The sequence below is a fragment of the Scyliorhinus torazame genome, chromosome 1, assembly GCF_047496885.1.
Source record: "Scyliorhinus torazame isolate Kashiwa2021f chromosome 1, sScyTor2.1, whole genome shotgun sequence".
NCBI classification, from domain to species: Eukaryota; Metazoa; Chordata; class Chondrichthyes; order Carcharhiniformes; family Scyliorhinidae; genus Scyliorhinus; species Scyliorhinus torazame.
This window is the reverse complement of record NC_092707.1, coordinates 366861059-367149416: the sequence shown is the minus strand read 5'-3', so window position 1 is coordinate 367149416 and position 288358 is coordinate 366861059. Positions and strand designations below refer to the sequence as shown.

At 49.1% G+C, this 288358-nt stretch overlaps 1 protein-coding gene and 1 pseudogene across 1 annotated transcript; both read left to right on the top strand.

The window, feature by feature from the left end:
• The first annotated feature begins 54148 nt into the window (after positions 1-54148).
• On the top strand, positions 54149-281216 carry lhcgr (luteinizing hormone/choriogonadotropin receptor). The gene is made up of 12 exons (XM_072511287.1): positions 54149-54203; positions 54609-55192; positions 108416-108487; positions 162647-162721; positions 183860-183934; positions 190521-190595; positions 225102-225179; positions 247883-247951; positions 258498-258572; positions 266597-266785; positions 268999-269112; positions 279463-281216. Exons 2-12 carry the CDS (start codon positions 55020-55022, stop codon positions 280736-280738), a joined length of 2271 nt encoding a protein of 756 aa, XP_072367388.1. The 5' UTR covers positions 54149-54203; positions 54609-55019; the 3' UTR covers positions 280739-281216.
• Positions 129175-129980, top strand: LOC140408715 (arpin pseudogene; annotated as a pseudogene).
• Positions 281217-288358: the final 7142 nt, after the last annotated feature.

The following is a 288358-nucleotide window of genomic DNA, read 5'->3' as shown; positions in this document are numbered from 1 at the left end:
TATATTAATAATAATAATCTTTATTGTCACAAGTAGGCTGACATCAACACTGCAATGAAGTTACTGCGAAAAGTCCCTAGTCGCCACATCCCGGCGCCTATTCGGGTACACAAAGGGAGAATTGACAATGTCCAAATTATCTAACAGCGCGTCTTTCGGGGCTTGTGGGAGGAACCCGGAGTTTCTTTCTTGGAAAATAGGCGACAGTTTTAGATAGAGGATCTGGATCGGCGCAGGCTTGGAGGGCAGAAGGGCCTGTTCCTGTGCTGTAATTTTTCTTTGTTCTTTAAAACACACACAGACATGGGAGGAGATGCAGACTCCACACAGACAGTGACCCAAGCCAGGAATGTTGAGCTAACTGGCCTGATGTTGAGCTAACTGAGCTAATTATCCATCACCTTGAAAGTTGTAGCTTAATAACTTTAACCTCATCAGCCCAATGGGAAACTGATGATCAGGTTACCCGCCTAACTTATCAGCCACCCAATTTTATCTTTCTATTGAAGTCAAATGATTGCTGTTATGGATTTCTACATTGCATTTGTAGTGGCATCTAAAACGTCAAAACAAAATTTTTCAGGCCAGCTGTGGTAGTTCCTTGCTCAGTGGAATGCATTCCAGTTTAGTTAGATCTACTCCTGTCTTTAGTTGAGGAACTTGTGTGAAATACGCCCTGCCCTTTGATCGGTTATTTTGTTTGTGTGTGAAAGGTCTAGCTCAGCATTAAACCGTGGAGACAGGTAGGTTTCTGAAGGCAAGTTTGCTGTTGGCTCGAAGCTGGATGGAGTAATCAACGGAGTACCTGCATCCTAGGTGTGTTGCTGAAGGGGGCAAAATCCATTCACGTGTTTATCTGAAGCTCCCCGGGAGCTGGTCAAGTGAATAATGGTTTTTTGTACCTATACTTATTTTTCCAGGGACCAAGATTTTTAACATAGAACAAATGGACATCTGTCGAATTAGTTTGTTTATTGTTATCGAAACCTATAATATTGAGTGAACATTCGTATGATGCATGATTCCAAGGATGTTACCCGTCAGATGTTTTCTAATGAGCTTAATCTATATCTTTATGTATCATAGATGTTTTCCCTGAAAATCAGGTCAATTTTTAAGATTGCCTCTTAAAAATTAGTCGCTAGGTTATTGTGGTAAATAAGATAGGACTGAGAACTCTGATTCTGAGAAGAGTTGATCTGCCAAAGACAAATTACAACATATCACACTGAATAATTTACGCAATTGCTGGTGAAGTATGTTCAGATGGATATATCAATCTATCTGAGCCCAATATCCTCTGAAGATATGCCAATTCCTTGCAGCATGCTGTGTTCTCTCTTGCAATTCATCTTGTAATATTCCTAACCCTTCAAAGACTTGAACACTGCTGACCTATGTCACCTCAGACACTGATCAAGGATCTGCTGGAGCCAGGACAACACAAATCCATTTAACAGAGCAATACTTCACCTGAGCAGACATCACGATCTGTGATTATGTCACATTATGCAAATATAGCAAAAGGCTGGAAATCCCTGTTTTCACATTAATGGGGGTAAACAATACATCGTGAGTTGCTTCAAATTACTGTTTACTTATAACCATTGGGATGTGCTTATCTTATGTCTGGTGTTTGAGCAACTGCACATGCATTTCTAATGGCGCATTTGTATTGTGGAGGAAAGTTACACCATATAAAATCAGTCCCACTGGGACTTCCAGTGGCGCATACGAGCGGACCGGTCGCGTTGGAGAGGGGCTCCCGCCGTCCGCGGCATTTCGGCGTTTTCCGGGGGCTTCCCCGTGGTTTCGCCGGTCGGGATTTCTTCGGCCATTGGGGCCTGAGGGGACCCCCGGGGCCGGAGGAGCATCGAGCCCGAAGCAAGTGGCGGGGGAAGAGCGTGGCCTGAAGCGAGGCCTGAATCCAGCGCAGATGTAAAGGGGGAGCAGCGCACACTGGGTGGCCCCCCGCTGAAAATAAAAGTTTGGGATGTTTGAAGTCCGGTCCCAGGAGAAGAGATGTTTTGAACTTTGATTTTGAAAACATTATTTTTTATTTTTTTTATTTTAAATTATTAAAATTTATTTTTCTTTAAATGTAATTTTTTAATTTTAATCTATTTGACTATTCTATTATTTATCTCGAGATTGAAGAAAGATGGAGAAAAATACTAAGTAGTTAAGTGATGCCAAAAACAGCTGTAAAGAAGGGAGGAAACGCGGGCTCGCTGCCAAAGGAGAGGACTAGTAAAAGCGCTGACAAGATGGCGGATGCCGGACCGTGTGGCGGGGTGCACTACTTACAGTGGACTGAGGTGATGGCTGTGGAGCTGGAGAAGCAGTTTGCGAGGCACATGGAGGCGTTGAGGAAGGAGATGGCGGTCGCACTGAGATCATTGGTGGAGGAGGCAATCGCCTCAGTTAGGGTAGCTGTGGCAAAGACCTCGGCCGAGGTGAGAGAATAGGGTGAAAAGATGAAGGAAGTGGAGGAAGCCATGCCGCAGAACAGTGACCAGCTCACCTCAATGGGAGACAAACTACTGAGGGTGGGGGAGGTCAACAGAGGACTCTGAGCAAAGCAGAGTGCAAGCCACACTGCTTATCGGCCGGACAAGGCTCACCTGGTGAAGGCCTCCCGCCCTTTTGAACGCCTCAGCATGGACTTCAAAGGGCCACTCCCCTCCACTGACCGTAATGTGTACTTTCTCAACAGGGGTCTCACTCCCGGCCTGGTTAACAAAACCTGGGCCGGCCCTCCTACGGAAACACACAAGGAGCCATAAGACCGATCCTCTGGTCGAGCGGGTTCAGCTTCTTCACGCGAACCCTCAATACGCTTATGTGGCACACCGCGATGGACGACAGGGCACAGTCTCCCTCCGGGACCTGGCTCCCGCGGGTACCCCCGCGCCCACTATCACCGTGCCCCTCCCAGGCACCTCCCCACCCACTTCCCCACCTACACCTTCACCAACATCTCCCACAGGGTCCTTTAGGCCTGCCTCTGCGTCGTCACCCTATCCGGGACCCTGTTGTGCGGACGATGTGTTCTCGGAGCCAAAGGTTTCGACGCCAGTGTCCACGCCACAGCCGGAGCTGAGGTGTTCGCAGCGAACAATTCTTCCTCCTGTGAGACTGAACTTGTGAGTCCCTTTCACTCCCACCGGACTTTTTTTTAACGGGGGGTGGATGTGGTGAGCCACGTGTGGCTGCGTAAGGCTGTTATATATATGTTCACTATTGTTCTACTGTTCTATTAGCATCGGTTCACTGCTTCTCAGCGTCTCGTCTGAATTGATGTCTATCAACACCTTTGCGGCATTTGGAGTGGAGCATCAGTGTTTCTTGCTCAGACTAATCAATCTTCGGGCTCCAATCTCCAAGTGATTCTCAGGTGCAGGGAACTTGCAATAAGGTTTCACGGACTTCATTGATTTTCCTTTGCAAATTAAAGGACAAGCTGCTTGAGTGCCCAGTAGCAGCACATAGCTGGAGTAAAAGCATTGACCAGGCTACCATCCATTCTGTCCAGTATTCCTGTGCAGCTGACAGTAACCGTATCAAAGAATGAGCAAGACTCAGCCAACAATTTCTGAATCGGCGGCACAACCATCTCACGAGGCGATGGAAGAAAAACATTTGCACACAGTGAGTGGCTCAAGTGTGGAATGCACTACCTGGAATTGTGCTGGAAGCAGGTTCAATCGAGGCTTTCAAGAGGGCATTCGATTGTTAATTGAATAGAAACAATGTGCAGGGGTACGGGGAAAAGGCCGGGGAATGGCACCAAGTCATAATGCTCATTTGGAGAGCCAGTACAGACACAATGGGCCGAAAGGCCTCCTTCTGTTCAATAACAACCCTGTGATTTTGTGAACACAAGATAGCATAGGACAGCCGAAATCCCTACCGGACTTCACTAAACCCCCAAACCTAAGAATTTGGGCAACATACGTACTCCATCTGTGTAAGGGATACTTAGAAGGGATGACAAGTTAGAGATTAAAAATCAGATACTAAACACCAGCAGTAAGGAGCAGCACTGTGAGAAAAGACACAAATATGGCCTGACACAAGGCAGCCTGATAAACGTGTGGAATTCTACTTGAGCCTTGACTGGAGAATGTCTTTCCATTGTGCAGAATACCCTAGCCATACAGCAAACATGGACAGTTGATGTTGGTTAAGAAATTATAGAGTGCAATATTATATAAAGTGTGTTGAGGTATTTTCTCTGAACCATGTAGACAAAGAGTTAATTAAAGGAGCAGTTCAGATTCTAATCTGGGCGTCTCTTGGATGAGTATAGGAAACAACATGCTCTGCTGATGGTCCTGCAGCTGCAACTTCTTGGTTTAGGGATTGTGACTTTGTTTGTGGTTTGGCTTCTTCCTCCACCTTAGGACACCAAGTGCTTGTATCACAACTTCACGGTACAGAGATCTAGCACAGTGTCGGAAAATGTAAGTTAAAAAACAATCTAGCCTACTACAGTTAGACATGAATCCATTTTGCTTGTTTAGAAACCTCGGGCTAGGAATTGATTTGCCCAATTTTTGGCCGCTGGAGTCCATGCCACCTGGGCTGAGGTGGGTAACTTTGATCTTGATCTGAATGATTGTGATACATGCTGGTGTGCCTCTAGCGCTGATTGCAGCCTCGTAATGCTGCTAGTGAGCTCCGGATGCAGCAGAAGGATGCAGCAGCATTGTTTGTTGATCAGTACAGGCAGTCTTTCTTCTTTTTAATTTAAAGTTTCCAATTAAGGGACAATTTTAGCGTGGCCAATCCACCTAACCTTGCACATCTTTTGGGTTGTGGGGGTGAGACCCACGCAGATGTGGGGAGAATGCGCAAACTTCACATGGACAGTATCCCGGGGCCGAGATTGAACCCGGGTCCTCGGCGCCATGAGGCAGCAGTATTAACCACTGCGCCACCTTGCCGCCCTCAGTCTGTTCTTCTTAAAAGATAAGTTGCATCTTAACAGAAAGCTACATAAGAAGATTGCTCCAATGGAAAATCTTGGAAACTGAGCACTGGGGCACACAGGGGGATCTTTGGTGATGCTGGAGATGTAATGGCCTATGGCAGCAACAGGAAACCTTTAAGACCTACCCTTAGAATTGGAACGGTGCAGGTAGCTATAAAGGACAATCCTGGCCAGGACTGCAAATACGACAGCCAAACCCTCTTTTTCGATGTGGGCCTAATTTCGCTCCGAATTGCTTCGGCAAGGCATGTAGTGGGGCGAAAATGGTCGCTAGGCCAGGAATAGATTTCCTGTAGTGGTTTACGAGACCTAAGAATGATCGTAACTCTGTTGTGCTTTCTGGAGTGGGGTCTTGCTTTATCGCCGACACTTTCTCCTCAGCTGTTCATCCCGATTCATGCGATATCCCCCAGTAACTTCCTTGGCATAGAAAGCACGCTTTCCCCTCTTGAGGCAGACGCCCATCTTGGAAAACCGACAGAGGACTTCTTCCAGGTTGCTCAGGTGCTTCCTTTTCATGGCTCTAGTGACCAGGACGTCCTCCAGGTAGACCACCACTGAAGGTAACCCTCTCAGGATTTTCTCTAAAATGCGCTGAAAAATTGCTCAAGCCGATGACACTTCAAACAGCAACCTTGTGTACTCATGGAGGCCCCTGTGGGTATTAATGGTTACATAACGCCCAGAATCGGCATCCAGCTCCAGCTGATAGGTGTGGCTCATGCTGAGCTTGGAAAAGGATTGACCCCCAGCTAACTTAGCATATAGGTCTTTTATCCGTGACATTGGGTACCTGTCCGGATGGAAGATCTTGTTTACAGTCAACTTATAGGACGGGATTCTCCTGCAATTGGTGGGGCGGCCCGTACCGGCGGCAAGAGCGGCATGAACCACTCCGGCGTCGGGCCGCCCGGAAGGTGCGGAATCCTCCGCACGTCTGGGGGCTAGGCTGGCGCTGGAGGGGTTGGCGTCACGCCAACCGACGGTGAAATGCCGGCGCTGGCCGGTGCGAATTGGTGCATGCGCAGGACTGCTGGCGTGTTCTGGTGCATGAACAGAACCGCCGGCATGTTTCCTGCGCAGGCGCAGGGGGTTTCTTCTCCGCGCCGGCCAATGCAGAGCCTTACAGAGGCCGGCGCGGAGGGAAAGAGTGCCCCCACAGCATAGGCCCACCCGCAGATCGGTGGGCCTGATCACGGGCCAGGCCACCGTGGGGGCACCCCCCCGGGCCGGATCCCCCCGCGCCCCCCTGAGGACGGCGCGAGACGGCCGACAAGCCAGGTCCCGCCGTTATGGACCATGTCCATTTCATGCTGGTGGGACTGGCCGAGAACAGGCACCCGGAGAATTGCCAGGGAGCCGCTGCCAACAGCCCCCGACCGGCGCGGCGCGATCCCCGCCACTGCCCGAAAATCGGCGCCGGAGAATTCGGCAGCTGACGTCGGAGCGGCAGGGCGGGATTCACGCCCCCCCCCCCCCCCCCCCCCCCCCGGCGATTCTCTGATCCGGTGGGGGGTTGGAGAATCTCGCCCATAATCTCTGCACAGGCATACGGTTTTGTCAGGTTTTAGTAGCTGGACTTCCGGCACTGCCCAGTCGGCAAACCGCACCGGTCGGATGTTACCAAGGCCTTCTAATCAGTTGGATTCGTCTTTGACTTTCGCCAGCAACGCATAGGGATAGGGCGGGCCAGGAGGTTCTTTGGCTGGCCCGAAGAGTCCACATATTGGTGGGGCGGCCCGTACCGGCACCAAGAGCGGCATGAACCACTCCGGTGTCGGGCCGCCCAGAAGATGCGGAATCCTTTGCACTTCCGGGGCCTAGGCTGGCGCTGGAGGGGTTGGCGTCGCGCCAACCGACGGCGAAATGCCGCCGCCAGCCGGCCATGACCCTCCTAATCCTGCCCAGGCCCTCCTGGAAGACGTCAGGGTACTGTCCCAAGGAGGTGTTGTAGCCAGTCTCGGCCCAGCAGACTCGGTCCCGGGCCCTGCATTATTATTTATGGCAGCCTAATGGACTGCTCACAATTGACAAAACCATACTTCAAGAAATCATCTTTATACTTCTTTGTCCCGGGTTAAGTTTATTTTTCCACCCTGAAGCTCTTAACACTACCACTGGCCTGCCCTGGACTCTCCTGAGCATCTCTCTCCTACAGATTTTGTTGTGAGATCCTGTCCAATAAGTAAACTGCCCATTTGAGTCTCTGGCCATCTCTTACTTAAAAAAGATCTTCACAGTTCATTTCCCTTGCTTGCCAGCAGCTGCAAAATCGAAGCAACTCTGCTCCTTGCTTTTGCGCAAAAAGCATGTCTCTGGATGGCATTTCACGTCAATTCTACATGCAGGACACATGACCTACTCTCTGTGGCCACTTCTGGCTGGAAGACGCTATGCAGCCTAATCTATATCTCCATTTAAAGGCGGCAGCGGCCCACAATCTTCCATGGACAAGCCGGTCCGAGTGGCCATTTGGCACTTCTCCCGCCAATGGGACCACCGCAGCAACAGCGGGACCGATTGCTCCACGATCCTTCTGACACTGGCCCACGACCCATTAACGCTGTTAATTAACGGAAATTAGCGCTGACTTTGAAAAACCCTGTATTAAATGTCCTGAATTGCTCCGGAAATAGCGCCCCAACTGGAGCGCAAACTTCATGCACTTCAGTCCTGGTGTCAACACTTATTCTCCCAAATGAACAACTTTTCCCAATCTGCAGAGGACTCAGATGAGGACCTCGATGTGGGGGCATACAGGATAGTGCAGAATCAGCATGAACACTGAGATGCTGAGTGCATTGGCTGGAGTGACTAACATCATCATCAAAGAACAGAGAGAGAGTCCGGCCCTTGCCTCCTGCAAACCCATGGCACAGCTCCCACTGCTTCCATATCTTTTGTAGCCTTTTGGGTTCACTGATCGCCTACTCCTTTGCCTGTGAAAATATGGCAACGCCCACTGACCAATCCAGGAATTCGAAAACCCTTCTAAAATCATTTCAGAGTGCTTTCAGATACTTTGCAATTAAATAAGTCCCCAAAATTTAACTTGCTGCAATCAAGGTGTCTGACTGACTAACGTTACCGAAGGACCCCATTTGATGATTCGTGCTTCCTTTTTACCATTAAACAATACAGGCATTGCCTGGATGTGCATTGCCCAAGTCAGGGTTCAGCTGGCTGGGCTCGGTGATGTCAGGGTAGCGCCAACTCAGTCTCTTTCGGTGACTGCAGGGACCCGTATCCTCAGAGAACACCACAGAAGCAGTGCAGATAGCGGCTTGTGATGGCAGCCTGACCCTGGAAACCCCAGATGGGCCTTTTTAAAGCGGCACTACGCAGATTAATTTCATGCCTCTAGTTTCAACTATGGCCATGTCGCTAGGTTTCCAAAATAAAATACCCAATATGAAATTGCTTTACTTCCAATTAACAGTAAACATACCAACATTAACAGTCTAACGTAACATATTGATACACAACGCATATCATTTTTAATTATTTCAAAACTTGCGGCTAACCTGCAAATCCGAATGTATCTCGGTTTGAAAATATGCATTTGTCTTTTTTTCTATTCACCAGCTGTGCTTACAATGTTGAAAAGAAGTCAACGCCGTCAGAGAGAACTCCAGTAAGTAATTGCCATAATTAATTGCAGGACACAAAACACAATATAGAAAGGCAGAAGAATGATTACACGCAGCCAATGCTAAACTCTAGTTAATTATCACCAGTTTGATAGTCCCCTGTTAAAGCCAAATAGATTAAAAGGTGATTTTTAAAAAATAGCTGGGCCAATTATTTGTTCAGCAGTCTGAGCTGGATTTGAGTATGGAGAAGCCCGGAAATCGTGCACCAACCTGACCTGATCCGTGTTCAAACATCTGAAGATTATGCCGATTATGGGTTTCTACATTTTGTGGAAGAGCTTCATTTCCCATGCACTCACTTTGCAAATGAGAGGATTTTGGTGACTCGATCTTCACGCTCTGTGTTAAAGGTAAGATAATGCCGAATTCTTCTTTAACAGATTGATAGTATGTGTGTTGTTGGCTCCAAATACTTCTAAATATTCAACAGGTACCCTCCTATGATTTACATGGAGGCAGATAGAAAATAAATGTAAGCTTGCCAAAACTTAAAAAGTGATTTCCAGATGATATTGCCATTTGCCAGGCAGGGGCCAAGTAAACAACTGATGTACTGGAGGCTCCACTGGTTGCAGGAAGTTTTGAATTAGCTGGTAAGCCCTGCATTTTTTGTGCTCTTATGGTCACCTAGGCACACATTATATTCATAGCATATTCATAGAATCCCTACAGTGCAGAAGGAGGCCATTCGGCCCATCAAATCTGCACCGACTCTCTGAAAGAGCACCCTACCTAGGCCCACTACCCCACGCTATCCCCGTAACCCCACCTAACCGTTGGACGTTAAGGGGCAATTTAGTAGGGCCAATCCAGCTAACCTGCACATCTTTGGACTAGCTCTGTACAAAGGTAAGTAGGCGGAGAGGTCACCCCAGTGATCCGACCTAACTGACTGTTGCCAGGTCTAGGAATAGGAGGTCCTTGTCTTCACTCTGTGTACCAGGTAACCAAAGATGAGTAATGTAGAGGGAAAGGCATATTAACATATTGAGCAGTTCCCTCAAACAATGAAAAAGGAGCTCTGGTCTTGGGTGGAGTATGAATTTGTGGAATATTCATATTATGGATTCTTTAACATTTTCCTAAACTTGCTCTTGTTCAGCTGTCATAACATTCCGGAGGTGGGACAGAAACTCTGGGCGCGATTCAGTGACCGCATTGTGCCCGGCGCGGATCCGTGTCCGCTGGGTGAATAGCGGAATGGGCAAAATCGGAATTCGCGCTGGGCATGAGCTATTTTGCGATTCACTCGACCCTCTCCTGATGGCGAGTTCTGGACCTGGCGTAAAAATGGCGAGAATATTATTAACCCTCATTTGCATACATTTCAATCTCATTAGCAAGATTGACAGCGAATGCAGTGGCCTCCCGGGAATTACCCGACTCCCCAGCCTAAAGTCACGCGGGCGACATTTAGTACCCCTTTTCACAAACGTGAAGCTGGTGCAATGGCTTCTGAGTGGAAGTGAGGAGGGGAGTAGTCATTTCCATTTTCCGGTACGCAGCTCAAGGGTGCCGGAGCTATTGCCCCACTGCTCAGCCAAGGCGGGGGGGGGGGGGGCGGGCAATTGGGGTTGGTCTGGGCGCTGATGCTGATGCGCTCTAGGTCGGGGGGGTCACCCCTGGGCCGAGGTGGTGAGAGGTTTTGCGTCTCTGAGGCCTTCAATCCATCTTTAAATATTGTGCAGACATATAACAGGGACAACCACAGCGGCAGCCTGTCTGTCTTAGCAAACACTTCTAGGACAGAGTACTGTTGCTGCTTCTATCATGAAATTCAATTTCACTCTCTTTGACTGTGAGCAGCCTCTAGCTGCACAGCTAAAGGTTATTGCAAATTACGAATTGGCCTTGCTAGTTATGAGAGCACTTCACAGCTGCAGGTTTGCTGCTGCTCCTGCTGGTGGCTGCGAATGCCTGGAGGCTGCTGTTGCTATTTCTCTCCTTTTCTGTAGCCAGAAAGAAGGACATTTTTATCTCAGATACTTGGGTCCTGGGGCACCGGGCTCGGGGGACGTACGGGTCCAAAAGGCAATCCGGTTTGAAGCAAGAAGATGCTGCGGGACCTGGTGCGCGACATTGTTCCAAATGGGCCGCCTGCTAATGTCGTTGAAGAAATTCTTTTGCAGAATTGCTGATGCTTTTGTTGCTGGTGTGGTGAGTGCTGCATGTAACCGGCACGTCACCGCGGGTTGAACAAGCTGGAGGGTAAGATGTTCAACTGCACGTTGAGCGCCAGTGGAATGTGTGGATGTGTGGTTCCGGTGAGTTTGGGCCGTGTGGGAAGGCCTGCACAGCTGCAGCTCCTGGATGGCACTGATACGTGGAAGAATTAAAAAACAGGTCCTCAAGGGTCATAATCTTTGGATTACTGCCCGAGCCACGTGCAAATTGGCATAGGGAGGCAAGAATAAGGGAAGTTAACACGTGGCTGAAAGAGTGGTGTGGGAAAGAGGGGCTCCTTTTCATGGGACACTGGCATCCGTTTTGGAACAGGGGAACCTATACCGTTGGAATGGTCTCCACCTGAACCGAGCTGGGACCAGTGTTCTGGCGAAAAGAGTAAATAGGGTGGTCAATAGGACTTTAAACTAGAGATTGGGGGGGGAAGGGAAAGCCAAGGAACCAAGAGGTGAAGTAATCAGTGGGAAGCGTAGCTGCTTAGGAATACAAAAAAGCACGAAAAGACAGAACTCAGGAGAGGTTACGATAGTCCCCATCCCACAAAATATGACACAGTGTATGGAAAGGATCAGTAAACCAAGGTCCACCACACTAAGAAAACAAAAAGGGACGGTCAATAGAGAATTAAAGGTGCTATATTTAAATGCGCGCAGTGTACAGAACAAGGTAGATGAGCTTGTGGCCCAGATTGTGACTGGCAGGTATGATGTGGTAGGCATCACAGAGACGTGGTTGCAGAGGGTTCAGGACTGGCATTTAAACATCCAGGGATTCACAACCTATCGAAAAGACAGAGAGGTGGGCAGAGGGGGTGGGGTTGCCTTGTTAATTAGGAATGAAATTAAATCAATAGCACTAAACGACATAGGGTCAGATGATGTGGAGTCTGTGTGGGTAGAGTTGAGGAACCACAAAGACAAAAAAACCATAATGGGAGTTATGTACAGGCCTCCTAACAGTGGTCAGGACCAGGGGCACAAAATGCACCACGAAATAGAAAGTGCATGTCAGAAAGGCAAGGTCACTGTGATCATGGGGGACTTCAATATGCAGGTGGACTGGGTAAATAATGCTGCCAGTGGACCCAAGGAAAGGGAATTCATTGAATGTTTACAGGAGGGCTTTTTGGAACAGCTTGTGATGGAGCCCACGAGGGAACGGGCCATTCTGGACTTAGTGTTATGTAATGAGCCAGACTTGATTAAAGATCTTAAAGTAAGGGAACACTTAGGAGGCAGTGATCATAATATGGTAGAATTCAATCTCCAATTTGAAAGAAAGAAGGTAGAATCAGATGTAAAGGTGTTACAGTTAAATAAAGGTAACTACAGGGGCATGATGCGGAACTGACGAAAATCGACTGGGAGCAGAGCCTAGTGGGAAAGACAGTAGAACAGCAATGGCAGGAGTTTCTGGGAGTAATTGAGGACACAGTACAGAGGTTCATCCCAAAGAAAATAAAGGTTATCAGAGGGGGGATTAGGCAGCCATGGCTGACAAAGGAAGTTAGGGAATGCATCAAAGCAAAAGAGAAAGCCTATAATGTGGCAAAGAGTAGTGGGAAGTCAGAAGATTGGGAAGTCTACAAAAACAAACAGAGGATAACAAAGAGAGAAATAAGGAAAGAGAGGATCAATTATGAAGGTATGCTAGCCAGTAACATTAGGAATGATAGTAAAAGTTTCTTTAAATACATTAAAAACAAACGGGAGGCAAAAGTAGACATTGGGCCGCTCCAAAATGACGCTGGTAATCTAGTGATGGGAGACAAGGAAATAGCTGAGGAACTAAATAAGTACTTTGCGTCAGTCTTCACAGTAGAAGACATGAGTAATATCCCAACAATTCAGGAGAGTCAGGGGGCAGAGTTGAATATGGTAGCCATCACAAAGGAGAAAGTACTAGAGAAACTAAGAGGTCTAAAAATTGATAAATCTCTAGGCCCAGATGGGCTACATCCTAGAGTTCTAAAGGAGATAGCTGAAGAAATAGTGGAGGCGTTAGTTATGATCTTTCAAAAGTCACTGGAGTCAGGGAAAGTCCCAGAGGATTGGAAAATCGCTGTTGTAACCCCCCTGTTCAAGAAGGGAACAAGGAAAAAGATGGAAAATTATAGGCCAATTAGCCTAACTTCGGTTGTTGGCAAGATTCTAGAATCCATTGTTAAGGATGAGATTTCTAAATTCTTGGAAGTGCAGGGTCGGATTAGGACAAGTCAGCATGGATTTAGTAAGGGGAGGTCGTACCTGACAAACCTGTTAGAGTTCTTTGAAGAGATAACAAATAGGTTAGACCAAGGAGAGCCAATGGATGTTATCTATCTTGACTTCCAAAAGGCCTTTGATAAGGTGCCTCACGGGAGACTGCTGAGTAAAATAAGGGCCCATGGTATCCGAGGCAAGGTACTAACATGGATTGACGATTGGCTGCCAGGCAGAAGGCAGAGAGTTGGGGTAAAAGGTTCTTTTTCGGAATGGCAACCGGTGATGAGTGGTGTCCCGCAGGGTTCAGTGTTGGGGCCACAGCTGTTCTCTTTATATATTAACGATCTAGATGACGGGACTGGGGGCATTCTGGCTAAGTTTGCCGATGATACAAAGATAGGTGGAGGGGCAGGTAGTATGGAGGAGGTGGGGAGGCTGCAGAAAGATTTAGACAGTTTAGGAGAATGGTCCAAGAAATGGCTGATGAAATTCAACGTGGGCAAGTGCGAGGTCTTGCACTTTGGAAAAAAGAATAGAGGCATGGACTATTTTCTAAACGGTGACAAAATTCATAATGCTGAACTGCAAAGGGACTTGGGAGTCCTAGTCCAGGATTCTCTAAAGGTAAACTTGCAGGTTGAGTCCGTAATTAAGAAAGCAAATGCAATGTTGTCATTTATCTCAAGAGGCTTGGAATATAAAAGCAGGGATGTACTTCTGAAGCTTTATAAAGCATTAGTTAGACCCCATTTAGAATACTGTGAGCAATTTTGGGCCCCACACCTCAGGAAGGACACACTGGCACTGGAGCGGGTCCAGCGGAGATTCACACGGATGATCCCAGGAATGGTAGGCCTAACATACGATGAACGTCTGAGGATCCTGGGATTATATTCATTGGAGTTTAGGAGGTTGAGGGGCGATCTAATAGAAACTTACAAGATAATGAATGGCTTAGATAGGGTGGACGTAGGGAAGTTGTTTCCATTAGCAGGGGAGACTAGGACCCGGGGGCACAGCCTTAGAATAAAAGAGAGTCACTTTAGAACAGAGATGAGGAGAAATTTCTTCAGCCAGAGAGTGGTGGGTCTGTGGAATTCATTGCCACAGAGGCGGTGGAGGCCGGGACGTTGAGTGTTCTTTAAGACAGAAGTTGATAAATTCCTGATTTCTCGAGGAATTAAGGGCTATGGAGAGAGAGCGGGTAAATGGAGTTGAAATCAGCCATGATTGAATGGTGGAGTGGACCCGATGGGCTGAATGGCCTTACTTCCGCTCCTATGTCTTATGGTCTTATGGTCTTAAGTCACACATTGATGGACAGATCATTCTGTGACAAAGTTCTGGACATGATAACACATTCTCAGGCTTATCCTCCATTTCTGGTGAGGCAAGTGTGAGGGGTGATACTGTGGGCTGGATTCTCTATTCCTGAGACGAAGTGCTGATGCCGGAACAGGGTTCGTGGACTTCCACAACAGCAAAACTGGCTCCGCACCTGGATCGGTTCACCGACTTGAACGGGCTAGCACCGGCGCCAGGCGGAACGCAGTTGATTCCAATGAGAAACGGTGCCGGATTCGCCGGTTTTGCGATTGACAAGCTGCAGCCGCAAAGATGCACTTCACTCCCCACACACACCATCCCCGCCAACAAGATGGCAGCAAGATACGCGGGGCCAAGGTTCACAGACGTCGAGCTCGAGACCCTCCTGAAAGCAGTGGAGGAGAGGCAGGCCACCCTGTACCCTGGCCCGGCCAGCCCCCACCATTCACGTGCCTGGCAGATGCGGTCAGTGCCTCGATCAACACCATCGGGAAGGGACAGCAGTGCAGAAGAAATTGCACAACCTCTTTAGGGCGGCGAGGGTGAGTAGGCAGCACTGTGATCCTTGCACCAACCCTCATCCCACACACCCGTAGCCAGGGCAGCGACTGAACCCCCACCTTGCACCACATGCCGGCACCCATACCGGCTGCAATGCCCAGGTGCCCTGGCCACTGAGGCCACCAGCTACCCAACCCCTAGGCTGCATGCGCCGGACTGTCTAACACTGTAGTTATTTGTGTCCCCCCCAGGAAAAGGCCGCCCATAACCACCAAGAGCGGGAGAAAACTAGAGGGGGACCGTCACACCTGCAGACCCTTCACCGTGGCTGAGCAGAGGGCCCTGGATGTGGTCAGCTGCCCAGAAGGAAGGGAAGTCGCAGGGTGGAGGTCAGCCGCGGGTGAGGAAATGAGACCCCGCTGAGTTGCAGTTCCCTGTGACACACCATCCTCACCCCCACAGCACTCTCACCCCCACATCACCCTCACCCCCACATCACCCTCACACCCCACACCACCCTCACCCCCACCAACCCCACTCCCCCCTGGCCCGCGGTCTAATCATGCGTCCTATCTTGTGTCTTGCAGGACCTGGTGGTGATGGGGCTGGTCCATCTGGTGTCCCCTGCCCCCCCCAGTGCCACAGCCGGAGCCCTCCCGTGTGCCGAACATCGACGAGGACAGCAGGACAGACGGCAGCCCTCGACCTGAAATCCAGAACACCCCGGCGTTCGAGTCTGGGGATGACACAGATTTCCCCTCACAGCGGTGTCCAACCCCCTCCACCATCCCAGAGACACTCACCTTGGTTGGGCACTTTAGTGACTCCTGGGGCACTATCTGGTGCGCACCACACATGTGGACCACAGCAGGTGGACGCGGAACCCCCAAGGGGGCGGACGGTCGGAGGGCGGGTCGATCCCAGGGACTAGCTGTCGGCCAGATGGGTTTTGGATATCTGGAAAGGACGGTCCCATCAATCGTGGAGATACAGTCGCAGAGCCAGGGACTACATGAGGGGTTGTCGGCGAGAATGCAGCACCTGCAGGTGCAGTTGGAGGTGCTGTGACAATGCGTGCCACCCAGGGCAACACCGCACGGATGGAGTATGAGGTGAAGGCATTGGGGCGATGGTTTCGGCTACGGATCAGCGTGTCCAATGTCTGGGGCATTCTGTGCAGGCGCTGGCCGAGGCTCAAGACAGGGCTGCACTCTCACAGACAGCCACCTGGGAATTGCAGCGGCGCTCCTGAGCGTGGCCCAGTCACAGCGGGTCATGGCTGGGAACGTCAGCGGCCTTGCCCAGGCGCTGGCCGATGTGGTGCAGTCACAGAGGGAGGTGGCGCAGTCACTGGCTGATGTGTCACAGACCCAGAAGGCGGTGGCACAGTCGCAGCGTGATGTGGTTCAGTCCCAGACGGAGATGGTCCACTCCCTGTGCTCCATGGCTGTGAGTGTGCGGACCCTGTTGAGACCAGAGTCGGCTTCCAGACTGGGAGCGACAGGTGGCGGGGGAGCCTCAGAGGATAGCTCCGCTCACATGCCCGCTCCATGGAGTAGCCCGGGGGCCACTGGACACCCTGAGGGAGGAGAAGCAGGTGATGAGACCGTGCCGTAAATCCCACAGAGGAGGTGCTGGAACACCACAGCACCTCGGACTCCCTCCTCCTGTCCCTGGCATATCTGGTGGGCAGCGGGCAGAACAGGGCGGCACCTCGCCACCTGGGACACCTGAGCAGCAGCCGGGCCATTCCAGGCCCAGTCGCACCAGAAGACGGCTACCAACGGGGACCCAGGTCACAGGAGGTGAACACAGGCCACCTCCACTCCTGATGTACCATCTGGGGATCCACCTAAATATAGTGTTAGAGCTCGTAAGGCCAGAATGTTAACCTGCCTTATTGCTCTGTCAGATGAGTGTGAAGGGTGGGCTGGTCTGGGCCAGAGAGGGTGGGGGGGGTGGGGGGGGATGGGCAGATTTTGTGGGTGGGCTTGGCGCCCCCCCCCCCCCCCCCCCCCCCCCCCCCCGACCATCCCCACCACCAGCACCCCAGGGATTCAATGGCACCGTGAGATGGAACGGCCAGTTTGCATGCAGGGATCGCCCAGGTGGACGGTGGAAAGTGCTACTGTGGGCAGGAGTCAGACGTTGTCAAACGATGTGGAGCACCAGAGCTCATCGCAGAGCGGGTTGTCATCATTCTCCATCCCATGGACCAGACCTGCTGTTACTGCCGACCCAGAGCCCACACTCCCGTAGTGCAGCAGGCATGTATCACGGAGGGAGTTGCAGGCGGGGGTGGTGGTCGGGGTAGTGGGTGGGAGGTAGGGGTGGGTAGGCGTGCAGCAGCGGAGCATGCCCAAGAGGAACAGGAGACTGCCACTCAGAATTGGTGGTCCGGTCCAGCAGGTCCTCGAATGACGGGCACTGTTGGTGCATGTGAGACCTTATACAGCGCCTCCTTTTCACTTCCTCCTCCTCAGCCTGTTGGGCGGCTGGCTCTCCATCTTGGGCGGCTGTCTCCTCCTCTTAGGTATGCTCCACTGCTGCAGCTTACTCCTCTTTGAGCAGCTCCAGCTCGTACAGCCACAGGGCAGCCCCAGGGATCGGCGATTAGCAGGAAGGAAACCATTGCTGGTTGAATTCCAATTTCCATTGTCTGCAGGGGGTGAAAGGCCGATACATTAGCATGGTGTGTACCCCTGAGCCCAACCAGGTCCAATGGGCTACATGGTGCCCCCGGTTGGCACTGCGGACCCTGCTCCCGCATATCCCCTGTAGGGCTCCGCCATGTTGCCCGGAGGCTGCCGCGGAGAAGGCAACCCACACGCATGCGCGGACCAGCAGCGTGAAGCGCTCCAGTGCCGCGCTGGCCCGCCCATGGTTTCTCCATGAACTGTGTGACTATTGTAAATTCTCTAATTGGCATCTGCGCCCAGGAACCACAGCTCCCACCTGCTGCCCCATTTGTTGCTTCTCCCTCGCTCCCTTTCATCGCTTTCCCTGGGAATTGGAAGGGAACGGTGAAGGGAACAGGGTCAAAAGGGAGGGACTTTTTGCCATCTTTATACAGGCAGTTGCTTGCGACATTGTTGTCAGTTCCCTCTGGTGTTGTGGTACAAATAAACATTTTTTCATTCATTAAATGTGGGCATCGCAGGCTGGGCCAACATTTATTGGCCTTCCCTAATTGCCCTTGAACTCTGTGCCTTGCTGGGCCATTTCAGAGGGCATTGAAGTGTCAACCACATGGCTGTGGATCTGGAGTCACTTGTAGGCCAGGCCAGGCAGATTTCCCGCCCTAAAGAATCAGACAGGTTTTTAACGACAGTCGACAATAGTTTCATGGTCACCGTTGGGATTTTTAATTCCAGATTTCTTTTATGGAATTGCCATGGTGGATTCAAACCCGGGTTCCCAGAGGATTACCCTGGGTCTCTGGATTACTAGTCCAGTGACAATACCACTAGGCTACTTCCTCCCCCATAACCTTTAAGAATTCGACTTCCGGTTGCGGCGATGCGGAGCTAAGCCGCACGAGTCGGCAGCTCCCGCTATTACGGACTTTCGGGCTCTCTAGAGGAGCCCCAATGGGAATTTTTTGAAGTCGCTCCGTGAGGGAAGGGAAGAGTGAGGTCCCCCTTCATCGTTTATGGACCGGACCAGAAGCGAAACGGCCAAAAAAACGGCATTGGAGCAGCGAGGGAAGAAAGACAAAATGGCGGCGGCCGGGGATAAAGTGGAATGCGGGCCGGAGCTGCAAGAGTTCATCAAGCGCTGCTTCGAGGAGCTGCGGAAGGATATGCTGGCGCCTATGCTGTCGGCAATTGAAGGACTAGGGATGGCCCAGAAGGCCCACGAGGTAAAGATCCAGGAGGTGCAGAAAAAAGTCAATGAGAACGAGGACGAGATCTTGGGCCTGGCGGTGAGAGTGGAGGAGCACGAGGCGCAGCACAAAAAGTGGGCGGGAAGATTCGAGGACCTGGAGAACAGGTCGAGGAGAAAGAATCTTCGGATCCTGGGTCTCCCTGAAGGACTGGAAGGGGCCGATGCCGGGGCATATGCGAGCATGTTGCTCGAGTCGATGATGGGCGCGGAGGCCCCTTCGAGGCCTTTGGAGCTGGATGGGGCACACCGGGTGCTGGCGAGGAGGCCCAAGGCTAACGAGCCGCCCAGGGTGATTGTGGTGAGGTTTCACCATTTCACGGACAGAGAGAGGGTCTTGAAATGGGCGAAGAAAGAGCGGAGCAGCAGCTGGGAGAATGCGGAGATCCGAATATACCCGGATTGGAGCACGGAGGTTGCAAAGAGGGCGGGTTTAACCAGGCCAAGGCGGTGCTTCACCGGAAAGGAGTGAGATTCGGAATGCTGCAGCCAGCGCGATTGTGAGTCACATACAAGGATCAGCACCACCATTATTTCGAAATGCCTGAAGAGGCTTGGACCTTTATTCAAACCGAAAGGTTGGACTCAAACTGAGGGTTTGTGAGGGTGGGGGGGGGATGTTTGATGTACATAGGGTGTTAATCACGCGCAGGAAATGTTCCACGGGCTGGGGGAGAGAGGGGGATGGGGATGGGGGAAAAGAGACAAGGCCGCGACAGGAGCTGCGCCAGAGGGGGTGGGGTAGGCTTAGGAAAGCACGGTTTTTTTTCCCGCGCGAGGGAAGAAAGGCGGGAGGGGGAATGGAGGAATGCACACTGATTGGGAGATTCCCACACGGGGGGGTCAATGGGACGGCGGGGGAAGCTGGGGTCAGCAGGTGTCAGCTGACTTACGGGAGTGTTTTGGGGGGAGCAAAAAAGCTAGACACGGGTCTAGTGGGGGGGGGGAAAGGGTTACTGCTGCACTGGCCGAAGGGGAATGGGACACAGAAGAGATGGTCGGGGCGGGGTCTCCCTTCTGGGGGACTGGAGGGCGAGGGCGGCGCGTGCACGGGACTGGCCTAGAAAAGGAGATGGCTAGTCGGCGGGGGGGCGTGGAAGCCCCCCCAATCCGGCTGATAACGTGGAATGTGAGGGGCCTGAATGGGCTGGTGAAGAGGGCCCGAGTGTTCGCGCACTTAAATGGACTGAAGGCAGACGTGGTCATGCTCCAGGAGACACACTTGAAGGTGGCGGATCAGGTCAGGTTAAGAAAGGGGTGGGTAGGACAGGTATTCCATTTGGGGCTGGACGCGAAGAACAGAGGGGTGGCAATATTGATGGGGAAGCGGGTGTCGTTTGAGGCCAAGAATATCGTAGTGAACAACGGAGGGCGATATGTGATGGTGAGTGGTAAGTTGCAGGGGGTGTGGGTGGTATTGGTAAATGTATACACCCAGAACTGGGATGATGCCGGATTCATGAAGCGCATGTTGGGGCGCATTACGGACCTGGAGGTAGGAAGCTTGATAATGGGTGGGGATTTTAATACGGTGTTGGACCCAGCACTGGATCGCTCCAGGTCTAGGACCGGAAAGAGGCCGGCGGCGGCCAAGGTGCTTAGGGGGTTTATGGATCAGATGGGGGGAGTGGACCCGTGGAGGTTTGCCAGGCCGCAGGCCAGAGAATTTTCTTTTTTCTCCCATGTGCACAAAGCCTACCCCCGGATAGATTTTTTTGTTCTGGGCAGGGCGCTGATCCCGAAAGTGGAGGGGACGGAGTATTCGGCCATAGCCATTTCAGATCACCCCCCCGCACTGGGTGGAACTGGAGTTGGGAGAGGAGAGGGACCAACGCCCGCTGTGGCGGTTGGATGTGGGACTGCTGGCAGATGAGGTGGTGTGTGGGAGGGTGAGGGGGTGCATCGAAAGGTACTTGGAGGTCAACGACAACGGGGAGGTGCGGGTGGGGGTGGTATGGGAGGCGGTGATCAGGGGAGAGCTAATCTCCATCAGGGCTCACAGGGAGAAGATAGAGGGCATGGAAAGGGAGAGGTTAGTGGGGGAGATTTTAAGAGTAGACAGGAGGTATGCAGAGGCCCCTGAGGAGGGATTACTTAGGGAAAGGCGACATCTCCAGATGGAGTTTGACCTGTTGACCACAGGGAAGGCAGAGGCACAGTGGAGGAAAGCGCAGGGGGCGACCTACGAGTATGGGGAGAAGGCGAGTCGGATGCTGGCACACCAGCTCCGTAAGAGGATGGCAGCGAGGGAAATAGGTGGAATTAAGGATGGAAGGGGAGCTACGGTGCGGAGTGCGACGAAAATAAATGAGACATTCAAGGCCTTCTATGAGGAGCTGTACAGATCCCAGCCCCCAGCGGGGGACGAGGGGATGAGACGATTCCTAGACCAACTGAGATTCCCGAGGGTGGAGGAGCCAGAGGTGGCTGGTTTGGGGGCACCAATTGGGTTGGAGGAGCTGAGCAAAGGTTTGGGGACCTTTAATGAGGCAAGGGAGGGAGGGACCCTGCCCCCGACAATGTCGGAGGCGACGATTTCTTTGATCCTAAAGCGGGACAAGGACCCACTGCATTGTGAATCGTACAGGCCGATCTCGCTCCTCAACGTGGACGCTAAGTTGCTGGCAAAAGTGCTGGCTACGAGGATCGAGGACTGTGTCCCGGGGGTGATTCACGAGGACCAGACGGGATTTGTAAAGGGCAGGCAACTAAACACAAATGTGCGGCGGCTCTTAAACGTGATGATGATGCCATCGGTGGAGGGAGAGGCGGAGATAGTGGCAGCTATGGACGCGGAAAAGGCCTTTGACCAAGTAGAGTGGGAGTACCTCTGGGAGGTGCTGAGTAGGTTTGGGTTCGGGGGAGGGTTTATCAGCTGGGTTAAGCTCCTTTACAGAGCCCCGTTGGCGAGTGTGGCTACGAATCGGCGGAGGTCGGAGTATTTTCGTCTGTACCGTGGGATGAGGCAGGGCTGCCCCCTGTCCCCCCTGTTTGCATTAGCAATTGAACCCTTGGCCATTTCATTAAGGGAGTCTAGGAAATGGAGGGGGGTGGTCCGAGGGGGAGAGGAGCATCGAGTGTCGCTTTATGCAGATGACCTGTTGCTGTACGTGGCGGAACCAGTGGAAGGGATGGTGGAGGTCATGCAGACTCTAAGGGAGTTTGGGGATTTTTCGCGCTATAAGCTCAATGTAGGGAAGAGTGAGTTTTTTGTAGTACAGGCAGGGGACCAAGAAAGGGGAATAGGCGATCTACTGCTGAGGAGGGTGGAGGGGAGCTTTCGGTACCTGGGGATCCAGATAGCCAGGAGTTGGGGGGCTCTACATAAACTGAATCTGACGAGACTGGTGGAGCAGATGGAGGAGGACTTCAAAAGATGGGACATGTTACCGCTCTCGCTAGCGGGTAGAGTGCAGTTGGTCAAAATGGTGGTCCTTCCGAGGTTTCTCTTTGTGTTTCAGTGCCTTCCCATCGTGATCACTAAGGCCTTTTTTAAGAGGGTAGGCAGGAGCATTATGGGGTTTGTGTGGACGAATAAGACCCCGAGGGTAAGGAGAGGGTTTTTGGAGCGCAGTAGGGACCGAGGAGGGTTGGCGCTACCGAATTTGGGGAGCTACTACTGGGCAGCAAATGTGGCGATGATCTGTAAGTGGGTGATGGAGGGAGAGGGGGCGGCATGAAAGAGGCTGGAGATGGCAACCTGCAAAGGAACGAGTCTGGGGGCGCTGGTGACGGCACCGCTGCCGCTCTCGCCGTCAAGGTACACCACGAGTCCGGTGGTGGCGGCAACGCTAAAGATCTGGGGCCAGTGGAGACGGCACAGGGGTGTAATGGGAGCCTTGGTGTGGTCCCCAATCAGGGGTAACCACCGGTTTGTCCCGGGGAGGATGGACGGGGGGTTTCAGAGCTGGCATCGGGCGGGGATTAGAAGAATGGGGGACCTGTTCATTGATGGGACTTTTGCGAGCCTAGGGTCAATAGAGGAGAAGTTTGGGCTACCCCCGGGAAATGCTTTCAGATACATGCAGGTGAGGGCGTTTGTGAGGCGGCAGGTGAGGGAATTCCCGTTGCTCCCGGCACAGGAAATTCAAGACTGGGTGATCTCGGGCGTATGGGTGGGAGAGGGCAAGGTGTCGGCAATATACCAGGAGATGAAAGAAGAGGGGGAGGCGTTGGTAGAGGAGCTGAAGAGTAAATGGGAGGAGGAGCTGGGGGAGGAGATTGAGGAGGGGCTATGGGCTGATGTCCTAGGGAGGGTTAATTCCTCCTCCTCGTGTGCCAGGCTTAGCCTGATACAATTTAAGGTGGTCCACAGAGCGCACATGACGGGGGCGAGGCTGAGTAGGTTCTTTGGGGTAGAGGACAGATGTGGGAGGTGCTCAGGAAGTCCGGCGAACCATGTCCATATGTTTTGGTCATGCCCGGCACTGGAGGGGTTCTGGAGAGGAGTGGCGGGAACAATATCTCAATTGGGGGGGGGGGGAGAGAGAGGGAGAGGGAGGGAGGGAGGGAGGGAGGGAGGGAGGGAGGGGGGGGATGGAGGGAGGGGGGAAGAGGGTCTGCCTGGGGGGTATTTGAGCAAGAGAACACATGAAGGATCTGGAAAACTGGCATGGACGGGAGGAATTCAGTGTACAAAGTTCTGTAACATCATTTTACCATGTTTATACCTTGTTATGTACGTTTACTTTCTATTTTGTTACGAGAGGGGGGTGGGGTTTTTGTTTGTAAGGGTGAAAAATTGTGTTAAAAAACTTCAATAAATATATATTTTTAAAAAAACCTTTAAGAATTCAGTGCCAAGAGTTTCAGGTAAAGATGCAACTGCAAGGAGTGTCCTGCTTAGGTATGGGTATGCATGGCAAGTAGTCCAAAGGAGATAAGGTAGTCTTAGGAGGCGATTCTCTGGCCTCGTTGCGCTCAAGCGAGGGCACAGTGCAACTGGAGAATCCCGGGAGAGGCCTCCAGCGGCCCTCCAGACAGCCTCCGCGCCTCGCGGGATTCACTCAAGCCCCACCAGATGTCGGAGTCGGAACTCTGGCCAAAATGGGCGGGTCCAAATGACGCTTGCGAAAGTAGGTCGTAAACCTATTTACGACCTACCTGCCCGGGACTCACCGGCATCCCCCAATTCTCTGCCTCCCCAGGGAGGCTGCAGCCGGGCACCGATCAGTGCTGGTCCACACAACCATGGACCAGGTGGAACGGCACCCATGGGGGTTTCGGGACATTAGAGACTTGTGGGTCATCAGGGACAGTGCAGCGTGGCTCCCTGGCCCTCCCCTCGGAACGTGGGCACCTTGGCACTGCCACACTGGTACTGCTATGGTGCCCGGGTAGCACTGCCAAGCCGGCAGGAGCACTGCCTGGGTGCCAGGGCGGCAGTGCAAGGGTGCCCGAGTGCCAGAGTGGTACTTCCAAGGGTCAGGGGCTGAGGGGGGCCATGCCCATGAAAGGAAGATGGAGGCGGAGTTTTAAGGGTGGGGGGGGGGGGTTGCAGGGCAGGTAAGTAGGGGCCTTTAGGAGGTTGGAGGGGTGGAGGTCCTGGAAGAGAGGGGGTGCTGTAAAGTGGCTTGGGGGGGCTTGAAGAGGGGGATCCCCCAGGGACCCCATAGCAGGGTGTCCTCACTTGGGGGGGGGTGGGGTAGTGTCCATGTGTGTGAGGGGTGACATTGCCCTTGGCTGGAGGGTGTGGGGGACCCACAAGCTCACTGAGAGAGTGGGGCAACCTTTCAAAAAGGTGGCCGATCTCTGAGTTCAGTTCCCCAGTGCTAAAAAAAATTCTAAGGGTGCGATTCTCTAGAGAACTTTCTGAGTGTTGTAGCGAATGGGAATTGCTGTGGGCTTCCTGGCGCTCTGCCCAGTGAGACCGACAATGCAATTCACTTAATGGCGGCTCGCCAGCTGGTTCACCGCGCCGTGCTCACCAGCCACCCGCTAACAAGGCCGAGCAGCACTCAAGCTGCACTTGCTCCTCCAACGCCAGCCAGCCCGCAATAATAGCGCTGAGGAGACCAGCCCCAAGATTTGGGGACGCAGATCTGGGGAGGCTGCTAGACGCCGTGGAGGCCAGGATGGATGTCTGTTCCCCCGAGAGTCGAGGAGAGTCAGCCACAGGGCAGCCTGTGCTGCCTGGGATGAGGTGGCGGCAGCTATGAGCTTGGGAAGTGTGATCAGGAGGTCTGGCCTCCATTACCGTAAGAAGACACCAGCGCTCCCCACCCCTCCCAAGGAAGCATCCATCCCCAAACTCCCCATGCAACCCTCAACCCTCCCTCCACCACCTCCTCCTTCAACCCCTCCAACCCTCTCTTCACCCCCCCCCCCCCCAACTGTGAACCATGCGTGTGGCTAACGATGCACCCTCTGTGTTTCCTCAGGAAAAGCTCTCCCATATTCGTCAGGAGAGGGCCCAGACTGACGGAGGGGGCGCTGAACTTAAGAATCCTCACCTCCTTTGTGACACGTACCCTGGAGATGACTGGTGTGGCCGAGGACAGAGCGGTCGCCCACGTGGAGGCTGGCGGACACCGCAGAGGTGAGGAACCTCCGGGTTCCAACAGGAGGGCCTGTCAAACGTGAGTTGTTATTGCTTTTACTGACTGACCCATCCCTCCCACTGACCACATGTCCATTCTCCCACAGGTCCTCCAGCCGACGGCACCGGCCCATCCCGGTCGGCACCCTTTCCTGACTCGCAGGAGACCACCTCGGAGGAGAGTTCAGAAGGTGCAACAGTTATAGTTGTGGCACGGTGTCATCCCCACCCTCCACCAGCGCAGGTACACACACCTCGGTGGGACATGTTAGTGGTCAGGCTTCTGGGGCACATTCTGGTGAGCACAACACAGCTGATGGTGCACATCAGGTGGAGACAGGAATCCCCAGGCGAGACAGCAGTTGGAGGGCTGCTGGATCCCAGGACCCAGCTGGGTTCCAGCCTGGTGTTAAGCCTGTGGTACAGAGGCACCCGGAGCTGATGGAGACGATAGGGAGCAGTCAGCACATTTAAAGGGAGATGTTAGCATCACTTCAGCAGATCCATAGCCACTTGGAGGAGTTCCAGAGGCTAGGGGTGCAGGAGCTGTCGCCAGCAATGCGTGGCACCGAGGCCAACACTGCTAGGGTGGAGACCACTGTGGAAAGCATGGTGCACGACATTGGCAGCATATGTGAAGGTGTCCAAGGTGTCGCGCAGTCGGTGACAGCCATGGCTAAGGGTCTCGGCAGAATGTCCGACTCGCTGGAAGATGTCACCCAGTACCAGGCCGACTTTGATGAGGTTCTGCGGGACCTGTCCCGCTCCCAGATGGGAATGGCCGAGGTGCTGTGGAGCTTGTCCTAGTCACTGAGGAGCATCGCCGAGGGCGTTGAGACGATGGTGCAGATATTGGGGAACCACCAAGGCTGGCAGAGCCAGATGATGCATGGACAGCTGGGGCTCGAGCCAGCTGCCCCTCCATCCCACGGTGAACCCCAGGGCCCTATGCGTACCGACTGGGAGGAAAGGGCGCTGGGTGGCAACCCGGACTCGTCCCATCGAGTGGCGAGGGTGGCCACCAGCTCCCCCGAGTTCCACCCCTCTGAAGACGGTCTCGAAGTCAGCACACGGGACAGAGCGGCACGGCTGTGTACATGCCGCCAACAAGTGAGCCGGGGCCCTCCGGCCTCAGAGCCCCCAGAGGATGCCCGCCAGGGGCATCGAAGATCACGGGACGAGGTAGGCAGCTGACTGCCTCCACCTCAGATGTGCATCCTGGGGAGACACCTAGATGTAGTGGTAGAGCTAGGAGGGCCAAGCATGTTGAGGTTCACTGAGGGCACGGGGGGAGGGGGAGGGGGTTAGGTAGGGGATGGGGGGAGGCACCATCAGGAGAGTGGGGGATTGTAAAGTACCTAAACATCTTTGTGCACAACCATTATGATGCCTCTGTCACTTTCTTTCGCAATGTGGGCTGACCTCCGAACCCTTAGCCCATCTCTCCAGGCATCTCCCCCATTTGATGCAGTTGCACCTTCATTTCCATATCAGGAAGTGTTAGAACTCTGACTCATTGCTGCTCCATTCTCACTCTGTGTAGTGACTTCACATTGTGAAACTTTTCTGGATCAGAAACATGTTCTCCTTTCATAGTTTGCGCAGGCTGTTTAATGTTTGCAGCAACACTAACCCTTCCTTGAAGCAAGCCCCAAAAAAGCCCTATAGTAAATAATAAGAACATCTTATAATTGTTATATTACTACGATTGGTAATATGTTGTATTCTTTGTTTTTTCTTCCAGAATGACCCGATGCAGTGTTGACAAAGAATATACCAATCAAAAGATTGAAACAAACCTAATTTATTATTACACTACTAATTAAATGAAGTTTGAACCCCACTCCAGGTACCATGTTATATTACCACGATTGGCAATATGTTGTATTCTTTGTCTTTTCTTCCAGAATGACCCGGCGTAGTGTTGACAAAGAATATACCAATCAAAAGATTGAAACAAAACTAATTTATTATTACAGTACTAATTAAATGAAGCTCGAACACTCTACTGAGTTACAGATGATAATTAAATGATATTGAATCTGTCTTACAGTATTCAACATTCTATCCAGTCACTAACTATACTATGGTCTAACCTCATGCTATCTCTAATTAACATTCACTCTGCTCTAAGCTTCTCCATGTGCTTTTCACCAAAATTCTCCCAGAATTCCCTGAGGGGCTGTCTTAAGAGAGATAGTAACGCCCTCTAGTATTTGATTTACACAGAGATGTAATTATTAACCCTTCACTAACTTGACTATATATACATCATTACATGTGGTAGCTATCAATTTTTAAAACAGGGGGACAACCATAAATTGCTTACAATGCACAGCACAGAAATAGGCCATTCGGCCCAACTGGCCTCTTGTCGGTATTTACGCTCCAGCCTGTTTCATCTAACCCCATCACAGATGCTTCTAATTTTTAAAAACGTTTTTTATGTACTTACGTAGATTGTCTTGAGTGGAGAAAGTCAAGAGGTGGAGCACAGGAATCCAGCGCAGCAGCTCTCTTGAGGTCTTTGGGCTTCAATTCTGGCTTCATGCACGTGTCTGATTTTTGCCACTCCATCTTGGTGGCTTTTTCAGCTCTCAAATCACTAAATTCTGCAATTTTTTTCCCTCAACCTCACCACTTCGCTACCCCTGTCTTCCATTTAAGGTGCTCTTTGAAATCTACTCCTTTGATCAAACTCCTGTGTCCCAACATTTCATGTGTGGTCCAGTGTCTAATTTTATTTGGTAAGGCTCCTGCAAAGCCTTTGGAATGTTTCACTACAAGAAAGGCACAATGTGAGGCAGGAAGAGGTTACCGAGATAAGGAGCGGCGAAGGCCACGGAGTTTGAAAATGAAGGTGAGAATTAGAAATTCGGGGGTTACCGGACTTGACCTAATACAGCTCAGTGGCAACTGGGGTGATGGGTGAACAGGAAGTGGTGTGCATGAGATGTAGGTCCTCTAGGATATAATAATAAGCAAGTCCTTTATTAACTTTAAGCACCTTCACTAGAAACTGAAATAAAATGAACATGCAGCTTTTTGAAAATGAGAAATGCGAATCCTGCTGTTCTTGAAAGAAATGCCAAGATACACAATCAGAAACTGTAATAACTTATTTACTTTCTCGCTATGTGGTAATTGGTTAAACTGCAGCAACAAATTATGTTGTATGCAATTACAAGGTTGTGTTTTTTCTTCTAGTTTAATGCAAGACGGACAGACCATCAATTATTGCAGTTTTATGCAGAATTCAAGAAAGTTGATTTACAGGAAGATCTTCTGACTGGCATCACATACATAAATAACGCAATATAGAGCACAACATAATATGACATTATAATCATTCATACAACATTAAAGACATTCCTAAGTAGACAATAAAGTTGATAAAATTAGCCCCAAGCTTGCACTCACAATGGGAAGCAGCAATAACATTTGTCTTTTTTTGTTGGTTTTGCTGCGTATGATAATACATTTTGAACAAATACAGATTTATAAGAATTTTTTTCTTGTAACACACAACAATGAAAAAAAAAGTCTATATATATATTTGGGTCCTGCTATTATAACTGACAAGATATCGCTTCTCGGCTTTTTGATGAGTGTGAGGTCAGGTGTAATGCCTGGATCTGTCTCTCTTGTGGGGACCATGAATTGGATTCAATTTGAATTGTTTTTTGGAGAGTCAAGGAACTGGATTAGGGGTTTGCCCCTGTCCACGCACTGAGCGCTGGCTTTGTAACTCTGATAAAGGAATAAAAAATAAATAAATAAAATTAAATAACTGACAAGATAGCCTGCATCTTGAAGCAGAAAGTATCCAAAAATGTGTTCAGCAACTGTCGAGGAATAAGTCTTTTCTCAATCGCAGGGAACGATCCCAACAAGGATCCTATTAAACTGTCTACAGACAGCCTTGCAGATCATGTCCTCCTGGACACACTAGGTCTTCGGGCTTACTGGGAAAGCTGATCTGGTGTTTGCAGCCCCTGTGCCTAAAGTTCACCAGCACCATGCAGAGAAAGCAAATCGTGATGTGAGTCAGTGCACAATGCTGATTTTACACCAGTCTTGCCATTTTCAAATTTCACACCTCAGCAATGCTGTCTTAACCTCACACAGACGAACATGACCGTAATTGGGATTAAGGAATTCTCACCAGTGTCATTTAAAGGTTTAATGAACTAATTCTAGGTGACTTAATTCTGCTGGTTGCTGCTGGAATTGTACGTCTTTTTGGAGTTACCCTTTACTTGGACAAAGTTCGAGTAATCTACAGGGAATGGGTCTGATTGGCGCTGTAGAACTTTTTAATGCTTTTAAAAGCTTGTGCTCCCTGACTTAAATTTGGAATCTCCCATCCCTTCAATAGATGGGGGGTTCAGCTTACAGTCTAAGTTGATATCGTCTCGTGTGTGATAATAAATCTCGATTTGCATAACCAGATCCGGGTTCGATTCCCGGCTTGGGTCACTGTCTGTGCGGAGTCTGCATGTTCTCCCTGTGTCTGCGTGGGTTTCCTCTGGGTGCTCCGGTTTCCTCCCACAAGTCCCGAAAGACGTGCTTGTTAGGTGAATTGGACATTCTGAATCCTCCCTCTGTGTACCCGAACAGGCGCTGTAGTGTGGCGACTAGGGGAATTACACCGTAACTTCATTGCAGTGTTAATGTAAGCCTACTTGTGACAATAATAAAGATTACTATTGTTAAATACTCCAAATGAAGTCAGTTTGGAGGAGTGAATGGAGGCATTGGCTTTACCCCTCGCTTGCTGACCTGAAGACACTTGACTCCTCAAATATGGGAATTGTTTGATGACAGTGATTTCTCCAATTGGATCTGTCTTAGATTGTTTTTCCCACGTACTGAGAACCAGTTTGCAAGCTCTGAGGTTGGTTTTCAGATTGCTTTTATAGCTAAGCTTGGGATGTCTTGTGGTGTGGGTTCTGGTGCTCAGCTGGCTGTGAATTACTGCCTTTGGTATGCAGGAATCCTCCGTGCCAACCATATGACCGACTCTGCAAAGCTGAGTGCCTGATGAGCATGCATTCGATGCCAGGTATGGAGCACTTTACAAGAACTGCAGTGTTGGGGATTTTGTCTTGCCACCTGATGTTGCAAATAGATCTCAGACAGTGAAGATGGAATGCTTCTAGTTACTTTCTGTAATGCCGGTAGAGTGATCAAGTTTCATGCTCATAAAAAAGTGATGTATGCCTGGTATACTTTTATCTGTGTTCCAACAGAAACACAATGCTCTTTCCAAACTCTGTGACTGAGCCTGCTTTTGCTAAGTGATGGTTGATTTGATCATCCAGCATGGTTTTATTGGAGAAGATACTCCTTCAATAGCGATAGTTGATAGTTACTGTGGGACCAGTGGTGAGTGGACACAAGTTCTTGATCTTCTTCAGACATATTATCAGACCGAAGTATGCTGAGGCTAGGGTAAAGCGATCAACAAACAGCTGAATGTCTTCCGGAGTATATGCTTTGAGTTGCCCGCCAACAAGAGCTCATTTGGTAGCTGTTCAGTAACCTTTGTTCAAGCCTTGAGTCTTTGCAAATGGAAGAGGTTGCCATGTGTCCCGAACTGAATGTATATTCCTGTGTCAGGATCTTTGAGTGCCTACCGGAGCATGGTCGAGAAGTATATGGTAAACAGAGCTGGGGTCAATACACATCCTTGCTTGGAGCCGTTGGTGTTGGAAAAGCACCTGGTGACGTACCACTTCGCATTACTGACCATGGTTCCATTAGGAAACAAGTGAGGGACACTGATCATCTTTTCAGGGTAACCATATTAGTATAGAGCCTTCCACAGGCCTTCCCAGTTTACTGTGTCAAAAGTCTCGGTCAGGCCCACGAGCACCCTTACAGAGGTCCTTATTCTGTTCACGGGACTTTTCTTGAATTTGACGTGCTGCAAAGATCATTGTTCCCTGTCCTGCACGGAAGTCAGACTGAGATTGAAATTCAGAAAGAAGCGACTTGTCATAATGTTCATAAAAAGTTTCCTTTTCGATAAACCCTGAAAATTCCCTCCAGCTATGCTTAATCCTTAAACTCAGCTTCACTACTGCGATATCGTCAACATCAATTGTAGAAATTGGCACAGCTTGCGGGTTTTGAAATCTTGAATAAATGTTCCACCATTCTATCATGACTGACCTGTCCTCAAATCCCTTAGCTCTATATCTCTTAATACATTTACAAATCTACCAGTTTCAGCTGTGAAAATCTGACTTGACCCTGCATCTGGAGGCTTGGCAGGACATTCCGGATTTCACCACAGTGTATGAAACTCCTCAATGTTTTAACTCTAAGATAATGCCGCCCAGCTTGATGCCCCCATCAAATGAATTGGTTTCCCTATATCTAACCCATCCATGGAATATAAAACAAGTTTAGGCAATCTGTTTTGGTCTCTCCAATCTCTAAAACCTCTGCTTTCCTGAAAGAAAAATTGCTTTGCTGAAAAAGAAAGCCTTTCGGCCCATCGTGTCTGCATAGGCACTCCGAATGAGTAACATTCCCCTGTCCTCTCCCCGTAAGCCTGTACAGTCTTCCTTTTCAGGTAACAGCCTAATTTCCTTTTGAAAACTTCAATTGAACCGGTCTCCACCACACTCTCAGATACTGCATTCCAGATCCTAACCAGTCGCTGTGTGAAAAAGTTTCCCCTCACATCACTTGTGCTTCTTTTGCCAATTACTTTAAATCTGTACCCCATCATTCTCGATCCTTTCATGAGTGGAAACAGTTTCTCCCTAACTTCTCTGTCCAGACCCCTCATGATTGTGGGTACCTCTTCCAAATTTCCTCTCAACCTTCTTTTCTCTGGGAAAACAGTCCTAACTGCTGCAATCTATCCTGATAACGGAAATTCCTCATCCCTGGAACTATTCTTGTGAATCATTTCTGCATCCTCTGTAATGCCTTCACGTTCTTCCAAAAGTACGGTTCCCGGAATTGCTTCAGCTGAAGCCGAACTAATGACTTGTACAAGTTTAACATAACCTTGTATTGTACTCATGCTCCTAATAAAAAAAAACTGGATGATGTATGCTTTATTAACCACTCGATCTCTCCCGACGTCTTCAATTACTTTTTAAAAATTCTTTCACATATGTGGGATCTGGCATCTGGGTACGTTTTCAACCTTTTCTTCCATTCTTTCGTGTTGAATTGCACTTGGTTGTTTCGGCTGCTTCAGTGATTGCTACCCTAATATCCTAATTTGTTTCTTGAGGTGGAAGAACGTTGCATTTGTTGCCTCGTCATTGCATTTGCTTTTTGCGTCATAGTGTGGGTTGTGGGTGATGAGCATTCCTGTGACATCTTTGCGTTTCATTGTTGGTAGTGGACGGCTGTTACTGGGTTTCAGCATCTTTTGTGGCTTTGGCATGCTGGGTGAGAGTTGCAGCGTATGTTCAGTGGTTGCCGTGTTGACATGCTACTGTGATTGGTGCCAGAGGTTGAGGCTCATCGGACTGCTGGTTATTCTCTTTTACGTCCTTGCGGCGTCATGGTTACAACCCCCCCCCCCCCCCCCCCCCCCCCGGGGGATTGGTTAGTCTGACCATTGAAGGTTTTCCGACACCTGTAATGAGAATGGACAAATCTGCTCCTCAAAGAGCCAAAGTTCAGACAGTTCAGAGCTAAAGTCCCTAGGCAGTCAGGCTTCTCTGTTTTGTTTGAGTACTCAGGAACTTGCAGATCTGCCTCACAGCACCTTGCAGGTCTGCCTCACAGCACCAAGGACCCGGGTTCGATTCCGACCTTGGGTAATTGTGTGGAGTTTGCACATTCACCCCGTGTCTGTGTGGGGCTCTTTCGGGTGCTCCGGTTTCCTCCCACAGTGCAAAGATGAGCAGATTAGGTGGATTGGCCATGCTAAATTGCCCCTTCATGTCCAAAGGTTAAGGCAGGGTAGTGGGCCTAGATTGGGGTACACTTAGAGAGTTGGTGCAGACTCGGTGGGCCAAATGGTCTCCTTCTGCACTGTAGGGATTCTATGATTCTATGATAATTAACGACAATGGTTATCTTGACATCTTCTGACATTTTGAGAAGAAATGGGGCTACACAGGCATCTCTGCTCGAGAGAGAGAAAGGCTGGTTGTGGATAACACACACCAGCTGGAAGATTTGTTTGCTGCAATACCATAGTGGTTCCAGAATCGTGCTATGTCTCAAAGTCAGATTCTTCCAGGTCCATTGAGTAGTCTGTCTGTACTTTGAAGCCAAAGGTGTTTTAGCCACAGATTGTTGTCCGGCAGGAGTATTATGCTGGCTCCTATGTCTAATATAAAATTTGTTAAATGGCCATCAACTCAAATGTCAGCATTCCAAAATGAGAATTTAAGATATTTGACCTCACACAAGAAGCATGGCTGTGTTGGCAGGGAGCAGACTCGGGAGGAGGAGGCTTGGAACAGTAAGTATAAATAACTTATCTCGTGGATTCGCGGCCTCGTCGGCAGGGAGCGGAGATGCTGCGAACTCAGGGAGGAGGAGCTTCAGAACAGTAAGTATAAATAACTTACCTTGGGGATTCGCAGCCTAGTCGGCAGGGAGCGGAGAGCCACACACTCGGGGAGGAGGAGCTTCGGACCAATAAGTATAAATAACTTATCACAGAGATTTATGGCCTAGTCGGCAGGGAGTGGTGTTGCCACGAACACGGGGAGGAGGAGCCTCAGACAGGAAGTATAAATTTACCTCGGGGATTCGCGGCCTAGTCAGCAGGGAGAGGAGTTGCCACGAACTCATGGAGGAGGAGCTTCGGAATAGTAAAGTATAAATAACTTACCTCGGGGATTCGTGGCCAAGTCGGCAGGGAGCGGAGTTGCTGCGAACTCAGGGAGGAGGAGCTTCGGAACAGTAAGCGTAAATAATATATCTCAGGGACTTGCGGGCCAGTCGGCAGGGAACGGAGTTGCCACGAACTTGGGAAGGAGGAGCTTCGAAACAGTATGTAAAAATAACTTATCTTGGGGATTCGCGACCTAATCAGCAGGGAGCGTAGTTGCCATGAACCCGGGGAGGAGGAGCCGAGGAACAGTAAGTATAAGTAACTTACCTCGGGGACAGCAAAAAAACAGAGATCCGCCCCATCAAAGAGCCCCATCAGTCACCGCTGCCTGGAAGCGAAAGAGCAGCACAGGCAGAAACAGAGAAAAGTCATTGCTTTCTCACTTACCAGTCCCTTACAGCTGCTGTCTCAGGCGGAAGTGTTGAATGCAGCAGCTGTTACAGGTGTCCTAGGCTTCATAGAAAGGCAAAAAAATTCTCAAGGCTTTAAATTCCCTCTGATTCCTTGATCTGCAAGGTTTCTATTCACTTTCAAAGAGAAAAGGCTCGATGTCTAGATTGTTTATTTTCATTTCCCTTCACACTTGAATGCATCTCAAGTAACTTTCTTTGAAGCTCACCACAATGTTTACAAACATCTAGCTATGATTTTTTTTTAGGATGCCCAATTCATTTTTTCCAATTAAGGGGCAATTTAGCATGACTAATCCACCTAGCCTGCACATCTTTTGGGTTGTGGGGGCGAAACCCAAGCAAACACAAGGAGAATGTGAAAACTCCACCTGGACAGTGACCCAGAGCCGGGATCGAACCTGGGGCCTTGGCACCATGAGGCCACAGTGCGAACTACTGCGGCACCCAGCTGTCCTCATCTCGCTATGACTGACAACTCCTGACCACTTCAAAAGAAGTTAAGAACCAGAGGAAGTGAAAGCACTTATCTCCAAGATGTTACAATGTCACCACAGACCAGGGACAATTCTACTCCAGCAGGAGAACTTTGTCTCCCAAACAGAGAATTCTGCCGTGTCTTTGTTGCTTAACTAGCCAAACTGTGGGTTGGCCTCTGCCCCACAGTTTCTTTTCTCCCTTTAAATTGTTCTCTGCCGCTCACGCAGTTCTGACTGCCTGGATTGCCTTTCCAGGGTTACATCTTTCTTTGCTTGCATGAGGCCAGAGAGTGCACCGTGTGCTACTCTGATCACGATTCTGTCTTTGATGAGTTCAGATTTTAAATCTCCATATTTTCAACCTTTTTCTATTCAGTATAGATCATTGATGAATGAATGGACAGGTTCTTCTAGTTAAAAACAAAATACTGGGGACGCTGGAAATCTGAATTAAAAACAGAAAATGCTCAGCAGATCTGTTACTCTGCTTTCAAGCGACAAAGTGGCACAGTGGTTAACACTGCTGCCTCACTCCCGGTGGTGGCTATGAAGGAGTAAGTCGCACATTTGGTGGCTCTCGCTCAGGTCGGACTTTTGGACCTTTTCCCTTGATTTTCTGCCAGACTTGAATTGTAAAACTGATGACAAAGGACAAAGAACTAAGAAATGTACAGCACAGGGACAGGCCCTTCGGCCCTCCAAGCCCGTGCCGACCATGCTGACCGACTAAACTACAATCTTCTACACTTCCTGGGTCCGTATCCCTCTATTCCCATCCTATTCATGTATTTGTCAAGATGCCCCTTAAATGTCACTATCGTCCCTGCTTCCACCACCTCCTCCGGTAGCGAGTTCCAGGCACCCACTACCCTCTGCGTAAAAAACTTGCCTCGTACATCTACTCTAAACCTTGCCCCTCTCACCTTAAACCTATGCCCCCTAGTAATTGACCCCTCTACCCTGGGGAAAAGCCTCTGACTATCCACTCTGTCTATGCCCCTCATAATTTTGTATACCTCTATCAGGTCTCCCCTCAACCTCCTTCGTTCCAGTGAGAACAAAAAAGCAATTGTGTACTGAATTCCCACATCAGTGCATGGAGAGAAGGACTAGAAGTGCATGTAAAGGCAGAAACAGAAAGAGAAGGCTTGGACTGAAGATGCAGCAGGAGACAGCATGGCGGAGGACCGGACCTCTGGTTTGTTGACAGAGCAGCTGATGCAAGTTATTCAGGAAGCCTTTGCTAAGCAGAAACGGGACTTTTTGGACCCGATAAAAGAGTCAATTGAGCGGCTGGAGCTTAGATTGGACGCCCGAGATCGGGCGATCCAGAAGGTAGAGAAGGCACTGGCTGAGCAGGAGGAACACCAAACTGCAGTGGAGTTGGAGGTGGGGATGCTGAGAGAGCAGCAGAAGAAGCTCCTGGAGAAGGTGGAGGACCTCGAGAATAAGTCCCGCCGGCAGGCTTGAATCGTTGGGCTCCCGGAGGGGTCCGAAGGAGCGGATGCAGGGGCATACATCGCAGATATGTTTGAGAAGCTGCTGGGGGATGGGGCATTCTCCCAACCCTTGGAGGTTGTCAGGGGTCACAGAGCACTCGCAAGTAAGTCGCGAATGGGAGACCCCCCCCGAGGGCAATGGTGGTGAGATTCCACAGGTACTTGGATAAGGAGCGCATTCTACAATGGGCCAAGCAGACAAGGAGCTGTAAGTGGGACAACAGTATCCTGCGGGTTTACCAAGACCTGAGTGTGGTGGTGGCTAGGAGAAGAGCAGGCTTCAACCAGATTAGGTCGATCGTTTTTAAGAAAAAGGTGACGTTTGGACTGTTGTATCCGGCCCGTCTCTGGGTCACGCACGAGGAACAGCACTTTTATTTCAAGTCGCCTGAGGATGTGCTGGACTTCGTGAAAAGGAAAGGATTGGTGGTGGACTGAGAACTTTTGAACTTTGCTGCAACGTTCATGGGGGGGGGGGGGTGTGGTTGTTTCTCTGTTCTTTAAAAACTGTTTTCGATTTGTGGAAGCTGTTTGTAATGCCTTCTGTCTTGATTTAGCACCAGTGCCAGAGCTGACTGAGTTAAGGTTTTCATTTGCACTGTTGGGGGATGGAGGTGTGCTTGTTTAGATTTTGGTGTTTTTCTGTTGGGCAATTGTGTGGGGATCATTTGATGTTGGAGTATGTTTGTATGAGCGGGGGGAGAGGGAACAATAGGTGGGAGACTATCCGGCGCCAGGGATGGGGGCCACCAAGCTAGCAGGGCGGGCTAGCTCACGGAAGCGTAGTGGGGGGGGGGGGTGCATATGTTTGGTCTATTAAAGGGGTTGGGTTACCGAGTGTTGTTACTAGAGGGGGGAGGGGGGGGGAAATGTTCTGCTGACGAGGGAGGGACTTGGACCAAGGGACAGAGAGGAGGTTGGGGGCGGAGGCTGCCTGGGGGCGGGCCGGTGGAGGCACGGAGCATGGGCTGGAGGCGGGCCCAAAAAGGGGGATGGTTGATCGGCAAAGGGGGGGGCAATGAGCCCCCCAACTAGGCTGATCACCTGGAATGTTAAAGGGTTAAATGGGCCGGTCAAGAGGGCACTTGTGTTCGCGCATCTTAGGGGACTGAAGGTGGATGTGGTAATGTTGCAGGAGACTGACCAGATTAGATTTGGGAAAGGCTGGGTCAGTCAGGTCTTTCACTCGGGACAAGATTGAAACACTAGAGGGATCGCGATCCTGATCAATAAGCGAGTGGTGTTTGAGGTGGGTAGAATAGTCTCGGATGTGGGAGGTCGGTACATTATGGTCAGTGGGAAACTGGAGGGGGTGCAGGTGGTATTAGTAAATGTCTATGCGCCAAATTGGGATGATGTGGAGTTTATGAAAAGGATGTTGGGGAAGATACCGGACCTGGACTCGCACAGGTTGGTCATGGGAGGGGACATTGTTATGGGCCAGGGTTTAGAGAACCCCAAAGTGTATCATGGAGTTCACCAGACCCACAACTTTTAATAGATTGTGGTATGGGGAGCACACGGCCCACTCTACAGGTGTGGTACAGCAGAAATCGAAAAGTGTTTTTTTAAAGCAAAACAATGTTTATTCTATGAACTCAAGTTAACCTTTTTAAAACATACAGTGACCATCTTAGCAACCATCAATTCAAATACAACCCCCAAAGAATACAACACTAATCCTTAATAACTTCGCAAACAACATCCAGAAGACAAAAGAAACACCTTTTAACAGAAGCACTTTAGGTTTACATTCACTACAGAGAACATTAATAATTCTGAATTCACCAAATGATCAAGAGATAGTCTTTTCATGGCAGAGATAACAGCAGTACACCTGCTTTGTCTGGCTTCAGCTCCAACACGGAAAACGAAACTAAAACACACCCTGCAGCAAACAGCCTAAAACGAAAGTAACAAGCTGACAGACAGCCCAGCTCCACCCACACTCTGACATCACTGATAAACACCCATTTCTTAAAGGTTCATTTCTTAAGCACCCATTTCTTAAAGGTACTCTCACATGACAACTTCAACACAGTTATTGACCCTGGCTTGGACCGGGCAGGGTGCCAGCAATGGCAAAGGAACTAAAAGGGTTCATGGAGCTGATGGGAGGGGGGGGGGGGGGGGGGGTGGATCCATGGAGATTTGTGCAGCCGAGGGTGAAGGAGTTCTCCTTCTACTCACTTGTGCATAAAATGTACTCCCGGATTGATTTCTTTATTTTGAGCAGGGCTTTACTGGCAGGGGTGGTGGACATGGGGTACTCGACGATCACAATCTCAGACCATGCTCCGCACTGGGCTGACCCAATAGAGGGGATGGAAGAAATCATGAGGATTCTAGGGGAATTTGGCCGGTTTTCGGGATATAAGCTAAATATGGGGAAAAGTGAGATATTTGCGGTCCAGGCGAGGTGACAGGAGAGGCGATTGGGGGAGCTGCCGTTTAGATTAGTTGGGAGAAGCTTTAGGTACCTAGACATTTAAGTGGTGCGGGAATTGGACTGGCTGCATAAATTAAATCGAGCCCGACTAATATACCAAATGAAGGATGATTTTCGGAGATGGGACGCGCTCCCGTAGTCATTAGCTGGGAGGGTGCAGACGGTGAAGATGATGGTCCTCCCGAGATTCCTGTTCATGTTTCAATGTCTCCCCATCGTTATTCCGTGGTCCTTTTTTAAACGGGTCAACAAAGTGATCACTGCCTTTGTTTGGGCAGGCAAGACCCCATGAGTAAGGAAGGCAATGCTTGAGCGGAGTCGGGGAGAGGGCGGGCTGGCGCTGCCAAATTTTAGTAACTATTACTGGGCAGCGAATATAACCATGGTCAGGAAGTGGGTGGTGGGGGAGGGGTTGGCTTGGGAGCGTATGGAGGCGGCTTCATGCAAGGGCACCAGTCTGGGGGTGTTGGTAACTGCGCCTCTGCTGTTCCTGCCGGCACGGTACTCCACCAGCCCAGTGGTGGTGGCGGCCCTGAGAGTCTGGGGCAATGGAGGAAACATGTGGGAGCATCAGTCTGGTCCCCAATCTGTAATAATCACCGGTTTGCCCCAGGAAGTATGGATGGGGGGTTCTGGATATGGCGGAGAGCAGGGATTCAGAGGATGGGGGATATGTTTATAGAGGGGAGCTTTCCGAGTATGGGGACGCTGGACAAGAAGTTTGGGTTGGCGAGGGGAAACAAATTCAGGTATCTGCAGGTGCGGGACTTCCTCCGTAACAGGTGTCAACCTTCCCGTTCCTACCGCTAAGGGGGATTCAGGACAGGGTAGTTTCCAGAGGGTGGGTAGGAGAGGGGAGCGTCTCTGACATTTACAAGGAACTTATGTCGTCAGAGGCGACACAGACCGAGGAGCTGAAGCGCAAGTGGGAGGAGGAGCTGGGAGGAGAGATAGAGGATGGGCTATGGGCGGACACATTGAGTAGAGTCAATGCGTTCGCAACATGTGCCAGGCTCAGCCTGCTACAATTCAAGGTCATTCATCGGGCTCACATGACAGTGACCCGGATGAGCAGATTCTTTGGGGTGGAGGACAGGTGTGCAAAATGTGCGGGAGGACCAGCGAACCATGTCCACATGTTCTGGGCATGTCCGAAGCTTAGGGGATTTTGGCAGGGGTTTGCAGATGTCACGCCCACGGTGTTCAAAACAAGGGTGGCACTGAGTCCAGAGGTGGCGATTTTTGGGATGTCGGAAGACCCGGGAATCCGGGAGAAGAGGCAGACGTTCTGGCCTTTGCTTCCCTGGTAGCCCAGAGACAGATACTATTTTCTTGCAGGGACTCAAAGCCCCCGAAGTCGGAGACCTCGTTATCGGACATGGATAGCTTTCTCGGTTTGGAGAAAATCAAGTTCGTCTTGAGAGGGTCACTGTTAGGGTTCGCCCGGAGGTGGCAACCGTTCGCCGTCTTCTTCGCGGAAAATTAATCGTTAGCAGATGGGGAGAGGGGGTTAGTTTAGCTTAGAGGAGAGGGTTAATAAAGGTGGGACCTGTAAGGGAGGGAGACGGCTTTTGCACTATGTTGATAGTTTCATGTACAATGTTTATTTTGTTGTTGTTATAATACCAAAAATACCTCAATAAAATGTTTATTTAAAAAAAAGTGCTGCCTCACGGCGCTCGAGGACCTGGGTTCAGCTCCAGGCCACTGTCCGTGCGGAGTTTGCACATTCTCCCGTGTCTGCATGGGTCTCACCCCCACAACCCAATAAGATGTGCAGGGTAGGTAAATTGGCCACGCTAAAATGCCCCTTAATTGGAATAAAAGAGTTGGATACTCTATATTTATTGAAAAAAACATTACTCTGCTCTTATCTCCACAGATGCTGCCAGACCTGCTGAGTTTTTCCAGGATTTCTGTTTTTATTTCAGGTTCTTTTAGCTGCTGGACTTGCTTGTTAAATCTAGCAATTTCGAGAAACTTATTGCCTCTTAGATTAAAATAAATATGAAATGATTTTAGTACTTCTTCAAATTTAGGATATGATTCATTGATTCCCTGTCTTGCAATAACGTCTTCCACAATCAGGCCTACCAATTAGGGCAGCACGGTAGCATTGTGAATAGCACAATTGCTTCGCAGCTCCAGGGTCCCAGGTTCGATTCCGGCTTGGGTCACTGTCTGTGCGGAGTCTGCACATCCTCCTCGTGTGTGCGTGGGTTTCCTCCGCGCGCTCCGGTTTCCTCCCACAGTCCAAAGATGTGCAGGTTAGGTGGATTAGCCATGATAAATTACCCATAGTGTCCAAAATTGCCCTTAGTGTTGGGTGGGGTTGCTGGGTTATGGGGATAGGGTGGAGGTGTTGACCTTGGGTAGGGTGCTCTTTCCAGGGGCCGGTGCAGACTCGATGGGCCGAATGGCCTCCTTCTGCACCGTAGATTCTATGATTCAATTAAAGCTGTGTGTTAACCTGCTCTGCTTCTTACTTTTTGTCTAAACCTGTAGAGATGCTGCATCTTAGAAGTATTTTCCTCCAAAGTCTCCAATTAAGTGATTGTTCTGAGCTTTGAATTGCTCTGAATTGACAGGGAAGCGTGTAATTCAAATCCAGGGTTAATTTTTTTAAATGTAGGTTCTGCTTTAACAGCTTTCTGAATTTCAAGATGGCCCCACCATTCATTTGGAGACAAGGGAATTTCCTGTACTTGCTGGTTTAGGTGGGCTCCATTACTATGGCAATCACACTCAGTTTGAAATAAATCTGCCTGCAGTGTTCCCTTGATCAGTGTTTTATTTTAAAGTCATCAATTTGTCCAATTCTTGCATTTGCTTTCAGATGAACTTAGAAGTTGCGATTCTCCCAGATCATTTTTTTGGAGCAAGCTCGGATGCCACGTGTTCAAGCATTGACTCAGGGAATAGGTTTTAGTGATGAGTTTTTTCAAGTTGCACTCCAAATTCTGAATTATTCAAAGATTTCTCAGGACTTGCTGTACCTTTAGACTTGCTGGATTTTTAAAAGATTTAAGCTCACCCTTGCTCGGTCTCTGGGATTTGAAGATGTACTACCAAAGGAGATTCAAAGGAGTGTTAATGAATGTTAAATTTCTGCCTCTTGGTTCTGTCGTGTTGGGTGCTCTGCTACATAGACGAACCAACATGGTTGCGGATGGTACAAATCAGTTTTATTACTAACAATAACAACATCTGTAAACTGGTTACTGTGGTTCGTTCATTACCCTCTAACCTGTGGACCTAGCCCTAACACTATCTTGGAGAAGCACTCAGCACATGGTGAATGTCTGAGTGGCTTTCGGTGAGCTCTGTGCCCTGAGCTGTCTCTTGCTGGAATGAACGGGAAGTGTTGTGTTCCCCGTTTTATAGTGTGTATGCTCTTGCCTGTGATTGGCTGTGATGTTGTGTGTGTATTGATTGGTCCGTTGATCTGTCCATCAGTGTGTATGTATGTTTGCACCATGATGTCTATCTGAATATCATGACATCCCCCCTTTTTTACAAGAATATGTGCCTATGTGGTAATAAATATAGATGTGTACTGAGTGCAGCTGAATGTGTGTGTGCAATATCTACAACATGTACATGAGGCTAAACTATATACATAGGAAGGTGTCAGGTGCAACATAGCAACGAGGTTGTACCATAAACAAAACACGTGTAAATATTAAGCATCAAAACGAACTCCTGTAACGACAAAAAGACAAACATATTAACATTGTGGCATAATACGTCAGTGAGTTCAATGTTCAAACAGGCTCATAAGTCCAGCCTAGTAGGTGGGCGACGAATTCGGGTTGACCGCCTCAAGGGTGGGTCAGGATCCACCGGCTGAGGAATGGGCCTGGCCACAGCTGACAGAGGAATGGGCATGGTGGCAGGAAGCTCCACGAAGTCGACATCAGGAACACCAGGAGGGCGTGGCACCGGTGTATGATCATGTAGCGAGCGCGGAAGTAGGCGAAGAGCCCGGCGATTGCGCTTGTGAATGGAGCCATCAGGCATGCGAACCAGGAACGAGCGGGGAACCACGCGTCGGAGAACTTCGGCAGTTGCCGACCAGCCACCCTCTGGTAGGTGGATGCGGACATTGTCTCCAGGCGCCAGGGCAGGAAGATCAGTTGCCCGAGTGTCATGTGCCACCTTCTGCTGAGCACGCTGCTGTCGCATCCTTTGCAGTACTGGAGCATAGTTGGGTGTAGGGACCAGAATGGATGGCACAGTGGCCCTGAGGGCACGACCCATAAACAGCTGGGCTGGTGAGAGGCCAGTGGCTAGTGGGGCCGAGCGATAGGCCAGCAGGGCTAAGCAGAAATCTGATCCGGCATCAGCAGCCTTGCAGAGGAGCCGCTTGACGATGTGAACGCCCTTTTCCGCCTTGCCATTTGACTGGGGATGCAGAGGGCTGTGAAGCCATATGAAGCAGCAAACGAAGACCATTCTTGGCTTGCAAAACAGGGCCCATTGTCCGACATGACAGTAAGCGGAATGCCATGGCGAGCGAAGGTGTCTTTGCAGGCCCTTATGACAGCGGACGATGTCAAATCGTGCAGGCGTATGACCTCTGGATAATTCGAAACGTAATCTATGATGATGACGTAGTCCCTGCCAAGCGCATGAAAAAGGTCCACACCCACCTTCGCCCAGGGGGACGTCACCAACTCATGGGGCTGAAGCGTCTCAGGGGGTTGCGCCGGCTGAAACCTTTGGCAGGTGGGGCAGTTGAGCACCATGTTGGCAATGTCATTGCTGATGTCTGGCCAGTATACAGCTTCTTGGGCCCTCCATCTGCACTTCTCAACCCCCAGATGGCCTTTGTGTAGTTGGTCGAGGACCAGCTTGTGCATGCTGTGTGGAATTACAATCCGGTCCAGCTTTAGGAGGACACAGTCAATGGCGGCCAAGTCGTCCCGGACATTGTAGAATTATGGGCACTGTCCTTTGAGTCACCCTCCCATCATGTGGCACATCACACGTTGCAGAAGGGGGTCAGCCGCAGTCTCCCGGCGAATACGGGCCAGACTTGAGTCATCAGCTGGCAGATTTGCCGATGTGAAGGCCACCTGCGCTTCGACCTGACAGACGAACCCCTCCGAGTCGGGTGGTGTGCTCACTGCTCTGGATAGGGCATCCGCAATGATGAGGTCCTTTCCCGGGGTGTAGACCAGTTGGAAGTCGTACCTCCGGAGTTTGAGTAGGATGCGCTGGAGGTGAGGGGTCATCTCGTTCAAGTCCTTATGTATAATGCTGACCAGGGGGCGATGTTCGGTTTCCACGGTGAACTGGAGGAGACCATACACGTAGTCGTGGAACTTGTCTATGCCGGTTAACAAACCCAGGCACTCCTTCTCGATCTGCGCATAGCACTGTTCTGTGGGGGTCATGGCCCGTGAGGCATAGGCGACCGGGGCCCATGATGCAGTGTCACCCTGTTGCAGGAGTACCGCCCCAATGCCGGACTGGCTGGCATTAGTCGAGATCTTCGTATCACGAGAGGTGTCGAAGAACGCCAATACCGGGGCTGTGGTGAGCTCAATTTTGCGCTCCTCCCATTCCTTCTGGTGTGCAGGCAGCCACTGGAACTCCGTGGACTTCTTTACTAGGTGGCGAAGAGCCGTTGTGTGGGAGGCAAGGTTGGGAATGAACTTCCCCAGGAAGTTGACCATGCCTAGGAAGCGTAGCACTGCTTTCTTGTCTGCCGGCTGCAGCATGGCTGTAATGGCGCTCACCTTGTCTGCATCCGGACGCACTCCTGACCGGGATATGTGGTCCCCCAGAACCTTTAGCGCAGTTTGGCCGAAAGAACACTTGACTCGGTTGAGGCGCAGGCCGTGTTCCCGTATCCGCGCAAAGACACGCTGGAGACGGCTGATGTGCTCCTGTGGTGTGGTGGACCAGATGATGACGTTGTCAACATAGACGTGCACCCCTTCGATGCCCTCCATCATCAGTTCCATGATTCTGTGGAATACCTCGGATGCCGAGACGATGCCAAACGGCATTCTGTTATAGCAGAACCTGCCGAAAGGAGTGTTGAAGGTGCACAGCTTCCTGCTGGACTGATCCAGTTGGATCTGCCAAAAACCCTTCGAGGCATCAAGCTTTGTGAAAACTTTAGCCCGAGCCATTTCACTCGTGATCTCTTCCCGTTTGGGTATGGGGTAGTGTTCCCTCATGATGTTGTTGTTCAGGTCTTTTGGATCAATGCAGATCCGGAGTTCGCCAGAGGGCTTCTTAACGCACACCATGGAGCTGACCCATGGCGTGGGGTCCGTGACCCGGGATAGCACCCCTTGGTCCTGGAGATCCTGCAGCTGCTGCTTGATGCGGTCTTTGAGTGGTGCTGGGACCCTGCGAGGTGCGTGAGTGACCGGGGTGGCATCCGGTTTGAGCCGTATTCTGTAGGTATTGGGCAATGTGCCCATGCCCTCGAATGCCTCCTGGTTGTGGGCGAGGAGCGAGTGGAGCTGTGCCCTAAATTCCGCATCCAGGAAGTCTGATGTGCCTTCTGGAGACAGAGTGTGTACCCGCTGAACGAGGTGGAGAACCTTGCATGCCTGTGCGCCTAGCAGGGAGTCCTTCGATGATCCAACTATCTCGAAGGACAGTGTGGCCGTGTATGTATTGTGTGTCACCTGGAGCTGGCAGGATCCCAAGGCCGGGGTAACGTTTCCGTTGTCGTCGACCATCTTACAACAGGATGACCGAATTGGTGATCTGACCTTCAAGGCGTAGAAGGCTGACCATGCTATTAGGTTGGCGGAGGCACCAGTGTCCAAACGGAATGTTATTGGTGATCGGTTGACCGTTAGGGTGGCACACCATTCATCACCCGGATTGACACTGTTCACTGGCATCGGCTGGTGGGTCCTGCTTGGAGACATCCGGTTCCTGTCAATGACCGCAACACGGAAGGCGTCCCGGTCGTCTGTATCACCGGTTTGTATATCGTCCGGGTATGACTCGGAGTACGGAGGCTGAATGGTCCGCACGTCCCTGCGAGGCTGTTGGAATTGGGGAGCGTTGGCAGGTTGAGCTGCTCGACATCAGGCAGCGTAGTGGCCCATCTTGCCACAGCGGAGGCATTATTGGTTCTTTGTCGGACATTGCCGCTTTAAATGTGCGGATCCACAGTTGCCGCACGTCGTGACGTCACGGCATTCATTGCGCCATCGTGCATGCGCAGTTCGGTCCTGCGTAGAGCGCGCCTGCGCGTCACGTCCCTCTGCGTCGATGTTTCTTTTGGCGCGTACAAGCGCGGGAGTCCGCGGAAAGCGCGCAAAATGGCCGCCCTCGTCCGGGCCACGGGCCGGGAGGACCTCAATCACCTGGACCCGCTTGGCCTCGTAGGACCCCTGCCTTACCGATTCGGCCACGTAGGACCTCTGCCGTGCCGATTCAGCCGCCTGGAATTGGGAGTAGCGGCTGGTCGCGTTTTCATGGAGGACGCAGGCTTCGATGGCGGTGGCTAGGGTGAGCATTTTAATTTTGAGGAGTTGCTGGCGTAGGGTGCCCGAGGTGACCCCAAAAACAATCTGGTCCCGAATCATGGAATCGGAGGTGGCCTCGTAACCGCAGGAATGCGCGAGGATACGGAGGTGTGTTAGGAAAGATTGAAAAGGCTCATCCTTACCCTGCAGGCGCTGCTGGAAGAGGTACCTCTCGAAACTCTCATTTACCTCGACGCTGAAGTGTTCCTCGAGTTTGAGAAGGACCGTCTTGTACTTCGTCTTGTCCTTACCTTCCGCGAACACCAGGGAGTTGTAGATGTTGATGGCGTGTTGCCCTGCCGTGGAGAGGAGGAGGGCGATTTTCCTGGTGTCCGAAGCATTCTCCCTTTCTGTGGCTTCTAGGAAGAACTGGAAGCGCTGTTTAAACAGCTTCCAGTTAACGCCGAGGTTTCCAGCGATTTGGAGCGGCTGCGGTGGGCTGATGGTGTCCATGGCGCAGGATGGCGGATTCCTTAAGATGCGTAGGTAGGTCTCACAGTTACTGAGTTCCAATCCTGGTACAATGTCATGTTGGGTGCTCTGCTACATAGACGAACCAACTTGGTTGCGGATGGTACAACTCAGTTTTATTACTAACAATAACAACATCTGTAAACTGGTTACTGTGGTTCGTTCATTACCCTCTAACCTGTGGACCTAGCCCTAACACTATCTTGGAGAAGCACTCAGCACATGGTGAATGTCTGAGTGGCTTTCGGTAAGCTCTGTGCCCTGAGCTGTCTCCTGCTGGAATCAGCGAGAAGTGTTGTGTTCTCCATTTTATAGTGTGTATGCTCTTGCCTGTGATGTGTGTGTATTGATTGGTCCGTTGATCTGTCCATCAGTGTGTATGTATGTTTGCACCATGATGTTTATCTGAATACCATGACAGGTTCCAAGACTTTCTTTGAAGCTTTTCCCTGTCAAATCAACCTCTGCACCTCTTTGCTGCTTGAACTTCTTTTCAGGTCACACTGCTTTGCTGCATTTTCTTCTTCATCGCCGTGCAATCAGAGAGGCGAAGGCCACAACATCAGCCTTCCTCCCCTCCATGAGCTCCGGCTTTCTGAAACCCCAAATATCACCACCAAAGGGTCAGGGTCCAGCTCCTCCTCCTCCACCATCCTGGCTAAAACCGCGAACACTCCCGCCCAGAATCACAACCCCAAAACATGTGTGATGTGTTGGGTGTTCTGGATCACATCCAGGTCACCAACACTTGAAGTAGTGCAACACTATTTTATTAAAAGATTAACTATTTAAACATACTTGAACTGGGGGAAAATACGATACCAGCATTAACTAAAGAGCTTTGCCTTGTCCTAACCAGTTGATGCACTCAGCACATGGTGAATGTCTGTGTTGCAGGCTGTGAGCTCTGTGCTCCTAGCTAGCTGCTAATCGAATGAGCGGGAACTCTGATGTCCCCTGTCTTTATAGTGCATGTTCTCTCACTGGTGATTGGCTGTGGTGTTGTGTATGTTGATTGGTCCCACTGTGTGTCCATCAGTGTGTGTCTGCACCATGATATACTGGTGTATATTATGACAATGTGCGCGTGATTCGCTGGGCCCCGCCCACACCTCTCACACTCATCTGCTACCCCCTGAAAGAACCCACTCATTCTCGGCCAAGCCACATGCACCCTGTGCACCACCTTAAACTGTATCAGGCTCATCCTTTCACAGGAGGAGGTCCCGTTTACCCTTCGCAATGCCTCACTCCGTACTTGTCAATTGATCTCCCCTCACAACACTCCTTCCCATTTCTCCTTGATCTTCACCACCCGCTCGCCTCCCTGCTCCCCCAGCCACTTGTATATATCCCTAATTCTTCTCTCCCCTTCAACATCCGGAAGCAGCAGTCGCTCCAGCAGGGTGTATCCTGGCAACTTAAGGAACCCCTTCCAGACCTTTTGCACAAATTCCCTAACCTGCAGATACCTGCGGTCACTCCCCCTCGGCAGCTCTACCCTCTTCCTTAGCTCCTCCAGACTGGCAAACCTTTCCTCCAAATACAGATCCCTCACCTTGACCAGCCCCACTTCCCTCCACCTCCTGTATACACTATCCATCCCCCTGCGGCTCAAACCCATGATTCTCGCACAGCGGCGTTAGCACCGACATCCCTTCCACCCTAAAATATCTCCTCAACTGATTCCATCTCTTTACCGTGGACTGCATCACTGGGCTCCCTGAATACCTACTCGGAGCCATTGGCAATGCTGCCGTCGCCATAGCCCTCAAACTGGACCCCTTACAAGATTCCTCCTCATTCCTGCCCATACAAAGTCCGAAATGATTGTGTCAAATTTCCAAAAAAAGGCCTTTGGTATAAAGATCGGGAGAGCCTGAAAATGTTTTTAATTTTCTTTATATAAATTTAGAGTACCAAATTATTTTTTCCAATTAAGGGGCAATTTAGCAGGGCCAATCCTTGCACATCTTTGGGTTGTGGAGGTGAAACACATGCAGACACGGAGAGAACGTGCAAACGGCACACAGACAGTGCCCCAGGGGTGGGATTCGAACCCGGGTCCTCAGCGCCGTGAGGCAGCAGTGCTAACCCATTGTGCCACCGTGCTGCCCTGAGAGCCTGAAAAATAAACAAGAACTTCGGCAGGATATTCATTTTCACCACTTGGACCCTCCTCGCCAACGTCAACTGCAGTGTATCCCACCTCTTAAGATCCTCCCTGGCTTCCTCCACCAGCTTTGTTAAGTTGCACTTATGGAGCCCCGTCCATTCCCAGGCTACCTGAATCCCCAAGTACCTAAACCTATCATTATCTACCGTAACTTATAGCCCCTTAAATTTGCCCGCCGCCCCAACTCATTCACTGGGAAAACCTCGCATTTACCTACATTCAGTTCGTACCCCAAGAACCCTCCAAACCTCCACAGCAGGCCCATAATCCTTACCATACTGTCCAACGGATCCGAAACATAGAGCAACAGATCATCGGCATAGAGTGACACCTGATACTCCCTCTGTCCTCTCATAATCCCCTGTCACTCCGCCGACCCCCTGAGAGCCATCGCCAATGGCTCTATGGCCAGCGCAAACAGCAGTGGCGACAGCGAGCGCCCCTGCCTCGTACCCCTGTGTAAGTCAAAGCTCCGCAAACTCATATTATTCACCCTCACTCTTGATGCCACATACAGCAACCATACCCATGCCACAAATCTCAGCCCAAACCCAAACCTTCCCAAAACCTCAAACAAGTACCGCCACTCCACACGATCAAGTGGCTTCTCCGCGTCCATGGACACCACCTCCTCCGATACCAGAGTCCCCTTCGGATTCATCACTGCATTCAACAGCTGTCTTATATTACTCGCGAGCTGCGTGCCCTTCACGAAGCCTGTTTGAATCTGCAACCACCCCCAGGACACAATCCTCCATCCTCCCCGCCAACAACTTAGCCAGTACTTTCACATCCGTGTTCAATAGTGATATGGCCTATACGACCCACATTCCACCGGGTCCTTCCCCTTTTTCAGGATTAGTGTGATTACTGCCTGCGTCATCGTCTCCGGCAACTCCCCCTTCTCCAGTGCTTCATTAAACACCCCCAACAGATGTGGTGCCAGATCCGTCGCAAATTCCTTATAAAATTCCGCCGGGTACCCATCCGGCCCTGGTGCCTTCCCCGACTTCATACCCCTGATACTATCCAGCACCTCCCTCAGACCCAGCGATTCCTCCAACGCCTGCCTCTTTGCATCCTCCACCTGGGAAAATTCCAGCTCGTGCAGAAACCACCCGATGTTCCCCTCCTCTCCCCCCTGGGTCTGCCTCGTACGGTCCCGGGTAGTATTCCTTAAACACCTTGTTTATCTTCCCCGGCCCCGACACCACATCTCCAGCGCCAATCCGTATCCGCATTATTTCCCTGGACGCAGCCTGCCTCCGCAGCTGGTATGCCAGCTTGCGGCTCGCCTTCTCCCCATACTCGTATTGCACCCCTCTTGTCCTACGCAGTTGCACTACCGCCCTCCCCGTTGTCAACCTGACAAACTGCCCCTGCAACTTTTCCTCCTCGCCAATCCCTCTGCGGTGGGCACCCTCGAATATTCCCTGTCCACCTCCACTATCTTGCTCATGAGACAGTCATGTTCCGCCCTCCTTTCCCTATCTGCATGAGCCTTAAACAAAATAATTTCCCCCTGGACCGCTGCCTTCAGTGCTTCCCAAAAAATGGCCACCAACTCCTCCCCATTCTGATTCAACTCCATATACTCCTTAATCGCGCCTGCACCTTATCACAAAAACCTCTATCCTCCAACAACCCAGAATCAAACCTCCACCCATGCCTCTGCTCTCGTCCCGATCTTAACCGAATCTCCAGCCAGTGGGTCTGCCCCCTCCACCCCAACCAAAATCTCCCGACTCACTCCAATATAATCAATCCTCGAATACACCTTATAGACGTGTGAAAAGAAGGAATACTCCCTGCCCCCTGGGTTGTGAAAGTGCCATGGATCCACCATACCCATCCTCTCCATAAGCCCCCCAGCTCCCTCGCTATTCGTACCCTCCCCATCGACCTGGGGCTTGGCATATCCACCCTCGGCTCTAGGACACAGTTAAATCTCCTCCCATGATCAACTGGTGCATGGCCTTATCCAGGATCGCTGTCAGCAATCCCCTCATAAAACCCACATCATCCCAAATTGGGGCATACACATTTACCAACACCACCTGCTTCCATTCCAATACCCCAATCACAATCACATATCCCGCACCCGGATTCCCCATCTCCTTCGGACTCACAAATCCCATATTTTTGTTCATTAAAATCGCCACTGCTCTCGATTTCAAATCAAACCCCGAGTGAAAAACCTGCCCGACCCACCCCTTCCTTAACCTAACCTGGTCCTTCACACGGAGATGCGTCTCCTGCAGAAAGACCACCCCCGCTTTCATGGTCCTGAGGGGCGCAAACACCTGCGACCTTTTAACCGGCCCATTCAGTCCCCGGACATTCCAAGTTACCAGCCTCACTGGAGACTTACGCCTCCAACCGCTCTACCGTCCGCCATCTTCCCCACTTAACTCCTGCCCCTTTAATTCCACCTGATACCTAGCTCATCCCAGGTGGCCCCCTTCTCCACCCATGACCATGTCATCTCTCACCCCCTGCCACATCGCTACAACCTCCTCCCACATTTCCCCCCCCCCCCACCCCTCCGGCCACCCCTCTCGGCCTTCTCCCCTACCACCTCACTTCCATTCACCAGCATCACCTGCTAGCGTGACAGTCCCTGCCCAAAGGCACCTCCCAATGACCTTCCCTTCCCCCACCCCTCAGCTGAAGGAAGAAGGCACCCTGCTGACCTTACCCTCCCCCACCCAAACAGATTTCTCCTGAATCCCAGGCCACCTCCCCCAAAAGCAAACAAACAAATGCTAAACACCGGGGCGGGATTCTCCGACCCCCCGCCGGGTCGGAGAATCTCCGGGGGGCGACGTGAGTTCTGTCCCCGCCGGCGGCCGTATTCTCCGACGCCAGAGTTTTGGCGGGGGCGGGAATTGCGCCGCGCCGGTCGGCGGCCATTGGCAGCGGCACGTCCGGCGATTCTCCGGCCCGCAATGGGCTGAGTGGCCGCCCGTTTTTGGCCGGCCCGCTGGCGTAAATCACAGCAGGTCCTTACCGGCGGGACCTGGCTCCACGGGTGGCCTGCAGAGTCCTTGGAGGGGCCGCGGGGGGATCTGGCCCCCGGGGTGCCCCCACGGTGGCCTGGCCCGCGATCGGGGCCCATCGATCCGCGGGCGGGGCTGTGCCGTGGGGGCACTCTTTCCCTCCGCAACGGCCCCTATCAACCTCCGCCATGGCCGGTGCGGAGAATAACCCCCCTGCGCATGCGCTGGGATGATGCGAGCACACACTGGCGCTCCCGTGCATGCGCCAACTTACGCCGGTCGGTTGGCAGCCGGTTGACGTGGCGCCAAACCCTTCTGCGCCGGCTGGCGCAGCGCCAAACACTCCGGCACCGGCCTAGCCCCTGAAGGTGCGGAGGATTTCGGAGCGGCCCGACGCTGGAGTGGTTCACGCCACTCCTCGGCGCCGGAGTGGCCCGCTCCGCCGGTTCGTGGAGAATCCCGCCCATTCCATAAAACAGGAGGGGGAGAACATCCCCACATAAAGTTTTCACCCTTTGCAATCCCAACAACAGCAAACCCAAAAAAGGACCCCCTCCAAACTGGAGGGGATGAAAAAAAAACAATCCCTCCCCCCACTTCGAACATATTCCCAACCATTACAAAGTACCAGCGATCCATGCATTGTCCACTCAATTCTCCCCCAGTTTATGCTTCTTAATGAAGTCTTCGGCTGCTTCTGGGGAATCAAAATAATACTCCCGGCCTCCGAACGTCACCCATAATTTCGTCGGGTAGAGCACCCCAAACCTGATCTGCTGCCGGTACAGCACCGCCTTGGCCTTGTTGAACCCTGCCTGCTTCGCCAACTCGGCTTCAATGTTCTTATACATTCGGACCTTGTTGCCTTCCCACTCGCAGGTACACTTCGCTCTGGCCCAACACACAATCTTCCCTTTATTCACAAATTTGTGGAGTCTCACGGTCACCGTCCGCGGCAGCTCACCAGCTCTAGGCTTCTGCCTCAGGGACACATGCGCTTGGTCCACTTCAGGGGCTTTGTCTAGCACCCCTTCCGCCAACAGCCCCGCCAGCATCTTCGAGACATACCTCGTGGCACTCACACCTTCCACTCCTTCAGGCAGGCCCACTTTTCGCAGGTTCTGCCTTCTCGAGGTATTCTCCTGTTCCTCCACCTTTGCCCTCAACGTTTTACACAGGTCCCCTAGGAGCCCCACATCTACCTCCGGACCACCACATGGTTGCTGTGGTCCAAGATCACTCCTTCGATCTCCCGAATCTGCGACCCCTGCACCTCCAAGTGCTTCTCCACCCATTCTAACAAACTCTTCAGCGGTGCTACAGCTCCTTCGATGGCCTTCGAGCGATTCTCCCGCATTTCCTTTGCTGGCGAAATTCCTCCTTAATAAAAGCCATCAACTACTCCAGCTGGGGCCTTCCACCTTGCACTGGCCCTTCCTCCTCAGCCATCCTTACACTGGCTGCTGCAGCACAGGTTTCCTCCAACTCTTTGGCCAGGTCTCTCACTGTCTTCTGTCGGGTTTGGTAACCAGCGGACATAACACTCCCGGGGGAAACAACTCCTCCAACCTTCACCTTTTCATCAAAATTCCACCCAGTATTGGGGAAAAAGATCTCTTTCTGTGCCTTCAAGCAGGAGCTGCCCTCTGTGCGACCACTCACACCATGGCCGCCACCAGAAGTCGGTACACACAGCTCTGTCTAACACTCACTGACCCTGGGTGAGGGCCATGTGCTCTCTTTGAGGGTGGTACTGTACTCAGTCGCATATTAACCGTACACGTGCCAGACCCTTTTAGTACACACAATATATGTATACTACACACATAATATATGTATATATGGGAAGCATGGTTGATCACTGGGGAACTCCACTGCAAACCTGCCTATAGCTCCAAAAATACCCATTAACCACTAATCTTGGTTTCCTGCTAGACCGATAGCATAATGGTCAGCACTATGACTTCACAGTGCCAGGGTTCCAGGTTCAATTCCTGGCTTGGGTCACTGTCTGTGTGGAGTCTGCACGTTCTCCACGCGCCTGCGTGGGTTTCCTCCGGGTGCTCTGGTTTCCTACCATAAGTCCTGAAAGACGTGCTATTAGGTAATTTGGCATTCTGAATTCTCCCTCAGTGTATCCGAACAGGCACTGGAATGTGGCAACTAGGGGATTTTCACAGTAACTTCATTGCAGTGTTAATGTGAGCCTACTTGTGACAACAAAGATTTTTATTATGTTGCCCCTCTTGGGGTGGGGGGAGGGGGGGTGTGCTGTAGGCTAGACAGCTGGTTGGGTGATGCAGTGGGAGACCAACAGCATGGGTTCAATTCCCGTACTGGCTGAGGTTATTCATGGATGCCTTGCCTCCTCAACCTTGCCCCTCGCCTGAGGAGTGGTGATCCTCAGGTTAAACCATCCCCCTTCAAAAAGCCTATGGTCATCTGGCACTGTGGTGACTTTATACCTCACCTGCTACTCTTTCCTTTATTCCATAACTTTGTCCATCAGTTGAAAGATTCAGCGAATGAACTGGAATATGAGAGTTCTGCCTCCGGATACAGATGCTGCCCCTTTGACGAACCAGAAATTATTAGCAAATAAAAAGTGTCGATCGATTAAATTTGGGAAGAAGACGAGTGAACACTACCCCCCCCCCCCCCCACCCCCCGTACATCATCACCTTGCCCTGGACGAGCCTCGAGAGCGAAGCGTGGACGCGCGCTGTGGGCGAGCTCTGCATCGCGCCCGCGCCTCCGCGCGTCCCCGCGGCACACGGGGATCCGCATTGGAGTGTGCACAACCAGCGGCAGCACGCCGCCTCTGATTGAAAGACAACAAACACACCGGGAAAGACAACACGCCGAAGCCGAGTGAGAAGCAGCACAATAAAAATCCACCCCCTCCCCCTCCTCAATAAAAATGTCTTCAGTTATTTATCTGGTTTTCTTGATAAGTTGGAATATAGTGTGTCACACTTGTGTGCAAACTTATCACTGCCCTGAGATCTGCCAGTGCTCCATGCAGTTTGTCAGATGCACCAAGGAAACAGCTGCCCGCGTCCCGGCCGCGATTTCCCGCACCTCCTCCAGCCTGTGAGTATTTATTATTGTCGTCTTCGCCTTTTCTCCTCATCATACGCGGGACTGTTGCGAGGCGCTGAGTCTGTGGTCGGGGGGGCTGTCAGCGGAAGGTTGCATGGCTTTTCGTTGGAACTTGTGAATTATTTGCAAACTGCGAAGTTTATTATTTTTCTTTTGCAAAAGATTAACAATTGAACGCGGGAGTCTATGGCTGTGCGCCTTTCCACACTTAACTGCCGGCATTCGCACAACGTCCAACAGAAACTGTTAACTTGGAATAACCTCACATTCTGTGGTAAATCTGAATTCATATATTATTGTCTCTTTAACTTCTTCGCCCCAGTCAGGACAAGGATAGCCTGTTTTTGTTGTTGCAGGGAGACTTTCCATTGTCACATTAACAGGTCAAAGACTGGGAGAGACACTGGGATGATTCCCCAAAAGACCTTCGGTACTTCCTTGCCTTCCAAAATATCTTTGTTGCCTGTTTGGCGATTTTTTTTGTCCCCAGGTAAATTTATCATCTGATTAGTTCACCAGTAGGACTTGTACAAGTGATTGTCTTTCAATTCTTGTCATATCGGTGAAAAAGTGGAATTGGGGAGAATCTAGGCACAGGATAAACTTTTGTAACTTTTTGCTAACTGAATAAAATAAGAATTTTTTGGAACAGCAATAAAACCAGTAGCTTGACACTTTCACGTAAAACTACCGTCATCATTAAATATCCTGAAGTTTTGCTGACGATAAAGATTCTGCACTTCCAAGGTTCAAGTCCGTTTTTCAATTTTATCCCCCCATTTGAATTCAGTTATCCAATAACGATCAAGGTGACACAGTGGTCAGCACTGAGCGCCAAGGACCCGGGTTCAATTCCGACCTTGGGTTTGTACATTCTCCCTGTGTCTGCTTGGGATTTCCTCAGGGTGCTCCAGTTTCCTCACACAGTCACAGCTGTGCAGGTTAGATGGGGTTACAGGGAGTGGGACTAGGCAGGGTGCTCTTTTGGAAGTTCGAGGCCTACTTGATGGGCCGAATGGCCTTCTGCGCTGTCGGAATTCTATACCCATTGACACAAAGTCCTCAGTCAGTATATCTTTTCTATGTTTACTTTACCTCAGCAAAAACCCTCATGACAGGGGCTGTTTAGCACAGGGCTAAATCGCTGGCTTTGAAGGCAGGCAACAGCACGGTTCGATTCCCGTAACAGCCTCCCCGAACAGGCGCCGGATTGTGGCGACTAGGGACTTTTCACAGTAACTTCATTTGAAGCCTACTTGTGACAATAAGTCATTTTCATTTTCATTTCATTTCATTCATGATTTTAAATATTTCCTTCAGATCTCCTCTTAACCATCATGCCTCCAATGCACTGATGCGCTGTCAGCAGAGAAGGTTCCTCTGGCCAATATGTTATTTTAAAATTCGGTCTTGGGCCAGCAATTGTTGCCCGTCTCTAATTGCCCTTGAACTGAGTGGTTTGCCCAGCCATTTCAGTGGGGGCAGTTATGAGTCAACCACATCGAAGGGCGGCATGTGGTTCAGTGGTTAGCACTGGGACTGCGGTGCTGAGGACCCGGGTTCAAATCCTGACCCTGGGTCACTGTCCATGTGGAGTTTGCACATTCTCCCCATGTCTGTGTGGGTTTCACCCCCACAACCCAAAGATGTGCAGGTTAGGTGGATTGGCCACGTTAAATTGCCCCTTGGAGAAAAAATAATTGGGTACACTAAATTTATTTTAAAAAGTCAACCATATCGCTGTGTGCGTCTGGAGTCTGAAGTCACATGTACGGCAAGTCACATATAGACCGGGTAAGGAAGGCAGATTTCCTCCCCTGGACATTAGTGAGCCGGCTGGGTTTTTATGACAATCGACAATGGTTTCATGATCAACATTAATTCCAGATATTTATTGGATTCAATTTCAACCATTTGCCGTGGTGGGATTTGAACCCAGGACCCCAGAGCATTACCCTGGGTCTCTGAGTTACTAGTCCAGTGACAATACCACAACGCCACCTCCACTGCCACCGCCTCCCCCCTCCTGCCACCGCCTCCACCCCCACCACCTCCCCCCTCCCGCCACCGCCTCCACCGCCACCGCCTCCCCCCCCGATATTTTAACTGCAGCATGCCTATTGAACTTGTATAAGATTTGACATTGTCTTGTTTTTTTATTGTATAACCCCAGATATGAAACCTAAAATCTGTTATAGCTTTTCAATTTCATCAACTTGTCCTCTCACTTCTCAAAATGTATGCATCTGATCTCTTAAAACACTTTGAACATCTATAGTATGTTTCTTTCTAATTCTACCCCCCAAAAGTGTATCACGTAATATTTCTCCATGTTAAATTTCATTCAATGTCTTAGCTACCCATTATATTAATCTCACTCTCCTGAAGTCATTCACAGTCACCTATTAAGGTGAAATACGGGTAATAGTGACTATGCCCAGGTGCAATACAGGGGTGAAAAGAATAACCGACACCCCTGATCTTGAGTTTGATTGAGTGTTTTGGGTATCAAGAATAGTTGATGCAGATTGTTCTTCTTGTGGATCAAAATTTGTGGAAGGATCGGTTAGAATTGTACATTTTTTGCTAAAGCAGATTTCATGCCCTCTTGTGCTGCATATTGGCATTCAAAATGGGTACAGCAGCACACAGTAGTTATGTTATTGGACGAGTAATTCAAATGCCGTGATGAATGATCTGAAGACAAGTCCAAATGCCACCACAGCAGCTTAGGAATTCAAATTCAGTTAACAAAATAAATCTGGAATTAAAAGCTGGTAATGGGAACCACAAAATTATCGGAGTGCCTGCTGGACCATCAATCGTCCTTGGAAAAGGAAATTTCCCATCCATGCTTATGTGTGACTGCAGACTCGCAGCAATGTGGTTGACTCTTAATTGCCCTCTGAAGTGGCCGAACACGCCACTCAGTTGTACCGAAACCTCTACAAAAAGCTAGACAAGAATAAAACCGAACCGACCATCTGGCATCAACCTCAGAACCAATTTGGACAGGACAAAAAGCACACTCAGCCCAGCCAACCTTGCAAAGTCCTCCTGACTACTATCTGGGGACTTGAGCCAAAATTAGGTAAACTGATCAGTCTAGCAACAACCTGACATAGGGATACTGTTACGACACCCGGGGCCAGAGCGTGGCCATTTCCAGTCCCACTTGACGAGGAGTTGCAACACGGTTGAAATTAGCTTTTATTTTAAAATACCCGAGGTCTTCAGCTGCCCGATAACTACAGTCACCAAGTTTGTAAATTTAAACACAATTAACTTATTATTAACAGTAACAATAATTAAATAGGCAAAAAATACAACCAATTAGCTACTATCTAATCTCGAACCCTACCCCTTTTAACTCGCCAACCCTCTACACACGCCCACAAACAAACAGAGGGAAAAGATGTGTATAAAATAGTGATGAAAATAACAGATCTTTGGGTGCGACGGGGTGAATCGTGGGAGAGCCCCTAATTGGACTTTGCGCTGGGTACGAACAATCACGCGAGTCACTCAACTTGCAGCGTCCGGCGCAATCTGGGTCACTCCCTCACTGTGCGTGATCCAGATAACGATATTCAGATGAGCCATTAGGCTCATTTAAATATCACAACACCATGTTCACCTGGCACCTGGGAGCCAGTGGCCACGCCTGCAAGGCCTCAACCCGGCGCCATTTAGCACTGATTTCCACAATCATGGACCAGGCATGATGGCAACGCGAGGGGGTCTCACAGGTCATTAGAGCCCCACCCCCCGGCTGGTCAGGGACAAGGCAAGGTAATACCCTGGCACTCCCCCTGGCACCTGGGCACCACCAGCCTGGCACCACAGCAGTGCAACCCAGGCACCCTGGCAGTGCCAGGTTGGCACTGCCAAGGTGCCCAGGTGCCAGGTTGGCACTGCCAAGGTGCCCAGGTGCCAGGTTGGCACTGCTGAGATGCCCAGGTGCCAGGTTGGCACGGCCAAGGCACCCAGATGCCAGGTTGGCACTGCCAAGGTGCCCAGATGCCAGGTTGGCACTGCCAAGGTGCCTATGTGCCAGGTTGGCACTGCCCAGGTGCCAGGTTGGCACTGCCGAGGTGCCCAGATGCCAGGTTGGCACTGCCAAGGTGCCCAGATGCCAGGTTGGCACTGCCGAGGTGCCCAGATGCCACGTTGGCACTGCTGAGGTGCCCAGGTGCCAGGTTGGCACTGCCAAGGTGCCAGGTTGGCACTGCCGAGGTGCCCAGGTGCCAGGTTGGCACTGCCAAGGTACCCAGGTGCCAGGTTGGCACTGCCGAGGTGCGTAGGTGCCATGTTGGCACTGCCAAGGTGCCCAGATGCCAGGTTGGCACTGTGAAGGTGCCCAGATGCCAGATTGGCACTGCCAAGGTGACTAGATGCCAGGTTGGCACTGCTAAGGTGCCCAGGTGCCAGGTTGGCACTGCCAAGGTGCCCATGTGCCAGGTTGACACTGCCAAGGTGCCCCAGTTGGCACTGCTGAGGTTCATGGCCTGGGGGCCCATGGCCCATGAAAGGTTTTTTTTAGGGAGCCACATAAAGGCTGGGGGTAATGCGGGGGGTCCTGAAAATGGGTGTGTAGAGTTCGGCGCAGCCTTTTAAAATGGTGCCGTGATCTGTGAGGAGCCAGTCCCGTTGGCAAGCTCAACTCCCAAGTGCAGGAACACCTTCTAAGTGTGACCACGGTGGGGATAAACTCCCTGAAGCCCAAAAAAGGCTATGTGCCGTTGAATAGCAGTATCAATCTTGGCACTGTAACCGTCGAAAAGCACCTTGCCAAACATGCTCAAAACTGGACTTGGACATTTTTCTGGTGAATCGCGCACTTTGTTTCAGATGTACGGCTTCCTGTTAGTTTCTTCTTCGGTCTAGGCTTTCGGGTGGATTTTATATTTTCTTTCAGCTTATGATGGTTTTCACTGTAGACTCACAGAAATAGCATTTGCGAGAGAGAGGCAGCTTCTTGTTTCAGGGTCTAGAACCATCTACCTTTAAACAGTAGGCTGGTGAGCAGAGAGAGAGAACTGCTTCCACCTCGAGGGTCCAGTGGCCTATTTTGGGTTCTCTCCAAAAAAACCTCACCTGACAGTAACCAATCACTGTCAGTTACCAGGCAGAATACTGTCCCTAACCCACCAGCCAGCCATTCAAAATAAACCCCTCCAATTTCTTGGTTGCCATAAAGTCTGTGTTCTTCTGCCCAAAATACAAAACTTTATAACATAGCATACTAATTTGACACTTTGAGTTCCTTACTTCCTCTGCTTAACTTAAAGGTGTGTCTCTGTTAACGATCCATGGACCAAAAATGATAAAGACAAAATAAAAGAAATAGGAACTAAGGGAATCAACAGGAAGAGCCCTTACAGTATCACAGAATTATATCATTCAAACAACACCCCAGACAACACCATCTCTGATCCTGGGCAGTCTTGTCCCATCAGCAGGACAGATCCACCAGAGGTGGCAGCACAGTGGGATAGAGTTGGGTGGTAGCGGTCTTGGGTGTTCTCAACATTAACTCCAGACAGCATGGAATGGTGAAATTAGACCAAACATGAACACAAAAACACTGGTTGCTGATTACCAATAATGTACAAATTACCAATAATGTAACCTAGGACTTGGCTCCTCACTCTGCAACTGGGTCCTCGACTTTCAGACCCATAGGCCAAAATCAGGAAGGATCAACAACACCGCATTCACGATAGTTCTCAATACCGGGGCCCCGCAAAGCTGCGTATTTAGCCCCCTACTATACTCCCTATACACGCATGACTGTGTCACAAAATTTGGCTCCAACTCCATCTTCAGGTTTGCTGACGACACGACCATAGTGGGTCGGATCTCAAACAACGAAGAGTCAGAATACAGGAAGCGTTAGAGAACCTAGTGGAGTGGTGTAACGCCAACAATCTCTCTGTCAATTTCAGCAAAACTAAAGAGCTGGTCATTGACTTCAGGAAACAAATATCGTACACATCCCTGTCTGCATCAACGGGGCCGAGGTGGAGATGGTTGACAGCTTCAAATTCCTAGGTTTGCACGTCACCAACAATCTGTCCTGGTCCATCAATGTCGACGCTAGGACCAAGAAAGCACAACAGTGCCTATACTTTCTCAGGAAACTAAGGAAATTCGGCATGTCCACATTGACTCTTACCAATTTTTACAGATGCACCATGGAAAGCATCCTGTCTGGCTGCACCACAGCCGGTTATGGCAACTGCTCGGCCCAAGACCGTAAGAAACGTGAACACCGGCTAATCCATCACACAAACCCGCCTCCCATACATTGACTCTATCTACACCTCCCGCTACCTTGGGAAAGCAGGCAGTATAATCAAAGACTCCTCTCACCCGGCTTATTCACTCTTCCAACTTCTTCCATTGGACAGGGGATACAAAAGTCTGAGAACACACTCTAACAGATTCAAAAACATCTTCTTCCCTGCTGTTACCAGACTCCTAAACGACCCTCTTATGGACTGATCTGATCTCTTCACAGATCTTGGGCAGCACGGTAGCAAAGTGGTTAGCACAGTTGCTTCACAACTCCAGGTCCCAGGTGCGATTCCCGGCTTGGGTCACTGTCTGTGCGGAGTTTGCACATTCTCCCCGTGTCTGTGTGGGTTTCCTCCGGGTGCTCCGGTTTCCTCCCACAGTCCAAAGATGTAAAGGTTAGGTGGATTGACCGTGCTAAATTACCTTTAGCGATTAAAAAGGTTTAGTGGGGTTACTGGGTTATGGGAATAGGATGGAGGGTGCTCTTTCCAAGGGGCACTGCAAACTCGATGGACTGAATGGCCTCCTTCTGCACTGTAAATTCTATGATCTTCTCTACTGAGTAGTACTGCACTCCTGTATGTTTCACCCGATGTCTGTGTCTATGTGTTTACATTGTGTATTTTATGTTTGCCCTATGTATTTTTTTTGTGAGGGCCACAAAGAATCCAGCACGAGTTTTAAGGATACAAAGTAATAACATTTATTTACAATAATATATATATATATATATATAACAGCAGCAACTTCCCTTGCTGCACACTCCTTCCTGCTGGTTCCAAACTGGCCAGCTTTATTTATACATGGAGTTTACTAATGGTTTCTCCGCCCCCCTCATTGGGGAAGCTCATACTCCCACAGGATTGTGGGATTGTCATTAGTCCCCAGCCAATGGTAAGCAGGCAGGTTATAACAATTTTCTTTTCATGTACGGAATGATCTGTCTGAGCTGTACTCAGAACAATACTTTTCACTGTACCTCGGTGCACGTGACAATAAACAAATCCAATCCAATATGGAGCCCAGCCGTGTGGACAAGGCTGAAGCGTTTGCAAACATCTTCAACCGCAAGTGCCAAATGTTGATCCATCTCATCCTCTTGCTGAGGTCGTCCCCCCAACACTAGGCAGCCATCAGCCTCTCTGATTCACTCATGCCATATCAAGAAATGGCTAAGTGCATTGAGTACAGCAAAGGCTATGGACTCTGTTAAATTCTGGCTGTAGTACTGAAGACTTGTGTACCAGAACTAACTGCACCTCTGGACAAGTTGTTCGAGGACAGCACCAACACTAGCATCTACCCAACAAAATGAAAAGAAAACCTTGGTCTGTCCTGTGTACAAAATGCTGGACAAATGGAAGGATTGGGGAGTGGGGGCAAGGAATGTGGGGACGGATTTGGAGTTTAGGAATGTGGGGAGGAACAAAACCGGTTATCATCTTGAGGAGCAGCTCCTGACGTGCACAAGGAACCCCCAAAGGATGTATCCCCCCCTTCTCTCCCGCTTTCAAAGCAGTTTGCTTAAAGAATGGCCGGCCCACTCCTGTGATCTGGGGAAGCACATCCTAGTGAATTGATTTAGCAATTAGCTCATTTAACCCTTGATTATTTATTTATTTAAAAATGACAGGTGAGCAGTCGATTTCAGTGCCTGCCCACCTACCATATTATGGGGACAACTCGGGTGTGGGCATGAAGTGGGTAGGCTTGTCCCCCGCACCAAAAATACACTTGGACAGGAGCCATAATATCCAGCCAATGGGGGAAGGAGCTGATTTCCAGAGGTGAGGTGAGAGGAACTACCCTTGATTTGACCGAGTGTGACATCAAGGAGCCCCAATAAAATCAAAGTCATTGGAAATTAATGATGGTGGTGGGGCAGTGGGGAGAGAAACTCTTCACTGGCTGGAGCAAACCGAACACAAAGGAAGATGGACGTAGTTGTGGCAGATTAATCATCTCAGCACAGTACATTTGGTGCATGATTTCCTTAGAATAGTACCCTAGGACCAACCATCTTCAGCCACTTCATCAATGACCTTCCCTCCATCATGCACACACAAGTGGAGATATTTGTTAATGCTTGCACAGTTTTCTGTGCCATTAATAACTACTCATAATGAAGCCATTTGTCCCTGCATGCAGCAAGACATAAATAACATCTAGGTTTAGACTGATAAATGGTCAATAAATTTTGCACCGCACAAGTGCGAGACAGTGGCCAAGAGGAGAAAGTTTAAATATGTTTGCTTGACAATCAATTGCATTACCGCTTTGAATCCTCCATCATCAACATCCTGGGGATCAGCAGAAACTTAACTGGGCCGGCCATATAAATAATATGGTTACATGAGGATGTCAGAAGCTGTTTATTCTTCAGTGAGTGACTCATCTCCTGACTTCCCAAAACCTTTCCACCAACCACAAGTGAGGAAATACTCTCCACTTGCCTGGATGAGTGCAGCACCAACATCTGTTAAGAAGCTCCATACCATCCAGGACAAAGCAGCCCGCTTGATCCACACCACATCTGCCACCTTAAACATTTACTCCCTTCACCACCAATGCACAGTGACAGCAGTGTGTACCACAAACAAGATGCACTGCCGCAACTCACCAAGTCTCCTTCAACAGCACCTTCCAAACTTGGGACCTCTAGGACCTCAAAAGACAAGGGCATCAAGGGTACAGGAACACCAGCACCTCCAAATTCCCCTTCCAAGCACACATCATTCTGGTGTAGAAAGATATCATCATTCCATCATTGTCGCTGGGTAAGAATCCTGGAACTCCCTACCTCACAGCATGTTAGGAACATATGAATTCGGATCAGAAATAGGCAATTCAGTCCTTCGCGCCTACTCCACCATTCAATCAGATCATGGCTGATCTCTTCCTGGTTCTTTGGATTTCGGCGGCAGCGGTGCGCAGGGGCCTTCTTGGAGGTGAGTAGTGTGTTTAAAAGCTCTTACCTTTACAGGAGCAGCCCTTTGGATTTCGGCGGCAGCGGTGCGCAGGGGCCTTCTTGGAGGTGAGTAGTGAATTTAAAACCACTTACCTTTACAGGAGCAGCCCTTTGGATTTCGGCGGCAGCGGTGCGCAGGGGCCTTCTGGGAGGTGAGTAGTTAGTTTAAAACGCCTTGCCTTTACAGGAGCAGCCCTTTGGATTTCGGCGGCAGCGGTGCGCAGGGGCCTTCTTGGAGGTGAGTAGTGAATTTAAAACCACTTACCTTTACAGGAGCAGCCCTTTGGATTTCGGCGGCAGCGGTGCGCAGGGGCCTTCTGGGAGGTGAGTAGTTAGTTTAAAAAGCCTTGCCTTTACAGGAGCAGCCCTTTGGATTTCGGCGGCAGTGGTGCGCAGGGGCCTTCTGGGAGGTGAGTAGTGAGTTTAAAAGCTCTTACCTTTACAGGAGCAGCCCTTTGGATTTCGGCGGCAGCGGTGCGCAGGGGCCTTCTGGGAGGTGAGTAGTTAGTTTAAAAAGCCTTGCCTGGTCCCGTGTCTGTTCTTCTTTTCAGTTTTATTTGTTTTTATATAAGGCGGGAACCGGAAGTTCTACCTCTGGCAAGTGCCCCCCCCCAACCAATAAATTCTGGTGGAGAGGAAACCCGAGACACTACACGTGTAGTGTCTCCCACCCGCCCTCCTCCTCGAACCTAATAATAAGACCCATTGGTGTAAGGTAAGTGCCATATTATATTATTATATTATTAGCATTGTACAGGTCAAGGATCGGTGGTGGAGGAGCAGTCTCTGTCAGCGAGAGAACCTGAGAACATCTCAGACACTCAGAAGGCAAGTAAGTGATTTTTACTTTTATACCTTTTTTCAAATTGTGTGTGTCGGGGGGAAATTGAAGCGACATCACAGAAAAGCTGTGACCTGAGTGGCTGGTTGGGATTCTAACCTAAATTTAAAAAATATTTGAGTATTTGGGAACTAATTAAACATAATAACTTAATTATAATTTAGAGGATATCTAAGCCAGAGATCGGAGAGTATTATAGTTAGCTATCGCATTTCTATTAGAAATCTAGTGCTAGGAAACAGATAGTTGACAGTAACTTTGCAATTTAAAAAAAAAAGTATTTAAAAAAAAAAAGAGACAAATTTTAATTTTAATTAATTGACGCAATGTCAGTTAGAGGGGTGCTGTGCTCTGACTGTGAGATGTGGCAGGTCCGGGAGGCTTCATCTGCAGAAAGTGCACCCAACTGGAGCTCCTCACAGACCGCATGGTTCGGTTGGAGCAGCAATTGGATGCACTTAGGAGCATGCAGGTGGCGGAAAGCGTCATAGATCGCAGTTATGTAAATGTGGTCACACCCAAGGTGCAGGCAGAGAAATGGGTGACCACCAGAAAGGGCAGGCAGTCAGTGCAGGAATCCCCTGTGGTTGTCCCCCTCTCGAACAGATATACCCCTTTGGATACTGTCGGGGGGGATAGCCTATCAGGGGAAAACAGCAGCAGCCAGAGCAGTGGCACCACGGCTGGCTCTGATGTTCAGAAGGGAGGGTCAAAGCGCAGAAGAGTAATAGTAATAGGGGACTCTATAGTCAGGGGCACAGATAGGCGCTTCTGTGGACGTGAAAGAGACTCCAGGATGGTATGTTGCCTCCCTGGTGCCAGGGTCCAGGATGTCTCCGAACGGGTAGAGGGCATCCTGAAGGGGGAGGGCAAACAGGCAGAGGTCGTTGTACATATTGGTACTAACGACATAGGCAGGAAGGGGCATGAGGTCCTGCAGCAGGAGTTCAGGGAGCTAGGCAGAAAGTTAAAAGACAGGACCTCGAGGGTTGTAATCTCGGGATTACTCCCTGTGCCACGTGCCAGTGAGGCTAGAAATAGGAAGATAGAGCAGACAAACACGTGGCTAAACAGCTGGTGTAGGAGGGAGGGTTTCCGTTTTCTGGACCACTGGGAGCTCTTCCGGGGCAGGTGTGACCTGTATAAGATGGACGGGTTGCATCTAAACCGGAGAGGCATAAATATCCTGGCCGCGAGGTTTGCTAGTGTCACACGGGAGGGTTTAAACTAGTATGGCAGGGGGGTGGGTACGGGAGCAATAGGTCAGAAGGTGAGAGCATTGAGGGAGAACTAGGGAATAGGGACAGTGTGGCTCTGAGGCAGAGCAGACGGGGAAAAGTTGCTGAACACAGCGGGTCTGGTGGCCTGAAGTGCATATGTTTTAATGCAAGGAGCATTACGGGTAAGGCAGATGAACTTAGAGCTTGGATTACTACTTGGAACTATGATGTTATTGCCATTACAGAGACCTGGTTGAGGGAAGGGCAGGATTGGCAGCTAAACGTTCCAGGATTTAGATGTTTCAGGTGGGATAGAGGGGGATGTAAAAGGGGAGGCGGAGTTGCGCTACTTGTTCGGGACAATATCACAGCTATACTGCGAGAGGACACCTCAGAGGGCAGTGAGGCTATATGGGTAGAGATCAGGAATAAGAAGGGTGCAGTCACAATGTTGGGGGTATACTACAGGCCTCCCAACAGCCAGCGGGAGATAGAGGAGCAGATAGGTAGACAGATTTTGGAAAAGAGTAAAAACAACAGGGTTGTGGTGATGGGAGACTTCAACTTCCCCAATATTGACTGGGACTCACTTAGTGCCAGGGGCTTAGACGGGGCGGAGTTTGTAAGGAGCATCCAGGAGGGCTTCTTAAAACAATATGTAAACAGTCCAACTAGGGAAGGGGCAGTACTGGACCTGGTATTGGGGAATGAGCCCGGCCAGGTGGTAGATGTTTCAGTAGGGGAGCATTTCGGTAACAGTGACCACAATTCAGTAAGTTTTAAAGTACTGGTGGACAAGGATAAGAGTGGTCCGAGGATGAATGTGCTAAATTGGGGGAAGGCTAATTATGACAATATTAGGCGGGAACTGAAGAACATAGATTGGGGGCGGATGTTTGAGGGCAAATCAACATCTGACATGTGGGAGGCTTTCAAGTGTCAGTTGAAGGGAATACAGGACAGGCATGTTCCTGTGAGGAAGAAAGATAAATACGGCAATTTTCGGGAACCTTGGATGACGAGTGATATTGTAGGCCTCGTCAAAAAGAAAAAGGAGGCATTTGTCAGGGCTAAAAGGCTGGGAACAGACGAAGCCTGTGTGGCATATAAGGAAAGTAGGAAGGAACTTAAGCAAGGAGTCAGGAGGGCTAGAAGGGGTCATGAAAAGTCATTGGCAAATAGGGTTAAGGAAAATCCCACGGTTTTTTACACGTACATAAAAAGCAAGAGGGTAGCCAGGGAAAGGGTTGGCCCACTGAAGGATAGGCAAGGGAATCTATGTGTGGAGCCAGAGGAAATGGGCGAGGTACTAAATGAATACTTTGCATCAGTATTCACCAAAGAGAAGGAATTGGTAGATGTTGAGTCTGGAGAAGGGGGTGTAGATAGCCTGGGTCACATTGTGATCCAAAAAGACGAGGTGTTGGGTGTCTTAAAAAATATTAAGGTAGATAAGTCCCCAGGGCCTGATGGGATCTACCCCAGAATACTGAAGGAGGCTGGAGAGGAAATTGCTGAGGCCTTGACAGAAATCTTTGGATCCTCGCTGTCTTCAGGGGATGTCCCGGAGGACTGGAGAATAGCCAATGTTGTTCCTCTGTTTAAGAAGGGTAGCAAGGATAATCCCGGGAACTACAGGCCGGTGAGCCTTACTTCAGTGGTAGGGAAATTACTGGAGAGAATTCTTCGAGACAGGATCTACTCCCATTTGGAAGCAAATGGACGTATTAGTGAGAGGCAGCACGGTTTTGTGAAGGGGAGGTCGTGTCTCACTAATTTGATAGAGTTTTTCGAGGAGGTCACTAAGATGATTGATGCAGGTAGGGCAGTAGATGTTGTCTATATGGACTTCAGTAAGGCCTTTGACAAGGTCCCTCATGGTAGACTAGTACAAAAGGTGAAGTTACACGGGATCAGGGGTGAACTGGCAAGGTGGATACAGAACTGGCTAGGCCATAGAAGGCAGAGGGTAGCAATGGAGGGATGCTTTTCTAATTGGAGGGCTGTGACCAGTGGTGTTCCACAGGGATCAGTGCTGGGACCTTTGCTCTTTGTAGTATATATAAATGATTTGGAGGAAAATGTAACTGGTCTGATTAGTAAGTTTGCAGACGACACAAAGGTTGGTGGAATTGCGGATAGCGATGAGGACTGTCTGAGGATACAGCAGGATTTAGATTGTCTGGAGACTTGGGCGGAGAGATGGCAGATGGAGTTTAATCCGGACAAATGTGAGGTAATGGATTTTGGAAGGGCTAATGCAGGTAGGGAATATACAGTGAATGGTAGAACCCTCAAGAGTATTGAAAGTCAAAGAGATCTAGGAGTACAGGTCCACAGGTCATTGAAAGGGGCAACACAGGTGGAGAAGGTAGTCAAGAAGGCATACGGCATGCTTGCCTTCATTGGCCGGGGCATTGAGTATAAGAATTGGCAAGTCATGTTGCAGCTGTATAGAACCTTAGTTAGGCCACACTTGGAGTATAGTGTTCAATTCTGGTCGCCACACTACCAGAAGGATGTGGAGGCTTTAGAGAGGGTGCAGAAGAGATTTACCAGAATGTTGCCTGGTATGGAGGGCATAAGCTATGAGGAGCGATTGAATAAACTCGGTTTGTTCTCTCTGGAACGAAGGAGGTTGAGGGGCGACCTGATAGAGGTATACAAAATTATGAGGGGCATAGACAGAGTGGATAGTCAGAGGCTTTTCCCCAGGGTAGAGGGGTCAATTACTAGGGGGCATAGGTTTAAGGTGAGAGGGGCAAGGTTTAGAGTAGATGTACGAGGCAAGTTTTTTACGCAGAGGGTAGTGGGTGCCTGGAACTCGCTACCGGAGGAGGTAGTGGAAGCAGGGACGATAGGGACATTTAAGGGGCATCTTGACAAATATATGAATAGGATGGGAATAGAAGGATACGGACCCAGGAAGTGTAGAAGATTGTAGTTTAGTCGGGCAGTATGGTCGGCGCGGGCTTGGAGGGCCGAAGGGCCTGTTCCTGTGCTGTACATTTCTTTGTTCTTTGTTTGTTCTTTGGTCTCAAATCCACTCCCCACCTGATCCCCATATCCCATTAGCCCATTTTTTAAATCAAAAATATATCTACCTCTTTCCTGAAAACATTTAGTGACTCAGATTCCACCGCACTATGGGGCAGCGAGTTCCACAAATTCACCACCCTCTGCGAGAAGTAGTTCCTCCTCATCTCTGTTCTAAATCTACCGCTTATCAACCTATATTCGTGACCTCTCATTCTAGATTTCCCCACAAGGGGGAACATTTGGTCTATCTTGGGAGTACCTTTACCACAAAGACTACAGCCGTTAAAGAAACGGCTCATCACTTTCTTGAGCAATTAGTGATGGGCAATAAATGCTGGCCTGGCCAGAGATGCCCACATCCTGTGGATGAATTTTTAAAAAAAGACACCAAAATATTGTGCATGGCAGATACTCAAATCCTCATTTACGTTCTTCCAGTGAATTAGACATTGCAAGATATGATTACTTTTTAAAAAAAATCTTTTTATTGTCATTTCTCATATTTATAAACAGTTGTATATATACACATCACTTTTTTCTCACCTGCGCTAATTTCCTTTATTATACAGAGGTTTAGTTTGTCCTTCGTTTAACTGACCCTACGTGCCTTTCATTGCCCTCTGGATCGGTTTATGGTCCCCCCGCCGCCGCCCCCCGTCCCCCCCCCCCCCCCCCCCGTCCCCCCGGAACAGGCCGACAAACTGCCCCCAAGTATCCAGGAAGCCTTCCTCTGATCCTCGGGTGGTGTACTTAATCTTCTCCAGGTGGAGAAATTCCGAAAGGTCAGCGAGCCAGTCTGCATAGAACATAGAACATTACAGCGCAGTACAGGCCCTTCGGCCCTCGATGTTGCGCCGACCTGTGAAACCACTCTAAAGCCCATTTACACTATTCCCTTATCGTCCATATGTCTATCCAATGACCATCTGAATACCCTTAGTGTTGGCGAGTCCACTATTGTTGCAGGCAGGGCATTCCACACCCTCACTACTCTCTGAGTAAATAACCTACCTCTGACGTCTGTCTTATATCTACCTCCCTCTATTTAAAGCTATGTCCCCTCGTGCTAGGCATCACCATCCGAGGAAAAAGGCTCTCACTGTCCACCCTATCCAATCCTCTGATCATCTTGTATGCCTCAATTAAGTCACCTCTTAACCTTCTCTCTAACGAAAACAGCCTCAAGTCCCTCAGCCTTTCCTCATAAGATCTTCCCTCCATACCAGGCAACATTCTGGCAAATCTCCTCTGCACCCTTTCCAATGCTTCCACATCCTTCCTATAATGCGGTGACCAGAATTGCACGCAATACTCTAAATGCGGCCGCACCAGAGTTTTGTCCAGCTGCAACATTACCTCATGGCTCCGAAACTCAACCCCTCTACCAATAAAAGCTAACACACCATACGCCTTCTTAACAACCCTCTCAACATGAGTGGCAACTTTAAGGGATCTATGTACATGGACACCGAGATCTCTCTGCTCATCCACACTGCCAAGAATCTTACCATTAGCCCAGTACTCTGTCTTCCTGTGGGTGTCCAGCTGTGGGTGGTGCTGCCGATCGCCAGCCGAGCAGGATTCTCCAGCGTGCGATCAGGGAAGTGAAAGCAAGGGCGTTGGCCCTCTCCCCATGTGTAGCTCTGGCTGCTCCGATACCCCGAAGATTGCCACTATTGGGCATGGCTTCACCCTCACCCCCACAACCTTGGACATTGCCTCGGAGAAGGCTGTCCAGAACCCAGCAAGCTTGGGGCAAGCCCAAAACATGTGGGTGTGGTTGGCCGGCCCCTCTGGCACCGCTCACATTTGTCCTCCACCTCCGGGAAGAACCTGCTCATTCGGGTTCTGGTCAGGTGCGCTCTGTGCACCACTTTGAGCTGCATTAGGCTTAGCCTTGCGCAGGAGAAGCTGGAGTTCACCCTGCTCAGTGCTTCGCTCCAGAGTCCCCACCCTACCTCCGTCCCCAGTTCGTCCTCCCATTTCTGTCTGATCTCGTCCAGTGGCTGTCCGTATATTTTCCCACATAGTCCCCCCTTCCCATTGCTTGTGCCTATCAGGTCCTCTAATAGTGTGGTTTCTGGGGCCCCAGGGTACCCCACTGTTTCTTTGCGGAGGAAGTGTTTCATTTAGAGGTGTCTCATTTTCTGTCCTTTTGCTAGCCTCCACTTCCTCGTCAGTTCGTCTAGTGTCGCCAGTCTGCGCCTACGTAGAAGTCCCCGACCGTCAATGTGCCCCCGTCCCGCCACCATCTTTTGAAGGTGGTATCTAGCATGGCTGGGGGGAATCTGTGATTGCCGCAGATGGGGGACATTTTAGTTATCCCGAATTGTTGTCTGAGCTGGGTCCATGTTCTCAGCGTGGCCGCTACCACTGGGCTTGTTATGTATCTGGTTGAGGGGGATGGGAGTGCTGCTGTAGCCAGGGCCTGGAGGGTCGTTCCTTTACAGGATGCCTCCTCCATTTGTACCCAATTTGTGTCGGGTTCTGTACCCATACCTGTGGTACTAGAGGTATTACGGTACCTGATGGGCTGGAGCACCATTGGTGGAAACTATGTTTTCTATTGGTTAGGATGTATGGTAGCTCCGCCTGCTAGGCGGGGTATAAGAGCCCGTGCCGCCCCAGCAGCCTTCATTCTGTACCCGAGCTGCTGGGGGAAACATCTAGCTTATTAAAGCCTTTAGTTGGACTACAACCTCGCTTTAGTGGTCATTGATCGTGCATCAATTTAATAAGCTAGTTTTTTTTAAAGAAAAGGATGGAGCTCCGAATCAAGCCGGAGTGTCTGCAACTCAGCCCCCATACGGCGAACTCAGCGGCAATCTTCAAGCACTGGCTGGTGTGCTTTAAAGGGTATCTCAGGACGGCCGAAAACACACCCACCGGAGAGCAGAAAATGCAAGTCCTGCACTCAAGGGTGAGCCCGGAGATTTACACCCTCATCGAGGAAGCGGAAGACTTCGATGCAGCATTAGAGCTGCTAAAAGGACATTATATTCGTCCGGTAAACCACGTCTACGCCGGGCATCTGCTTGCAACAAGGCGACAAACCCCTGGGGAATCGCTGGAAGAATTCTACCATGCACTCCTGGTGTTGGGGAGAAACTGCAGCTGCCCGCACATTTCGGCGAGCGAACACACTGAACTCTTGGTCCGGGACGCTTTCGTGACAGGTATGCTATCCTCACAAATTCGCCAGCGACTGCTAGAGAAAGACACTCTGGGTCTCAAGGAGGCACGGGCCCTTGCCGGCTCCCTGGACGTGGCCTCCAGGAACGCCTGTGCTTACGTTCCTGACCACGCGGTAGCCCCCTGGGCAGCGTGAAACCCCTCCGCAGCTGACCCCGAGACATCCCCCATCCCCCCACAAGCCTGCGCTGCAAGGCGGCCTGGCAATCCCGGGGGGGCCCGCTGCTACTTTTGCGGGCAGGTCAAGCACCCCTCCAGCGCTGCCCAGCCCGCGCATCCACCTGCAAGGGATGTGGCAAAAAGGGCCATTTCGTGGGGGTATGTCAGGTCCGTGCGGTTGCCGCGGTCTCCGGCGGCGAATGCGGACTGCCACCACAAACCTCTCCACGGTCCCCATGCGGCCAGCAGTCACCGCCATCTTCCTACTCCTGGGCCACGTGCGGCCCCCGGGCGCCGCCATCTTGTCCCGCGGACGCCACATTAGAGGGATGGGCGCCGCCATTTTGTGCATCCCCAGCCAGGTGCGACCAATGGGAGCCGCCATCTTGGATGAACCCCCAGGACCCCAGCTCGGCTGACCACGCACTGCCCGAAGAGAACTCTCAACTGCTGCGATTAGCCTCGGTGACCCTGGATCAGTCCCAGCCTCAAACACTCTCAACTGCTACAACGACTGTATTCATCAACGGGCATGAGACGTCCTGCCTAATCGACTTTGGGAGCACGGAGAGCTTCATACACCCTGACACGGTAAGGTGCTGATCTCTCCTCATCCACCCCGTTAATCAAAAAATCTCCCTGGCCTCCGGTTCACACTCAGTGGAGATAAAGGGGTTTTGTGTATCGAACCTCACAGTCCAGGGAAGGGAGTTCAAAAATTTCCGTCTCTACGTCCTTCCCCACCTCTGCGCGGCTATACACCTGGGCTTAGACTTCCAGAGTAACCTCCAAAGTCTAACCTTCAAATTCGGCGGCCCTATACCCCCCCTTACTGTCTGCGGCCTCGCGACCCTTAAGGTCGACCCGCCTTCCCTGTTTGTGAACCTCACCCCGGATTGCAAACCCGTTGCCACCAGGAGCAGACGCTACAGTGTCCAGGACCGGATCTTTATTAGGTCAGAGGTCCAAAGGCTACTGAGGGGAGGGGTCATTGAAGCCAGTAACAGCCCCTGGAGAGCTCAAGTAGTGGTGGTAAAGACCGGGGAGAAGCATAGGATGGTCATCGACTACAGTCAGACCATCAACAGGTTTACGCAGCTGGACGCGTACCCTCTCTCCCGCATATCCGACCTGGTAAACAGGATCGCGCATTACAAGGTCTTCTCCACGGTGGATCTCAAATCCGCCTACCCCCAGCTCACCATCCGCACTAGTGACCGCAAATACACTGCCTTCGAGGCAGATGGGCGGCTCTACCACTTCTTAATGGTTCCCTTCGGTGTCACCAACGGGGTCTCAGTCTTCCAGCGCGAGATGGACCGAATGGTTGACCGGTACGGTTTACGGGCAACATTCCCGTATCTCGATAATGTCACCATCTGCGGCCACGACCAGCAGGACCACGACACCAACCACCGAAAATTCCTCCAGACCGCAAAAATCCTTAACCTTACATACAACAAGGATAAATGCGTGTTTAGCACCGACCGCCTAGCCATCCTCGGCTAGGTAGTGCAAAATGGAGTTATAGGCCCCGACCCTGAACGCATGCGCCCCCTTATGGAGTTCCCCCTCCCTCACTGCTCCAAGGCCCTGAAGCGCTGCCTAGGGTTTTTCAGTTACTACGCCCAGTGGGTCCCCAACTATGCGGACAAGGCACGTCCCCTGATCCAATCCACAGCTTTTCCCCTGTCGATAGAGGCCCGCCAGGCCTTCAGCCGCATCAAAGCAGACATTGCAAAGGCCACAATGCACGCTATCGACGAGTCCCTCCCCTTCCAGGTCGAGAGCGATGCGTCTGACGTAGCTCTGGCAGCCACCCACAACCAAGCGAGCAGACCAGTGGCCTTCTTCTCACGTACCCTCAATGCTTCCGGAATCTGCCACTCCTCAGTCGAAAAGGAGGCCCAGGTCATTGTAGAAGCTGTGCGACATTGGAGGCATTACCTGGCCGGCAGGAGATTCACTCTCCTCACTGACCAGCGGTCGGTTGCTTTCATGTTCGATAATGCACAGCGGGCAAGATAAAAATCGACAAGATCTTGTGGTGGAGGATCGAACTCTCCACCTACAACTACGAGATCTTGTACCGTCCCGGGAAGCTAAATGAGCCTCCTGACGCCCTGTCCCGCGGCACATGTGCCACCGCACAAGTGGACCGCCTCCGAGCCCTCCACGAGGACCTCTGCCATCCGGGGGTCACTTGCTTTTCCGTTTTGTCAAGACCCGCAACCTGCCCTACTCCATCGAGGAGGTCAGGACAGCCACCAGGGACTGCCAAATCTGCATGGAGTGCAAACCGCACTTCTACCGGCCAGAGAAAGCGCACCTGATAAAGGCTTCCTGTCCCTCTGAACGCCTCAGCATGGACTTCAAAGGCCCCCCCCCCTCCACCGACCGCAACACGTACTTCCTGAACGTGATTGACGAGTACTCCCGGTTGTTATTCGCCATACCCTGCACCGACATGACCGCAACCACCGTCATCAAGGCCCTCCATAGCATCTTTGCACTGTTCGGGTTCCCCGCTTACATACATAGTGATAGGGGGTCCTCCTTTACGAGCGACGAACTGCGTCAATTCCTGCTCAGCAAGGGCATCGCCTCGAGCAGGACGACCAGTTACAACCCCCGGGGTAACGGACAGGTAGAGAGGGAGAGCGGAACGGTCTGGAAGACCATCCTACTGGCCCTACGGTCCAGGAACCTCCCAGTCTCCCGTGGCAGGGAGTCCTCCTGGATGCCCTCCACTCCATCCGGTCACTGCTTTGTACCACTACCAACCAGACACCTCACGAACATTTCCTTGTCTTCCCCAGGAAGTCCACCTCTGGTACCTCGCTCCCGACCTGGCTGGCAGCACCCGGACCCATCCTGCTCCGAAAACACGTGCGAGCGCACAAGTCGGACCCGTTGGTCGAGAGGGTCCATCTGCTCCATGCTAACCCCCAGTACGCCTACGTGGCGCACCCCGACGGCCGACAAGATACGGTCTCCCTATGAGACCTGGAGCCCGCCGGACCCCCACGCACACCCCAGCCGCGAGTCCCACCCTCCCCTCCACCGGGGCACCTTGCAGGAGGATCGGTTCTTCCGCCGGCCCCGTCTAGGCCCCCCCACCCACCGACGCTCCCTGCAGGCGCTCCCTTCCCAGGTCAACCGTTTTCCCCACCAGCGCCGTCTAGGGGTGCCGAAGCTGCCATGGAGATCGAAGCCACGCTCCCGGAGTCACAGACGCCCGAGCCTCCACCGGAGTCACCACCGAAGCTTCGACGATCACAGAGGACGACCAGGGCCTCCGATCGACTGATTGCTTCATTTTAAATTGTAAACTGTAAACTGTAAACTGATTGCTCCATTTTAAATTGTAAACTGCAAACTGTGAACTGTAAATTTAAATCATCAATTGTAAATAGCTATCAGAATTGTAAATAGTTACAAAACGCTGTACGGAGGTATTGCGGTACCTCCGTAACTAATTCTACCTCAATGCCATGTTTGCAGTATCAGGCCACCACCCCCGCCGGACTTTTTTTTAACAGGGGGTGAATGTGGTGTTAGAGGCATTACAGTACCTGATAGGCTGGAGCACCATTGGTGGAAACTGTATGTTTTCTATTGGTTAGGATGTATGGTAGCTCCGCCCTGCTAGGCGGGGTATAAGAGCCCGTGCTGCCCCAGCAGCCTTAATTCTGTACCTGAGCTGCTGGGGGAAACATCTAGCTTATTAAAGCCTTCAGTTGGACTACAACTTCACTTTAGTGGTCATTGATCGTGCATCAATCCCCTCACTCTTTCTGCCGTTGCTGCCCTGTGGTGGTATTGTAGGTTTGGTAAGGCCAAGCCCCCTTTGATTTTCCTTCTTTGCAGTGTCTGTTTTGGGATTCTCGGGTTCTTACCCCCCATACACAAACGCCATGATTAGACTGTCTACGTTTTGGAAAAAGGCCTTGGGGATGAAGATCGGAATGGATCGAAACAGGAAGAGGAACCTTGGCAGTACGTTCATCTTGATCGTCTGCACTCTCCCCGCCAAGGAGAGTGGGAGTGAGCCCCAACTTTGAAGGTCTCTTCTTACTTCCTCCACCAGGCTGGTCAGGTTCCAGTTGTGGATCTGTGTCCAGTCTCTGGCTATCTGGATCCCCAGGTAGCGGAATCTGTTCTGGGCTGTTTTAAACGGGAGCCCCTCCAGCTCTCTCCCTCCCCCGTTTGGGTTCACTGGGAATGTCTCGCTTTTGCCCAGGTTAAGTTTATAGCCTGAGAAGGTTCCAAACTCTTTCAGCATTTGCAGTATTGCCTTCAGTCCCTCCTGTGGCTTCGAGACATAGAGGAGCAGGTCATCTGCATAGAGTGAGACTCTGCTCTCTGTCTCCTCTCCGGATTCCCTTCCAGCTTTTCGCGTCCCGCAAGGCTATCGCCAGTGGTTCGATGGCTAGCGCGAACAAGAGTGGGGACAGGGGGCAGCCCTGTCTTGTTCCTCTCTGCAGCTGGAAGTATTTAGAGCTGGTGGTGTTAGTTCGGACGCTCGCTTTGGGAACGTTGTACAGGAGCCTCACCCAGGCGGTGAACCCCGCTCCTAGCCCAAACCGTTCCAGTACCTCGAGGAGGTATTTCCATTCGACTCTGTCGAAGGCCTTTTCTGCGTCCAGGGAGACGATCACCTCTGGTGTTCTCTCCCTAGAGGGAGTCATTATTACGTTCAGCAGCCGCCTGATGTTCGCAGTGAGCTGCCTACCCTTGACAAAGCCCGTTTGGTCCTCTGCGACCACCTCTGGTACGCAGCCCTCCAGCCTTTTGGCCAGGGCCTTTGCGAGTATTTTTGCATCCACGTTCAGCAGTGAAATGGGTCTGTATGATCCGCATTCCGTCAGGTCTTTATCTTTTTTTTGGTATCAGTGAAATTGTGGCCTGCGCTAGCGTTGGGGGCAGGGTGCCCCTGCCAGTGAGTCCGCGAACATGTCCCTGAGGTATGGGGCCAGGACTGGTGCGAATTTTTTGTAGGTGTCCGCCGGGAACCCATCGGGTCCCGGTGCCTTCCCCGCCTGCATGGAGCTGATGCTCTCCGTGATTTCTCCCAGATCTATTGGTGCTTCCAGCTCCGCCCGTCTGTCTTCCCCCACAACTGGTAGTTCCAGTCCGTCTAGGAACAGTTTCATTCCCGCGTCCCCGTTGGGGGGCTCGGAGGTGTACAGTCTCTGATAGAAGGTCTGCAATGCCCGATTGACCTCCTTTGGTTCTGTTACCAGTCTGCCTCTGCTATCCTTTACCTGCGCTATTTCCCTTGTGGCTAACTGCTTTCTCAGCTGGTGAGCCAATAGGGGGCCAGCCTTGTCTCCGTGTTAGTAGAAGGTCCCCCGTGTCTGATGGAGCTGGTACACTGCTTTCCTAGTGGATAGCAGGTTAAAGTCCATTTGCAGCTTTTTCCTCTCCGCCAGCAGCTCTACGGTCGGGGCCTCGGAGTATTTTCTGTCGACTTCCAGGATGGAGTCCACCAGTTGTTGCCTGGCCACCCTCTCTTCCCTATCTCTGCTTGCCTTGTAGGCTATGATCTCTCCTCTAATCACGGCCTTCAGTGCCTCCCAGAACGTGGAGGGTGAGACCTCCCCGTTTTGGTTGTTCCTAACGTAGTCGCCGATGGCCCGCGATGTTTTCTGACAGAAGACCTTGTCGGCCAGGAGATCCATGTCCAGCCTCCATGTGGGACGCTGGGCACGGCCTGTCTCCAACCTCACATCCATATAATGTGGAGCGTGGTCAGAAATAATGATCGCGGAGTACTCCGTTCCCGTGATTCCTGGAAGCACCGATTTCCCCACTGCAAAGAAGTCGATACGGGTGTATACCTTATGAACTTGTGAAAAGTATGAGAATTCCTTCTCTCCCGGGTGCAGGAACCTCCATGGGTCCACCGCCCCCATCTGCTCCATAAATGCTCCTAGTTCCCTAGCCATGCCAGTCTTTTTCCCTGCTCTGGGGTTTGATCGGTCGGTCAGTGGGTCCTGCACACAGTTGAAGTCGCCCCCCATGATCAGTCGGTGTGTGTCCAGGTCGGGGTTTCTGCCATGGTCTTCTTTATGAATTCTGTGTCGTCCCAGTTGGGAGCGTACACATTTACCAGTACGACCGGTGCCCCTTCCAGGACACCGCTGACCATGATGTACCGCCACCCTGGGTCTGTAACTGTCTTGGTTTCCGTAAACCTCGTCCTCTTACTAATTAATATTGCTACTCCCCTAGCCCTCGTCCCATAGCATGGGTGGTATGTCTGTTCCACCCAGCCTTTCCTTACCAGCAGTCGGTCCTTCTCCCTCAGGTGCGTCTCTTGTAGGTAGATTATGCCTGCTTTTAGGCTTCTTAGGTGGGTGAAGACTCTGGATCTTTTGACCGGGCCGTTGAGTCCCCTTACGTTCCAGGTAACAATCCTGGTGGGGGGTTTTTGACCCCCCGGTTCTGCGGGGTCACCCATACTTAACTGGTGGATGAGCCCCTGCCCTCCAGGGTTTCCCTTCGTTCGGGGGCCGTACAAAATGGCCACGGTCACGGCTCTCACCATGAGGTCGGGTGCCAGGGCTCCGGGGTTTCCTTTTGTACAGGGGGCACCCACCATGGCCGCCAGCTGTGTGCACGCCACGTGGCTGCGCCCCTGCACTCCAGGGTCTCCCTTCATCCTGAAGCCCTCCCGAGTGGCTGTTTGTGGCACCATCTTGGTTCCGCGCCCTGCTCCATGCCTGCCGAGGCCTGTGTTCGTGCTGCTTATCCACCTCACCCTTCCCTTTGCTTCTCTTTTGTTCTGCGCTCTCCCCCCGACTCTTCTCCCCCTCCCCCCTTAGTCCCTGTTCCTCTGTCCCCCCCCTGTGTTCTTCCCCCCCTTCTGCCCTGCCCCTCCCTTCTCTTTGTGCCAGGCGCTCCCTCTCCCCTGAGAAGCGCGCCGCGGCCCTCCTTTCTTCCTGCCCTCCCGTGTTAGCCCTCCTCGCTAGCACGGTGGCCCCCCTCCCAGCACTTGCCCTGCTCTGGTCCTGTTTTACCTTCCTTTTGCTAGCCCTTGTCTCGCCCTCCTGACTGCCTTTTTCACCCTCATTCACCTTGCTTCGCTCCCCCCCATTGCATTGAGAGGTGGAACGAGCCCGGGAACGATTTCGCACAGTCCCGCACAGTGCACCAAACACGTGTGTACAGTTCGTGATCGTGTTGTCTCTGTTTGCGGTCTGCCCTCTGCTCTTTGTTCCGATTCGTCGTTTCTTTTCCATCCCCATCGCTTTCATGATGGCCGTTGTGGCTGTCCCTCCCGCAGTTTGCTCTCTCTAACGAACTCCTCCGCTGCCGCTGCGGTGTTAAAAAACAGCTCCTTCCCCTCAAATGTTACCCAGAGTTTGGCCAGGAATAGCATCCCAAATTTCACATTACTTTTGTAGAGTGTTGATTTGGCCCTGTTGAATTCAGCCCTTCTTTTGGCCAGGTCCGCCCCAATGTCCTGGTGCACCCTTATGGCCTTCCCTTCCCACGTGCTCGGTTTCGTCTGCCGGGCCACTTTAGGATTTTATCCCTGTCTTGGAACCTGTGCAGCTTCACGATAATCGCTCTGGGCTGCTCCCCGGCGTTGGGCCTGGGTCGGAGCGCCCTGTGCGCCCTGTCGATTTCTGGGGGGTTTGGAAACTTCTCCCTTCCCACTAGCTTGCCCAGCATTTGGGTGACGTAGCCTGTTGGGTCTCTGCCCTCCATCCCCTCTGGCAGACCCATTATTTTAACATTCTGCCGCCTGGACCTATTTTCCTGGTCCTCCATTTTCCCTCCTAGGCTCCCCTGGGTCGTTACCAGCCTTTTCACCTCAGTTTCCTGAGTTACCATCCTGTCGCTCTGGTCTGAGGCGGCCCTCTCCAACTCCTGAAGTTTTCTCCTGCACCTCCATCTTCCTTTCCAGGCCGTTGATGGTTCGCTGCAATTTTTCTGTTGTCTCCGCCAGCATCTCCTTCCCCATTGTGTGGCGCTCTGTCCTGAGTGCCTCCCTCATGGCGTTTATCTCCGTTTTTATCTCCTCTTTTATGGCGTTTATTTCCGTTTTCAGCACGCTTCTGCATTCCTCCCCCTATGCGGGGGGGCGGGGGGGGGGGGGGGGGGGGGCGGGGGGGAGATGGTTGCCGCGTCCTGTTCCTGCTCCGCTGCTCGGCTCGCCAGCTTTTCCGCTTCCTGATTCGCCTGAACCTCCGCCTCGTCCCGTGGGGTCGTCTGCCTGCGCGGCCGCAGCTCCTGCTTTTTTCCTTCGCCTTCGCTGCTGTTCCTTCTTACATCTCGCCGTCCCCCCAATTTATTATTTGGAGGCATATTTCTGTCTGTGCCGTTCTCTTTTTTTTCCTGGGTTTTGGTGCGAAAAAGAAATTCTTTTTTTTTGTTCCCCTCAAAGAAAACAAAAACCCCAAGGGCCTAAGAGGTTGTTTTTTTCTCCTTTTAAAAACGATTTTTTTTTTCTATAAAAAGGGATTTTTTTTTCCCCTTTAAAAAAGTGTTTCTTTGTTTTTTAAAATTTGCAGGAGAGGAACAAGGAAGGCTGAATTTAAAAATTCTTATTTTGTTCTTGTGATCCTCTCCGTGCTCCGACTTTCAGGCCGTTTCTGAGCGATTCCCCACTCCTCCTCCACGTGCAGGTCACCGGGACCAGTCTCTCCTTTTTTTTCTCGCTCCCTCTCCAGCTCCGTGGATCGGAGCTTTGGCGCCTGGGCAGGGCGGAATTCGCGGGGCCTAAATAATTTTTTTTTTGTTGAAAATTCCCCGGGAAAACCCCCCCAAAACAGCCGCGATTTCGTGGCTGTGCGGGAGCGTCTTTGCTGCGGCCGTTCCGTTCGCGATCCGCAAAATATGATTACTTAAGTAGGATATTTGATACGGTCAGAGACTTGGGGGAAATGTGGTGATAAAGGGTTAATGACGGGTGGCATAGTAGCACAGTGGTTAGCACTGTTGCTTCACAGCGCTAGGGACCCAGGTTTAATTCCCGGATTTGGTCATTGTCTGTCCGGAGTCTGCACGTTCTCCCCGTGTCTGCGTGGGTTTCCTCTGGGTGCTCCGCTTTCCTCCCACAAAGTCCCGAAAGACGTGCTTGTTTGGTGAATTGGACACTCTGAATTCTCCCTCAGTGTACCCGAACAGGCGCCGGAATGTGGCGACGAGGGGCTTTTCACAGTAACTTCATTGCAGTGTTAATGTAAGCCTACTTACGATGCTAATAAAGATTATTGTTATTATGTTAAATGTGTAAATAGACAGTCTACATCATCAGTGCGTAGCAGGAGGCGGCATAGTGGCGCAAAAGTTAGCGCTGCTGCCTCATGGTGCCCAGGTTAGATCCTGGCCCCGGGTCAATGTCTGTGTTTGGGTTTGCACATTCTCCCCGTGTTTGCTTGGGTCTCACCCCCACAACCCAAAGATGTGCAGGCTAGGTGGATTGGCCACGCTAAATTGGCCCTTAATTGGGGAAAAAAAATAATTGGGTACTCTAAATGTTTTTTAAAAATCAGTTTTGTCGGATCACAAGGCTACAGAATATGAAGAGGGATTGATCATACTGATAGTCCTCGAGATCCTTCAGGGCTTATGCCATGTCTCAAAGCAGCAGACGTGGAGAGAGCAATGGAGAAAGAGGTTGAGTATTGTGCAAATCAAACCAGAAACTACAATCAATGCCATTGAATACATGACTTACCAGAACTTTAACCACGTGAATCAGTATGGATTCGTGACCAGAATCGCAAAGATTACCTTTTGGAAAAAATACTACATCTGCAATCTTACCTTGTGGAATCTGAAAATGGAATAGTGAGTCGCCACACTACCAGAAGGATGTGGAGGCTTTAGAGAGGGTGCAGAAGAGATTTACCAGAATGTTGCCTGGTATGGAGGGCATTAGCTATGAGGAGCGGTTGAATAAACTCGGTTTGTTCTCACTGGAACGAAGGAGGTTGAGGGGTGACCTGATAGAGGTATACAAAATTATGAGGGGCATAGACAGAGTGGATAGTCAGAGGCTTTTCCCCAGGGTAGAGGGGTCAATTACTAGGGGGTATACGTTTAAGGTGAGAGGGGCAAGGTTTAGAGTAGATTTACGAGGCAAGTTTTTTACGCAGAGGGTAGTGGGTGCCTGGAACTCGCTCCCGGAGGAGGTGGTGGAAGCAGGGACGATAGTGACATTTAAGGGGCATCTTGACAAACACATGAATAGGATGGGAATAGAGGGATACGGACCCAGGAAGTGTAGAAGATTGTAGTTTAGTCGGGCAGCATGGTCGGCACGGGCTTGGAGGGCCGAAGGGCCTGTTCCTGTGCTGTACATTTCTTTGTTCTTTGTTGTTCTTGAGAGGACCCAGAAGTGCACTTGTATCTACAAGAAGAAGCCCATTAATGGAATGGGCCAACTACCCAGCCATGCAGGAAGACAAACTGCACAGAGAGCCAGTAGTCTCTGATGATTCACGTAATACTCTACAGAGTTTGAGGGAGAACATGGAGAACTTGAATCCTATAAAACCTCCAAGAGAGCTGAGAATAAGGTCAGGAAGTTCAGTGAAACTACCACAACATTTATCTCTATGAACTAGGGATGAAGGCAGAGACTTTAGGGGGAGATGTAAATAATGAAATAATATATTTAATAGGATCAGCCACAAGAACGCCACGGACGAGACGCCAACTATGGAAAAATCCATTGTCCTCGGGCAGGATTCTCCGGTCACTGGGCGAACGCAGCTGGAGAACCCTGCTCATAGTGTAAATTACGATAACCAAACTAAAAGTGATCTCGGGCGGGATTCTCCGACCCCCGGCGATTCTCCGACCCGGCCGGTTACCGGAGAATCCCGGCCCTTAGTTGATGCAGCAACTAGTATAACCTGGGCCGGGATTCTCCAGTAACCGGCGGGGCAGGCCGCACCGGCGCCAAGGAGTGGCGTGAACCACTCAGGCGTCGGACCGCCTGGAAGGTATGGAATCCTCCACACTTTCGGGGGCCAGCCGGCACTGGAGTGGTTGGACTTACAAGTTGAACTCCTTGACCTCAAGTCCCTCCAAGATGTTACGTCAGCCTATCGTTGAAACGCCTTACAATCATGTATAAACTTTATGTATCTGATCCCTCTTCACCTATTTATCTGACTTCATCCTGTTCTCTGGACCCTTTCCCAGTTCCCTAACCTTTTAACATCTTCTCAAAACTAATTTTTTCACCAGTATTTTGGCTTCCAGCTAATTTCTCCCTTTGTGTTTCATTGACCCATTACCATTACTGAAATGTCTTGGGGTTGACATTAAAGGCGATATTTAAGTATTTAAAAATACTTTAAAATATTAAAAAATAACGCTAAGACCCAGTCAGGCACAGAAAAAACTTGTATAGACAGTTTGATGTGTAGCACGTTTGGTTGGGAAATGCAAGTCTCGGCGGACATCTTACAACAGGGTATGTTTTAAACTTTAAAAAAATAAGTTTCCAGTAACCTGCACCTGTCTAAAACTTTCTCCATTATTCTTGGTTGCTGAAGGCCTGGTGTTGGACCCGACAAAGCAGGGGAAATGTTAACACCTTGCATAATTGACTTGAGGAAGAGGAGTTTCTGAGGAGGTTAACCAATGTGGAGGTGCGATGACAACTTGGGTGTTTCGGTCAACTAGTTCAGTATATGTCACCTGCAATTTACAGAACATTTTCCCTCTTTTTCAGATATCCCTCTGTAGAACTGGCATTGGGGCTTATAGTAGTGGGGAGGGTTGTTTTCACTGCCAAATAGAGCTATGTTCCTTGAAAGATATGGCCAGCAGCAGAAATTCCAGGGCGCGATCTAATGGAAAGGTTTGGTAGCGAGCAGGAACTGCTGAGTGTTTCCTGACGGACAACCTGGCCCGGCCATCACTGGTACCTAACGTTAATTAGGGCACTTAATGATGCCCCACAGGCTTCAGGGTGGAAATAGCTGTCCCGCCAGCTGATTTGCCTAGACAGCGCTCGGCAGCTCCCTGCTAAAGGGTAGCAGCTCTTAAACCAAACCCCAGGCAGCACACAGCCACGCTACCGCACAGACCAGTCCCACATTTCAGTGATGCTGACCTGGCCCAACTGATGGACGCGGTGGAGTCCAGACGGGATACACTGTTTCCCTGAGGGGGTCGGAAGGTTAACCACAGGGCAGGCCAGCCCCTTTTTACAACCCCTATCCTGTCCACGTTTCTCCAAAACATCCATCACCGATCCTCTGATTGACCCCATTGGAATACTGGCAGTGACCACCGCTCCTGGTAGTGGTACCAGCACAGCAGAGCTGCTGGCCTCTGGCAAAACGATACAGCAATCAGATGAAGCACTGCCAATTAGAAACTTTATCTACATCTTTTTGTTATTTATCTACTGAACTCTGACACTATGCTGGATATGTGACACCCTTTTCTTCAGTTTAGCTCAAAACATCAAGATTACAGACTCAATGTCACCACAATGCACTCATAAGGAGTAAATTGCTGACTTTGCATTCCCATGGTGGTGTCATGTTATTACAATGATACCATGCAGTGGGCTTATTTACTGTATAAGACACAAGGCACGAATCGTTCATAAGGGATTGGACAAGTATGTTGTGGGTTCATTTTTTAAAACTAGACACATGAGAATAGTTATACAGAGGTAGGAAGCTTGAAAGCATCAGAGCTGACTGTATGCTCCGCTCAAAACAAAAGTGTAACTATGACGGGATCATATGGCACATTTCCCTTCCCATGATATCACAGAAAAGGCACATCCCTTAAAGTGCGGGGTCAGCAGTAAGTCAGAGCACCTAGTCTTTCTAGGAAGTTCTTCAGAACAAAGAGACAGGTTAGAAAGAACAGCTGTTTAAAAGAGTTACTGGACCACTGCAGAGATATATGAACAATGTTTATCCTTCCTTTGAAACTACCTGGACTTGTCAATCAAGAGGCTTTTAAAAGACAATGGCCGTTAAATGGAATGTAACCAATGCAGTTTAAATCTTTTAGGCTTCTAGGTATGCACACAGGCTTTAAAAAGATAAAGGGCAATGAAATTGACTGAAAAAACATTTCAAAGATTTCCACCGCTTTAAAGGGAAGACTTTTACCTTCATCTCATAGATCTTTCATTTTATCATGCTGGGAGACAGTTTAAAGATTTTAAGGCTACAGATGGGAAGACTTTCACTTTATTTTCACACATCTTTAATAATGACATGGTGGGAGACAGTTTAAAGAGTTTAAAGGCAGCAGATGGGAAGACCAGCTAAACAACCCCCTTCCCAGGAAATACTACGCAACCTGAACTCCTCCAGCCAACCCCCCAACTCCCGAATCATAGAATCCCTACAGCGCAGAAGAAGGCCATTTGGCCCATCGAGTCTGCACCGACCCTCCAAAGGAGGTTTACGAACTACTCCCGCCAACGTCATTTGGTCCCGTTCATTTTGGGTGGAGTTCCGACTCCGATGTCTCGCGGGACTTCGGTGAATCCTGCGAGGTGCTGTGGGTGTCAGGAGGTCCACTGGAGGACTCTCCCGAGATTCTCCGGCCGCAGTGTGCTCGAGCTTGAGCTCAATGTGGCAAGAAAATCATGCCCTATGAATTTGTACATTTGGCTTTATTTGGTCAATTGTACCATGAACATTGCAGTTTCAGCTGTGCAGTCAGTGGTCCTATTTTCATTTTCATACTAGAATTATATATCAGGGAATGAGGAATGTACCAACTTGCAGGTACCTTTGAGCCTGCATCTGCAACGTTTGAATTGTAATCACGTATCAACGTTTACGAACTCAACACAGGGAAACAAACTTTGATAGCCACGTATATGAATATTTTATGCTTCAATCAATTTATTACTATACCTGCCAGCATTTATAGTTGTCAAGTTAAGAGCAAGAAATAAGCGGTAGTTGTTATGGCTGTTCTTATTATTCTCAATGTTTGGAAAAATAATAACATATTCTCATAGTTTTAATATCTTGGCAGTGAAATATAGAATCATAGAATTTACAGTGCAGAAGGTGGCCGTTTGGCCCATCGAGTCTACACCGGCCCTTAAAAGAGCACCTTACTTAAGCCCACACCTCCACCCTATCCCCCTGGCCCAGTAACCCCACCTAACCTTTGAACACTAAGGGGCAATTTAGCATGACCAATCCAACTAACCTGCACCATGGGAGGAAACCACCTTTGTAAACCAGTGTGTGACCAGGCAGACACAGGGAGAAAGTGCAAACTCCCCACAGTCAGCCGATGCCGGAATTGAACCCGGGTCCCTGGAGCTGTGAGGCAGCAGTGCTAACCACTGTGCCACCCTGCCGCCCTGTATCATAAAGAAACTTGTGACATTGGGATTCTCATTCTGTACTCTTTGTGCTCACTGTAAGGAGTTGGTAGAATTGTTCGCTCTGGTTAGGATTTTAAGGAAAGCTTGTAAATGTTAAAGGAACTTTCTCCAAACTTTCATGAATGACATTTCCGCTATATTTGTCATTACAAGGCCAATTTATCATGAAGAACGTAGTCATGGGGAGTGCATGTCGGAATTCCTGATGTGTCTCCAGTTGGCAGTTTCATTCATTCAAATCCTACACTTTACACACACGCTTCTTTGCTCAACCTGCAAAAAGCAATACCTAACTATATCTGTGCGATACTTTTAATGTTCCCACAACAATATTCCATGGCCGCTCCAAGGTTGTTTTGGTTTTTGTAGTGGTGAGTTAGAGATGGTTTTGTGCGGAGCCTTGTGGCCCGTTCAAAAGCAGATTAAAAGTGTATTAAAGCTGACCAAGCACAGACCTTGGTAAGAACAGATACATAAAGGTCTCATTCCATCAGTTCATATTGAATTGAATCTAGGCCACAGACGTGAATATTGATTGTGTAAACCAGTGTGTGACTTAGCTGCCCATGGAAATTTAATTTATAGGGAAATTCTATAAATAATTTGAGACAAAAGTGATCAGATCGATTGATTAGTCTCATCAAAATAAAGTGAGCTGAGAGGGGGAAATTTCTCCACAGCTGTCAGACACATTGCCGAAGCTCGCAGAGGAACAGAAAGATTTTTTTTTTTGATAAACATTTTATTGAGGTATTTCGGTATAGTAACAACAACAAAATAAACAATATACATGAAACCATAAACGTAGTGCAAAAGCCACTTTCCTCTCGTATTGACCCCTATTCTAATCTAAACTACTCCTCCCCCCCCCCCCCCCCCCGGTCTGCTGATGATTAATTTTCTCCAAACAGAGAAAGCTAGCCATGTCCAATAGCCAGGTCTCCGACTTCGGGGGCTTTGAGTCCCTCCAAGCTAATAGTATCTGTCTCCGGGCTACCAGGGAAGCAAAGGCCAGAACGTCTGCCTCTTTCTCCTCCTCGATTCCCGGGTCTTCTGAACACCCCGAAAATCGCCACCTGTGGACTCAGCGCCACCCTTGTTTTTAACACCGTGGACATGATGTCCGCAAACCCCTGCCAAAATCCCCTAAGCTTCGGATAGGTCCAAAACATGTGAACATGGTTCGCCGGTCCTCCCGCACATTTTGCACACCTGTCCTCCACCCCAAAGAATCTGCTCATTTGGGCCACTGTCATGTGAGCCCGGTGAACAACCTTAAATTGTATCAGGCTGAGCCTGGCACATGTTGCGGACGCGTTGACTCTACTTAACGCGTCTGCCCATAGACCATCCTTTATCTCACCTCCCAGCTCCTCCTCCCACTTGTGCTACAGCTCCTCGGTCTGCGTCTCCTGTGACCCCATAAGCTCCTTGTAAATGTTCGAGACGCTCCCTTCTCCTACCCACCCTCTGGAAACTACCCTGTCCTGAATCCCCCTTAGCGGTAGGAGCGGGAAGGTTGACACCTGTTTACGTAGGAAGTCCCGTATCTGCAGATACCTGAATTTGTTTCCCCTCGCCAACCCAAACTTTTCCTCCAATGCCCTCACACTTGGAAAGCTCCCCTCTATGAACATATCCCCCATCCTCTCAGTCCCCGCTCTCCGCCATAACTGGAACCCCCCCATCCATACTCCCCGTGGCAAACCGGTGATCGTCACAGATTGCGGTCCAAACCGATGCTCCTACTGCTCCCACATGCTGCCTCCACTGGCCCCAAACTCTCAGGGCTGCCACCACCACTAGACTGGTGGACCCCCCCCCCGGACCAGTCCTCTCCAGCCCCTCGAGGCTCTCAGAGCAATTGCCAACGGCCCTATAGCGAGCGCTAACAACAGTGGGGAGAGGGGACATCCCTGTCTCGTCCCCCGGTGCAGTCTAAAATAGTCCGATGTAGTCCTATTCGTCCGTACACTTGCCACAGGAGCCTGATACAGCAACCTGACCCAGTCGATAAAGCCCTGCCTGAATCCAAAACGTCCCAGTACCTCCCACAGATAGTCCCATTCTACCCGATCAAAAGCCTTTTCTGCATCCATTGCGACCACTACCTCCACCTCTCTACCTTCCGGGGGCATCATGATTACGTATAACAGCCTTCTTACATTGGCCACCAACTGCCTGCCCTTAACAAACCCCGTCTGGTCCTCCCCAATAACGTCCGGAACACAATCCTCAATCCTGGAGGACAAGATTTTGGCCAGCAACTTGGCATCCACATTTAACAGGGAGATCGGCCTGTAGGACCCACGCAGCTCTGGGTTCTTGTCCCGCTTAAGAATCAGCGAAATCATTGCCTGTGACATCGTCGGAGGCAGCACCCCTCTTTCCCTTGCCTCATTGAACATCCTCATCAACACCGGCCCCAATATCCCAGAGAACTTTTTATAGAACTCCACTGGGTACCCGTCCGACCCCGGGGCTTTACCCGACTGCATGGCCTTCAGACCCTCCACTATCTCTTCCAACCCGATCGGAGCCCCCAGCCCTTCTACCCGCTCCCCGTCCACCTTTGGGAAATTCAGCCCCTCCATGAAGTGCCTCATCCCCTCCGGCCCCTTAGGGGGTTCCGACCTGTACAGCCTGCTATAAAAATCCCTAAACGCCTTATTCACCCTTACCGAATCACCAACCAGGTCCCCATCTCCATCCTTTACTTTCCCTATCTCCCTAGCTGCCTCCCTCTTCCTAAGCTGCTGTGCAAGCATTCTGCTGGCCTTCTCTCCATGTTCATAGATCGCCCCCTCACCTTTCTCAGCTGCTCCACAGCCCTCCCTGTCGTCAGCTAAACCGCGCCTGTAACTTCTGCCGTTCCCTTAAAAGCCCTGCCTCTGGGGTCTCCGCCTACCTCCTATCAATCTGTAGTATCTCCTTTACCAGTCGGTCCGTCTCTGCCCTGTCCACCTTCTCCCTATGGGCTCATATCGAGATCAACTCCCCTCTGACTACCGCCTTCAGTGCTTCCCACACCACCGCTACTGAAATTTCCTCCGTGTCATTGACCTGCAGGTAGCTCTGAATACATTTCCTCAGCTGCTTGCACACCCCTTCATCTGCCAAAAGTCCCACATCTAACCTCCAGTGCGGGCGCTGGTTACTGTCTTTACTAACCTGCAGGTCAACCCAGTGCGGAGCATGGTCTGAGATTGTGATCGCCGAGTACCCCGTGTCCACCAACCCAGCCAGCAAGGCCCTGCTCAAAATAAAGAAATCAATCCGGGAATACACTTTATGCACGTGTGAATAGAAGGAGAACTCCTTCACCCTCGGCTGCCCAAATCTCCATGGATCCACCCCCCCATCAGCTCCATGAACCCTCTTAGTTCCTTTGCCATTGCTGGCACCCTGCCCGTTTTCAAGCTTGACCGGTCCAAGTTAGGGTCCATAATTGTGTTGAAGTCCCCTCCCATGACCAACCTGTGCGAGTCCAGGTCTGGTATCTTCCCCAGCATCCTCTTTATAAACTCCACATCATCCCAATTTGGCGCATATACATTTACTAATACCACCTGCACTCCCTCCAGTTTCCCACTGACCATAATGTACCGACCTCCCACATCCGAGACTATTCTACCCGCCTCAAACACCACCCGCTTATTGATGAGGATTGCGGCCCCTCTAGCCTTTGAATCACGAGCCAAAGACCTGATTGACCCAGCCTTTCCTCAGTCGAACCTGGTCCGTTACTCTAAGGTGCATCTCCTGAAACATCACCACGTCCGCCTTCAATCCCCTAAGATACGCGAACACACGTGCCCTTTTGACCGGCCCATTTAACCCTCGAACATTCCAGGTGATCAGCCTAGTTGGGGGGCTCATTGCCCCCCCTCCACCGATCAGCCATCCCCTTTTTTAGGCCCACCTCCAGCCCGTACTCCGCGCCTCCACCGGTCCATCCCCAGGCAGCCCCCACCCCCAATCTCCTCTCTGTCCCTCAGCTCAAGTCCCTCCCTCGTCAATAGAACATTCGCCCCCCCTCTCCCCCTCCCCCTAGTAACAACACCCTGTAACCCGACCCCTTTACTAAACCAAACATATGCACCCCCCCCCCCCCCTCTGCGTTTCCGTGAGCTAGCCCGCCCAGCTAGCTTGGTGGCCCCCATCCCCGGCACCAGATTGTCTCCCACCTATTGTTCCCTCCCCACCCTCCCCCCCATGCTCATACAAACAAACTCCAGCATCAAACAATCAACACACAATTGCCCAACAGAAAAACACCAAGATCAAAACAAGCACACTTCCATCCCCCAACAGTGCAAATGAAAACCTTAACTCACTCAGCTCCACAGCTGGTTCCAAATCAATGCAAACGGCATCACAGACATCTTCCATAAAACGCAAAACGAGAAACTTTTTACAAAAACAGAGAAACAAAAAGAAAAAAAACCAAAAACATGAACGTTGCAGCCAAGTTCAAAAGTTCTCAGTCCTTTGCCAGTCCTTTCTTTTTTGCAAAGTCTAACGCATCCTCAGGCGACTCGAAGTAGAAGTGCTGATCCTCATACGTGACCCAGAGACGGGCTGGGTATAACAGTCCAAACTTCACCTTTTTCTTAAAAAGGATCGACCTAATCTGGTTGAAGCTTGCTCTCCGCCTGGCACCTCTACACTCAGGTCCTGGTAAACCCGCAGGATGCAATTGTACCACTTACTGCTCCATGTCTGCTTTGCCCACTGTAGAATGCGCTCCTTATCCGAGAACCTGTGGAATCTCACCATCATTGCCCTCCGGGGGGGGGGTGTCTCCCATTCGCGGCTTCCTCGCGAGTGATCTGTGAGCACTATCTACCTCCAAGGGCCAGGAGAATGCCCCATCCCCCGACAGCTTCACAAACATGTCTGCAATGTATGCCCCAGCGTCCGTTCCTTTGGACCCCTCCGGGAGCCCGACGATTCTTCGGTTCTGCCGGCGGAACCTATTTTCAAGGTCCCCCGCCTTCTCCAGGAGCTTCTTCTGCTGGTCCCTCAGCATTCCCACTTCCAGCTCCACTGCAGCCTGATGTTCCTCTTGCTCAGCCAGCGCCTTCTCCACTTTCTGGATCGCCCGATCTCGGGCGTCCAATCTATGCTCCAACCGCTCAATCGACTCTTTTATCGGGTCCAAGCAGTCCCGTTTCTGCGTAGCAAAGCCTTCCTGAATGAGTTGCATCAGCTGCTCCATGGACTGCTGGGTCGACAAGCCCGAGGTCCGAACCTCCGCCATGCTGTCTTCTGTTGCAGCGACAGCCCAAGCCTTCCTGTCTTTTTGTTTCTGCCCTTACGAACACTTCTCGTCCTTCTCTCCATGCACCGAAGTGGGAATTCAGTAAACAATTGTCACTAACATCCACTTTACAATTCAAGTCCGGTAGAAAAACGGGGGAAGGCCCAAAAGTCTGACCAGAGTGGTGGCGTGTTGGGTGCTCTGCTACACAGATGAACCAACACGGTTGCGGATGGTACAACTCAGTTTTATTACTAACAATATTTACAATGGTAAACTGGTTACTGTGGTTCGTTCATTACCCTTGAATCTGTGGAGCTATCCCTAACGCTATCTTGGAGTGGCACTCAGCACATGGTGGATGTCTGAGTGGCTTGCTGTGAGCTCTGTGCCCTGAGCTGTCTACTGCTGGAATGAACGGGAATGTGTTCCCCGTTTTATAGTGTGTATGCTCTTGCCTGTGATTGGCTGTGGTGTTGTGTGTGTATTGATTGGTCCGTTGATCTGTCCATCAATATGTATGTATGTTTGCACCATGATGTTTACCTGAATATCATGACATCCCCCTTTTTTACAAGAACATGTGCCTATGTGGTTATAAATAGAGATGTGTACTGAGTGCAGCTGAATGTGTGTGTGTGCAATATCTACAGCATGTACATGGGGCTAAACTATATACATGGGGCGATGTCAGGTGCAACATAGCAACGAGGTTGTACCATAAATAAAACACGTGGAAATGTTAAACGTCAAAACGAAGTCCTGTAACGACAAGGAAAAAGAGAAACATATTAACACAGTGGTATGATACATCAGTGAGTTCAATGTTCAAACAGGCTCATAACTCCAGCCTAGTAGGTGGGCGACGAATTTGGGTTGACTGCCTCAAGGGTGGGTCAGGATTCACTGGCTGAGGAATGGGACTGGCCACAGAGGAATGGGCATGGTGGCAGGAAGCTCCACGAAGTCGACATCAGGAACAACAGGAGGGTGTGGCACCGGTGTAAGTTCCCGTAGCGAGCGTGGAAGCAGGCGAAGAGCCTGGCGATTGCGCCTGCGAATGGAGCCATCAGGCATGCGAACCAGGAACGAGCGGGGAGCCACGCATCGGAGAACTTCGGCAGGTGCTGACCAGCCACCTTCTGGTAGGTGGATGCGGACGCGTCCCCAGGGGCCAGGGCGGGAAGATCAGTTGCCCGTGTGTCATATGCCACCTTCTGGCGAACGCGTTGCTGTCGCATCCTGTGCAGTACTGGAGCATGGTTGGTTGTGGGGACCAGAATGGACGGCACAGTGGTCCTGAGGGCGCGACCCATCAACAGCTGGGCTGGTGAGAGGCCAGTGGCTAGTGGGGCCGAGCGATAGGCTAGCAGGGCTAAGCAGAAATCCGATCTGGCAGCAGCAGCCTTGCAGAGGAGCCGCTTGACGATGTGAACGCCCTTCTCCGCCTTTCCATTGGACTGGGGATGCAGAGGACTGGATGTCACGTGTGTGGAGCCATACGAAGCAGCAAAGGGAGACCATTCCTGGCTGGCAAAACAGGGCCCATTGTCCGACATGACAGTAAGCGGAATGCCGTGGCGAGCGAAGGTGGCTTTGCAGGCCCTTATGACAGCGGGCGATGTCAAATTGTGCAGGCGTATGACCTCTGGATAGTTTGAAAAGTAATCTATGACGATTACATAGTCCCTGCCGAGTGTGTGAAAATGGTCCACACCCACCTTCGCCCAGGGGGATGTCACCAGCTCATGAGGCTGAAGTGTCTCAGGAGGTTGCGCCGGCTGAAACCTTTGGCAGGTGGGGCAGTTGAGCACCATGTTGGCAATGTCATCGCTGATGCCCGGCCAGTATACAGCTTCTCGGGCCCTCCGTCTGCACTTCTCAACCCCCAGATGGCCTTTGTGTAGTTGGTCAAGGATCAGCTTGTGCATGCTGTGTGGAATCACAATCCGGTCCAGCTTGAGAAGGACACCATCAATGACGGCCAAGTCGTCCCGGACATTGTAGATCTGCGGGCACTGTCCTTTGAGCCACCTTCCCGTCAGGTGGCGCATCACACGTTGCAGAAGGGGGTCAGCCGCAGTCTCCCGGCGAATACGGGCCAGACTGGAGTCATCGGCTGGCAGATTTGCCGATGTGAAGGCCACCGGCGCTTCGACCTGACAGACGAACCCCTCCGAGTCGGGTGGTGTGCTCACTGCTCTAGATAGGGCAATGATAAGGTCCTTTCCCGGGGTGTAGACCAGTTGGAAGTTGTACCTCCTGAGTTTGAGTAGGATGCGCTGGAGGTGAGGGGTCATCTCGTTCAGGTCCTTATGTATGATGCTGACCAGTCTCAACGGTAAACCGGGGGAGACCATACACGTAGTCATGGAACTTGTCTATTCCGGTTAGCAAACCCAGGCACTCCTTTTCGATCTGCGCGTAGCGCTGTTCTGTGGGGGTCATGGCCCGCGAGGCATAGGCGACCGGGGCCCATGACGCAGTGTCACCCCGCTGTAGGGGTACCGCCCCAATGTCGGACTGGCTGGCATCAGTCAAAATTTTAGTGTCACGAGATGTGTCGATAAACGCCAATACCGGGGCTAAGGTGAGCTTAATTTTGAGATCCTCCCATTCCTTCTGGTGTGCGGGCAGCCACTGGAACTCCGTGGACTTCTTGACTAGGTGGCGAAGAGCCATCGTGTGGGAGGCAAGGTTGGAATGAACTTCCCCAGGAAGTTGACCATGCCTAGGAAGCGTAGCACTGCTTTCTTGTCTGCCGGCTGCGGCATGGCTGTAATGGCGCTCACCTTGTCTGCATCCGGACGGACCCCTGACCGGGATATGTGGTCCCCCAGAAAATTCAGCTCGGTTTGGCCGAAAGAACACTTGGCTCGGTTGAGGCGCAGGCCGTTTTCCCGTATCCGCGCAAAGACCCGCTGGAGACGATTGATGCGCTCCTGTGGTATGGTGGACCAGATGATGACATCGTCAACTTAGACGCGTACCCCTTCGATGCCCTCCATCATCTGTTCCATGATCCTGTGAAAGACCTCGGATGCCGAGATGATGCCAAACGGCATTCTGTTATAGCAGAACCTGCCGAAAGGAGTGTTGAAGGTGCACAGCTTCCTGTGGACTGGTCCAGTTGGATCTGCTAAAAACCCTTTGAGGCATCCAGCTTTGTAAAGATTTTAGCCTGGCCATTTCGCTCGTGATCTCTTCCCGTTTGGGTATGGGGTAGTGTTCCCTCATTATGTTGTTGTTCAGGTCTTTCGGGTCAATGCAGATCCGGAGTTCGCCAGGAGCTGACCCATGGCGTGGGCTCCGTGACCCGGGATAGCACCCCTTGGTCCTGGAGATCCTGCAGCCGCTGCTTGAGGTGGTCTTTGAGTGGCGCTGGGACCCTGCGAGATGCGTGAATGACCGGGGTGGCGCCCGGTTTGAGTCGTATTCTGTAGGTATAGGGCAGTGTGCCCATGCCCTCGAATGCCTCCTGGTTGTGGGCGAGGAGCGATTGAAGCTATGCCCTGAATTCTGCATCCGGGAAGTCTGATGTGCCTTCTGGAGACAGAGCGTGGACCCGCTGCACGAGGTGGAGAACCTTGCATGCCTGTGCACCTAGCAGGGAGTCCTTTGATGATCCGACTATTTCGAATGAGAGTGTGGCCGTGTATGTATTGTGTGTCACCTGGAGCTGGCAGAATCCCATGGCCGGGATGACGTTTCCATTGTAGTCGACCATCTTGCAACGGGATGGCCGAATTGGTGGTCTGACCTTCAAGGCGTAGAAGGCTGACCATGCTATTAGGTTGGCGGAGGCACCAGTGTCCAGATGGAATGTTATCGGTGATCGGTTGACCATTAGGGTGGCACACCATTCATCACCCGGATTGACGCTGTTCACTGGCATTGGCTGGTGGGTCCTGCCTGGAGACATCCGGTTCCGATCAATGACCGCAACACGGAAGGCATCCCGGTCGTCTGTGTCACTGGTTTGGATATCGTCTGGGCACGACTCGTAGTACGGAGGCTGAATGGTCCGCACGTCCCTGCGAGGTTGTCGGAATTGGGGAGCTTTGGCAGGTTGAGCTGCTCGACAGCAGGCAGCGTAGTGGCCCATCTTGCCACAGCGGAGGCATTGTCGTTTTTTTGCTGGACATTGCCGCTTTAAATGTGCGGCTCCGCAGTTGCCGCACGTCGTGACGTCATGGCGTTTGTTGCGCCACCGCGCATGCGCAGTTCGGTCTTGCGTCGAGCGCGCCTGCGCATCACGTCCCTCTGCGTCAACGTCTCTTTTGGCGCGCACAAACGCGGGAGGCCACGGAAAGCGCGCAAAATGGCCGCCCTCGTCCAGGCCGGGGGCCGGGAGGAACTTGATCGCCTGGACCCGTTCTGCCTCGTAGGACACCTGCCTTGCCGATTTGGGCGCGTAGGACCCCTGCCGCGTCGATTCGGCCGCTTGAAATTGGGAGTAGCGGCTAGTCGCGTTTTCATGAAGGACATAGGCTTCGATTGCGGAGGCTAGGGTGAGGCCTTTAATTTTGAGGAGCTGCTGGCGTAGGGCGCCCGAGGTGACCCCAAAAACAATCTGATCCCGAATCATTGAATCGGAGGTGGTGGCGTAACTGCAGGACTGCACGAGGATACGGAGGTGTGTAAGGAAAGATTGAAAGGGCTCATCCTTACCCTGCAGGCGCTGCTGGAAGAGAAACCTCTCGAAACTCTCATTTACCTCGACGCTGAAGTGTTGCTCGAGTTTGAGAAGGACCGTCTTGCACTTGGTCTTGTCCTCACCTTCCGCAAACACCAGGGAGTCGTAGACATGGATGGCGTGTTGCCCTGCCATGGAGAGGAGGAGGGCGATTTTTCTGGTGTCCGAAGCGCTCTCCCTTTCGGTGGCTTCCAGGAAGAACTGGAAGCGCTGTTTAAACAGCTTCCAATTGACGCCGAGGTTTCCAGCGATTTGTAATGGCTGTGGCGTGCTGACGGTGTCCATGGCGCAGGATGGCGGATTCCTGAGGATTCGTAGGTAGGTCTCACAGTTACCGGGTTCCAATCCTGGTACTATGTCGTGTTGGGTGCTCTGCTACACAGACGAACCAACATGGTTGCGGATGGTACAACTCAGTTTTATTACTAACAATATTTACAATGGTAAACTGGTTACTGTGGTTCGTTCATTACCCTTGAATCTGTGGACCTATCCCTAACATTATCTTGGAGTGGCACTCAGCACATGGTGGATGTCTGAGTGGCTTGCTGTGAGCTCTATGCCCTGAGCTGTCTCCTGCTGGAATGAACGGGAAGTGTTGTGTTCCCCATTTTATAGTGCGTATGCTCTTGCCTGTGATTGGCTGTGGTGTTGTGTGTGTATTGATTGGTCCGTTGATCTGTCCATCAGTATGTATGTATGTTTGCACCATGCTGTTTACCTGAATATCATGACAAGCGGGAGCCACCAAATGTGCGACTTACTCCTCCATTGCCGCCACCGGAAGTCGAGGAATAGAAAGATTAATTTGAAAGAAATCGGCAGCCTCCAAACGCCCGAGTGCCTACTAATCCTGTAACAGGTAACAGTGAGTGTCCCAGTCGTGCTGCTGGAAACAGTGCAGGTGTTGCACAGGACATTTGAATAACTTGGCCACATTTCGGAATGTTCTGACCTTGTACCACAGAAAGGATTCAAAAGTGACTTTCATGCTTTTAAATCATAACACTAAGGGTATTCAAACATATAGATAAACGGTTGGGGAATTAAGTAGTCAAGATGCTAAGGGTGCTGTTGTTTACCATAAACAGCAACAAATGAATTTGTTGGATTGCCTCAGGAATTAAAAAAATCCCGCCGCCCATTTTGGAATGTCTGATTGCTGTATAGCTGTGAAACAGGCTGATTTTTGCTGTATCGCTGTGAAACAGGCTGATTTTTGCTGTATAGCTGTGAAACAGGCTGATTTTTGCTGTATCGCTGTGAAACAGGCTGATTTTTGCTGTATCGCTGAGAAACAGGCTGATTTTTGCTGTATAGCTGTGAAACAGGCTGGTTTTTGCTGTATCGCTGTGAAACAGGCTGATTTTTGCTGTATAGCTGTGAAACAGGCTGATTTTTGCTGTATAGCTGTGAAACAGGCTGATTTTTGCTGTGTAGCTGTGAAACAGGCTGATTTTTGCTGTATAGCTGTGTAACAGGCTGATTTTTGCTGTATAGCTGTGAAACAGGCTGATTTTCTTTTTAAAGGCCTTTCTAAATGGGTGAGGGCAGTCAAGACTTTAAATTATTTTGCTAAGACCACAACGTCAAAAACAATGAGTGTAGAAAGGACAAAAGGTCATCTTGTTTAAGTCAAGTAAGATTACCCACCAATGTGAGTGGCATCATAGAGTGGATGGGGAAACATTTAATTGAGTGGAAAGAGGATAAATGGAGACCTTCTGACCCTGCCTCTGTCCCAATTAAGTCCATGAACTGCCTTCCCATCCCCTGCCACTTGAGGCCCTTAAATGGATAATTAATGCCCACTTAAGGACCCCCTCCCGCAATTGCACATTCTCCCCGTGTCTGAATGGGTTTCGCCCCCACAACCCAAAGATGTGCAGGGTAGGTGGATTGGCCACGCTAAATTGCCCCTTAATTGGAAAAAATGAATTGGGTACTCTAAATTTATTTTTAAAAACCAGAGGATTTCTGATTAGTGAACTGCTCAGAACTGCTGCAGTCTTTCCAAGGTGGCACCAAGACAAGGCCAGACAGAAATTGATAGGCGCCTTATATTTCATAGGAAGGTGATATGTGCTGATCAGTGCAGAATGGATCGGAATTATCATGGCTTCTGCAAACTATTGCTTTTTATAACTTTTCCCCATTTTATAAACACTAGAATTTGCCGTGCTTCCTTTGGGTGTTTCCCTCATCTTATTTTAGTGAGAGGACAAGATGAGGTACAATGAGAGCAAAGTACTGCAGATGCTGGAAACCTGAAATAAAAACAAAGTGCTAGAGATCTCAGCAAGTCTGGCCGCATCTGTGGAGAAAGAAACAGAGTTAACGTTTCCATCCAAATGTGGCTCTGATGTGTTCTGAAGAAGACTCATCTTCAACTCAAAAGGTTAACTCTGTTTCTCTCTTGACACGTGCTGCCAAGGTGATGAGGAATCTTTGACTGCTCCACAGGTGGAATGCTCATACTTGTTTTTACCCATGTTGCTGAATCAACAGAGCCAGAAATGTGAGAGTAAAATTGTCTTATTCAAGTGCTCTTCCACAAAGATGAGACGACAGAGCTGTGAGGTCTACTGGAAGCTCTGAAGGCTCCAACAGCAGTCAAAATCATCACAGCCCATTGCAAGCTCCTACAGGGCCTATTAGTTGTATCCAATAATTTAGAGTGCACATCTTTATCAAGTAAGTCAGTGAGAAATTGTTGACCAAGGCAGACATCTTCTTCACTTCCCCATGGAAAACTGGCCACAATAAGACAGGCTTCCACAATCTTCATTCATTGCAGGTTCTTCCATTACCTATGGCATTATTGGTGGCATCCATGTGATAACCTGAGCCCCTCTCTGTAACCCACTGACTTTCATAAATCAGATGGGGATAATCTTCATTAGTGTGCAGCTTCAATGACCAAAAAGAACATTATCATACAGATAAGTGCTCAATTCTCTGTCAGTCTTTGGTTAGGGGACAAGAAAGCAGACCTGGTTGCTCAGATGTACGCAGTCGGGCTGACTCCAGAGTCATTTAAAAATAGCAGGCAAACGTGCATCTAGGACTCCTATCTACATTCCTGGAGAAGTCAAGAACAATAGTCTGGATTTGGATACCTTTTGAAAGGTAAATTTAAAAGGTCTTATCCATGTTCCGCCCCATGCCACCAACATGCCCCTCCTTTCCCCTTCGATGACCACCCACCCAGTATGCACTATATACAGCTCAAAGAGCCATATAATAATAATGGCAAGTATTGATGGGCTGAGACAAAAAACACCCATTCAGAAAATGTTTTTTGGGGAAAAGACCTTCTGTTCCTCCAACCCTCAAAGTGTCCAAAAGACAGGACCACAATAGAATCAGTAACAGAAACATTACCCATTGCTTACCTCTTAATATACAGACAGACCGTGACAAATTAGATCACAGAAAGCATAACTTATTCTGGACCAGAAACTCTTGTCGAAAGTCGATGGACTTTTTGCTGGTTCACCGAATTCTCTGTACCCGCCCACCACACTTAACACTGATGACAAGTGCCTGAATGGGAAGATTTCCATTCCAGCACTAACATCCCTCATCTTGAGCAAACAAAAATGACCTGAAGCTATGTGGCTGTCACTACAATTTGTTTTCTCTCTCTAATATTGAACCGATGGAAGATCTGCTATAAATCTCAAGATAATGTGGGGAACTTGGGAATATTCAGATTTGGAAAGGACCATTGCAGTCCATCTGGTGGTTCCAGTCCCTATGGGAAATACATTGCACAATACCATTTCATCTTGGTCCTTTATTTCATAAAACTTTTGCCTTTTCAAACTACTTGCACAAGATGAAAATTATCATTCTTAAAAATTTGATTTTGTAACTCAGTTAAAAAAGTTTTGAGATCTATTCTGTTGAAGGGTGGTAGAAAATGTCAGGTCCTGTAACCATGAGAAAAATAAGAATAACTCAAGTGTTCCAAATCATTCACCTGAAGCCTACTATTGCCTGACTCCAATTTCCTATTACATTACTTCTTTCTCTATCTGATTTATTTAGTAATCATCCATATAGAACAAGATTAATACATTTTGTTTGCTTATCGTGAACATGTCCAACCACTAGGTTGCTTGATTGCCACTCCAGATAATGGTTACTATATTCAGTTTATGTAGACACATAATATTATTGAGAGAACTGCCATTTTATTGTTAAAAGATGATGGTTCCCTGTTAAGGATAGCATGTCCTGTTCCCTTCATCTAAGGACATACTTCTTACCAACAACCTGAGGAATCATCTAAGTTGCTGAGTAATTGAATGTGTGATGTGCGTATTTTTCTTGTGACTACTGATTCAGAGGGTTAAAATGACTGTTCTTTCACCCATGAGACCTGGTTTCAGATTAAGTGTCTTTCTGTGTCTGGGAGATATTTTGAAGAAATGAGTATGGGCAACTATCCATCAACTATCTAGTGGACGTGAGCTCACCGTGCAAAATTATCCCGACGTCTCATTGAATTGACAGCCTGGCTCAGAAAGTTCCCAAGTAGATGGCCTGGAAATGAAACCATGTCACATTAAGTCAGGACCAGGCAGGTCTGAGGTTAGTGCTGGGGAACCTTGGTACGGTGGAAGAAAGACTATATCTAACCCTGCTCTAACAGGGCTTGATGCCAACACTGAGTGCATGAAAAAAAGAGAGGTTTTATTCCATGGGCTGAATTGTTTTTTTGTGTGTGGTGCCGGGTTTGGGGGGGGGGGGGGTGGGGGGGGCATGATGCTCACCCAGATGGCCTTAACAAGAACTAGGAGTAGACAATTCAGCCCCTCGATCCCGCTCCACCATTCATTACGACCATGGCTGCTCTCCTCTTGGCCTCCACTTTCCTGCCCATTCTCCATAACCCCTCAACCCATTACTAATTAAAAATCTGACTAACTCCTTAAATCTACTCAATGTCCCGGCATCCACCGCACTCTGGGGTAGTGAATTCAGCAGATCCGCAACCCTTTGACATAAGTGACTTCTTCTCCGGGTGGCGCGTGGCACAGTGATTAGCACTGGGACTACGGCGCTGAGGACCCGGGTTCGAATCCTGGCCCTGGGTCACTATCCATGTGGAGTTTGCTCATTCTCCTCATGTCTGCGTGGGTTTCACCCCTACAACCCAAATATGTGCATTGCCCCTTAATTGGAAAAAGTAATTGGATACTCAAAATTTATAAAAAAAAGAAAAGAAAAAGTAATTTCTTCTCATCTATGTTTAAATCTGCCAACCGTTATCCTAAAACAATGACCTCAAGTTCCAGTTTGCACCACAAGAGGAAGCTTCCACTCCATGTCTACTTTGTCAATATCTTTATTTAACCATCTCTGTTGGTAGCAGGAAGATTTAATTTATAAAGGGTCCCTTTTTGCGAACACCTTTTGCCAGATCTTGTGTTTATTTTTAAGAGGAGGCTATTTAACCAGGCTTTCTTGAAACATACATAGAAAATAGAAGCAGGAGTCGGCCATTTGCGCCTGCTCCGTGATTCATTATGATCTGGTTGATCATCACATTCAATACCCTGATACTGCCTTGCCCCCAAATCTCTTGATCCTTATTGAAACATACATGTATGAGTTAAAGACAGAGTGAGTTTATTGACTCCTAAAGGCAAGAAAAAAAATGGTAAAACCCAGGCATATACTTTCATACAGATTAGACGTGATAACTGAGTCCAAAGTAAGTAAGTAAAAAAAAAAGTATACGGAACAGACCTTAACTCATGAGGAGTAGATGATGAGGCGTTGCAGTTTTACGATATGGGATTCCAGTAGAGTTGACTTCAGGCAAATTTAGTCAGTTTTGCGATTTCAGCGTTTCTCGACGGCGTCAACGCGGCCTCAGGGTCAGCAATTCTGGCCCCTACAGGGGGCCAGCATAGCACTGGAGCGACCCACGCCGTGGCTTTCCACAGTAACTTCATTGAAGTCTACTTGTGACGATAAGCGATTATTATTATTATTAGATCGATTAGTGTAACTCTAGTTTGAATACACAATACTGGGGGTTAAAAGCTAGCCAAGAGAGCTGCTCAATGTCTGCCTGTCGGTCTGTATGTGCGCCCTGTGAGAAATGCAGCCAGCGCTTTGCCATACTGAAGATGATACAGTAACCAAGGCAGCAAAAAACGTTCATGCAAAAAAAGCCAAATTGTGCATGAACATCTAAAACTCTCTCTGATTGTGGCAGTCTACCAGCCAGCAGAAGAGTAGCCAGCTGGGGAAAGAAACAAAATCTTTCTACCGAACTACGAAACACCAGCAGAAGCCAACTATACTGAAAACACAATGGCCACAATGTGTAATCATGTACTTCTCGCAACTCAAGGACTGTTCCGTATCACCTTTTATTTATGTTTACTTACTATTGGATTCAATTGCAGTATGAAAATAGATGCACGTGTTTACCATTTATCCTTACTTTTTTAATAGTTAATAAACTTATTGTATCTTAACTCAAGAAAGCCTGGTTAAATTGGCTCCATTTTAACCATAACTATTGGGTCTGGAAAAGGTCTGCAAGGGTAAGGGAACCTTTTGGATTAAACAAAGAAAGAACAAAGAAAATTACAGCACAGGAACAGGCCCTTCGATCCTCCCAGCCTAAACCTGTCGCCTATTTTCCAAGGATCTACTTCCCTCTGTTCTGTTCACATATCTGTCTAGATGCATCTTAAATGATGCTATCGTGCCCACCTCTACCACCTCCGCTGGCAAAGCGTTCCAGGCACCCACCACCCTCTGCGTAAAAAACTTTCCACGCACATCTCCCTTCAACTTTCCCCCTCTCACCTTGAAATCATGACCCCTTGTAATTGACACCCCCACTCTTGGAAAAAGCTTGTTGCTATCCACCCTGTCCATACCACTCATAATTTTGTAGACCTCAATCAGGTCCCCCCTCAATCTCTGTCTTTCCAACGAAAACAATCCTAATCTACTCAACCTTTCTTCATAGCTAGCACCCTCCATATCAGGCAACATCCTGGTGAACCTCCTCTGCACCCTTTTGGATTTACCATCAGAGGGTGGTTTGAATAAAGACATGGAGCCAGTCATTCTCTCCTCATCTAAGTTTGTATAATTTGAGGGTACCCCAGGCGGATGGTGATAAATCGAGGGGTCTCGCCTGGATCAACAACTTTTGGGGAACCTTACCTGGGGCTGGTCGTAACTGCTAAAATGCTCCATGTCCTCCGGAACATCACTGCCCTTTGGTGGTGGTGCAGCTTCAGCCGCACTCCCTGTTGGCTTTTCGACTGGGGGAGGCATTTTCCTCCCCAGCTCTGGGGGTGTTTTGCAATCACTTGGGCCTGCCTCCAAATCCGGAAAGTTGGGTTTGGGTAGCCAGACCTCCTGCTCACCAACATGGGGATAGACTTTATTTGAATTAAATCAATGCAAGGTAGTTTCCTCACCAATGGAGTATCTGTTTGGGTATTTTTCTGGAATCACTTTTCTAAAAGTGGAAAGAAGGTTTCAGACAGCCAGACCACATGCTCACCCAGCAGGGATACAGGCTCCCCTCATTTTAACGTGTTCTGCCTGAGGTATGACTTTCCTGTGTTACTGTTCTGTCCTATATCTTTGGGGATACCTTCACTCACAGGGATTGGGCTATCTTCGGTTGCTGTGCCCTGGGTCTTTTCAGCTAAATGAGGCATCGCCCTCGCTGTTTCATGGCTTATTTGTATATTTTCCTCTTCCCTATTAAAATTTGCCATGAAACTATTGATCAAACAGAACACTGGTTTGTTAGCACCCCCTGTTCTGGGAATTTGTGTTCTCTTCACCTGTTCCACGTCTTCTGGAACATTACCACCTCCAAGTGGACATTCGGCTCCTGCCATAAGCCTGTGTGGCTTTTCATCTGAGTCATCTCCCTCACAATCTGTTTCTCAGCTCAGGGACCCCCTCATCCCCATTTAGATCTGCCATGAAACTGTCTGCCAAACAGGTCATTGGCCCACTCCTATCCTCATTTTCAAACTTTACAGGTCCTCCATGGACCTCTTTTTGCTGTTGGCCTGTCTTTGGCACTTCCATCTTCCAGTAACTCTGCAGCTGGATGTGACACCTCTCTCATTGTCCCCTGACTTGTCTCAGAGTTCACCTGGTCTCTATTTAACTCTGCAAAAAATGTATCTACCAACTCAATTAATTTCCAGGTCATCTTCTTTGCCTCTATATAACCACCGGGGTCTCGCCTGGACATTCAGCAATTGCAGAAACCTAACCTTGACCTTTTTAAATTGTGCATAGCCCTTGCCTAGCTAGTCCAACCCTTACTGGCTCTACTGCCCCCTTTAAGACCACTGATCCATTCTGAGTTGCCTGTATTCCTACAGGTCCCAGCTGGTTTCCTCCAGCCCTTTAAGCTTCTTTTGACTCGAGCGATTTTTCCTGGCTGCTCGGGAGTATTATTCTACCGAATGCCTTTAATACCTCTATCTCCCCGTCCAGTTCATCCATTCTTCTTTGGTAAGCATCTCTCTTTCCCTTTTGTCTTTCCCTTCCCCCTCTCTCTTTCTCGTCTACCTCTTTGGTAAGCATCCTCTCTTTCCCTTCTCTTTCTTTTGATAAATAGGGGAGCCATTTCATCCCTTCTCACTCGATAGCACAATAGTTAGGGGCGGTATTTCGTCCGAAACTATAGCAAATTGGGGGACGTCACCTGGGGACCGGATGCAACAGAAACCAATAAGACCCACAGATGCTCAAGCATGTACAGTGGGTTTTATCAACAAGAGTTTGGAACTAACACAACCAGTAAAATTAATGAAGAGCGGAACCTAAGGCCTCTTAATTATCTGATTCATTCATTCTTACCCTAGCCACCAAGAATTTCCAGATGGGAATTCAGAAGCAACCTCCTTACCCGGAGTGGTAATAATGTGGCACTCAGTACCGTAGACTTGAAGTAAACAGAACAGATGCATTTTAGGGGAAGCTAGACAAGCATTTGAGGGAAAAGGGAATAATTGGTTACCATGGCGGAGAAAAGATGGGTGGGGGCTGAAGCGGAACATAAACACCAGCACAGAGTGGTTGGGCTGAGAGGCCAGTTTCTGTGCTGTATATCCTATGTAATCCGATAACCGTAGATTGTTTTAAAATCTGAAAATTAATTCACCTCATGCAACTAGATAAGGGAAATGTTATTGTGAGGTGTTGAAAGTTAGCCCAACTGTATTGAGGAAAAATAGGTCTCTTTACTTAACTTGAACCATTTGACATTGATTGGTTAAATTGCATTGTCCTATTTTTAAAACTGTGAACTGGCCTTGGATTTAGCATAAAGGGTTTGTTGGAGATTTTACTGAAACCAGTATCAGATTAGTAATGCAAGAGCAAAATGCCGCAGATGCTGAAAAGCTGAAATAAAAACAAAAGAAATGATGGTCATAAAGAACAGATCTGGCAGCTTCTGTGGAGAAAGAAACGAGAGTTAACGTTTCAAGTTGGTGATTTTTTTTAACCAGAACTGGGAAAGGTTAGAAATGTGATAGGATTTATGCAGCAAATGGGGGAGGGTGGGAAGAGCAAAAGGAAATGTCTGTGATAGGCTGGAATGCAGAGAGATTAAATAATGAAAGGAGTCGGTGCCAAACCAAAGGAAGTGGTAATGGAACAGTGCTCCAGTGGGTTCTTATTTCAGAACTGTAATGTTTCTGCAACACAACATATAAATATCAAAATTTCAGTTAGAACAATTTTATTCTTCTTTCCCTCAGTGCTGTCACGAATGTGCGTATGACACTTGCTTGGCATACTAATCCACATATTTTGCAAGATCTCAAATGACCATTCTTCCTGTCTGAGCCTAAGCAATAAGAGAGTTCCAGCCGAGTTAATAATCTAGTTACGTGATCAGAGATGTGAACTGCTTAAGTAGCTGGATGGATGCACTGGTTATTTTATGGCCTCATGAGCACAGATAAGCCATCAGGGTGGGTGGGTGGCCAGAAACCTCAGAACCACTTAGTAAACATGAGCTGTTCAACTTTTTTGATATCCATTCCCATTTGCTGTGAAAATGAGCAATAATGGAGAAATAAAAGGTTATTGACAAGAAGAGTTGGTCCATCTGTGGGCACAGATGGCTACAGAGGTGGGTGATCTTATTGCACAAGATATGGTACATCCCAAATCTGAAAGTACTCGGGGCTGAGGCAAATGCTATGGAGGCTGACACACTATCTGCTGCTCAGTATTTCACAATCTAGGAAGACTAGAATTGTACTTATTGAAAGGGGCCGAAGATGAGTCTAACCCTGTCAATCACACTCGAGCTTAAACGGGAAGACCAATTTCTCGTTTCATGAACTGCATATAAAATGGCACCAGAGGGGTGTTTGGCAAGATTTTCATAACATGCAGGAGTGGATTGCTTAGTGTCTTACCTGCTCTGAGAGAGATGTAAGAGGTTGTTTATGATGCACGGCTACCTCGTCCAGCCATGTAATATATGGCACTGTAATTAACTCACAGGCCTAGAGGCATTAATCGTATGGGGTTGCCTGTCTCTCAGGCAGGTTTTCACCCACACATGAAACTGGTGACTGGGAGGATTGGTATTTAGTGAGCTTTGCATGCTCTTTGCAGGTGAACATTAAGGCTTACTTACAAAATACCTAACTAATGTGGAGCTAGCCTGAAAGGTAGGAGTTGCGTTGATTGGACAGTTATGCACAGACAAATAATCATTTGAATGTGAAATGAGCAGCGAATGTGCATAGATCTCAAACAATGGCCAATCGGTTAGTAATGGCTGATCAATCATTTGCAAGTTTTATCTAAAAATTTGTTATCGGCAGGTCACTGTGTATTTTGTCCATAGTGGCAGGTGCTCCTATCTTAGTATCTTATGAAAACTCGATGGTTTTCCTTGGGTGTCTATATTTGTTGTTAATGTAGATTAAAAACAGTAGGGGCACCAACACTGAAAACCGGGATGTCCCATTCCCTAACAGATGTATGCTGCTTTGAAGTAACATTTTCAGAAGTTCAGAGTCCTTAATCGTAGATTTTGTATTTTGTATTATTTCAGGTAAATCAGTTTTTATTTTGAGACAGCAACAAATTGTTAAATTAATTACATGATCAACTGACATTCATGTTTTTCTTTTTGTTTCAAGGAGGTTTACTCATTTGCCACTGAAAAAGATTCAAGGACATTCTTTTGAAGGACTTCGTAACATCATAAGAATGTAAGTTCAGCAAACGTTGATTTACCGATTTTGAATGTGTTGCATTTTTTCCATCCACGTGCCGATGACAACTTGCTCTATTCTCCATTACCTCTCCAACATCTGGCTTGAATCCGGTTCTGGATGAGCGGCACTTCCTCACAGTGAAACATTGGGAACACTAAGCCTGGTCCCTGCCATAAACTCTGGACCCTCAAACTGGTTCCACTTTCCTGTGCACCCGCTGCCTCAGGTTGAAGTAGATTGTTTGCAATTGCAGCTCATAATTTAACCCAGAACCCTCATCAACACAAATTTGTTCACCTCCATAACGTCATTTGTTTCCACCTCTTACTCAACCATTCTGCTGCAAAAATCTCCCACTCAAAGGCCGGAATTCTCTGGTCGCTGCGATTCACTTTTCCCACCCCTGCCTGCGGGTTTCCCGGCGGCGTGTGGTGGTTTCAATGGAAAATCCCATTAACAAGCGGCGGCAAGACAGAATCCTGCCGCCAGCGAACGGCACACCACCGGGAAATCAAGAATCCTGCCCAAAGTCTTTTTCACTTCCAGACTCAACTTTCCAATGCCTACCATCTTCCCCTCTATGAACTTTTATTCATCCTAATCTCTGCTGCCCACACTCTAACCTGCACTAAGTCTTGCTGATCTATTACCCCTGTACTCACTAACCTACATTGCTTCCTAATTCCTGAATGCCTCCCAATTTAAGTCCCTTCATGGCCTCATCCCTCCATAGCTCTTTAACTTCCTTTAGATCTGCAACCCTCAAGGCCCCTTCTTTCCTCTGACTCTGACCTTACGTGGATGCCGTATGACCTTTGCCCCATTATTGGTGGCTGTGCTATAACTATTGGTTATAAACCCTGTGCTCTATAATTCGCTCCGTAAACCTCTCCACCTCCCTCTGCTCCTCAATGTTCATTTTTGCTTCAATATGTTTCTATGAAACAATTATGAGATGCTTTCTACAATATTGTATATAATTGTGAAGTGATGGTGATTTCACAAGTCACCAAATTACCTCACATGTAATTGACGTGGAATTGTTAATTGTGCTTCATAATGGATGCTTCATCAATGGATGCAAGGAAAGTTTTGAAGTAAGATTTGAGTCTAGTGCAGAGCTACCACTTTGTTCAAGATCCCTTATCATTTTGAAAACATTTCCTTATGGAATGTGAGCGTCGTTCGCTGAACCAGCATTTACTGCCCCTGCCTGAGGGCATTTAAGAATCAACCACATTACTGTGGATTTGGAGTCATATGTAGGTTAGACCAAGAAATTAGCGAACCAGATGGGTTTTTATGGCAAGCAACAATGGTTTCACGGTCATCATTAAGACTTTTAGTTCCAGATTTTTATTTCAGCATCTGCGGTGGTAGGGTTCGAACCCTGGTCCCCAGACCATTATCCTGAGTCTCTAGATTACTAGTTCAGTGACAATACCACTACACCACCACCTCCCCAATGCACATCAGCTGGTTTGTGATGCAGAACAAGGCCAGCAGCTCGGGTTCAGTACCCGTACCAGCGTACCCGAACAGGCACCGGAATGTGGCGACTAGGGGCTTTTCACAGTAACTTCATACTTGTGACAATAAAAGGTTATTATTATTATCTTTTGCCATTCAAACATAGAACATAGAACATAGAACATTACAGCGCAGTACAGGCCCTTCGGCCCTCGATGTTGCGCCGACCTGTGAAACCAATCGAAAGCCCATCTACACTATTCCCTTCTCGTCCATATGTCTATCCAATGACCATTTGAATGCCCTTAGTGTTGGCGAGTCCACTACTGTTGCAGGCAGGGCATTCCACGCCCTCACTACTCTCTGAGTAAAGAACCTACCTCTGACATCTGTCTTATATCTATCTCCCCTCAATTTAAAGCTATGTCCCCTCGTTCTAGAATCACCATCCGAGGAAGAAGGCTCTCACTGTCCACCCTATCCAATCCTCTGATCATCTTGTATGCCTCAATTAAGTCACCTCTTAACCTTCTTCTCTCCAACAAAAACAGCCTTAAGTCCCTCAGCCTTTCCACATAATATCTTCCCTCCATACCAGCCAACAGTCTGGTAAATCTCCTCTGCACCCTTTCCAATGCTTCCACATCGTTCCTATAATGCGGCGACCAGAATTGCATGCAATACTCCAAATGCAGCCGCACCAGAGTTTTGTACAGATGCAACATGACCTCATGGCCCGAAACACAATCCCTCTACCAATAAAAGCTAACACACCGTACGCCTTCTTAACAACCCTCTCAACCTGGGTGGCAACTTTCAGGGATCTATGTACATGGACACCGAGATCTCTCTGCTCATCCACACTGCCAAGAATCTTACCATTAGCCCAGTACTCTGCCTTCCTGTTATTCCTTCCAAAATGAATCACCTCACACTTTTCTGCATTAAACTCCATTTGCCACCTCTCAGCCCAGCGCTGCAGCTTATCTATGTCCCTCTGTAACTTGTAACATCCGTCCGCACTGTCCACAACTCCACCGACTTTAGTGTCATCTGCAAATTTACTCACCCATCCTTCTAAGCCCTCCTCCAGGTCATTTATAAAAATGACAAACAGCAGTGGCCCCAAAACAAATCCTTGTGGTACACCACTAGTAACTGGACTCCTGTCTGAACATTTCCCATCAACCACCACCCTTTGTCTTCTTCCAGCTAGCCAATTTCTGATCCAAACTGCTAAATCACCCTGAATCCCATGCCTCCGTATTTTCTGCAGCAGCCTACCATGGGGAACCTTATCAAACGCTTTACTGAAATCCATATACACCACATCAACTGCTTTACCCTTATCCACCTGCTTGGTCACCTTCTCAAAGAACTCAATAAGGTTTGTGAGGCAAAACCGTGTTGACTATCTCTAATCAAATTATTCCTTTCCAGATTATACTTCCTATCTCTTATAAACCTTTCCAAGATTTTGCCCACAACAGAAGTAAGGCTCACTGGTCTATAGTTACCGGGGTTGTCTCTACTCCCCTTCTTGAACAAGGGGACAACAGTTGATTAAAGGGAATAATTTTTCCCTCTCCATTGCTGGAATCTCATAACATGCCATAAAAGGAAGGAAATGAAAGCTACCCTGTGCTCTCATTATATAACTGGGGCACTGACAAAAGATCTTTGTTCTCCCCGCGTCTGCGTGGGTTTCCTCCGGGTGCTCCGGTTTCCTCCCACAGTCCAAAGACGTGCAGATTAGGTAGATTGGCCATGATAAATTGTCCTTAGTGACCAAAAAGGTTAAGACAGGTTATTGGGTTACAGGGATAGGGTGGAAGTGAGGGCTTCAGTGGGTCAGTGCAGACTCGAAGGGCCGAATGGCCTCCTTCTGCACTGTATGTATGTTCTATGTTTTAAATCACCTACCCATCTTGTTGGATGAGGTCTCATGGGTTATTTGGCTGTGGAAGGGCAGTCAATAAAGCTGCAAAGCAGGAAAAGGCCACCATGATAGCAAACTACCTGTTCTGCATCTGAACCTTTCAGCATAGTGACAGGTTCTCCAGAAAGAAAGAATAACTTGCATTTTTATAGCACTTTTAATGATCACTGGACGACTCAAAATGCTTTACAACTAATGGGGTGCTTTGGAAGTGTAGTCACTGTTGTAATGCAGAAAACACATGAATCAACTTTGCCAGTTCTCAACATAATCTTAAAATCTCCAGTCAGATCACCTCAACATTGGATAGCAAAGGAAGGGGAAGGGGTGGGGGGGAACGGAGAGGGGATAAAAATTCACAACAAGACTGCGAGACGCAAGGGGCACAGCTGCAGGGGGATGAACTCAAGGGCAAAAGGAAGACCAGAGGGAATGTCAACCAGCGGAGAAGCACAATCTAGGGCCAACAACAGGCAGGACAACAGTGGCAGACTGGCCAAATAAGGCCCGCAGCCACCAAAGTCCACTGTCATAATAAGCCCATCCACCGAGCCGCACGGGTGAGTTGACATCGGCCCCCTGGCACCCGTCACGCAGGCCACCCCCGGCCCCTCAAGTCAGCAGCTGGCACTGCATACCTCCACCTCCCAGCACAATACCACGCCTGTGTCCCAACACACCCTGGCACCCACCAGCACAATCCATCCATGCCCAGCAGCTGTGCCCACAGTTGTCACCCGCCATAGGCCCCCCCCCCCCCCCCCCCCCCCACCCCGATGCATGAAGCGTGTGGCTCACAATGTCCTCGCTTTGTCCCCGCAGGAGAAATTAGCCTTTAACAGGTGAGAAAGGGCCCAGACAGGGTGCTGGACCCCAAATTCCTCACTCTCTATAAGGAACGGGCCCTCGAGGTAGCAGGGTGACCGAGGGCAGAGTGGTCACCAACAGCGAGGTTGGCCAGCACCGCAGAAGTGAGCATCTACTGCTCCTTCACTCCGGTGGCCTGTCGGATGTGAGTTGTTCATGTCAGACATAATGACCTTCCTTCTCACTGGTCCAGCTGGGTCCCAGTCAGATGCCGGATCTCTGGGCCAGGTTATCTCAGAGCTGATTCAGACGCTAGGGTGGAGATGTCAGCGACACTCCAGCAGGTCCATAGTCAATTGGAGGAGTCTCAAAGGCTACGGGCGCAGGAGATGGTGCCAGCAATGCCTGGCACTGAGGTCAACACTGCTAGGGTGGCGTCTGCAGTGGAAGCCTGCAGCACGAGGTCAGCATCATGATTGGTGGTGTTCAAGGCGTTGCTCAGTCCGTGACGGACTTGACTGAGTACCTCGACAGTATGTCCCAGTCACTGGGGAGGGGTCCCAGCCACACGTGAAACTTTCCAAGGCACTCCAGAGCGTGTCACAGTCACTGAAGAACATGTCCCAGATGCAGAGATGGTGTTTGATTGTTGGGTGCTGCCCTTGTGGTATTGATGCTTCCAGGGTTCAGGCAAAGTGTCCAAGCCTCACAGTTTGATTGGGATGCTAGGCAATAACACTCGCCTCCGACACGGCACATGTACCCACGGGATTCCACTCAGAAGCTGAGTGCTCATATAACTAACATTGCCAATTCCCTATTAGTAATAGCCTTCAGCTGTGCAGCCACAGGCTGCTCACAGTCAGAGGGAGTTAAAGCATCCTTCACCGTATTACCACAGTCAGGACCGTGCCCTGGGAATGTTCAGTGGGATGGACAGGCGGCAGCTGAAGCTGCTCGTTATGTATATACACAGTCCAAGAGGCGGACTTTAGGATCCATGGGCATCGAGCCTCATACCCACCCTCCCAGCCTAAGGGTGACTCCCGACCGATGGAGGCCAACCTGCTCACTCCGCCCCCCCCCCCAACTCCCCGGGGGGCTGCCCCATCTCACCCGAGTGCTGGGGCAGCAGCGGTAGAGCCCCTGGGCTGACTGCCCGATTTCGAAGATGGCTACTCACCTTTTCCGATTCCCTCAGCAGCCACTACGCCAGCTTCCCATTTTTAAAATGGATAACCTCACATGTTGGTGACAGCAGTGGCGTTGTGTGGTGCGCATCGTCCAACTCTGAGTCCATGCCACTTTGGGGTGTCGGTTCGTCTCCACCCATCCAATCTGTGTCACTGTCCTGTATTTCAGTTTCCTGGGTAGGGGTGTCCTGGGTTGTGGTTTCGTGGCTCGGCTGTGACGGGGGCCTGTGGCTGCCCCTCTCGTCACTGGGTGGCACATGCCTGCGTCGCCGCACCCGCATGAGACGGGGGCGTCGTCTCCCTGTTGCTCCAGGTCTCTCCGTCTCCCGTGGTCTCCGAGGGGCATCATGCGGGCGTCGCATGCCAGAGGGTCCGGGTCTCTCCGACTCCCGTGGTCTCCGAGGGGTATCATGCGGGCGTCGCATGCCAGAGGGTCCGGGTCTCTCCGTCTCCCGTGGTCTCCGAGGGGCATCATGAGGGCGGTCTGCATCTGCGGGGATGGGTGCCTCGACGTTTGCTCCTGCGATACACAATGAAGCATGCATGGTTAGACACGCAGGCAGTGATCAGGTGATATGGGGGAGGGGGGATATGGGCGATATGGGGGAGGGGGGGATATGGGGATGGGCTGTCGGTGGCTCACTTGCTGGTGGGCCCCCGACCTCTGCATCAGCAACCTCCCGGTCCTCAGGTCCGCCAGCCTTTCCAGGGCCCTTTCCCCATGTTCGGTCAGTGGCCTCTCATCAGCTGGGCCTCCTCCAGTCCTCACATGCTCCCTGGTGTTGTGCGCGCGCTTCTCCTGTGGGGGGTGGTGGCAGGGGTAAAAGGCAACAGTGTTAGACAGGTATATGAATGCACGCCATCGGTTGCGCGTGTATTGCAGAGGTTAAGGTTAGGGCTGGATTCACTTGGGGATATGGGGGACGGGGGATATGGAGGATATGGGGGAGGGGGATATGGGGAGGGGGATATGGGGGATATGAGGGAGGGCGAATATGGGGGATATGAGGGAGGGGGGATATGGGGAGGGGATATGGGGAGGGGGGATATAGGGGATATGGGGGAGGGGGTATATGGGGGAGGGGGCTATGGGGAGGGGGGATATGGGGGGAGGGGGGATATGGGGGAGGGGGGATAAGGGGGAGGGGGGATATGGGGATATGGGGGAGGGGGGATATGGGGATATGGGGGAGGGGGATATGGGGGAGGGGGGATATGGGGAGGGGGATATGGGGGATATGGAGGATGGGGGATATGGGGAGGGTGGATATGGGGGATATGGGGGGAGGGGGGAGGGGGGGATATGGGGGAGGGGGATATGGGGGAGGGGGGATATGGGGGAGGGGGATATGGGGGAGGGGGGATATGGGGGAGGGGGGATATGGAGGATATGGGGGAGGGGGGATATGGGGGATATGGATATCGGGCAGGGAGGGGGGACTCACCCTGGCTGCTCTGACGAGGTCGTTCACCTTCTTGTGGCACTGGGTGCCTGTCCGTGGTGTCAGGGCCACTGCGGTGACGGCCTCTGCCACCTCCCTCCACAGACGCCGGCTGTGGCGTGGGGCAACTCTGCGGCCGTTCCCGGGAAACAGGGCCTCCCTCCTCTGCTCCACTGTGTCCAGGAGCGCCTCAATGTCGCGGGACTGGAACCTCAGGGCTGAGCGGCGGGCGGCCATCCGGTTGGGTCTTCTGGTCGGGTGGGGGGAGCAGCGCGTCTTATGAGCCGTCACGCCATGCGGCGTGCATGACGCCGCACGGCGTGAACCAGGTGAGCCAGCGCAGATAGCGTCACGTCGCTGCTAGCCCATTTCGGGCTGGAGACTTAGCGACGTTTGGGGCGGCGCGATGCAGGTGGGATTTGCGCCGTTTTTGGCGCCGGTCGGCGGACATCGCGCCGATAACGGAGAATGTCGTCCCAGATCTAGGACCGCTTGTTCCCTCGTAGGTTCCATGACATACTGTTCTATCGCGGATACATTCTATAAACTCCTCCTCGAGGCTGCCTTGACCGACCTGGTTAAACCAATCGACATGTAGATTAAAATCCCCCATGATAACTACTGTACCATTTCTACATGCATCCGTTATTTCTTTGTTTATTGCCTGCCCCACCATAATGTTACTGTTTGGTGGCCTATACACTACTCCTATCAGTGACTTTTCCGCCTTACTATTCCTGATTTCCACCCAAATGGATTCAACCTTATCCTCCATAGTACTGGTGCTTTCCCTTACTATTGCCCGAATGTCGTCCTTAAATAACAGAGCTACACCACCGCCCTTACCATCCACTCTGTCCTTCCGAATAGTTTGATACCCTCGGATATTTAACTCCCAGTCGTGACCATCCTTTAACCATGTTTCAGTAATGGCCACTAAATCATAGTCATTCACGATGATTTGCGCCATCAACTCATTTACCTTATTCCGAATACTACGAGCATTCAGGTAGAGTACACTTATGTTGGCTTTTTTACCTGTATTCTGAATCTTAACACCTCGATCAGTAACCTCTCCGAAGTTATACTTCCTCTTAACTTTTCTCCTAATTTTCCTTGTCGTTTTACCCATACCTTCATGTAACAACCTGCCGCGTCGCTTACCATTAATGTTTTTACTTCCCGTTTTATTCTTTTTAATATTCCTGGTCCTATTCACTGAGCTCCCCTCAGTCACTGTACCTTGTACTGTCGCCCTTTTTGATTTTTGACTATGGCTTCTCTGCCTTACACTTTCCCCCTTACTGCCTTTTGTTTCTGTCCCTGTTATACTACCTTCCAACTTCCTGCATCGGTTCCCATCCCCCCTGCCGCATGAGTTTAAACTCTCCCCAACAGCTCTAGCAAACCCCCCCCCCCCTAGGACATCGGTTCCAGTCCTGCCCAGGTGCAGACCGTCCGGTTTGTACTGTCCCACCTCCCCAGAACCGGTTTCAATACCCCAGGAATTTGAATCCCTCCCTCTTGCACCATCTCTCGAGCCACGCATTCATCCTATCTATCCTGACATTCCTACTCTGAGTAGCTCGTGGCACTGGTAGCAATCCTGAGATTACTACTTTTGAGGTCCTACTTTTAGTTTCACTCCTAACTCCCTGAATTCAGCTTGTAGGACCTCGTCCCGTTTTTTACCAATATTGTTGGTGCCTATGTGCACCACGACAGCTGGCTGTTCACCCCCCCCCCCCCCCTCCAGAATGTCCTGCAGCCGCTCCAAGACATCCTTGACCCTTGCACCAGGGAGGCAACATACCATCCTGGAGTCTCGATTGCGTCCGCAGAACCGCCTGTCTATTCCCCTTATGATTGAGTCCCCTATCACTATAGCCCTGCCATTCTTCTTCCTGCCCAGCTGCGCAGCAGAGCCAGCCATGGTGCCATGGACCTGGCTGCTGCTGCCTTCCCCTGGTGAGCCATCTCCCTCAACCGTATCCAAAGCGGTATATCTGTTTTACAGGGAGATGACCGCAGGGGACACCTGCACTGCCTTCCTACTCTTGCTCTGTCTTTTGGTCACCCATTTTCTATCTCCCACAATACCTTTCACCTGCGGTGTGACCAACTCGCTTAACGTGCTATCCACGATGTCCTCAGCATCGCGGATTCTCCAAAATGAGTCCATCCACGGCTCCAGAGCCGTCAAGCGGTCTAACAGAAGCTGCAACTGGACACACTTCTTGCATGTGAAGGTGCCAGGGACAGTGGACGTGTCCCTGAGCTCCCACATAGCACACGAGGACCATGACACGGGTATGAGATCTCCTGCCATGTCTTAAACCTTCGGTTAACTTCAACAACTACAATTTCCAAAAAACAAATAATAAATGAAGAAAAAATAAATAAATATACAATGAAAAGAAAAAGAAAGCAGAAAAACTACTTACCAGTCACTTACCAGGGATAAAAAGCACTTCCTCCCCACCCAGCTTCGAATTTCCACCTAGATTCAAATTCCCAAACTCACACTTTGCTGTCTCACTCTGGCTGTGTCTTCTCTGGCTGACTGGGCGAACTCACCCATCTAGAAATTCCTGCATCTCACGGTCTCCCCCAGGTGGCTCTGACCTGTACAACCACTCATAAAACTCCTCAAAAATCTTGTTAATCAGCTCCGGAGCCACCACCAACTTCCCTGCCCTATCCCTCACCTGAAGAATTTCTCTTGCCGCCGCTTGCCTCCGGAGCTGACCTACTAACATGCCTTATCTCCATGTTCATAAACTGCACCCCTTGCTCGTCTCAGGTAGACAGTCCTCCCTGGTAGACAGTCGGTCGAAGCTCGCCTGTTTTCCAGCTTCGCTGGGCCCCATTTGCCACCATCATTTTAATTAACAGACAGCGCAAGGTTTGTGTGCCGTCTGCATGTATCACTATGGACATTGGTGCGTTAATCACATATCAGGATCCACATGCCTGTTTTCCAATTGCATCCCTCCACCGTCTCTGCCAGGACTATGCAGTCACTCCCGTCAACACTGTCAGATGCATCTGCGACAGATTGATTGATGAGGAGGGAGGTTGATCTTATGTTAGTTCTCTCACCACCTGCCGCAGACCCAGTTTGACAACCATGTTCATAGAATCATAGAATTTACAGTGCAGATGGAGGCCATTTGGCCCATCGAGTCTGCACCGACCCTTGGAAAGACCATCCTACTTAAGCCCACCCCTCCTCCCTATCCCCGCAACCCAATAACCCCACTTAACCTTTTTGAACACTAAGGGGCAATTTAGCACGGCCAATCCACCTAACCTGCACACTTTGTGGGAGGACACCGGAGCACCCGGAGGAAACCCGCGCAGACAGGGGGAGAACGTGCAGACTCCGCACAGACAGTGACCAAAGCCAAAAATCGAACCTGGGACCCTGGAGCTGTGAAACAACAGTGCTAACCACTGTGCTACCGTGCCGCCATGTTCTTCAGGGCTTGGCAAATGTGTTGTTCCCAAAGCACTCTTGATGGACATTGACCTTCTCCACCAAGGGTACAGCCTGTGCCCTTGCTATCTTTGATGCTTTTTACAAGTTGTGTTTGACATGGTGTACTTGATTTGAGGGAGGAGGGTAGGTGGTGATCAGCAGTAATTTCTCTTGTTCTTATTTGATCTGATGCTATGAAACGTCATGGTGTCCGGAGTCAATGTTGAAACCTCCCAAGGCCAACTGCTCCTGACTATATACCCCTGTGCCGCTACCTTTGCATGTATCACTATGAACATGGGTGGGTCATGGCAGGACAGGCCCAGGAATGTTGATGGGACTTGGCACATTTGTTGAATATTTGATTCTTTGAGTATAACTGTCAGGCTGTTGCTCAACTAGTCTGTGGGTGAGGTCTCCCAAATTTAGCACAAGTCCCCAGACTTTAGTTGGGACATCTTTGTAGGATTGACTGGGCTGAGTGTGTCATTGTTGAGCCAGTTCCTGAGTTGATGCCAGGTGATCCGTCCAGTTTTATTTTCTTATAATTTTATGTGGTGCTTTGATGCAACCTGTGGCTTGCTGGGCCAATTCGAAGGGCAGTTGGATGTCAAGTGCTTTGCTGTGGATTTGGAGTCAGACCACGCAAGGATGACAGATTTCATTCCCTAAAGGACACAAGTGAACCAGATGGGTTCATATGACAGTCCAGTAGTTTTATTGTCAACATTTTTGGCGCTAGCTTTTTTAAATTCCAGATCTTTTTAATTAACTGGATTTAAAATCCCTAGGTGTGTTGGTGGGATTTGAATCATGTCTTGAGATAATTAACCCAAGTTTCTGGATTACTAGTCCAGTGACAGCCACTACGCTACAGTATCCACTTCCCAAATGCTTTTTCCAAAACCTGAATTCCAAATGTTTGGAATCACCTTCATTGACTGACTCTATAGTCTTCCAAGGGTTGTTATTATAAAATTATTTCAGTGAAAAAACTATGCACACACTTCCATTTGAGGTTTGACTGGTATCTTAAACAGAAATAACCTCTCAAGTTCACTGTGTTTCTCTATAGTACAACCTGTACTTTACTTATCTATTTAACTTCAGCTAAGTACCTGGTTGATAGTTAAATAGCTTTACCAACCAACCCATATACCTTTGTCCTGCTCACAGTGTGCCTGCATTCCATTTAGTATTTGCCACCTGTCGCTCTGATTACCGACAAAGTATAAATCTTTCCAAAACTGATCGCACTGTTCCTAAATATTTGCCTTCTATCTTGTAACTATTTGAAACCTTTGAGAATTTGTTCCCAATATCCCTCGTATAACGGCACCAGCCCTTTTCAAACTTTGCAAATGACACAAAACTCAGAAATTCAGTGGGTGATGAGTATATGTTTCGGGAGGACATCGATTGACAAAATGGGCAGACACATAGCAGATGCAATTTAATGCAGAGAAATGCAAAGTGAGGCACTTCAACAGAAAGAATAGGGAGAGGCAACATTATATATTTACCCAATGCCTTTCACGTAGAAAGTCCACCCCATGACACTTCATCAAACAAACTTTGGTGCTGAACCACATGACCAGATATTTGAGCAGATGCCCAAAAGTTTGGTAAACGAGGTAGATTTTAAGGTGTGTCTTAATGGAGGAAAGGATGTAGAGGGGACAGAGAGGTTTAAGCAAGGAATTTTGGAATTACGTTATTCACTTTCCAATCTTCTGGAATATTTTTTGAATGTAACTAATTTACTCAAATGCAGCTAAAACATCTTATGGGTGCAAATTGTTTGGACCAGGTACATTATCCATTTTAAATGCACCTGACCTTGTTACAACTGCATTTGTTATTTGCCCATATACCTTTGTCCTGCTCACAGTGTGCCTGCATTCCATTTAGTCCATGCTGAGCTCTTCCTCTATAGTTCCTAAATCTGGTATCTCCAAGCTACATGTGAGTGAAAAGAAAGTAAAACCCATGGAACTATGAGATGAAACCAAATCCTAATCCAAAACAGTACTGTTATTTACTGTGATGAACGGTTACTGCCTTATCATCATGTAAAGTGATGTCCCCTTTAAGACCGGGCTTGGAACCCTGGGGACTCCGCCTCTGGCTCCGCCCATCTGGGAGCCATACATAAAGGGCTGCCTCATGGTCTGTGTAGCAGTCAGCTCTCGTCTCTAGCTGTAGTATAGTTATTAGTCTAATAAAGCCTTCTTTACAGTTTAATCTCTAAGCGTCATTATTGAGGGTACCTCATTTACAAAGATGGGACCTGGGATCATCACTGAAAGAATATTTAGATTTTGAGGCACAAATCAATTCTATCAAAGGTTTGGATAGATGAACTGAAGTACCTTATTGCAAATATAACAACAGCACAGAGGTTAATTAGCACTAATTACTTTTCGGGGGAGATGGTAACATGGTGGTCACGTCACTGGATTACTAATCCAGATGCCCAGACTAATGCTCTGGAGACGTGGGTTCAAGTCACATCAGGGCAGCTGGAATTTGTATTCAGTTAATAAGTCTGGAATTTAGAAAAAAAAGCTGGTCTCAGTAAAGCTGACCATGACACTATCATCGATTGTTGTTAAAAACCTGCCAGGTTCACTAACGTCTTTTCCAGGAGGAAATCTGCCATCCCTGCCCGGCCTGACCTACATGTGACTCCAGGCACACAGCAATGTGGTTCACTCTTAACTGCCCTCTGAAATGTCCTAGCAAACCATTAGTTGACTATCGGCCTTGCCAGCAATGGCCAGATCACATGAAAGAAACATTTTTAAAACTCAGATACTAAGGGACAGGATGTGTGCACATTTGGAGGAAAATGGACTAGTTAGTGACAGGCAGCATGGTTTTGTACAGGGAAGGTCATGTCTCACCAACTTGATTGAGATTTTTAAGAGGTGACAACGAAAATTGATGAAGGAAGGGCTGTGGATGTAGTTTATATGGACTTTAGTAACAGGATATTGATAGATTCGAGGCTTGAGCACAGAAATGGAAGATGGAGTTTAATCCGAAAAATGTGAGGTGGTGCATTTTGGAGGATCAAATCTAGGTATGAATTAAACTGTAAATGGCAGAACCCTAAGGAACATTAACGTACAGAAGGATCTGGGCGTGCAGGTCCACAATTCCCTAAAAGTGGCAGCACAGGTGGCCAAGGTGATTAAGAAGGCATATGGTATGCTTGCATTCATTAACCAGGGCATTGAGTACAAAAGTTGGGAAATCATATTGCAGTTATATAAAACCTTGGTTAGGCTGCATTTGGAGTTCAGTTCTGGTCACCACATCATCAGAAGGATGTAGAAGCTTTGGAGAGAGTGCAAAGAAGGTTCACCAGGATGTTGCCTGGTATCAAAGGTTTTGGCTAAGAGGAGAGGTTGAATAAATTAGGATTGTTTTCACTGGAAAGACGGAGGTTGAGGGGAGACCTGATAGAGGTCTATAAAATTATGAGAAGCATAGACAGAGTGGATAGTCAGAGGCTTTTTCCAAGGGTGGAAGTGTCAATTACAAGGGGGCACAGGTTCAAGGTGAGAGGGGGAAAGTTTAAGGGAGATGTGCGGGGTGTTTTTCATGCAGAGTGGTGGGTGCCTGGAACACGCTGCCAGAGGATGTGGTGGAAGCACATTAGCAACATTTAAGAGGCAACTGGATGGGTACATGAATAGGGAGGAAATAGAGGGATACAGACCGAGTAAGGGCAGAAAGTTTTTTTTAAGTTAGGGCGTCATGATCGGCACAGGCTTGGAGGGCCGAAGGGCACAGTTCCTGTGATGTACTTTTCTTCGTTCACTGTTTTTTGTTTATTGTAGTGGTCCTCACTTTTGTATTCAGGAAGTGAATAAAATATGCCCCTTGATTGACTGCTGTGCTTCCAACTGCAACGGTAGCATAGTGGTTAGCACAGTTGCTTCACAGCTCCACGGTCCCAGGTTCTTTTCCCGGCTTGGGTCACTGTCTGTGCGGAGTTTCCACTTTCTCCCCGTGTCTGCGTGGGTTTCCTCCGGGTGCTCCGGTTTCCTCCCACAGTCCAAAGATGAGAATGGTTAGATGGATTGGCCATGATAAATTGCTCTTAGTGTCCAAAACAGTTGGGTGGGGTTGCTGGGTTACGGGGATGGGGTGGAGGTGTGGGCTTAGGTAGGATGCTCTTTCCAGGGGCCGGTGCAGACTCGATGGCCCGAATGGCCTCCTTCTGCGCTAAATTCTATGAAATGTAATTCACACCTTTAGGATTCTGTGGAGAGAAAGGAAATTACATGGAAGCAAATACGAGAAACAAAGTTTTGAAAAATTATGCTTGACGTTGATTTTCATTTGTCCTCTTTCTCGGACCGCAGGTAAGGATTCCACGCCTAGCCAGACAGACAGGATACAACTAGGTTTATACTCCAACTGCTCCTCAATACAATACTCTCTCACTCTCCACTCCCCTTCAGGGTCCTCTTCCCGACCTGCTCCCAGGCCGGGGTTTATATCGTGTGGAGAATCCTCCAATTGGGAGGAAGTTCCGCCCCCTAATCACCCGGGAGCTCATATTCCAAGGGGCGTAGGGGATTCTAATACAATACAGGCACAAGCCCCTTTGGAGGTCATAACATATATCAATGGGTTTGATGGTATTATCATTTGCACTTCCTGACTTCCATCTCTTCATTTATAATTGAATTGCGAAAGCACTTTTATTTCTTGACAATCTAGAACTAAAACAGTTGCAGCAAGTTGAAACTAACATCACTGCGTGTGACACTCCCTCCCGAGGCATCAGTACATTTTCTTGTAGTTTATCATCCTTTGTGGACTGTTATCCTGTACCAATAGGCATATCTTATTTGAGATTTCTAATTTTGGGTTAGACTGATAGGGTGCAAAGATGAGTCTGGCCTGAAAATGAAAGCAGGGCTCGCAATGTATGAAAATCCATGTCTGTTGCTCCCGATGAAGTCAGCATGTAAACTTTGTGCTGCCTACTCATTTTTATTAGTGCAACATGCAACAGCGCTAGATTTGTGACTGAGTGGCTGCGTGCTTGAGCATGGAATGCATAATAGCGAAAAGCTAACATGAGTTCAGTCTAACCTGCACTAATAAATGTTTATTAATAGTTGTTTAGTAGCTTGAGTATTACTGAAAAAAAATTGTCAAAGCTTTTCGCCTTGCACACATCAGGAAGGTGGCAAGAATACCAATGTCAGGTTTATACTGTATGGAAAGAAGTGCTGACTGGTTGACAAGTGTACTCTGATCATTAGAGGCGTTGCAATATAGAATGCATCAGTAGACAGTGACTGACAGTTAATGGCTAAGCATTTGTTTGAAAATTTAAATCAGGTAGCCTGACTCTGATTTCAAGGCTTGCCCTGAGGAATGAACCAAGCTGTCACTTATTTTGTTTAGATGAAACAGGTGCAGTGTGTGTACATGTTCTCTCTGTCTGCAAAGTACAAGATCTTTGTATTAAATATAGAGCTCCCGGTATGCACAAATGCATTTAAATACGTAGCCACATGTAATAATTTCCTTGCATGCCTTGATAGGCTCCAACCTGTGCTCAAATCTACCTTTGAAATGAAGCAGTCAAATTAACTCCTTTTCCTTGACGTACTAGTTGAGAAATCTGCCCGTGGTTTTCTTCCATGGTCTACCGCAAGCCCACCGTCACTGGTCAACAGGCACGTTAAGATTCTTACAGTTCGACATGCTGTAAGATTGGTCATATCGGCAACCTCGTAAACAGGGCCCAAGCTCACCATGCAATCTTAAAAATTTTTTTTAGAGTACCCAACTCATTTTTCCCAATTAAGGGGCAATTTAGTGTGGCCAATCCACCTACCCTGCACATCTTTGGGTTGTGGGGGCGAAACCCCCGCAAACACGGGGAGAATGTGCAAACTTCACACGGACAGTGACCCAGAGCCGGGATCGAACCTGGGACCTCGGCGTTGTGAGGCAGCAATGCTAACCACTGCGCCACCGGGCTGCCTCAACATGCAATCCTGATGCTGAAATTGGGCAGACCAAAGACTTCCTGCAGGGTAATGGCTACCCTAATCAGATTATTTCACCCTGTATATCACACAAACGTATGAGCGGGCCTAAGGTGGCTTTAGGCCCTGAACGTGCCCAGTCTACCTCAGATTACCCTGATGGAAGGGCAAAGTATCTCAGAGGTTTGAGCCACGGGTGAAGCTAGCTGTGCAGCAGCAACACGAGTGATACTCACCGCGAACAGGAAGCTGCCGTCAAGTCAAAGATACATTCTGTTCATCACATAAATGAGTAATGTGGTAGTTGAATTTCAGTGCCAGTGTGATGCTGGGTATGTAGGCTGTACGTCCTAAAGACCATCAGTTTCTATCAAAAACATGGCCCTTCCGTTGTTCGTAACTGGCACGTATAGACTGTGCGACCAGCCCGTACTTGCAAAATTCAAAACGTGGTACCCAACAAAAGATGTGGGCCAGGATTCTTCAAAACAGCGGTTAAGTGTTGATGCCGGCGTAAACACCGGAGTGTTCCAAGCCGGCGTCAACGGGCCTCTTGGCCCAGCGATTCTGTGGCCAACAGCTCCGGCTGCCGATACACGACCCTGCACTGCCAGCCGCGGGTCCGCGCATGCGTGCAGCGGCCGCTTCCGTGCCGGCCCTGCGCACATGGCTGACCCACACAGCGGCCGGCACGGAAGAAGGTAGGCTCCCCCCAGATCACGCGCACCCACGATCGGTGGCACCCGATCACGGGCCTGGCCGTCGTGGACGCCCCCCTGGAGACTGATGCCCCCCCACCCCCACCAGGACGGCCACTGCAGACGCGGCGGCGAGCACCCTCCTGGTGGAACCATACGTGAACCACGCCGGCAGGAACTCGGCTGATCGACTGCGGAGAATCGCCACGGGAGCCACTTTCAACGGCCCCCGACCCGCGCCGTGTCGACCGCGCGCGCCTGGCACCGATTCTCTGATCGCCGGAGGTTCGCCTCCCGGCGTCAGACCCGGGGCGGAGGCTCGGAGAATCCCGGCTGTGATTCTACGATTGAATAACATTTGCTATATAATCCTCATTATGTAAAAAATTACAGTGACAAACAATTTAAGATTGTTCGTAAGGCTCGCAGCGTGGTGCATTTGCATGTACTGGAAGCTACATATATTAATACACAGGACCCTGTTTATTGCAGACAGAAAGAACATGATCACACACTGTGCCTGTTTCAGCTAAACAAAATAAGTGATAGCCATTCGCTGGTTCATTCCTCAGAGCAATGCCTTGACCAATCAGAGTCAAGCTGCCTGGTTTAACTTTTCAAATAATCCTTGGCAGTTATTTGCCAATCACCATTAATGGTGCTTTCTCCATGGCACTGCCTCTACCAATCAGAGTTTACTTGCCAACCAACCTGCACTTTCTTCTCATACAGCATAAATATAAAGTTGTTGTTTCCCCTGACATTGGTATTCTTGCGATTGTCCTGGTGATTTCAGCATTGTATATATATTTTTAAAATTCATTTTTAAGGCACATGGGCTTCGCTGGCTCGGCCAGAATTTGTGGCCCATCCCTAATTGCCCTTGAGTTGGTGGTGGTGAGCTGCCTTCTTGAACTGCTACAGTCCATGTGGTGTAAGTACACTCACTGTTAGAGAGGGAGTTTCAGAATTTTGACCTAGCGACAGTGAAGAAATGGTGATATATTTCCAAGTCAGTATGGCGAGTGACTTGGAGGGGAACTTGGGGTTTCTATGTATGTGCTGCCCTTGTCCTTCTAGATGATAGTGGTTGTGTGTTTGGAAGGTGCTGTATAAGGATCTTGGTAAGTTCTCTCAGTGCATCTTGTAGATTGGTGCACGATCAGTTACACAAAGACGAGAGTAGGATGTAATCGAGGCTTTATTACACTGAGATGTGTGGCCTCCTACAGCAGCTGGCGAAATGGCCGCTGTACTGGGAGCACACATATTTATACTCCGCCTACTGGGCGGAACCAGCAGGCAGGGATCTACCCCGTACCTGTAGTACAGGGGCCTTACCGTAAAGCACCTATATCAACATCCTGTATATACAATATATATACATCAGTGGGGACTACCACATTCACCCCCTGTCAAAAAAATGAGTCCGGCGGGGGTGGTGGAGAACTATATACAGAAAGTTGTGTTTTAAAAGTACAGATAATATTATAAATTCAGGCGGCCCGGTGCCTTGATCTGTCGTTGAGAGCGCCGCAGTGCGGGTGGCGACTCCGGCGGTGGCTTGGTCTTCGGTGACTCCGGGAGCATGTCGAAATCCTTTTCATCCCCGGGTGTGAGCAAGGGGAGGACGGATTGTCCCGGAGCGGGGGCTGTGGTGGGGTGCGCCGGGAGGGGGGGGGAGGGTGGCGCCGGGTCGGAGGGGGGGGGGGTGGAACCAGCTGGTGCAAGATCCCTGAGGGAGGCTGTGTCTTGGCGGCCGTCGGAGGAGAACGGGTCCTGGAGCTGCCAGCCATGTCGGGAGCGAAGCCCCGGAGGTGGACTTCCTAGGGAAGGCAAAGAGACGTTCATGGGGGGTTTCATTAGTCGCGGTGCACAGGAGCGACCAAATGGAGTGAAGTGCGTTGGGGAGGACCTCCTGCCAGCGGGAAGCCGGGAGATTTCTGGACCGTAGGGCCAGCTGGACGGCCCTCCAGACCGTCCCATTCTCCCTCTCCACCTGCCTGTTTCCCCTGGGGTTGTAGCTGGTCGTCCTGCTCGAGGCAATGCCCCTGTTGAGCAGGTATTGGCGCAGCTCATCGCTCATGAATGAGGATCCCCAGTCGCTGTGGACATAGGCAGGGAAGCCGAACAGAGCGAAGATGGTGTTGAGGGCTTTGATGATGGTGGCAGATGTCATGTCGGGGTATGGGACGGCAATGGGGAATCGGGAATATTCATCGACCACACTGAGAAAGTGCGTGTTGCGGTCGGTGGAGGGGAGGGGCCCTTTGAAGTCCACATTAAGGTGTTCAAAGGGGTGGGAGGCCTTCACCAGGCACGCACGGTCTGGCCGGTAGAAGTGCGGTTTACAATCAGCGCAGACCTGGCAGTCTCTGGAAATCGCTCTGACTTTCTCGATGGAATAGGGCAGGTTGCGGGCCTTGATGAAATGGTGTGACCCCTGGGTGATAGAGGTTGTCTTGTGTGGTGGTATGTATTAGGGGTAATACGTTACACCATGAATGCCGAGGAGCTATTGGAGGACAAATGCTGGGTCCCGATTGGATCTGCCGCCTACTGGGCTCCACCCAGATAGGCGGGGTATAAGAACCCGGTTTACTCCCCGCAGCTGCATTCTGTGACTGAGCTGCTGGGGAACAAGTCGAACAAGTCTGCTCAATAAAGCCTTGATTGAAGTTCTCTACGTCTCGCCTCGCGTGTGATCGATAGTGCTACATCGTGCAGGGTCCGGAGTCGGTCCACTTGTGCGCTGGAACATGTACCTCGGGATAGGGCATCGGGGGGGCTCGTTGAGCTTACTGGGCGATACAAAATCTGGTAATTGTAGGTGGAGAGCTCGATCTTCCACCTCAAGATTTTATCGTTTTTGATCTTACCCCGCTGTATGTTATTAAACATGAAGGCAACCGACCGTTGGTCAGTGAGGAGAGTGAATCTCCTGCCGGCTAGGTAATGCCTCCAATGCTGCACAGCTTCAACGATGGCCTGGGCCTCTTTTTCGACAGAGTGCCGAATTTCGGAGGCATGGAGGGTGCGGGAAAAGAATGCCACGGGCCTGCCTGCCTGGTTGAGGGTGGCGACCAGAGTGACGTCTGATGGATCGCTCTCGACTTGGAAGGGGGGCATCTCGTCGACCGCGTGCATCGTAGCCGTGGCAATGTCGGCCTTGATACGGTTAAAGGCCTGGTGAGCCTCGGCTGTCGGGAAAAACAGTGGATTGAATGAGTGGGCGTAGTTTGGGACCCACTGGGCGTAATACGAAAAGAACCCCAGGCAACGTTTGAGGGCCTTGGGGCAGTGGGGGAGGGGGTGTTCCATGAGGGGGCGCATGCGATCGGGGCCGGGCCCCAGAACTCCGTTCTGGACCATATAGCTGAGGATGGCTAAGCGGTTCGTGGTGAACACACATTTCTCCTTGTTATACTTGAGGTTGAGGAGAGTGGCGGTGTGGAAAAATTTAACAAGGTTGGCGTCATGGTCCTGCTGATCGTGGGCGCAGATGGTGACATTGTCCAGGTACGGGAAAGTGACCCACAGCCCGTACCGGTCAACCATTCTGTCCATCGCCCCTTTACCCGGCCCCGCCCCCAGCCCGGACCCAGCCCCCTCCCTCACTGACCCCGGAAGCTGTTGTCCGCCATGAGCCGGCTGTATGATGATCTGCCTCTGAGGTGGCGGCCGCTCCTCCCGGAGCCGCTGCCCGGCCGCTGGGAGCCGGAGGCGCTGCAGGGGGGCCCGGGGGCGATGCTGGAGGGAACGCTGAGCTCGCTGAGCCACCATCACATCAAACCCACTGGGAGCAGCCCGGAACGTTACTTTATTCTTTACATTCAGCCAACAAATATTCACAAAAGGAAATTTGATTCAGTTGGGGTGGAGATAGAACCGAATTTTAATGAAACCAAAAAGGTCAACACTGGCTACTTGATGTCTTCCTTGAAAGAGCAAAGGGACAACAGATGAGATTTCAGTGGATGAGCTGAAGAGTTTGATTAATAAACCCGAGCTGTTGAGAATCTCTGAGAAGCACACACCTGATCAGAGCTTGGCATTCTGGATCCCGGAGAGAGAGATGGAAAATATTGAGTTGGAGATTGGAGATGGACTACGTCTGAAAACGAGAGGGGACAGTCCTTTTATTTTTTTCACTTGCCAAAATGGATGCAGGAATTGTGACTCAATGCAACTTTGCAGGAGGTGAGAAGATGGGAGCTTCTTGGACTGACAACATATTTACTGCAAAGTCTAAAAAGGAGCAAGATGGCAAAGCTAGCACCCCAGGAGAAGGAGCTGATGATGATGAATGGGAGGATTGAGATTGGGAAATTCAGTGAAATGAAGAAAAGGCGGCAGTTTTGGAGATTATTGAAGATGATCAGCGGTCTGAGGGTGCTTTTCACTCAACCTCTTGTGATCGCTATGCTTAAAATTCAGAACAAAACTTCACCCAGAATAAAACCAATACATAACTGTTATAACCTGCCTACTGACGATTGGCTGGAGACTAATGACTATCCCACAATCCTATGGGAGTATGAACTTCCCCAATGAGGGGGGCGGAGAAACTCCTACTATAAATAAGCTGGCTAGTCCTGGAACCAGGAGGAAGGAGAAGGTAGCAAGGGAAGTTACTGCTACGGTTATATATATATTATATATATATATATATATTGTTATAGTAAATAAACGTTATTATTTTGTATCCTTAAAACTCGTGCTGGATTCTTCGTGGCCCTTACAAAACTGGTGACGAAGGTAAAAGTGAATAGCTGTCTACACTGCTGAAGCCACCTCCCTGGATTTTTGTTGGATACAGGTTGGAAGTTGTTTTCTATTATACCATGCCTCTGTACGGACGTTTGGATGTTTTTGATGCTGCGCTGGAAAGCTGGAACCAGTACACACAACGGATGCGTTACTATTTCCGGGCAAACAATATCACCGAAAACGAGCGCCAGGTGGTCATATTGCTCACCGCCTGCGGGCCGCATACGTTTGGGGTGATTAGGAGCCTTACGTACCCAGCTGCGCCGGACACCAAAACGTTTGACGAACTTGTGAATATAGTGGGGCAACACTTTAACCCAACCCCGTCCACGATAGTCCAGCGTTACCGGTTTAATACCGCTGAGAGGACCCCTGGAGAATCCCTTGCCGATTTTTTTTATCCAGGCTACGCGGGATTGCGGAATACTGTGACTATGGTGAGACCTTGTCAGAAATGTTACGCGACCGTTTGGTTTGCGGTATTAACAATGCGGCCACCCAGAGAAAGTTGTTAGCGGAGCCAACATTGACTTTTCAACAGGCAATACAAATAGTCTTGTCCCCAGAGAGCGCAGAGCGAGGAGTACAGGAGCTACAGGGAATGGAAGTGCATGCCTTGGGGCGCAACCCTTTCCGCCCAAAAACGTCCCCCTGCACTCCTGCGGTACCTTGGGCGAGGCAACGACCAGACCGACGCCAGTGGCCATCGGACATTCCTCCCCGAAGGGAGCCTTCTCCAGAGCCAATGGATGAGGAGCCATGTCCGTGTCAGACTTGTAGGCGCCGACCCCGTCGCGGACGGCGGTCCTGGGGACGCCAGAGGCGTCGTCGTTCCGACCGAAACTGGGACCAGCCCAGGGGCCGTAACTGGGACCAGCCCAGAGGCCGTACCTTCCATGTGGATGAACCTGCGGCGACACTCCTGAGGACGTGGAGACGGAGGACAACTGCCTGCAGCTGCATTGTGTGGCAGCTCCCCGTGTGGCCCCCATTAAGGTGACAGCACGGGTCAATGGCCACCCGCTGGAGATGGAGTTGGACACTGGCGCAGCGGTCTCCGTGATCGCCCAGAGGACATTCGACCGCATCAAGCAGGGTATACAGACCCATACATTAACTGACTCACAGGCCAGGTTGGCCACCTACACGGGGGAACCACTGGACATTGCAGGAACTACAATGACCCCTGTTGTCTATGGACGCCAGGAGGTATGTTTCCCACTTATCGTAGTGCGGGGCCATGGGCCCAGCCTGTTGGGTCGGGACTGGTTGCGCCATTTGCGGTTGCAATGGCAGCACATCCTCCAAACAGTTTCTGGAGGGTTGACTGAGGTGCTAGGACGATACCCAGAGGTATTCCAGCCTGGTTTGGGGGAAATAAAAGGGGCCGTAGCCCGTATCCAAGTTGAACCAGGAGCCACGCCGCGCTATTTCCGGGCGCGCCCAGTGCCTTACGCTTTGCTCGAGAAGGTAGAAGGGGAGCTCACTCATTTGGAGAGTTTGGGTATTATCAGGCCCGTCCGTTTTGCTGACTGGGCAGCACCAATTGTACCAGTAATGAAACCAGATGCCACAGTTCGCTTGTGTGGCGACTATAAACTTACAGTGAATACAGTTTCCCGACTCGACCGATACCCAATGCCTCGCATAGAGGATCTCTACGCGAAACTTGCAGGCGGACTCTCATTCACAAAATTAGATATGAGTCACGCCTACCTGCAGTTGGAGCTGGACCCTGCCTCCCGACCATATGTAACAATTAACACACACTGGGGCCTGTATGAATATACACGGTTGCCCTTTGGAGTATCCTCTGCCTGCGCAATTTTTCAACGTGTTATGGAGGGCATTTTGAGAGGTTTACCACGTGTGGCTGTCTACCTAGATGACGTGTTGATTACAGGGACGTCGGAGCAAGAGCATTTGGAAAACCTGGAGGCTGTCCTTAAACGCCTTTCGGAGGCTGGAGTCCGTTTACGTCACACAAAGTGCGTATTTCAGGCAAAAGAAGTAGTCTACCTAGGTTATCGGGTGGACCGCGAGGGTCTGCACCCCGTCGCAGAGAAGGTGCGTGCAATTCAACATGCCCCCACCCCGACTGACACTTCGCATCTTCGTTCTTTTCTCGGTCTCGTAAACTATTACGGGAAGCTCCTCCCCAATCTGGCAACGACGCTGGCCCCCTTACACCTGCCGCTAAAGAAAAATCACACCTGGGTTTGGGGTCAGCCGCAAGAAACCGCTTTCCGGCGGGTAAAGCAACAATTGTCGTTGTCTGGGTTACTAACCCACTATGATCCGGGAAAGCCTTTGCTCGTCACATGTGATGCATCCCCGTATGGTATTGGGGCTGTCCTGTCCCACAAGATGGAGAACGGGGCTGAGCGACCGATAGCTTTCGCCTCCCGTACATTGACTGCAGCGGAGAAAAAGTACGCGCAGATCGAGAAGGAGGGCCTGGCAGTGGTTTTCGCGGTGAAACGCTTCCACCAGTATGTGTACGGCCGCCATTTCACTATCGTGACTGATCATAAGCCCCTGCTGGGACTCTTCAGAGAGGATAAGCCAATACCGCCCATTGCTTCTGCACGGATCCAGCGCTGGGCTTTGTTGCTTGCTGCATACGAGTATTCTCTGGAGCACAAACCAGGTACGCAGATAGCAAATGCCGATGCACTGAGCCGATTGCCTTTATCAACCGGCCCCATGTCGACCCCCACGACCGGTGAGGTGGTCGCAACCCTAAATTTTATGGACGCCTTGCCTGTCACGGCATCACAGATCCGTGAGTGGACCCAGACGGAGCCAGTCCTGTCAAAGGTTCGGCACATAGTCCTGTATGGTGGGCAGCATAGACAGCTCCCAGGCGAGTTGCGGGCATTTTCCTCCAAGCTGTCAGAGCTCAGCGTGGAAGACGGCATCCTCTTGTGGAGGACGCGTGTGATTGTCCCGGAAAAAGGCCAGGAGCTGATATTATCAGACTTGCACAATGGGCATCCGGGCGTGACCAAGATGAAAATGTTGGCCCGGAGTTATGCCTGGTGGCCAGGCCTCGACACCGACATTGAGAAGGTGGCCCAAAACTGCTCCATTTGCCAGGAGCATCAGAAGCTTCCGCCGGCCGCGCCCCTACATCACTGGGAATGGCCAGGGCGGCCTTGGGCACGCTTACATGCAGATTTCGCAGGCCCTTTTCAGGGATCCATGTTCCTTCTACTAATTGACGCCCAGTCCAAATGGCTGGAGGTGCATAAGATGCAGGGGACAACGTCCTGCGCAACAATTGAAAAAATGCGTTTATCATTTAGCACGCATGGCCTCCCCGAGGTGCTGGTCACGGATAACGGCACTCCATTCACGAGTGAGGAGTTTGCTAGGTTTACAAAGACGAACGGCATCCGCCATATCCGCACTGCCCCTTACCACCCGGCTTCAAATGGGTTGGCAGAACGTGCAGTGCAAACATTCAAAAGAGGCCTAAAGAAGCAGTCTTCCGGATCAATGGACACGAGACTGGCTCGGTTTTTGTTTACGTACAGGACCACCCCCCATACAGTGACTGGGGTAGCTCCCGCAGAACTCCTAATGGGCCGGAGACTTCGCACCCGCCTTAGTATGGTCTTCCCGGACATTGGCGCAAAAGTACACCGCACACAAGAACGGCAGGGACCGGGATTGTCTCGGCATCGTCCGATTCGGCAGTTTGCGCCCGGTGACCCAGTATTCGTGCGGAATTTTGCTGGTGGTGCCCAATGGGTTCCTGGTGTAATCTTTCGCCAAACGGGCCCTATATCGTACCAAGTGCAAGCCCAGGGTCGTCTCCAGCGAAAACATGTAGACCACGTCCGGTCCAGAAGATCATCCCCGCAAAAGATTCCCCGCCCCCGGAGCTCAGTTCAACAGCGGCAAAGACCAGAAACAAGGGAAGGTAGTCCTCCAAATCTTCCACTGGTGTCTCACTTGAAGCCTGCGCAGGTCGTGACGGGACCGAATGGGGATAGAGACGCTGACATGACGGAGGCAGCAGACTCTGACTCCGAGATGGAGACACAGGATGAATCAGAGGGGGAATCCTCGGGTCCACAGGCCGTGGATGTACAACCGCGCCGTTCATCACGGAAGCGCCGGTCTCCGTCTCGTTATACGCCGCCTGATCCAGCGCCGCGTGCAAATGGGGTCCGGCCTGCGGCCAAACGAGTTCGACGCCTTCCTTCGCCAGGGCCTACGGTGGATTCCTTGGACTTTGGGGGGGAGGGATGTTATAACCTGCCTACTGACGATTGGCTGGGGACTAATGACTAACCCACAATCCTATGGGAGTATGAACTTCCCCAATGAGGGGGGCGGAGAAACTCCTACTATAAATAAGCTGGCCAGTCCTGGAACCAGGAGGAAGGAGAAGGTAGCAAGGGAAGTTACTGCTACTGTTATATATATATTATATATATATATATATATATATATATGCTGTCGAGAAGACCCGGTACTGTGCAATCTGATTGACCATATCAGATATGCATGGGAGTGGGTAAGTGTCGAGCTGCGTTTACCGATTGATGCTCTGACTGTAGTCAACGACCATCCTGTTTTTCTCCCCAGTTTTGACCACTACCACTTGGCTCCAGGGGCTGTTGCTGGCCTCGATGATGTCTTCCCGAAGCAGCCGCTGGACTTCAGACCTGATGAAGGTCCTGTCCTGGGCGCTGTACCATCTGTTCCTGGTGGCAACGGGTTTGCAATCCGGGGTTAGGTTTGCAAAAAGGGAAGGTGGGTCGACCTTAAGGGTCGCGAGGCCGCACACAGTAAGAGGTGGTAGGGGCCCACCGAATTTCAGGGTTAGGCTCTGGCGGTTGTACTGGAAGTCCAGGCCGAGTAGCAAGGTAGTGCAGAGGTTGGGGAGGACGTAGAGGCGGAAGCCGCTGAACTCCACGCCCTGGACAGTGAGAGTGGCGATGCAGTACCCCCGGATCACCACGGAGTGGGACCCGGAGGCCAGGGAGATTCTCTGGTTAGCGGGGTGTACCGCGAGGGAGCAGCGCCTTACCATATCAGGGTGAATGAAGCTCTCAGTGCTCCCGGAGTCCAGCAGGCAGGAGATCTCGGGCGAAATTCTCCCCCAACGGCGGGATGTCCGCCGACTGGCACCAAAGACGGCGCCAATCAGACGGGCATTGCGCCGGCCCAAAGGTGCGGAATGCTCAGCATCTTTGGAGGCCTAGCCCAAACATTGAGGGGCTAGGCCGACGCCGGAGGGATTTCCGCCCCGCCAGCTGGCGGAAATGGCGTTTGTTGCCCCGCCAGCTGGCGCGGAAATGCGGCGCATGCGCGGGAGCGTCAGCGACCGCTGTCAGTTTCCCGGCGCATGCGCGGGAGCGTCAGCGGCCGCTGTCAGTTTCCCGTGCATGCGCAGTGGGGAGAGTCTCTTCCGCCTCCGCCATGGTGGAGGCCATAGCGGAGGCGGAAGGGAAAGAGTGCCCCTACGGCACAGGCCCGCCCGCGGATCGGTGGGCCCCGATCGCGGGCCAGGCCACCGTGGGGGCACCCCCCCAGGGTCAGATCGCCCCCCCCCCCCCCCCCCCCCCCCCAGGACCCCGGAGCCCGCCCACGCCGCCTGGTCCCGCCGGTAAATACCAGGTTTGATTTACGCCGGCGGGACAGGCAGTTCCTGGGCGGGACTTCGGCCCATCCGGGCCGGAGAATCCAGCGGGAGGTCCCGCCAACCGGCGCGGCCCGATTCCCGCCCCCGCCCAATCTCCGGTACCGGAGTCTTCGGCGGGGGAGGGGGCGGGATTCACGGCGGCCAACGGCCATTCTCCAACTCGGCGGGGGGTCGGAGAATGACGCCCCTCGTGCCTGTTGACCTTCACTTTAGTTGAAGCAGTCGCGAGGTTGTGTGGGCGAAACTGGTCATTCATGACCAAGGCGAGATGTGGCTGGTCGTTCACGGTTGCAGGCGATGAGTGGCCGGATGAGGTGCCCGACGGGCATGGGTCCTGAGTCGGGTAAGATGGCGGCGCCCAGGGGCCGCACGTGTCGTGGGGAAAGCAAGATGGTGGCGCCCGTTGGTCCTGGGAGGAACAAGATGGCGGGGCCCACGGGCCGCACGTGTTGCGAGTCGAGCAAGATGGCGGCGTCCACTGGCCACACGTGGTCCTAGGAGGGGAAGATGGCGGCGCCCACTGGCTGCAGGTAGCGGCGATTGAGCGGGACTGGCACACTGCAGCGAAATGTCCCTTCTTGCCACAGGCCTTGCAGAGAGTGCTCTGCGCTGGCAGCGCTGTCGGGGGTGTTTTGACTGCCCTCAGAAGTAGCATTTGGGCCCCCAGGGTTGGTTGGCTGCCGCGCGGTACAGGCGTGGGATTGGCTGAGGGCGGTCGCTGATAGGGTCCACGATGGGGCGGCCGTCTGCGGAGTCCACGATGTACAGGGGGTGTGGGCCGCGCGGTCGGGGGCATAGGCCTGAATGTTGCGTGATGCGACCGTAAGTGAAAGCGCTAGTTTTTGGTCGCCGCAAGGTCGGGCGTGGCCCCCTCTAAGAGGCGCTGGCGGATTTAGTCAGACCCTATGCCCGTAACAAATGCGTCTCTCATTAGCAAATTTGAGTGTTCCGTGGTCGAAACGGTCTGACAGTCACAGTCTCTAACTAGGGGGAGCAGGGTGCGCCTGAAATCTTCCACCGACTCACCGGGAAGTTGACGCCGCGCGGAGAGGAGGTGCCTGGCGTAGAGTGTGTTAGTCCGCTGAGCGTAGTTTTCCTTCAGTAGCGCCATGGCCCCTGCGTAGGTCGCCGCGTCCTGAACAAGTGGAAAGACGTTGGAGCTCAGCCGCGTGTAAAGGATCTGGAGCTTCTGCGCTTCTGGAATTTCGTCTATCGCAGACCCGATGTACACTTCAAAACAGGCTAGACAATGTTCAAAGTCCTTTTTGGCGTTGTCTGCTTGCGGATGCAGCTGCAGGCGATCCGGCTTGATGCGGACGTTCATCTTCTGAAAAACTCAGTATTAAATTGATGCACGATCAATTACACTAAGACGAGAGTTGGATGTAATCGAGGCTTTATTACACTGAGATGTGTGGCCTCCTTCAGCAGCTGACGAAATGGCTGCTGTTCTGGGAGCACACATATTTATACTCCGCCTACTGGGTGGAGCCAGCAGGTAGGGATCTACCCCGCACCTGTAGTACAGGGGCCTTACCGTAAAGCACCTAGATCAACATCCTGTATATACAATATATACATCAGTGGTGACTACCACATAGATGGTACACGCTGCTGCTACTGGTGATGGAGGGAGTAAATGTTTTTTATGGTTGGGGTGCCAATCAAGCGGGCTGCTTTGTCTGGGATGGTGTCGAGCTTCACTCATCCAGGCAAGTAGGAAGTATTCCATCACACTCTTGATTTGTGCCTTGTAGGTGGTGGTCAGGCTTTGGGGAGTCAGGAGGTGAGTGACTCACCACAGGATTCCTAGCCTCTGACCTGCTCTAGTAGCCACAGTATTTATATAGCTAGTCCAGTTCAGTTTCTGGTCAATGGTAACCCCCAGAATGTTGATAGTGGGGGATTCAGTGATGTCAATACCATTGAATGCCAAGGGGCAATGATTCGATTCTCTCTTATTGGAGATGGTCATTACCTGGCACTTGTGTGGCACGAATATTATTTGCCATTTGTCAGCCCAAGCCTGGATACTGTCCAGATCTTGCTGCATTTGCCCATAGACTGCATCAGTGTCTGAGGAGTCACAAATGGAGCTGAATGTTTTGCATTCATCAGCAAATATCTCCATATCTGGCCTTATGTTGGAAGGAAGGTCATTGATGAAGCAGCTGAAGATGTTTGGGCCGAGGACACTACCCTGAGGAACTCCTGCAGTGACTGAGGTGACTGACCTCCAACAACCACAACCATCTTCCTTTGTGCTAGGTATGACTCCAACCAGTGGAGAATTTTCCCCTTGATTCCCATTGACTCACATTTTCCTCGGTCTCCTTGATGCCATACTTGATCAAATGCTCCCTTAATGTAAAGGGCAGTCACTCTCATCTCACCTCTGGAGTTAAGTTATTTTGTCCATGTTTGAACCAAGGCTTTAATGAGGTCAGCAGCTGGGTGACCTTGGTAGAACTCAAACTGAGCGTAAGTGAGAGTAGACTGATTGGGCAGTAATTGGCCGGGTTGGATTTGTTCTGCTTTTTGTGTGCATGACATACCTGGACAATTTTCTACATTGCCGGGTAGATGTCAGTGTTGTAGCTATACTGGAACAACTGTATGCAGATGGTAGGCATTAACTGGTGATTCACAAGTAAATATTCCATAATAGCTCCATATGACAACAAAGAATAAAGAAAAGAACAGCACAGGAACAGGCCCTTCGACCTTCCAAGCCTCCGCTGCCCATGCTTCCCATCTAACCTTCTACACTTGAAATGAAAAATAAATGAAAATCACTTATTGTCACAAGTAGATTTCAAATGAAGTTGCTGTGAAAAGCCGTCTGACTTCCAGTGTGACGGACCTTTGGACCTTTTTCTTCCGTTATTTTCCAGATTTCTATCAGGTCGCCTCTCAACCTGCGGAGGTTGAACAAACCGGGTTTACCCAACATCGCCTCACAGCTAATGCCTTCCATACCAGGCAACATCCTGGTAAACCTCTTCCGTACCCTCTCCAAAGCTTCCACATCCTTCTGGTAGTGTGGTGACCAGAATTGAACACTATATTCCAAATGTGGCCTAACTTAGGTACTAAACAACCGCAGCATAACTTGCCAACTTTTTTACTCAATGCCCCGGCTGATGAAGGCAAGCATGCCGTATGCCCTCTTGACTACCTTCTCCACCTGCGTTGCCACTTTCAGTGACCTGTGGACCTGTACACCCAGAACCCTCTGCCTGTCAATACACTTAAGGGTTCTGCCATTTACTGTATATTTCCCACCTGTACTAGACTGAACAAAATGCATTACGTCACATTTGTCCAGATTAAACTCCATCTGCCATCTACTCCCAAGCCTCTAAGCGATCTATATCCTGCTGTATTCTCTGACAGCCTCATCACTATCTGCAATTCCACCAACCTTTGTGTCGTCCGCAAACTTACTAATCAGACCAGTTACATTTTCCTCCATATTACTTATGTATATTACAACCAACAAAGGTCCCAGCACTGATCCCTGCAGAACACCACTAGTCACAGTCTTCCATTCAGAAACACACCCTTCCACTGCTACCCTGCCTTCTGTGAGTTCTCCCAGTGAGCCAGAGAAGACACAGCCAAAGTGAGGCACAACCAAGAGTGAGTTTGGGAATTTGAAGCTAGGTGGGAATTGAATCCAATCCAATCAGTAAGACTGTTCCTTTTAAATTTCAGGAGATTAAATTAATTTAAATTAATCTAGAATTGTGCAGTGTAGGTTAACAAGGGCTGCCCCACCCACTCACATAACTGGTTGGCAGTTAAGTGTCAGTCACCTTAATCTACTTTGATCTAAAAGCAGATGGGGGAGGGGAGTCAATTCAGGACAATTTAAAAGAGCAACTTGTAAACTCACTCCCAGTGAGTTCTCCCAGTGAGCCAGAGAAGACACAGCCAGAGTGAGGCACAACCAAGAGTGAGTTTGGGAATTTGAAGCTAGGTGGGAATTCAAAGCTTGGGGGGGGGGGGAGGTGCTTTTTATCCGTGGTAAGTGACTGGTAAGTAGTTTTCCTTTTCATTGTCTAATTTATTTATTTTTTCTTCGTTGTTTGGAATTGTAGTTGTATAAGTTTGCCTAAGGTTTAAGACATGGCAGGAAATCCCAGACCCCTGACATGCTCCTCGTGTGCGATGTGGGAGCTCAGGGACACGTCCACTGTCCCTGGCTCCTTCACGTGCAAGACGTGTGTCCAGTTGCAGCTCCTGTTAGACCGCTTGACGGCTCTGGAGCTGCGGATGGACTCACTTTGGAGCAACCGCGATGCTGAGGACGTCGTGGATAGCACGTTTAGCGAGTTGGTCGCATCGCAGGAGAAAGTGATTGAGGGAGATAGAAAATGGGTGACCAAAAGACAGAGCAACCTCCCTGCGGTCACCTCCCTGCAAAACAGATATACCGCTTTGGATACTATTGAGGGAGATGGCTCACCAGGAGAAGGCAGCAGCAGCCAGGTTCATGGCACCGTGGCTGGCTCTGTTGCACAGCAGGGCAGGAAGAAGAATAGCAGGGCTATAGTGATAGGGGACTCAATCGTAAGGGGATTAGACAGGCGGTTCTGCGGATGCAATCGAGACTCCAGGATGGTATGTTGCCTCCCTGGTGCAAGGGTCAAGGATGTCTCGGAGCGGCTGCAGGACATTCTGGGGGGGGGGGGGGGGAGGGAGGGTGAACAGCCAGCTGTCATGGTGCACATAGGCACCAACGATATAGGTAAAAAACGGGACTAGGTCCTACAAGCTGAATTCAGGAAGTTAGGAGTTAAACTAAAAAGTAGGACCTCAAAGGTAGTAATCTCAGGATTGCTACCAGTGCCATGAGTTAGTCAGAGTAGGAATGTCAGGATAGATAGGGTGAATGCGTGGCTCGAGAGATGGTGCAAGAGGGAGGGATTCAAATTCCTGGGGCATTGGAACCAGTTCTAGGGGAGGTGGGACCAGTACAAACCGGACGGTCTGCTCCTGGGCAGGACTGGAACCGATGTCCGATATTTGCTAGAGCTGTTGGGGAGGGTTTAAACTATGTGGCAGGGGGATAGGAACCGATGCAGGAAGTTGGAAGGTAGTAAAACAGGGACGAAACAAAAGGCAGTAAGAGGGAAAGTGTAAGGCAGAGAAGCCACAGTCAAAAATCAAAAAGGGCGACAGTACAAGGTACAGTGACTGAGGGGAGCTCAGTGAATAGGCCCAATAATACTAAAAGGAATAAAACGGGAAGTAAAAACATTAATGGAAAGCGACGCAGCAGGTTGTTACATGAAGATATGGGTTCAACGACAAGGAAAATTCGGAGAAAAGTTAAGAGGAAATATAACTTAGGAGAAGTTACTGTTCGAGGTGTTAAGATTCAAAACAGAGGTAAAAAAGCCAACATAAGTGTACTTTACCTGAATGCTCGTAGTATTCGGAATAAGGTAAATTAGTTGATAGTGCAAATCATCGTGAATGACTATGATTTAGTGGCCATTACTGAAACATGGTTAAAGGATGGTCACGACTGGGAGTTAAATATCCGAGGGTATCAAACTATTTGGAAGGACAGAGAGGATGGTAAGGGAGGTGGTGTAGCTCTGTTATTTAAGGATGACATCCGGGCAATAGTAAGGGATGACATTGGTGCTATGGAGGATAAGGTTGAATCCATTTGGGTGGAAATCAGGAATAGTAAGGCGAAAAAGTCACAGATAGGAGTAGTCTATAGGCCACCAAATAGTAACATTATGGTGGGGCAGGCAATAAACAAAGAAATAACTGATGCATGTAGAAATGGTACAGCAGTTATCATGGGGGATTTTAATCTACATGTCGATTGGTTTAACCAGGTCGGTCAAGGCAGCCTTGAGGAGGAGTTTATAGAATGTATCCACGATAGTTTCCGAGAACAGTATTTAATGGAACCTACGAGGGAACAAGCGGTCCTAGATCTGGTCCTGTGTAATGAGACAGGATTGATTCAGGATCTCATAGTTAGGGATCCTCTCGGAAGGAGCGATCACAATATGGTGGAATTTAAAATACAGATGGAGGGTGAGAAGGTAAAATCAAGCACTAGTGTTTTGTGCTTAAACAAAGGAGATTACAATGGGATGAGAGAAGAACTAGCTAAGGTAGACTGGGAGCAAAGATTTCATGGTGAAACAGTTGAGGAACAGTGGAGAACCTTCCAAGTGATTTTTCACAGTGCTCAGCAAAGGTTTATACCAACAAAAAGGAAGGACGGTAGAAAGAGGGAAAATCGACCGTGGATATCTAAGGAAATAAGGGAGAGTATCAAATTGAAGGAAAAAGCATACAAAGTGGCAAAGATTAGTGGGGGACTAGAGGACTGGTAAATCTTTAGGGGGCAACAGAAAGCTACTAAAAAAGCTATAAAGAAGAGTAAGATAGATTATGAGAGTAAACTTGCTCAGAATATAAAAACAGATAGTAAAAGTTTCTACAAATATATAATACAAAAAAGAGTGGCTACGGTATTGGTCCTTTAGAGCAGTGTTCTTCAAACTTTTTTTCCAGGGACCCATTTTTACCAACCGGCCAACCTTCAGGACACAACCCGGCCGACCTTCGCGACCCACGGCAGCCGACCTGCGTGACCCACCATTTTCTATTACCTTGTTTGCTGCTGACAAAAATGGAGGAAATGGTTTTGGGTCCCTTTGGCCCTCGTACACGCTCCTCCAATGGAACCTGTTGGATGAAGGTGAAGCCTTCCGGTGTCGGAAAGTATGGAGTCTCCATCTGTCCAAAGTTCTGAATTTGTTTCCTGTAAGATTTTATCAAATAACCCCCCCCCCCGAACTTGTAAAAAAATAAATAAAATTAGTAAAATAAATGAAAAAAATGAATCAAACCCCGCCGAACTTGTAAAATAAAATGAAAAAAATGAATAAAACACCCCCTGAAATTGTAAAAAAAAAAGTGAATAAAATAAATGGAAAAAAGAATGAATAAAAACCACTACAGAACTTATAAAACAAAAAGCTGCAACTGTTAAAAAAAAATAGCGGCTGCATTGCGCATGCGTGCCCGATTATTGGCGCGCATGCGCAAATATCGTGCTGCGGCCGAATATTTTAACATGTCCGCGGAATGCGCATGCGCGAGCTATCATCGTGCGTGTATGCACAATGCGGCCAAATTTTTTTAAAAAACATGTTCGCGGCCGCTTGCAGCTGGCGTTATGAAAGCCCGGCTGCTACGCAGAGATTTGTGCGATCGGGAGCGCCGCGGACAATGGCTCTGCGACCCTCCCGACACCCGCCCGCGACCTACCCGCGGGTCGCGCCCCCGACTTTGAAGAACACTGCTTTAGAGGATGAGAAGGGAGATTTAATAATAGGAGATGAGGAAATGGCTGAGGAACTGAACAGGTTTTTGGGTTGGTCTTCACAGTGGAAGACACAAATAACATGCCAGTGACTGATGGAAATGAGGCTATGACAGGTGAGGACCTGGAGAGGATTGTTATCACTAAGGAGGTAGTGATGGGCAAGATAATGGGGCTAAAGGTAGACAAGTCTCCTGGCCCTGATGGAATGCATCCCAGAGTGCTAAAAGAGATGGCTAGGGAAATTGCAAATGCACTAGTGACAATTTACCAAAATTCACTAGACTCTGGGGTGGTCCCGGCGGATTGGAAATTAGCAAACGTGACACCACTGTTTAAAAAAGGAGGTAGGCAGAAAGCGGGTAATTACAGGTCAGTGAGCTTAACTTCGGTAGTAGGGAAGATGCTGGAATCTATCATCAAGGAAGAAATAGCGATTCATCTGGTTGGTAATTGTCCCATTGGGCAGACGCAGCATGGGTTCATAAAGGGCAGGTCATGCCTAACTAATTTAGTGGAATTATTTGAGGACATTCCAGTGCGGTAGATAACGGGGAGCCAATGGATGTGGTATATCTGGATTTCCAGAAAGCCTTTGACAAGGTGCCACACAAAAGGTTGCTGCATATGATAAAGATGCATGGCATTAAGGGTAATGTAGTAGCATGGATAGAGGATTAGTTAATTAATAGAAAGCAAAGAGTGGGGATTAATGGGTGTTTCTCTGGTTGGCAATCAGTAGCTAGTGGTGTCCCTCAGGGATCAGTGTTGGGCCCACAATTGTTCACACTTTACATAGATGATTTGGAGTTGGGGGACCAAGTGCAATGTGTCCAAGTTTGGAGACAACACTAAGATGAGTGGTAAAGCAAAAAGTGCACAGGATACTGAAAGTCTGCAGAGGGATTTGGATAGGTTAAGTGAATGGGCTAGGGTCTGGCAGATGGAATACAATGTTGACAAATGTGAGGTTATCCGTTTTTGTAGGAATAACAGCAAAAGGGATTATTATTTAAATGATAAAATATTAAAACATGCTGCTGTGCAGAGAGACCTGGGTGTGCTAGTGCATGAGTCGCAAAATGTTGGTTTACAGGTGCAACAGGTGATTAAGAAGGCAAATGGAATTGTGTCCTTCATTGCTGGAGGGATGGAGTTTAAGACTAGGGAGGTTATGCTGCAATTGTATAAGGTGTTAGTGAGGCCACACCTGGAATATTGTGTTCAGTTTTGGTCTCCTTATTTGAGAAAGGACGTACTGGCACTGGAGGGTGTGCAGAGAAGATACACTAGGTTAATCCCAGAGCTGAAGGGGTTGGATTACGAGGAGAGGTTGAGTAGACTCAGACTGTACTCATTGGAATTTAGAAGGATGAGGGGGGATCTTATAGAAACATATAAAATTATGAAGGGAATAGATAGGATAGATGCGGGCAGGTTGTTTTCACTGGCAGGTGAAAGCAGAACAAGGGGGCATAGCCTCAAAATAAGGGGAAGTAGATTTAGGACTGAGTTTAGGAGGAACGTCTTCACCCAAAGGGTTGTGAATCTATGGAATTCCTTGCCCAGTGCAGGCCCCTTCATTAAATGTTTTTAAGATAAAGATAGATAGTTTTTTGAAGAATAAAGGGATTAAGGGTTATGGTGTTCGGGCCGGAAAGTGGAGCGGAGTCCTCAAAAGATCAGCCATGATCTCATTGAATGGTGAAGCAGGCTCGAGGGGCCAGACGGCCTACTCCTGCTCCCAGTTCTTATGTTCTTATGTTCTATGACCTAGCTAGTTCTGTATCCATCTTGCCAGCTCACCTCTGATCCCATGCAACTTCACCTTCTGTACTAGCCTGCCGTGAGGGACCTTGTCAAAGGCCTTACTGAAGTCCATGTAGACAGCATCCACTGCCCTACCTTCATCAATCATCTTCATGACCTTGCAACATGAGCCCTTTGGTTATTTAATCTCTCCATCCTTCCATTTTGACAAAGACTTTCCTTTTAGTTCTACTTCCCATCCTCCCCCATTTCACATGCTTAAAACCTATTACCATCTCTCACTTCTCTAAGTTCTGAAGAAAGGCCATTGACCGGAATCACTAACTCTGTTTCTTTCTCTACAGATGCTGTCAAACCTGTTGAGTCTTTCGAGCATTTTCTGTTTTCCTTTCAGATTTCTAACATCCACAATATTTCTGCTGATTTGTTGGGTATATTGGAAGTAGAAATATAAAGGGCGGAATTCTCGACCTCCCGCCGGGTCGGAGAATCGGTGCGGCGGCGTGCGTATCGCGCCACCCCGACGCCGGAACGCAATTCTCCACACAGCGGAAAATCGTCGCCATTGGCGCCGGCATGGTCGGGGTATGCGGCGACTCTCCGGCCAGGACTGGCGGGCCGATTCTCCGGCCCGGACTGGCGGGCCGATTCTCCGGCCCGGACTGGCGGGCTGATTCTCCGGCCCGGACTGGCGGGCCGATTCTCCGGCCCGGATGGGTCGCGTGGCTGTCATCATAAAGCCGAGTCCCGCCGGCGCCGTTCTAACATCCTCTGAGCCGGAGGGACCTCGGCATTGAAGGGTCCGGGGGCGGCCTGTGGGGGGGAGGGGGGTCCGACCCCGGGGGGCAGCCTCCGCAGTGGCTTGGCCCGCGATCGGGGCCCACCGATCAGCGGGCCGGCCTCTCTGCCCCCCCGGCCTCCTTTCCTCCATGCCTGCTCCTGTAGCCCTGCGTCATTTGGCGTCGGGACCGGCGTGGGGAAGAAGGCCACTGCGCATGCACGGACCCCGCGGCGCTGGGTTCAGGCAAGTATCGGCAGCTGCAGTGGCATCGGCACTTAGCCACCCGATGGGAGAATCCCGTCCAACGTCTTTAGTTATAAATAATTTTGATACAATGGCGTAGAATGAAGAAAGTATTAAACAGTTGGAATTTTACGCAATGGACCTGAATATGTTTGTCCACCTAAATTGTACACATTCAGAGTGAATAGTAGATAAATCGGCTAATATGAACTCCATATATAAGGAATAGTTTTGGTTGACTGGAATTCTCTGCTTAGATTTGAACTATGCTCTAATTAAATGTGTGCAAAACTAGATTTGGCTTCATATAGCAAGAAATAGTTCGAAAATTGTGTTCAAAAAGATGCAGTGGTTAGCTGACCACTCAGTTTGAACACCATGTACTGATACAAAAGAGATCGGAACACTTTTCCGATTCAGATAAACACATGTGATACTGGTTGTTTACCAGAATGTAAAATGACATAGACTGCGAATTTCCTGAAAACTCGCAGCAAATAAATGATGAAAGGAGAGTGTAACACCAAGGGGGAGGGAGGACTTTCCGGGGTCCCCCCTCAAAGGAGATGGCCCGCTGTTGACCTGCAGCGGGATCTTCTGATCCCGCCACTGTCAGTGGAATTTCCCATTGAATCCACCCCCACGCTGCTGGGAAACCCACGGCGGGAGTTTCACCTTCGGCGGGACTGGAAAATCACACTGGTGGGAACGGTCAGAACCCCTCCCAGATTTCAGCTCATCAGATGAAGGAAATTGTGGTGTAACTTGTCCTATACACAAGTTTCTTTGATCTTTAGAGCTGATTCAGTAGAACCTCGGCCATTTATTGGGTGCAATGCTCCCATTCCGACCACTGCGGTTTCGGTGGCAGGTACGAGTGGAGAATCTAGTAGGATCCAAAAAGTTGGAAACTCGCCGGCATGGAAACAGTTTTCAATTCTCCCAATGGCGATTCGGTACCGCCCCCCCCCGCCTGGTGGCATGAATGCTGTTTGCATTCATATGCATCTCATGAATGCTCATTGAAACAGCTGATCGCCAAAATCTTACCGACCCTCCAAAGGAGCATCCCACCCAGGCCCACACCCCCGCCCTATCCCCGTAACCCCACTTAACCTTTTTGAAAACTAACATGACCAGTCCACCTTTGGACTGTGGGAGGAAACTGGAGCACCCAGAGGAAACCCACGCAGACACGGAGGGAATGTACAAACTCCACACAGACCGTCACCCGAGGCTGGAATCAAACCCGGGTCCCTGGTGCTGTGAGGCAGCACTGTGCCACCGTGCCTCCTATGATCGGGGAAAGGGTGGTTGATTCGAGGTACAAAAGGCTGCTAGCCTTTTGCCTCTGGGTGCTGGACATCCTGCATGGCCTGATGAGGACAAGTGGGCTGAAGAGAGTGTGATACGGGCGTACTGGACTGGCATCCAGCTGGCTGACGGACCCACCAGCTGACGGCAGCTGAACAAATCATCTGCCAGATGATTCAGAGGGGGGCTCGCCTTTGCACAATTAATGAGCTTCCGAGCGCAGGATCTGACATGGCGTGCCCCCATTCTGGCAAATGGAAAGGGGGTCTCGAGCCCTTTGCCATAACATTGAAATTTTATGATGACCCTCCTTTGGATCGGAAAAGAATTGTTGAAGAAGAAAAAAACAGCATCAAAAATAACCTTGGATGACTTTTTGCCACTTTCAACCATCCTCTTACACCCATCTCAATTATCACCTCCAAAGCATGAGGAACTGATGGATTGTTTCATGACCAGGATGGAGATTGCTTGTTGCGTTACCTCTGCTGCTAAATCCACAATGCCAAATTCCCTCCAGGCATATCCCTACTTTCTCTTTCTCCCCGTCTCTCCCATTTCCCCTCGAACTCTTTCCAATATTTGAAAAGTGGAAATTATAAGGGAATGTGGAAATGGCTTAGCCAAGCGATCAATCTTCTGCTCCCTGAGCCCATTCCCAGTCAACTGCCGACCACCCAACTTCCCTCCCTCCTCCCCATGCTAGCTGAGGATGCAACTAGCACCCTCTCCTCTACAATTGCCACCTATTCTTTCAAAACCATTGCCATGAGCCCTCTCCTCAAAAAGCCCACCTTGAATCCACTGTCCTTGCTAAATGCCAGTGACTGTGGCGCATTATTGCTCCTCAATCCCACTGCCTCCATCTTCCTAGGACCTCTATCTTCTGTGTCGCGGCACCATTTGACAACCTGACAACCTCCCAGTGCTCAGAAATCTTGGAAACTCTTCCCCATTTAAAAAATGCTGGACGTCTTGGCCTCAACCCGGTGCTGTGAGCCAGAACCTGGGCTACCTTCGCAGTGCCTTCATGTCCCAGAGGTGCCTCAAAGCTGATTAGTCTACGTCCTGTTACTTTTGCATGGCATGACAAATTGTTTTATAAAACTGGGCGGCACAGTGGTTAGCATAGTTGCTTCACAGCTCCAGGGACCCGGGTTCAATTCCGGCCTCAGGTGACTGTCTGTGTGGAGTCTGCACGTTCTCCCTGTGGGTTTCCTCCGGGTGCTCCGGTTTCCTCCCTGTGGTAGTCAGTATTAGAGGTATTGCGGTACTCTGTAATGCCGGAAGACCATTGGTGTCGAAGGTACTCTGTTCTCATTGGTTAAGCCTGTCTGCTGGCTCCACCCAGCTAGGCGGGGTATAAGAGCCCGTGTCGCCCCAGCAGCTGCCTTCTGTACCTGCGCTGCTGGGGGAAACATCAGGTGTAATAAAACCTTCAGTTGTCTCCAATCTCGCTTCTGGAGTTATTGATCGAGCGTCACTCGCACAGTCCAAAGATGTGCAGGTTAGGTGGATTGGCCATGATAAATTGCCCCTTAGCATCCAAAAGGCTAGGCAGGGTTGGGGGAAAGCATAGAGTCTTGGGCTTAAGTAGGGTGCTCTTTCCAAGGGCCGGTACAGACTCGATGGGCCATAGGCCTCCTTCTACACTTCTACACTGTAGGGATTCTATTCTATTCTATTCTATTCTACTCTACTCTACCCGTTCACTATGAGCAATGCTACAGAAATCCTGCTGGGAGAATGAAATGTTGCCACATTCTTCATTTATCTTAATTAATATCCTTCTTTAAGGAACGGGATTTGAAAGTGTTGTTATGTTTTGAAAACAGTTCCGAGGTTAAAGATGAGTTAAAGCTTGGGGTTTAAGATCCAGTTGATTGTTAGCAAGAAGAGGAGACTGGAGGACCTCCGGTTCACCGCAATTTTGCGGTCAGGTCAACGTCATTGTAAGTGTAACACTGTAGTATGAAACCACTGCTGGTAATCAGTGACAATATCAGTCAAATATAACCTACGCAAAGGACCCAGATAAAAATTTCAATTCACAAACCCCATTTCATTCAACCACAATTTGAATGAGAAAATAATTGAGTGTTTCTCAAAAAAGAGACCATCTTTTGAAGTTTCTCATTGAGTACTCATCAGGACAGATGCAAGAATGCCAAATTTCACAAAGAGCAACTATATATACTGCATGTGAAAAAGGGTGCAAGTCAGCTCTGATTGATTGAGGCTTTGCCATGGAGAATGCGCTACGGAGCTATTGTCCCTCATACTGTTGTTTAATTCATAAGGTATTATGTCTGGACATGTTTCTTTTGCCTGCAGATGCCAGGTCTCTGCACATAAATATATGGAGCTTCTAGTTAGTCTAAGTGAGCCACATTGCAAAGCCCAACTCATAATCTTAAATCGGCTGGCACAATTCTTAGCACATTCGCAATTGTTTAGCAAGTGCTGCCTGATTGCAGAATCACATCTAATATTCGACATTATGGGCAGAATCTTCCCAAAGTTTGGCTAAGTGTAATTTTTGGCTTGAAATCCATTAAAAAAAAATGTATTTTATTGCAATCATGTATCAAAACAGGTTAGAGCAAATAAACAACCCCAGAAATATACTCCCCAATTGATCTCCCCTCCGAACTCTCCTTCCCATTTCTCCTTGATCTTCATCACCCGCTCGCCTCCATGCCACCCCAGCCACTTGTATATATCCCCAATTCTTCCCTCCCCTTCCACAGTCACTCAGCAGCAGTCACTCCAGCAGGGTATATCCCGGCAACCTAGGGAACCCCCTCCAGACCTTTCACGCAAAATCCTTAACCTGCAGAGACCTGAACTCATTCCCCCTCAGCAGCTCGACCCTCTCCCTTAGCTCTGGCTGGAAAACCACAGTGAATCCTGCCGGCTCCGTTGGCGCGATCCAGACCGGAATCGTTACACACTTGAAAAACTTTTTTTAAAACTGGGATGATACAACGCCCATGGCACACTGTCCGAATTGGTCGCTCCGGGGGTCACCTTAGCAGTTTAATCAAGGGGTCGGGTCGCTGCATATAAAAGGCTACAGAACATTTGCTTTCAGTCTGTCCATGAGGATGGCAGAGAGAAAGCCAGCTCTAAGGCTCACGGAGGGTGCCCTGCCCTGAGGGTGATGTTGGATGCTGTGGAGGAGAGGAGGGCATCTATTTACCCGCAGGCGGACAGGAGACCCTGGGAGTATTGAGTCTCTCTGACTCACCCCTTCCAGAGACCGAGGCACCTTCGTTAACCACTTTCAGGCTGCCCAATCTCCACTGGTGGCAGCAATGGCAAATCTAATGTTTCGGATTCATTCGGACTTACAGCGCTGTCTCCATCCCACCAATTTGATGAAAATGAAATGAAATGAAAATCGCTTATTGTCACAAGTAGGCTTCAAATGAAGTTACTGTGAAAAGCCCCTAGTCGCGACTTCCGGTGACGGCGGGCGGGAGGCGGCTGCTCAATGGAGAGCTCCCGTTCGGGAACTGCATTTTCGGGGCTTTAAGCCCGGTCCCAGGGTCCACGGAGGTAGCAGAAGCAGGGAGAAGGCACGGAGGAGGCACAGTGAAGACACAGGAGGAAAAAACCCCCAAAGAAAAATGTCAAGGGTGAGCAAGAAAACGGCCGAAAAAAAAACAGCTGAAGGTCCGTCGGGGAGTGGAAAGGTCACCGCGGGGTCACCAAGGAGAATGGAGGCTGGAGCACCAGGGAAGGCCGCACTGCTTACGGCTGAAGAATAACTAAGGTGACGGCTGCGGAATTTGAAAAGCAGTTGGCGCAGATTGCGAAATGCATGGAGACAGTGAGGAGGGAGGTTTTGAGTGTGCTGGTGGAGGAGGCGGTTTCCCCGGTGAGGACGGAGGTGGCGAGCGCAGTGGCGGAGGTGCGAGAGCAAGGGGAGGCGCTGAAGGAAGTGGAGGAGACGTTATTGCAGCACGGTGATCAACTTGCCTCGATGGGGAAAGAGATGCGGAAGGTGATGGACACGAACAAGGATCTGCGAGGAAAAATGGAAGACCTGGAAAACAGATCCAGGCGACAGAATTTGAGGATTGTGGGGCTGCCCGAAGGAGTTGAAGGACCGAAGCCGACTGAGTATTTTGCCGCGATGCTGGCAAAACTATTGGGGGAGGGGGAGGATCCCTCCCGATATGAACTGGATCGGGCTCATCGGTCGTGGAGGCCTGTACCAAAGGCGAGTGAGCCGCCAAGGGCAGTGACTCTGTGCTTCCGTAGGTACAGTGTGAAGGAGAAGGTCCTGAGCTGGGCCAAGCAGAAGCGGGTGGTGCAGTGGGCTGGAGCTGGTATACGTGTATACCAGGACTTTACGGTGGAGCTGGCAAGGAGGCGGGCTGCCTTCAACCGGGTGAAGAGGGCACTGTACATTAGCAAGGTGCGGTGCGGCATTGTATATCCAGCGAAGCTGAGGGTGACTTACAAGCTCAGGGACTTTTATTTTGGAACGGCGGAAGCAGCGGAGGAGTTTGCGAAAGCAGATGGACTGTGGCAGAACTGACAAATTGAGGAATGGCCATGTGCCGATGTAACCTCATGACTGTATTTTCTTCTTTTTTGTATCACTGCGCGTGGGTGTAGAGACTAAAGGAGCCAATGTGGTATATATTTGGACAAGGGAAGGGACGGGACTTTCACTCGAAATGAGAGTTCTTTGGGGTGTAGGTGGATAGGCAGGGTTTGTGTGCTAAGTGGGGATCTTTGGGCTTTCCTGGGCCGGGCAAGTGGGAAAGGGACCCGGGCGGGGGCCTCCACGCTGGCCGGTTTAAGCCGGCCAGTGAACGGGAGTGAGGTGGGGGGAGGGGCTGCGGCCATCGGAGCCTGGCAGAACAGGGTCCGAGTGGTCTAGCCGGGGTGGAAAGTTGGGGGGAAGGAACCGAGGTTGGGAGGAGGAGTTTTACAAGAGGCAGGGGACGGGAGGAGCTGGAGACCTGGGGTGGGGGGGGGGGGGGGGATGTGTTAGATTAAGGGTGACTACGGGTAATCCCTGATTCCTTTTTGTCATTTGTTTATGTAAACATGCGAGTTGAGGTTTGGGGATTGGTGGGTAGATGGGATCGTTGTTATTATGGGGACAGACATATCTTGCTGATTATTGTTTATTGTTGATGGATGTAAATGTGGGAGAAAATGTGAAAAATTTAAAAATGTTTTTTTAAAGCCCCTAAGTTGCCACATTCCGGCGCCTGTTCGGGGAGACTGTTACGGGAATTGAACCGTGCTGCTGGCCTGCCTTGGTCTGCTTTGAAAGCCAGCGATTTAGCCCTGTGCTAAACAGCCCCTCACCTCGGTCACCTCAGTGCATGTGTTTCCCTCACACTGACAGGATTCAGACATGTTACAGGGATTCCTCTAACCGAACCCCCAGACCCCCTGAGGCAGCATCAGGAGAGATGAGGAGGTCGGGCAACATTGCTCTGAAATGACCCAAGCCAAAGGGAGTCTGCGAGCTGCCGTCAGCCAGACAGGAGTCAGATATTTGCAGTATCGTCCAGAAGGGTCACCCAAGTGTCCTCCTAATCCTGAAAATGTGTCGCGATGAGGGTGCCTCGAGCTCTCCTGCTGATGTGCATGTGACTACTGACGGCTCTTTCAGGAGGATCTTGGACTTTCTGGTTGCACCTGGACATTCACATTTGAATGGTGAGGTGGGCGTTGGGGAGGGGGGGCGGGAGGGGGAAATCCAATTGGACCACTAATGCAGGAGCTGGGGGCCCTGGGGAGAAGCACACTCCTTGGCCCTTGTTTCCCAGTCACTAGGTCTTCCGGCCCTCTTAATAAAAGTTGAGGTGCAGGGCAGCACGGTGGCGCAGTGGGTTAGCCCGGCTGCCTCACGACGCCAAGGTCCCAGGTTCGATCCCGGCTCTGGGTCACTGTCCGTGTGGAGTTTGCACATTCTCCCCGTGTTTCTGTGGGTTTTGCCCCCACCACCCAAAGATGTGCAGGGTAGGTGGATTGGCCACGCTAAATTGCCCCTTAATTGGAAAAAAATGAATTGGGTACTCTAAATTAATTTTAAAAAAAATAAAAGCTGAGACTCAGCCTTGGATGTAGCGCTGTGGAGAGCTGGTGGTGCCAAGGGTTAACTCCTGAGGGCCAATCAGTGTCGCAAGCATAAATCTCAGCTTACTAACTGTGCTCAGTGCTAGGCTGTGCTATCAGGCAGCCTGGTAATTCCAGCGGGCAGCCCATCAGGGAGCTCAACTGTTATTCCATAACGAAAATCACTGCTTAGTGAATCCTCAGCTAAAGCACGCCCCTCCCCCTGCCAAAGGAGGGCTCCAACAAGCATTGTCATGTGGGCACTCCCGCCCAGCTGGCCAGGCTGCGTGGCACAGAACAAGACCCCCACACCCACACAGCCCCCCAGTGACCGACAGAACCCTAGGAATGGACTTGCAGACCTCTGTGAGGTCAATCACAGACCATCGACAGGTACCCTCCTGGTTCCTTCGGCAGAGCTGTCTGGTACCCTCTCTTCCATTGGACGTCCTGGTGGAGAGTGATGAAATGCACGCTCACTTCCAGTCTCCCTCTCAGAGGTCACGGCACCAGGGGCGCGATTCTCCACTCCCACGCCGGTTGGGAGAATCGCCTGGGCCGCCGGAATTTCCGGGGACGCCAGTCCGACGCCCTCCCGCGATTCTCCCAAGCAGCGGGAACAGGCCGGTCGAGTTTCGCGGGCCGCAGGCCGGAGAATCGCCGGAGATACCCAAAATGGCGATTCTCCGGCACCCCTGCTATTCTGAGGCCCGGATGGGCCGAGCGGCCAGGCCAAAACGGCGGGTTCCCCCCGGCGCCGTCCACACCTGGTCGCTACAGCCGTGGGCGGTGCGTGAACGCTGGGGGGGCGGCCTGTGGGGGGGGCGAGGGGGGATCCTGCACCGGGGGGTACCTTGAATGTGGGGTGGCCCGCGATCGGTGCCCACCGATCGTCGGACAGTCCTCTCTGAGGGAGGACCTCCTTCCTCCCGCGGCCCCGCAAGATCCGTCCGCCATTTTCTTGCAGGGCGGATTCGGACAGGACGGCAACCGCGCATGCGCGGATGACACCCGTTATGTGGCGCCAGCCGCGTCATCTATGCGGCGTCGCTTTTACACGGGCGACAAGGCCTGGCGTGGGTAGATGACGCGGCCCCGATACTGGCCCATTGTCAGGGCCTGAATCGGTCGGGACCGGGGCCGTTCCGCGCCGTTGTGAACCTCGACGGCGATCACGACGGCGCGGCCACTTCGGCGTGGGGTTGGAGAATCGCGCCCCAGGTGTCCGTTTTTCAAGAGCAGTAGTGATTCACGGCAGCGTGACGCCACGCCAGCTGGGTGGGAAGATACGAGGAGGGCGGACAATGCATCGGGATGCCCGCTAATGAGATGGTAATGCATGCCAATCAGGCTCCCGCCCTTCCTGGGCGTGAACCTGATCGCATCATCGGAGGGGGGCTGGGAAGGTCGCAAACCAAAACCTTGCTTTCGAGAATCATATTTTTGCCATCTCTTGAGATTTAGCGCCCATTGCGGGAATTGCGCCTGCGGCTAACTTGGCCCTTGATGGCAGCCTCCTGTGATGGAAAATACTCCTCGTGTTGCTACTGCATAGTGGCAATGTGAAATGGCTAGCTTCACCTGTTGCTCAAATTTTTGAGATACCTCATCCTTTCTGGGTAATCCGAGGTACACTGGGCACCTTTCAGATCTGAAAGTGACAGCATTAAGCCCATCATTTTTTGAATGAAATTATTTTTATTCGATTTTTAACGTTTTAACAATTTAACTTATAAAACAAAATAATGCAAAACATAAAGAACAACAGAAACCACCCCTCCACTCCACCAGCCAACACCCCAATAACTCAAAGAAGCTCCCCCCGCACCCCCCCGCCAAACCACACCCCTCCCCTTAGCAGTTGATGGTAACCAAGTCTTTAAAGTCTAGAATAAACAGATCGCATTGCTTATAGAACCCCTGCATCGTTCCCCTCAAAACAAAGTTAACCTTCTCCAATACAGGAACTCCTTTAAGTTCCCAGACTACACCGAGGCAAATAGGGGAGAAGCTAACTCCACCCCAAAAGGACCCGCCTGCGAGCAATCAGCAAGGCGAAGGCTAAAATATCTGCCCCTGCTCCCATCTGCAGCTCCGGCAAGTCCGACACCCCAAATTTGGCCCGCAGGGAACTGGGTTCCCAATCCATGCTCAAGGTTACTGACATGGTGCTGAAAAACAACCTCCAAAATGTATCCAACTTCGGGCCGGACCAGGACATAAGTATATGGTTGACCGGACCTCTTCCACACCACTTGCAAGTGCCCTCCATCCCCTTAAACAGTCTGCTCACCCTCGACCTTGTCAGGTGCGCCCGTGCACCACCTTTAACTGTAGTAACCTCAGCCTCGCACACAGGGTGAGACATTTACCCTCCGCAACACCTTAAACCCAACCCCTCCTCCAGTGTCATCCCCAGCTCCTCCTCCCACTTGGCCTTAATCCCCTCCAGCAATGCCATACCTTGAATCAAAATCTTCCTATAAATCGTTGAGATGACCCCCCCTTCCAACCCCATCACTGACAACACACCTCCAACAATGAGGCGGGGGTGTCACTGTAAACGTCGGAAAAACCTTTTTTGAAAAGTCCCGCTCCTGCATAATACCTAAAGGCCTTCCCCCGTGAAATCCCAAACTTTTCCGTCAACGCCCCAAACTCGCAAATCGTCCTTCCAAAAATAAGTCCTTTATTTCTATCACCTCCGCCCCTAAAGCTAGCATCCAGCCTCGCCAGCGCAAACGTACGATTCTCTCGGACCTGCATCAACTTCAACCCTGCCCCCAACTTAAACTGTTGTTGAAATTGCCTCCATATCTTCAGTGTAGCCACCAATACCGGACTAACTGAGTATCTCCCTGGGGCAAAAGAGATCCATGCCGTTGTCAGCAACTGCAACCCCGAACCCCTACAGGAGACTATCTCCATCCTCAGCCACATTGCCTCCGGCTCCCTACCCCAGAGGGACACCTTCTCGGCGTTCGCCGCCCGATAGCAGTACAACGGATTTGGAAGAGCATATGCCCCTTCTATGACAATTTGACCCATGCCACAAACTGAGGCACAATCCCAAACCACTCCAATACCGCAAACAAATAACTCCACTCTACTCGATCAACCGCCTTCTCTGCATCCAGCACCACCACCACCTCCAGCTCCCCACCTTCTGTTGGGGAGAGCACCATATTTAACAAGCGCTGCAAATTCAAAGACAAATGTCTACCCTTTTACAAACCTCGTTGATCCTCCCCAATCACCGGCGGAAGGCACTCTTCTAACCTAAGCGGCAACATCTTGACAAAAATCTTGGCATCCACATTTAGCAAGGATGTTGGCCGATACCACCCACACTCCACTGGGTCCTTATCCTTTTTTAACAACCGCGAAATAGATGCTTGTTGTATCATCTCCGGGAGTGCCCTCTTAGCCACGGTATCCTCAAAAATCTCCACCATAAAGGTCTTATAGAATTTCACAGGGAATCCATCCGGCCCTGATGGTTTTTCCGTTTGCATCTTCCCTACCGCCATCCCCTCAATCCCCACTGGATCTTCCAACCCTGTCCACTCCTCCTCTCCTACTTTAGGACACTCCAGCCGCACGCCCCCCCCCCCCAAGAAGTCCCTCATGTCCAAATCATCCTCCAGGGGGTCCGACCAATACAACCTTCTATGAAGCTCCTAAAATGCCCTGTTCACCTGCTCTGGCGACACCACCAATCCCCTCGCCCCATCCCAGACCTGAACAATCTCTCAAAAGAACAAAGAACAAAGAAATGTACAGCACAGGAACAGGCCCTTCGGCCCTCCAAGCCTGTGCCGACCATGCTGCCCGACTAAACTACAATCTTCTACACTTCCTGGGTCCGTATCCCTCTATTCCCATCCTATTCATATATTTGTCAAGATGCCCCTTAAATGTCCCTATCGTCCCTGCTTCCACTACCTCCTCCGGTAGCGAGTTCCAGGCACCCACTACCCTCTGCGTAAAAAACTTGCCTCGTACATCTACTCTAAACCTTGCCCCTCTCACCTTAAACCTATGCCCCCTAGTAATTGACCCCTCTACCCTGGGGAAAAGCCTCTGACTATCCACTCTGTCTATGCCCCTCATAATTTTATATACCTCTATCAGGTCTCCCCTCAACCTCCTTCGTTCCAGTGAGAACAAACCGAGTTTATTCAATCGCTCCTCATAGCTAATGCCCTCCATACCAGGCAACATTCTGGTAAATCTCTTCTGCACCCTCTCTAAAGCCTCCACATCCTTCTGGTAGTGTGGCGACCAGAATTGAACACTATACTCTAAGTGTGGCCTAACTAAGGTTCTATACAGCTGCAACATGACTTGCCAATTCTTATACTCAATGCCCCGGCCAATGAAGGCAAGCATGCCGTATGCCTTCTTGACTACCTTCTCCACCTGTGTTGCCCCTTTCAATGACCTGTGGACCTGTACTCCTAGATCTCTTTGACTTTCAATACTCTTGAGGGTTCTACCATTCACTGTATATTCCCTACCTGCATTAGACCTTCCAAAATGCATTACCTCACATTTGTCCGGATTAAACTCCATCTGCCATCTCTCCGCCCAAGTCTCCAGACAATCTAAATCCTGCTGTATCCTCCGACAGTCCTCATCGCTATCCGCAATTCCACCAACCTTTGTGTCGTCTGCAAACTTACTAATCAGACCAGTTACATTTTCCTCCAAATCATTTATATATACTACAAAGAGTAAAGGTCCCAGCACTGATCCCTGTGGAACACCACTGGTCACAGCCCTCCAATTAGAAAAGCATCCCTCCATTGCTACTCTCTGCCTTCTATGGCCTAGCCAGTTCTGTATCCACCTTGCCAGCTCACCCCTGATCCCGTGTGACTTCACCTTTTGTACTAGTCTACCATGAGGGACCTTGTCAAAGGCCTTACTGAAGTCCATATAGACAACATCTACTGCCCTACATGCATCAATCATCTTAGTGACCTCCTCGAAAAACTCTCTCAAGTTAGTGAGACACGACCTCCCCTTCACAAAACCGTGCTGCCTCTCACTAATACGTCCATTTGCTTCCAAATGGGAGTAGATCCTGTCTCGAAGAATTCTCTCCAGTAATTTCCCTACCACTGAAGTAAGGCTCACCGGCCTGTAGTTCCCGGGATTATCCTTGCTACCCTTCTTAAACAGAGGAACAACATTGGCTATTCTCCAGTCCTCCGGGACATCCCCTGAAGACAGCGAGGGTCCAAAGATTTCTGTCAAGGCCTCAGCAATTTCTTCTCCAGCCTCCTTCAGTATTCTGGGGTAGATCCCATCAGGCCCTGGGGACTTATCTACCTTAATATTTTTTAAGACACCCAACACCTCGTCTTTTTGGATCACAATGTGACCCAGGCTATCTACACCCCCTTCTCCAGACTCAACATCTACCAATTCCTTCTCTTTGGTGAATACTGATGCAAAGTATTCATTTAGTACCTCGCCCATTTCCTCTGGCTCCACACATAGATTCCCTTGCCTATCCTTCAGTGGGCCAACCCTTTCCCTGGCTACCCTCTTGCTTTTTATGTACGTGAAAAAAGCCTTGGGATTTTCCTTAACCCTATTTGCCAATGACTTTTCGCGACCCCTTCTAGCCCTCCTGACTCCTTGCTTAAGTTCCTTCCTACTTTCCTTATATTCCACGCAGGCTTAGTCTGTTCCCAGCCTTTTAGCCCTGACAAATGCCTCCTTTTTCTTTTTGACGAGGCCTACAATATCACTCGTCATCCAAGGTTCCCGAAAATTGCCGTATTTATCTTTCTTCCTCACAGGAACATGCCGGTCCTGTATTCCTTTCAACTGCCACTTGAAAGCCTCCCACATGTCAGATGTTGATTTGCCCTCAAACATCCGCCCCCAATCTATGTTCTTCAGTTCCCGCCTAATATTGTTATAATTAGCCTTCCCCCAATTTAGCACATTCATCCTCGGACCACTCTTATCCTTGTCCACCAGTACTTTAAAACTTACTGAATTGTGGTCACTGTTACCGAAATGCTGCCCTACTGAAACATCTACCACCTGGCCGGGCTCATTCCCCAATACCAGGTCCAGTACCGCCCCTTCCCTAGTTGGACTGTCTACATATTGTTTTAAGAAGCCCTCCTGGATGCTCCTTACAAACTCCGCCCCGTCTAAGCTCCTGGCACTAAGTGAGTCCCAGTCAATATTGGGGAAGTTGAAGTCTCCCATCACCACAACCCTGTTGTTTTTACTCTTTTCCAAAATCTGTCTACCTATCTGCTCCTCTATCTCCCGCTGGCTGTTGGGAGGCCTGTAGTATACCCCCAACATTGTGACTGCACCCTTCTTATTCCTGATCTCTACCCATATAGCCTCACTGCCCTCTGAGGTGTCCTCTCGCAGTACAGCTGTGATATTCTCCCGAACAAGTAGCGCAACTCCACCTCCCCTTTTACATCCCCCTCTATCCCGCCTGAAACATCTAAATCCTGGAACGTTTAGCTGCCAATCCTGCCCTTCCCTCAACCAGGTCTCTGTAATTGCAACAACATCATAGTTCCAAGTACTAATCCAAGCTCTAAGTTCATCTGCCTTACCCGTAATGCTCCTTGCATTAAAACATATGCACTTCAGGCCACCAGACCCGCTGTGTTCAGCAACTTCTCCCCGTCTGCTCTGCCTCAGAGCCACACTGTCCCTATTCCCTAGTTCTCCCTCAATGCTCTCACCTTCTGACCTATTGCTCCCGTGCCCACCCCCCTGCCATACTAGTTTAAACCCTCCCGTGTGACACTAGCAAACCACGCGGCCAGGATATTTATGCCTCTCCGGTTTAGATGCAACCCGTCCTTCTTATACAGGTCACATCTGCCCCGGAAGAGCTCCCAGTGGTCCAGATAATGGAAACCCTCCCTCCTACACCAGCTGTTTAGCCACGTGTTTATCTGCTCTATCTTCCTATTTCTAGCCTCACTGGCACGTGGCACAGGGAGTAATCCCGAGATTACAACCCTCGAGGTCCTGTCTTTTAACTTTCTGCCTAGCTCCCTGAACTCCTGCTGCAGGACCTCATGCCCCTTCCTGCCTATGTCGTTAGTACCAATATGTACAACGACCTCTGCCTGTTTGCCCTCCCCCTTCAGGATGCCCTCTACCCGTTCGGAGACATCCTGGACCCTGGCACCAGGGAGGCAACATACCATCCTGGAGTCTCTTTCACGTCCACAGAAGCGCCTATCTGTGCCCCTGACTATAGAGTCCCCTATTACTATTACTCTTCTGCGCTTTGACCCTCCCTTCTGAACATCAGAGCCAGCCGAGGTGCCACTGCTCTGGCTGCTGCTGTTTTCCCCTGATAGGCTATCCCCCCCGACAGTATCCAAAGGGGTATATCTGTTCGAGAGGGGGACAACCACAGGGGATTCCTGCACTGACTGCCTGCCCTTTCTGGTGGTCACCCATTTCTCTGCCTGCACCTTGGGTGTGACCACATTTACATAACTGCGATCTATGACGCTTTCCGCCACCTGCATGCTCCTAAGTGCATCCAATTGCTGCTCCAACCGAACCATGCGGTCTGTGAGGAGCTGCAGTTGGGTGCACTTTGTGCAGATGAAGCCATCCGGGACGCTGGAAGCCTCCCGGACCTGCCACATCTCACAGTCAGAGCACAGCACCCCTCTAACTGACATTGCGTCAATTAATTAAAATTAAAATTAGTCTTTTTTTTTTTAAATATTTTTTTTTAAATGTCAAAGTTACTGTCAACTATTTCATCGAATTTACAGTGCAGAACTATCTGTTTCCTAGCACTAGATTTCTAATAGAAATGTGATTCTAACTGTAGTACTCTCCGATCTCTGGCTTAGATATCCCTCTAAATTATAATTAAGTTATTATGTTTAATTAGTTACCAAATACTCAAATTTTTTTAAATTTAGGGTAGAATCCCAACCAGCCACTCTGGCCACAGCTTTTCTGTGATGTCACTTCAGTTTCCCCCCGACACACACAATTTGAAAAAAGGTATGAAAGTAAAAATAAGTAAAAATCACTTACTTATCTTCTTACCTTCTGACTCTTGTGAGACTGCCTCCCGGTGGAGCTTTCCTGCAAACAAGAGACTGCTCTTCTCCCATTCACCCACCTCAACTGACGTACTGCTTACCCTGTAGATCAAAGGTCAAACCACACCTGCAGTTCCTTTCTATTCTGGAGTGAGATCTTCCACATATTTCCCATCAACTTCCAGGATTTCATATACCAGCCACTGCCGGTCCTCCCTTGCCTCCCTATCCATCAGCACCCTATACGAGTTGGTCTGGCCCCTTACCACCGCCTTCAGCACCTCCCAAACCACCGACGGTGAGACTTCCCCATTCTTATTAAACCCCACATAATCATCAATCACCTTTCCCATCCTCACACAAAAACACGGATCCGCAAGCAGCCCCAGATCCACCCTCCAAGCCGGCCTCTGCACAGGCCCCCTCTCAAGGACCACATCCGCTAAATGTGGAGCATGATTTGAAATGACAATCACTGAAAACTCCGCCCTCCTCACTCCCGACAGCAACAAAGCAGCCAATCCTTGGGTGCACATGATGCACTGGCAAAAAAAATACTTTCTACCCCTGGATGCAACACCCGCCACCGGTCCACTCCACCCATCTCCCCCACAAACGCTGCCAACACCACCACCACCCCCACAGTGGCCACCGAGCACGGCCCAGACCGCTCCATCTTTGGAATCAACACTGCACTCAAGTCCCCACCTAGAATTAATTGATGCGTGTCCAGATTTGGTATGGCAGCCAATATCCTCTTCATAAACCCTACATCATCCCAATTCGGGCAGACACGCCAACCAACACCACCAAAACCCCCCATCAAAACACCTGCCCCCTGATCCGCCATGACCTTCTCCATCCGAAACCGAACTCTCTTACCCACGAGTTCAGCGAGCCCCCGGGCCCTGCTACTAAGCCCATCATTGAATATGTGTGATACACAGCGGGCAATTATCTGATTGGGATAGGCATTTTCATTTTATATTTCTACAGCCCATGGAATGAATTTGTTTTCATGCCCTTGTATTTCAGTGATATTTCCCAGAGCGATTCCCTGGAGAGAATTGAATCTAAGGCCTTCGTTGATCTTCTGGACTTGGTGGAACTGTAAGTGATATTTGTTAACATAATCAGTTTCCAGCTGCCAAACCAAAACCAATTCAAACTTGATGCCAATGTGGCCAAAGGTTTCAAAACTTCATATGTGGAATATGTGCATATCAGCAGTCTGCACATTCCTCGGCGGTCCCGCCGGAGATGTGTCATCAAAGGCAGCAGCTACATGCCTGGTAATGGCAGGTAGGCAAATTAAATAATTCCACGATTGTGGGCAGATTGGAGCAACACTGAGATCATCCCATTGGCGGATGGACACCCAACTGACATAAATCCCAGGCGCTGGCCAGCAAACGGCGAGAGGGTTCAAGTAACCTCTTTCAGTTTCCCCTCCCTCTTCCCCTCATACTAGGGGCACAGGGATCAGCAGGCCACATGGGATTCTCCACAGGCGTGGCCTGGCAGCTGTAACCACATTTTAATTTTAGAATGTAATATCTTTTCTGAAGGTGCCTCAAGATGGAGGTGCCCTTGTGTTTGCTGTCCTACAGTGACAGTTTCCAACCCTTCAGCGGGCTGCTGAGGGCCTGTAGCCTCAGGAACAAAGAGCAAAGAACAAAGAAAGGTACAGCACAGGAACAGAACCTTCGGCCCTCCAAGCCCATGCCGACCATGCTGCCCGACTAAACTACAATCTTCTACACTTCCGGGGTCCGTATTCCTCTATTCCCATCCTATTCATGTATTTGTCAAGATGCCCCTTAAATGTCACTATCGTCCCTGCTTCCACCACCTCCTCCAGCAGCGAGTTCCAGGCACCCACTACCCTCTGTGTAAAAAACTTGCCTCGTGCATCTACTCTAAACCTTGCCCCTCGCACCTTAAACCTATGCCCCCTAGTAATTGACCCCTCTACCCTGGGAAAAAGCCTCTGACTATCCACTCTGTCTATGCCTCTCATAATTTTGTAGAGCTCTATCAGGTCGCCTCTCAACCTCCGTCGTTCCAGTGAGAACAAACCGAGTTTATTCAACCGCTCCTCATAGCTAATGCCCTCCATATCAGGCAACATTCTGGTAAATCTCTTCTGCACCCTCTCTAAAGCCTCCACATCCTTCTGATGGTGTGGCGACCAGAATTGAACACTTTACTCCAAGTGTGGCCTAACTAAGGTTCTATACAGCTGCAACATGACTTGCTAATTCTTATACTCAATGCTCCGGCCAATGAAGGCAAGCATGCTGTATGCCTTTTTGACTACCTTCTCCACCTGTGTTGCCCCTTTCAGTGACCTGTGGACCTGTACACCTAGATCTCTCTGACTTTCAATACTCTTGAGGGTTCTACCATTCACTGTATATTCCCTACCTGCATTAGACCTTCCAAAATGCATTACCTCACATTTGTCCGGATTAAACTCCATCTGCCATCTCTCCGCCCAAGTCTCCAAACAATCTAAATCCTGCTGTATCCTCTGACAGTCCTCATCGCTATCCGCAATTCCACCAACCTTTGTGTCGTCTGCAAACTTACTAATCAGACCAGTTACATTTTCTTCCAAATCATTTATATATACTACAAACAGCAAAGGTCCCAGCACTGATCACTGCGGAACACCACTAGTCACAGCCCTCCAATTAGAAAGGCATCCTTCCATTGCTACTCTCTGCCTTCTATGACCTAGCCAGTTCTGTATCCACCTTGCCAGCTCACCCCTGATCCTGTGTGACTTCACCTTTTGTACTAGTCTACCACGAGGGAACTTGTCAAAGGCCTTACTGAAGTCCATATAGACCACATCCACTGCCGTACCTGCATCAATCATCTTTGTGACCTCTTCGAAAAACTCTGTCAAGTTAGTGAGACACGATCTCCCCTTCACAAAACCATGCTGCCTCTCACTAATACGTCCATTTTCTTCCAAATGGGAGTAGATCCTGTCTCGAAGAATTCTCTCCAGTAATTTCCCTACCACTGATGTAAGGCTCACAGGCCTGTAGTTCCCTGTATTATCCTTGCTACCCTTCTTAAAGAAAGGAACAACATTGGCTATTCTCCAGTCCTCCGGGACATCACCTGAAGACAGTGAGGATCCAAAGATTTTTGTCAAGGCCTCAGCAATTTCCTCTCTAGCCTCCTTCAGTATTCTGGGGTAGATCCCATCAGGCCCTGGGGACTTATCTACCTTATATTTTTCAAGACGCCCAACACCTCGTCTTTTTGGATCTCAATGTGACCCAAGCTATCTATACACCCTTCTCCAGACTCAACATCCACCAATTCCTTCTCTTTGGTGAATACTGATGCAAAGTATTAATTTAGTACCTCGCCCATTTCCTCTGGCTCCACACATAGATTCCCTTGCCTATCCTTCAGTAGGCCGACCCTTTCCCTGGCTACCCTCGTGCTTTTTATGTACGTGTAAAAAGCCTTGCGATTTTCCTTAACTCTATTTGCCAATGACATTTTGCGATCCCTTCTAGCCCTCCTGACTCCTTGCTTAAGTTCCTTCCTACTTTTCTTATATTCCACACAGGCTTTGTCTGTTCCCAGCCTTTTAGCCCTGACAAATGCCTCCTTTTTCTTTTTGACGAGGCCTACAATATCTCTCGTTATCCAAGGTTCCCGAAAATTGCCGTATTTATCCTTCTTCCTCACAGGAACATGCCGGTCCTGAATTCCTTTCAACTGACACTTGAAAGCCTCCCACATGTCAGATGTTGATTTACCCTCAAACATCCGCCCCCAATCTAGGTTCTTCAGTTCCCGCCTAATATTGTTATAATTAGCCTTCCCCCAATTTAGCACATTCACCCTTGGACCACTCTTATCCTTGTCCACCAGCACTTCAAAACTTACTGAATTGTGGTCACTGTTCCTGAAATGCTCCCCTACTGAAACTTCTACCACCTGGCCGGGCTCATTCCCCAATACCAGGTCCAGTACCGCCCCTTCCCTAGTTGGACTGTCTACATAGTGTTTTAAGAAGCCCTCCTGGATGCTCCTTACAAACTCTGCCCCGTCTAAGCCCCTGGCACTAAGTGAGTCCCAGTCAATATTGGGGAAGTTGAAGTCTCCCATCACCACAACCCTGTTGTTTTTACTCTTTTCCAAAATCTGTCTACCTATCTGCTCCTCTATCTCCCGCTGGCTGTTGGGAGGCCTGTAGTAAACCCCCAACATTGTGACTGCACCCTTCTTATTCCTGATCTCTACCCATATAGCCTCACTGCCCTCTGAGGTGTCCTCCCGTAGTACAGCTGTGATATCCTCCCTAACCAGTAGCGCAACTCCGCCACCCTTTTTACATCCCCCTCTATCCCGCCTGAAACATCTAAATCCTGGAACGTTTAGCTGCCAATCCTGCCCTTCCCTCAACCAGGTCTCTGTAATGGCAACGGTATAAATTAAATTGAAAAGTTTTTTTAAAAGTTACTGTTAACTGTATGTTTCCTAGCACTAGATTTCAACTATAAATGTGAAAGCTAAATACAGTACTCTCCGATCTCTGGCTTAGATACCCCTCTAAATTATAATTAAGTAATTATGTTTAATTAGTTTACCAATGCTTAAGATTTTTAATTTAGTGTAGATTCCCAACCAGCCAATCAGGTCACAGCTTTTCTGTGACGTCACTTCAGTTTTTCCCCCCCCACACAATTTGAAAAGGTAATAAAAGTAAAAATGAGTAAAAAACACTTACTTACCTTCCGAGGGTCTCAGATGCTCTCTGGTTCTCTCCCTGCAGATTAAAAGTTGCAGGCCAGAAGAAAGAGAGAGAACAAAACAGTAGGAAAAAAGCACCTTCTCCCACTCTGCAGCGAATTGCCTCACTGCACCAAATTATCAAGTTCCAAATTCCCGCACTGGATATGTCTCACTCCGGCTGTGTCTCCTTCACTTGCGCAAAGCAAGTGAAGAATCCCCATTCGTTTCTTATTGGAAGATGGACATGAAGGCAGCCAATTGGGAGGCTGCCTTATAGAAGATTGTGCCGGCAGGCGCTCTGCTAGCACGTTTGGTGTGGAATTCATCCCAACCTGAAATTGTTTTTTAAATGGTGTCTATTTGGAATCATAGAATCCCGACAGTGCAGAAGGAGAACATTCAGCCCATCGAGTCTTCATCGACCCTCTGAAAGAACACCGTAACCTCAGCCCACTCCCCTACCCGATCCCGGTAACCCCATCCAACCTGCATATCTTTGGCCTGTGGGAGGAAACCGGAGCATCCGGAGGAAACCCACGCAGACACGGGGAGGACGTGCAAATTCCACACAGACAGTGACCCCAGGCTGGAATTGAACCCAGGTCTCTGGCGCTGTGAGGCAGCAGTGCTAACCACTGTGCCACTGTGCTAATGAAGTATAGAAAATACCCAGATTAGACATGAAGCAATACAAAGAGCAAAGACAAAAATACATATCTTAAGCATAATTTTTGCCAGTAAACTATTCTACTGAAGGTAACCCACAAAGTTGCAGCTACTTTGCCTCGAAAAAGGCACCTTATTTTCTCAACTTAAACAGTTATTTTAAACGTTGGTCACAGTCTGCAGATAAGACACTCCAGCGGCTTTGCATCAATCATTTCCATGATGGCAATCTCTGTTTAAAGGTCAATCGTGGGAAAGAAAAGAGTGAACAAGCATTTCAATTTTTTAGGTTAGGGTATCAGGATGGACACAAAACCGATTTTCAGCTCCAGCCTATTATCAGTATGTGTTTTCATGTTAGGTCACTGAAGTGATTTCTGTCATGAAGAAATAGGGCTTTTCTATGCAGCACTCGCACTTCTGGGGTTGGTAATATAAGAACACAAGAAATAGGAGCAGGACTAGACCACACGGCTATCTCGCCTGCTCTGACATTCAGTACAGTCATACCTGATTTTCAGCTCAACTGCATTTTCCCGCTTACTCCCCATATTCCTGGATTTCCTGAGAGAACACAAATCGGCCTGTCTCAGCCTGAAACGTATTCAAGGATCATGAGGGGTGGAGAATTCCGAAAATTCACAACCCTTTGAATGAAGGGACGGCACAGTGGTTAGCACTGCTACCTCACAGCGGCAGGCGGGTTCAATTCCAGCCCCGGCTGACTGTCTGGGCGGACTCTTCGCGTTCTCCCTGTGGGTTTCCTCCGGGTGCTCCGGTTTCCTCCCACAGCCCAAAGAGGTGCAGGTTAGGTAGATTGGCCGTGCTACATTTCCCCTTACTGTTCAAACTGTTAGATGGGGTTAGGGTGGGGCGTGGGCCTAGGTCGGGTGCACTTTCAGAGGGTCGGTCCAGAACTGATGGGCCGAATGGCCTCCTGCACTGTGAGGATTCTATGATCCTGAGAAATATCTCCTCCTCCCAGTTAAATCACCAGCCTCTTACCCTGAGACTACGGATGCGATTTAACTAAATGGGAATAGTGAGCGCGTTTAGCCGTTTGTTTCCCGGCGTCCGCAGCGCCAGGAAACATCCCGCCATTTAACCAACCCCCAGGTAGTTAGGGGGCCTCAGCGGGGAATGCGCGGCCAAGGCCGCACATAGCCCCACTTTCTGCACTTCGGAGCTTTGCTCACCGAACCTCCTCAGTGTAGCAAGAGATCGGGTAGCCCCCACGAGACCCCCATCTCGATACCGTTGCAAGCCGGTTAGATCCCGGGAGCGGGATCTCCCAGCTTCCATCGGCCACGTTGTGTTGCGGCGTGCTGCTTTCCGGGCGCAATGGGGCTGGTAGATCTTGATTTTCTAGATGGAGAAACAATCTCTTGGTGTCTACCCACTGTCAAGTCCCTTCAGGATCTGTGATAATTAATGCGGTTTTAGTTGTTGCTCATGATGTTGACACAAACCATAATATCCCTGAAATATAGCTACTTGTACTCTCGTTGTCGATGTCTGCCCTTGTTGACAGTAGGTTCCCAAGGTATGGAAAGTGATCCATGTTGCCCAACACCTCATTGTGGATTTTGATAATTGGGAGCCAGTGCTGAGGGGGAATGTTGCTAGAGGACCTTGTCTTACGGATGTTTAGTGTAAGGCCCATGCTTGGTATGCCTCGGTGAAGATGTTGACGATGGCTTGGAGCTTTGCCTCCAAGTGTGCGCAGGCGCAAGCATCATCTACCTACTGTAGTTCAGTGACAAAGGATGGGACAACTTTGGGTCCTGCATGCTGAGGGTGGAGTTTGAACAGATTCCTGTTTGTTCTGTAGTTTAGCTTCATTCCAGCGGGGAGCTTGTTGAGGGTGAAATGGAGCATTGAAACAAGGAAGATCAAAAAGAGCGTTGGTGCGATGTCACAGCATTGCTTGACCCCAGTCCGAATGTAAATTGGGTCCATGATGGATCCATTGGTCAGGATCATGACTTGCATATCATCATGCAGCTGGCAGAGGATGGTGACAAACTTTTGGGGGCATCTGAAACAGAGGAGGAGGCTCCTTAATCCCTCAACATTGACTATGTCAAAGTCTTTGTGAGGTTATAGAAGTCCATGTACAAGGGTTGGTGCTGTTCCCTGCTTTTCTCTTGTAGTTGCGGTGTAGTGAAGATCATGTCTGTTGTGTCCCTTAGAGGGCAGAAACCGAATGAGGACTTTGGGAGGAGCTCTTCAGCCACAGGAAGAAGCAATTAAAGAGGACACTTGCGATCACAGCAGGGAAATTCCTCTGTACCAACTGCAATTGGACTTGTCAACTTTCTTGAAGATGCTCACGATTACGGCATCTCTGCGATCTCGTGGCATGTTCTCCTCCTTCCAGATAATGGTAATGATGTCATGTATTCACACCAATAGCGCTTCTCCACCATGTTTTAGTGGGATTCCATCTGCTCCAGATGCTCTGTGTTTTTTAGCTGTCAGATGGCCTTTCTACCTCATGCCAGGTTGAGGTTGTGCTGAGATGCTGACGGGTAGCACTCTGCGAGATGGAGTCGAGGACACTCACATTACAGATGTAGTTTGGGTCTTCGAAGTGCTCCTTCCAGTGGGTGCTGACTGCCTCTCTGTTCTTGATGAGCACCTAGTCATAGAGGTCATAGATGTTTACAGCATGGAAACAGGCCCTTCGGCCCAACTTGTCCATGCTGCCCAGTTTTTACCACTAAGCTATCCCAGTTGCCCCCATTTGGCTCATATCCCTCTATACCTATCTTACCTATATAACTGTCTAAATGCTTTTTAAAAGACAAAATTGTACCCACATCTGGCAGGTCGATCCAGTCACTCACCACCCTCTGAGTGAAATAATTTGCCCCTCTGGACCCTTTTGTATCTCTCCCCTGTCACCTTAAACCTATGTCCTCTAGCTTTAGGCTACCCTACATTTGGGAAAATTCTTGGCCAGCAGTAAGGTGGGGCCTTGGGTGCTTCGGCCATGGGTGGCCTTGACTGTGCTGAAGAAACCTCACGCATCATGATTGTTGACTAATTACTGGATCTCCTGCCCTTTCTCGACCCACCATCTTTCTTTAGGTCATGGAATTCTTTGCTGAACTTCAGCTTTCTGTGGAGCTGCTTGGCTCTCGGAGTTGCTTGCTGCTTCAAGCTCAGAAAAGCCTTGCACTTGTGAATTATCAGCTACTCCGGGTCTTTCTCATTAAACCATTCTTTGTGTTTCCTGGTCGAGTGACCAAATGTCTTTTTACAGCCCCGCTCTCCTCACTGAGATCTCCCTTTACAGCCCCACTCTCCTCACTGAGATCTCTCTCTACAGCCCCTCTCTCCTCACTGAGATCTCGCTCTTTACAGCCCCGCTCTCCTCACTGAGATCTCGCTCTTTACAGCCCCACTCTCCTCACTGAGATCTCTCTCTACAGCCCCTCTCTCCTCACTGAGATCTCGCTCTTTACAGCCCCGCTCTCCTCACTGAGATCTCGCTCTTTACAGCCCCACTCTCCTCACTGAGATCTCTCTCTACAGCCCCTCTCTCCTCACTGAGATCTCGCTCTTTACAGCCCCGCTTTCCTCCTGGAAATCTCCCTTTACAGCCCCGCTCTCCTCACTGAGATCTCTCTTTACAGCCCCGCTCTCTTCACTGAGGTCTCTCTTTACAGCCCCGCTCTCCTCACTGAGATCTCTCTTTACAGCCCCGCTCTCCTCACTGAGATCTCTCTCTACAGCCCCTCTGTCCTCACTGAGATCTCGCTCTTTACAGCCCCGCTTTCCTCCTGGAAATCTCCCTTTACAGCCCCGCTCTCCTCACTGAGATCTCTCTTTACAGCCCCGCTCTCTTCACTGAGGTCTCTCTTTACAGCCCCGCTCTCCTCACTGAGGTCTCTCTTTACAGTCCCACTCTCCTCACTGAGGTCTCTCTTTACAGCCCCGCTCTCCTCACTGAGGTCTCTCTTTACAGCCCCGCTCTCCTCACTGAGGTCTCTCTTTACAGCCCCGCACTCCTCACTGAGATCTCGCTCTTTACAGCCCCGCACTCCTCACTGAGATCTCGCTCTTTACAGCCCCGCTCTCTTCACTGAGATCTCTCTTTACAGCCCCGCTCTCCTCACTGAGGTCGCTCTTTACAGCCCCGCTCTCCTCACTGAGATCTCGCTCTTTACAACTTGCTCTCCTCACTGAGATCTCGCTCTTTACAACCCCGCTCTCCTCACTGAGATCTCGCTCTTTACAGCCCCACTCTCCTCACTGAGATCACTCTTTACAGTCCCACTCTCCTCACTGAGATCTCTCTTTACAGCCCCGCTCTCCTCACTGAGATCTCGCTCTTTACAGCCCCACTCTCCTCACTGAGATCACTCTTTACAGTCCCACTCTCCTCACTGAGATCTCTCTTTACAGCCCCGCTCTCCTCACTGAGGTCTCTCTTTACAGCCCGCTCTCCTCACTGTGATCTCTCTTTACAGCCCCGCTCTCCTCACTGAGATCTCGCTCTTTACAGCCCCGCTCTCCTCACTGTGATCTCTCTTTACAGCCCCGCACTCCTCACTGAGATCTCGCTCTTTACAGCCCCGCTCTCCTCACTGTGATCTCTCTTTACAGCCCCGCACTCCTCACTGAGATCTCGCTCTTTACAGCCCCGCTCTCCTCACTGTGATCTCTCTTTACAGCCCCGCTTTCCTCACTGAGATCTCCCTCTTTACAGACCCGCTCTCCTCACTGAGATCTCTCTTTACAGCCCCGCTCTCCTCACTGAGGTCTCTCTTTACAGCCCGCTCTCCTCACTGTGATCTCTCTTTACAGCCCCACTCTCCTCACTGAGATCTCTCTCTACAGCCCCTCTCTCCTCACTGAGGTCTCTCTTTACAGCCCCGCTCTCCTCACTGAGATCTCGCTCTTTACAGCCCCGCTCTCCTCACTGAGATCTCCCTTTACAGCCCCACTCGCCTCACTGAGATCTCCCTTTACAGCCCCGCTCTCCTTACTGAGATCTCTCTTTACAGCCCCGCACTCCTCACTGAGATCTCGCTCTTTACAGCCCCGCTCTCCTCACTGTGATCTCTCTTTACAGCCCCGCTTTCCTCACTGAGATCTCCCTTTACAGCCCCGCTCTCCTCACTGAGATCACTCTTTGCAGCCCCGCTCTCCTCACTGAGGTCTCCCTTTACAGCCCCGCACTCCTCACTGAGGTCTCCCTTTACAGCCCCGCTCTCCTCACTGAGATCTCTCTTTACAGCCCCGCTCTCCTCACTGAGATCTCCCTTTACAGCCCCACTCTCCTCACTGAGATCTCTCTTTACAGCCCCGCACTCCTCACTGAGATCTCTCTCTACAGCCCCGCTCTCCTCACTGAGATCTCGCTCTTTACAGCCCCGCTCTCCTCACTGAGATCTCTCTTTACAGCCCCGCACTCCTCACTGAGATCACTCTTTACAGCCCCGCTCTCCTCACTGAGATCTCGCTCTTTACAACTTGCTCTCCTCACTGAGATCACTCTTTACAGCCCCGCTCTCCTCACTGAGATCTCGCTCTTTACAACTTGCTCGCCTCACTGAGATCTCGCTCTTTACAACCCCGCTCTCCTCACTGAGATCTTGCTCTTTTCAACTTGCTCTCCTCACTGAGATCTCCCTTTACAGCCCCACTCTCCTCACTGAGATCTCTCTTTACAGCCCCGCATTCCTCACTGAGATCTCTCTTTACAGCCCCGCACTCCTCACTGAGTTCTCTCTCTACAGCCCCACTCTCCTCACTGAGATCTCTCTCTACAGCCCCGCTCTCCTCACTGAGATCTCTCTCTACAGCCCCGCTCTCCTCACTGAGATGTCGCTCTGTACAACTTGCTCTCCTCACTGAGATCTCTCTCTACAGCCCCGCTCTCCTCACTGAGATCACTCTTTGCAGCCCCGCTCTCCTCACTGAGATCTCTCTTTACAGCCCCGCTCTCCTCACTGAGATCTCTCTCTACAGCCCCGCTCTCCTCACTGAGATGTCGCTCTTTACAACTTGCTCTCCTCACTGAGATCTCTCTCTACAGCCCCGCTCTCCTCACTGAGATCACTCTTTACAGCCCCGCTCTCCTCACTGAGATCTCTCTCTACAGCCCCGCACTCCTCACTGAGATCACTCTTTGCAGCCCCGCTCTCCTCACTGAGATCTCTCTTTACAGCCCCGCTCTCCTCACTGAGATCTCGCTCTTTACAACTTGCTCTCCTCACTGAGATCTCGCTCTTTACAACCCCGCTCTCCTCACTCAGATCTCTCTTTACAGCCCCGCTCTCCTCACTGAGATCTCTCTTTACAGCCCCGCTCTCCTCACTGAGATCTCGCTCTTTACAGCCCCGCTTTCCTCCTGGAAATCTCCCTTTACAGCCCCGCTCTCCTCACTGAGATCTCTCTCTACAGCCCCACTCTCCTCACTGAGATCTCTCTCTACAGCCCCTCTCTCCTCACTGAGATCTCGCTCTTTACAGCCCCGCTCTCCTCACTGAGATCTCGCTCTTTACAGCCCCACTCTCCTCACTGAGATCTCTCTCTACAGCCCCTCTCTCCTCACTGAGATCTCGCTCTTTACAGCCCCGCTTTCCTCCTGGAAATCTCCCTTTACAGCCCCGCTCTCCTCACTGAGATCTCTCTTTACAGCCCCGCTCTCTTCACTGAGGTCTCTCTTTACAGCCCCGCTCTCCTCACTGAGATCTCTCTTTACAGCCCCGCTCTCCTCACTGAGATCTCTCTCTACAGCCCCTCTGTCCTCACTGAGATCTCGCTCTTTACAGCCCCGCTTTCCTCCTGGAAATCTCCCTTTACAGCCCCGCTCTCCTCACTGAGATCTCTCTTTACAGCCCCGCTCTCTTCACTGAGGTCTCTCTTTACAGCCCCGCTCTCCTCACTGAGGTCTCTCTTTACAGTCCCACTCTCCTCACTGAGGTCTCTCTTTACAGCCCCGCTCTCCTCACTGAGGTCTCTCTTTACAGCCCCGCTCTCCTCACTGAGGTCTCTCTTTACAGCCCCGCACTCCTCACTGAGATCTCGCTCTTTACAGCCCCGCACTCCTCACTGAGATCTCGCTCTTTACAGCCCCGCTCTCTTCACTGAGATCTCTCTTTACAGCCCCGCTCTCCTCACTGAGGTCGCTCTTTACAGCCCCGCTCTCCTCACTGAGATCTCGCTCTTTACAACTTGCTCTCCTCACTGAGATCTCGCTCTTTACAACCCCGCTCTCCTCACTGAGATCTCGCTCTTTACAGCCCCACTCTCCTCACTGAGATCACTCTTTACAGTCCCACTCTCCTCACTGAGATCTCTCTTTACAGCCCCGCTCTCCTCACTGAGATCTCGCTCTTTACAGCCCCACTCTCCTCACTGAGATCACTCTTTACAGTCCCACTCTCCTCACTGAGATCTCTCTTTACAGCCCCGCTCTCCTCACTGAGGTCTCTCTTTACAGCCCGCTCTCCTCACTGTGATCTCTCTTTACAGCCCCGCTCTCCTCACTGAGATCTCGCTCTTTACAGCCCCGCTCTCCTCACTGTGATCTCTCTTTACAGCCCCGCACTCCTCACTGAGATCTCGCTCTTTACAGCCCCGCTCTCCTCACTGTGATCTCTCTTTACAGCCCCGCACTCCTCACTGAGATCTCGCTCTTTACAGCCCCGCTCTCCTCACTGTGATCTCTCTTTACAGCCCCGCTTTCCTCACTGAGATCTCCCTCTTTACAGACCCGCTCTCCTCACTGAGATCTCTCTTTACAGCCCCGCTCTCCTCACTGAGGTCTCTCTTTACAGCCCGCTCTCCTCACTGTGATCTCTCTTTACAGCCCCACTCTCCTCACTGAGATCTCTCTCTACAGCCCCTCTCTCCTCACTGAGGTCTCTCTTTACAGCCCCGCTCTCCTCACTGAGATCTCGCTCTTTACAGCCCCGCTCTCCTCACTGAGATCTCCCTTTACAGCCCCACTCGCCTCACTGAGATCTCCCTTTACAGCCCCGCTCTCCTTACTGAGATCTCTCTTTACAGCCCCGCACTCCTCACTGAGATCTCGCTCTTTACAACCCCGCTCTCCTCACTGTGATCTCTCTTTACAGCCCCGCTTTCCTCACTGAGATCTCCCTTTACAGCCCCGCTCTCCTCACTGAGATCACTCTTTGCAGCCCCGCTCTCCTCACTGAGGTCTCCCTTTACAGCCCCGCACTCCTCACTGAGGTCTCCCTTTACAGCCCCGCTCTCCTCACTGAGATCTCTCTTTACAGCCCCGCTCTCCTCACTGAGATCTCCCTTTACAGCCCCACTCTCCTCACTGAGATCTCTCTTTACAGCCCCGCACTCCTCACTGAGATCTCTCTCTACAGCCCCGCTCTCCTCACTGAGATCTCGCTCTTTACAGCCCCGCTCTCCTCACTGAGATCTCTCTTTACAGCCCCGCACTCCTCACTGAGATCACTCTTTACAGCCCCGCTCTCCTCACTGAGATCTCGCTCTTTACAACTTGCTCTCCTCACTGAGATCACTCTTTACAGCCCCGCTCTCCTCACTGAGATCTCGCTCTTTACAACTTGCTCGCCTCACTGAGATCTCGCTCTTTACAACCCCGCTCTCCTCACTGAGATCTTGCTCTTTTCAACTTGCTCTCCTCACTGAGATCTCCCTTTACAGCCCCACTCTCCTCACTGAGATCTCTCTTTACAGCCCCGCATTCCTCACTGAGATCTCTCTTTACAGCCCCGCACTCCTCACTGAGTTCTCTCTCTACAGCCCCACTCTCCTCACTGAGATCTCTCTCTACAGCCCCGCTCTCCTCACTGAGATCTCTCTCTACAGCCCCGCTCTCCTCACTGAGATGTCGCTCTGTACAACTTGCTCTCCTCACTGAGATCTCTCTCTACAGCCCCGCTCTCCTCACTGAGATCACTCTTTGCAGCCCCGCTCTCCTCACTGAGATCTCTCTTTACAGCCCCGCTCTCCTCACTGAGATCTCTCTCTACAGCCCCGCTCTCCTCACTGAGATGTCGCTCTTTACAACTTGCTCTCCTCACTGAGATCTCTCTCTACAGCCCCGCTCTCCTCACTGAGATCACTCTTTACAGCCCCGCTCTCCTCACTGAGATCTCTCTCTACAGCCCCGCACTCCTCACTGAGATCACTCTTTGCAGCCCCGCTCTCCTCACTGAGATCTCTCTTTACAGCCCCGCTCTCCTCACTGAGATCTCGCTCTTTACAACTTGCTCTCCTCACTGAGATCTCGCTCTTTACAACCCCGCTCTCCTCACTCAGATCTCTCTTTACAGCCCCGCTCTCCTCACTGAGATCTCTCTTTACAGCCCCGCTCTCCTCACTGAGATCTCGCTCTTTACAACTTGCTCGCCTCACTGAGATCTCGCTCTTTACAACCCCGCTCTCCTCACTGAGATCTTGCTCTTTTCAACTTGCTCTCCTCACTGAGATCTCTCTTTACAGCCCCGCACTCCTCACTGAGATCTCTCTTTACAGCCCCGCACTCCTCACTGAGATCTCTCTCTACAGCCCCACTCTCCTCACTGAGATCTCTCTTTACAGCCCCGCTCTCCTCACTGAGATCTCTCTCTACAGCCCCGCTCTCCTCACTGAGATGTCGCTCTTTACAACTTGCTCTCCTCACTGAGATCTCTCTCTACAGCCCCGCTCTCCTCACTGAGATCACTCTTTGCAGCCCCGCTCTCCTCACTGAGATCTCTCTTTACAGCCCCGCACTCCTCACTGAGATCTCGCTCTTTACAACTTGCTCTCCTCACTGAGATCTCGCTCTTTACAACCCCGCTCTCCTCACTCAGATCTCTCTCTACAGCCCCGCTCTCCTCACTGAGATCTCTCTTTACAGCCCCGCTCTCCTCACTGAGATCTCGCTCTTTACAACTTGCTCTCCTCACTGAGATCTCGCTCTTTACAACTTGCTTGCCTCACTGAGATCTCGCTCTACAGCCCCGCTCTCCTCACTGAGATCTCGCTCTTTACAACTTGCTCTCCTCACTGAGATCTCGCTCTTTACAACTTGCTTGCCTCACTGAGATCTCGCTCTACAGCCCCGCTCTCCTCACTGAGATCTCGCTCTTTACAACTTGCTCTCCTCACTGAGATTCCCTTTACAGCCCCACTCTCCTCACTAAGATCTCTCTTTACAGCCCCGCACTCCTCACTGATATCTCTCTCTACAGCCCCGCTCTCCTTACTGAGATCACTCTTTACAACCCGCTCTCCTCACTGAAGTCTTGTTCTGCTTTCCAAGCAGGTTGATAGACTTGCGAGAAGCTTTGTTCATGCAAAATTAAAACCTCATTCTTGGCTATGCACTGATAGAACAGTGGGTTTCTCATATGCCCCTGTTGTTTATGTTCATGGCATGGTTACAGCACAGAGAGGCCATTTGGCCAGTTACGTCAATACCCGATCACTGGAAGAGCTCTGCTGCATTTTCCCTGTAATTCTGCAAATTCTTCCACTCCAGATAATTGGGAAAAGTGGGACTGGAGACAGGAAGAGAACCATTTTCACACAGTGAGTGATTATGATCTGGAATGTACTGTCTACGTACTGTTGGAATTGTGATTCTATTAATCATTTAGTTATTTTATTTTGTTTTTATTTCATTTAACCTTTATTTAGCCAGATGAGTCACTTCAGAGCCAATTCTCATTTAAAATAATCATAGAATTTACAGTGCAGACGAGGCCATTCAGCCCATCGAGTCTGCACCGGCCCTTGGAAAGAGCACCCTACCTAAGCCCACATCTCCACCCTATCCCCGTAACCCAGTTACCCCACCTAATCTTTTTTTTGGACACAAAGGGCAATGTAGCACGGCCAATCCACCTGCACGTCTTTGGACTGTGGGACACAACCGGAGCACCCAGAGAAACTCTCGCAGACACGGTGAGAATGTGCAGACTCTGCACAGCCAGTGACCCAAGCCGGGAATTGAACCTGGGACCCTGGAGCTGTGAAGCAACCATGCTAACCACTGTGCTACCGTGCTGCCCATGGCTTGGCCAAGAGGCTAAAGCTGCAGCAACAGAATGTACATAACAATACAACTCATTTCAACACTAAAAACAATAACATACAAATTAACAGTGAAAGAGAATTGAAAGTTTAGTAAGTATAAGTATCAATCAACAGAGCATTGGCCTTATCTTCTGAAGACTTCAACTGAATCCGCCTCCCACCACACTCTCAGGCAGTGCATTCCAGATCCTAACCAGTCACTGCCTAAAAGAGTTGTTACTCATGTGGCGGTTGATTTTTTGCCATTCACCTTAAATTGGTGTCCTCTGGTTCTCGACCTTTCCACCAGCAGGAACAGTTTTTTGCCATCCACTCTGTCCAGGCCGCTCATAATTTTCAAAACCTTTAACAAGCCTCCTCTTAATCTTTGTGAAGGAGGACAGACTCAGTTTCTCCAGTCTGTGTAACTGATATTCCTCATTCCTGGAACCATTCTCATGATTCTTTTCTGCACCCTCTCTAATGCTTTCACATCCTTCTGAAAGTGTGACATCCAGAATAGAACATAGTATTCCAGCTGAAGCCAAACTAGGTTCATAATATCTTCCTTGTTTTGGTACTCTGTGCCCCTATTTATCAAGTCTATAATCCCAGTTTATTAACCACTTTCTCAACCTGTCCATTACAGATATTTGTGCCATTTTATGTTGCACAAGTATTTGATTTGATTTAGATTCATTGTCAAAATCTGGACGGCACAGTGGCACAGTGGTTAGCACTGCTGCCTCATGACGCCGAGGACGCCGGTTCGACCCCGGGTCACTGTCCTTGTGGAGTTTGCACATTCTCCCCATGTCTGCGTGGGTCCCATCCCCACAACCCAAAGATGTGCAGGTAGGTGGATTGGCCACTCTAAATTGCCCCTTAATTGGAAAAAGAAGAATTGGGTACTCTAAATTTACTTTTTAAAAAGATTTATTGTCACGTGTACCGAGGTACTGTGAAAAGTATCATTCTGCGTACAGTCCAGACAAATCGCTCCATACATGGAAACATAGAACATATGATAAATACATGAGGATACATAATGAAAATACACAAACTTAAACAGCAGTGAAGTATATGGGATATAGTGCTACAACTGTAGAGAAGATGCGCAGGAAGATCAATTCAGTTCATAAGATCAGTTCAGACCCTATAATGGTCATTCAGGGGTCTGGTAACGGTGGGGAAGAAACTGTTTTTGAATCTGTTAGTGCGTATTCTCAAACTTTTGTATCTTCTGCCCGATGGAAAAGAGAATAACCCGGGTGGGAGGAGTCTTTATGCTGCCCGCTTTCCCGGGAGTTGTAGACAGAACATGTACTAGGTGTACATGGTGTTTTAACATTTTTGTAGAGAGATGGGAGCGTTAGGGCATTCTAGGACATTGACCCCATTATCTCATAATTGATTTTCCTCATACTTGGTTTAAATCGAGGCAGAAGAGGATGATCAGGAAGAACTTTGGTGCCAGACAAGAAAGAGGCCTGGAATAATAATCCACAGTAATTCAAATTCCACCATGGTAATTTGAGAATTTGAATTCAGTTTTTTTTAATAAACTCACTACATGGCACATTACAGATCTAAACATTATTCGATGGGAACCCACCTGTAGCGATTTCGCTAAAAAGAAAACCTGGCAGTATTGCGCACTGAAAGTCTCGGACTGAAAACCTTACAGAGAGACTGCGGGATACAAGTTCCGCAGTTGTCCTCCCAATCTTCTTTTTTAACTTTGGTGTTCATGCAATTTTTCCAAAGTTTCCCCTGGAGTTACGGCAGCAGATTAGGAGGAGCGCTGCAGAGAACTTGCCACGCTGTTCTCCAAATTAACAAATACCCGTGAGAAACAAAGTCATAATTCAATCTCCTTGTTCAGGTTATCCTGCCCAGCTTTGATCTCAAATCTGCGAGTGTTTAGAGGAATTTCATAAAGCTATTTTCTGACTTTCTTAATTTAATATCAAGCGACAAACAATGTTTTGGACTTTCCAGGCCTTCCCGTCAACAGGAATCTCCAGTCCTGCCGAAGGGCAACCCCCCCCCCCAAGGCGGATTCTCGGCAGTGTGGGGGGTGAGCTGTGAAAAAAGGCATAACATCAGCATGTCCGGAAGATCCTGCCGCTGGCCAATGTTTGAAATAGGAAGACCAAACCCACATGGAGTCCTCCAGATGTTGCCCTCCCATGACCGGATAAAGATTTAACATGACCCCTCTTGTTTTGTATGCTATACCTTTACTCTGCATCACAACAATTTGTCGCTTCTTTAACAGTCTGGGAATATTGTGCCACTAAAACCCCAAGATCGCTCGCTTGGTCCAATACCCCAAGTACATCTTAATTTAGCACATATTTCACATCAACCTTTCTTCTGCATATCCAGTAACCTCAACACTATTTAGCAAACAGCAGACTTTGAATTCTTCATTCAGTGGCTCTGATTTACTCCCTCTGCAAACAATCCTAATGTTATAAAGCACAATATTCTCCCATTCAGTGAACATAATTTAAACCAGGCAACGGGGTCAGATCCCTGTGTCGACTTTGTTGGGGAAGGCCCATCGTATAAAGTGCCAGTCAGGCACTTAGGTGGCCAGAGGCGGACTTTCCCCAGGAACATGCACCCTGGGAGCAGAAACCTAGAAATCAGAGGCCAGTAGCACATCATTGTGCCTGTGCCACCAGGGGAGCAGTGGTAGCTGCTGGAGATTCATACACCAGGGGCCCAGGATCAGCAAAGGACCCGCTCCACAGGTGATTGAGGGCAGGATGGAAGTTGTGAGGAGGGGGTGGGAGGGTAGGTCGGAAGAAATGACAGGGGCTGGTTTTCAGTGGACCCCCCTTTTCCCGATGTTCGGTCCCTGAATCAGGCACTCAGTGACTCACTGCCTGATGCGATACCCTTTACACCCCCCACCCCCGAGGAGCCTGTAAGCAAACATGCTTATTTTGCTTATTGTGCTTCCAGCACAGCCACAAGTCCTGCCCACACAAAGGCCTTGATTGGCAACATGGCAGGAAGTCCATCCATGGGTTTCCCACCCCAGACTTAATAAGGGTACAGTCACCACTAGGCATTTTCCGTGGGGATTAAATCCCCCCCCCCCCCCTCCCCCCCCAACCCTGCCTCCAAACTTGCCTCAGGAGAGGGCATTAAATATTCCATCCAACATGAACATTACCAAGGGAGATCTGCTAGAAGGTTAAAAACAAATTTTGGCATTGAAATTGTTATCTTAGTCTAACCCCAATCACATCATGAATTGTATTTTTAGCACACAAGTTAAATTCCATTTAAATGAATGGCTTGTGTCCTGAATGCTGTTTGTCTAATCTGCTTCTATCTGCTTGTTGAAAAACATTTGGCAGTGAACTGGCATAACTAAGGGATAATTCAGCTGTTATAGTAGATTGAAAGATGTTTTAGTCTGTTAGCATCCTTTATTTCAAAACGTCTCAGGAGAGCAAGCTAAATAAATGTGGTGTAGAGTGTGTGCTGATTACTGACAGAAAGGATTGTTATTTTAGTCAGTGAAGATTTGTTTTTGTAGGTTATGTTAACATTCCCACATGTATTGTCCAGCCCTGGATGTCTTGAGAAGATGCCACATCTTGGACAGTTGCAGTCCTTATGATGGTGCTTCCATAATTGCAAGGAGGGAATTCCAGGGTATTGACCCAGTGAATGACGATATTTATTTTCTAGATCTTGAGTATTTTCCATGAAGATAAATCCAGAAGTTGGAAACTGGGGTGGGGTGAGCAGTGAAATGCATCCCAATGCAAGTGCTGGGAATACCCTACCTAGGACTTCACACCTGACCCCCAACAAATGTATTGGGGGGTGGGGTGGGAGGGGGGCTTTCTTGATTAACATGTCACTGTTGGGCCACACCCATGGGGTACTTCTGCAGAGCTATCAGCTCCAGTATGCCATAAAGTCTGATAAATTCTGCCAAGCTTTCAGAGGTTTTGGGAGGAGAGTTTCTGGTTCTCTACTCATGAAATGGATGAATTAAGGGGCGGCACGGTGGCGCAGTGGTTAGCACTGTGAATGCTGCTATGCTTCGCCGCACTGGAATCAGCACACTGGGCACTTTAGCCTGGATTGGATTGGATTTGTTTATTGTCACGTGTACCGAGGTACAGTGAAAAGTATTTTTCTGCGAGCAGCCTCTATAGAAAGGTGCAGACTGAGACAATAAAGCAAGAACCCTTGGCATAAATTTCCTTTCCCTAGCTTTATCTCCTTGATCTAAATTTGCCATCTACCTGTAAACAGTTATTGGTGTTTCCACATTTTACAGTGAGAGAACGCCCAAGAAATGGTAGAGATTGGACAAAACTGGGTCTCCACCATTTATTGCTGGTCTCCCTCTGGAAGCCAACAAAACCCCCAGGAACTTTGCCCCTTGGATATTTGCATTAATTTGGATATACTTGCTTGAAGCATTGCACTATCTATTAAATTCAAATGGAAGATCTCTGGCACTAGGTCAGTGAAGGTCAAATTATGTATTGAGAGCTGGAGTGATAAAAAGTAAAAGATGGCCTATGTGATATATGTTTTTTATTGAGAGTACGAGCAATGTTCACCACATTTTCAGGTTACAGTGGGAGAATACCAGCCTGGACTTCCCCACTTGATTGCTTTTTGCCAATCTCTGCTGCAGACTGTGCATGCGTATTTTTAAAATTTCTTTAATGACAAGGCCAGCATTTGGTGCCCATCCCTCGGACTTAAGAATCAACCACATTGCAGTTTGCTTAATGTCACATCATAGAATCCCTACAGTGCAGAATGCGGGCATTCAGCCCATCAAGTCTGCACCGACCCTCCGAATGAGCACCCCACCCAGGCCCAATTGCCCACCCTATTCCAGTAACCCCAGCTAACCTTTGGACACTGAGGGACAATTTAGCATGGCCAATCCACCTAATCTGCACATCTTTGGACTGTGGGAGGAAACCGGAGCACCCGGAGGAAACTCACGTAGACACGGGAAGAATGTGCAAACTCCACGCAGTCAATCACACAAGGTCGGAATCGAACTCAGGTCCCTGGTGCTGTGAGGCAGCAGTGCTAACACTGTGCCGCCCCTTTTAGGCCAGACCAGGTAAAGACAGCAGATTTGCTTTCCTAAAGGAGTTTAGCAAACAAAATGGGTTTTTATCAACAAATTTATGGTCCCCATTAGAATTTTAATTCCAAAGTTTTATTAAATTCAAATTGGAGCATCTGCCGGGAAAGGGGGGGGATTAATACTTGCAGCAGAGTGAGGAGGGAATAAAAAATGAAGGGAGGAACAAACATTCAGAATTTTTTTGCATTTTAAATGTATTTTCAAACAAAAGATAATTTATGCATAGTGAACCCATTAATTGATCTTACATTCCATTCATATTATGCTCCATGTATCCTTGACTGGCCCATGAACGGCAGCACAGTGGTTAGCACTGTTGCTTCACAGCGCCAGGGACCTGGGTTCAAAACCCGACTTGGGTCACTGTCTGTGCGGAGTCTGCATATTCTCCCTGTGTCTCCGTGGGTCTCCTCCAGGTGCTCCGGTTTCCTTCCACAAGTCCCGAAAGACGTGCTTTTTAGGTGAATTGGACACTCTGAATTCTCCCTCAGTGTACCCGAACAGGTGCCGGAGTGTGGCGGCTAGGAGATTTTCACAGTAACTTCATTGCAGTGTTAATGTAAGCCTACTTGTGACAATAATAAAGATTATAGATTATAAAAAAGGAATTCTAATTTATCTCACTTTCCTCTATTCAGCTCAATTCAGAATACAAAGCATCTGGTGAAAATTGATCAAGAAGCTTTCAGAAATCTACCACGACTAAGATACTTGTGAGAGAACCTAATTTGCCTTAGATTCTGAGATCCTACATTGCTGTTTGTATTTGGTGCACCAATTGTGGCTCAAATGGTTTTAACTGTTCTGTTCAGTCTTCACTTTTGTTTATGTCCTGCTTCGACCTGCCAGATAGTGATCCCCTTGACACCCCCTCGCCACGCCCCTGGCTACCCCCCTCGCCGAAGGCCCCCCCCCCGACCAGCAGCATGGCTCCCACCCGATTGTGGTAGCGCTGGACACAGTTCGCAGCCACCACGCCGTGTTCCCGACCGCTGAGACCATGAGTCAACCGTGCCATCGGGATCTCGGCCCATCGGGGGCGGAGCATCGGGGGAGGACCTTCAGGTAACGTCCTGAAGCTGCCCCAATGGCGTGTAACGTGCTCCTCGATGATGCCATTTTGGAGGGGCGGAGCATACGAAAACAGGCACTGCCCCCATTTCCATTGTAAAAAGGGATTCTCCGCCCGATCGCTGATTACGGAATCGGCGTCGGGGAATGGAGACTCCCGCCCTAGGTTTCTAGCTCATAAATATTGCTGCGTTTTCCATAAAGGACTGAATAAGCACCGGGAAAGCTGGGGGTATCTTGTACTTATATAATATTTCTAGGGTAGAAACACATCCCTCTGCATGCTGGAGGCTTACGCACAAAGTCTGCAAGCACAAGTCCATCCATGACGTTAATAATAGTTCTTCTAGCAGGAAAAGATGAGTTGATCAGCATTTTATTAACGTTGTCCAGGAATATGTTCTCAAACCTCAAAACTATGGAACAATTCCTGTTATTCCTTCAATCTCAGGCATTTAAACCCCAGGCCTTTTCATCAACTAAGGGCAATGTCTCAGCTTATCTTGCCATCTCTTCCATCCATTGCAACCTTGGTCGTGTTCCTATCTTGGACCTTCACCTTGGCTTCTTGTGAACAAAAAAATACTGATAGCCAAAATTAACTAATTTATTCTCCGACCATCTGGTATTTGCATTTTAGTTCACTTTTATTTTCAGCCTATTTTGAGAAGAATGTACAGCATTTTGCATGAAGTAATACATTATTACAGCATAGAATAGGGCCACCATTCACCCCATTGTATCTGTGCAGTCTCTGACTTATTCATTTAGGTCCTTTGACCTATTTATCCACTTGTGTTTTGCATTCTTGTTGCATCAATGTTTCGGCTGAAGTTTTCCATGTCCTAACTGTCGCTTGTGACAAAGTAAACACATTCTCCTAGCCTCTCCCTTCATTCTTTTACATTTGTGTCCTATGGTTGCCCACTCACCAACCAGTGGAAATAGCTTTTCCCAATTTATATTATATAATGTTTTTCCATTCTATTCAACTCATTTGAGCAGCTAAACCCTTACACTATTTAAAGATATTTAGGATAGATACTGAATCCTTATTCTTCAAATATATGGGCGCAGCCCTCCGTCCTTATTACACTCTCTCTCAAATGAGGCCGGTGAATAGCGGGAGAGGCCAAAAACGAGAACCGCGCCAGGCGATGCACCCAGCTCGCTCCCGTAGGCGAAATCGAGATCTCGCCGTAGCATGGCGAAAAACCAATTATCACCACTTAAGCTGTATTTCCATACAATTAACGGGAGCCACCCTATATCCAACGGCCTCTCGTCATTCAGCAGCCTCCCCAGCAAGTGCTGACGCTGTGGCACCGATTAGTACTCCTTTTTAAAAAGGTGAACCAAGCGGAAGGGCTTTAGTGGGGAATCGAGAAGGTGAGTATTCATCTTTGCTCACAGACAAAGAGCCCTGCGGTGCTGGGCTTGCTACCCGAGTGCTCGGTGGGGGGTGGGGTATCTCAGCTGGGGGTGGGGGACCCTCCACAGGGGTGGGCCACCATGGAAAGGAGGGGCGGTGGGGGGGGGGGGGCAACTGCTCATGGCACCACCATGCCAACCCCTGGATCATGTGTTCCTGGGGAAACCCTTGTCCCTGCCTGTCTGCCCCACCAACCACCCATAACCCCCACCGACTGCCAAGGCCTCTGGCCATGCGGCTGAAGGCCATTGCTAATAGGGAAATGGCAATCATGGTTAACTGAGCACTTCACACAACCCAAGTGAATTCCCGTGCACAGACAGGCCATTTAGCATGTGGGAGTCATTTCCTTGCATCCCAATCAGACCATGATGCCTGGACACTGTGCTTGAACACTGCGGGAGGCACACCGCACATGCAGCAGCCAACATCCGAACACCCAGGGATGGGACACAGCTCCGGGGACATCTCCGCAGCTGGCGGGTGGGTGGGTGCCACGGGGAGGGGGAGATGCCTGGAGAGATAGGCCAAGGGTTCGGGGGTCAGCCCGCATTGCGGAAGAAAGTGACAGAGACATCATACCCGGTTGTGAACAAAGGTGTTTATTGTGATGGCAATTCCCCACCCTCCCGATGGTGATCCCCCTCCCCACCCCAACACCTAGCTCCCTCACCCTATCTATCCACCACCGCAACCCCTCCTGCCCCAGTGCCCTCAGTGATCCTCGATGTGCTTTGCCCTCCTAGCTCTACCGCTACAGCCTGAGGATTCACATCTGAGGTGGAGGCAGCCAGCTGCTTACCACGTCCCGTAGCCTTCAGTGTCTCTAGCCGTCGTCCTCTGGGGGCTCTGAGGCTGGAGGGCCCCAGCTCACTTGTCGACGGCACATGCACAGCCGTGCCGCTCTGTCTCGTGTGAAGGCTGTGAGATGCGTCCTCACCATCGCCACTCCATGGGACGGGTCCAGGTTGGCTCTCAGCGCCACCTCCTCCTGCTTGATGCCTATAGGGCCCAGGGCTTCACTTTAGGACGGAGGGGCAGCTGGTTCGAGCCCCGGCTGCCCCTGCATCATCTGGCTCTGCCAGCCCTGGCGGTTCCCCATGGTACAGATGTGTCGACACCCTCAGCGATGCTCCTCAGTGACTGGGCCATGTTCTGCAGCGCCGCGGCAATGCCCACCTGCAACTGGGACAAGCTCCGCAGCGCCTCGGCCATTCCCATCTGAGAGCGCGACATGTCCCGCGGAACCTCATCAAGGTCACCTGGTACTGCGTGACATCACCCAGCGAGGCGGGCACTCTGTCGAGACCCTTAGCCATGGCCGTCACTGTCTGCGCAACGCCTTGGACACTTTCACTAATGGTGCCAACATCATGCACCAGGCTCTCCACTGTGGTCGCCACCCTAGCAGTGTTGGCCTCGGTGTCACGCATTGCCGGCGACATCTCATGTGCTCGTTGCCTCTGGGATTCTTCCAATCGGCTAGGGATCTGCTGGAGTGTCGCTGACACCTCCCTCTGAATGTGCCAGCTGCACCCTATCATCTCCATCAGCTCTGGAATGACCTCTTCCACAGGCTCAGCATCAGGCTGGCATCCAATTGGGTCCTGGGATCCAGTGTGTGTGTGTGTGTGTGTGTGAGGGGGGAGGGGGGGGGGGGTGGTGAAGGAGGGGTGGGGGCAGTTGAAGGGAGAGGATAGAACTGAATGCCCTATGGCTGATCCTCCTGGACCCTCGGGGGAACAGGACATCCCTCCAGGCCCCGAATCTTGGGGCTGATCTCCTCGGCATCATTGTTTCGAGCTGGCTGGGGTTGGCTGAGCAAGTGCAGCTTATGTGCTGCTCGACCTTGTTAGGAGGGGGCTGGCGAGGGCGGTGCCGGCGAATCAGCTGGTGAGCCTTAATTTGTGACGAGAAGCCCGTGAGGCCTCGTTAAGTGGACCAATTAACATTAAATAGCGTTGCCGAGTTCACTGGGCTCGGCGCTGGGAAGCTCCCGGCAATTCCAGCTCGCTACAACGTTTAAAAATCTTTCCCGAGAATCGCGCCCTGTAACTTCAACCCTTGTCCTGCGTAATTTGATTTGATGCCTATTAAGATATAGGAGATATTATATCAAAATTTGCAGATGATTTAAAAAAGAGAGCATGGCTACCAACTTTAGGAGATATGCAGGTTAATCTAATAACTTCTCCTGAAGTTGCGAACCAGGCTCCCTATTTTTATATTGGGATGAGTTTTCTGACTGTTCTCGCTGGCGGGATACTCCGGTCCCACCGACGGCGCACCCCCGCCTAGGGTTTCCCAGCTACAAGGGGTGCATTCAACAGGAAATCCCGTGACAAGGGCGGGACCAGAAAATCCCTGTTTACATTTCTCCAGTCAGTCCAGGAAAAGGACACCTATTATATCTGTATGCTACCGCTCAGCGGGTATCTGAAAAGACAATGGCAGATTGGTCTCGGTTTTTTGCAGAGTGGCGCAAAGCCGTCATCCACAAGGATGAATTCTTCCGCCCTATTTATAGCCACTTAGTCAAAATAAAGGTAAGGGGTGGGTCCCATCGTGTCACGCTGGCATGTCTCAATCAGAGCAACTTAGAACCCACCCCCCTGCCAACCTGGCACTGCCCCACCGAACCCCTCCCCCTCATAGAGCACACCCATGGACATGGAATCCTCACCCATGCAATACACCCCACATCATGGAACACTCCCCCGGCAGTCCCCAAGCAGTGGTGGGGGCAGTGTCCAAGCCACGGAGGGCTGTACTTAGCTGTGCACCTCCGGCAAGTTCTGCTCGCCGGATTCACGTCATGGGGGACTTGTGATTCACGTTGGCATGCCTACACGCCGACGTGAATAGACAATTTAACAGGGTGGACTATCAGGTTATCAAGCTACTAATGATATTTTAAATATTGAACATCGTGATACCTGTTATGTCATTGGCAGGGGACAAACACAGTGGGAAATCCTGCCATCGTTAAACCCATTTGGGAACTCCCGCCGTGGTCCTACCTCCGAAAACATAAGTGCAAAATCCCTCCCAATGTCCGATTCCACATGTACGCTGACAACACATCATCACTACCTCTCCCAACCCCTCCTCTGTCTCTAGATAGTCAAACAGCTTGATCGGCATCCAATAGTGAATGAGCATAAATTTCACCAACTGAATATTAGAAAGTCGGAAGCTGCTGTCTTCGGTCCTTGCAACAAATTCCTTTGCCTGGCCACCGGCTGCATCCCTCTCCCTGGCAAATGCCTGAGGCTGAACAAGACTGTTCACAAACATGGTGCTAGATTCAACCCCAAGGTGAGATTCCAGCCACACATCCACCCATTACAAAGTTCGCCCATTTCCACTTTGTCAACATTGCTCAAATGCTTCTTCTCACCTCTTTCTGAAACTCTCAACCTCACCTTTGTTTCCTCAAGACTTAATAATTCCGACACGCACTCAGTTGGCTTCCAATGCTCTACCCTCTGTAAAACTGAGGTTTCCAAGATCTTGCTGCCCGTGTTTTAAGTCACGTCAAGTCCTATTCATCCATCACCCCCGTGCTCACTGACCTGCAATTGTCTCCTCAAGCAACGTTCGATTTTAAAATTCTCCCCTTTGTTTTCAAATCTTTCCATGGTCTTGCTCCTCCTTATCTCTATTAATTCCTCCAGACCCACGACCCTCCAAGAAATTTGTGCTCATCCAATTCTGACTTCTTAATTCCTCCTTTTGGGTGATCGTTAAGTCCTACCTCTGTAACTTAGCTTTTGGCCATTTGCCCCAATATTTCTTCATGTGGCTGGGTGACAAGTTTTGTTTGCTAATGCTCCTCTGAAACACGCTGGTACATTTTATTAGTTGAAATGCGCTGTATAAATATAAGTTGTTGTTGTTTAACCACCACTCTATTTTTCACCTGTAACCATTTTCCTATCCATGCCATCACACTTTCTTTAATCGTGGGCACCTTAATAGTGTGAGCAATTCTCTTAATATCGTACCTTGCATAATGTATTTTGGAAATTCATACACGCAAGATCTACCGTATTTATTCAGTTATTTCCTGAAAAAAACTATTAAGTTGGTCAGTCATGATTTGCCTGTTATAAATCCACACTGGTGTCCGAATTAACCCATGTCTTCCTGCATAAGTGTTAACTTATCCCATATTATGATAAGGCACAGCATGTAATGAAGAAAACTAAGCACGTGACCATAGATGTCTGATGTACGAGGGTATTAAATTACTGGCGCTAGCTTGCATGGTCTGACGTGAGAACTTTTTAGATTGCAGTAATATGAAATGGATATACTGTCCTGTGCTCTCATTTTCTTTGGGACAAGCAATTGCAAAGTTAATTAGGATCTACATCCAGTATGCTGCATTGCTGGCGCAAAATCTTTTTTTTTCTGAGATAGAAAGTACTTTTTACTCTGCGAAATATCCTTTGGCGATTTCCTTTGTACATGACATCAGCTAAACATAAATCATTCCACCATGGGAACCGGAGTACACGAGCCATCCAAAAAAAAGGGAAAATAACACTAAATCTGGGAACTTAGAGGGATTTTGAACAATGTTTGCTATTGCTTTAATTTAGGAATTATTTTTAAAATACTTCTCTTTGCATGTATCTTCTCTTCTATCTTTTTGTAAACTTATATTTCTGTGACTTTTGAGGCCACGTGTAAGTTAAAATTAAACCACTTTATTGTACTTTGTTGAAGAGTTTTTTAATTCCCATAAATATTGAAATGAATATCAATTCATAATTATTTTCTTAAACCAGGAGCATTTGTAATACTGGAATAGGATTCTTTCCTGATCTGACACACATCCACTCAATTGCATTCAATTTTATTCTGTAAGTATCTTTACAACCTTATATATAATTTCAATAAATATGATGAGAGAGAAAGGTGGGATTCGTTTACCCTTGTAAAGGTGAGAGGATTCAGCACTGGTAATTGTACATTTTTAACTTTTCTTTCAAGTAGTAAGTAACCCCCAACCAAACATTGTGTGAAGCTTACAGTGTCGAGCTGCCATTGCTGTGCTTGAACAATGTGCCATAGCCCCAAACTGAGAAGAGTGCTGTCTAAAGAAAGCATCGGTGTGACCCTCCAAATCTTACATTGCCTTTATTACCGCCTCCTTCTCTTTTTATTCATTTGCAGGATGTGAGCATCACTGGCAAGACCAACATTTACTGCCTATCCCTAATTGCCCTTGACAAGGTGGCAGTGAGCTGCCTTCTTTTCTTTCAATAAACATTTTATTGAGGTATTTTTGGTATTGTAACAACAACAAAATAAACAATATACATGAAACTATAAACATAGTGCAAAAGCCATCTCCCTTCCTTACAGGTCCCACCTTTATTAACCCCCTACTCTAAGCTAAACTAACCCCCCTCCGTTGTGAGCTGCCTTCTTAATTACAACTCTGTGGCTTGCTAGGCCTTTTCAGAGTCAACCACATTGCTATGAATCTGAAGTCACATCTGGACCCAGACTTCCTTCCCTTAAGGCTATTAGTGACCCAAATGGGTTTCTGTGATAATCCAGTCGTTTTATGCCAGTTTTTTTATTTCAAATTTTATTGAATTATTTGATTTTAAATTTCCCAGCTGCTGTCGTGGGATATGAATTCATCCCTCGGGACCATAAATCCAAAGGACACTGGATTAGTAGCCCAGTAATATTATCACTATTCCCAGATTTTTTTTGTTGCCAATTTAAAGTCAGCTTTGTGCTGATGTTACTTGCCGACCAAAATGAAAATAATTCATTGTTGGGGTTTGGAATGCGCTGCCTGGGAGAGTGGTGGAGGCGGATTCCATAGGAGGTTTCAAAAGAGAGATGGATATATATTTGAAAGTGATTAATTTAGAGGGCTACGGAGAAAGGGCTGGGAAATGGGACTAGCTGGGTTGCACTTTTGGGAGCCGGTGCAGACACGATGGGCCAAATGGCTTCCTTCTGAGCTGTAAATAACAAACCAACAAATTTCACTTTGGGTCCTTGCAGTAGTCAGAGAAAGTAGACTTACAGTGAGTCAAGGTAAGGTCTCAGTGGTGAAAGGGAAGTATTAGAACATCTTGTGCCGCTAATACAAAGGGTGGTACTAGAGATCAGAAAGGTTCCCAGTCTTGTCTGTGCTGGGTTAATTGTTCTTAATGAGGGCATTAAAGGGTTACAATAGGCCTTTGGGCCCTAGGTTTTGCCATATTATCACTATTTGACTCTAAATCATACAATATGCAAAGTGAATGTCAGACGAGGACAGAAATTAGTTTGATTGCATTGGTACTTGTAGTGATAATGTGCCATGATGTGGAGATGCTGGCGTTGGACTGGGGTGAGCGCAGTAAGAAGTCTAACAACACCAGGTTAAAGTCCAACAGGTTTGTTTCGAATCACTAGCTTTCGGAGCTCTGCTCCTTCCTCAGATGAATGAAGCCACCTCCTCATTCACCTGAGGAAGGAGCAGTGCTCTGAAAGCTAGTGATTCGAAACAAACCTGTTGGACTTTAACCTGGTGTTGTAAGACTTCTTACTGTGATGATGTGCCAATATTTACTTTTGAACCTCCTAAAATAAATAAAAAGGAGTTGCGTTTATATAGTGGGTGGGATTCTCCTTTTCAGAGATTAATAAGAAGGGCTGGATTCCCCGATTTTGAGGCCATGTCCGGAGCATGTGTCAAGTCTTACGACCAAAAAGTCAGCGCCACCCCCGCACTGATGCTCCGCCCGGTGGGGGGCTAGCAGTCGAGCCACGGAAAGCCCCCGGCTTTACCTGCAGATACGGGCGGAGAATTGGTGGGTCTGTGGCCGTGCATGCGCATGGTGGTGACCTGCAACGGTCGCGCCGTACAACAAGGCGCCGGCCGCGCGCGAACCCGGCAAGCCAGATAGTGCCCCCTGTAACCCTCCTCGCCACCCCGAACCACCCCCCACTAGTTCCCCCAGCTCCCGCTGAAGCCCCCCCGACCAGCGGAACAGCGGCACAGTCTGCAGCCGCCACACGAGCTCCCCGAAAACTGAGAACACATGCGCCCTACGCCGTTGGGAAGTCGGCCCATCGGGGGTGGAGCATTGGGGGAGGGCCTCAGGTAACGTCCTGCGGCCGTCCCAATGGCGTGTGTGTACTCAGCGATGATGCCGTTTTTGAGGGGGCAGAACATCCGAAAAATGCGGCGCCCATGATTTTGCCGTAAAAGCGGATTCTCCGGCCAATCGCAAACGTGATTTCTGCATCGGCAATCAGAGAATCCAGCCATAAGTGTTGATGCCGGGACAGGGTGGGTGGGCTTCAATGACAGCAGAATTGCCGCTGGTCCCTGAGCAATTCCGGAACCGTTAATGGGCTAGCATCGACATCACGTGGAACAAGAGCAATTCCAATGAAAAACAGTGTCTGATTCGCCGGGGTCGGGATTGGCACTCGAGAGGCTGACCAGCAGCAGCCACATATTAGCACTCCACTCCGCGCACACACTCATTCTAGCCAACAAGATGGCATTGGTTGCGCTGGAGCCCATCCCGTTGATGGGCCTGCTGGGGCCCGAGGATACCTTGGGGGGGGGGGGGCCTGGGGGGAAACCCATGTGATCCGTGGCACTAAGTTCACAGTGGGCAGTCAGCAGTGTGCGGCAATGGTGGTCCGTGACCATCCACCCAACCCCATGGCCCATGTCCTGGGTTCGCACCCCCAGCTGCTCTCCCTGGCCCTGGCAGAAGCCTCCCGCCCAGCGGCACAACTGTCAGCGCAGTGTAGCGATGTTGGGCACTTTACGTAACCTCTCTCCCCCTCAGCAGCCCCGGCGCCTGTTTCCCGATTTTTAAAACCACAAGTGAAACTCGACATCAGTAATTCCTCCTATCGGAGGCGGAGTATCGCGGAGGCCCTGGGGAATACCAGGTCAGGCCTGCCAAGATATGCCAACAGTGTTTTCTGTACGTGAAGAGTAGAACGCATTGACGTTGCCATTGAGGCACCGGAGCCTGGCATTCTGTCGGACTCCACCCACGATTTTCACCTTGCGCGCAATTCTCCGACCAATCGCCTTTCCCGATCCCAGGGTCGGCCGACGGAGAATCCCACCCAGTGTCTTTCACAACTTCACGGTTTCCAAAAGCACTTCACAGCCAATGAAACTTTTGAAATATAAAAGGCACTGACTCTTTGGCTTCTGAGAGAGAGTGGAGTAGAGGAGAGGAGGCTGGAGTGAAGTGCATAGTAGAGCTAGAGAGGATAGAATATCGTTACAGTTAGAGTATAGAGATAGTGTTAGTGAATGTAGTTTAATATAATCTATCTGTTTACTGTAGCAATAAGTGTCGAACTTTAATTTAAGCAGTGTAAATAAATTTAGCTTTGTTGATGAACCTAGCTTCAAGTGTCTTTGTGAACACTACGCTTTCCATCCTGAAGTCAACCTCATAAAGATCACCACACCGAGGACCAAGAATAACAAAGTCCAGGAAGCGGGGGAAAGTTAAAGGTAAATCCATGCAATCCGTGGGCAAGAGAGAAATCGGTCGGAGACACAGCTGAGCAAGGACTGAGAAACACACGACACTGAGCATGTAAAAGCTTGAAGAGCCAGTCACACCATGACCAGCGAAGTGCAATGGAGGAGTTCTGAAGGATAACTGGAGTCTGTTTACCGGAGAAAACAAAGCAGAGATCAGCCAACAAGAGAACCGAATCCAGAGCGAGATGGGAACCAGCGGGAACAGATCAGAACTAGCTCCATTCAAAGTGAGAAATTCCCAATGGAGGTGCAGAAAATTGACGCCCAGGATTACTGGAATAAAGGAAAAGCAGCAGATAAGCATGGTAGTGTCTCATAATCTAGAATGATTTGCCAGCAAAAAAGTGACCTGAAGTTAAAGGGCCAGAATTTTCCCATTTTATTTTTTAATGCGTTGTGTTGGGTGGGAAAAGCGGAGAGCAGCCTGCCGGCTGCCTTGCCAGGTTCTCCCACCTTATTTTCAAACACTTTGTGAAAAACAATGGAAGAGGCAGGTCCCACAACAACATGGTGGTGGGGAGGTCTGAATGGACATGAACCGACAAGGTAACATGGAGGGGGGGAGGACTATGATAATTTTATTTAAATTAATGCAAATACTTTCCCCAACTTACGAGCAGGGATATCCCGCTGGCATAAAAGCCCCGTTGGGGTCCCGCTCGATTCTCCGCCCCCTCCGCCATTCCCGCTCCCTGAAAACAGGGATGGAAAATCCCCCTAAGTTTTTTTTTGCATTTTAGATGCGGGTGTCACCAGCATTTTCTTCCCATTTCCCTCTGACTGTTGCTTACTGGACCACTTCAGAGGTGCTATCAAGGAGGGAAATTAAGATTCAAAAAAGAACAAAGTCAAACTGGGGGCGGGGAGGGGGGGATTCTCCGACCTCCCAGCTGAGTGTTTCTCTGTGACAGGAGGCGGCGTACTATACCCGGGCGCCGGGAATCTCTGTTCCCGTCGCTGTCAATGAGAATTCCCACTGAATCCGCCCTGCACCACCAGGAAATGCGCAGATGGGTGGGCGCCGCTGCCAGTGAATGGTCGGAGATTTCCGACCAGGAGGCTGATTAGAGGCAGGCATCTGGGGAAATGATAGAACATACAGTGCAAAAGGAGTCCATTCGGCCCATCGAGTCTGCATTGACCCACTTAAGCCCTCACTTCCACCCTAGCCCCATAACCCAATAGCCTCTCCTAACCTTTTTGGACACTAAGGAATTAGCCTGTCGAATTCACCTAACCTGCATGTCTTTGGACTGTGGGAGGAAACTGGAGCACCCGGAGGAAACCCACGCAGACACGGGGAGAATGTGCAGACTCCGCACAGACAGTGAACCAGCGGGGAATCAAACCTGGGACCCTGGAGCTGTGAAGCGACAGTGCTAACCACTATGCTATCGTGCTGCACATGATGAGATGCAAATTCGCCGTTAGAGAGGTGGCATCAAACTTTGAAAACAATGATGAGAGCATATAGTCAAGCTCACCCTCATGATTGGGACAAAGGGATCCCATTTCTATTATTTGCCATTCAACAAGATTTAGTCCTTCTAAATTGGCCTATGGACATGAAGTTGGAGGACCACTGAAATTAATCCAAAGAAAAACAAAGAACAAAGAAATGTACAGCACAGGAACAGGCCCTTCGGCCCTCCAAGCCTGTGCTGACCATGTTGCCCGTCTAAATTAAAATCTTCTACACTTCCTGGGTCCGTATCCCTCTATTCCCATCCTATTCATGTATTTGTCAAGATGCCCCTTAAATATCACTATCGTCCCTGCTTCCACCACCTCCTCCGGCAGCGAGTTCCAGGCACCCACTACCCTCTGTGTAAAAAATTTGCCTCGTACATCTCCTCTAAATCTTGTCCCTCGCACCTTAAACCCCTCCCGTAACAGCCTCCCCGAACAGGCGCCGGAATGTGGCAACTAGGGGCTTTTCACAGTAACTTCATTTGAAGCCTACTTGTGACAATAAGCGATTTTCATTTTCAAACCTATGCCCCCGAGTAATTGACCCCTCTACCCTGGGGAAAAGCCTCTGACTATCCATTCTGTCTATGCCCCTCATAATTTTGTAGACCTCTTATCAGGTCACTCCTCAACCTCCGTCGTTCCAGTGAGAACAAACCGAGTTTATTCAACCTCTCCTCATAGCTAATGCCCTCCATATCAGGCGACACCCTGGTAAATCTCTTCTGCACCCTCTCTAAAGCCTCCACATCCTTCTGGTAGTGTGGCGACCAGAATTGAACACTATACTCCAAGTGTGGCCTAACTAAGGTTCTATACAGCTGCAACATGACTTGCCACTTCTTATACTCAGTGCCCCAGCCAATGAAGGCAAGCATGCCGTATGCCTTCTTGACTACATTCTGCACCTGTATTGCTGTATTGCCCCTTTCAGTGACCTGTGGACCTGTACACCTAGATCTCTCTGACTGTCAATACTCTTGCGGGTTCTACCATTCACTGTATATTCCCTACCTTCATTTGACCTTCCAAAATGCATTACCTCACATTTGTCCGGATTAAACTCCATCTGCCATCTCTCCGCCCACGTCTCCAAATGATCTAAATCCTGCTGTATCCTTTGACAGTCCTCATCGCTATCCGCAATTCCACCAAGATTTGTGTCATCTGCAAACTTACTAATCAGACCAGTTACATTTTCCTCCAAATCATTTATATATACTACGAACAGCAAAGGTCCCAGCACTGATCCCTGCGGAATACCACTAGTCACAGCCCTCCAATCAGAAAAGCACCCTTCCATTGCTACACTCTGCCTTCTATGACCATCTTGCCAGCTCACGCCTGATCCCGTGTAAATTCACTTTTAGTACCAGTCTGCCATGAGGGACCTTGTCAAAGGCCTTACTGAAGTCCATATAGACAACATCCACTGCCCTACCTGCATCCATCATCTTAGTGACCTCCTCGAAAAACTCTATCAAGTTAGTGAGACACGACCGCCCCTTCACAAAACCGTTCTGCCTCTCGCTCTAATACGTCCATTTGCTTCCAAATGGGAGTAGATCCTGTCTCAAAGAATTCTCTCCAGTAATTTCCCTACCACTGACGTAAGGCTCACAGGCCTGTAGTTCCCTGGATTATCCTTGCTACCCTTCTTAAAGAAAGGAACAACATTGGCTATTCTCCAGTCCTCCGGGACATCACCTGAAGACAGTGAGGATCCAAAGATTTCTGTCAAGGCCTCCGCAATTTCCTCTCTAGCCTCCTTCAGTATTCTGGGGTAGATCCCATCAAGCCCTGGGGACTTATCTACCTTAATATTTTTCAAGACGCCCAACACCTCGTCTTTTGGATCCCAATGTGACCCAGGCTATCTACATACCCTTCTCCAGACTCAACATCCACCAATTCCTTCTCTTTAGTGAATACTGATGCAAAGTATTCATTTAGTACCTCGCCCATTTCCTCTGGCTCCACACACAGATTCCCTTGCCTATCCTTCAGTGGGCCAACCCTTTCCCTGGCTACCCTCTTGCTTTTTATGTACGTGTAAAAAGCCTTGGGATTTTCCTTAACCCTATTTGCCAATGACTTTTCGTGACCCCTTTTAGCCCTCCTGACCTCCTTGCTTAAGTTCCTTCCTCCTTTCCTTATATTCCACACATGCTTTGTCTGTTCCCAGCCTTCTAGCACTGACAATGCCTCCTTTTTCTTTTTGACGAGGCCTACAATATCTCTCGTTATCCAAGGTTCCCGAAATTTGCCGTATTTATCCTTCTTCCGCACAGGAACATGCCGGCCCTGAATTCCTTTCAACTGACATTTGAAAGCCTCCTACATGTCAGATGTTGATTTACCCTCAAACATCCGCCCCCAATCTAGGTTCTTCAGTTCCCACCTAATATTGTTATAATTAGCCTTCCCCCAATTTAGCACATTCACCCGAGGACCACTCTTATTCTTGTCCACCAGCACTTTAAAACTTACTGAATTGTGGTCACTGTTCCCGAAATGCTCCCCTACTGAAACTTTTTCCACCTGGCCGGGCTCATTCCCCAATACCAGGTCCAGTACAGCCCCTTCCCTAGTTGGACTATCTACATATTGTTTTAAGAAGCCCTCCTGGATGCTCCTTACAAACTCTGCCCCGCCCAAGCCCCTAGCACTTAGTGAATCCCAGTCAATATTGGGGAAGTTGAAGTCTCCCATCACAACAACCCTGTGAAGCAACACTGTGCTACCGTGCTGCTGCAAACACTATGACACTTGAGTAGACTGATGGCTATACAAACTATCCCTTGGTCCCCAAACCTACATTACCTGAACTCTGAGACACCCCCTTTCCCAAACAACATCCAATGGTAAGTAGCTTTATGAGCTAAATCCAGCAAATAACTACAATCAACCAGAATAAAGTGGCCACCTCTGGGAAATAGTCTTCAGGTCCAGCGATGGCGGGAAATGGCTGCTTCTTTCGGGAGACTATCTGCAACCTGCTGCAGTTATGAAGTTAGCTGTCCCTCCCCTTTTTCTTTAGGTAGTGTTCTACAGTTCTACTATCTCTTTCCCTTTTGTGTTATTCGCCCTGTGGAGTTGGCTTTTGGCAGGTACGTGTCCATTTCTTTACCTCTCCACTTTGAAGCAGCCACCTCTTCTCCAGTCACACGTGTAAAATACCCGTCTTGCTGACCACCCACCTCGGCCCCGGGTTCTACACAGTGACACCGGCCGTATGGGTGCGCCCACCCCCGCACCCCACCCCCCACAACAGGGCACGGGGGGGGTTTAGATTGGTGTGGGATGAGGGGGATGAGGGGAGTGCGGGTTGGAGGGGGTAAGCGGGTGTGGGTTGCGGTGGTGAGGGGGGTGGGTTGCAGGGTGGGTGTCCACATGTGTCATGGGGATCCGCAACTGAGCAGGGTCTCGCTTGCTCGCCTGCTGCCGACCTCCGCGTCGGCAACCTCCCTTTCCTTCGGACTGCCAGCCACGTCCAGTGTCCTCTGCTCGGTGACAGTGATGGGCCGCAGGTCTGGTGGTCCCCTCCGGTCTTCTCCCGCTCCCGGCGGTTGTGCACGGCCTTCTCCTGGGGGTTGAGGGGGGGGGGCAAACACAAACAATGACAGTGTTAGACGGTCTGGCTCATGCAGCCCGGGGGTTGGGTAGATGATGGCATCAGTGACCAGGGCACCCGGCCATTGTGGCTGGCATGGGTGCTGGCATGTGGGGCATGGTGGGGCTTCGTCCGTCCGCTTGGGGGTGGAGGGGCTTGGTTATGGCTGTGTGGAAGGGTGGGTTTAGTGCCAGGGGCACAGCGCTGCCGTCTCAGTCTGGCCTCCCTGGGGGGTGGGGGGGGGGGGGGGGGTGGATTGTTTAAGTGCGGCTGCGGCGTGTGAGTCTCATGTGTGGCAATCATGCACCCGGCGAATCCGGTGCCGTTTCGCTTGGAACCGGTTGCGTTCCACATGGCGATGGTGCTGGCCCATTCAGAGTTGCTGAATCTGTGCGGCTGATGTGCTGTTTTTGCTGTCGTAAAACACCACTGTTTCCACGCCAGTGCTGTCATAAAACACCACTGTTTCCACGCCAGTGCTGTCATAAAACACCACTGTTTCCACGCCAGTGCTGTCATAAAACACCACTGTTTCCACGCCAGTGCTGTCATAAAACACCACTGTTTCCACGCCAGTGCTGTCGTAAAACACCACTGTTTCCACGCCAGTGCTGTCGTAAAACACCACTGTTTCCACACCAGTGCTGTCGTAAAACACCAATGTTTCCACGCCAGTGCTGTCATAAAACACCAATGTTTCCACGCCAGTGCTGTCGTAAAACACCACTGTTTCCACGCCAGTGCTGTCGTAAAACACCACTGTTTCCACACCAGTGCTGTCGTAAAACACCAATGTTTCCACACCAGTGCTGTCGTAAAACACCACTGTTTCCACGCCAGTGCTGTCTTGAAACACCACTGTTTCCACGCCAGTGCTGTCATAAAACACCAATGTTTCCACACCAGTGCTGTCGTAAAACACCACTGTTTCCACGCCAGTGCTGTCATAAAACACCACTGTTTCCACGCCAGTGCTGTCATAAAACAACACTGTTTCCACGCCAGTGCTGTCATAAAACACCACTGTTTCCACGCCAGTGCTGTCATAAAACACCAATGTTTCCACGCCAGTGCTGTCATAAAACACCACTGTTTCCACGCCAGTGCTGTCATAAAACACCAATGTTTCCACGCCAGTGCTGTCATAAAACACCAATGTTTCCACACCAGTGCTGTCATAAAACACCAATGTTTCCACGCCAATGTTTCCACACCAGTGCTGTCATAAAACACCAATGTTTCCACACCAGTGCTGTCATAAAACACCACTGTTTCCACGCCAGTGCTGTCGTAAAACGCCACTGTTTCCACGCCAGTGCTGTCATAAAACACCACTGTTTCCACGCCAGTGCTGTCATAAAACACCACTGTTTCCACACCAGTGCTGTCATAAAACACCACTGTTTCCACACCAGTGCTGTCATAAAACACCAATGTTTCCACACCAGTGCTGTCATAAAACACCACTGTTTCCACGCCAGTGCTGTCTTGAAACACCACTGTTTCCACACCAGTGCTGTCATAAGACACCACTGTTTCCATGCCAGTGCTGTCGTAAAACACCACTGTTTCCACACCAGTGCTGTCTTGAAACACCACTGTTTCCACGCCAGTGCTGTCATAAAACACCAATGTTTCCACACCAGTGCTGTCGTAAAACACCACTGTTTCCACACCAGTGCTGTCTTGAAACACCAATGTTTCCACACCAGTGCTGTCATAAAACACCAATGTTTCCACACCAGTGCTGTCTTGAAACACCACTGTTTGCACGCCAGTGCTGTCATAAAACACCACTGTTTCCACACCAGTGCTGTCAAGAAAACACCAATGTTTCCACGCCAGTGCTGTCATAAAACACCACTGTTTCCACACCAGTGATGTCATAAAACACCACTGTTTCCACGCCAGTGCTGTCATAAAACACCACTGTTTCCACGCCAGTGCTGTCATAAAACACCACTGTTTCCACACCAGTGCTGTCATAAAACACCACTGTTTCCACGCCAGTGCTGTCATAAAACACCACTGTTTCCACGCCAGTGCTGTCATAAAACACCACTGTTTCCACACCAGTGCTGTCATAAAACACCACTGTTTCCACACCAGTGCTGTCTTGAAACACCAATGTTTCCACACCAGTGCTGTCATAAAACACCAATGTTTCCACACCAGTGCTGTCTTGAAACACCACTGTTTGCACGCCAGTGCTGTCATAAAACACCACTGTTTCCACACCAGTGCTGTCAAGAAAACACCAATGTTTCCACGCCAGTGCTGTCATAAAACACCACTGTTTCCACACCAGTGATGTCATAAAACACCACTGTTTCCACGCCAGTGCTGTCATAAAACACCACTGTTTCCACGCCAGTGCTGTCATAAAACACCACTGTTTCCACACCAGTGCTGTCATAAAACACCACTGTTTCCACGCCAGTGCTGTCATTCAACACCAATGTTTCCACACCAGTGCTGTCATAAAACACCACTGTTTCCACACCAGTGCTGTCGTAAAACACCACTGTTTCCACACCAGTGCTGTCTTGAAACACCACTGTTTCCACGCCAGTGCTGTCATAAAACACCAATGTTTCCACACCAGTGCTGTCGTAAAACACCACTGTTTCCACACCAGTGCTGTCTTGAAACACCAATGTTTCCACACCAGTGCTGTCATAAAACACCAATGTTTCCACACCAGTGCTGTCTTGAAACACCACTGTTTGCACGCCAGTGCTGTCATAAAACACCACTGTTTCCACACCAGTGCTGTCAAGAAAACACCAATGTTTCCACGCCAGTGCTGTCATAAAACACCACTGTTTCCACGCCAGTGCTGTCATAAAACACCACTGTTTCCACACCAGTGATGTCATAAAACACCACTGTTTCCACGCCAGTGCTGTCATAAAACACCACTGTTTCCACGCCAGTGCTGTCATAAAACACCACTGTTTCCACACCAGTGATGTCATAAAACACCACTGTTTCCACGCCAGTGCTGTCATAAAACACCAATGTTTCCACGCCAGTGCTGTCATAAAACACCAATGTTTCCATGCCAGTGCTGTCATAAAACACCAATGTTTCCATGCCAGTGCTGTCATAAAACACCACTGTTTCCATGCCAGTGCTGTCATAAAACACCAATGTTTCCACACCAGTGCTGTCTTGAAACACCACTGTTTCCACGCCAGTGCTGTCGTAAAACACCACTGTTTCCAAACCAGTGCTGTCGTAAAACACCACTGTTTCCACACCAGTGCTGTCTTGAAACACCAATGTTTCCACACCAGTGCTGTCATAAAACACCACTGTTTCCATGCCAGTGCTGTCTTGAAACACCACTGTTTCCACGCCAGTGCTGTCATAAAACACCACTGTTTCCATGCCAGTGCTGTCGTAAAACACCAATGTTTCCACGCCAGTGCTGTCATAAAACACCACTGTTTCCACGCCAGTGCTGTCATAAAACACCAATGTTTCCACGCCAGTGCTGTCATAAAACACCAATGTTTCCACGCCAGTGCTGTCATAAAACACCAATGTTTCCACGCCAGTGCTGTCATAAAACACCACTGTTTCCACACCAGTGCTGTCATAAAACACCACTGTTTCCACGCCAGTGCTGTCATAAAACACCAATGTTTCCACACCAGTGCTGTCATAAAACACCACTGTTTCCACGCCAGTGCTGTCGTAAAACACCACTGTTTCCACACCAGTGCTGTCATAAAACACCACTGTTTCCACGCCAGTGCTGTCATAAAACACCACTGTTTCCACGCCAGTGCTGTCATAAAACACCAATGTTTCCACACCAGTGCTGTCATAAAACACCACTGTTTCCACGCCAGTGCTGTCATAAAACACCACTGTTTCCACGCCAGTGCTGTCATAAAACACCAATGTTTCCACGCCAGTGCTGTCATAAAACACCACTGTTTCCACGCCCGTGCTGTCGTAAAACACCACTGTTTCCACACCAGTGCTGTCATAAAACACCACTGTTTCCACGCCAGTGCTGTCATAAAACACCAATGTTTCCACGCCAGTGCTGTCATAAAACACCAATGTTTCCACACCAGTGCTGTCATACAACACCAATGTTTCCACACCAGTGCTATCATAAAACACCACTGTTTCCACGCCAGTGCTGTCATAAAACACCACTGTTTCCACACCAGTGCTGTCAGGAAACACCACTGTTTCCACGCCAGTGCTGTCACAAAACACCACTGTTTCCATGCCAGTGCTGTCATTAAACACCACTGTTTCCATGCCAGTGCTGTCATAAAACACCACTGTTTCCATGCCAGTGCTGTCATAAAACACCAATGTTTCCACGCCAGTGCTGTCTTGAAACACCAATGTTTCCACACCAGTGCTGTCTTGAAACACCACTGTTTCCATGCCAGTGCTGTCATAAAACACCAATGTTTCCACGCCAGTGCTGTCTTGAAACACCAATGTTTCCACGCCAGTGCTGTCATGAAACACCAATGTTTCCACACCAGTGCTGTCGTAAAACACCAATGTTTCCACACCAGTGCTGTCATAAAACACCACTGTTTCCACACCAGTGCTGTCATAAAACACCAATGTTTCCACACCAGTGCTGTCATGAAACACCAATGTTTCCACACCAGTGCTGTCATAAAACACCACTGTTTCCACGCCAGTGCTGTCATGAAACACCACTGTTTCCACACCAGTGCTGTCATAAAACACCACTGTTTCCACGCCAGTGCTGTCATAAAACACCACTGTTTCCACGCCAGTGCTGTCATAAAACACCACTGTTTCCACACCAGTGCTGTCATAAAACACCAATGTTTCCACACCAGTGCTGTCATAAAACACCACTGTTTCCACGCCAGTGCTGTCATAAAACACCACTGTTTCCACACCAGTGCTGTCATAAAACACCACTGTTTCCACGCCAGTGCTGTCATAAAACACCACTGTTTCCACGCCAGTGCTGTCATAAAACACCACTGTTTCCACGCCAGTGCTGTCATAAAATACCAATGTTTCCACACCAGTGCTGTCATAAAACACCACTGTTTCCACACCAGTGCTGTCATAAAACACCACTGTTTCCACGCCAGTGCTGTCTTGAAACACCAATGTTTCCACGCCAGTGCTGTCATAAAACACCACTGTTTCCACGCCAGTGCTGTCATAAAACACCAATGTTTCCACGCCAGTGCTGTCATAAAACACCACCGTTTCCACGCCAGTGCTGTCATAAAACACCACTGTTTCCACACCAGTGCTGTCATAAAACACCACTGTTTCCACGCCAGTGCTGTCATAAAACACCACTGTTTCCACACCAGTGCTGTCATAAAACACCACTGTTTCCACACCAGTGCTGTCATAAAACACCACCGTTTCCACGCCAGTGCTGTCATAAAACACCACTGTTTCCACGCCAGTGCTGTCATAAAACACCAATGTTTCCACGCCAGTGCTGTCATAAAACACCACCGTTTCCACGCCAGTGCTGTCATAAAACACCACTGTTTCCACACCAGTGCTGTCATAAAACACCACTGTTTCCACGCCAGTGCTGTCATAAAACACCACTGTTTCCACACCAGTGCTGTCATAAAACACCACTGTTTCCACACCAGTGCTGTCATAAGACACCACTGTTTCCACACCAGTGCTGTCATAAAACACCACTGTTTCCACACCAGTGCTGTCATAAAACACCAATGTTTCCACACCAGTGCTGTCATGAAACACCAATGTTTCCACACCAGTGCTGTCATAAAACACCACTGTTTCCACGCCAGTGCTGTCATGAAACACCACTGTTTCCACACCAGTGCTGTCATAAAACACCACTGTTTCCACGCCAGTGCTGTCATAAAACACCACTGTTTCCACGCCAGTGCTGTCATAAAACACCACTGTTTCCACACCAGTGCTGTCATAAAACACCAATGTTTCCACACCAGTGCTGTCATAAAACACCACTGTTTCCACGCCAGTGCTGTCATAAAACACCACTGTTTCCACACCAGTGCTGTCATAAAACACCACCGTTTCCACGCCAGTGCTGTCATAAAACACCAATGTTTCCACGCCAGTGCTGTCATAAAACACCACCGTTTCCACGCCAGTGCTGTCATAAAATACCAATGTTTCCACACCAGTGCTGTCATAAAACACCACTGTTTCCACACCAGTGCTGTCATAAAACACCACTGTTTCCACGCCAGTGCTGTCTTGAAACACCAATGTTTCCACGCCAGTGCTGTCATAAAACACCACTGTTTCCACGCCAGTGCTGTCATAAAACACCAATGTTTCCACGCCAGTGCTGTCATAAAACACCACCGTTTCCACGCCAGTGCTGTCATAAAACACCACTGTTTCCACACCAGTGCTGTCATAAAACACCACTGTTTCCACGCCAGTGCTGTCATAAAACACCACTGTTTCCACACCAGTGCTGTCATAAAACACCACTGTTTCCACACCAGTGCTGTCATAAAACACCACCGTTTCCACGCCAGTGCTGTCATAAAACACCACTGTTTCCACGCCAGTGCTGTCATAAAACACCAATGTTTCCACGCCAGTGCTGTCATAAAACACCACCGTTTCCACGCCAGTGCTGTCATAAAACACCACTGTTTCCACACCAGTGCTGTCATAAAACACCACTGTTTCCACGCCAGTGCTGTCATAAAACACCACTGTTTCCACACCAGTGCTGTCATAAAACACCACTGTTTTCACACCAGTGCTGTCATAAGACACCACTGTTTCCACACCAGTGCTGTCATAAAACACCACTGTTTCCACACCAGTGCTGTCATAAAACACCACCGTTTCCACGCCAGTGCTGTCATAAAACACCACTGTTTCCACGCCAGTGCTGTCATAAAACACCACTGTTTCCACGCCAGTGCTGTCATAAAACACCACCGTTTCCACGCCAGTGCTGTCTTGAAACACCACTGTTTCCACGCCAGTGCTGTCATAAAACACCACTGTTTCCACGCCAGTGCTGTCATAAAACACCACCGTTTCCACGCCAGTGCTGTCATAAAACACCAATGTTTCCACACCAGTGCTGTCATAAAACACCACTGTTTCCACACCAGTGCTGTAATAAAACACCACCGTTTCCACGCCAGTGCTGTCATAAAACACCACTGTTTCCACACCAGTGCTGTCATAAAACACCACTGTTTCCACGCCAGTGCTGTCATAAAACACCACTGTTTCCACGCCAGTGCTGTCTTGAAACACCAATGTTTCCACGCCAGTGCTGTCATAAAACACCACTGTTTCCACACCAGTGCTGTCATGAAACACCACTGTTTCCACGCCAGTGCTGTCTTGAAACACCAATGTTTCCACGCCAGTGCTGTCATAAAACACCACTGTTTCCACGCCAGTGCTGTCATAAAACACCACTGTTTCCACGCCAGTGCTGTCTTGAAACACCAATGTTTCCACGCCAGTGCTGTCGTAAAACACCAATGTTTCCACGCCAGTGCTGTTGTAAAACACCAATGTTTCCACACCAGTGCTGTCTTGAAACACCAATGTTTCCACACCAGTGCTGTCATAAAACACCACTGTTTCCACACCAGTGCTGTCGTAAAACACCACTGTTTCCATGCCAGTGCTGTCATAAAACACCAATGTTTCCACACCAGTGCTGTCATAAAACACCACTGTTTCCACACCAGTGCTGTCATAAAACACCACTGTTTCCATGCCAGTGCTGTCATAAAACACCACTGTTTCCACGCCAGTGCTGTCGTAAAACACCACAGGTTCCACGCCAGTGCTGTCGTAAAACACCACTGTTTCCATGCCAGTGCTGTCATAAAATACCACTGTTTCTACGCCAGCGCTGTTTTTGCTGTCGTAAAACACCACTGTTTCCACGCTAGTGCTGTCGTAAAACACCACTGTTTCCACACCAGTGCTGTCTTGAAACACCAATGTTTCCACACCAGTGCTGTCATAAAACACCACTGTTTCCACGCCAGTGCTGTCATAAAACACCACTGTTTCCACGCCAGTGCCACTGCTTCCACGCCAGTGCTATCGTAAAACACCACTGTTTCCACACCAGTGCTGTCGTAAAACACCATTGTTTCCACGCCAGTGCTGTCATAAAACACCACTGTTTCCACGCTAGTGATGTCGTAAAACACCACTGTTTCCAAGCCAGTGCTGTCGTAAAACACCACTGTTTCCACGCCAGTGCTGTCATAAAACACCACTGCTTCCACGCCAGTGCTGTCATGAAACACCACTGTTTCCACGCCAGTGCTGTCATGAAACACCACTGTTTCCACGCCAGTGCTGTCATAAAACACCACTGTTTCCACACCAGTGCTGTCGTAAAACACCACTGTCTCCACGCCAGTGCTGTCATAAAACACCAATGTTTCCACACCAGTGCTGTCATAAAACACCACTGTTTCCACGCCAGTGCTGTCATAAAACACCACTGTTTCCACGCCAGTGCTGTCATAAAACACCAATGTTTCCACGCCAGTGCTGTCATAAAACACCACTGTTTCCACGCCAGTGCTGTCATAAAACACCAATGTTTCCACGCCAGTGCTGTCATAAAACACCACCGTTTCCACGCCAGTGCTGTCATAAAACACCACTGTTTCCACACCAGTGCTGTCATAAAACACCACTGTTTCCACGCCAGTGCTGTCATAAAACACCACTGTTTCCACACCAGTGCTGTCATAAAACACCACTGTTTTCACACCAGTGCTGTCATAAGACACCACTGTTTCCACACCAGTGCTGTCATAAAACACCACTGTTTCCACACCAGTGCTGTCATAAAACACCACCGTTTCCACGCCAGTGCTGTCATAAAACACCACTGTTTCCACGCCAGTGCTGTCATAAAACACCACTGTTTCCACGCCAGTGCTGTCATAAAACACCACCGTTTCCACGCCAGTGCTGTCTTGAAACACCACTGTTTCCACGCCAGTGCTGTCATAAAACACCACTGTTTCCACGCCAGTGCTGTCATAAAACACCACCGTTTCCACGCCAGTGCTGTCATAAAACACCAATGTTTCCACACCAGTGCTGTCATAAAACACCACTGTTTCCACACCAGTGCTGTAATAAAACACCACCGTTTCCACGCCAGTGCTGTCATAAAACACCACTGTTTCCACACCAGTGCTGTCATAAAACACCACTGTTTCCACGCCAGTGCTGTCATAAAACACCACTGTTTCCACGCCAGTGCTGTCTTGAAACACCAATGTTTCCACGCCAGTGCTGTCATAAAACACCACTGTTTCCACACCAGTGCTGTCATGAAACACCACTGTTTCCACGCCAGTGCTGTCTTGAAACACCAATGTTTCCACGCCAGTGCTGTCATAAAACACCACTGTTTCCACGCCAGTGCTGTCATAAAACACCACTGTTTCCACGCCAGTGCTGTCTTGAAACACCAATGTTTCCACGCCAGTGCTGTCGTAAAACACCAATGTTTCCACGCCAGTGCTGTTGTAAAACACCAATGTTTCCACACCAGTGCTGTCTTGAAACACCAATGTTTCCACACCAGTGCTGTCATAAAACACCACTGTTTCCACACCAGTGCTGTCGTAAAACACCACTGTTTCCATGCCAGTGCTGTCATAAAACACCAATGTTTCCACACCAGTGCTGTCATAAAACACCACTGTTTCCACACCAGTGCTGTCATAAAACACCACTGTTTCCATGCCAGTGCTGTCATAAAACACCACTGTTTCCACGCCAGTGCTGTCGTAAAACACCACAGGTTCCACGCCAGTGCTGTCGTAAAACACCACTGTTTCCATGCCAGTGCTGTCATAAAATACCACTGTTTCTACGCCAGCGCTGTTTTTGCTGTCGTAAAACACCACTGTTTCCACGCTAGTGCTGTCGTAAAACACCACTGTTTCCACACCAGTGCTGTCTTGAAACACCAATGTTTCCACACCAGTGCTGTCATAAAACACCACTGTTTCCACGCCAGTGCTGTCATAAAACACCACTGTTTCCACGCCAGTGCCACTGCTTCCACGCCAGTGCTATCGTAAAACACCACTGTTTCCACACCAGTGCTGTCGTAAAACACCATTGTTTCCACGCCAGTGCTGTCATAAAACACCACTGTTTCCACGCTAGTGATGTCGTAAAACACCACTGTTTCCAAGCCAGTGCTGTCGTAAAACACCACTGTTTCCACGCCAGTGCTGTCATAAAACACCACTGCTTCCACGCCAGTGCTGTCATGAAACACCACTGTTTCCACGCCAGTGCTGTCATGAAACACCACTGTTTCCACGCCAGTGCTGTCATAAAACACCACTGTTTCCACACCAGTGCTGTCGTAAAACACCACTGTCTCCACGCCAGTGCTGTCATAAAACACCAATGTTTCCACACCAGTGCTGTCATAAAACACCACTGTTTCCACGCCAGTGCTGTCATAAAACACCACTGTTTCCACGCCAGTGCTGTCATAAAACACCAATGTTTCCACGCCAGTGCTGTCATAAAACACCACTGTTTCCACGCCAGTGCTGTCGTAAAACACCACTGTTTCCACACCAGTGCTGTCATAAAACACCACTGTTTCCACGCCAGTGCTGTCATAAAACACCAATGTTTCCACGCCAGTGCTGTCATAAAACACCAATGTTTCCACACCAGTGCTGTCATACAACACCAATGTTTCCACACCAGTGCTATCATAAAACACCACTGTTTCCACGCCAGTGCTGTCATAAAACACCACTGTTTCCACACCAGTGCTGTCAGGAAACACCACTGTTTCCACGCCAGTGCTGTCACAAAACACCACTGTTTCCATGCCAGTGCTGTCATTAAACACCACTGTTTCCATGCCAGTGCTGTCATAAAACACCACTGTTTCCATGCCAGTGCTGTCATAAAACACCAATGTTTCCACGCCAGTGCTGTCTTGAAACACCAATGTTTCCACACCAGTGCTGTCTTGAAACACCACTGTTTCCATGCCAGTGCTGTCATAAAACACCAATGTTTCCACGCCAGTGCTGTCTTGAAACACCAATGTTTCCACGCCAGTGCTGTCATGAAACACCAATGTTTCCACACCAGTGCTGTCGTAAAACACCAATGTTTCCACACCAGTGCTGTCATAAAACACCACTGTTTCCACACCAGTGCTGTCATAAAACACCAATGTTTCCACACCAGTGCTGTCATGAAACACCAATGTTTCCACACCAGTGCTGTCATAAAACACCACTGTTTCCACGCCAGTGCTGTCATGAAACACCACTGTTTCCACACCAGTGCTGTCATAAAACACCACTGTTTCCACGCCAGTGCTGTCATAAAACACCACTGTTTCCACGCCAGTGCTGTCATAAAACACCACTGTTTCCACACCAGTGCTGTCATAAAACACCAATGTTTCCACACCAGTGCTGTCATAAAACACCACTGTTTCCACGCCAGTGCTGTCATAAAACACCACTGTTTCCACACCAGTGCTGTCATAAAACACCACCGTTTCCACGCCAGTGCTGTCATAAAACACCAATGTTTCCACGCCAGTGCTGTCATAAAACACCACCGTTTCCACGCCAGTGCTGTCATAAAATACCAATGTTTCCACACCAGTGCTGTCATAAAACACCACTGTTTCCACACCAGTGCTGTCATAAAACACCACTGTTTCCACACCAGTGCTGTCATAAAACACCACCGTTTCCACGCCAGTGCTGTCATAAAACACCACTGTTTCCACACCAGTGCTGTCATAAAACACCACTGTTTCCACGCCAGTGCTGTCATAAAACACCACTGTTTCCACACCAGTGCTGTCATAAAACACCACTGTTTCCACACCAGTGCTGTCATAAAACACCACCGTTTCCACGCCAGTGCTGTCATAAAACACCACTGTTTCCACGCCAGTGCTGTCATAAAACACCAATGTTTCCACGCCAGTGCTGTCATAAAACACCACCGTTTCCACGCCAGTGCTGTCATAAAACACCACTGTTTCCACACCAGTGCTGTCATAAAACACCACTGTTTCCACGCCAGTGCTGTCATAAAACACCACTGTTTCCACACCAGTGCTGTCATAAAACACCACTGTTTCCACACCAGTGCTGTCATAAGACACCACTGTTTCCACACCAGTGCTGTCATAAAACACCACTGTTTCCACACCAGTGCTGTCATAAAACACCACCGTTTCCACGCCAGTGCTGTCATAAAACACCACTGTTTCCACGCCAGTGCTGTCATAAAACACCACTGTTTCCACGCCAGTGCTGTCATAAAACACCACCGTTTCCACGCCAGTGCTGTCTTGAAACACCACTGTTTCCACGCCAGTGCTGTCATAAAACACCACTGTTTCCACGCCAGTGCTGTCATAAAACACCACCGTTTCCACGCCAGTGCTGTCATAAAACACCAATGTTTCCACACCAGTGCTGTCATAAAACACCACTGTTTCCACACCAGTGCTGTCATAAAACACCACCGTTTCCACGCCAGTGCTGTCATAAAACACCACTGTTTCCACACCAGTGCTGTCATAAAACACCACTGTTTCCACGCCAGTGCTGTCATAAAACACCACTGTTTCCACGCCAGTGCTGTCTTGAAACACCAATGTTTCCACGCCAGTGCTGTCATAAAACACCACTGTTTCCACACCAGTGCTGTCATGAAACACCACTGTTTCCACGCCAGTGCTGTCTTGAAACACCAATGTTTCCACGCCAGTGCTGTCATAAAACACCACTGTTTCCACGCCAGTGCTGTCATAAAACACCACTGTTTCCACGCCAGTGCTGTCTTGAAACACCAATGTTTCCACGCCAGTGCTGTCATAAAACACCAATGTTTCCACGCCAGTGCTGTCGTAAAACACCAATGTTTCCACGCCAGTGCTGTTGTAAAACACCAATGTTTCCACACCAGTGCTGTCTTGAAACACCAATGTTTCCACACCAGTGCTGTCATAAAACACCACTGTTTCCACACCAGTGCTGTCGTAAAACACCACTGTTTCCATGCCAGTGCTGTCATAAAACACCAATGTTTCCACACCAGTGCTGTCATAAAACACCACTGTTTCCACACCAGTGCTGTCATAAAACACCACTGTTTCCATGCCAGTGCTGTCATAAAACACCACTGTTTCCACGCCAGTGCTGTCGTAAAACACCACAGGTTCCACGCCAGTGCTGTCGTAAAACACCACTGTTTCCATGCCAGTGCTGTCATAAAATACCACTGTTTCTACGCCAGCGCTGTTTTTGCTGTCGTAAAACACCACTGTTTCCACGCTAGTGCTGTCGTAAAACACCACTGTTTCCACACCAGTGCTGTCTTGAAACACCAATGTTTCCACACCAGTGCTGTCATAAAACACCACTGTTTCCACGCCAGTGCTGTCATAAAACACCACTGTTTCCACGCCAGTGCCACTGCTTCCACGCCAGTGCTATCGTAAAACACCACTGTTTCCACACCAGTGCTGTCGTAAAACACCATTGTTTCCACGCCAGTGCTGTCATAAAACACCACTGTTTCCACGCTAGTGATGTCGTAAAACACCACTGTTTCCAAGCCAGTGCTGTCGTAAAACACCACTGTTTCCACGCCAGTGCTGTCATAAAACACCACTGCTTCCACGCCAGTGCTGTCATGAAACACCACTGTTTCCACGCCAGTGCTGTCATGAAACACCACTGTTTCCACGCCAGTGCTGTCATAAAACACCACTGTTTCCACACCAGTGCTGTCGTAAAACACCACTGTCTCCACGCCAGTGCTGTCGTAAAACACCACTGTTTCCACGCCAGTGCTGTCATGAAACACCACTGTTTCCACACCAGTGCTGTCATTAAACACCACTGTTTCCACGCCAGTGCTGTCATAAAACACCACTGTTTCCACGCCAGTGCTGTCATAAAACACCACTGTTTCCACGCCAGTGCTGTCGTAAAACACCACTGTTTCCACGCCAGTGCTGTCGTGAAACACCACTGTTTCCACGCCAGTGCTGTCTTGAAACACCACTGTTTCCACGCCAGTGCTGTCATGAAACACCACTGTTTCCACGCCAGTGCTGTCGTAAAACACCACTGTTTCCACGCCAGTGCTGTCATAAAACACCACTGTTTCCACGCCAGTGCTGTCGTAAAACACCACTGTTTCCACGCCAGTGATGTCATAAAACACCACTGTTTCCACGCCAGTGCTGTCATGAAACACCACTGTTTCCACGCCAGTGCTGTTGTAAAACACCACTGTTTCCACGCCAGTGCTGTTGTAAAACACCACTGTTTCCACGCCAGTGTCAGGACTTAATCTCAAAATCGGAGAATCCAGTCCAGGATTTATAGATTCCTGGATGTTGCTTTTAGAAGGGCCAACAGGAAGAGGTTTTCCAAATTATGAACATCTCACCCTCTTTGAGAAGACTGTTGAGGACAGTGTTCATAGCTTTTGCTGAGTGAGGTTGCATTATCTGTGGGATTTTGTCGCCCCAGAATCGATGTGAAGCATCACACCACCACCATCTTGCACTCGCTTCCTGAATCTAAAAGGGGGTGATGCTCACCCATTGTTAGTTTCCATCCTCTTTTCCTACAGCTCCTCCATTTCTTCAGATGGTATTGAGGAGGGAGATGATGATGTTGGTGAAAAGCACATTGAGGACGAAGACACCCAAGAATCACAGTTCCACAATGCCCTCATCTCCCTGGACAGATGGGTCAACTCATTTATTACTATTTCAACTGAATATGAATTAGCATCATTGCAAGGGCACAATCGTGTTATGGATTGTGGTGGTTGGAGGTCAATCATCTCAGCTCCATCATCACTGCAGGAGTTCCTCAGCGTAGTGTCCTAGGCCCAACCATCTTCAGCTGCTTCATCAATGACCTACCTTCCATCAAGTCAGAAGTGGGGATGTTTGAGAATGACTGCACAATGTTTAGCACCATTCACGACTCCTCAGACAACGAAGCAGTCCATGTCCAAATGCAGCAAGACCAGGACAATATCCAGGCTTGGGCTGCAAGTGGCAAGTTACATTCATGCCACACAAGTGCCCGTTAATGACCATCTCTTACAAGAGAGGATCTAACCATCGCCCTTTGACATTCAGGGGCATTACCATTGCTGAATCCCCCACAATCAACTTCCTGGGGGTTACCATTGATCAGAAACTGAACTGGACTAGACATCTTAATACTGTGGCTACCAGGGCAGGTCAGAGGCTAAGAATCCTGTGGCGAGTAATTCACCTCCTGACCCCCCTCAAAGCCTGTCCATTATCTACAAGGCAGAAGTCAGGAGTGTAACGGATGCACTGCAGTAACTCACCAAGGTTCTTTAGGTAGCACCTTCCAAACCCACAACCACTACCATCTAGAAGGACAACAGCAGCAGATACCTGGGAACCCCACCACCTAGATGTTCTCCTCCAAGTCACTCACCACCCTGACTTGGAAATATATCGCCGTTTTTCACTGTCTCTGAGGCAACATTCTAGACCTCCTTCCCTAACAGCACAGTGGGTGTACCTACATCTCAAGGACTGCAGTGGTTCAAGAAGGCATCTCATCACCACCTTCTGAAGGGCAACTAAGGATGGGCAACAAATGCTGGCCTAACCAGCGACGCCCACATCCTGTACATGAATAAATATAAAAAGATTATTGGATATTACTAGAGGGGTAATCTAAAGACCTTGGGCTGAATTCTCCGCAGCCCCGCGCTGAAATCGCGTTCGGCACGGGGGCGGAGAATCCAATTTCACTCTGAAATCGGGCCGGGCGCTGGTATGGCGATTCTCCGGGACCCGCGAATCGGCGTGATCGCGGAGTACTCTGCGCGGCTGGGGGCCCATTGACAAAGGCCCACCCAGCTATCCTCCGCTCCCGACCGACCAAGTTCCCGACAGCGTGGAACTAACCTGGTATTGCCGGTCAGGATGCTGCGGACTCAGTCTGTGGCCGCCCAGGTGGGGGGGAGGGGGTATCAGACACCGGGGGGGGCTTTCTGGGGGCCGGGGGGCAGATCGACGCGGTCAGATGCTCGGGAGCGTGGCTGATCAAGGAGGGTGTGGGTCTAGTTTTTATGTGTGGCTCCGCGGTCCGGGTCCGCCATGGTGCTCGGCGTGGCCGCTGGTGGCCGGCGCCGTGCGCATGCGCGGACTCAAAACCGGAAGTGTGGGGGCCCTTATCCGCAGCTAAAGCTGCGTGAATTATCCTGGGTCCCTGCTAGCCCCCTGCAGGGCATTGAATCAGCTCATCTTTCTTACAGGAATCTCCAGAGTAAGACACCAGCATTTTTACGCCGGCATGGGGATATAGTCCCATTTTGGAAGAATCCAGCCCCTTGACATTACAGGTATCAAAAAAATGTGAGTTCAAATCCCACCATGGCTATCTGAGAACGTATTGAATTTTAAAAATACGTGCTTGAATTTTTCAGTCAGCGTGCATGCGTGATTGGCGGGCCCGGAAAGGCTGTAAACTCCACTCCCGCCTGACACCGGCAGCAAATAGCAATCATGCACTAGCTGGCCAATTGATAGCTGCCGAGTGTGAAACTCACTCGCTGAGAGGGCTGGCACTGCTGGAGCAGGGGTTGGAAGGAACAGGGTGGGCTCCTCCATGAAGTCAGCTGCAGGCAGCGTGTTTAACAGGCCGCCAGGAAGGACGCTGTGAAGAGCTTTGGGAGTTTGCTCAGTGGAAGGAGTCAGTCAATTCTTGGTATCCAGAATCAAAGTCAGGACCAACTTGTCCAAGGATTTAAGTCATGTCATCCGGAGGACCAAACCAAGGAGGCAGCCATGGAAATGACCGTCGACCCTTGCTTTTCTAATGACCGCTTGCGGACCCTCCTGCAGGCATTAAGTGAGCGGCAGGAGGTACTACTGCCACATGATGGCAAGACAAAGCCTCCAGGTGTCAACAAGAAAGCCTGGACAGAGGTGGCATTGATAGTGAGCAACCATGAGGTCATTCGCAGGACCTGGGTGCAGTGTCGGCAGAGCATGAATGACCTTCTCCACTCTGCAAGGGTGAGTAAGGAAGTCCCTTTGCATCTTGAAAGAATGTATATGTGTGGATACGCATTTGATGGGGCTGGAAGGTGGTAAGCGATTGGCTTCTTTCGTCAAATTGACCTGTGCCCAACAAGGCTGGGTGTAAGCACGTAAACCATCGCCATATTGAAGAGGGACTCATGAATCTGCTCTGGTCCTCACAGGAGAAGAGGGATCATAATGTGATCAAACAAAGCCATACTGGTGGTGGTGTCCCGAACCTGGCTGTGCTGATGCCAATAGAGGAGATTTTAGAGTTGGCCTGTGAGCATAGGGTGAGATCTACTGGGCGAGGAGAGGTGGGGGTGGGGATTTTGGAGGAGGATAAGAGTGAAAGGGCCATACCTTCGATGGGGGCGGGGTAGCTGAGCAATGGAGGGCAAAGGGTCAAGGAGTGCAAGGTTATGTCCACTTTTCTACGCTCTTGTATCAGTATATATTTGAGTCGCACAATGCCCATTTGCTACTTGCTCCGCTTCTTCAATACTCATATATACTTACTGCTGCTTTTTATCCATCAGCTGGATCATCGTCCAGACCAGGATTTGATGATCCACCATTAACCTTGGAGAGGGAGGGACCCCCAGCTGGTGCTCCGCACCTCGCGCCTCATCAGATACTGATATCTCGGTGGGGTTGAGTATGCTGTACAGATGGGTGCGCATACTGGGGAAATCATGTCACATTTCCGAGGAGCTGTCGGCAACAGAGAATTCCCTGGCCTCTGACAGTCGGAGGAGTATTGGAGACCAGGAAAATGCCGAGCCCCAGGCAGATAATGAGCCTCTGAAGTTGTCCATTAGGCAGCAAATGATGGATTCCCAGTGATATGTACACATGCCGATCTCCACAGATTGCACACTATGGTTCATACAATGGAGGAATCCATGTGGAGCATGAGTACTGGAGTCACCCTCAGCTCTGAACACACAGCATCCCCATCAAGCGATTGACGACTCTTATGACCCAGCTCCAGAAGCTCAATCTAGGGTTTCTGGGGTTACGGTCAGACCTGCAGACCCACATACTGGCAGTGACCTCAGCAAGGCATTAGTGTGAGAGGCGGATAAGGCACCTGGTGACTTTGTTTCTCGTCTATCTTCGTCCAAGACAGCCTCATGTTGGCGGCTGAGCAGCAGCTATCTGCACCTGTGGGCTCTTCTCAGGGCGCCCCTGAAGATGACAGAAGCTCCTCCATCCTCGACAAATGAGGAGTGTCCCACCACTGTGCATGACTTTCCCGCCCTGTCGGGGCTCTCTCAGCCTCCAGCAACCAGAGGACACCCACCAAGGTCATCCAGGTCAGTGGGGCACCCGAGTCAGCAGCCTGCCTGAAATGCAGCTGCCAGTGAAAGGGGAGCACCAAGATGAAGCACTAAACACAGACGGGCAATCACAGGTGAAACCCTTATCTGTTTGACTTGTGCTTTGTTGTTCCATAGAATCCCTACAGTGCAGAAGGAGGCCATTCGGCCCTTCGCATCTACACCAGCCCTCTGAAAGAGTGCATTGGCCCCTCCCCCACCCCATCCCCACCACCACAGCCAACGTGCACATCCCTGGACACTAAGGGGCAATTTGGCATGGCCAATCCACCTAACCTGCACATCTTTGGACTGTGGGAGGATACCTGAGTACCCGGGGGAAGTCCACACAGACTCGGGGAGAACGTACAAACTCCACACAGTCACCCGAGGCCGGAATTGAACCGGGTCCCTGGCGCTGTGAGACAGCAGTGCTAACTACTGTGCCACCGTGTCGCCGTTCCATATCATTTTATTAAAATCTCATTTCATATCACTTTGTCTTCTTGTGATATGAGTACCATTAAGATTAAAGATTAACATTAAAACCAAAAGGTAATTGAGCATGATAGCTTTTCTCAGGTTGGGGCACAGGAGAAAGTGGGTGTCAGGCGGGTTTCATGAGCTTCGATGGATAACATAATGCGATTTTCAATCCATGGACGGTTGACTTTGGAAGCTGACTGGAAGCTCCTTTGAATAAGAGCTTCCCAGGCTCCTAACAGCTGTTGCCTTACTGGGTCCTTGACATGAGCCTGTGGCTGTGCAGTTTCTTCCTCAGAGTGTGTGTAAGAATCATCCACACACATCACAGTCTTTCTCCTCCATCTGATCTCCTCGAGAGAAAGACAGATTTTGCAGGGCATCATAGCACACAACAATGAACAACACGTTACCTGCAGCACATTGAAGAGGTCCTCCAGACCGGGCCAGGCAATGAAAACTCATTTTGAGAATGCTTATCGTCCTCTTGGTTATGGTTCTCCTGGAGGCATGGCTTCTGTTGTACCTTTCTTCTGCGGAGGGTTGGTAGATAGAAGTCTTATTGGTTTCATCAACCATCATGTCAGAGGATATCCTTTATCCCCCGCTAGGTAGCCATCCAATCATGTAGGGGGATGACAAGCCTCAGAACCTGGGAGGCCTGAGAATATAAGAGTCTTGTCAACTCCCAGGATACCTTGCACAAACCTGGAGGATCTGCTGCTGGCGATCTCACACCAGCTGGACATTGAGAAAGCAGAAGCTTTTACAATTCACAAAGGCTCCCAGCTCTCCAGCAGAAACTTGATTGCCACATGGGTGTAATCATTGCACCCTGAATGTTTGAGAAGCCTGCAATAGCAGCAAATCCTCTTGCATGCTCTTCCTGACTATCATCATCTGCTCTGACGTATCTGAAAATAGTTTACACTCCTGAAGAGTATGTCTGTGCAAGCTTTATGCAGCTGTGTGCTGTGGATTGTGACACATGGCAGAGATCATGACAGGACCCTGGAAGGAACCTGAAGCATAAACATTGAGGGTGACAGTCACTTTCAGCACCGTGGGCATTGGGTGACCACCCACACAGCTGGATGCAATCTCAGGCCCAATCTTCTCAAAGATGGAAGTCATTGTCTCTCTTGAGACATGGATCCTTCTTCAGCACTGCACCTTGGTGATGTTGAGATAGCTGGATTTAACTGGATTTGGGCCTCCGAAAAGTTCCAGAGATGTAGAGGAAAGGATTGCAAAGATGATTCTGGATAGGAGCGAAAGCAACAGGGTAGTTGTTATGGGGGACTTTAACTTTCCAAATATTGACTGGAAACGCTATCGTTCGAGTACTTTAGATGGGTCCGTTTTTGTCCAATGTGTGCAGGAGGGTTTCCTGACACAGTACGTAGATAGGCCAATGAGAGGCGAGGCCATATTGGATTTGGTACTGGGTAATGAACCAGGACAGGTGTTAGATTTGGAGGTAGGTAAGCACTTTGGTGATAGTGACCATAATTCAATTACGTTTACTTTAGTGATGGAAAGGGATAGGTATATACCGCAGGGCAAGAGTTTTATCTGGGGGAAAGGCAATTATGATGCGATGAGGCAAGACTTAGGATGCAGCGGATGGAGAGGAAAACTGCAGGGGATGGGCACAATGGAAATGTGGAGCTTGTTCAAGGACCAGCTACTGCGTGTCCTTGATAAGTATGTACCTGTCAGGCAGGGAGGAAGTGGTCGAGCAAGGGAACCGTGGTTTACTAAGGCAGTCGAAACACTTGTCAAGAGGCAGAAGGAGGCTCATGTAAAGATGAGACATGAAGGTTCAGTTAGGGCGCTCGAGAGTTACAAGTTAGCTAGAAAGGACCTAAAGAGAGAGCTAAGAAGTGCCAGGAGGGGACATGAGAAGTCTTTGGCAGGTAGGATCAAGGATAACCCTAAAGCTTTCTATAGATATGTCAGGAATAAATGAATGACTAGGGTAAGAGTAGGGCCAGTCAAGGACAATAGTGGGAAGTTGTGCTTGGAGTCCGAGGAGATAGGAGAGGTGCTAAATGAATATTTTTCGTCAGTATTCACACAGGAAAAAGACAATGTTGTCAAGGAGAATACTGAGATTCTGGCTACTAGACTAGAAGGGCTTGAGGTTCATAAGGAGGAGGTGTTAGCAATTCTGGAAAGTGTGAAAATAGATAAGTCCTCTGGACCAGATGGGATTTATCCTAGGATTCTCTGGGAAGCTAGGGAGGAGATTGCTGAGCCTTTGGCTTTGATCTTTAAGTCATCTTTGTCTACAGGAATAGTGCCAGAAGACTGGAGGATAGCAAATGTTGTCCCCTTGTTCAAGAAGGGAAGTAGAGACAACCCTGGTAACTATAGACCAGTGAGCCTTACTTCTCTTGTGGGCAAAATCTTGGAAAGGTTTATAAGAGATAGGATGTATAATCATCTGGAAAGGAATAATTTGATTAGAGATAGTCAACACGGTTTTGTGAAGGGTAGGTTGTGCCTCACCAACCTTATTGAGTTCTTTGAATAGGTGACCAAACATGTGGATGAGGGTAAAGCAGTTGATGTGGTGTATATGGATTTCAGTAAAGCGTTTGATAAGGTTCCCCACGGTAGGCTACTGCAGAAAATACGGAAGCATGGGATTCAGGGTGATTTAGCAGTTTGGATCAGAAATTGGCAAGCTGCAAGAAGACAAAGGGTGATGGTTGATGGGAAGTGTTCAGACTGGAGTCCAGTTACTAGTGGTGTACCACAAGGATCTGTTTTGGGGCCACTGCTGTTTGTCATTTTTATGAATGACCTGGCGGAGGGCGTAGAAGGATGGGTGAGTAAATTTGCAGATGACACTAAAGTCGGTGGCGTTGTGGACAGTGCGGAAGGATGTTACAAGTTACAGAGGGACAGAGATAAGCTGCAGCGCTGGGCTGAGAGGTGGCAAATGGAGTTTAATGCAGAAAAGTGTGAGATGATTCATTTTGGAAGGAATAACAGGAAGACAGAGTACTGGGCTAATGGTAATATTCTTGGCAGTGTGGATGAGCAGAGAGATCTCGGTGTCCATGTACATAGATCCCGGAAAGTTGCCACCCAGGTTGAGAGGGTTGTTAAGAAGGCGTACGGTGTGTTAGCTTTTATTGGTAGAGGGATTGAGTTTCGGAGCCATGAGGTCATGTTGCAGCTGTACAAAACTCTGGTGCAGCCGCATTTGGAGTATTGCGTGCAATTCTGGTCGCCGCATTTTCGGAAGGATGTGTATTGGAAATTCTATTGCAATCACCCTTGAATATGTAGGGTGCTCCTCAGTGAACTGCAATGCTGTGAAACCTTTCTGTACAATATCCAGATTTGGCCATTGGACTCCAAGAGTAATAAAGTTGTTACGGCGCGGAAGATTGCCATCCAGTCCATTGAGTCCATGCAGACTCTTTTCAACCTCTAATCAGACTCTTTTTCCATGGAGCTATGAACAGGTCTAAATGACTCCAGTAATTGATTCAGCTTGAAGAGCCAAACCACTTTCATGAGCATGTCCAGTGAAACCCAAATTCTATCGTATGAAATGGCTGTTCTGACAAATACTAGCTTCTTTACTGCTATCTCCCTTCCTTCCTGCATACTTGAGCTCAATGATTCTTCCAGTGCAGTCTCCTCAACCTCATGCCCTACATCCTCTCTCTGACGTGGAGATACCTGTTCTGGTATTTGCAGTGGGTGGAGTTAGTCGCACAGGCTGCTGTGAATTGCTGGCTTTAGATCAGCCCAGCTCCAGCCACTTCTGGTGGTTTGTCTGAAGAAGCAGCAAAGAAAGAAATGTTAAAATACACCTGGAGCAATGCTTTCATGAAAATATACCGTATGAGAAACTGAGGAGAAATCAAACTCTAGCAATTAAGCATGGGAACAGTGATAAATGGGTAGGATACATGATATAGAAAGCGATTGTCTCAAAATCCTATACACAAATGACAGGAATAATGTAGACTATCTAGAGATTTGCAAAAGAGAAAAATAATATAATTACAAATGCTATTATAACATATAATCAGAACCAAAGGAACTTGTTTGAATGATTTAGATTTGACGGCCAGTTATGAATTATTCCGTCAGAATAAAAGGCCTGTAGAGTGAGTTTGTATGTTAAATATCAACGAATGAAACTGAGATAGTTTCTAGTTCAGGTATTGAACATTTGGAAACTTTGTAGGTCAAATTAAATGGAAGAAAATTAAAAATGTAGCTATGGGGAGTCTTACAGATCACTAAATCAGCCAGAGAATATAGATTAGGCACTTTAAACTCAAATTATAGGATTACTTAGGATGGACGGCACAGAATAAGGCCTTTTGTGCCAATCTGCCCCACCATATTTATGCTCCACTTGAGATTCCTCCAATCTTTTTTCATCTAAATAACTTCTCCTTCAACTGTTTTATCCAACTTCCCCTTATATTTGTCTATATTATTCACTTCAACCAGTCCCTATGGTAGCAGGTTCCACATTCTCACCACTCTTCAGGTAGAAAGATTTCTTCTGAATTCCTTATGCTAAGAACCCTGCTAATGTTCAATGTGAGGGCATTCCAAATCTAAGAAGGGAATCTTGGAACACCAGTTCTTAACTATTTTTTGCGATTTGGAATATAATGTGAGAAAAAGATGAAACCCAGTGAGGGAAGGGGTCAGTCTTGTAAATCATTGAAATGACAAAACTCTCATCAAACTTTAAAATACACGATAGGAAAGACAACAATAAAGAACAACATTTACAATTAATTACAATAATGGTTACCAGACAATATGCTTAAATTACACCCCTATCTAAATCTATCTACTTTCCTAAACTCCGAGAATACATCTTCCCCAAAACAACATCCCATAGGTTTTAACAAAATGAGCCAAATCCAACAAATAATTACCACACAGCACCTGTACCTTACTTTAGGGAGCGTTTCACCTAGTTTAGGTTATAGCCTTAGGGATCTGACACAGACAGACTTTGGCTTTCTTTTCAGCACAACAGCTTGAATCTCTGAGGTATCTCTGCTTTGCAACTAGGTATGGCTATGATGTAGGTCCCTAGACTGTTAGTCTCCACTTTGCTTAACAAAGTATCTGTTTCACCCTGCTGCGAGGTTACTCTGCAACTCACAAGTCCTCAGTGCAGCTAAATCCCCATCAGTTTCTTTACTTTTCATTTCAACATTTATTGAATATCTTATAACTATCTTATATTGCTGGGCTTTAGTTATCAAGGAAAGATCATTGTATTATGATGGGGTGGCTTTGATTTGCTGGGCATTGTGAGATTGTGAAAAGTAAATTGCCTTCATAAACTGTGAGCGAACCTTCGAGGCAACCCAATAAAAGTTTGAGAAAAAGATACATCGCCATTCCTGGGCATTTTTGAGTTGTGATATGACACAAGTGGCCATGGAAGTTACAAAGGGAGGAAACAAAGTGTTGTTATTATGTAATAATCAGGGAATGGTGCATATAGTCAAATTCAAACACCAGCTAACTACTAGCCACATACAGACATCAAAATAAAATTTGCGACAGCAGAGGAAAGGAGTACAACCAACACACATGGCTTAAGTAGATTTTGAGGAAACATGTCAGCAAATGCTATTAGATTGGATATTTAGAAGGAGTAAATGGAACATATTCAAAGACATAATTGTTGGAAAAATATTTTATCAGGTAAAACATGCAGTAGAGGAAACCTATGTAAGCAACAAAGGAAGTAATGTGGTGATAACAGTTTTAAAAAAAAGGGTTTAACTTAAATATGAAACAACACATATGTTTGAAGATCGAGATGAGTATAGGCAAAAGCTAATAGATGCCTTTACAAGATAATCTGAGAATTACTTCCCTCGTACCGGATTGGAAATTAAAGGGCAAGAGGAAGAAAAGTTCATAAACTTGCAAAAGGAAACAAGGGGAAATTTAACCGATGTATTTCCTCTGGTTATTCATCTTTCTTGGGAGATAAAAAAGAACTGTCCCAGAAGAGTTATGAGTTTTCGTCACTAGGCTTTGTACTCACATGTACTTGACCGGATATTGAATTGAAAAACATAAATGGTGCAGCACGGTGGCGCAGTGGTTAGCACTGCTGCCTCACGGCGCTGAGGACCCGGGTTCGATCCCGGTCCCGGGTCACTGTCCATGTGGAGTTTGCACATTCGCCCCGTGTCTGTGTGGGTCTCTCTCCCACAACCCAAAGATGTGCAGGGTAGCTGGATTGGCCACACTAAATTGGAAAAAAAAGAATTGGTTACTCTAAATCTATTTTTAAAACATCAAAATGAATAAGACAGGCCATTTGTTACATTAACCTCTTTCGTACCACTGACTATGTACATGTATCATGAATTATCAGAAATTTATAACATCTCTCACGTAAGGCAGACAACCTAAGAAATATCTCCAAGAACAGAAAGCCTGTTAAGTTTCTTCATTATGTCAAAACTTGCATTGTCCACCTGCAAAACGGCACATACATTCCAAATGCTCCCTCCATGTCTGAGGACTACAGGCATTGATGAAATTATACCCTGACCAAATTCATCACCTTTAGGAAAGGAAAGGAAAAGATGGAGGAGAAAAATTTTAATCTGGACCACAGAGTTTTACAGAAGCTGTGTTCTTTTAAATGATGATTTATGTATGTTAATTTCTAACTGATGTGGAATTATCATACTGGCGGTAAAAAAAATTATTTGCATCCACAGTTAATATATTATTATTTACATCAATGTGATTTAAAATTATTGTTGCTAAAATGTGCATATTTATTTTCAGGGAAATATGTGACAATTTACACCTTCAAACCATACCCGAAAATGCATTTCAAGGAATGAACAATGAATCTCTAACATTGTAAGTATGGTCACTTATGACACTTCGATAAATTACTGTACTTTCTCTCCACTGCAAATGCCCAATTTCAAATGAGCGATGTATTTGGTGTTTAGATTATACACACTAACTACAAGTTTTGCAAAGTTACATTCTTGGTGTAAATTTGCTGGAGCAGAATTTGACTTTACAGTCCTCTCAATTTTCCACTGTTCTTAATTAATTAATTAATCTTTATTATTGTCACAAGTAGGCTCACATTAACACTGCAATGAAGTTACTGTGAAAAGCCCCTATTCGTCACACGACGACGCCTGTTTGGATACACAGATGGAGAATTCAGAATATCCAATTCACCTAACAGCATGTCTTTCGAGACTTGTGGGAGGAAACCGGAGCACCTGGAGGAAACCCACGCAGACACGAGGAGAACATGCAGACTCCACACAGGCAGTGACCCAAGCTGGGAATCGAACCTGGGATCCTGGCACTGTGAAGCAACAGTGCTAACCACTGTGCTGCCACCAGGATAGGCACATTCTCCTCCACCTGGCTGAACTTGTTCTATCTCTCAACAATTTCTCCTTTAACTCATCCCACTTTCTCCAAATCAAAGGTGTAGCAATGGGTACCCGCATGGGTCCTAGCTATGCTTGCCTTTTTATGGGGTATGTGGAACAGTCCTTGATCCATGCCTACCCGGGTCCCCTCCCACAACTCCTTTACCGATACATTGATGACTATTTTGGTGCCACTTCATGCTCTCGTCCGGACCTGGAAAAATTCATCAACTTCGCTTCCAGTTTCCACCCCTCCATCACTTTCATCTGGTCCATCTCAGACACTTCCCTTCCTTTCCTTGATCTTTCTGTCTCCATTTCTGGCAATAGGCTATTTACTAATATCCACTACAAGCCCACTGACTCCCATAGCTATCTGGACTACAGCTCTTCGCACCTACACCCTGTAGGGACTCCATCCCTTTCTCTCAACTCCTTCGCCTCCGTCGCATTTGTTCCGATGATGCCACTTTCCAAAATGATGCTTTGAAAATGTGTTCCTTCTTCCTCAACCGTGATTTCCCACCGACAGTTGTTGACAGGGCCCTCAACAGTGTGCGGTCCATCTCCCTCGCCCCCTCCCCTCGCTCCCAGAACAAGGATAGAGGGCAAAATTCTCCGGAAACGGCGCGATGTCCGCCGACTGGCGCCCAAGACGGCGCAAATCAGTTGGGCATCGCGCCGCCCCAAAGGTGCAGAATGCTCCGCATCTTTGGGGGCCGAGCCCCAACCGTAAGGGACTAGGACGGCGCCGGACGAATTTCCGCCCCACCAGCTGGCGGAAAAGGCCTTTGGTGCCCCGCCAGCTGGCGTGGAAATGACATCTCCGGGCGGCGCATGCGCGGGAGCATTAGTGGCCGCTGACGGTAGTCCCGCGCATGCGCAGTGGAGGGATTTTCTTCCGCCTCCGCCATGGTGGAGACCATGGCGAAAGCGGAAGGAAAAGAGTGCCCCACGGCACAGGCCCACCCGCGGATCGGTGGGCCCCGATCGCGGGCCAGGCCACAGTGGGGGCACCCCCCGGGGCCAGATCGCCCCGCGCCCCCCCCCCCAGGACCCCAGAGCCCGCCCGCGCCGCCTTGTCCCGCCGGTAAGGTAGGTGGTTTAATCTACGCCGACGGGACAGGCATTTTAGCGGCGGGACTTCGGCCCATCCGAGCCGGAGAATCGCGCGGTGGGGCCCGCCAACCGGCGCGGCGCGATTCCCGCCCCCGCCGAATATCCGGTGCCAGAGACTTCGGCAACCGGCGGAGGGTCGGAGAATCTCGCCCAGAGTCTCCCTCGTTCTCACATTTCATTCCACCAGCCTCCGTATGCAAAGCATTTTCCTCCACCATTTTCTCCAACTCCAGCTTCATGCCACCACCAAACACATCTTCCCTTCACTCTCTCTGTCAGCATTCTGCAGAGACAGTTTCCTCCGAGGTAACCTAGTCCACTCCTCCACCAAACCCAGTACCTCTTCCATCATCCATGGCACCTTCCCATGCAATCGCAGAAGGTGTAGCACCTGCTCCTTTACCTCTTCCATGTTTAACATCCCAGGCCCAAAACAACCATTCCAGGTTAAGCAGCGTTTCGCTTGCATCTCTTCCAATTTGGCCTACTGCATTCGCTGCTCCCAATGTGGTCTCCTCTACATCGGAGAGACCAAACGCAGATTGGGCGATCGCTTTGCTGAGCATCTTCGGTCTGTGCGCATTTAGGACCCTGACCTTCCCGTTGCTTGCGATTTTAACACAATACCCTGCTCCCGTGCCCACATGTCTGTCCTTGGCCTACTGCAATGTTCCAGTGAAGCTCAACGCAAAATGGAGTAACAGCATCTCATCTTCCAGTTAGGCACGCTACAGCCTTCCTGTCTCAACATCAGATTCAACAACTTCAGATGATTAGCTCTACCCCACCTCAACCCATTTGTTTTCATCCCATTTCAATTTAACTGTCTTTTACCATTTCTTTCTTGTCTTTCTTAATATATATTTAACCTCCCCCCCCCCCCAATCGTATCCACCTTTCCTTAACCTTTCTCTTCTTTGCTTCCCCCTTCCCCTTCCCCCACATCTACAGTTCACCCTCTGATGTTAGTTTCTCTGCTGTTTGGCCTATCACATCTTTTGTTCTCTCTGGGGACTGCCATTAGCACTCTTTCCCCTTGGTTTCTGTGACCATTAGCACCCGGTTTCCCTGGGTTTCTGTGGCTATGACTCATCTTTCATTCTTACTCCACAGTATAAGTATTCCCCACTTTCTCTGTCCTATAGCTTTGACAAAGAGTAATCGGACTCAAAATGTTAGCTCTTTTCTCTCCCTACAGATGCTGCCAGAGCTGCTGAGGTTTTCAAGCATTTTCTCTTTCGTGCTACTGCCAGGCCCCGTTTCACCTCTTTAAAAGGCGGCTTGCTGAATTAAGTGCCTCTAAAGCAATCGATGAGCTATTTATTTCCACCCAGCTGCCCAAATGTACCTGGTGCCTGCCTTGCTCTCTTCCTTCTCTTCCTCCTGGGTGGGGAACAAAATGATTCATGTTCCTCTTTCAAGTCCTCAGCGGATAAAGGGTCTTGTTCCTGGGAGCCTGCAATGATAACACCAGAAGGGTTTGGCACGTGTGGTCACTGTAGGAGGATAAATGTGAGGTGACCACATGGAAGTTGTGAGTGAGGCTAGGCTTAGGGATTAGGGATCCGGGGAACATTTGTGGATAAGTAAAGACTGGCCACATAACTCAAGACAATACGCTCTGTCTGTAAATTGCCTGGAGTTCTTCGAAGATGTAACAAGCAAAGTGGCAAATGGGGGTCCTGTAGATATAGCTTATCTCGATTTCCAGAAGGCATTTAATAAGGTGCCACACAAAAAGTTATTATACACGGTAAGATCACACAGGGTTGGGGGTAATATATTAGCTTGGATAGAGGATTGGCTAATCAACAGAAAGCAGATTGGGGAAAAATAGCTCTTTTTCTGGTTGGCAACCTGTAACTAGTGGTGTGCCACAGCGTTCGATCCTCAGGCCCCAACTATTTACAATCTACGTTAATGACTTGGATGCAGGGATAGCATGTGCTATAGCCAAATTTGCAGACAGCCCTAAAATAGGTGGGAAAGCAAGTTGCAATGAGGAAAAAAGAAATTTACAAATGGATATAGGTAGGTTAGGTCAAAATTGTGGGTCAGAATTTGGCAGATAGAATTTAACATGGGTAAGTGTGAAGTTATCCATTTTGGTCAGAGGAATAAAAAAGGCAACTTCATATCTAAATGGAGATAAACCTCAAAATGCTTTGGTGCAAAGGGATCTGGGTGCCCTTGTGCATGCATCGCAGAAAGTTAGTTTGCAGGTGCAGCAGGTAATAAGCAAGGTAAATGGAATTTTGACATTCATTGCGAATGGAATAGAGTATAAAAGGAGTGAAGTGCTATTGCAACTATGTAGCCATGATGTGGAGATGCCGGCGTTGGACTGGGGTGAGCACAGTACGAAGTCTTACAACACCAGGTTAAAGTCCAACAGGTTTGTTTCGATGTCACTAGCTTTCAGAGCGCTGCTCCTTCCTCAGGTGAATGAAGAGGTATGTTCCAGAAACACATAGATAGACAAATTCAAAGATGCCAAACAATGCTTGGAATGCGACCATTAGCAGGTGATTAAATCTTTACAGATCCAGAGATGGGGTAACCCCAGGTTAAAGAGGTGTGAATTGTATCAAGCCAGGACAGTTGGTAGGAATTTGCAGGCCAGATGGTGGGGGATGAATGTAATGCGACATGAATCCCAGGTCCCGGTTGAGGCCGCACTCATGTGTGCGGAACTTGGCTATAAGTTTCTGCTCGGCGATTCTGCGTTGTCGCGCGTCCTGAAGGCCGCCTTGGAGAACGCTTACCCGGAGATCAGAGGCTGAATGCCCTTGACTGCTGAAGTGTTCCCCGACTGGAAGGGAACATTCCTGCCTGGTGAACCTCGTCCGCCAGCTCTACAGCAGACGACGCAACCTGGAAACCAAGATAGAGGCCATATTCTCAACTTGCACTCAGGATGCAGCAGACCAGCTGCGGAACACCGCCAAACAGATGAGACAACAATACTATGCCACCTATATGCACACCAAGAACAGAAAGCTTGAGAAACTTGGCATCACCACCGGCAGCAAACAAGCCACCCCCGGTGTCACAGTAGAAAACAATACAGGGAAATCTATTGTCAACTTGTCAGACTACACCCTTCAACCAGACGAAATCGAAGTCCTCAGCAGAGGGCTCAATTTCTGCACCACCACCAAAATGGACCCCATCAGTCTCGCGGCAGACACGGAGGAATTCATCAGGCGAATGAGGCTCCGGGAATTCTCCCACAGACCCCAAGAGGCCAACAGCGAACTCAAGCAGACTATCAATGAACCGGAACAGCAGACCGAGAGATCTGCGGTGCGGCAACCGAAGAGGAAAGAGTCGAATTGGACCCCTCCGGAAGGCCGCTGCCTTAGACTCTACATGTATGCTCAAGCCGCCAGGAGCCGCGTCAATGCCAGATTCATCAGTCGCATTCACAAGACAGCCCCGAACGTCACCCAAGCACAACGCAATGCCATCCGCGCTCTCAAAACCAACCGCAGCATCGTCATCAAACCAGCAGACAAAGGGGGGGCCACTGTCGTACTGAACAGAACGGACTACTGCAAAGAAGTATACCGACAACTGAACAACCAAGAACACTACAGACAGTTACCCGCAGATCCGACCAAGGAACACATACACCAACTTAACAGACTGATCAAGACCTTGGATCCAGATCTTCAGAGCACCCTACGTGCTCTCATCCCACGTACTCCCCGCATTGGAGATCTCTACTGCCTCCCGAAAATACATAAGGCCAACACACCAGGCCGCCCTATCGTTTCAGGCAATGGGACCCTGTGTGAGAACCTCTCTGGCTACATCGAGGGCATCTTGAAACCCATCGTACAAGGTACACCCAGCTTCTGTCGTGACACGACGGACTTCCTACAGAAACTCAGCACCCATGGACCAGTTGAACCAGGAACATTCCTCGTCACAATGGACGTCTCGGCACTCTACACCAGCATCCCCCATGACGACGGCATTGCTGCAACAGCCTCAGTACTCAACACCGACAACTGCCAATCTCCAGACGCAATTCTGCAACTCATCAGCTTCATTCTGGATCACAATGTCTTCACCTTCGACAACAAGTTCTTCATCCAGACGCACGGAACAGCCATGGGGACCAAATCCGCACCCCAATACGCCAACATCTTCATGCACAAGTTTGAACAGGACCTACTCACCGCACAGGACCTTCAACCGACGTTATACACCAGATACATCGATGACATTTTTTTCCTTTGGACCCACGGCGAAGAATCACTGAAACGACTACACGATGACATTAATAAGTTCCATCCAACCATCAGACTCACCATGGACTACTCTCCAAAATCAGTTACATTCTTGGACACACTCGTCTCCATCAAGGACGGTCACCTCAGCACTTCGCTTTACCGCAAACCCACGGATAACCTCATGATGCTCCACTTCTCCAGCTTCCATCCTAAACACATTAAAGAAGCCATCCCCTATGGACAAGCGCTCCGTATACACAGGATCTGCTCAGACGAGGAGGAGCGTAACAGACATCTACAGACGTTGAAAGATGCCCTCGAACGAACGGGATATGGCACTCGACTCATCAAGCGACAGTTCCAACGCGCCACAGCGAAAAACCGCACCGACCTCCTCAGAAGACAAACATGGGACACACCCGACAGAATACCCTTCGTCGTCCAGTACTTTCCCGGAGCGGAGAAACTACGTCATCTTCTTCGCAGCCTTCAACACGTCATTGATGACGATGAACATCTTGCCAAGGTCATCCCCACACCCCCACTACTTGCCTTCAAACAACCGCGCAACCTCAAACGAACCATTGTTTGCAGCAAACTACCCAGTCTTCAGAACAGTGACCACGACACCACACAACCCTGCCATGGCAATCTCTGCAAGACGTGCCAGATCGTCGACATGGATACCACTATTACACGTGAGAACACCACCCACCAGGTACGCGGTACATACTCGTGCGACTCGGCCAACGTTGTCTACCTCATACGCTGCAGGAAAGGATGTCCCGAAGCGTGGTACATTGGCGAGACCATGCAGACGCTGCGACAACGAATGAACGGACATCGCGCAACAATCACCAGGCAGGAATGTTCCCTTCCAGTCGGGGAACACTTCAGCAGTCAAGGGCATTCAGCCTCTGATCTCCGGGTAAGCGTTCTCCAAGGCGGCCTTCAGGACGCGCGACAACGCAGAATCGCCGAGCAGAAACTTATAGCCAAGTTCCGCACACATGAGTGCGGCCTCAACCGGGACCTGGGATTCATGTCGCATTACATTCATCCCCCACCATCTGGCCTGCAAATTCCTACCAACTGTCCTGGCTTGATACAATTCACACCTCTTTAACCTGGGGTTACCCCATCTCTGGATCTGTAAAGATTTAATCACCTGCTAATGGTCGCATTCCAAGCATTGTTTGGCATCTTTGAATTTGTCTATATATGTGTTTCTGGAACATACCTCTTCATTCACCTGAGGAAGGAGCAGCGCTCTGAAAGCTAGTGACATCGAAACAAACCTGTTGGACTTTAACCTGGTGTTGTAAGATTTCGTACTGCAACTATGTAGGGCATTGTTGGGACCGCATCTGGAGTACTGCGCACAGTTGCTTGAGAAAGGATGTAAATGCGTTAGAGGCGGTTCAGAAAATGTTCTCTAGATTGATTCCAGAGATGAAAAACTTGTCTCATAAAGAGAGATTGAGCAGTTTAGGACTATATTCTGTGGCATTTAGATGAATGAGAGGAGATTTAATTGAGGTATATAAGATGCTAAAGGGGATTAACAGGGTAGATGTAGAGCAGATGTTTTCCCTTGTTGGACATTCTAGAATGAGAGGCCAGTTTTTGGCTAAGGGGTGGCAGATTTAAGGTAGAAATAAGGAGAAATTAAATCACTCAAAGGGTCGTGACTCTGTGGAATTCTCTACTTCAGAGAGCAGTGGACGCTGGAACACTAAACAAATTTAAGGAGGAGATAGATATGTTTTTAATTAGTAGAGGGGCGAAGGATTGTGGGAAATGGACAGGAAGATAGAGATGAGGCCAGGATGAGATCAGCCATGATCATATTGAATGGTGGAGCAGGCTCGACGGGCTTATTGCCTACTCCTGCTCCTAGTTCTTATGTTCTTATATATTCTGATTGACAGGGTATGACAAATCTTGTTCCATATGTATCTGTACTGGGAGCTCAGCTTGTCAACATATTATCAATGCTTTTTATTCACTGGACGTGGGCATCACTAGCAAGTCCAGCACTTGTATTGCCCATCCCTAATTTCCCTTAAGAAGGTGGCGGGGGGCTGCTTTCTTGAACTACTGTCGGCCATAAACTGTGGGTGTCATAATATACACCAGTATATCATGGTGCCGACACACACACTGATGGACACACAGCAAGACCAATCAACACACACAACACCGCAGCCAATCACCAGTTAGAGCACACTCACTATAAAGACAGAGGGCATCAGTTTTCCCGCTCATTCGGGATGCAGCCTCTCAGAAGGACAGAGCTCACAGCTTACAGCACAGATCTTCACCATGTGCTGAGTGCATAGACTGGTTAGGACAGGCATAGGTCTTTAGTTTAATCTGACATCGTGTTAACCCACAGTGAAAGCATGTTCAACAGTTTCTAGCTTAATAAAATAGTGTTGCACTATTTTAAGTGTGGGTGGCCTGTATGTGTTCCACGGATCCAGAGCACCCAATACAACAGTGGGTACACCCACAGTGCAGTTTGGAAGAGAGTTACAGGATTTTAACCCAGCGACAATGAAGGAACAGCGATATATTTCCAAGTGTTAGACTACACAATCCTAAATTATATCGATGGGAGTGGGAAGTTAAGTGAGTGAACGAAACAAACAGAGATTAAATTCAATGTGGGGAGACAAACAGACATGGCCATAAATATTCAACTTTCTGGCAGCATCTGTGGTGGGAGAAAGAGTTCACAGAGTTAAGAGTCGAGTATGGTTCTTCTTTAGAACTGAAAGGAGGTAGAAATGTGAAGGATTTATGCTGTTGAAAATGGGGAGGGGGAGGAAGAATAAAAAGGAAGGTCTGGGACAGGTAGAGGGCAGGAGGGATTAAATGTCACGGATGTCATAGTACAAGATTCGGCAAAGGAAGTGGTTGTAGTGAAGGAACAAAGCCTTTGCCCAGAGTGAGTGTTAGTGGCAGAATAATGAACAGCCCTGTCTGAAAGCAAAAGCACGAAAACAAGTTACAGACTGGCATTGGTTTAAAAAAAAAATCAAAATGGAGGCCAGAGTTCATGGTCTGAGCTTGCTGAACTCAATGTTCAGTCCAGAAGGCTGAAAAGGGCCTAATCGGAAGATGAGGTTCTTTTCCTCAAGCTTCTGTTGGAATTCACTGGCACATTGCAGCAGGCCAAGGACAGAAATGTGAGCATTAGAGAAAGGTGGTGAATTAAGATGACAGGCGACTGGAAGCTCGGGGTCATATTTGAAGACTGAAAGGAGGTGTTCCATCACCCAGTCTGCGCTTGGTCTTCCCAATGTAGAGGAGACCGCATTGAGAGCAGTGAATACAGATTAATAAATTGGAAGAAGTACAAGTAGCTGCTTCACCTGGGCTGTTTTCTTGACAAGGAACCAGCAAATTGATTTGTGTGTACACAAATTGCTAAAAGCTGATGCACTGTTCAAAATGGAATAAAACAAAACTAATGAAATGTTGGCCTTTATCTCAGGGGGACTTGAAACTAAAAGGGAGGAGCCTATGCTTCAGATGTATGTTCTGAACCCATATGGAGTACCGTGTTCAGATTTGGGGACTGAACCTCAGGGTATACGCCCAGGACAGCTTGCACCAACTTGCCTTGTATTTATAAGGTTGAGAGGTGATCAAATTCCTCAACAGGATTTAAATCTGTAGAAAGAGAGGAACTATTTCTGCCAGTGTGGGCACAATTGTAAAATTAGGAGTTGGGCCATTTGGAAATCAGGAAACACTTTGCACGAGGAAGTAGGAAAACAATCTGGAATTATTTTTCCCCAAAGGCTGTGGATGCTGGATCATTTGATATTTTCGTGACTGATATAGATAGTTTGATCTATGGATCAAAGGTGGCTCACAGTCACAAGAACACAAAGATTAGGAACAGGGGTGGACCATTCGACCCCTCGAGCCTGCTCCGCCAGGATTGTGGCTGATCTGATTGTGGCCTCAACTCTATTTTCTTGTCTGCCCCCTATAACCTGTGACTCCCTTGTCAATCAGAAAACTCTCACTCAGCCTTAAAAACATTAGTGACCTGCCTGCACTGTTCTCTGGGGAACAGAATTCCACAGACTGACGACCTTCTGAGAGAAGCAAATTCTTCTCATCTCTGCCTTAATTAGGGGACCCCTTACTTTTAAACTGTGCCCCTAGTTGCAGACTCTCCCATAAGAGGAAACATCCTCTCAGTATCCACCCTGCCAAGTCCCCTCAAGATCTTGTACGTTTCACTAAGATCACCTATCAACCTTCTAAACTTCAATGGATACAGGCCCAACCTGTCTAATATTTTGTCAGAAGATAACCTCAGACCCCACGAATCAGTCAGTGAACCTGTGACGTTATGGGAATATTCAGAATACAAAAGGTTAATGACATATCAAATTAACCACTAGATGGAGCTAGATGCAGAACTATAAAAAGCACTGACTCACAGGCTTCTGGGAGAAGGCTGGAGAGGAGAACAGAGGAGCAGTGGGAGAGATCAGAGTACATTTATATATATAGTGTAGAGACTAGTGTTAGTTGAGTGTAGATTGTACATTACTAGATTATTGTTTACTATAGGAGTAAGTAGTCGAGCTTTAATAAGTAGTGTAAATAAATGTTAGCTTTGATAATGAACTTAGCTTCTGTGGTCTTTGTGAACACTACGACATCCATCCTGAGAACAAGAATCACAAAGAACACCACAGAACCTTCTCTGAACGGCTTCTAATGCAATTATATCCTTTCTTAAGGAGAACAAAACTGAGCACAGTGCTCAAAATGTGGTCTCACCAATACTTTGTACAACTGTAGAAAAACGTCCCCATTTTGATATTCCATTTGATGAGTCAGAGTACAGGAAGGTGATAGAGAACAGTGCAGTGTAATGACAATAATCTCTTCCTCAATGTCAGCAAAACTAAAGAGCTGGTCATTGACTTCAGGAAGCAAAGTATCTTGCACACTCAATGGTGCTGAGGTGGAGATGGTTGACAGCTTCAAATTCCTAGGTGTGCACATCACCAACAATCTGCCCTGGTCCAGCCACATCACCGCTACGACCAAGAAAGCACAACAGTGCCTATACTTCTTCAGGAAACTAAGGAAATTTGGCACGTCCACATTGACTCTTACCAATCTTTACAGGTGCACCGTAGAAAGCATCCTATCTGGCTGTATCACAGCTTGGTATGGCAACTGCTTGGCCCAAGATCGTAAGAAACTACAGAGAGTCGTGAACACAGCCCAGTCCATCACGCAAAACCGCTTCCCAACAATTGACTCTTGTCTACACCTCCCGCTGCCTTGGGAAAGCGGGCAGCATAACCAAAGACCCCTCCCACCTGGGTTATTCTTGCTTCCAACCTCTTCCATCGGGCAAGAGATACAAAAGTCTGAGAATACGCACCAATAGATTCAAAAACAGTTACTTCCTGCTGTTACCAGACTCCTGAATGACCCGCTTATGGACTGAACTGATCTCTTCACACGTCTTCTCTACTGAGTAGTACTGCCCTCCGGTATGCTTCACCTCATGCCGGTGCCTATGTATTTACATTGTGTATTTATGTTTGTCCTATGATTTTTTTTCATGTATGGAATGATCTGTCTGGACTGAATGCTGAACAATACTTTTCACTGTACCTTCTTCGACACGTGACAATAAACAAATCCAATCTAATCAAATCATTGCCCTTGCAATAAACAAATTTTCAATTTACTTTCCTAATCGCTCACTGTTTCTGTGTTCTAACTTTTTGTGATTCATGTACTAGGATACCCAGATCCCTCTGTACTAGAGTTCTTCAATCTCTCCCAATTTAAATCATATGCTGCTTTTCTATTCTTCCTGCCAAAGTGAACAAGTTCACATTTTCCCACATTATACTCATTCAGCCATTTTTCTGCCCACTCACTGAATATATCTATATCCCTTTGCAGTCTTCTATGTCCTCTTCACAACTTAGCAAATTTAACAACCATACATTCCATCCCTTTGTTCAAGTCATTGATTCTGGGCGCGATTCTCCGGCCATGTTGTGCTATCGTTTGAGCGCAACACGGCTGGAGAATGTCGGGAAAGGCCTCCAGCTAGCCTCTCGACAGGCTCTGCACCACCCGGAATTCTCCAAAGTCTCGCGAGACGTCGGAGTCGGAACCCTGTCCCAAATGGGCGGACCGAATAACGCTCGCGGAAGTAGGTCAAAAACCGACTTAAGACATACCTGCACGGGATCCACCGGCCTCCTTTTATTCTTCGGCCTTCCCAGCAGGCTGCAGCCGGGCGCCGGTCAGTGCTGGTCCACACAAACGTGGAACAGGCGGACCAGCACCCCGGGAGGTTGGGAGGGTGATGGGTGGGGGCCCTAGAAGGGAGGGGCTTGTGGGAGGAAATCAGAGCACCCGGAGGAAACCCATGCAGACACGGGGAGAATGTACAGACTCCGCACAGACAATGATCCAAGCCGGGAATCGAACCTGGGACCCTGGTGCTGTGAAGCCATAGTGCTAACCACTATGCTACCATGATGCCCTTCATTGCCCATGGGTGGGGGGTGTGGGGGACCCAGAATTTCACTTGGCGATCAGGGCACTCTTTCAAAATGGTGCACGGTCTCTGAGTTCAGCTTCCCAGTGTTAAAAGAAATTCTAAGAGCAGGATTCTCCGGCCGCGTCTGCCCGGTGACCGGAGAATCCCCCCCGAGGTCAATGTAGTTATCAATTTTACATGGCTAGTCCGTGGCATTCTTGCGGAGGGCGGGGTGGGAGAATCCAGCTCTAAATGTGGGCTAAACCGGTGAGAAACATCCCAGGACGCAAAAAAGTGACTAAGTGTCATTGAATAGCGGTGGGGAACTCGCTGGCAGAGGGGAAACTCCCTGAAAAACCCGCCACAAATTAACTTCAAGATTGTTTTAAAGAATCGAGCCCATGGATTGCAAATTGTTCCAGCCCCAGCATTGATCCCTGCGGCACATCACTGGTTACAGCTTGCCAAGCTGAAAATGTTTTATTTATGCCTACTCTCCACTTCCTGTTACCTAGGAAACCCTGGTCTGGATTCTCCAATTCTAAGGCTAAGTCTCCATGCCGGCAAAACGGCCACTGATTCCCTGTTCTGCTGGGGGCCAGCATGCCGGCAGCGTAGAGCACCCGGCTCCAGCTGCCGATACGTCCCGGAGAATTGCCAGGTCTGTGGCCGCTCACGGTGCGGCAGCCTGCAGCTGCCGCTCCGTGCTTCATGGCGGAGGCCGCTCGCGGACCCGGCCTGCGAAATAGTCCCCACCTTTGGCCGGCTCGCACGCCCCGGAACACGCCCCCCCCCCCACAGTGTCCCCAGCCCTGAATAATGTTCCCCCCCTGCCCGCAGATCGGCTCTCTCCCAACTGTGGCGGCACTGGAATGAGTCCGCACCCGCCACGCTGAGTTCCCAACCCAGTTGAGACCATGGGAAACCCATGGCGCCGGGAACTCGGCCGGTCAGGGGCGGAGCATCGGGGAGGCGGGCCTCAGGCAATGTCCTGAGTACATCAATAGAGGGGGCATCGCGAAAAGAGGCGCCGCCCCGGATTTGGTCAGGATCCTGGATTCTCCGGACGGTCGCCAAATGCGATTTCAGCATCCGGGGCCGGAGAATCCATTTTGTGCATTAACCTTTGATGTGGCACCTATCAAATGACTTATGTGTCATGATATTCAAACACACACATCATGATAGACAGGCTCTTTCAACCCTTTCAGACGCACCTCCACATACTCGCGCAGTCCTGCCTTTCGGCAACACCTCGGAGTCCATGATCTGGGACCAGATCGTTTTTGGCGTTGCCTCCAGTGGCCTACGCCAGCAGCTTCTTAAAATTAAAGGCCTGACCTTAGCATCTGCGGTGGAAGCCTGTGTCCTACATGAAAATGCGACCAGCCGCTTTGCCCAATTTCAAGCGATCGAATCGGCAAGCCAGGCTGCCCACGAGGCCGAACGCATCCAGGCAATCGAGTATCTCCCGGCCCGCGGCCCGGACGAGGGCGGCCGTTTCACGTGCTTTTCGAGGTCTCCCGCGCTTGTGCGCGCCAAAACCAACGGCAACATCGAGGGACGCACTGCGCAGGCGCGCCCGATGCAAGACCGAACTGCGCATGCGCAGTGGCGTAACGAACGCCGTGACGTCATGACGTGCGGCAACTGTGGAAATGCACATTTAAAAGGACAATGTCCTGCAAAAAACCGACAATGCCTACGCTGTGGCAAGATGGGCCACTACGCTGCCCACTGTCGAGCGGTTCAACCGATGGATCCTACACATCTCCGACAACCTCGCAGACACGTAAGGGCCGTCCAGCCCGCACATCAGGACATCCAACCCAATGACACAGATGACCAAGATGCCTTCCGGGTTGCGGTCATTGATGTGAACAGGGTCAACACCATCAATCCGGCCGATGAATGGAGTGCCACCCTGACGGTCAACCCAAATTCGTCGCACACCTACTAGATTGGACTTATGAGACTGTTCACACGTTAAAGTTTAGAAACTATTGTATTGTAACATGTTACTGTTATTCATTCCAGATCTCGTTTGACCGGACCACACTTCAAAGTTTTTTTCTTCCTGTTTTATGGTACAACCTCGTTAGCATGACACACCAAACATCGCCCCATGTATATAGTTACGCCACATGTACATGCTGTAAATATCACGCACACACTTTTAGCTGCACTCAGGACACATTCATATTTATAACCACGTCGGCACATAATCTTGTAAAAAAGGGGGGGATGTCATGATATTCAAACACACACAACATGATAGACAGACCAACAGACAAATCAGCGCACACAACACGACAACCAGTCACAGACAAGGACAGAGACAGTATAAGAGAAGAAACACAACACCTGGTGGGGAGTCCATCTAGAGACCAGGAGAAGGACAGGACCTGATTAACATCACACTCAGGGAGTCACCACGTGCAGAGTATCAAGACAGAACTGTAAATAGCATGTTAGAATAAAACAGTGTTGTACCAAATGCAACCGTGTTGGCTCATCTGTACATCAGAACACCCAACACCACATTATGGAATTCCAACGGTGAGATTCTCTGGCCTCCCCTCCCCGCAGCATGTTTCTCAGCGGCGGGAGACGCCCTCCATTAGCCGTTAGTGGGATCCTCTGGCCCCACCACTCTCAATGGGATTTTCTGTAGAATCCACCCCACTCTGCTGGGAAGCACATGACGGGGGTGCACCACCGGCGGGACCAGAGCTCACTGGCATGATCTTGCCCCAAGTATACCACATCTTTAGTCCCCTGTTGTTTATAGTGGATGTGCTTCAGCAAAAACAATTCACTCTCTTTAGGCGGTGGTTGGTGTGAGTGGGAAATTAGCAATCTCAACTCAGGCTGCTATTCAAATACAGTATTAATACGGAAAGGTCACAAAGTCTGGTGGTGATTCTTTAATATTTCACAGGCTTTGGTTACTGTACTCTGTGAATTGGTGGATTTGATGCTGTTGAGAATGAAACTGATGTCTGGGATCGGCTTCCAATCTTATCTAGTAATCAATAACTTTCACAGAAGTTACAAAACTACTGATCACACACAATAAAGCAAAGCAAATAAATGATTCATTGTTATAGTATTGCAAAAAATGCAAACCCGCTCTTGCAGTTTATCCATTATGCAAGAGAACTTCTTGCATCAACTTTCCTGTGCACAGACAGCTCCTCATTGATGAGGCCCAGGCTTCCTCTCTGTGTCATTCCAGGAATTGGCAACCTGTTTCATCTTTGCTCCAATATTTCCTGAGTTCACACACATTAGTTTCAATATGCGTATGGATGTCTACACACATCAACTGTCAGCCATGGCTTAGTGGTCACGCTCCTTGCTTCCGGTCAGAAAGATGTAGGGCCAGATCCCACTCCAGAGGCTTTTGAGCATGGTTGACACTGATAGTACAGCACTGAGGGAGTGCTGTACTATCAGTGTCCCTGCTGATTTCATCTGTGGGAAGTGCACCCATCTCCAGCTCCTCAGAAACCGCGTTAGGGAACTGGAGCTGGATGAACTTCGGATCATTCGGGAGACAGAGGTGGCCATAGATAGAAGCTTCAGGGACGTAGTTACTCCGAAGAATCAAGATAGATGGGTGACGGTGAGAGGGGCTGGGAGGAAGCAGTCAGTACAGGGATCCCCTGTGGTCGTTCCCCTTAGTAACAAGTATACCGCTTTGGATACTGTTGGGGGGGGGGGACTTACCGGGGATAAGCCATGGGGTACAGGTATCTGGCACAGAGTCTGTCCCTGTTGCTCAGAAGGGAAGGGGGGAAAGGAGTAGGGCATTAGTCATTGGAGACTCCATAGTTAGGGGGATAGATAGGAGATTCTGTGGGAACGAGTGTTGCCTCCTGGTGCCAGGGTGCATGATGTCTCGGATCGTGTTTTCGGGATCCTTAAAGGGGAGGGGGAGCAGCCCCAAGTCGTGGTCCACATAGGTACCAACGACATAGGTAGAAAAAGGGATAGGGATGTAAGGCAGGAATTCAGGGAGCTAGGGTGGAAACTTAGATCTAGGACAAACAGAGTTATTATCTTTGGGTTGTTACCCGTGCCACGTGATAGCGAGACGAGGAATAGGGAGAGAGAGGAGTTGAACACATGGCTACAGGGATGGTGCAGGAGGGAGGGTTTCAGATTTCTGGATAATTGGGGCTCATTCTGGGGTCGGTGGGACCTCTACAAACAGGATGGTCTACACCTGGACCAGAGGGGTATCAATATCCTGGGGGGGAAATTTGCTAATGCTCTTCGGGAGGGTTTAAGCAAGTTCAGCAGGGGCTTGAGAACCTGAATTGTAGCTCTAGTATACAGGAGGTTGAGAGTAGTGAGGTCATGAGTAAGGTTTCAAAGTTGCAGGAGTGTACCGGCAGGCAAGAAGATGGTTTAAAGTGTGTCTTCTTCAATGCCAGGAGCATCCGGAATAAGGTGGGCGAACTTGCAGCATGGGTTGGCACCTGGGACTTCGATGTTGTGGCCATTTCGGAGACATGGATAGAGCAGGGACAGGAATGGTTGTTGCAGGTGCCGGGGTTTAGATATTTCAGTAAGCTCAGGGAAGGTGGTAAAAGAGGGGGAGGGGTGGCATTGTTAGTCAAGGACAGTATTACGGTGGCAGGAAGGACGTTTGATGAGGACTCGTCTACTGAGGTAGTATGGGCTGAGGTTAGAAACAGGAAAGGAGAGGTCACCCCGTTAGGGGTTTTCTATAGGCCTCCGAAAAGTTCCAGAGACGTAGAGGAAAGGATGCAAAGATGATTCTGGATAGGAGCGAAAGCAACAGGGTAGTTGTTATGGGGGACTTTAACTTTCCAAATATTGACTGGAAACGCTATAGTTCGAGTACTTTAGATGGGTCTGTTTTTGTCCAATGTGTGCAGGAGGGTTTCCTGACACAGTATGTAGATAGGCCAACGAGAGGCGAGGCCATATTGGATTTGGTACTGGGTAATGAACCAGGACAGGTGTTAGATTTGGAGGTAGGTAAGCACTTTGGTGATAGTGACCACAATTTGATTAAGTTTACTTTAGTGATGGAAAGGGATAGGTATATACCGCAGGGCAAGAGCTATATTTGGGGGAAAGGCAATTATGATGCGATGAGGCAAGACCTAGGGTGCATCGGATGGAGAGGAAAACTGCAGGGGATGGGCACAATGGAAATGTGGAGCCTGTTCAAGGAACAGCTACTGCGTGTCCTTGATAAGTATGTACCTGTCAGGCAGGGAGTAAGTGGTCGAGCAAGGGAACCGTGGTTTACTAAAGCAGTCGAAACACTTGTCAGGAGGAAGAAGGAGGCTTATGTAAAGATGAGACATGAAGGTTCAGTTAGGGCGCTCGAGAGTTACAAGTTAGCTAGGAAAGACCTAAAGAAAGAGCTAAGAAGAGCCAGGAGGGGACATGAGAAGTCTTTGGCAGGTGGGATCAAGGATAACCCTAAAGCTTTCTATAGATATGTCAGGAATAAAAGAATGACTAGGGTAAGAGTAGGGCCAGTCAAGGACAGTAGCGGGAAGTTTTGCGTGGAGTCCGAGGAGATAGGAGAGGTGCTAAATGAATATTTTTCGTCAGTATTCACACAGGAAAAAGATAGTGTTGTCGAGGAGAATACTGAGATACAGGCTACTAAACTAGAAGGGCTTGAGGTTCATAAGGAGGAGGTGTTAGCAATTCTGGAAAGTGTGAAAATAGATAAGTCCCCTGGACCGGATGGGATTTATCTTAGGATTCTCTGGGAAACTAGGGAGGAGATTGCTGAGCCTTTGGCTTTGATCTTTAAGTCATCTTTGTCTACAGGAATAGTGCCAGAAGACTGGAGGATAGCAAATGTTGTCCCCTTGTTCAAGAAGGGAAGTAGAGACAACCCCGGTAACTATAGACCAGTGAGCCTTACTTCTGTTGTGGGCAAAATCTTGGAAAGGTTTATAAGAGATAGGATGTATAATCACCTGGAAAGGAATAATTTGATTAGAGAAAGTCAACACGGTTTTGTGAAGGGTAGGTCGTGCCTCACCAACCTTATTGAGTTCTTTGAGAAGGTGACCAAGCAGGTGGATGAGGGTAAAGCAGTTGATGTGGTGTATATGGATTTCAGTAAAGCGTTTGATAAGGTTCCCAACGGTGGGCTACTGCAGAAAATACGGAGGCATGGGATTCAGGGTGATTTAGCAGTTTGGATCAGAAATTGGCTAGTTGGAAGAAGACAAAGAGTGGTGGTTGATGGGAAATGTTCAGACTGGAGTCCAGTTACTAGTGGTGTACCACAAGGATCTGTTTTGGGGCCACTGCTGTTTGTCATTTTTATAAATGACCTGGCGGAGGGCGTAGAAGGATGGGTGAGTAAATTTGCAGATGACACTAAAGTCGGTGGAGTTGTGGACAGTGCGGAAGGATGTTACAAGTTACAGAGGGACAGAGATAAGCTGCAGCGCTGGGCTGAGAGGTGGCAAATGGAGTTTAATGCAGAAAAGTGTGAGGTGATTCATTTTGGAAGGATTAACAGGAAGACAGAGTACTGGGCTAATGGTAATATTCTTGGCAGTGTGGATGAGCAGAGAGATCTCGGTGTCCATGTACATAGATCCCGGAAAGTTGCCACCCAGGTTGAGAGGGTTGTTAAGAAGGCGTACGGTGTGTTAGCTTTTATTGGTAGAGGGATTGAGTTTCGGAGCCATGAGGTCATGTTGCAGCTGTACAAAACTCTGGTGCGGCCGCATTTGGAGTATTTCGTGCAATTCTGGTCGCCGCATTATAGGAAGGATGTGGAAGCATTGGAAAGGGTGCAGAGATTTACCAGAATGTTGCCTGGTATGGAGGGAAGATCTTATGAAGAAAGGCTGAGGGACTTGAGGCTGTTTTCATTAGAGAGAAGAAGGTTAAGAGGTGACTTAATTGAGGCATCCAAGATGATCAGAGGATTGGATAGGGTGGACAGTGAGAGCCTTTTTCCTTGGATGGTGATGTCTAGCACGAGGGGACATAGCTTTAAATTGAGGGTAGATAGATATAGGACCGATGTCAGAGGTAGGTTCTTTACTCAGAGAGTAGTAAGGGCGTGGAATGCCCTGCCTGCAACAGTAGTGGACTCACCAACACTAAGGGCATTCAAATGGTCATTGGATAGACATATGGACGATAAGAGAATAGTGTAGATGGGCTTTAGAGTGGTTTCACAGGTCAGTGCAACATCGGGGGCCGAAGGGCCTGTACTGCGCTGTAATGTTCTATGTTCTATGTTCTATCAGAGTCAGAGGTGTTGCGTTTCAGATGACATGGCATCATCTTGCCCACTCAGGTGAATCTAAAAATTATTTCATGGCACTGTTTAGCCTATCTCTATTGGTAGTGGACCCAATGAGGATAATAGGATGTGGAGGAGTAGTGTCATGGGCAGGCAAATGGCAGACGAAATTTAATGTAGAGAAGTGTGAAGTGATGCATTTTGGTAGGAAAGGTGAGGAAAGGCAATATAAACTAAATGGTATAGTTTTAACTGGAGTGCAGGAACAGAAGGACCTGCAGGTGTGTGCACACAAGACTTTGAAAGTGACAGATCAAGCATACACGATCCTGGGGCACACGGTAGCACAGTGGGTAGCACCGTGCTTCACAGCTTCAGGGTCCCAGGTTCGATTCCTGGCTGGGTCACTGTCTGTGTGGAGTCTGCACGTTCTCCCCGTGTCTGCGTGGGTTTCCTCCGGGTGCCGGATCCAGTTTCTTCCCACAAGTCCCGAAAGATGTGCTGATAGGTAATTTGGACATTCTAAATTCTCCCTCTGTGTACCCAAACAGGTGCCGGAATGTGGCGACTAGGGGCTTTTCACAGTAACTTCATTGCAGTGTTAATGTAAGCCTACTTGTGACAATAAAGATTAATAGAATTATAATTATATTTAGTGGCACAGCATACAAAAGTTATGCTAAACATTTATAAAAACACTGGTCAGACCCGGCTGGAATATTACGGCCAGTTTTAGGCACCACACTTTAGGAAATACATGAAGGCCTTAGAGAGGGTATAGAGGAGATTTACAGCAATGAAAGGCTTCAGTTCTGTGGAGAGATTGGATAGGCTTTTTTCATTCTCCTGAGAGCAGCCAGGATAAGGTAACACAGGTATTCAAAATCTTGTGCCATACCATTCTTCAATTCTTTTCCAAAGAGGGATTTTCAAAATAGTTTGACTTCTTACAATGACTGGTTTTGATAGAGTTAATAAATAAGGAGAAACTGTTTCCCGTGGCAGAGGGGTCAGTAATCGGGGGACAGAGATTATGTAAGGAAATTGGCAAAAGGACCGAGGGAATGAAATAAGGAAAATCATTTGGTGCAACAATCGTTTCGGATGTGGACTGTTCCGCATGAAAGGATGGTGAAAGCAGACCCAATAACAGCTGCCAAAGTCGACTTGGTTAAATACTTAAAGTGGAAAAATTTACAGGGGCATGGGGACTGAATGGGGGGGGGGGGGGGGGGGGGGGGGGGGCGGCGGGTAGTGGGACTAATTGGAAAGCTCTTTCAAAGAAATGGCCTGAGCATGGTGTGCTGAATGACTTATTTCAGTGATATATCATTCTATAGTTCTATTCCCAGAGAAATATTGTTGGAAGTTTTGATTAACTGCCTTTTCTAATGTCTGTCTTGTTCCAAAGAAAACCTGATATTTGACTATGCTTTTGAAGTCCAATATGTCTCAACTAATTTTCTTTGTTTTTGATGCTAAAATAGAACCTGGAAAAAATTGAATTTTTAAATCAGTCATAAAAAAACACCAGAAACGATTCTTCACTATTTTTTCATTGAACTTTGCCATTATGCTTATCCTTCCTGTTCTGCGACCTGGATTTTTCAGCACTATTCCAAATACAAAAAGGGGAGGCTCTTTACACAAGAAAGCAACCTTGTACCGTCAAGACGACCCCGAAGAACTTGGGTATTTGGACGAACAGTACCTTTTCAGAGTTTTCTACCAATCTGGGGCGTCATTCTCCGACCCCCCCGGCGGGTCGGAGAATGGCCGTTGGCCGCCGTGAATCCCACCCCCGCCCCCGCCGAAGTCTCCGCTCCCGGAGATTGGGCGGGGGCGGGAATCCGGCCGCGCCGGTTGGCGGGACCCCCCGCTGGATTCTCCGGCCCGGATGGGCCGAAGTCCCGCCCAGGAATTGCCTGTCCCGCCGACGTAAATCAAACCTGGTATTTACTGGCGGGACCAGGCGGCGTGGGCGGGCTCCGGGGTCCTGGGGGGGGGGGGCGGGGCGATCTGACCCCGGGGGGTGCCCCCACGGTGGCCTGGCCCGCGATCGGGGCCCACCGATCCGCGGGCGGGCCTGTGCCGTGGGGGCACTCTTTCCCTTCCGCCTCCGCTACGGCCTCCACCTTGGTGGAGGCGGAAGAGACTCTCCCCACTGCGCATGCGCGGGAAACTGACAGCGGCCGCTGACGCTCCCGCGCATGCGCTGGGAAACTGACAGCGGCTGCTGACGGTCCCGCGCATGCGCCGCATTTCCGCGCCAGCTGGCGGGGCAACAAACGCCATTTCCGCCAGCTGGCGGGGCGGAAATCCCTCCGGCGTCGGCCTAGCCCCTCAATGTTGGGGCTAGGCCGCCAAAGATGCGGAGACTTCTGCACCTTTGGGCCGGAGCGATGCCCGTCTGATTGGCGCCGGCTTTGGCGCCAGTCGGCGGGCATCCCGCCGTTGGGGGAGAATTTCGCCCCTGGTTTATGCATTTGTCCACTTGCGCTGGCTGAGATTTATTTACAGGACTCTCCAGGACGCCCATGTGAACAATGGTGCTATTCTGCTGATCAATAATGTTGAACCGACTATTACTATTTCAGTCGGCATCCTTGAAACTATCCAGGGCTCCTATTCTGTTTGTCAAAATGGTTATGCATCTCACTTTGAACAAAGTATCTCTATTAGGAAAATCCCTCTTTGGAAAAGAATTGAAGAATGGTATGGCACAAGATTTAAATTGAGCGAAGAGAAGAAAATTTAAAATAGTTTATAATAAAGTGAACCTACTGCTGAGATAGTTGCCTTACAATAATTCCCATGATTTCCATTTTCCATATTTCAAATAATATGAACCTATTGATAAGATAATTATCATGTTTGACCCTCATTATCCTTGTTTGCCTTGTGTAAATCAAAAAAGGACTTTACAGCTTTCATTTAATGTATACTTCATGAAATAATACATTCTAATAACTTTGCCTTTTCAGGAAGCTGTACAAAAATGGATTTGAAGATGTGCAAAGCCATGCATTCAATGCGACGAAGCTGGATAAGTTGTACGTTTTGTTTGTTGGCTCGATACAATGGATAGTTTTACCAAAGTGTTTTTCAATACCCTGTAAAATAACTTAAACCAGAAACAGCGATAGTTGTAAATTGTTTTGCACATTTAGGATTACATTTTGGCGTCTTTGAAGGACAGTACAGAAAAACAGAGTCCTAAACAGGTAGTTTATAAGCCACAAGATAACTCCAAGGTTCTCAATCACAGATAACTAAAGTGCAGTACAAAATCCCATAGATGTTGGTATCGAATTACTCATTTTATAAATGCATTTCACTGTGAAAACAAATCACATTTTGAATTAGAGTATAACAATGCTATTACTTTGAACTTGGGGAAATGATTGATGCCAGGAGAGATTAAAAAGATTTGTGGTCAATTACAGCTTTGATCATTGAAACAGTGCAGATAAATATATCCAATGACCTATGTTCAAACAAGTGTTTGGAGAAGGTTACTATATGTTTCTTGGTTTGGGGGGGAAAGTGCATTGAAACTTTTGAACTTTTCAAATTAGAAGCAGCTTCAGCTAAATTAGTTCTGTGTGGACTAAATGCTGCAAAATCATTCAACATGGGCATGAATTTTCCACTTCCCCCTGGTGCGTTTTGAGGGCAGGGCGAGCATGAAATTGCATAGGTGAGTTCCCTCTGGGATCCCACCCGACTCCGGGTGTGATGTTACAGTGGGGCGGGCAGGATCTCGGATGGAAAGCTCACCCTTTTCCCAATTAAGACCCTTAAGTATCTATTTAATAGTCACTTAAGGGTTTTCTCCCCCCCAGCCTCAACTTTCAGGCTGGCAGACAGTAGATAACTCTGGGTGCGGCACAGAAAAGTTCACATTCTCCATCTTGGATGGGGGGATACATCTCGATTGGAATTTCCATTCTGACTCCTCTCATGGACTGGATATCTCCGGTTATCAGTCGATAACCCAGTCGCCCCACACACACACAACCCCCCCAAGCATGCTCCCACACTCCCCTCCCCGGGACCCATGTCACTTACCTTAACATCTCTGGATGGCGCATGCAAATTTTGAAATTGAAGCATTGCCATGCAGTTGGGCTAATGGTGAATGGGTCTTGGTGAAAGTTAGGGTGCAGGCAACAGAGTTTTCGATGAGCTTAAGTTTATGGAGCATGGAAGGCCAATGCAACTCTAGCTGTCATTATTCTACTAAACTTCTCTCAGCTGACCAGCAGAAATGGCTGCTGAAGGCTTCAAGAGACTACAACAACTTCCCCAGCTGAGGCCAAAATCTTCAGACATTGCGGGAGGTCTCAAGACTGTGCTTAAAATTTCTAACCTTCCCCCAGCCCAGCACAGTACTCTTACATTGCAAAAGGGCTGAACCTACAATTGACAATAGAGCCAGTGCTAGACTAGATTGGCAGGCAGAAGACCTGGCTCGACAGCACAATATTGGAACAAATTACCCCATGGGTTTGCAGTGCAATTTCCTTCAACTGAATTATGGAAATAACATATTTTTGGAATTGAAGTTGAAAGAGAAAGTCTCAATAGAAAAGCAGCGTAATAAACAATATTGATGAACCTGCCTGGAAGAAAAGGCTTCACAACCACTTCTGCGTATAAGTGATCCAGTCATGTCATCCCTCAACTCTAGCCAAGCTACAGTAGGTCTTCGAGCTAAATTATTTCTTGGATCATTATTCTAACCATACATCTGGAAATACTAATCACATATTTGAAAATAACTCCAGCTCTTGAATAATCCCTTCACACTCCCATTTACAAGAAAATATAAATTCAGGATTGGTCTTCAGCTTCTCTAAATAAAATGTGCTGTTGAAAGATAATTTACTTTATTATCAATAAACGTAAAGTATGTACTCTACAAGTACTTGATAAGTGGTCCTTATTCTAGCTATTTTCTGATAAACAACTCAAGGGGATTATGACCTATTTATAAACGGACATCCAAACAAAAACAAGCACAAGGGCAAATTCAAAAGTGCCAAAATATTATTAAGACTGGAATTAAGGAATTAATTTGTGATTCAGACAACTGAACGTGTTGTTTCCTTGGATTTTCCTTTTGCATAAAAATCAATTGTATAGTTACAAAATGCTTATTCATTGTTCATGTATGAGAGGCAATTTAGATGATTCTATTATCAGAGTGACTGTTGAGAAGTTTTTTGAGTTGTTTCAATGGTTTGGGATAAGAACATAAGAACGAGGAGCATCTGGCCCCTCGAGCCTGCTCCGCCATTCAATAAGATCATGGCTGTTTTTTTGTGGACTCAGCTCCACTTACCCGCCCGCTCACCATAATCTTTTATTCCTTTACTGTTCCAAAATCCATCTATCTTTGCCGTAAAAACATTCAACAAGGTAGCCTTGGGTGGCACAGTGGTTAGCATTGCTGCCTCATGGCGCCGAGGTCCCTGGTTCGATCCTGGCTTTGGGTCGATTTCCATGTGGAGTTTGCACATTCTCCCCGTGTTTATGTGGGTTTTGCCCCTACAACCCAAAGATGTGCAGATAGGTGGATTGGCCACGCTAAATTGCCCCTTAATTGTAAAAAAAATGAATTGGGTACTCTAAATTCATTTTTTTTTTAAACAAGGTAGCCTCAACTGCTTCACAGGGCAGGGAATTTCACAGATTCACAACCCTTTAGGTGAAGAAATTCCTGCTCAACTCGGCCCTAAATCTGCTCCCACTTATTTTGAGGCTTTGCCCCTAGTTCTCCGGCGGGATTCTCCAATAATGGGGCTATGACCCCACGCCTGCAAAGCAATGCGTGCAAATCACTCTGGACTTACCTGGAGAAAGTCCAGGGTGATTCTCTGATTTGCAGGGGGCTAGCAGAGCCCCGGAGTAGTCCTCGCAGCTCCGGCTGCCAATACGGGGCCCTGCACTTCTCGTCGGCCGCCCCGCGCGACATGGCCGACCCATACTGCGGACCGGCACTGAAAACATAGGCTCCCCCCAGATCGCCCCGCCAGCTGGCGGAAAAGGCCTTTGGTGCCCCGCCAGCTGGCGCGGAAATGACATCTCTGGGCGGCGCATGCGCGGGAGCATTAGCGGCCGCTGACGGCATTCCTGCGCATGCGCAGTGGAGGGAGTCTCTTCCGCCTCCAGAGACCGTGGTGAAGGCGGAAGGGAAAGAGTGCCCCCATGGCACAGGCCCGCCCGCGGATCAGTGGGCCCTGATCGCGGGCCAGGCCACTTAAGTCCTTTCGGCCCCGGCTGGCGTGGCGCCCCCCCGAAGCCCGCCCGCACCGCCAGTCCCGTCGGTAAGGTAGGTGGTTTGATTCACGTCGGCGGGACTGGCATGACAGCAGCGGGACTTCGGCCCATCGCGGGCCGGAGAATCGCCGGGGGGTGGGGTGGGGCGCCGACCGGTGCAATGCGATTCCCGCCCCCGTTGAATTTTCGGTGCCGGAGAATTCGGCGGCCGGCGGGGCGGGATTCACACCGCCCCCTGGCGATTCTCCGACCCCAGTATTAGCAAATATAAAATCAATTTACTGCGCCTCCATCGCATCTGTTCTGATGATGCCACTTTCCAAAACGGCGCTGCTGACATGTCTTCGTTCTTACATAATCGTGGTTTCCCACCCACTGTGGTCAACAGGGCTGTCAGCCGTCTTCGACCCATCTCCCTCACCCCCTCTCCTCCCCCCAGAACCAGGATAGGGTCCCCTTGTCCTCACTTTTCACCCTACCAACCTCCGCATTCAAAGAATCATCCTCCGCCAGTTCCGCCAACTCCAGCATGATTCCACCACCAACCACATCTTCCCCTCACTCACCCTGTCAGCATTTTGTAGGGCCTGTTACCTCCGGGATACGCTGGTCCACTTCTCCATCACCCCCAACATCTCACCCTCTTCCCACAGCACCTTCCCGTGCAATCGCAGAAGGTGTAACACCTGCCCCTTTACCTCCTCCCAGCTCACCATCTCAGGCCCTAAGCACTCTTTTCAAATGAGGCAGCGCTTCACGTTTCCTTCAATCTGGTCAATTGCATTTGCTGCTCCCAATGTGGTCTACGGTACATTGGAGAGACTAAACGCAGACTGGGTGACCGCTTTGCAGACCACCTTCAGTCCGTCCGTAAGCAGGACCCAGACCTTCCTGTCACTTGCCGTTTCGACTCACCGTCCTGTTCTCATATCCGTCCTTGGCCTGCTGCAATGTTCCAGTGAAGCCCAACGCAAACTGGAGGAACAGCACATGGGGCAAAATTCTCCGGAAACGGCGCGATGTCCGCCGACTGGCGCCCAAAACGGCGCAAATCAGACAGGCATCGCGCCGCCCCAAAGGTGCGGAATGCTCCGCAGCTTTGGGGGCCGAGCCCCAACCTTAAGGGGCTAGGTCGGCGCCGGACGAATTTCCGCCCCGCCAGCTGGTGGAAAAGGCCTTTGGTGCCCCGCCAGCTGGCGCGGAAATGACATCTCCAGGTGGCGCATGCGCGGGAGCGTCAGCGGCCGCTGACGGCATTCCCGCGCATGCGCAGTGGAGGGAGTCTCTTCTGCCTCCGCCATGGTGGAGACCGTGGCGGAGGCGGAAGGGAAAGAGTGCCCCCACGGCACAGCTGCGGATCGGTGGGCCCCGATCGCGGGCCAGGCCACCGTGGGGGCACCCCCCGGGGCCAGATCGCCCTGTGCCTCCCCCCAGGACCCCGGAGCCCGCCCGCGCCGCCCTGTCCCGCCGGTAAGGTAGGTGGTTTAATTTACGCCGGCGGGACAGGCATTTTAGCGGCGGGACTTCGGCCCATCCGGGCCGGAGAATCGAGCAGGGGGGTCATGCCAACCGCGCGGCGCGATTCCCGCCCCCGCCGAATATCCGGCGCCGGAGACTTCGGCAACCGGCGGGGGCTGGATTCATGCCAGTCCCCGGCGGGGGGTCGGAGAATCTCGCCCCTCATCTCCCGATTAAGCCTTCTGGACTTAACATTGAGTTCAACACCTTCACACTGTGAACTCTCTTCTCCACCTCCACCCCATTTTTATTTCTATCAATTTATTTTCATTTCTTTCATTGATCTGATTTTCCCTCACCACTTTTCCCTCCCCCCCACTCCACTTGGGCCATCGGTTCCTAGTTGCTCTTTGACACACTGCTACCTTTATTCTGCCAGTCACACATTCTAATCTCTTTATGTGCCACTATCAGCACCCCCACTTACATTCCTTTTGTCTTCTGTCCTGTCAATCTCCACCTATTGCTGGCCCTCTATCCAGCCCCACCGTTCCACGTTTCCCCCACAACAGTTTAAATCTGACCGCATTTCCAATTCTCTCCAGCTTTGACAAAGAGTCATCCAGACTCGAAACGTGAGCTCCCTTCTCTCTTCACAGATTCCATGAGACCTGCTGAGATTGTACAGTATTAGCAAAACTGCTTCCCTTCTTGACACAGCTTCATTCAGCTCAGAACTGAACTGCTTTCTCAAATGTTAGTCGCCCAAGCTTTTACGATGCTTTAATTGCACCCCTGGCTCCCAATTTTTCAAACCAAGATTCTTTTAAAACATGATTGCAGCAGTCACCCACACACTAACCAAGCTTTTAACCCTTACTGCACTAATTCCTACATTCATCACACTGGAATGAAGGAGTTGGCTCATAAGGAAAGTTATGCAGATTGAGCCGAGACTCATTGGAGTTTAGAAGAGTGAAAGGAGATCTTTTTGAAACAAATGACATTTGGAGGGGACTTGACAGGTTAGATGCTGAGGGATGTTTTCTTTCAGGTCAGTTCGTTTTTCCTCTGGAAGGTAACTCAACAATTTAGCCCAATTTTTAAGAACATCCTCGTTTTCCAATTCAATTTGAGGTATGTCAAATGCCAAGTCATCTGGATTTGGTTAGTCACTTTGAGTTAGAATCATTAAAACCTCCTCCTTTTTCTCTCCTTCCCTTTCAAAGTACTTTTTAAGCATATTCACATGACACACTCGGTGAGTTTTCCTTCTATCCAGTGTTTTTACCACATAATTCACCTCACTTAATTTCCTTTCAATCTGATAAGGTCCACAAAACCTCGCTTTTAAAGGTTCACCTACCACTGGTATCAAGACTAAAACTTTATCTCCAATGGCAAAACTGCGAACTTTGGATTTCTTGTCTGCTACCCGTTTCATCACATGTTGTGCACCTTTTAAATGCTGTCTAGCCAATTCACCTGCTCTATTTAATCGTTTCCTAAAATTTGACATGTAATCCAATAATGTAATTTCCAATTTATGACTCACCAATTTTTCCTTAATCAATTTAAGTGGTCCTCTTACCTCATGACCAAAAATTAGTTCAAAAGGACTAAATTTGGTTGACTCATTAGGAGCATCCCTAATTGCAAACAGTACGAATGGAATTCCTTTATCCCAATCCTCTGGATAATCGTGACAATAAGCCCTCAACATTGTCTTTAATGTCTGATGCCACCTTTCTAACGCTCCCTGTGATTCTGGATGGTACGCAGTTGATTTAAATTGTTTTATTCCTAAGCTATCCATTACTTCTTTGAATAACCTGGAGGTAAAATTTGATCATTGATCCGATTGTATTTCTGTGGGTTGTCCATATCTCGTAAAGAATTTAAGTAATTCCTCCACAATCATTTTAGCTGTAATATTACGTACTGGAATGGCCTCTGGAAACCTAATAGACACATCCATTATCGTCAAAAGATATTGATTCCCACTTTTTGTTTTAGGAAGCGGTCCTACGCAGTCAATTAGGACCCTTGTAAAAGGTTCCTCAAATGCTGGAATGGGTATTAAGGGCACTGGTTTTATCACTGCTTGAGGTTTCCCTATCACTTGACATGTGTTACATGATTGACAAAATGTAATTACATCTTTATGTAGTCCAGGCCAATAAAAATGTTTTTGTATCTTAGCTTGAGTTTTCCTTATTCCCAAATGATCTCCCACTGGTACCTCATGTGCAACTCGCAACACCTCCTTTCTATACCCTACCGGCAATACTACTTGATGAACCTCTGCCCACTTTTCATCTGCCTGCATATGTAAAGGTCTCCATTTTCTCATCAAGACATTACTTGTACGGTAATAACACTCTGGTATACACTCAGATTCCTTTCTGATACATCCGTTTTCTGTTGTAACTCCGCCAATTTTCCTGAACTAAAAATATCCGCCTCATCCTCCATCTGTTCTTGGTCTTTTTCAACCATCTGATCAAAAATTGTTTCTGATAATTCCACTTCAACTTCATCTTCACTTTTTGATTTATCCCCTTGTCTTAACCTGTGACTTTGCGACCTTGTTACTACACAATCTGGAAAAATCCCAGGATATTCGTCCTTCAACACTTCAGTTGTCTGATTTTCCACCGGCTTATCCACCACAGTAGGCATCACTCCCACCTGCGATCCAGCTATATCATTACCCAAGATAAACTGTATTCCTGGACAAGATAATTTCTCTATTACTCCTACTATCACTTCACCACTCTTCACTGGACTTTCCAACCTTACCTTATATAATGGAACACTACTCCTCTCACCCTGAATTCCACATATTACCACCTTTTCTGGCAATATTCTTCCCAAACTACATAACTCACCTCTTACCATTAAATATTGACTAGCTCCCATATCTCATAAAATTGTGACTTCTTTACCTGCGCCTCCTGATACACATGAGTAAACTTTACCCACACAGGTAAATTCTTTAAAGAGATCTGGCACCTTCTTATCAATCGCTTCTTGATCAGGCTGTACAATCTTTTACACCTCCTTCGCTTCACTTGGGCTTTCCTTTACCACTTTAACAAAGCCCACTGTCTTATCCTAGTTTATTACAGTGAAAACATTTGAAACTTTTCATTTCTTTTCTACTCTCCTGGATTTCTTTTTTAATCTGAGGTACACTCTCCTTATTATCTCCCATCAGATCACCTTTGCCTCTACCACTTGAGTATTTCTCATGTCCACAGTTTCTATCCCTCACAGGCTGAAACTGATGTCGGAAACCAAGCTTTGATTTATGAACTAATACATAATCATCTGCCATTTCTGCTGCTAATCTTGCAGTTTTAACCCTCTGCTCTTCCAAATGAGTTCTCACTACATCAGGAGTTGAATTTTTAAACTCCTCCAAAAGTATAATTTCTCTGAGAGCTTCATACATTTGATCTATTTTTAAAGCCCTTACCCATCTATCAAAATTACTCTGTTTGAGCCTTTCAAACGCCATGTACGTTTGATCAAATTCTTTCCTTAAATTTCTAAACCTTTGTCTGTACGCTTCAGGCACTAGTTCAGATGCACCCAAGATGGATTTTTTCACCTCCTCATACGTCCCAGATACCTCCTCCGGTAGTGATGCAAACACTTCACTAGCCCTACCTATCAGCTTTGTTTGAATCAATAATACCCACATGTCCTGTGGCCATTTCATTTGTTTAGCCACCTTCTCAAATGAAATGAAAAAGGCTTCTACCTCCTCCTCCTCAAACTGTGGCAATGCTTGGACATATTTAATAGATCCCCACCACGCCTTTGACTTTGACGCTCTTTCTCACTATCCTCATCACTATCCTCCAACTGTACGTTTCCCTTTACGTCTGCCAATTTTAACTGACTGTTATGTTTCATAGCCATTTTCTGAAGTTCAAACTCTCTCTTTTTCCCTTTCCTCTCTATCTCTTTCTTTTTGTTCTGCCAGGACTATTCTTTCTTTGTTTCTTTCTTCTCTCTCCTTTTCTTTTTCCCCGATCTGTATCTTACTTTCTCTTTCTTTTTCTCTCATTGCATATTCAAGCTGCTTTAATTCTTTTTCATGTTCAAGTTGCTTAATCTGCAACTGGATCTTTGCCATTTCTCATGAGTCAGACTGTATCTCAGGCAATTCTAAATGCTTAGCCACCGCCATAATTACCTCAACTTTTAGCATTTTGTCAGTTATAGTTCACTGCAATGTTTATGCCAAATCTAACAGTCTGCTTTTAGTCTCTGTCCGTAAGGTACTGCGTGTGACCGTCTCCACCCCCAAAAACTTCAGAACCTCTGAAAGAGCCATTGTCCACAACACACTCCCTACTTAAACTAAAATACCACACCTGAAAAGCAACCACAATATGCCCACCCCTCACTGTCTTTAAGTTCACTAACCCAATCCAATAGAAAGGCTTTTATCTCCCTCGAGCCCCCAATATGTTATGGGCCAGGGTTTCGAGAACCCCAAAGTGTATCATGGAGTTCACCTGACCCACAACTTTTAATAGACTCGATGGGCCGAATGGCCTAATTCTGCTGCTATAAACAATGTTTATTCTATGAACTCAAGTTAACCTTTTAAAACATACAGTGAACATCTTAGCAACCATTAATTCAAATACAACCCACAAAGAATACGACACTAAGTAATGATTTAAGCTTTCCTTTTAACATCCATACGACTTAAGACACCTTTTACCAGAAGCACATCAGGTTAAAGTCGTTACTGTTATTATTTTTAAATCACCAGGATCGATTTACAGTCTTTAGATCACAGAGAGAGACTCTAATACATCTTCTGGCTGTGACTGCAGCTCTAACACTGAAAACAAAACTAAAACACACCCTGCAGCCTGCTCAAAAATGAAAGTAAAAAGCTGACAGACATCCCAGCTCCACCCACTCTCTGACATCACTGCAGTAGTAAACACCCATTTCTTAAAGGTACTCTCACTACAGATATTTATACACACCCATTTATAAACACCCATTTCGTAAAGGTACTCTCACATGACATGTGCCCTCCTACATATTTCAACAACTCCCACTTCTGATGGTGAGGCTGCCGTAGGCTCAGTGCTAGTTGGTCTCCTATTGGCCTTGCAGACTTAGGTGCCAATTCATCTGTACTCCATTGGACTGGACTTCCAGAGATGGTCACTTAATTGACCGCCTGTTCTAAGATCTCCTTCGTCGCCAATATTTCCGAGTTCCCAGCCAGTATTTCATCCCAACGTTGGGATAAGGGCCCAGGAATGAAAGTTCTGTCCAGTGCCACTCAAGTGAGAACCAAAAATGCTAGAAACATACAATGTGTCAGGCAGCATCCGTGATGAGAGGTTGCCTGACCCTAAAGTGTCAACATACTGGGCTCACCCCATGGACGTTCCTTGACCTGTTGAATGCTTCCTGTATTTTAAGTTTGTATTTCATATTTCCAGCATTTGTGTTATTTTATTACTTCATATTTAGTCAAATTCACCAAAAAAAGCATGTTTAAGATTAATTTACTTTCTAATACATATGACATATGCGCGTATTGAAAGATTCTTGTGGGTGGCACGGTAGCACAGTGGTTATCACTGTTGCTTCATAGTGCCAGGGTCCCAGGTTCAATTCCTGGCTTGGGTCACTGTCTGTGTGGAATCTCTGTGGAGTAAATTATTATTGAAGTTCTAAGGATTATATATCTTCACTGACTTGTGGAACTTTTTGCTCGTGCAAAATTTTAAAAATGCCTTAAAATATAAATAACTTCATGTTTTTAAGAATATCATTTATTTCTCTTGATGAAATGAACATTTTTTGCAGAGAACTTAATGAGAATAAAAATTTAAGAACAATACACAATGATGCCTTCAGGGGAGCTATTGGACCAGATGTATTGTAAGTAGCAGCAACCTATCTACTTTGCATTTCATGTAGTTTATGTGCAATATTAATTTTAAACTATGTATTTACATTATGTGTAGTAATTTAATTTAAAATTCCTTTCGTAAAATAGACACATCAAAACTACAAATTAAGCCTTTTGACTTAATGCTGTGCATATTTACTTCATCTTTATTTTATTTCTCCATATTTCTTTTCCATCTTTTAGAATTCTTTAATTATGAAAACCATCACGGACTGAATCTATTGGCGGGATTCTCCCAGCCCTGGGCCAAGCCGGAGAATGCCCGCAACCGGGCCACATCGCCCAGATGCCGGCACGTGATTCTCGCAGAGCGGAGCCGGTCGGACCGGGACGCCGATTCTCGGCCCGGGATGGGCCGAGCGGCCGCTCTAAAAAGGTAGAGTCCCGCCGGCACCATCCACACCTGGTCGCAGCCGGCGGGAACTCTGCGCGCAGGGTCGAGGGACAGCCTGTTTTGGGGGGGTGGGGGTGGCCTCCGATGGGGCTTGGCCGATCGGCGGGCCGGCCTCTCGCTCCCCGGGTTTATTTCCTTCCGCGTCTTCCCCTGAACTCCCGCGCCATGTTGCGTCGGGGCCGGTGGGTTGAGGGAGGTCACCGCGCATGCGCGGGTTGGCGCCGGCGCCACTGCGCATGCGCGGATCCCGCACAGTTCGCGCCGGGACGGGAGGCTGGAGCGGCATGAACCGCTCCAGCGCCGTGCTGGCCCCCTGTAGAGGCCAGTATCGGTACTCCCAGCGGCCCGTTCACGCCGTTGTGAAATGCGACAGCGTTTCCGACGGCGTGGACACTCTGCCGCCGAATGGGAGAATCCCGCCTATTATATCTGAATTGATAATATTCAATATAAGTAACTTTAAAGGGATCATTACCCGATTGGGAAGATACATAATGGACTGAATTTAACCTAATTGACATTGATCAGACAACTGGTCGGAGACCTGGTGGGAAACACATTTCACTTCTGAGGGGAGGCCCAATCATAAGACCATAAGATATAGCAGCAGAATTAGGCCGTTCAGCCCATCGAGTCTGCTCCATCATTCAATCATGGTTGATATTTTTCTCATCCCCATTCTCCTGCCTTCTCCCCATGACCCCTAATCCCCTTATTAATCAAGAACCTATCTATCTCTGTCTTAAAAACACTCCTTAACTCCACCCACACAGATTCTTTAACTCCACCCACACAGATTCTTTCATCCACCCACACAGATTCTATGCCTTCTGATCCTATATTGCTTCTTGCTATCAATTATAATTTAATTTTTCACTAACAAGGCAACCCCGCCCCCTCTGCCCATCTGGCTGTCCTTTCGATAGGACACATATGCTTGATATTTAGATCCCAGCCCAGATCCCCTTGCAGCCGCAACTCTGTGGTACCCACAACATCCTACCCGGCAATTTCAATTTGTGCAACAAACTCATTTACCTTGTTTCATATACTGCGCGCATTTGCATACAACACCCTCAGTCTTGCGTTCACCGACTCCCTTTTCAGAGTTGTCCCCTTTTTTGCTGTGCCTGAAGTTAGATTCCTGCCACCTACTATAATCTTTGCTCCATTACTTGTTCTGGAAACTTTACTAACCTCTTCTGAGCCTTCGGCCCGTTTAACTAGTTTAAAGTCCTCATCATTAACTGGACTTCCACCTTCTCCTTTAACTTTGATTTTCTAATTTTCAGTACAATTGAACCCCCCCCCCCCCCCATTATTTAGTTTAAAGCCCTATCTACAGACCTAGTTATGCAATTCGTCCCAGCATAATTCAGGTGACGACCGTCCCATCGGAACAGCTCCCTCCTTCCCCAGTACTGGTGCCAATGTCCCATGAATTCAAACCCATTTCTCCCACATCAATCTTTGAGCCACGCATTTACCTCTTTAATCTTCTTGACCCTGTGCCAATTAGCTCATGGCCCAGGTAGTAATCCGGAGATGATTACTTTTTTTGGTTCTGTTTTTTAATTTAGGCCCTAGCTGCCCATATTCCTTCAGCAGAACCTCTATTCTTGTTCTACCTATGTTGTTGGTAATAGTGGACCATGACACCTGGATTGTTACTGTTGCTCTCTTTATTTGGTTCTAAATATGGCGGTCAATATGGTCGCCTTCCTTAATTCTAATTACGTTTGCTCGCGAGTCGCCAGGTATCTCTCGATACTGTCACAAGGTTCAAATCCGAATACTGATCAAAGAGCCGATACACCAGTTAGTTAGTTCAAAGTCAATACTATTTATTTACATACACAGCAATATCTACTCATGCACGAAATACTACAGACTAAACTATCTCTAATGCTAATGCCTATACTTAGCTTCAGGTGCCCACTCAGTCAGAGGAACAATGGCCGTTGTTCGGATCTGAGGCTGCTGGGGTCGAAGTGGTGAAGGGGAACAGCTAAGGTCATCCGTCTGGTAGCGAGCGTTGACATTGGACTTACTTGCTTCTGGTGTAGCTGGTGGAAGGGTCTCTCCACTTTGAGAACCAATTCCAAGAGAGCGATTCTCTCTCGGGGCCTTCTTCTTATACCCGAAGGGGTTTCGCGTGCTTTTGGGTGGGCCTTGAACTTGGCCCCAATTAATTGGGCCGTATCTTGATCACTCGTATTGATCTTGACCAATAAAGGGATGGGTGCCCTGATGACTGGGCGTCCCAGATGGCTACATTACCCTCCCACTCTCAAGTTCCCCCCCAGCCCTGACAAGATATCCCAAACCCATTAGCCAGGCCGGCAACACAACCTTCAGGATTCTCGACCCTGGTCTCAGAGAATAGTGTCTATGCCCCTAACTATACTATCCCCAATTACGACTACATTTCTTTTCTCTCCCCCCACTTGAATGGTTCCCTGTACCACGGTGCTGTGGTCAGTTTGCTCATCCTCCCCACAGACCCGCTCTCATCCACACACAGAGCAAGAATCTCGGTGCTGTTGGACAAGAGCAAGGGATGAGGCTCCTGTGCCCTATCTCTTGGATCTACCTGCCTCACTCTCGCATGTAATTCCTGAGCCACCACTAAAGACCGGTGGGCTCAGGTAATTGGTGTCAATAATGAGTCTAATTGACAACCTACCACACATGGGTACGTTTCCCCCATCGGCCCATTCCCACTTCCAACTTATTTGCAAGAGATTTTCTTGTGGACCAGAGAGTCTCATGCAGCCTCTCCCATGATTAAGTGGACCCGGCCGACATTTTATCACCGTGATAGGCTGCGTTAAATCCAGCCCAGTGATACCACATCCAATGCTGATAAACACAGTTTGAAAAAATGCCACTAATTTTACAGAAAATACTGATCTTCTCTAAAAAGTTGCAGCATTTCTTGAGGCATTTTCTCGGTTTACACAGCAAGCCAAGAATCCCAAATGAATTTTGATTTGACTTGATTTATTTGATTTGATTTGATTTATTGTCACATGTACCAAAGTACAGTGAAAAGTATTTTTCTGCAGCCAAGGGAACGTACACAGTATGTACATAGTAGACAAAAAAGAATAATCGACAGAGTACATTGACAAATGGTACATCGACAAACAGTGATTGGTTACAGTGCGGAACAAGGCGCCAACAAAGCAAATACATGAGCAAGAGCAGCATAGGACGTCATGAATACTTACAGGGAACAAATCCGTCCGAGGGAGAGTCGTTGAGGAGTCTAGTAGCTATGGGGAAGAAACTGTTCCTATGCCTGGATGTGCGGGTCTTCAGACTTCTGTACCTTCTGCCTGATGGAAGGGTCTGGAAGAAGGCAAAGCCTGGGTGGGAGGGATCTCTGATAATGCTGTCTGCCTTCCTGAGGCAGCGGGAGATGTATACAGAATCAGTGTGAGGGTGGCAAGCTTGTGTGATGCTTTGGGCTGAGTTCACCACACTCTACAGTTTCTTGCGATCTTGGGCCGAGCAGTTGCCATACCAAGCTGTGTTGCAGCCGGATAGGATGCTCTCTATGGCACATCTGTAGTAGTTTGTGAGAGTCGATGCAAATATGCCAAATGTCTTTAGCTTCCGTAGGAAGTAGAGACGTTGTTGGACTTTCCTGAATGTTGCATCAACGTGAATGGACCAGGACAGACTGTTGGTGATGGTGACCCCCAGGAGCTTTAAGCTATCGACCATCTCCACTTCGGAGCCATTGATGCAGACGGGGGGGGGTGTCATGCTACGCTTCCTGAAGTCGATGATCAGTTCCTTGGTCTTTCTGGCATTTAGAGAGAGGTTGTTTTTGGTACACCATGCAACCAAATGATCTATCTCCCTTCTGTAGTCTGATTCGTCGTTGTTTGAGATACGGCTCACCACAGTCGTATCATCCGCAAACTTATAGTTTAAGTTGGAGTTAAATCTTGCCACACAGTCATGTGTGTATACGGAGTACAGTAGAGGACTGAGCACACATCCTTGCGACCTCCGGTGTTGAGGACTATTGTGGAGGAGGTGCTGTTGCCTATCCTGACAGATTGCGGTCTGTTGGTGAGGAAGTCAAGGATCCAGCTGCACAGGGAGGGGTCAAGTCCAAGATTTCATAGTTTGGTTATAAGTCTCATCAGGATAATGGTGTTGAAGGCGGAGCTGTAATCTATGAACAGCAGCCTGACGTAGGTGTCCTTGTTGTCGATGTGTTTGAGTGTTGATTGTAGAGCCAGGGAGACAGCATCTGCTGTGGACCGGTCGTGGTGATAGGTGAACTGCAATGGATTGAGACCGTCTGTGAGGCTGGCAGTGATCCATCTCATGACTAGCCGCTCAAAGCATTTCATGATAACAGACGTCAGGGCCACCGGTCGGTAGTCGTTGAGGCAGGCTACCTTGTTCTAGTTTGGTACTGGTATTATGGTAGTCTTCTTGAAGGAGGTGGGGACCTCGGAGCGGAGGAGTGAGGTCTTGAAGATGTCTGCGAATACACTTGGCAGCTGGTCTGGGCAGGCTCTGGACTTACCTGTGCGCCCCTGGCGAGTTCTTTTTGCCAGTTTCCCACTTGTCAGGGTCTGTTCTAAACGGTGGGGATGAACCCTAATTTCGGGGGATGATACAGTCGGAAGGCCCACTAATGATATGGTAATGGAGTTCCCAACCTTTCAAGTTGGGAACCGCATTATGCCATTGGTGGGGGCAGGACCAATCAGAATGGGAAATCCCATCGATGTAAAAGTCTTTTGAGGACTCATGTTGGAATTCTGCCCCCACCGATTTTCCCACCTGCCGAAAATAGGGATAGAGAATCCTGGCCACCACCACCATCTCTGGGTATGTACTGTCCCAATGTCAGGACAGAGTAACTAGAGGTGATGGCACAGTGGCATACAGTCAGGAGGGAGTTGCCCTGTTGGTTCGCAATATTGACTCGGGACCCAATGAAGCCTCATGGGTAATGAAACTTCCTGCTGGTTACCACATATCGTCCCCCCTCAGCTGATGAATTCTCCATGTTAAACACAACTTATAAGGTGCACTGAGGGTTGCAAAGACGCAGAATGTTCTCCAGATGGGGCAATTCAATGTTCATCATCAAGAGTGGCTCGGTAGTATCACTACAGACCAAGTTGGCTAAATCGTAAAGGACATAGCTGTTAGACTAGAACTGCGGCAAGTTGTGAGGGAGTCAACAAGAGGGGAAAAAACATACTCAACCTCATCCTCACCAACCTGCTTGCCACAGATGCAACTGTCCATGACGGTATTTGTAGGAGTGACCCCCACACAGTCCTTGGGGAGACCCAATGTCCTGTCTTCACATTGAGGATATCCTCCATCGTGATGTGTGGCACTGCCATCTCAAAACTGGACATCCATAAGATACTGTGGACCATCAGCAGCAGCATAATTATACTCAACCATCTGTAACCTCATGGCCTGGCATATCTGCCACTGTACCATTACCACCAAGCCAGGGGATCAGCCTGGTTCAATGAAGAGCGCAGGAGAGCATGCCAGGAGGAACACCAGAAATGAGGTGTTAATCAAGTGAAGCTACATCACATGCATGTCAAACAGCATAAGTAGCAAGCGACAGACAGAGCTGAGCCACGGGGCTGGTTTAGCACAGTGGGCTAAACAGCTGGCTTGTAATGCAGAACAAGGCAGCAGCGCGGGTTTAATTCCCGTACCGGCCTCCCTGAACAGGTGCCGGAAAGTGCCGACTAGGGGCTTTTCACAGTAATTTCATTGAAGCCGACTTGTGATAATAAGCGATTATTATTATTATTAATTCCACAACCAACGGATCAAATCTCAGCCTCCTCTGAAGGTCCCCAGCATCACAGGTGCAGTCTTCAGCCAATCTGATTCACTTCACGTGATATCAAGGAATGGGTAAAGGCACTGGATACAGCAAAGGCTGTGGGCCCTGACAATATTCTGGCAATATATTTTTTTCTTTTTATTCATTTACGGGATGTGGGTGTCGCTGGTTAGGCCAGCATTTATTGCCCATCCCTGGATGCCCTTCAGAAGGTGGTGGTGAGTTGCCTTCTTGAACCACGGCAGTCCTTGAGGTGTAGGTACACCCACTGTGCAGTTAGGGAGGGTGTTCCAGGATGTTGCCCCAGCGACAGTGAAGGAACGGCCATATATTTCCAAGTTAGGGTGATGGGTGAGGGGAATCTCCAGGTGGTGGGGCTCCAGGTATCTGTTGCTCTTGTCCTTCTAGATGGTAGTGGTCGTGGGTTTGGAAGGTGCTGTCTAAGGAACCTTGGACGAGTTACTGCAGTGCATCTTGTAGATGGTACACACAGCTGCCACTATTCGTCGGTGGTGGAGGGTTTGAATGTTTGTGGAAGGGGGAGCAATCAAGCCGGCTGCTTTATCCTGAATGGTGTCAAGCTTCTTGAATGTTGTTGGAGCTGCACTCATCCAGGCAAGTGGAGAGTATTCCATTACACTCCTGACTTTTGCCTTGTAGATGGTGGACAGGCTGTGGGGGGTCAGGAGGCGAATTGTTCAACGTAGGATTCCTAGCCTTTGACTGCCCTAGTAGCCACAGTATTAATGTGGCTAGTCCAGTTCAGTTTCTGATCAATAGTAACCCCCAGATGGTGATAGTGGGGGATTGAGCGATGGTAATGTCATTGAATGTCAAGGGGCGGTGGTTAGATCCATTATGGGCGGGACCACCTTTTGGCAAAACTGCATATTAGAGTGAGACAGCTAATCTCACTTTAATATGCATTCCCACGATCTACCCAAGACATGGGATCTAACTCCCTTGCCTTGGAGATCTTGGATGTGCAATGTTCAGTGCTGCTCTCCACAAACAGGGACCAGGGGATCGGAGGCTCCTAGGTGCTTTCCCTCTTGTTCGGGTGGCACCCTGGTACTGTCAGCCTGGCACCCTTGAAATGCCAACGTGCCCAGGTGGCACTGGCAGCGGCAGTGGAATTTGTGCCAGGATGGAATTTGTCCTGTGATGCGGATTGGGCCTGGAGGGTGCAGGGAGGGGTAGGGGGAGAGGGGGGGGGGGAGGGGGAGGGGGTGAGAGGGGGGGGGGGGAGGGGGAGGGGGGGGGGGAGGGGGGGGCGGCGGCCTGGGGGCCTGAAGACCCCATTATCGATGGGTTGGGGCTTGGAATGGTTCGGGGTCACATCAGTGGGGTTGAGAGATCAAGGTGCCATTTAAAAATGGCGTCCCGATCTCTCCCTGCACTGAGGAGCTCCACTCGCCGGACTTAGTGCGGCCTCAGCCGTGCATTCCCCGCTGAGGGCCTTAATCTACCCGAATGGCTGTTCGATATCATGGTGTTTATCGGCATTCTGAGTGTCGGGAAACACCTGGCTAAACGGGCACACTACGGGTCTCTGTTCCCATTCAGGAAGATCGCGGCCAACATGTTTTGTGCTTCTACAGTTCCAACATAGGTTACCTTTGATAAGTGAAGCAATTCTTCCAAACAAAGGGCAGTTGAAATCTGGAACTATCTTTCCTAAAATTAGTATTCCTTGATCACCAGGGATGGAAGAAAAGAATATCCAAACCTTTCTTTTGTTACAGGGATGTTTCCTCAACCGCACTTGAGCACCTTCCATCTTATGGGTTGGAATTTATTCAAAAACTTACTGCACGCTTCACGTACTCACTGAAAAGATTCCCATCACTGGAAAAGTTTGTTAATTTGATGGAAGCAAATTTGACATATCCCAGCCACTGCTGTGCATTCAAAAATTGGGAAAAATCAAATGGGTGAGTACTTGTGATTGTATTACCTTCTTAATCTGTGTGATATACTGGGGGACTATCAAAACTGTTACATCCGTTAGCAGTTAGCTGTTCTTCAGAAAAAAACAGATATGAAGTAAAGCAACTATTAAATCATGAGTGGCCATGAGGGAAGTCAGTAACCCTCATTCGTATTTTAAATGTAAGCCACATTAGTATACAAACAGAAAATACTGGACAATCTCAATAGGTCTGGCAATATCTGTGGATAGAAAACGGGAGCTAACATTTCGTGTCTGGACGACTCTTTGTCAAAGCTGACATTGGGCAAGAAATGTATGTCATTGCTTTACAATATTTTTCACCTACCCTTCAAATCTTTCTCTTTTCAGTTCTCCTTTGCTGAAGGAAAAGGCCCGTGGTGCAATGCCACTGGCAACAGAGACATTTAGTGGGTACTGTGTTTGGATATTAAGATAATCTAGCTGGTGGAAAATCATAGGATCCAGACGGCTGTCTATTTTACATCCCAACAAATATTACTCTGCATTGTGGTCAACAGATAGTACAATTGGCTGACCTATTACCATCAATTTCCTGCCAGGCATTTGAGGTTACAATTAGCCCCTTTATCTTCTCCAATAATTTCACATATAGTCGTTTGCTGGTACATAACCTGAGTATTGCTGAAAGACATATTGTCAAAGTTTTCTGTTTGGCTCTCATCAGGACAATTCACAAGAACAGCAAATTAAAGGGAACAGCAATTTACACTTTATGAGAAAAGAGTGCTGATTGGTTGGCACATGAAGTCTAACTGGTAGGGACATTGCTATGTAGAATGCACCAGTTATCTGATGACTGACAGTTAACTGCCAAGATGAGTGCAAGACGAAAAGCTTCAACAACATTTGACTTTTTCAGCAATACTCAATTTCCCACTTGGTAAAGTGTCAGTGGCTTTCGGGAAGTGTTGACGCCAGCATCAAAGCCGGCGCAAATGACGCCGGCGTCAACGGGCCTTCAGGCCCAGTCATTCTCCCCTCCCTCGGGGGAGAGAACGCCGCCGGAGTGTTGTGCGCTGCTCCGGCGCCGAACACCGGCCCTACACGGCCGGCGTGGGTCCGCGCATGCGCGCCACAGCCGTCTCCGCACCGGCGCATGCGCGTGGTTGCCGACTCCGCGCCGACCCCCGGGCAACATGGCAGAGCCCTACAGGGGCCCCGCGTGGAGGAACATGGACCCCACACCGGAATGAGTGTGCCCGCGCGGGCTCGGAGAATCCCGGCCCATATGTGCCAAATACAGTACCTATTCAGTCAGCTCATAAGACCATAAGACATAACACCTCAAAGAACTCATCAGATTTGGAAAGCAGTCTTCCTTTTTGAATTCTGTGTTAGCTGCTGCTACTTATTTTCTCTTCCTCTAAATACTTTGTCACTTTAAAGTTATCTGACAAACCCAAATTTTCCCTCCTGCAGATGACTAACTGTAATTACCAAGGTACCTAAAGTAAGGGTTTTGCACAGCAGTCAATTAAATACCATTTAAAACCTCCAAGATGACAAAGCCAAAAATAATCAGATGCCCTGCTGTAAGTGAAGTTTTCGATTCCATGATCATCAAGGCGATAAGAATTTCAGAACGTTTTTATTTGAAGGTTTTATCTGTTGGTTGACTCCCTCCGGAGGTGAGTAGAGTCCGTGATAGATCGAATTAATCCAACTGACGATAAGCGTTTTCCACTTCTGAAATTTTATCCTGTCGCATCAAAAAGTATTATCCTTCTTAAACTAAAGCCAAGCTAGTAATTCTTGATAAGCTCATCGATGCCTTGTGATTTTAGGTGGTAAATAAAGCTGATGCTGTGATATGACCCAAGTTCTATGCCTATAGTCTGTGTGCTGATGTCAGACAGAGAGGCAGAAGGGCAATAAAATTGGCCTCCTAACTCAGAATTAGGAAAAGCCCATTGATCGGGATTCTCACTCTTCATCCTACCTAGCAACACCTTGTAAAACATGTCCTGAGGGGATTTGGGGTGAATGTAGGGTTGGCTCAGCTGTTGGATACCTTGGTGGTGCTCACTGTAAAGGATCATGTGCGAGGACTGATCTGTGAATCAGGCAGCTGAGGGTATCTGGCCCCCTTGGACTTGATGCCTTCAGATGAGGAAAAGGGTAGGGAGGAAAGAAAACAGTTCTGGATACAGTTGATTGTTCCTTTCCCTTCAGACAGAATTCCATACCCATACTTTTATACAACTTTTCGAAGTCATGCGAAGCTGCAACAAGAAAAGTAACTGCAGATCAGGACCTTGTCACCAGCCATGAACAGAATAAAATATAGTAAGTATGGTTCTAAACATCAGAACATAAAATATTGAATTGGACCACATCCGACCTCCAATAATTTATCTTTATAGGGCCAATAACATCTTTAAATGCCTGACAACCTTTATAACTACATTATTTATTTTCCTCATACTTGCTTCACATTCCAGCCATCAGGATGAGGATCAGCTTTGGATGGCGGTATGTTTCAAAAATGCTGCCAATTCTGTACTTGCAGTTTTTCTTTAGCTGTTAGGACTTCCCTTCATCTCCGCTTTATAAGCACCTATTAGATTCATAGAATTTACAGTGCAGAAGGAGGCCATTTGGCCCATTAAGTCTTCACCGGCCCTTGGAAAGAGCACCCTACCTAAGCCCACAACCCCACCCTATCCCAGTAACCCCTCCCAACCGTTTTGGACACTAAGGGCAATTTAGCATGGCCAATCTACCTAACCTGCACATAGATTATCGTAGATTATCATAGAATTTACAGTGCAGAAGGAGGCCATTCGGCCCATCGAGTCTGCACCGGCTCTTGGAAAGAGCACCCTACCCAAGGTCAACACCTCCATCCTATTCCCATAACCCAGTAACCCCACCCAACACTAAGGGCAATTTTGGACACTAAGGGCAATTTATCATGGCCAATCCACCTAACCTGCACATCTTTGGACTGTGGGAGGAAACCGGAACACCCGGAGAAAACCCACGCACACACGGGGAGGATGTGCAGACTCCGCACAGACAGTGACCCAAGCCGGAATCGAACTTGGGACCCTGTAGCTGTGAAGCAATTGTGCTATCCACAAGGCTACCGTGCTGCCCTTTGGGCTGTGGGAGGAAACCCACACAGACATGGGGAGAAAGTGCAAACTCCGCACAGACAGTGACCCAAGCCGGGAATCGAACCTGGGACCCTGGAGCTATGAAGCAACTGTGCTAACCACTGTGTTACCGTGCCCCCCTATGATAACGATGATAGCTAAAATATCACCAACATTCATCCCAGGAGTTGTTCTGGAAAATTAAATGACCCACTACCCTGCAAGCTAAAATGCAAGCTGTATGGGCTGCTATTAAAAATGAAACAAGCTCCTGAGGAGAACAGGCCTAAATAACTTATTGCACTTAGGCTAATGGCTGATGATTAAAATAGGAGATGAATAATAGGTCAGATTAAGGAGCACAATCATCTTGGGGGGTTATAGGGCTGGAGGAGATTACTGATGTCGGGAGGGGCGAGGGCATGGAGGGTTGGAAACAAGGAGAAATTGAGACCTCATAGGAGTAATTCAGATGCTACAGAGCCTGAGTATTCTATCTCAAATACTCAGGCTCTGTAGTGTCTGACTGACGTGTTTTCCGTAGGTTATGTAGTTCTGCCTCTAATACACTAGACGCGAGGGTGTGTGCCACTTTGCCACAATTCATGACTTTATCCTCCCCCCCCCCGTATTACTTGTCTTCTCTACTTTTTGTACATGTGGAAGCCCCAGGTTTACTAAACCAGCTGTGCCTGTTTCCTCCTGACATTGATCATGCTGTACTGTATCAGTTTTGAGGGTGTGTTGTATTATTTGCAAAAATGGAAAACTCTAATAAAACATCTTTTTTTAAAAATTGAGACATTGCTGGGCTTGGTGCCAATGCAGATCAGCCTGAGCAGGGCTGATGGATGAACGGGACTTAGTGAAAGTTAATATACAGGCAGCAGAGTTTATGCAAGGTGGAAAACAGGAGGCCTAACAGGAGAGTATTGGAATATTAAAGAGTAGAGGTAGCAAACGCACGGATGAGGGTTTGAGTAGGAGGTAAGGTGAGGCAGGGTTGGAATAAGAAGATGTAACTGAGATGGAAGTAGGCAACCTTGGTGTTGGCAGCGGTATGTTGTTGGAAGCTTACTTGGGGTCAGAAATGCTTCAGTGTTCTCAGTATTCAGATCAATGGGGTAGTGTAGAGATTTTGGATGGATGAATTAAAATGGGCCAAATGACCTTCCTCATCAGGCGAGGCAGTGGCATAGTGGTATTATCACTAGGCTAGTAATCTAGAGACACAGAGTAATGCTCTGGGGACCCGGGTTCGAATCCCACCAGGGCATTTGGTGGAATTTGAAGTCAATACAAACCTCTAATTAAAAGTCTAATGATAACCATGAAACCCTTGGTAATTGTCATTAAAAACCCATCTGGTTCACTAATGTCCTTTAGGGAAGGAAATCTGTCATCCTTACCTGGTCTGGCCTACACGTGACTCCAGACTCACAGCAATGTGGTTGACTCTTAAATGCCCTCGGGGATTGGTAGTAAATGCTGGCCCAGCCAGCAACACCCACATTCCATGAAAGAATAAAGGGAAATAAATATCTGTAAGTACTTTGTGATCCTCTGAAGTTAAATTAGTTAAGATAGTTAATCGGTCTTTATTTGGGTGCAACATGTCTTAGCATTTAACACTAAATTCATACTCAGGAGACATTTTAAAGGTGTTTCTTTAAGGAGAAAGGACGTGTCATGTGTGATCAGAAGGGAATGCTTTTCAATGGTTAATGCATATTATTAGACCAGTTTTAATGCACCTAATGTGGAGAGGCAAGTTAAAACCAGTAGAAAGTTGTTGCTTAATAGTGATATTTATGTATACATAAATAAAAATGTTCCATCCCAACTTATTTAAAATGATTACGAATTATTAAGAAAAAGATTAAGAACTACTAAAATTAACTTGCATTTCTCTTGTACAGCTTTTTATCAATGCATCTCATTACTTAGTTTTCCCAGATTTCCAACACTTACAGCCATAGTAATAATTGACTGACTATGAGGGTGAGAACAGAGGTGGGTGGACACCTAATTTTGCACAGCTGCCTTTTCCAACACAATCTGGCCCCTGCGCTCCAGGTAGGCTTTGAGGCCCTTTCTGCAGCTAACTGGTCACAGCTGCAGGCCAGTCTGTGGAGGGGCTTTTCCCTCGACACTGGTGGTCTGGTATCTGTGGCCATTTTACAATTCGTAAGTTTTAAAAGTTGTCGAGAAGACACCTCAAGGTGGGGCTGCCCCATTTCTCCCTTACCAGCAACATCAGGCTGCAGCTCCTTCAATGCTGGAAGGCCTCTTGTTGGTCCTCCAGACTTGAAAGAATATCCACCGTCCTTATTTGAATGGCCTCTAGCCATTTCCTGGCCAGTTGAGGGACAATCATTGCCAGGTGAGTCTCGGGACCCTCATTTGACCCCAAAGTCGAGGTCCCAACCCAAAATCGTGCCCTTTGACGGTCGGCGAGGTAGAAGGCAAAAATAAATGTGGATTTGTACGTAGGAAGACCTGAAAGGAAGTGACAAGTGTAAACACCTGAAGGAGATGTCAGATGACAGATGAAGTGACTAGATTTTGTGGTCCTCCCCACCTTTGATCTAATATCTGAATATCAATTGACTCTATTTATGACAGTATCATTTAGCCACTTGATAGTACAGACCTTAAGTATTGCTGGAAAAAGTCATATGCTGTCAAACTTTTGTCTCGTACTCATCTGGGCAATGTGCAGGAACACCAAATTATAAACGAAACAACAATTTTTACTGCACGAGAAGAGAGCGCTGACTTGTCAAATGAGCGCCTGTTTCTTGACATATAGTCGGGAAATATGCCGTCCACCCCAAGCCTAACTTCACTGGTCAAAATACACATTGGGTCTCCTATAGTTTCACATGCCGATCGACAACCTTATAGGTCCAATCTATCTCTTCATTGAGCAAGCTTAATGCTGAAATAGCAGCATCAAAGTCATCCTGTGGGAAAGCGGCTACTCTGATCAGATCAATGCTCTCGCCGTATATCGCGCAAACTCAGAAATGGGCCTTAAGCTGCCATTTCTGGAGCGGCACGGTGGCACCGTGGTTAGCACTGCTGCCTCAAGGGGCCAGGAACCCTGGATCAATTCCGGCCTTGGGTGACTGTGTGGAGTCTCTCCATATCTGCATGGGTTTCCTCCAGATGCTGTGGTTTTCCTCCCACGGTTAGGTAGATTGGCCATGCTAAAATTGCCCCTTTGTGTCCAGGGATGTGTAGGCTAGGTTAAAGGATTATTGGAATAGGGCAGCGAAGTGGGCTTGGGTGAAGTGCTCTTACAGAGGGTCAGTGCTGATTGGATGGGTTGAATGGCCTCCTTCTGCACAGTAGGGATTCTATGATTCTATGATTTTTGGTCCTGATAGTGGCCCAGTCTATTTCAGATTACCCTGGAAGGATAAGGCACCTCAAAAATATGAGCAACAGATGAAGCTACCCATTTCACACTGTTACGACACAGTTGCAACACGAGTAGTATTCGCCACTAACAGGTTGCTGCCTTTAAGCCAAAAAAGACATTTTGCACATCATGCAAATAAGTAATGTGGTATATGAATTTCAGTGCTAGTGTTATGCTATGTGTATGTCCCAAAGACTGACTGATTGTATCAAACAACATGTTCCTTCTGCTGTTCGCAACAGGCAAAGCACTGACTGTACTGTGCTTGTAGAATGCAAAACATCGAGCTGCATACTCCGTCCCACCGTGCCAGATTTCTGGTTCAGCACGCCGGCGGGATGCTCTGTTTTGCTAGCTGGTCAATGGGGTTTCCCATTGTGGGGCAGCCCTGTCGTGTTGTTCACCCTGGGGTAACACGGATTGCACACGATGCAATTAACTGATCAAGTATACACCAAACGAAGGCATTGGTTCAACAAAAGATTTATTGAACTCTAGCAACAAAACACACAGCTGCCTGTGGGTTGACTCTCTACTACCCTAAGTAAACTAAAGCTAACTATCTAGACCAGGCTAGCTCTGATCCAGGTGTTGGAGGTGTTGAATGATTTGTACACCCTGACTATCACTATAGCTATCACCAGTGGAAAGAGGCAGAGTGCTGATGTCTCGTGTGTTTTATAGGTGTAGGTCCCCCTCTGGTGTCCTGTCTTGTGATTGGTCGTGTTCTGTTCTGTACATTGATTGGCTCACCTGGGTGTCTGTCACTGCCTGCTTTAACCTCATGATGTGCATGGGTGCATATTATGACATCCCCCCCTTTTTAAAAAAAATGTTGTCGGCTGCTTCGAGCAGAAACAACATATTTACAATAGTAACTATATACAGCAATTGGTGAGTGGATGGATATGTACATGTAAGGTGGCGAGCGTGCAGAAACATAACATCATATATACAGGGAATTATTTATAAGTCCAATCGTTGAGGCTGTCGACGGATTCTTGTGGACCGCCTGAGAGGTGGAGGCGGAGATGATGGTGTCTTGACCGGTTGGCATGCAGCCAGGCTGGTGGCCTCATGGAGCGAGGTGTTCGGGTTGGGCAAAGTGACATCTGGGAAAGTGAGATCCGGTGGTGGGCATGCACGTTTGCGTAGCGCCCTTCTGTTGCGCCTTACAATCGATCCATCCGCCATGCAAACCACGAACGAACTGGAAGCAGCCTGTCGAACCACAACAGCAGGAGCTGACCAGCCGCCATCAGGCAACTAAATGGGAGCAGTGTCCTTCGGTGAGAGGAGCAGCAGATCCGTAGCGTGAGCATCATATGTGATCTTTTGCCTGGTTCTGATCTGCTGCATCTTGTGCAATACTGGAAGGTGATCCAGGTCAGGTACATGAATGGCCAGGACAGTCGTCCGCAGGTTACGATTCATTAGGAGCTGAACAGGAGATAACCCATTGGACAAAGAGGTTGCCCTGTATGCCAGAAGAGCGAGATTGAAGTCCGAAGCTGAGTCCACGGCCTTACAGAGCATTTGGTTCACGACGTGGACCCCTTTTTCGACCTTCCCGTTAGATTGTGGGTAATGCGGGCTCGAGGTGATGTGCTGGAAGTGGTATTGCTTTGCAAAGTTGGACCATTCTTGACTGAAGAAACAGGGACCTTTGTCGTTCATGACCGTGAGCTGAATTCCATGTCAAGCGAATGCCTCTTTGCAGGCCCGTATTACGGTCCGGGATGTAAGGTCCGATAGCTTCACTACCTCGGGGTAACTGGAGAAGTAATCAATTATCAGGACGTAGTCACGCCCGTTGACTTGAAAGAGGTCCACCAACTTTAGACCACGGAGAGGTCACGAGCTCATGCTGGTGGAGCGTCTCTTTGGGCTTAGGAGGCAGGAACCGCTGGCATGTCACGCAGTTGAGGACCATATTTGAGATGTCCTCATTGATGCCAATAGACAGCTTGTCGGGCCCTGCACCTACACTTCTCAATGCCGAGGTGTCCCTCGTGTATCTGCTTGAGCACCAAGATCTGGAGGCTGCACGGGATGACGATGCGATCCAATTTCAGAAGGATCCCCTCAACAACAGTTAGGTCATCTTTTACTTTATAGTATTGGGGGCATTGCCCTTTCTGCCAGCCATTCGTGAGGTGATGTATGACCCGCTGCAGCAGAGGGTCCTTGGCGGTCTCCTCCCGAATGATGCCGAGTCGGTCGTTGGATGACGGGAGGGTGCTGGCACACTGTTTCACCTGCGCCTCGATGTCGTGCATGAAGTCTACCTGCTCACATGGTGAGGTGATGGCACGGGAAAGGGCATCCGCGATGATTAGCTCCTTCCCAGGTGTGTAAACCAGTTCAAAATCATACCTGCGGAGCCGAAGGAGAATGAGCTGGAGTCCTTGTGTACAATGTGCACCAGGGGTCTTTGGTCCTTCTCCACGGTAAAGGTCGGGAGACCATACACATAATCGTGGAATTTCATGATGCCAGTGGGCAGGCCCAGGCATTCTTTCTCAATTTGAGCATAGCGTTGCTCAGTGGGCGTCATGGCCCTGGACGTGTAGGCCACTGGAGCCCAGGATGAGGTGTCATCATTCTGCAGGAGCACTGCCTCAATGTCGCCCTGGCTGTCGTCTGTGGAGATCTTGGTCTCCCTTGCTGGGTCAAAGAAGGCTATAACAGGAGCGGTGGTTAGCTTTGCTTCCAACTCAAGCCACTCTTTTTGATGTGCGGGCAACCACTGGAAAGTGGTGGACTTTTTCACAAGGTGTCTGAGGGCCATGGTGTGTGACGCGAGATTGGGAATGAACTTCCCCAGAAAGTTCACCATCCCCAAGAAGCGGAGGACCGCCTTCTTGTCCTCTGGAGTCTTCATCGTGTTGATAGCCTGGATTTTGTCTGAGTCGGCTGCACGCCCTGTTGTGAGATCTGATCGCCCAGAAATTTAATTGACAACCTGCCAAAGGAGCATTTAGTTTTGTTGAGCTTCAGGCCGTTGGCCTGTAGGCGCCTGAAGACCTGCTGCAGACGGGCAACATGTTCCTCCGAGGTCATGGACCAGATGATGACATCGTCAACATAGACCCATACACCGTCAATGCCCTCGAGCATTTGCTCCATTATTCGATGAAAGATTTCGGAGGCCGACACAATGCCAAATGGCATTCGGTTGTAGCAATATCTCCCGATGGGAGTGTTAAATGTGCATAGCTTCCGGCTGGACTCGTCCAGCTGTATCTGCCAGAAGCCCTTCGATGAGTACAGCTTTGTAAAATATTTGGCATGCGCCATTTCACTCGTCAGCTCCTCCCGCTTCGGGATCGGATAGTGTTCCCTCATAATGTTACGGTTCAGATCCTTGGGATCAATGCAAATGCGCAGTTCTCCCGAGAGCTTCTTGACGCAGACCATCGAGCTGACCCAGTCAGTTGGTTCCTTCACCTTGGATATTATCACTTGATCCTGGAGATCCTGCAGTTGCGCCTTCAGATGGTCTTTGAGGGGCGCCGGCACCCGATGCGGCGCTTGGATGACAGGCGTGGCATCAGGCCTGAGCAGAATTTTATAGCGGTAGGGCAGCGTGCCCATCCTCGTGATCACATCCGGGTATTGCAGTAGGAGCTCCTCAATGTCGGCTTGCAGAGTGTTGTCAGCTGAGGACATGGCACGTACACGCTGAACTAGCTGGAGGAGCTTGCATGCTCGGGCACCCAGCAGAGAAGCCTTGCCGGGCTGGACGATCTCAAACCGCAAAGTGGCCTTGACGGCCCTGTTGGATACTTGCAGGTGACAGGACCCTAGCGCCGTGATGGTATTCCCATTGTAGTCGAGTAACTGGCAAGCCGGTGGAAGAATGGTAGGCTGCTTCCGGATGGGAGCCAGATCTGCTTTGGATATTAGGTTGACCAAAGCGCCGGTGTCGAGTTTGAACCGGATGCTACAATTGTTAACCTGTACTGTGGCGCGCCACGCGTCCACACAATCCACTTTAAGGATGGGCGTGTGTGTTGGTGAAAGTGAGGAGGCATGGTTATGAATGGTGATGATGCCCACTCGATACGTGGACTCCGGGCAGTCGTCCTCTGGATTGGTGATAGGATCCGGTTCCAAGTCCAGCAGCCCTTGCTGCACACTTCAAACTCGTTTTCGTTGGACCTGGTACCGCTGGCCCCGTGGCGGAGGTGCAGATCTGCACAGAGAAGCATAATGGCCAAGCTTCTTGCTGTTGAGACATCGCCTGCCTCTCGCGGGGCATTGCCACTTTAAATGGACGGTGCTGCAGTTGGGGCACGTCATTACGTCGAGGTCGTGACATTCGGCGCGTCGTCGCGTCTGCGCAGTGCGGTCAGCCACCGCTCGCACCTGCGCAGTGTAGTCTTCGGCTGCTTTGTTTTCCTGACCGTGGTGCGCATGCGTGGGAGCCCTGGAAAAACGTGCGAACTGGCTGCCTTCATCGATGCTCAGGCCCCGCATTCGGGCGATGGCCTGTACACTTTCAGCCTCGTGGGAGGCGAGTTGGTCCTGCTCTGGCGACTTCAGGCGGGAATAGCGACTTTTCGCCAGTTCGTGGACTTTGCATGTCTCGATGGCCACTGGCAAGGTCATATTTTTTATTTTTAGGAGCTGCTCCCGTAGGGCGTCGGAATGGACCCCAAACACAATCTGATCCCTGATGAGGGAGTCAGCGGTGTCTCCGTAGTTGTAGGACTGCGCTAGAATGCGAAGCTGAGTAAGAATAGACTGAAAAGGCAGGGCAAGGACCCTGAAGGCGCTGCTGGAATACGTAACGCTCGAAGTTTTCGTTTGTCTCGACCTCGCAGTGACTGTCGAATTTTGCGAGGACGGTCTGGAACTTTGCCTTGCCCTCACCGTCGGAGAAAGTGAGCGAATTGAAGATTTGGATGGCCTGGTCCCCCGCAGTAGACAGCAGCAGGACGATTTTTTGCGCATCGGAGGTACTTTCGAGTCCTGAGGCCTCAAGGTATAGGCTGAATTTTTGCTTGAAGGCCCGCCAGTTGGTGCCAAAGTTCCTGGAGACGCGGAGCTGCGGAGGTGCCTGGATCTTTTCCATGCCACAGGAAGGCAGTTGCTGGTCTTCAGAGAATTTTCAAAGGTAAATTACTTAGAGGCAGTAGCCACTTCTGGTATCATGTCGTGTTGTTCACCCTGGGGTAACACGGATTGCACACGATGCAATTAACTGATCAAGTATACACCAAACGAAGGCGTTGGTTCAACAAAAGATTTATTGAACTCTAGCAACAAAACACACAGATGCCTGTGGGTTGACTCTCTACTACCCTAAGTAAACTAAAGCTAACTATCTAGACCAGGCTAGCTCTGATCCAGGTGTTGGAGGTGTTGAATGATTTGTACACCCTGACTATCACTATAGCTATCACCAGTGGAAAGAGGCAGAGTGCTGATGCCTCGTGTGTTTTATAGGTGTAGGTCCCCCTCTGGTGTCCTGTCTTGTGATTGGTCGTGTTCTGTTCTGTACATTGATTGGCTCACCTGGGTGTCTGTCACTGCCTGCTTTTACCTCATGATGTGCATGGGTGCATATTATGACAAGCCCCACGCTGTCGGGAAACCCCCCCAGGCTGCCGGCAAAACGGAGCATCCCGAGGGCGGAGAAGCCAGCCCATAGTGTCCAACATTAGATGTATGCCTTTTCCAACTAAGCAAAATAAGCTACAGCCATTCCCTGGTCATTCCCTAAGACAATGCCTCTACCAAATAGAGCCCACTTTGCCAAGCAATCGGCACACTCTTCTCATGCAATAGAAATTATTGTTCCCGTTACAATTTGGTATTCTTGCAAATTGTCCAGATGAGTACAAGATGAAAAGGGGTATGTGTCTTTTTTCAGCAAGACATTATCATTTATCATTGCCTCAGTTTAACTATTTGCAATCAATGCTACCTTTCAGTTACAGAGGGGTGGAAGAAACTCTCAAACTGTTTGGTGTTTTTGAAATTCCGTAATAACATGATTATGATATAAAACTGCAAGATTTGCTTCACTGTGGATTTTCCTTGCACAAGTTAAATAAAATCCATGTCCCTAATAAACTATTGCTTCTCTTTATCTGCTTATAGCTTCGGGAATGACTATTCTCATCCTGGTCTACCACCACTGCAACTTGGAGAGAGGAGCTTACAGAATCATTCTTCTGTTGCGAAAAAACACCCTTCTTCACAGAATGGTTCACACTTTCATGAAAATATGCCTGATGCTGAATATGAACATTTAGAAGAAATATATGAAAATTCAGTATCATTTGATTATGGCTTTTGTCATTCAAAGGTAGACCTTGTCTGTACTCCAGAACCAGATGCCTTCAACCCATGTGAAGATATAATGGGTTACAACATCCTAAGAGTATTGATATGGTTCATTAATATCCTTGCTATTGTGGGTAACTTTGTTGTTTTTACTGTTTTGGTGATTAGTCAGAATAAGCTCACAGTCCCACGTTTCCTCATGTGCAATCTTGCTTTTGCTGACCTCTGTATGGGTCTCTATTTGCTACTTATTGCATCAGTTGACTTGAGTACCAGAAGTCAGTACTACAGCTATGCTATAGACTGGCAGACTGGTGCTGGATGTGCCAGCGCTGGCTTCTTCACTGTTTTTGCAAGCGAACTCTCTGTGTACACGCTGATGGTGATCACCTTCGAAAGATGGCACACGATTACCCATGCCATGCAAATGGACAGGAAGCTCCGGTTAAGGCATGCCATTGTGATTATGTCTGGAGGCTGGATATTCTCTCTTGTTGTAGCAACGCTGCCACTTGTGGGAATCAGCAATTACATGAAAGTTAGCATCTGTTTGCCCATGGATATAGAAACTCCCATGTCCCAAGCTTACGTTATATTCCTCTTGGTACTGAATGTTATGGCCTTTATTATCATTTGTGTTTGCTATATCAAAATATATTTAGCTGTGAAAAACCCTGACTTTGTTTCTAAAAATAGTGATGCAAAAATTGCGAAACGAATGGCGATACTCATCTTTACAGACTTCATGTGTATGGCACCTATATCGTTTTTTGCCATTTCAGCAGCTTTCAAGTCACCTTTTATTACAGTGACCAATGCAAAAATTCTACTAGTATTATTTTATCCGCTCAACTCCTGTGCAAATCCATTTCTCTACGCAATCTTCACAAAAGCATTCAGAAGGGACTTCTTTATCCTGTTGAGCAGGTTTGGTTACTGCGAAATGCAGGCGCACATTTATAAAACTGACAACTCGAGCTCAAAGAGTGGCACCAAGGAAAACTCAGGGGCAGCTGTCAAGCTAACAACTTTCAGCGTGCAGGATTTGCCACCTGGTGCAAGTGCTGAATTTTGTTGTGGAGAATGCTGATAACATTCATGCTCCACATTTTCTCTCCTCCACCGAAGGCGTGGACTCATGCTGGGCTGAACTCACAGGTCACATCAGCAATCCAGCACCTCAACCAGGTTGCCCATTTTCCATGTATGAGCCCAGGCAGTGTCTGTTGATATACCAATTGAGGGCACCAGTACTGATCCTGATGCAGTGCTCATTCTACATATCCAAGCAGAGAAAGGAACCCTGGCTACTTTATCCCTTTTGAGCCTAGGAAGGCTGAGGCTACATGTAGCAAATGCTGTCCTGGTGGAGATCAGTTAAGGCCAGCAATCAGATCTGGAACATTTCGGTCTTAATGGCTTCTTTACCACACCAAGGGTAACAAAGCAGCCATAACAGGGGAACGATGTAAAAAGTTTTCATTGAAATAAATGTAAACATTTTTAAAAAGTTAGAACAGAATTTAGGAAATAATTTTCATTCTTTCTGTTATAGTACATTTACACTGAGGGGGATTTTGACCCGCGAGTGGGCAATTAAGCAGCCTAGCAAACGGCCAGCTCTTCCTGCAGTGCCAGCTGAAGGCCTGGCCCTGCTTAACAGCTGGGCTTCATTATCATGATTGGTAACCCACCTAAACGGGAAGAGAATCAAGTAGCCTGAAGGCCATCTGTCATGCCCAAGGTAGGTTAGTGGAGGGGAATGAGGGTTCTGGTGAGGTTAGCAGCTCGGGAAGTAGTGCTGGAGTGTCACAAATGACATCCTGTGCAAAGGTAAAGTAACCTTCTTCATCTTTCTTGACCTGATTACAGCTTTTGGCATCCTTTTTTGACCACAAAATTCCTCTTCACATCGTTCAGCTGGTAGCAACCTCACTTCTATCCAGTCATAGTCAAAAAATCACCTCTTCCTGCTCACCATTACCCCTGCAGTTACCCAAGGATCTGTCCTTGGCCCCTCCCTTTTACCTATTTGCGCACTGCCACTGGATTACGCCATCCGAAAACACGTCTTGGCTGATAGTACTCAGCTCTACTTCTCCTCCACCTCTCTTGACCCCTCCAATGTCTCTAAACTGGCAGACTGCACAACTTCCAAAACTGGATGAGCAGAAATTTCTTCCAACTAAATACTGGTATTTAGGAGACATTGGCCTGGATTTTCATTGCATCAGCATGGCTCGGGAGATCATTAAAAATGGCAGGCAGGGCCCGATTCCTGGAATCCAACCCCCATTCCCATTTCCAGCAATTTTTGCCGGTGCAGGATAAGGGTGTGGGTAGCCAGCCCACAAGCAGCATTTCCTCTCGTCAGCTCCATTGCAGGGACAGACTGTGCATCAGCAACCCACCCCCTGTCCCCGTCCCTCCAAAGCCTATCCATCTGCTTTTCCAGGTTCAATCAGCATCACTGTTTGGAGTGGTAATAGTTTTTTTTGTCAGCTGTGCCCATTATAAATATTTGGCTGCATTTAAAAGTTGTAGAACCTCTTATCTCATCAGATGGGTGTGTGCACAGATTGATTGACAGTTTTAAGAGGCTGCTAAAGGACTATGCCTTTTTTGGAATCAATGAAGAGATTTCTTTGGAGAGTTAACTTTTACAATTGAGTCTGGACATTTTTCAGTATCAAGTGTGCTTGAGTGACTGTTCTTTTAAATTGTTACAAAATTAAGTTTTTTGATGTCCATTTCAAAGGCATATTATTTCATTGCTATTTGGAAATAAATACTTAATTAGGGTTAGGGTTATAAAAATATTGCATTATTAAAATGCAATAACGATGGCAAGGCGGGTGATTTGTTATCACTGAAGTAAGCGGGAGCTCATGGACACTATTGTGATCCAGCGCAATCACATTTGCAGTAAGTGTCTGTGGCTTGAGGAACTTCAGCTCAGAGTCATTGACCTGGAGGCCAAGCTACAGACTCTGTGATGCATCGGGTGGGGGGTCGTGACATTACCTGGACACTTTCTTCCAAAAAATAGTCACACCTCTTAGGCTAGGGTCATCCAATTTGATCCGTGGACAAGAGGGCTTGACTGCGATTAAGACAGTTATGGGGAATCAGAAGGTAGAAATCTGAATGTTCATAGCACTTGCAACAAAACAGATGAATTGTCTGCTTAAGAAGACATAAATGTGAATGACCTGATCACCATTACAGAGACATGGCTGCAAGGTGACCAATGTTGGAACCTGAATACTCAAGGGAACTTTCAGAAGGACAGGGATCGAGGAGAAGATGGAGGTTAGCTCTGTTAAGGATGAAATTAGTACAATGGTAAGAAATTACCTTAGTTCTAAAGATGTAGAATCAGTTTGGGTAGAGATAAGAAATAGCAAAGTAAAGAAGTCAATTCTGGGAATAGTTTTTATGCCTTCCAACAGTAACAAGGCTGTAAAATGGATTATATAGGAGGAAATAATGGGGGCTTCTAATACAGGCACTGTAATTATCAGGGTGATTTGAATCTACATATATTTTCGATGAATCAGATCGGAAAAGGTAACCTGAAAGTGAGAACATAAATGGGTGCTTTCAGAACAGTTTCTTGACCAAGAATGTAATAAGGAGGGGAAAATTAGAACATGAGAAAAAAATAGCCATAAATACAAAAAGAGTGTTATTCTCCCAAAAGGGAACAAAGGGGAATTTGTTTCGGCGCATGTTTCCCGGCACTCATGGTGCTGAGAAACAGATGGCTAGTCAATGTGACTCATTTTGAATGGGGAACGGGTGGCTGAGGCCGCATATAGCCCCATTTTATATGGTGGGGAGCTCCGCTCATTGGAACTCCCCATTGTAGCGAAAGATCAGCTCCGAGGCCCCTGAAACAATCCCAGACCACTCCCCCAGCCCGAATGCATAATGGGAGTGTCCCTGACCACATCCAAACACCCATACTGGGCAACGCCAGCCCAATCGCCCGTGCTCAGAAAATGCCAGCTTGGCACCTTGGCAGAGCCCAACCTGGCACTCACAATGCCCATGCCAACTGGCAATGCCAGGCTGGCAACCAGCTGACACTACCAGGGTAGCCAGATGGCATCAGCAGTGCCAGGGAACCACCCTGCCCCTAGGGCATGCAGCTGGAGGTGCTCACCCAAGGTCTCTGAGGCGGAGGGGTTTAAACCCAAAGCCTCTGTTACCTCGGGAATCTGCCCATTAGAGTGAGGCTAGTTGTCTCACTCTGATATACAGATTTGCCAAACAATGAGGGCGGGATTCACATCGCAATGTCCCACAAGATCGTGTTGGGTCTTGCGAGGCATTGTGAGCTGGGTAGATCCCGGAGAGCGGGGTCTCCCAGCTTTCAACTGCCCCCTGCGCCGTGGCAAGCAGCTTTCCGGGCTCAGTGTGGCCGGAGGATCGCGCACTAAGTGTTCCTGCAAATATTTAAAAAGGAAAAGAGTAACTAAAGTGAGCCTGGGTCCGCTGGAGAGTGATTCTGGGGAATAACTAGTGGGAAATAAGGAAGTTGTGGAAGCTTTGAAAAGATATTTTGTGGCTGGTTCACTGAAGAAGACACAAATAACATCCCCGGAATTATTGTAAATCAAATGGTAAAAGAGAGGGAGGAACGTCAAAAATTACAATCACCAGGGAAAGGGTATTAAGAAACCTATTAGAACTAAAGGCTGACAAGTTACGAGGATCTGGTGGACTGGCTATTAAAAGAAGGGACCATGGAGATAGATTCATTGCTTTGAATTTTCCAAAATACCCTTCATTCTGGGAAGGTCCCAGCAGATTGGAAAATAGCGAATATTCAAGACAGGAAGAAAACAGAAAACAGAGGTAACTAAAGACCAGTTAGCTCAGCATCTGTCATTGGGGAAATGCTGGCATCTATTATTAACAAGGTTATACTTTGAAAAGCTGAATGCAATTAGGCAGAGTTAACATGGTTTTGTGAAAGGGGAAATCAAGTTTGCCTAATTTATTAGAGTTCTTTGAGTAAGTAACAAGTAATAGGGATTGGAGGAAACCTGTGGATGTCGTGTCCTTGAACATCCAAAAGGTGTTTGATGTGGTGCCCCATCAAAGGTTACTACACAAAATAAGAACTCATGATGAAGGGGAAATATATTATGGATTGAGGACTGATTGTCTAACAAGAAGCAGACAGTAGAGATAATATGTCATCTCCGGGTTAGCAATCCAGTGGAGGACTGGGGCCTCAACTTTCACAGCAAGATTAGGAAGGCAAATGCAGGAGAAAAATAATATGCAAGTATGGAGGTTTTGCTACAACTCTATAGGACATTGGTGAGACCACATGCAGGATTCTTCGCTTTCAAGACTGTTTTGCACTCACACTGGCCGCCATTTTGAGCAGGTGGCCCAATAGTGAGGTCCCACGCCTGGGCCTCCCCCCAACACAATTCAGCATCCTAACCCCCCCCGCCACCGGGTTTATCTAGGTCACTCCCCCCCTCCCCCCCACCCGGTATGTTCTCCCCCCCACCCACCATAGTACCCCTGTCCCAGAAGAGAGAGCCCTGACTGGAAGCTAAACAGCAGTCCAGGCAGAGGCAGTGAAAAATACTGTTTTGAAACTCACCTGTGCAATACACCTGCTGGGTCAGAGACAAGAAGTAGCACCTGTCAATTCCTGGAAAGAGAAAACCAGTCAGCCGGATATAAACCCAGGTGGCACAGTATTTAGCACTGCTGCCTCAGTGCTAGGGACCCGGGTTCAATTCTGGCCTTGGGTGACTGCATATGTGGAGTTTGCACTTTCTCCTCGTATCTGCATGGGTTTCCTCCGGGTGCTCCAGTTTCCTCCCGCAGTCCAAAGATGTGCAGGTTAGGTGGATTGACCATGCTAAATTGCCCCCTAGTGTTCAAAGATGTGCAGGTTAGATGGGGTTACGGGAATGGGTGGGGGCAAGTGAGCCTAGGGAGACTGCTCTATCAGAGGGTCGGTGCAGACTCGATGGGTCGAATGGCCTCCTTCTGCACTGTGAATTTTTTTTAAAAATCTTTTTATTGGCATTTTCAAAATTTATAAACAGTTATGTACATTGTTGGCCATGTATATTTACTGTACTATACAGAAAGGTTTGTCTTGTCCTTCCCTTAATGTACCCTATTTACATTCTGCCGCCCTCTGGCTCGGCGTGTGGTCCATCCCCCTCTCCCTCTTGTGTCCTCCCTAGTCGGTGTTCCCCCCCCCCCCTTTTTCTCCCCTTCCTCTCCCTCCCTTTCTTTTCTTCCCCCGTCGACTTCGGCTGTGTTTCCCTGTAATTGGGGGTGGGGGTTCGCCCCCTCCCTCCCACATTGTTCCCTTCTGTGTCTTTCCAGCCTTTTCTCCTCTTCCCCCCTCCTCCCCCCTGGGTTTCACGTTCCTACAGTTCCCCCCCCCACCTTTATTTTTCTTTTTCCTCTCCCTTTTCTTTCTATCTTTCCCATTTCCCCAAATTACTCATTGTTGCAGGCCTCGAACAGGTTCGGTACAAGCCAACAAACTGCCCCTATGCGTTTAGGAATCCGTAAATGGGAGGACGAACTGGGGACAGAAGTGAGTTGGGGACTCCGGAGCGAAGTACTGAGCAGGGCCAACTCCAACTCCTCCTGCGCAGGGCTTAGCCTCATCCAGCTCAAAGTGGTGTACAGAGTACACCTGACCAGAACCCAAATGAGCAGGTTCTTCCCGGAGGTGGAGGACAAATGTGAACGGTGCCAGTGGGGCGCGGCCAACCACACCCACATGTTCTGGGTTTGTCCCAAACTTGCTGGGTTCTGGACAGCCTTCTCTGAGGCAATGTCCAAGGTTGTGGGGGTGAGGGTGAAGCCATGCCCAATAGTGGCAATCTTCAGGGTATCGGAGCAACCAGAACTACACATGGGGAAGGGGGCTAACGCCCTAACTTTCGCTTCCCTAATCGCCGGAGAATCCTGCTCGGCTGGCGATCGGCAGAACCATCCACAGCTGCAGACTGCAGGTGGCCCTCCAATGGACTTTGGAGGCAACTCCCTTAAATAGTTACCTCCTTGGCCCACAACGAGGTCCACCGCGTCAGGTACACGCTTATCAATTCCTGCATCAATTCTCAGCCACGTGATTCCTGGCTCAGTGGACCGGAGAATTACAAGGGCCCCAGAATATGGTGCTGGCCAGCATGGCACAAACCTCATTCCCGGCACCAGTGGGGGTCCGAAGCATCGGAAACAGATCAGCGCCCATATTTTGGGAACACCGCTATTGACGGCGGGCGGCAGAGTATCGCCCCACATCTGGAATACTGTGTACAGTCTTGGTCTCCTTACTTAAGAAAGTGTATAACAAGGGTACAAGAGCAGTTCAGGGAAGGTTCACTCAACTGATTCCTGAGATGAAGAGTTGATTTTATGAGGAAAGGTTGGACAGTTTAGGCCTGTACCCATTGGAGTTCAGAAGAATGCGAGGTGATCTTATTGTAACATATAAGATGAGGGAATTTACAGGGTGGATGCTGAGAATACGTTTCCCTTTATGAGAGGGACTAGGTTTAAAATTAAGGCACTGGATTCTCCATCGGTGGGATTCTCCGTTTCGCCAGCAACTCATCCACGCCCGCGGATATCCCAACAGCGTGGGGGTGCCCACAATTGGAAACCCCATTGGCCAGCTGCCAGGATGGAGAATCCCGCTGCCGATGAGGCGCGCCACGCCAGAAAGGAGGTGCAGCGGGTCAGAGAATCCCGCCCAAGAGGTCTCTCATTGAGTACAAAGATGAGGAGAACATTTCTTCTCTCAGAGGGTTACTGGACTGTAGAATTCTCTTCCACAGAGAGCCGTGGAGGTAGTCATTGAATGTTTTCCAGGCTAATTTGATAGCTTGTTCATTGACAGGGGAGTCAACGGGTTATGGGTGGCAGACAGGAAAGTGGAGCTGAGGCCATAATCCGATCAACCTTGATCTTGTCAAATGGTAGAACAGGCTGAATGGCCTACTCTTGCTCCTAATTTGTATGTGTGTATTACATGGCTCCTGAGGTCAGTCCATTGTGGATATAAGGTGTGTGGCTATAGAGGATATATGGGGATATTTGGGGCCATGTGGGGTGGGAGGAACATGATGGTTCAAGGGCATGGCATTTATCACTACAACTGGACCAATGTTAAATGGAATCAGGTGGTCTTAGCCTGCCGGCCTTGCCATCCACCCCACTTTGTCACTGCCTCGGACCTGCCAGTGGAGGTGGTGGGCCTGCTTCCATCCAGCACCTGCCGCCTTGGAATGAAAATATGATGGGCAAAGACATTTGTTAAAGGAGACGAGTCTGCCTAGACAGGAAGTTTCTGACTTGACCTTTCCACCTCCTTCATGAAAATCCAGCCCAATGTCTTCAGCCCCTGTCACAAACTCCATTCTCATGCCATGAACTCCACCCCTCTCCCTAGCATCTCTCTGAGGCTGAATCAGGCAACTTCCAACTACATATTTAATTAATCACTCAGACCACCTATTTCCACCTCCATTATATTGCCTGGCACCACCCCCATCTCAGCTAATCAGCTGCTGAAACTCATTTATCCCTTTGTTACTTCTGGACTTGACTTTCCAGTGTACTTCTGGCTGGTCTCCCCTTGATTAGCCTTTGCAAACTTGAGGTCATGCAAAATTCCGCAGCCTATGTCATACCTCGCACCACCTCC

Coding starts and splice junctions, on each gene's coding strand:
- lhcgr (XM_072511287.1), top strand. CDS start 55,020: ATGTCTTCAGTTATTTATCTGGTTTTCTTGATAAGTTGGAATATAGTG. Junction 247,952..258,497: donor GCGACGAAGCTGGATAAGTT/GTACGTTTTGTT, acceptor CATTTTTTGCAG/AGAACTTAATGAGAATAAAA. Junction 266,786..268,998: donor AATTGGGAAAAATCAAATGG/GTGAGTACTTGT, acceptor CTTTCCCTTCAG/ACAGAATTCCATACCCATAC.